General features: G+C 39.0%; 15 protein-coding genes across 16 annotated transcripts; 7 read left to right on the forward strand and 8 right to left on the reverse strand.

Annotated features, from left to right (window-relative positions):
* Positions 1–25168: 25168 nt before the first annotated feature.
* Positions 25169–156962, reverse strand: LOC128741770 (uncharacterized). 2 transcript variants are annotated; one of them, XM_053837799.1, is made up of 4 exons: positions 132263–132465; positions 114735–114811; positions 34330–34590; positions 25169–25913 (listed from the first exon to the last, which is right to left on the reverse strand). In XM_053837799.1, exons 2-4 carry the CDS (start codon positions 114742–114744, stop codon positions 25360–25362), a joined length of 825 nt encoding a protein of 274 aa, XP_053693774.1. In that variant the 5' UTR covers positions 114745–114811; positions 132263–132465; the 3' UTR covers positions 25169–25359. The 2 variants fall into 2 exon arrangements, with proteins under 2 accessions (XP_053693774.1, XP_053693772.1); XM_053837797.1 differs by lacking the exons at positions 114735–114811; positions 132263–132465 and adding an exon at positions 155932–156962.
* Positions 156963–160385: 3423 nt separating this feature from the next.
* LOC128739738 (protein GVQW3-like) lies at positions 160386–160742 on the reverse strand. The gene has a single exon (XM_053835235.1). The coding sequence runs from the start codon at positions 160740–160742 to the stop codon at positions 160386–160388; it is 357 nt and encodes a 118-aa protein (XP_053691210.1).
* A 2513-nt stretch (positions 160743–163255) lies between these two features.
* On the reverse strand, positions 163256–171228 carry LOC128742649 (dynein light chain Tctex-type). The gene is made up of 3 exons (XM_053839074.1): positions 171067–171228; positions 164350–164515; positions 163256–164246 (listed from the first exon to the last, which is right to left on the reverse strand). The coding sequence occupies exons 1-3, from the start codon at positions 171085–171087 to the stop codon at positions 164098–164100; spliced, it is 336 nt and encodes a 111-aa protein (XP_053695049.1). The 5' UTR covers positions 171088–171228; the 3' UTR covers positions 163256–164097.
* Positions 171229–171881: 653 nt separating this feature from the next.
* LOC128739739 (uncharacterized) lies at positions 171882–172906 on the forward strand. Its single transcript, XM_053835236.1, has 2 exons — positions 171882–172040; positions 172112–172906. Exons 1-2 carry the CDS (start codon positions 171882–171884, stop codon positions 172904–172906), a joined length of 954 nt encoding a protein of 317 aa, XP_053691211.1.
* A 2-nt stretch (positions 172907–172908) lies between these two features.
* On the reverse strand, positions 172909–173530 carry LOC128739740 (uncharacterized). The gene is made up of 2 exons (XM_053835237.1): positions 173355–173530; positions 172909–173302 (listed from the first exon to the last, which is right to left on the reverse strand). Exons 1-2 carry the CDS (start codon positions 173528–173530, stop codon positions 172909–172911), a joined length of 570 nt encoding a protein of 189 aa, XP_053691212.1.
* A 1613-nt stretch (positions 173531–175143) lies between these two features.
* On the forward strand, positions 175144–178642 carry LOC128741158 (gamma-tubulin complex component 5). Its single transcript, XM_053836765.1, has 3 exons — positions 175144–175387; positions 175456–178438; positions 178545–178642. Exons 1-3 carry the CDS (start codon positions 175307–175309, stop codon positions 178586–178588), a joined length of 3108 nt encoding a protein of 1035 aa, XP_053692740.1. The 5' UTR covers positions 175144–175306; the 3' UTR covers positions 178589–178642.
* Positions 178522–179317, reverse strand: LOC128741159 (DNA-directed RNA polymerase II subunit Rpb4). Its single transcript, XM_053836766.1, has 2 exons — positions 179109–179317; positions 178522–179049 (listed from the first exon to the last, which is right to left on the reverse strand). Exons 1-2 carry the CDS (start codon positions 179170–179172, stop codon positions 178694–178696), a joined length of 420 nt encoding a protein of 139 aa, XP_053692741.1. The 5' UTR covers positions 179173–179317; the 3' UTR covers positions 178522–178693.
* Positions 179318–184441: 5124 nt separating this feature from the next.
* Positions 184442–194980, forward strand: LOC128740846 (uncharacterized). Its single transcript, XM_053836414.1, has 3 exons — positions 184442–184570; positions 184901–186003; positions 186113–194980. Exons 2-3 carry the CDS (start codon positions 185027–185029, stop codon positions 189096–189098), a joined length of 3963 nt encoding a protein of 1320 aa, XP_053692389.1. The 5' UTR covers positions 184442–184570; positions 184901–185026; the 3' UTR covers positions 189099–194980.
* Positions 194981–212138: 17158 nt separating this feature from the next.
* LOC128742584 (probable ATP-dependent RNA helicase DDX55 homolog) lies at positions 212139–214249 on the forward strand. The gene is made up of 2 exons (XM_053838987.1): positions 212139–212336; positions 212394–214249. Exons 1-2 carry the CDS (start codon positions 212232–212234, stop codon positions 214140–214142), a joined length of 1854 nt encoding a protein of 617 aa, XP_053694962.1. The 5' UTR covers positions 212139–212231; the 3' UTR covers positions 214143–214249.
* A 529-nt stretch (positions 214250–214778) lies between these two features.
* On the reverse strand, positions 214779–215727 carry LOC128743095 (histone-arginine methyltransferase METTL23). Its single transcript, XM_053839616.1, has 2 exons — positions 215608–215727; positions 214779–215485 (listed from the first exon to the last, which is right to left on the reverse strand). Exons 1-2 carry the CDS (start codon positions 215725–215727, stop codon positions 214895–214897), a joined length of 711 nt encoding a protein of 236 aa, XP_053695591.1. The 3' UTR covers positions 214779–214894.
* A 1199-nt stretch (positions 215728–216926) lies between these two features.
* On the forward strand, positions 216927–226069 carry LOC128741270 (uncharacterized). Its single transcript, XM_053836956.1, has 4 exons — positions 216927–217320; positions 217381–219460; positions 219569–221026; positions 223658–226069. Exons 1-4 carry the CDS (start codon positions 217195–217197, stop codon positions 224359–224361), a joined length of 4368 nt encoding a protein of 1455 aa, XP_053692931.1. The 5' UTR covers positions 216927–217194; the 3' UTR covers positions 224362–226069.
* Positions 226070–234130: 8061 nt separating this feature from the next.
* LOC128743870 (tubulin alpha-1 chain-like) lies at positions 234131–236325 on the reverse strand. Its single transcript, XM_053840553.1, has 2 exons — positions 236185–236325; positions 234131–235609 (listed from the first exon to the last, which is right to left on the reverse strand). Exons 1-2 carry the CDS (start codon positions 236185–236187, stop codon positions 234260–234262), a joined length of 1353 nt encoding a protein of 450 aa, XP_053696528.1. The 5' UTR covers positions 236188–236325; the 3' UTR covers positions 234131–234259.
* Positions 236326–238788: 2463 nt separating this feature from the next.
* On the forward strand, positions 238789–240577 carry LOC128743871 (apyrase). The gene is made up of 2 exons (XM_053840554.1): positions 238789–239860; positions 239916–240577. The coding sequence occupies exons 1-2, from the start codon at positions 239033–239035 to the stop codon at positions 240360–240362; spliced, it is 1275 nt and encodes a 424-aa protein (XP_053696529.1). The 5' UTR covers positions 238789–239032; the 3' UTR covers positions 240363–240577.
* Positions 240578–243027: 2450 nt separating this feature from the next.
* LOC128739741 (uncharacterized) lies at positions 243028–248782 on the reverse strand. Its single transcript, XM_053835238.1, has 4 exons — positions 246013–248782; positions 244873–245959; positions 244257–244781; positions 243028–243880 (listed from the first exon to the last, which is right to left on the reverse strand). Exons 1-4 carry the CDS (start codon positions 248780–248782, stop codon positions 243028–243030), a joined length of 5235 nt encoding a protein of 1744 aa, XP_053691213.1.
* A 12351-nt stretch (positions 248783–261133) lies between these two features.
* On the forward strand, positions 261134–267496 carry LOC128739742 (tetratricopeptide repeat protein 39C-like). Its single transcript, XM_053835239.1, has 6 exons — positions 261134–261298; positions 262831–263297; positions 265727–266146; positions 266202–266571; positions 266636–266787; positions 266857–267496. The coding sequence occupies exons 1-6, from the start codon at positions 261134–261136 to the stop codon at positions 267494–267496; spliced, it is 2214 nt and encodes a 737-aa protein (XP_053691214.1).
* Positions 267497–271047: the final 3551 nt, after the last annotated feature.

Consider the following 271047-nt stretch of genomic DNA (forward strand, 5'->3'; position numbering starts at 1 on the left):
TTTCATTCCGTATTCAGCAAGAGCTCCTCGTCGATTAAATCGTTAAACAATGCAAATGTGGGAGGTGTGATCACAGCTACCATTGCTGTTGGAACGAGTTTAATCTCTATTCTATGATAACAAGGTAACCGCGCACCGTAGCCCATCCAATTTCACCAGGGTTAACGCCGAATTGTTTTGAATAGTCGATATAGAAAATGTGTCAAAAGCAAATTTCTTGATATTTTGGCACTAAAACTGTAATATACTGTCCAGGCGTTAGCGAGTAATCATCATTCGAAAACAGTTACTACATGCTTGATTTGAAGTTATTTACATGCTTGATTTGAATTTTGTAAGATTTCTAATTTGTAAAAATATGCTGGTAGGGAATTAGACATGAAAAGCAGAACTTTTTTTTTGAGACTATTCCTTGCCTGGCCTTCGAAGATATTTTGAACTGGCTGATTGCCCGATGTTACTCGGGCGCTTTGCCTCTCAGTCACTTGTACATCCGTAATCGTAACGAAAATTCTCATAATGCAAGAAACAAACCCCTTTTTTCATTTGAATGTGTCTACTCCCTTTGTCAGTTCCCCTCATGTTGTCCCCCAGCCACTTTTAAATCTGACTTCTTTCCGGTAATTCCTATAAATCAACAAAAAGCCTTTTTACTTTTTTGAACCTCACCTTTGTTAATGGCCACCCTATTCCCCCTTTCAGAAAACTAGCAACTTATAGAACTGCTATCGTTCCAAATGCAAAAGGAACGCACCCCTTTATCCATTTTAACCTTTCTCTTCCCTTGCAAGGGACCATTTCACTCTTTTGTCAACCCTGAAGTGATGTTTTTGAGCTTAGGTGTCTTCGGAGAAGTTCCTTAAAAAAGTATTCTGCATCTGTTGACATTTTCATACAATTACACACTTAAAAAATAGCACCGAGTTCGGCAAAATTTTGATGGAATCTCAACAGCCGAACGTTCGGTAAAAATGTCGATGGTCTATAACGACGTTTACGGATCTTTAGTAACGTTTGGCAACATAAAAAATTTTACCGAACGGTCCGCTGTTGAGATTTCGGAAAAATTTTACCGAGCTCAGTGCTTTTATTTAAGTGTGAGATCTTAAGGGGATAACACATTTGAAAAAATTAACTTTTTATAGGAACTAGATAGCATGCTTATGTGTTCGGCAAACTGGTAGATTTTTGAATTTCATCTTCTCCAAGAACCCCCCGGATGCGCCGTTCCGCTTGTTGTTCGGAAGAGAGAACTAGCATTGTAACATATTCAGTGGCAAATTGGCAGAGCGAAGTAACGAATCTTTCGATTCCGGGAAAGCAATACACTTTGATGAGCGCTTTGTATGTGCGCTCAACACTGTTAACTAAAAGTGGCGTACTAAGATTTGACCTGTAAAGAATTCTAGGACTCTGCAAGCAACCAGGGATGGCACCTCCTCAGAAGAAAAAAAGAGAAGAGAAAAATTCAAACTGTGCTCAGTCTTCAACGCGATTTATTCTGCTCCGTTTCATTTTAACTGTGCTCTTTCTTGCTGAACGCAGTTGTATGAGCAACCGCACACTGTGCTACTCATTGAGGAGAATGTTAATACACTTTGAATACGTTGATGCGATGCGCTGACGTATGACAACTACGGGTAGTTTTAACATGGGTAGTGCGTTGAGAAAAAACGACGATTGTCAGTAGCGGTCATTGCCATCAGAAAAATATTAATCCATTAATGCAGTTGAATCATGATTCTTACATTTAGTATATTCAGTTGAGTTTGGCTGCCCGTGAACGCAACTGCATCATATGGTTAGGCAAGTCACAACGGCAACAGTGCGAAAAATGTTATTTAGATATGGCAACATTTGAATTCCCATACATTTGCTTCTTGACGCGCACCAACAGGAAAGTCCCATTATAAACAAAGGCAATTCTCCGCTAAGATTCAAAATTTAACGACTTTTGATTGTCTTGACGGCTCTGAGTCTATAGTTGCTGTACGCGCACCGGTTGTTTTGTTTTCACGTTTACTGCTGTAGCTACCGAGAGGACCGGGAGCAAAACCGAAAGTTGCTCATTTAAAGAGCGCATTAAGAAGTTTTTCTGCGCGTCAGTTTTCCTCATTGTGTTTAGTCTGTTTCTAATCGTGTGGATTTATTTCTCATTTCTGAAAGCAGTTCTGCTTATTGTGTTGAACAAAAAAAGTTGCACTTTTTGCACAATGAGTGAGGAAATAACAAGCCTGCAAGCAACAATGCCTTTTTATGGCCTTTTTCTGGTTGAGTTAAGGGAACCGTCTCGAAAAGCAATTAACAAATTGATAATTCGCTTGTACGATCTTCCGAAACGGTTCCGTTCACTATTATTCGGTTGTACCTTATAGAGTACATTGAGAGTAATACAGAGCAACATGATTCCTCGCCAGTTACCGCATTGAGTTACGTCTCCTTTTTTAAAGAGTGCCCCATATCAAATTGCACCACGGAAGAAACGCTGTAGAAAATTACCTAATTGACCGATGCTTTTCAAACTTTTAGACAATAAAGTACAACCCATAAGTCAACTTTTGGCATATTTAGTTCATTTAACTACAATACCATAATCATATGCTCACACCTTACGTTTAACTCCACTCATAAGGTTTTTTGATTATAGTCCTTTAACCAGCTTGGGTCATTTGTGACTTCTGCGGGGTTGGGATTTGAACCTGGGTCCTCGGCGTGAGAGGCGTGAATACTAACCACTACACCGAGACTGACCCAGCACACTCATAAGGTTCTGTTCGTTCTTCTATAGGAAAACTCGCAATCAAACCCACTTTTTCTTCATGTCTTCCCCACATTTGACCTTCTTGGGATGCTTCCGTAGTGCCTGCTTCATAATGGTCCAGTATTTTCCGATGGGCCTTTTTTCCATGTGTGGACTCACCAGTATAGTTGATCTATTGTAATATCGCCCGGGTGTTTGCTGTATGACCTGCACTGCATTTCTTTTAGCTATAATCGCTATTGAATGAGCAATTTGCTTATTAAGTTTTATGCGTGCTTGTGTGTATTGGGGTTTACCCTTCCTTCAAAGCTTGATCTACTTTACCCGCATATTCCTCCCCAGTAAACCATTTGGTTTGTATATCTCGATTGCAACTGAGGTATACGAAATCATATCTGATCGAAAAAGTTATATTTCACGCCATATAAGAACATATATGTACCAAAGTGGAGGCGATATACGTGCGACAATTATGACAACTATTTGTAATTCTTTTTTGCGCAGTTTTTATAACACGTAACTAAATACTCCTGAACATATGATTAAGATATAATCAAATATTGCAATCGTCTATACTGCTTTATAATTCACAGTCATGAATTGTATATGAAGACACGCACGACTGCAAAACAACTTATTGTTCACTTCGATTTGACATACTCTAATCATTATACAATTCCAATATGAAATTGACATGAAAACGATTTAATGTGAACTTTCTATTACGATTTTGTGTTATCCGGGTCGCTGCCAGTACTATCCCATATTATAGTCGTCCCTGGCGAGGACTCATTCGTACCTCTGACCAGTACACTTAACTATAGGAGGGACATTTGCACTGTCAAGAGGCGTCAGAGGGTAAATATAGAATTCAGCATGAAGGAAGGGTAAATGGAGGGGCCTGAGAATAAACCCATGCTAAAGTCACGACATCGAATGGCTTGATTCTACTAAGATTCGACAACTAGCTTGTCAAAGCAGACTGGATAACCTTGCGGCTACGGAGCCCCCCTTCCGATGGGCCTTAGTTGGGGTACGTTGAGGGGGTCGTGTCTTTGGGTATGAAAATAATCTCATTGGTTTCGTACCACTCGAAAACATCGTTTGAATAGTGGCACGAAGCTAGATTTAGCCAAAACATAGTAGGGCGCTTCAACAGAGGAAGTAGACGCTTCTGTAGACACTCTTTGAGCTAGATCTGCCCGTTTACAGTCCCGGTAGTCACGAACGGTGCACTCCGTTTGCCACATGAGCAGATCGCTTGCCAAATCATGTATTTCTTGGCAAACTATGAAAGTTTCTGCTTCCTTATTTCCTCTGGAACATCCAACTTGTGCTGGGCAGTGAAGAACAGTAGCCCCGGAAGCTGCCGGAAGTCCGCTTTTGTGGGATACGAGCGAGATTCTAGACTACCCATTGCGAGTTAACTATAGTTCTCCGATTAATATTCAGCAGCACTCGATGGTTCCCGTTTGCATCGGGATACATTGATAATTTGCGGCGCAATGGCATTGTCGTTATTCTACAGCCAGGAAAACTTGCCTGACCTGCATACATTTTGCAGAATAACATTTGTCATGCCGTCCTACACAAATACATACGCGTTAACATTGTTGTGATTTTTAGTTCGGACGATGAAAAATTTTGATGGACGGATTTTAAAACGGTACGACGATTTTAAGAAATAAAGTCAGTTACGTAATTTCAATAATATACTTTAATAACCGCTTTTCAGTGCTTTCAAAGTTCAAAATCAATTCGCGACGTTCCTTTTCGGGTGATGCCATTCTTTCCAATTTTCGAAAATCTGACAGCGATAAAAATACAGTGTAAACAATACACAATCCACCTTTTCGCGTGCTTAATGGCGGCTAGTGGGCACAACTTTTGGAAAATATTTAAATGCTTTTGGCAACTTTGCTAACGTACGCTTGACAGTTTTGTAACAACAATCAAAGGGGAAAATGTCAACTTGACATGAGCAGAGTTGCCAAAAGTATGTTATTTTTTCTGAAAGTTGTACACACTAGCCGTAAAGCCCTGTAAATGTATATATATATATATATATATATATATATATATATATATATATATATATATATATATATATATATATATATATATATATATATATATATATATATATATATATATATATATATATATATATATATATATATATATATATATATATATATATATATATATATATATATATATATATATATATATATATGTATAGGGCTTTAACTAGCCGCCATTAGGTCGATAAACTACGCCGCCACGCGAAAAGGTCGATAAACTACTTCTACTCAAATTTTCAAGATCAAATACCCAATGGGTAATATTCTACAGCGTTTCTTGTATGGTGCAATTTGATGTGGGACAACCTTTAGAGCTTTTCGGCGGGTGAGGGCTTAAGGCCTCTACAATGTGTATCAGAAATGCCAATGAATTTTTCTTAATAATGTAACTGTAATACCTATCCATGGTATACAAAAAACCTTAGCAATTCAGTTAATATTAGAAAGCTGTGAAATGTATAAAATGATTAAATAGGGCTCTTTCGTGTGAAAAAGATAAAACTGACCGGGTTTTTTTCAAACACCCATAGTAGGTATGTGCCAAGTTTATCGTAACCATCGATCGCTGATCGCCGGAACAAGGGGAAAGCATTTTGGCTATTAATTTACTCGCATATGCCACCATACGCTTTCTGGACGTAAATTTATGTGCATATATCAATTTCACCGGTTCCCAATACTATAGCTAACCGACTGCGGTCGGTCGGTGGTTGATTACATTATTTGTTAAATTTTCAGCTCGCAATGGTGCTATTAATTAAGTGATATCAGACGAGCCCTTTCGGAAGCTAAAACTAACAGCGTGATCGCCTTCCAGGGTACCGAATCGAGCAGCAACGGGAGGTAGTCTAAACAAACAAATCGGATCATTATAATATCTCTGTTAGCGGACAGGAGTGCAGTCCCAATGGGGATCGAGATTTGTTTATGTTTTATGATATTAATATATTTGGACGGCTTTGTTTTCGTTTCTCATTGAAGGTATATCGCGCTGCCATGCCAGCGCGTGGAAGGCGACAGACGGTTATCCAACGGCGATGCAAGACCGAAGCGGCGCTATACGTCGGAAACGACTCAAACCAATCTGGGTACAGGAATGTCATCTTTGATCTTGTGCCGCCATGTGATGCTGTTCTGTTTTGCAGTTTTATAAATGCTACTACGGAAGCTTTACGAAAGTCATCAGCTCCGTCCTTCGAAATATTTTATAGAGTCTATAAAAAACAACTGCGTTTGTTAGAAATATTTTTCAAACAGACAAACTTTCCTTTCGGTTTAAGTATAAATATTAAATATACACCAATCGACTAATTTGAACTATTCGACATGTTTTTCCCGTTGCTCGAATGATTATAAGGTTTTGTGGCTGCCGCAAAATATATGCCGAAAATATAATACAAGTTCAGAATGCCATTTTGCTTGTCTCAATGACACGATTTAATGTTATTTTTTTTTGAAATTATAAAGTTACAATGTGTTTCCCTGGAAAACCATAAACAAATCGTGCGCAAATGCACATTGAAATTTGTATCCATTGTTAATATTTATTAGTCATTGGCACGGAATTTTTGAAACAATAAATTTTTTTCTCCACAGATTTTTAAAAACAACTTGTAAAAAAATTTTGATAAAAATTCTGAGACCCTTCGGTACAAACCTCTGCGATAATAATAGGTACAACTTCTCTAATAACAAAATAACACGAAAAGCTAAACTGTCGACTTGATACTCGGGTCGCAAGCAATTAAGTTTAGAATTTAGTTTCGCTATCGCTTACTGCATTCGAAACCGACAGTTACAGAACTAAAAAGCTAAGCCAAGCCAACCGCAAGCCATCTACTTTTTTCTACCCTCTGTTGCTCCGTAAGGTAGCAAACTACCTATGCCTAGTAAGTATAAATTAGAGCAAATAAATCTATGGAATCTGTTGGCGTTATTATCCGGTCATGCTATAATCATATACCTAATATTTCATATTCAGACGTGAATGGCATGTTGCCGCCCGTCACTTAAACAGAAAGTAACGGTAAAAAAGCAACAAGTTAATCACATCAATTCATGGTATGTGTTCATTTATATGACCTACTATTTATGACTGGACTTTTGGATCAATCAAGACAAAACCGAAATATCTACTCTCAAGCACCTTATTCGTATCGTATTGGTGCGACTCAGCGTTGATTTTTTTTCAGACGGTCTGCCGTTCAGGAGACACATATGAAGCGCGATTGTAGTCTGCTTAGTGTCAGTAAATTGATATTAAGCACCTTAAAAGATAAAAATGACAACCGAGTCGAGGGCTTCTACGGGACCTTTTTGCCTGTCCGATCTACTAGATGAAATACGGTAGACATATGTTGAATGAAAGGTGTTGAAATAATTCAATCACCTTTCTGACATAAATAATATCGACACGGCAGCACTATGGCGCAAAGCTGGCCAAAAGTCAAAAATCCAATTTCAAGTTTTTGCCATTATTATATTTTTATCATTTTCTAGAATACTTTGGGAGGTTAACTTAAAAATTCTAGCCAGTTTGAAGTTAAAATGAATTTTTGACAAATGTCTGAAGTTGAACATGTTGAAGAATGATATTTTGTTCTTCCATACAAAATGTATGGGAAACTCAACATCAATATTCAGCGATCAAGAAAGTGTGGTGGGAAACGTCAGAAAACGATCACGTTAAATGCATCTTATACGAAATTTTCTCTACTTTTCGGAAAACTAGGTGGCTTTCTGCGCTTTGCTGCGCTAAGGGAGTAATATCGATTTTTTGGCGGGTATACTAGAAGTGATTTCTTCTTGTTACATGAAGGAATGATTTTCTCTTCCATAGGAGAATTCCACGAAAGTCCCAATTAAAAATGCTCCAAGTTTGTTCAAATTTTGTGTAGCTGTTTCTTTTCGGAAAATTTAAGGCTCCTGACTTTTCACTTGGCTCTTAGGGTGTCTTTTTCTGGGTTAAGGTGGTACCAAAAATCATTATTTTTGACCAATTTTCTTTCTTTAAAAATTCGTAGCTGTTCAATTACTGAACCGATTTGAATTTATTTTTATATAGCGAAGATATCTTACGATGACGCTTCGAAAAGCTAATTCCATAGTATGAACGAGTTTAGTGGGTATCGCAATTTACTAAAGTTTTTTTTTGTAATAATTTTTTTATGGTCTGTGAACTACCCTAATGCATTATTATACAAGTTTTTTATGCTTTCAACGGCAAATATAAAATTTGCCATCTCAAAAACAAAAACCACTATCAAACAAGTAAAAAACGAAACTATTTTTATAAAATTTTGTGAAACACCCTAATGAGCGATCATTTTTTTCGATTTCTGATCCCAAATTTGAAATCAGTGCCCCAAAATTAGTTAAATATGTTATATTCAGCCGATTTGAAGTAACTTTTGACTTTTGGCCAAGCTTTGTATGGAGGAGCGCCACTGTGCAGTGGTTTGAATGAATTTACGTTGTGATAAACAAGGGATTGTTTGTATTCTGTAGTAAAAAAGAAATTATATGGTCACGAATAAGTTTATGTTTACAGTAACGAATAAATCAAAATTAATATTTGATAGCAAACAATATAGTAAAACTGATCGATTAAAATAAAGATTCTCCTACCGCGAGTTTATATCATTTTCAAATCGAACCACCCAACGTCACATCATGTTTGAGGGAGGTTTCTGTGTTTATTATCAGTTAATGTTTTTACAGAGTGGTAAGGACATTTTAAACGCCTTATTCCATGCCGAATGTTCCGAGTCGAATTTTCTCGAACTTTGGTAGTAACTTTAGAAATTTTTAGGAATGTTGCCTTGCTAGCACACACTACCGAGTCTTGTGATTGGGATGGTGCTGCCATTTAGTATCGAGACAACACCTTTCATAATTCAGGAACCCGCTCCTGGAGCCAACCTGGAGTGCATGCGCTCACTAGGTTCAGAAAACTACAAGCCGTCAATAGGTCAATAAGTTCCAGGACTGACTCCGCAATTTCTAACCAACCGATTTACATGCGTTTCCATTAAAGCTTGAGTCATTTAACATCTTTACAGACTGTTTATTTTACTGTGGCGTTCCTAGTGGTCGGATTTGGAATGTGGAAGCATGATTGCGTGGTTAGAGAGTGTGCTACTTCGAGTTGAACCGCCGTGACTACCAGACAAGTGAACAAGATGATCCACCTCTTTTTACTACGGTGGTGGTCGCATGGCACTGTTATCGGCCCGAAGTAGTCGATTCCTTCGAAGCAGGTAAGGGGTGACTCTTTGCACCGGAAAGGCAGCCATCTGTGGGCATCGTGGACGACACTTGGCAACGTCGATCTCTAACCAAGTCTCGGTCAGAAGTTTCAAGTTCCTCATAAGTATCTTGAGTTCGTTGCTAAAAGCCTCCACCTGAGTCGTCCGCACCAGCCAGATTTCCGCCTATTTATACTCGTTCTGTTTAAGTGGCGTCCGCGACACCAAATGATCGATCAGAAGAATCTTCTGTGCTTGTCTTTTCGTTGGCTTCAGCATTTCCAGCGGTCATCCCTGTTGTTTTCTTCGGCAGTTCGACATAAACAACACGCTGGCTAACGTCCTCACCAAGACCGTCCATTTAGAAGTTCGGGTGACATCTATCACGTGAGTGGGAAGATGCGCTCTCAGTTCTTCCTCAGTATCTGAACGCAATAACTTCTGCTTTGGTCAATCTGCTTCCGACAGGTATAGAAACCACGGCCCTGTGAACCAAGTGCTCGTCGAACTTATTTCAAGATCTGTTCACTTCGTAAGCCGGTCTGCGATGTTCATTCTCGTCGTAACCCAGCGACACTCCGATAGGTATGTACTGGTAAGTATTTCGCCAATACGAAGGCCCACGGACTCCTTGTATTTGCGTTGATCATACCTAATCCACGAGAACACCGTTGTTAAGTCCGTGTAGAAGAACAGCTGCATGATCTGCAACGAATGGCCGTCTCGTACCGCAGAAGCTATCCTGGCTCCTAGCACTACCGATAGCAGCTCGAGTCTCGGAACCAATACTGGTTTCAATGAAGCCACCTCCCCTCAGGTGGTCACCAACACACAATGGATCACTCTTATCACAGCTTGAAAATAGGTTGCAAAACCGTTAGCGCCTTTGCTTGTATCTGATACTGCATGCAGCTGAAGGTCCTCGGTTTGATCCGTTCTAGCGTCTCCAGAGTAACTTCGAACAATTCGGATTTCTTCGATCATCAGTAGCAAATTTGTTCAGCGAATCCACTTTTCATCGATTCATCGTCGATTTCCTCGTTCAAATCGCAGCCGGTCCTCCACAAATCTTGTAATAGCATGCAACAAAAAACGGTAAACGGAGAAACCAAACCAACCAAAAACCTTGTGGGTCGAACATCGCCATAACGCAGTTCAGCACGATCGTTTCGGTTGGCCGTTTAATCCCTTGCAGAGCCGGTTTAGTAGAAACGGGATCACAATTTTCTTCAAACATTCGTCTGGCACAACTTAATTGATAGACAAATCAGAGGGCTTGTTTTTGAAGAAACAAGAGAGAGAACGTCCTTCTGTGTCCATAATTTTGGCTGGTCTTCCACTACGTTGCTTGCAAATAGTTGTTGGGTATCTTAGGACATGGTAAAGCCGCGGTATATTCGCTTTTTAAAAGTTGTACCGTACACTTTTTGCCGAGATTCCTGTGGGAATTCGTAGAAATGTACAACGCGCTCCCGAAATGCTTCTTGTTTCGACGTCATTTTAAGCAAAACAAGGCAAGCGTAAACAAAACAAAAAATATTGACAAAAAGAGGAGAGAGAGAGATGGAGAGAGAGAGAGAGCTAACACATACATACTCTCATTTCGCTCTGAGCTCGTTTGTTATTGAGTATAGAAGCCTCAAAAAAATTCCAGAATTTTAGTTGTCACCCGTTAAACTAATATTTTTGATGGACTAATCTTTCAGAGAGCGAAATAAGGCGCTATGTCCTTGGTCATTTGCAGCCTGGCCTAAATGCCATTAGTTCATCCCCGAAGGTGCGAAGTATCACTTAATCTTTATTAGCAAAGATACTCCCAATTACTATAAATAAATCATTATCTATATGGGAAGTGTTTGTTACGGAAAGTCCACGCTTTCTTCCTTCCCCTTGATTTCAATACCTAATGGAATTGGTATTATTTGCAGGGCTGTCCTGCACTCAGTGCACCTATTTTACTTTTTTAACTGTAACATCTTAGCCAAACAAAATTCGAAAATGTTTTGTATGAAGCATTTATAGAGTCGATTATTATCCAGAAGATTGCTGAACTAAGTATTGCTCTATCTTAAGTATTTACGGCGCACTCCCACTTCACACTGGGCGGTGCACCCAGAGCGCTCTTTGCGTACCATCCAGTATTTTAGCTGTAACAAAAAAAAGGAAAATAGGTGCACTGAGTGCAGGACAGCCCTGATTATTTCTGATTCCACTTGATTCCTTGGAAGTCTCTCTGCGGAACATGCTGTGCAGTTGGCCTGGCAGTTGACAAGAAAAATGATTGATTAAAGTAATTGTCATTTTTCAGGATGCTTTCAAAAATTCAAGAATTTCCTCGTGTTAGTGTGAGATTAGATTAGATTCGATTAGATTAGATTCGATTAGATTAGATTAGATTAGATTACGGTTACTTCACTTCAATCTTTACTTAGACAATCTTTGTGGCTCTACTGCTTTGTTTTATCTTTGTTAGCAGTCTTTAACCGTTGCGAATTTTCGCTTTCAGGTTAGCCGGTTAGTCGGGTCATTTGTGGGATTTATCAAAGGAGATACCTTTGATCTATGACAACTATTTTCTTGCCTTTTTTATACTACTCGCGTCATTCTTTTTTATACAATCTCGACATTCTTGGGTTGCCATACGATCACTGGTTACAATATTCTAAGGCATTTTATCCCAAATCTTCTCCAAATATTGGTACTATCCGCAAAAATGTTTTCCGTGAAATGGTTTTCCGCGAAACAGTATATACCGCGTTATGGTCATCCGCGAATTGGTATTCCGCGAAATGGTATCCGGTGAAATGTTATACAATCAAGCCACAGTCAATCATTTGGTGTTGGTTGCCTTGCATGTAACCCCGTGCATAGAAGTCGAGAGGATTCAAATCAGGCGAAGAGGCAGGTCAGTCAGAATCCGGAAAATTGTCCTCACGCTAAGTCTGTGTAGCTTTCGCCTGGTGTGGAAGTAGTATGGTGCATTCTTGTAGTGTTTTTTTACGGTGGCAAGCAACTGGCTGTTCAAAACAATATCGATGTAATATTTAGTGTTGATTTTAACACCAGGTTCAATGAACAGAAATAGAACCAGCAAATTTTTGGCTAAACATTCACATACTTCACCCTGGAAACATTTTTAAGCCTTTGAACAGCCATTTTATCCCAAAGAAACATCAGTCAATGCAAATTATATTCATTTTACGCATTGACGCATTTTACTTCGCATAAAGGTACACCTGTGCTGAAACAAGTAAATGGCTTTTAATTATACGTAGGTACCTCTTTTAATAATCCAATGCACCGAAAGCTACTGCAATGGATTTATGGATTAGGATTTATACGACATTGAAGTCATCAGCAAAATATGTACAGTAGTAGTTAATAAAAGTTTTCCCTATTGTTTCTTGGAATGAGTCGTTATCGAACTTATTTCTATGCTCTCTATGAACGTAGCAGCATACTATGCTCGATTATCCCCGGTGTTTGCAAGGCTTCATCTCGATTCCGAACACTATCGGACCGACCGATGTTTATGTGTTTGTGTTTGCCAGGAGGAAAATTAAACTCCGGAAATCCTTTTCCGGCCTTTGTACATCGACTCGGCTCGTAACTGAATTGGACTGAACTTATCGCTCCGGCAGAAGTAGAAACAATACACTTAGTCCAGCAGTTGTATGAGGTCTGTAGCAGATGGTAAAACAAACGTATGGGGTGAAATGTTGGATAAGGTGCTTGTTACGCCTCTTAGTCGCTTTGAAGCTATGCTGCTGTGCCGGTGTGGTAACTTTGCGACAATATTTGCGCAGACGGCAACGCTGCTATGCTGCATGGAACTCAGAATGACCACCAAAGGAAGCAATGGAAAAAATGGTTCACCGGTCGCTGGGTAGAGGGCGGATGGAGAAATGGCGTACGTCATCTAATGGACAAAGATTTTCATGCATACGCTTGCACCTAAACGCTACAATGTCGCAAGCTGTCGTGTCTTGTAGGGCGCTCGTGTGATTAGCATCCATACTACAATGCTGAAGATGCGGTACAAAGTTAAGTTACTGTACAGTATATATCAAAGTTACTCAACGGATGAAGGGCCTCTTTGAAGAATTCCGTGAAAGTTAGAGTGGCTAGAAAAAAGTCCGAACTTTCGATTAAAATAAAATCTAGTTAACCTAAATGAAACGTAGCCCCACGGATACAGAATCGTAATCTAGAAGAGAACTAACATTAGTATGTTGTTAATGTTAGTCGATGTGGAAACTCCATCAATTTGGATATGGGTTACCCACTCTACTTGTAAAAATATTATTATTTCGTAGAACATGCATGTTCGTCAAGCTGACGTACATATAGGTTTCAATGCAGGTCACCCTACCAACATAACGGTTCTACTCTGTCCAAGTGGTACTTCCTGTGCGCCAAATTGGAACTTTTCGATTGTGTGTAGTGTGTACAGATGGTGCACAAGTGCGGTTATAAATTTTTGATGACTTCTGGTTCCGGCAGTGTGAGTATCTCGTGTGGCGGTTCTGTAACCGAGGTGAAGGGATTTGCAAGAGCTAAGCGGGCGGAAACGATGGTTTTGAATGGTTTAGTAACCAGGTTTATCGCACTTAACCTAGGTTTGGTTCAATCGGTGGTCGATTCAGTTTCAATACTCACCTTCCGATAGCATAGAACAGCAATCTGCTGCGATACACAATGAATCGGACATAATTAAATTATTTGTTAATTCCTAGATGGAAGTTTGTCTTATGACTTTAGATGTTTATTTAATTAAGGTACTCAATACAAATTTGGTTCCTTCAAAGCAAATACAGATTGGGCACAATTGCTAGATTTTATTTCCTTAATTCTACATTCTATAATTTTAAGTAAACACCATGGAGAAAATAAGTGTTTTTCATTTTTCAAAATACAACTCAGACGCTAATGTATCTTTTACAAGTGTGAAGTAAAGTTCTGGGACTTAAATTTAATAACTGCTGCTTTAAATTGATGAATAAGGTCGTAAACCATATCTTCACGGTCACTAGTACAAGAAAGGACTGCTTTTTATCATATGTCGAATAAAATAAGGCAGTAACAAAAAATATTTATATAGGTACATAGGCACATATTTCAATACATATAGGTACTAGTTGAAAATGCATCTTTCGCGAGCGATATTGCTATAATTGTAATAATTCGTGACATTCGGCATTCGTGTAATGGATTAACACTCGCGTTCTGCTGAAAATCTATTTTTAATTTCTTCACAATATAATCAAATAAAATACTGCAGTAAACAGCTACCGAATCAAGCGGAAAATTTGCTGCCTATATTGAAATCTATAGTTGCATTCAATTACAATCAGCTGGTCATCGGATGTTGATTCAGCCACCCAACGAACAGTTGGATTACTAGTTTTAGCGCAATCAATTCATGGTGACATGAATTTTGCGGCAAATTAATTAAGTTCCCGCATGCCTTCATCTATCCTGGTTGACCTTTGCTCCACGTTTGGTTCGATGTCCAATGCAGGTCGGGTTTGTCTCTCGTTTAGCGGCTTTTCCCATTGATTGCACTTCGCTTTTCAATGCAATGTGACCATGCATCACTAGGTTTAAGCTGACCGCATCATTTGCATCGGCTTATGCTGAAGCGTGATAATGAATTTATCCTGCTTCCGACTCCATTCACCTGGTGTGTTTTGTTTCCCTCAGTAACCCAATTAGCACCTAGCAATTAACCACACACAGTGCCTGCTGTGTGATGGGATATGTTAAACATGTGGAGAATCGGATAATTTACATAATCTTAATGCAGTGGTACAAATTGTTCTACCGTATCATTGAACATCATCATGGCAAGCATTTCATGCTTAGATTCGATAGAGGATGCGTTCCGGATGAGAGGCAACGTATCCGTTCATCTGCAAAGAATTAAACATTCAAAGCCGTTGAGAAATGCTTGGACATCAAAAGTAGTTGCATAAAATACAAGTTTTAAAGGAGCATAAGAGTTTCACGATTTTTTTACTGATTGATTTTTAATTGATACCGCATGATATCGAGTTCCGTACAGCATCGAAATCCGTACACCTTATTGAGTTTACTTGACTAAATGTACAAACAGTCTAACTATAAAATATTAATAACAGATCCAAGCCCGTTTTTAATTAACATGACGTATACAGCTAATAAAAATTGATCCAAAAATGCCTATCGGATTTCCATCTTACCTGGCCGTAGTGTCAGTAATTTGCTAAGAAAATCGTTCTAAATAAAATGAAGTGCAAAGCGTAGGGCAGTGGTTCCCAACCTTTTTTGGTTCGCGAACTTCCTGGCCGAATTCCCTATACTATTCTACCGCAAACTAAATTTTTGGCGAACAATTTGAGTTTTATTGCACTCTTATGATGGTATTTTAGACCAAAATTCGTCATGAAGACCGTCATAAGAGTATAATAAAACTTACCTAAGTCTTACCTAAGTCACTGCGATTATTCGTTGTCTTCGCGGGTTCGTGTCGGTTCGAATGGCTTCGAAAAATCGCCCTGCATCGACGGTGATTTCACTACAGGGTGAATTTCCGTTTCCGTACCAGCTATGCGGCTCTATCCCAGATTAGGGGCGGCATACAACAGCGACTGATCCGAAGCGGGCGTCTGAATTATGAAACACTGTGACTCGCCAGCTATACCTAAGACTGCAGCCCTGTCCGTGAGACTAGGTATTGTAATCCTAGTAAGGCAGTAAGCATAAAAAAATCTTATGTTATGAACAATTTAGGAAGTGCACTTCAAACACAGCCGTCTCAGAAGTTATAACTCACTTTCAATCTGCTCGAGCTATCTTGTACGTTGAACCACCGTTGTTTTCGTCGCACTGTCGTCCGGTGTCGTCCTACCGACTTGTCCGGCCCACCGTAGACTACTGACTTTTGCCAGTTGGCGATAGGAATCTCTCCAAACAGTGCCTATAGCTCGTGATTCATACGTTTCCGCCACTCTCCACTTTCAGTTTGTACTTCACCAAATATCATCCACACTACCTTCCACTCGAACACGGCAAGAGCGCGTATGTCTGCGGTTATCAGCGATCCTAAATACACGAACTCATCTGCCACAGCGGCCGTCCGTGGGTGGCACGCGCTTTTTTCCTTTGAGCCTCATTCTTTCATGTATTTGGTCTTTGACGCATTTATATTTAGCCCAATTCTCCTAGACTCCACTGTCGTCGGATCAACCCCTCAAGAGCGATGTTGAATAGCATGCAAGATAAGCCGTGACCTTATCTAAACCCTTGCCGTGTCTCAAAGAGACTCGATACTCCCCGAGATGCGCACGAAACACATCAGTCGATCCAATGTAGCGTTGATCATTTGCGTCGGTTTATCCGGAAAACCATGTTTGTGCATTATCTGCCATAGCTGGTCTCGATCGACTGTATCGTATGCTGCTTTGAAATCAATAAACGTGTGATGCAAGGGTAAGTAGTACTCCTGATATTTCTGTAAGATTTTTCGGCTGGTAAACATCTGGTCCGTAGTTACGCGGGCCCCCGTGAAGCATTACTGATAATTCCCTTAAAACCCTGTGCTATCGGTGACAACCGGTGTAACAGGATCATTTACCTTTGTGATTTTTACCTTTGTTATACTATATAACAAAGATTTAGGAATTGGTCGAAAACACGAAGTTGTTTTAAGGCCCGGAGGGCCGAGTCACATATACCAATTGATAGGGTTCGACGAATTGAGCAATGTCAGTGTGTGCACTGCTTTCGCCTATTTCTCGGAGATGGCTGAATCGATTTGTCTGCTATCACTTTTGTTCGAAAGGTATTATAGTGGAGAATATCACTATTAAATTGTTTCGTGGTCCAGCGCCTCTATGGTTCAAAGGCACAAGTACCAGCGAACCACATGCCCTGGCGGGTGTTGTGGGTTCGAATCCGGTTATAATCTCAGATTATAGCTTGGTTCGACTCATGCACCTTCCAGCATTTGACAAAAGGTAGGAGTCAAAATGATTATACTCGTCAAGCGTAGCTACCAATATCCCCCCCCCTCCTTTCCTTTCCGCTCTTCCCCTCCTTCACCAAAAATTTTCATTTCTTTCCACTACCGTCCCTTCATCAATTGTAGAACCATCGTTTCAAAAAAATAATAATATATATGTATGACCGCATTTCAAGGTCAAGACTAAAAACCCGATTTAATCCACCTAGTGGTGAAAGGAACCTTTGTTATACGGTCTTACTTGGTATTTGAGATAGAAATCGACACGTTTTCGGAATACAATTCATCTATTGGTTAACGTTGCGTAATGCGTTGGTTTACATAAAATTTTTGAAAATTGAATAAGTTTACAAATTTTGAACAAAATAGGAACACTTTTAAATTTTGATAGATCCTTTTTTCATGTAATTGCTGAGTAAGGATAAGTAAGTTGTTATTAATTTGAGTAAGTGCAAATAAAAGTAAGTTGTAAGAGGAAATCTTATTCTTTAACATATACATTGCCTAGTAAAGGTCTAGTTCAGGGATGGTTCGATCACTTTGACTCAATTTTGATTCATTTGACAGTAGCGTCCTAACCGAGCAAAATTTGACAAATTGATGTATGGGACATTTGTAGATAATAACTAGATCTACAATTTTGCTGAATAAAATGTTGCTGTATCTTTTATAGTTACGGTGCTACAATGCTAGTACCTCATTAGTAACTAAATGAACGTTCATTTAGTTACTAAAGAGGTACTAGCATTGTAGCGCTGTAACTACAAAAGTTACAGCAACACTTTATTTAGCAAAGTTGTAGATCTAGTTATTATTTACAAATGTCCCATACATCAAATTGACAAATTTTGCTCGGCTGAGACGCTACTGTCAAATGAATCAAAATTGAGTCAAAGTGATCGAACCATCCCTGGTCTAGTTTATAGGTTTTTGAACTATGCATAATTTCTTGTAATGCCATTCTATTTGATTCACATCAATAGAGTTTTCTTGAATAATTTTAATCAATTTTTATTAACCTTCGGTTACTCACGCTGTTGTATTTTGTACAACACGTATAGGTTTTTCAACGCCATATTGTTATAAAGTTACAAATCGTTGTTTAACTAACGAATATTCTTCAATAAACTTATTCTGAGCAAAATGTCATAATTATTCAATGCATTAATAATTTAAATTGTTGGAAAAATAGATCAGCATAAACCGCCATCACAGAAACGAAACAATCAGCATGCGAGGTGTACCGCAATTGACCCCAAGTGGAATTTTCTCTCGTTTCTTCATATGGAAAAATGGTGTCTGTATGCAGCAAAACTAGCCAATGTAAAATGTTTAAAATGTATCCGTCTGCTGGTAGTCGAGTAATTCGTAGTCAAAATTAAGGTATTTTTTATAATCAAAGTTCTACAGTTCCTAAACAAGCAAACATAGAGGTATACTATATTCAGCAAAGTTGTGTATTTTTATCATTTGTACAATTTTGTAATACAAGAAAAAGTCATACAACAATTACAAAAAGAGTAAAAATATAAAAACTGAGTTTACAAATTCATATACAATAAATAAGATTTTTCTATCTTAGCTGTAGAGATGGAAGGTTACTGTCTCTAGCAAAATTTCTTGTAATAATATGCTCTATAACTTTGCAGAGCACATCAATGTGTTATATTGACACTGAAGACAAATAATTTTTTTTATTTCACTTTTAGGGGGATTAGTCAAAATTTAAATTCTACCAGACGATAGAGCTTGCAATTTCAAGAAACTCTTCCAAAGGTGCGATAAATCTAAAACCAGGTTTTCCTAGTCAAAACTCTAATGCGCACATTTTTTTGGTTTTGGGCTATTGTCTCCCGCGAGCAACCGTGTTGCAAAAGTTGGCGCGAGTGTTCGAGGGTTAATATCTTTTGACCGGTACAACCAATTCTTATGAAATTTTGCATATATATTCGTAGTGTCAAAACCTCTCGTTTGATATTAAAATAATTCAAATTAGGTAAATTATCTTGGTTAAAATCATTATAAATTATTGTTAATTTTGGTGTGGTCTATACGGTTGCTCATAACTTTCACATTAAACGTCCAATCAAAAAACCATTCAATAGTGATCTATTAGCATATATTATCTTTCAAATGAGACTAATAGCGCATAAATCGGTTTGGCCATCTCTAAGAAACAGGCGATAATTATTACCTTGTCAAAACAGGTTTTTTAAGCATAACTTTTAAACTACATGTTTGTTTTCAATTAAAAATTTCTGAATAATTTAGCTTTAATAAGGGCTTTCATTTAATACTAAGATCGTTGAAATCGGTCATGTAGTTCTAGAGAAACCCGTGTCACGTATTTTTCACATTTTTGTTTATAACTTTTAAACGAAACGTCGTGTCACGAAGCAACTCAATAGTGATCTACTAGACAATAATACCTTTCAAACAAAAGTAATAGCGAACGATTCGGTTCAGCCATCTCTGAGAAACAGGCGATAGAAAAAATCATTACATACATACACACACACACACACACAGACATTGCTCAAATCGTCGAACCCTATCGATTGGTATATGTGACTTGGCCCTCCGGGCCTCGGATCAATTTCGTGTTTTTCGACCAATTTTTAAACCTTTGTTATAGTATAACAAAGGTAAAACTTGAGGTTAGTCTATTTCATAGGAACGGTTCCCTCGAAAACCCGCGCCGAGATCGCTGGGCAGTCACTGCACGATGGAACATTCGGAATCACACCTGGAAACTCAGGATCATAATCATAATGGAGAGGCCTGATCTCAGATCGACCACGTTCTGGTTGATGACCGGCACTTTTCTGGTGTCGCAGACGTGCGAAAATTCCGGGGACCAAACGTCAACTCGTACCATTATCACGTAGTAAACAAGATCCACACCCGGTTATTCAACATAATCAAATCGAAACCAACGAGGAAGATACGACTGAATATTCGGCGGCAGAGGTGGGCACCGCTAATCAGCTAACCGCTAACCTTTCAGCCAGCGAGTAGTGCGTTCGCTAGGCTTTAAATGTGTTAGCCCTTTAATTATCTTCCGATAAGTTAAAGTGCCCCTAAATAAAGCACTAGCCGCTAATTTTTGAAAATAATAACAAAAATAAGATGGCAATTTCTTCAAAATTGATAAAATTGCTCGCAGCTGTTCGCGACGTGAGCAAATATAGTTCATTCATGGCTAGTTGTACTACTTCCAGAAATTATTTCCAAAAATTAGTGGCTGGTAGTTTATTTGGTAGTACTTATATTTATCGGAAACTAATAGAAGCGCAAGCACATTTATTATTGTGCAATTGTATTGTGCAATCCATCAGGTATGGACTGAGGCGGAACTACCTACAGACTAGTTAGAAGGTCTCATATGCCCTATTTAGGGCCGCTTCACGGCGGACCAAATGTTCGCCTTGCGACAAATCCTCAATAAATTGCGGGAATTTAACTTGCAGACACACCATTTGTTTTTAGGTTTCAAGGCAAAAATCGATAGCAAGGAAACCTGTCTCTCAGCCGAAATGTTTCACATTAAAGTACAAGGACAAGAGCGGACAGTAAACTTACAGTGAGTGTACGGGAATAGTGACACATACAACGGTCTAATGACTAAACTGCGACAGTTAGAAGACAGGAAACAACGATAGCTTAGTTAGTAATAATTATTGAGCACAACTCAGTGAGAATAGATGTTTAATGTAAGTTTGTGTTGACGATAGAAAACCGTTTGAAATTAATTTGTGTAAAATAGTTGTATAAATGTAATTATGTGTTAGGCGTAGTCAATGACTGAAGGATAGTAAGTCGAAACGTCCGCTGAAAGCATCATAATCCTTTACTTTCACCGAATAAATCAACTAAAGTGATATATTACAAGCATTTTTATTTGAGGGTACCCGGGTAACCTTAAAGGAGCAAAAATTTGAAGCCCCCTCCCCCTTCCACCTCCATAAGTGGTACATGAAAACTTATTTTATAAAAAAGTTTAATTTAACTAGTTCTAAGATGTCTCAGAGTACTCTCAACTATTTTCAGTCAAAATTTCAGTTATGTTTACTCACGCGGTAGAAAGTTACTAACTAATCAGTGCGTCCAAATTTTTCAAATAAAGTTTTTAATGTACCCACAACTCAAAAGCGAAAGGTTGAATCAATAAGGTGTATTCGGATAAGTTATAGGATATTCAGTGTAGTTATTAGAAATTTCATAGAACAAGTGGAGCTACTGGAGTAACATATGAAAAAGGCGTGTTTAAAATAAAAAATTAAAATAAATCCAACTTTTTCTCCGAATAACTCGAAAACGACTGCGTTTACAACAATAAATATTATGTTTTGTTATAAATGACATAAAGCACTATAATTAATAATTTTACAATTTTAATAGTTTATGAACAATCGATAGTTTTCGAACTACTATCTTTCAAACGTAATACACATGAAAATGAATACGCCCTTTTTATAAATGAGTCTTGAATCAAAATGGTGCCAAAGGCTGTAGAAAGTGCATTTTTCCTCCTCACGTTGGTAAAGTTTCATTCAAATCAAAGAGATTCAAAGTTTCATTCAAATCATTTCAGATTTTGTACTTTTTAGGACGATTTGGCGTGGAATTGCTCTATAGATAACTCGCAATGTGTAGTCTCGCTAGTATCCCACAGAGGTGATACAGTCAAATAAATAAAATCGATGTACAAAAAACATGAAATCTCTGATCTTACTTACTTACTTACTCAGGTGGCTTTCCGTCCTAAGACAAAGCCTGTTGAACAAAGTTTCTCCGTGTAACTCGGTTGAGGGCTACCGCTCTCCAATTCCTCGGACACCGAGTACTCTCCGCCAGATCTCGCTCCACCTGGCCTAACCATCTTGCTCACTGCGCTCCTGGTCGTCTTGTTTCTGCCGGATTTGAGGCGAAAATCATCTTTGCAGGTTAGTTGTCCGGCATTCTTGCAACATGCCCTGCCCATCGTATCCGTTCAGCTTTAGCCACCTTCTGGATACTGGGTTCGCCATAGAGCTGTGCGTGTTCATGGTTCATGCTCCGCCTCTATTCGCTATGTGAGCGAAACGGTGTTGCCACCTTCCCAAGTTTGTTCTATTTGTGCAGTCAGTGCACAGGTTTGTTAAAGAGTGAAAAGGTTAGACAAAACTTTGCACCAAATCTTCACAAACTTTCCATACGGCAGTTCCATGAGAGTACAAGAGATCGATTTGTGCTTACATAGCGAATACTCCGTTCTCCTGTACGCCGCCGAAGATCGTTCTTAGCACTCGTCGTTCGAAAACTCCAAGCACTCGCAGACAGGGATGCCACATATAATTCTGTGTTTTTTGTTGGAAAAATCTGGCCATCTGTACAGCGAGAAAAAATATCTGTGCAAAAATCTGTCCAATACAAAGCAATGAGAGTGAAAGATACGGAGAGTCATTTAGCTGCATATTTCCGTCTCTTTCACTTCAAAAATTTGTTTAATCTGTGTAATTGGTGAAAATCTGCACCCAATTCTTTTTTTACACGGGGGATGCGTCCCGTGTAAAAAAACGTGCAAAAATAAACCGTGTTATTTCGAGAAACCGTGTAAAAAAATCCGTGTTATTTCGTGAAACCGTGCAAAAAAAATTCCACGTTAAAGAATCCGTGTAAAAAAACGAATTGGGTGTGCAACTGTTGGCGAAATTTCTGAAAAACCGTGTTATTTCGAGAAACCGTGCAAAAAAATCCGTGTAAAAAAAATCCGTGCAAAAAAAGAATTGGGTGTATTCTGTGCATACAGATTCTGTATAGGCGATTTCTTTCAAATATCTGTTAACCACAGAATAATCTGTGCATGTAGCAACCCTGCTCGCAGGTCCTCCTCGACCATTGTCCATGTTTCATGCCCGTAGAGAACAACCGAGTAGAATGGAGACGACTTCTTCGTACAGCAGAGGAAACCACGGCCTGGAGCTGATTAAGTAAGTAAGTAAGAGAACAACCGGTCTAATAAGCGTCTTGTACAGAGTGCAGTTTGTATGGGGACTTAGTCTGCTCGACCGTAATTGCTTGTGAAGCCCATAGTAAGCCCGACTTCCGCTGATAATACGCCTCCGAATCTCGCGGCTGGTATCATTGTCCGCCGTTACCAGTGAGCCAAGGTAGACAAATTCATCGACTACCTCAAACTCATCGCCGTCGATCAATATACTACTGCTCAAGCGGTGTCGTCCGGCCTCGGTTCCGCTGGCCAGCATGTTTTAGACTTATTTTTAGACGTATTTATCTTTAACCCAATCTTTTCTGCTTCGCGCGTTAGTCTGGTGTACTGTTCAGCCACAGCCACAGATGTTCTGCCGATAATATCCATATCATCGGCAAAGCAGACGAATTGACCAGATTTGTTGAATATCGTGCCCTGCGTGTTGATATCCGCTTGATTCATAACACCTTGTAGCGCTATGTTGAACAGCAGGCATGAAAGACCACCTCCTTGACGAAGCCCTCTGTGTAATTCGAATGAACTTGATAATCCATCCGAAATCCGAACACAGCACTGTAGATTTAATCAGTTTGATGAGCTTCCTGGGGAAGCTGTTCTCGTCCATGATTTTCCATAGCTCTTTCCGGTCGATGGTATCATATGCCGCTTTGAAGTCAACGAACAAATGATGCGTGGGAACTCTGTACTCATGGCCCTCTTGGAGGATTTGCCGAAGCGTAAATATTTAATCCGTTGTAGACCGACCTTCGACGAAGCCGGCTTGATAAGTTCCCACAAATCTGATCACATCCCTGATCTAAAGAAATTAATTCGAAATAAGCTAGCTGGTTGATAAATTGGTAAACTTACCTGAATGTTGGCAAATTTTCATACAAGTGATCTGAAGTAGGGTATCTTCAAATGTGAAAATGAAAACTACGATCGGATACAGTTTCAATACATTACGAATCGCTTCTATTTAGTCCTAGATATGGCAAATGACTGTTGTAGTATTACTTAAAGCCTGTTACAAACTATATACTGTTCACTATTCGGGACTTAATACTATACCGGTTGTCGGGGGCTTCGATTGAGGAAAATTTTCATCAATATAACATGGTTTCAAGCAGAATTATTGGCTTCGGTTGCTGCATATCCGGATGATCGAATATGTATTGATTTGGTTCGTCATTTGGATCGCTCAATGCATCGGCTCTGACAATTCACTGCTTTTATTTATCGTCTTATTCGTTTAACAATTTGGAAAACTTTTATCATTATCACTACATACGTTATATAGCGCTAAACACTCAGTTTGAATATGTAACTCGCTTGTATCGGTTTCTGCATCATAAATAGTAAATCATTCGTACCACGAGGCTTAACACATATGCACAGATCGGAAAACATAATAGACAACGCATGCGGCTTTCGCTGGATTATCAATAGAACCGAAATGTGTCAACTTAAATTTATCGCTATGATTATTTTTAATTATATACAATCGATATATACAAATTAATCAGGGTTTTGGCTCGTTTTCCCTAACGGTATCTGCATTGAAATTCATGGTGTAAGGACAATTGAGCATTTACTTAATTTATTGTGCTATAAAATACCTTATTATTTCAAACGCAACTCAGGTTGAATATCCGGCATGGTTTCCTACACGAGAGCATGACAATCTATCTCTTCTTAACTCTAAATATGATCAGCTTAGTTATGACGCGATGAAATGAGCACATCGTTCGATATTTTTTGGCAATCGGAAACTTTCATTCCCAGCTAAATGAACCGTGTATAACGAGAGCGTAAAATTATTCTAAAGGAATAGTTCTTTGTGTCTGGTGTGCTTTTGAAGCTCCGAAAGCACAATCACAGTTACGTATAAATCTTTGCTGAGACGAAGGTAAAAAAAATAATAAAATAATAGTCAGCTTGAAGCTAACAGAATAAAAGGAAAAACATTTTCAATGTTTTCTTCATCAAATTCAAATTTTTCGGTATTTATGCCAGACAGAGGGTAATAAATATTTAACATTTGTGTGATTTTAGGCTGAATTCTGGTTCTGGATGGTTTGAATACAAAAACTTATCCGGCTGCTAAATACTGTTTGTTTGTTCACAAAATTCTGAACATGCCTGGTTGATATACGAGCTGCTGTTGCCTTGCATTGATTATGTAAAATGAGATTCTGCATTTTTTCTTCTTCGAACTATGAGTTCCACAATCGCACCCATCCAATTTTCTCCCTAAAATCACGCCAAAGTAGAATTGAGAAACCAACTAATTAAACCTGCTTCCCGTATCCCCAGGACGAGATAAACCGCTGATTCAGCCCTCGACCAACTACCACTAGCAGTGCAAACAGCAGCAGCAAATTACCCATTCTTCGATCCGGTGACCATCGCAAATTGCTATCACTGCCGCCAGTGACCGGCGCCGAATCGTTCTGACCATGACCGTTGTTCCGCCGCTCGGTGGTCGGAATCGGTTTCAACGTCATTACGATCTGCGTCGTTGCCAAATCTCTGTCTAATTGGTGATGATGATTATTAACATTGTTGTGGCTTGTAACGGAGATACCCGTCCGGTGGTGCTTTTCGTGGGAATCGCCCATTCCGGATGATTCGGATTCGTCTTCGTCGTCGCTGTTGTGTGGCTCACGCTGATGCAGATGCTGGGACTGGATGCCCATTTGGGAGTCTTCAATTTCTCGCCGGATCTGCGTCCGCTTCAGGCTGTTGCACAGATCCTCGCTGCAGTAGCAGTAGTCAATCTTATTGGCGCTCTTACAGTCGTTTATGGACAGATTTTCGCCGCACGTTCTTAGCTCCATGTCACCTGGAAGAGAAAGGAAGTATAGAATTAGGGCATTAGTAGTGCTGTGGATTTATGTTATATACCCAGTAAACCATTTGGTTTGTATATCTCGATTGCAACTGAGGTATACGAAATCATATCAGAACGAAAAAGTTATATTTCACGCCATATAAGAACATATATATACCAAAGTGGAGGCGATATACGTGCGAAAGCTTTGACAATTATTTGTAATTCTATTTTGGAAAAACTGCAGGTGTTTATTAGTCACTGTCAGCGCAGCGATATATCACTCGTAGCCTGAAAACTGAATATCCAACGAGGAATTTTATCGAAACTGTTATCAAGGGCCGACAATTCGACAACGTAGGTGCGAGTGGATCAAGCGTACCTTGAGGAAAGGAACAAGCGAGATTTGTAGAAAAGCATTCCACTGGAATCCGCAAGGACAATAAAGAAAAGACAAACTCACAGGCTCATAGCAACGCAGCTTAACCAACGACATCCGGGCTGTTGACGAGAACCTGTCCTGGCGACAGGTGAAAGCCATATCGGATAACCATAGGTACTGGAGATCGCTGATTTCATCCCTTTATTGTACCGGACCACCGGCGAATATGGACCAATGGACCAATACGGTGTTCAAAACACTGAAGCAAACGAAACAGGCTGATTGAGGGTTGGTCGTGTAGGAGGATAAAGATTAAATTTTTCAGACGGTTTAGATGCACAGGTCGACCATGAGTGCCTGCAATCAGCATGGTTCCCGGTATCGAGCCCGAACTATAGTTTGTGATTAAAGGTGCGGAGCGAAGTGACTCCATCTTAGGCAGAGGCATTGAAAGTTTGTGCCAAGCGTTACGAATACCCAGAGAGTTTGCGAAATGATAAAGGGACGAATTTGTGACGAGCGGCTTATGCATTTGGCTTTAAAAGGAAAAGTCAATTACTGTTGGATCTACATATTGGGGTTGCAAACTTGAATCATGTCCATTATCGGTTTTGTTAAGTCGAAGATAGGTCTAAGATAAGCAGGAAGTGCAAAGGAGAATTGCAAACACTCGTATTGTTGGCGATTCCGTAAAACTGTTAACTAAAGATTTCCGGACATGTAGTGTTGTCTATTTTGGGGCGCCAGTTGATAAAACAGAGAGCAGTAAGAAAGTGAGCCAACTTCAATACGATTAACAAGAATAATTGGACTGCTCCATCAATACATAAATAAAGTAGATAATCCTTTAAAATTGAACTGAAACAATATTATCCATTGAACTGTTCGTTTTACGCTAGGCGAGGATTGTGATATTAATACTATACTAGCTGACCCGACAAACTTCGTATTGCCACAAATTAACCTGTGTTATACATAATCATGAATCTCGGATGATCTTTGTCACAATCTCGAGTTTTGCAAGCCCCCCAGTGGACGGCGCTTCCGACGGCGGGTCACCGGCAACACTCGCGACCGTCTCGTCCTGAATGATCTAGTGTTACTATAGATAGTTTTTGTTGTCTTGTATTGACTAATGTTTTATGGAAGAGTCTCGAATTTCTCGAGTTCGATTAGTATGAGAGTCCATCCCCCTACCACAGGGGTGAAAGGTCTCTAACTATCGTAAAATAAATTCAAGACTCCAAAATCTCCCACATGCCAAATTTGGTTCCATTTGCTTGATTAGTTCTCAAGTTATAAGGAAATTTGAATTTCATTTGTATGGGAGCTCCCCTCTTAAAAGGGGAAGGGGTCGTAATTCACCATAGAAAAAATTTCTGCCATCTAAAACTCCCACATGCCAAATTTGGTTCCATTTGATTGATTAGTTCTCGAGATAAGAGGAAATTTGCATTTCATTTGTATGGAAGCCCACCCTCTTAAAGGGGAGATGGGCCATAACTCGCTTTCTAAAGAAGAGAGGGGTCTCAATTCACCATAGAAAAAAATCTTGCGTCCAAAACCACTTACATGTCAAATTTGGTTCCATTTGCTAGATTAGTTCTCGAGTTATGAGGAAATTTGTTTTTCGTTTGTATAGGAGCCCCCCCTCTTAAATTGGGGAAATCCATAGAAAGTATACCATAGAAAATATTCTTGCCTACAAAAACACCCAAATGATAAATTTGGTTCCATTTGCTTGATTAGTTCTAGAGTTATGAGGAAATTTGTATTTCGTTTGTATGAGAGCCCCCCTCTTAAAAAAGTAAGGGGTCCTAATTCATCATAGAAAAAATGGTTGCCTCCAAAAACACCCACATGCCAAATATGGTTCCATTTGTTTGATTAGTTCTCGAATTATGAGGAAATTTGTATTTCATTTGTGTAGAAGCACCCCCTCTTAAAGTTGGGAGGGGTCCTAATTCACCATAGAAAATATTTTTGCCTCCAGAAACCTCCACATGCCAAATTTGGTTCTATTTGCTTGATTAGTTCTCGAGTTATGAGGAAATTTGAATTTCATTTGTATAGGAGCCCCCCCTCCTAAAGTGAGTAGGGGTCCCAATTCATCATAGAAAAAATTTTTGTCTCCAAAAAACCCACGTGCCAAATTTGGTTCCATTTACTTGATTAGTTCTCGAGTTATGAGGAAATTTGAATTTCATTTGTATAGGAGCCCCCCCTCCTAAAGTGAGTAGGGGTCCCAATTCATCATAGAAAAAAATTTTGTCTCCAAAAAACCCACGTGCCAAATTTGGTTCCATTTGCTTGATTAGTTCTCGAGTTATGAGGAAATTTGTATTTCGTTTGTATAGGAGCCCCCCCTCTTAAAGTGGGGAGGGGTTCTAATTCACCATAGAAAATATTCATGCCCTAGAAAACTTTCACATGCCAAATTTGGTTCCATTCGCGTGATTAATTCTCGAGTTATGAGGAAATTTGAATTTCATTTATATAGGAGCCCCCTTTCCTAAAGTGGGGAGGGGTCCCAATTCATCATAGAAAAAAAATTCGTCTCCAAAATCACCAACGTGCCAAATTTAGTTCCATTTTGCTTGATTAGTTCTCGAGTTATGAGGAAATTTGTATTTCGTTTGTATAGGAGCCCCCCCTCTTAAAGTGGGGAGGGGTCCTTATTTACCATAGAAAATATTCATGCCCTTGAAAACTTTCACATGCCAAATTTTGTTCCATTTGCTTGATTAGTTCTTCAGTTATGAGGAAATTTGTATTTCATGTGTATAGGATCCCCCCCCTCCTAAAACGGGGAGGGGTGACAATTCATTATAGAAAAAAATTTTGTCTCCAAAAACACCCACATGCCAAATTTGGTTCCATTTGCTTGATTAGTTCTCGAGTTATGAAGAAATTTGTATGGAAGCCCCCCCTTTTAAAGAGGAGAGGAGTTATAATTCCCTATATAAAGAGGGGAGGGGTCTCAATTTACCATAGAATAAATTCTTGTCACCGAAAACACCCACATGCCAAATTTTGTTCTATTTGCTTGATTAGTTGTCGAGTTATGCAGAAATTTGTGTTTCATTTGTATGGGAGCCCCCCCTCTTAGTGGGGGGAGGGGTTTCTAACCATCACTAAAACCTTTCCTGGCCCCAAAAAACCTCTACATGCATATTTTCATGCCGATTGGTTCAGTAGTTTTCGATTCTATAAGGAACATACGGACAGACAGACAGACAGACAGAAATCCTTCTTTATAGGTATAGATTGAGCGGTTCGCTCGAACTCGCTTTCTAAAGAAGAGAGGGGTCTCAATTCACCATAGAAAAAAATCTTGCGTCCAAAACCACTTACATGTCAAATTTGGTTCCATTTGCTAGATTAGTTCTCGAGTTATGAGGAAATTTGTTTTTCGTTTGTATAGGAGCCCCCCCTCTTAAATTGGGGAAATCCATAGAAAGTATACCATAGAAAATATTCTTGCCTACAAAAACACCCAAATGATAAATTTGGTTCCATTTGCTTGATTAGTTCTAGAGTTATGAGGAAATTTGTATTTCGTTTGTATGAGAGCCCCCCTCTTAAAAAAGTAAGGGGTCCTAATTCATCATAGAAAAAATGGTTGCCTCCAAAAACACCCACATGCCAAATATGGTTCCATTTGTTTGATTAGTTCTCGAATTATGAGGAAATTTGTATTTCATTTGTGTAGAAGCACCCCCTCTTAAAGTTGGGAGGGGTCCTAATTCACCATAGAAAATATTTTTGCCTCCAGAAACCTCCACATGCCAAATTTGGTTCTATTTGCTTGATTAGTTCTCGAGTTATGAGGAAATTTGAATTTCATTTGTATAGGAGCCCCCCCTCCTAAAGTGAGTAGGGGTCCCAATTCATCATAGAAAAAATTTTTGTCTCCAAAAAACCCACGTGCCAAATTTGGTTCCATTTACTTGATTAGTTCTCGAGTTATGAGGAAATTTGAATTTCATTTGTATAGGAGCCCCCCCTCCTAAAGTGAGTAGGGGTCCCAATTCATCATAGAAAAAAATTTTGTCTCCAAAAAACCCACGTGCCAAATTTGGTTCCATTTGCTTGATTAGTTCTCGAGTTATGAGGAAATTTGTATTTCGTTTGTATAGGAGCCCCCCCTCTTAAAGTGGGGAGGGGTTCTAATTCACCATAGAAAATATTCATGCCCTAGAAAACTTTCACATGCCAAATTTGGTTCCATTCGCGTGATTAATTCTCGAGTTATGAGGAAATTTGAATTTCATTTATATAGGAGCCCCCTTTCCTAAAGTGGGGAGGGGTCCCAATTCATCATAGAAAAAAAATTCGTCTCCAAAATCACCAACGTGCCAAATTTAGTTCCATTTTGCTTGATTAGTTCTCGAGTTATGAGGAAATTTGTATTTCGTTTGTATAGGAGCCCCCCCTCTTAAAGTGGGGAGGGGTCCTTATTTACCATAGAAAATATTCATGCCCTTGAAAACTTTCACATGCCAAATTTTGTTCCATTTGCTTGATTAGTTCTTCAGTTATGAGGAAATTTGTATTTCATGTGTATAGGATCCCCCCCCTCCTAAAACGGGGAGGGGTGACAATTCATTATAGAAAAAAATTTTGTCTCCAAAAACACCCACATGCCAAATTTGGTTCCATTTGCTTGATTAGTTCTCGAGTTATGAAGAAATTTGTATGGAAGCCCCCCCTTTTAAAGAGGAGAGGAGTTATAATTCCCTATATAAAGAGGGGAGGGGTCTCAATTTACCATAGAATAAATTCTTGTCACCGAAAACACCCACATGCCAAATTTTGTTCTATTTGCTTGATTAGTTGTCGAGTTATGCAGAAATTTGTGTTTCATTTGTATGGGAGCCCCCCCTCTTAGTGGGGGGAGGGGTTTCTAACCATCACTAAAACCTTTCCTGGCCCCAAAAAACCTCTACATGCATATTTTCATGCCGATTGGTTCAGTAGTTTTCGATTCTATAAGGAACATACGGACAGACAGACAGACAGACAGAAATCCTTCTTTATAGGTATAGATTGAGCGGTTCGCTCGAACTGTGTAACAGGATGTTCTATCAATGTTTAGGGAGTCACCGGTAGTGTGTATTGGGATTGGGAGACTGAACAGTGACAATCTGCAGAGAACTGCCCGCGGAACAGTTAGTGCAAGATATTTGGTTAAAAAGGGATACCACAGCACCGTGTAAACATTCTTCACTAGTGTGTCCAGTATTGAGCATTTTCTTAGGCATAAAACAAATTTAACACGTTAAATTATCCCAAATCCAAGGTGTACGATGTGCTGAAACGACTTCAAGAACGTTTGATGATCGACAGGAAACTCGGAATGACAGAAAAGAAAATCTGCTGATACTAAAACTTACTTCAAAGTGGGTGTTATTTTCAAACGGAATCCGAAGTGGCTATTGAGTAATCCGTCAAAAATAGCAAGACCTTTGCTATCATATGTACAGAATGCAAATAAGAGTACTAGCTAGTTTCAAGGCACAAATTGTACCGAACTTTAACGCAGAGCGAAATCTGGAGGCAAAGGAATGAGCAAAAATTAATCTAATTAATATTATTATTTCAATAGTAAATGCACTACATCGCATTACATTTATAATATTTGCTAAAATATTTATATTTGCTGTCATATTTCTGAAATATCTGAAAATATTGACAATCATTCTTTAACAAAATGTGCTACAATCTACGTAAAAACCATAACAAGGTCTGTCAGACATTGACTAGAAGAAATTTAGTAAGATTTTTTTGTTATTTTAACCACTAACCGCCGCTAATTCATAACAACTGGTGGAATAGTTGTTATACACCTTGGATTTGGAGTTGTTGTACACCTTGGATTTGGGATAATTTAACGTGTTAAATTTGTTTTATGCCTAAGAAAATGCTCAATACTGGACACACTAGTGAAGAATGTTTACACGGTGCTGTGGTATCCCTTTTTAACCAGATATCTTGCACTAACTGTTCCGCGGGCAATTCTCTGCAGATTGTCACTGTTCACTCTCCCAATCCCAATACACACTACCGGTGACTCCCTAAACATTGATAGAACATCCTGTTACACAGTTCGAGCGAACCGCTCAATACAGTATAAATATCACAATCCTCGCCTAGCGTAAAACGAACAGTTCAATGGATAATATTGTTTCAGTTCAATTTTAAAGGATTATCTACTTTATTTATGTATTGATGAAGCAGTCCAATTATTCTTGTTTATAACAACCGTTTGTTAGAAAAGTCGACAACTAAATAATTTTTTAAGTAACATAGCCTGTTATAATTTTGTTAGCTCCTCCAGATCGCGATAGCAGGGTAAATTTTAGGCAATAATTTGAGTTAGCGGTTCGCGGTTGGATCACTAAATATTATGTTGCAGTAAATATTAAAAGCCACACACAAAGCTGAATGCAAATATTGTGTTATTTGACAGCATGTTAATAATTAATTGGTTTTATTAACAATCCATTCATTAATTGACAATTCCATGTATTGCAAAATTTGTGAAGTTTATTTAATTCATTTCATCGTCAACAACGGTAGAGCTGAAAATGTCCAAAAGTATGTTGCGTGAAATAATCGCTGAAAACGTGCGTTAAAAAAGATGAAAATTTTTCTGATTTTCTTTCATGCTTAAGTATATAGTGTTCATTGACCTGCAAACACATCCACAGCAAAGGGGACAACTTTACCACCGTCTGCAATTCTTCCGCCACGGCAGGTCACGAATGACAACAAATTATTCGTCGAAAACAAACTGAACCAAGCTCCGGCATCCAATCAAAACGAGATAGCGGAGCACTCAACCGAACCAAGTACTCTGGGCAAAATATCATTAAAATTAATTTCGCATGGCGGAAGGGCTGATGGTTTGGTCGGGATTCAGAGAGCAGGTATGATGTCGAAGTTTTCACTCTGTTGTGAACGCAAGTCTAGAAGATTGTGGGACGTAGGTGCACGGTGCGCTGTAGCGTGCGTAAACGTGAAACCATTTTCATGGGTCGTTATGACCGGTGTGGTGGCTGTGGCAGGAAAACTCACAGCAACAGAAAGTGGTCGCTTTAGCGGATCACCATAATGCCATGTCGTGCTGGAAAAAAGGGTTGCACGGTTAGCAGAAATACAAGAACGCAGGACGAACCAATATGCCAAAGCTTCTTGCCCAGTAACAGCATCAGGTTGCTCGTTATAGCTGCACAAGTTTGGTTTCCTGGTTTGCTCTTTCGAAATAATTGAATGTGGCACTGCGAGTTTCATTATAATTTTAAAGCATTGATTTTTATTTGGTTTGCCAGTCTTCGTCATGACCTTGCCAGTTAAATTCGGTATTAACCGTTTCAAAACAACTAAATAAAACTATGTAAAAAATAGAAATAAACTTTGTCACTGACCAAATAGAGACCAAAGTGGAGAAATAGCAAAACATCATTTGTGGTTTTGTCACTAGACAGCAATTTCAGACGCTAGGAAGAGCATCTGCTAACCGTGGGTTTTATTATTTAGTGTGCAAACAAGGAATTTAGTTTCAGTACACACAAGACCTCTTTTTTTATTGATATGTCGTCGACCGGTCAGTCGAAACAAGCTCTGTCGTCAACTGCATTCTTTTACTGTCCTATTACTTTTTCTCCTTAATTAATGTTATGGCTCATCAACACACAGTACTTCGCGTCTTAGCATGAAGTAGTGACAGTGTTTAAACAACCACAACATAATTTCTATCCTTCAAGATCGGCACTAGACTACTGAAGACCACTTTTATTTTAATGTTTAAATTTGGTATTAGACGTGTCGGTGAAACAAAGTAAAGCAAACTCAGCTTACAATTTAATTTTTCTTTTTATACATGAAATTAAATTGCAGTGAATTTAAAATTTTTCTACTTGAATGAGTTGAAATTTGTGCCATCAAACTGAGATTGGCTTGAAACATTTAAGCGAAAAATCAACCTTAATTAAAAGGTGAGTCATCTCTAGTCTTGCTGTCTTACGGTAAACTTTTACTTACCATCAACCTGGGTAAGACAGCTGGTGTAGGTCGGCGGACAGTCCAGCACATACTTGTCCAGTTCGTCTTGATCTCGCTCAAAGTCCTCGCAGGTGGTCACTATGTTGGGCAAGCTGCCACCCACGGGCGGGTTGCGATGATGTGATGAACCGTCGGCAGCCACGACGTTTAAAGCTGTCCGAAAGGGAGCCTCCGCTCCCTCGCCGCAAACGTAGCATCTACGGGCGTACACGATTGTCGCCGAAGGACCGACTGCCAGCACTGAAACAAAACCAAACGAGCAGACGAACGTTTACCAGATTGTAAGGTTATGTGGATAATTAGAATGATGAGATCGTAACACGTTAATGGTAGATAACAATAATAATAGAAGTGATTGCTAATGGTCATTGCAGGGTCTGTACCGACAGAGCAATTAATTTGAAGCCACGACATGAAGCATGAGCTGGCTGGACTATATTGATGGGGGTTAGGAATACTGTGTTGACTTCGTCTCGAAACCCTACAAGGTAATAATTAGATTTACTTTTATGTAAAAAAATGATTATTGTACAGTGTTATTAAACGTATTCATGATTGAATGCAGTAAATCTCTATGTATCTAACATAGCAAACAAGGGTTACTAGTTATGTTTTCAATGTATAGCATTAAATTAGAATAGTTATTGTTTTCCAGTTGTTGTATGTTACTTTGTTGAGTTAAAATCGTGCAATTGTTTAAACGAACATTTACAAAATTGATAACGCAGATCTTAATGATTGTGAATTGAGTCCCATAAGGGCCAAACAGAATGCTGTGGCAACGCATTCGTCAGCGTCAATTTGATAATATACCTATGGAAAAACTGTCAAAATAACTCTGACGGACGCGTTGACGCAGCATTTTGTTTGGACTTTTACTGTTGGGGTTGAAAAATATACTTTCCTCTGAGTGAATTGAAGAATAATGGACAATCACAAATCAGTTATTAAATCTAGCCGAATCTATCATTGTAAGTTCATAGCAGCTGCATTGTAAGTTACCATTAAGCGGTTTAATAACAATAAACGAGTTTCCATTCCATTTCCATTTACTTCTACAACTACTAAAATAGAATTTCTCTAAAATGTTTTCTCGCTTGTTCGTGAATCTACTAAGACACTCGAAATAATTTTTAATGATTTGATTAATCAAATTTATGAACACATTCTATATAATTTATAAATACATTCTGTATTATTTACCGTGTGCCAAACGTGAAGTATACGATGAATAAAGCACAGAAAGACCGACGCGAGATTTGTTGTGTTAAGCTTCTGTTGCACATTTACTATAATAGTAGATGTAGCGTGATGCTAAAATGAAAGTATCACGTATTTCCATTGAAACTGGTAACCTAATAAATGGCTTACGTTTCTGGTGAATGAAAAGTGTACTCTATAGATGGTTTGATTTACTGGTGATACGATGCTAGCTACCGTGTCAGGTAGCTATATTTTTCCGCAACGTCGTCGTTGTGGTTTCCTAGAACGTAGTGTTCAGAACAAAGATTGTTTCCTTTTGAGCAGCATCCTTTCGTAAGTATTTTCTTAACACTCGTTCACTCAATATATATTGCAATGCAATACTGAAACCGTCGTATGTAATCTGACTATAATTACAGTCAACACAAACCATTTAAAAACAAATATTTGTAAACTGTTATACTGATGTTGCATGAGGTCCGTCTGGACCATTCTGCTGATAATGATGGAAATTGGAATATGTTCCTTTATACGTAAACAAAAACGATTTCTAAAACGTCACTATGGATCATAGCTTTAAATAAAGTTTTTCATATCAGTTTTTGCAAAAAATAAAAATATCTTTGCGTTAAAAACGTGAGGACGCTTTATCTCTACATATTTGCATTGGAAAGAGTGAATGGTCACTCTGTGAATGGTTTAAGGATTAGGGTAACGGCACCAGTCACAGGTACTTTATTGGTATTTAAATTACAATAATTAGCATTACATATTTATTAATTTAAATATAATTATGTACTGAACTAGTAAAATACTACTGCAAAGTTTTCAGTCCAAACCCTTGATGGCTATACATATAACTAACTAGCTGATTGCCCGATCTTACTTGGGGCACTTTGCCTCTCAGTCACTTCTTATTGTAAAGAAAATTCTCATAATGCAAGAAACGAACCCCTTTTTTCATTTGAATGTGTCTACTCCCTTTGTCAGTTCTCCTCATGTTGTCCCCCAGCCCTGACTTCTTTCCGGTAATCACTATAAATCAACAAAAAACCTTTTTTACCTTTTTGAACCTCCCCTTTGATAATGGCAATCCTATTCCCCCTTTCAGATATCCAACCATTACCATTTCCCTCTTTTGTAAACCCCCCCACCCCCCGCGCTGATTCTTTTATGCCAAAATACAACTGTTTGACAAACCACTTTTAATGAAGAATAGTGCAGCAGAGGTTCCGGAACTATGGCGAAACATACATTCATACTTGTCGGTTCTTTCCCAGTCAGCTCCCCCTTCTGTCACGTAGCTAATTATGCATTGGTTTGCTCTATGGAAATCCCTATAATGGAAACGAAACAGATGTCTTTTTTACTCTTCAGTGGAACCCCCCTTGTTTTCAAAGTCACTTGCACAACTGCAATCGTTTCCCTTATGTCAAGGAACATGTGTGCCAAGTTTGGTGGAGAACGGTTAAGGCGTTCTGGAGTTATGGTGGAACATACAAACATACTCACGCTCTCCTTTATATATATTTATATAAATACAAATAAATGAATTTTCAGACCAGACAAGGTGGAAACGATCTAGGGGTGGCAAAAACTGGAATCTGGAGGTGGCGAAAACTGGATCTTTGGGTTCGAAAACATGAATCAAAATTTTTACATTAACAATGAATTTTTCAAATATTTAGTATTAATTTTTATACTGGTAGCATGCCAAAAGCTGCTCATCGATATGGAACTATATAGCAATAAATTTCGGATTTGAGTAATTCTCGTTGAAACCGGGCCACTACTGACACGAGGCCCGCTAATATTCGAACTTTTGTACTTGATTAGTTGAAAATGGTTACAAAATAGTGGACCCCTCGTTTGCCAAGGGGCCGCGGACAGTTAAAAAAAATTTGAACTTTGGCAAACCTTGAGATCTGTATCATGTGATATTTCCCAAATTTGCAATGAAACAACTAACAAATGGCATGGTTCCGTAAAGAAAAAGATCAGGGCTTTCAAATGGAGTGAAGTTTTTTTAGGCCGCCATCTTGGATTTACTTGCCATATTAGATTTCATCAAAAAATCGCCGTTTTCACCATGAGCCGGCCAATCGATTTTCATTTTAAGACCAGGAAGAGGTGAGGAAGCCTGCAAGTCGTAGGCGAAATAGTATAGTATAGCATAGTAGAATTAAATTGGATAAGTTTTCTTTTTATTTAATTTCCAGATTTTAAGACCACCATCTGAAAGCTGACAACAGCTGCGATATGGGGGAGTTGGCGGCTTATTGCTTAGAATGAAATTCTTCCTGTAATATTGTCCTATCTCGCAGTGCTCTTGATGGGGCGTACAGTCCAATCTGTGAGAGTACATTTGGCGCATCAATTTGGGCATTTAACAGCTTACAAACAAACATTCCTTCTGACATTAGTCTCCTTTTGGCCAATGTTTCCATTCCCAGCAATTTACAACGACCTTCATATGGGGGTAATTTCTGTGGGTCGTTCCACGGTAGCTGACGCAGAGCATACCAAACAAACTTCCGTTGTAAGTTCTCTAGACGGTTAATCCAGAGGGTTTTTTGAGGGCACCATACAATATTAACGAATTCTAGTGTAGACCGAACGATAGAACAGTAGAGGGCTTTAAAGCAGCATGGTTGTAAGCAATTTTGAACATAAAACCAAAGTTACGATTTGCTTTCTCGATGATTACAGAGATGTGAAGCTTTTCATCTTGAACGATTCCAAGGTACTTCCACTTGTTCAACTCTACTAAGTTTAGTCCCTAGCACCACGTAGGCAAACAATATCGCATTTCTAGTACTTTGATAACCGATGGAAAAACATTTGTCGACATTCAACGTCAACAGATTTCATGCACACCAGTGACTGGAAATATCTAAAAGATGCTGAAGGTCTCTGCAATTCTCAACGCAATTGAATGTTCGAAAGATTTTTAAATCGTCAGCAAAGAACAGTTTACCTCCTCAACTTAAAAGCAAGGCCGCGTCGTTTATATATAAAGAGAAGAGTAGCGGCCCCAAATTGCTACCTTGTGGGACGCCTGACGTGTTTATAATTGATTATTATCAATTTGCACATATAGCTGCCTTTGTGTGAGATATGATTTCAGCCATTTGCCGAATCTCCATGGCCAGCCGAGTTTGTCCAACTTTCATAACAGAATAGTGTGATTAACAGAATCGAAAGCAGCCTTTACGTCCATGTAAATCGCAGCTACTTGAACATTGTTGCACATGTTCTTTGCGCAAAATGATACAAAGTCCACCAGATTAGTTTCCACTGAACGTGCCGGATAGAAACCATATTGCGTCGTGCTGATATAGTCCCTTTTTTGAAAATGGGAAACATATATGATTACTTCCACTTGGCAGGAAACCGTTGGTGTCGAAAAGATAAATTGAACAACCGGGTCAACGGATCGGCTAAATATGCAGAACATTTTTTCAGTATAGTTGGTACAACGCCAGGACCTGGTGAGAGATATGGCTTTATTTTAGTAATTGCCACTAAGACGCACTGCTCGCTGATGTTAAAAATATCCATGTTTAGAACAGTATAAGATCGTCAGAGCACTCTTTTAGCTTCAAATTGTACCGACTGATGTAGTGAAAACATATACATCCGGTCAGCGATGATATAATCGAAGATTGTTGTTTGCTCACAGGATTTGGCTGATTATGATGACTTTATATTCCATTCCATTTTCCACAACTACGATTAGTATTACATTAAATTTGCACTGTACCGCATTATTTTTTTAAATTGTTTTTTACTTCGGTGGTTGAAAAATAGATCTACATATTGATTAGAAGCCAATCATTTCGCAGTCAGTCGATGCTTTAATCGAGTCCCTTTCAGCTACACCGTGCGATCATTAAGATGTAAGCCGACATTCGATATTCAAAGCTGTCGTCAAAGCTTTCACATCTGTCATTCCAAAGTCCCGCTCGGAATTTTAGCTGTGCTGACAGCATCCTGCTCTGCACTAGATGGAATATCATCGCAGCACACGGTAGTGCCCAAATGTGATGGTGTTGTAAACTGTAAAATGTAAAATTTAATCCTATCAAAATACGGTACCAACATGGCACCGGTGCAGTATCGGTGCTCAGGACTTTGCGCTAGGGCGCATATGTATATGTAGCTTACCCACTTACTGATTTTCTATAGGGCTGCAATGAAGCGGAACGTTGCAAGAAAGGACAACCTGTCCACATATTCACAATCCACCTAGCTCGGTCGCATCCCTGCCGGTAAAATCTAATTGTATGGTGTGGAGGACACATATGATTTTAACACATTTTCCTGCCAGCTTCATGTCAACGGGTTGACGCCGAGACAGCAAAAACGACAGTCTGTGTCGGCATGTTGGTTTGCTGTTGCTTCGTGACACGTTTTGTTGCTACGAAAGTGTCATTTTCAATTCGAAACAATCCACGAGAGGAACACATCATAGGTCCAAGGGATCGTTTCGCTCGAGTATTGAATGGAGCTGTAAAGTATACCATGATGGAGGCAGAGAGTTGGAAAGTGTCACGGTTCACGGCTAGGTTTTTGTCCATTAAGCGTACGTTTAAACTCATCTACATTTCAAATTTCATTCATCATCAACAGTCAACAGTGTAGTGTTTCACCACTACGACTATAATCTGAAGTGTTCCGGAATGGAAAATCACACTTTCGTTTGCCTAAAGGCGCCTTTACGTAAGACTTTGTATTATTTCCAATATGACTATGTAAAAGTAAGTAGTTAGAGTCGTCCTTATCGACAGACTTCATAGTCGGTTGTTAGTATATAGGAACATTGCGGGGTTATTGCAACGATACTACTGGTTCAACAGTACCGTACAGCCGAGATTCGAATATGCTACACCGCTTTTTCGACAGCAGAAATGAAGAGCAATCATACAAAAATAATTATCGTTACCGAAGCGAGTGTGTGGTGCGCGTGTGGAATGATAGAATTGGGAGAACAAAATGGCAGTGCGGCAGTAGTTTAGTCAGTAAAACATTCGGCTGGCAACCGAAAGAGCGTGGATGAGTCCCACTTGCCATTGCACAACTCAATATATTTTTGACCTATGTATCGAAATTTTCTTGTTCATTAAATTTTATCATATTTTGCACCAGACACTTTCTCATTTTCCCAAAAAAAAGAGCTTACGTCTTGATCGCGTGCAGCGTTCCATTTGTCTGGTCTTCTCTTTTTCGATTTTTATCTTCTTCCATTCTTCTGTTATACGTTTTTTCCGTTTTTCTATTTCTTTTGTTTTTCTCTTTGATGCTTCTTTTTTCCTCCTACCAATTTTTCTGTTTGATTTGCGTGTCTTACTCTTATATTTCATTCTTGTGATTGTTTTTTTGTTTTACTCTTCTGTTTAATTCTTTTGTTTGGTTCTTTTGACCAACTTTTCTTTTTGTTTCTGTATTTTGTTTCTTTTGTTCTTCTGTTTGATGCTTCTGCTTGATTCTTTTATTTGCTTCTTCCGTTTAATTCTCCTATTTGATTCTTCAACTTGATTCTTCAGTTCGATTATTTTGCTTAATTCTTTTTGATTTCTCCTGTTTAATTATTTTATTTGGATTAGGTTTCTCTGTGCGATACTTTTGTTTGAATCTTCTATTTGATGCTTGTACTTGATTTTTTGGTTTGATTGTTTTACTTGATTTTTCTGTTTAATTCTTCTATTTGATTCTTCTGTTCTTTCACTTTCCTTTTTTTATACTTCCTTCTTTTGCTGGTTTGTTTCATTGTTGTGTTTGATTATTCTGTTTGACTCTTCTGTATGACTCATCATTTCATTTTTTTTTGGTTCTTCTGTTTCATTCTTCTGTTTAGTTCATCTATTTGATTCTTCTGTTTATTCTTTCGTTTGATTATTCGTTTTGATTCGTTATGATTTGTTTTTATTTTATTAGGTTCTTCTGTGTGATACCTTTGTTTGTTTCATTGGTTTGATTGTTCTATTTGGTGGTCCTGCTTGATTTTTCTGTTTGATTCTTTTATGTGAATCTTCTATTTATTTTTCTATCTGATTCTTCTGTTTGATTCTTTCCTTTGATTCATCTCTTGGATCCTTCCGCTTGGTTCTTCTGTTTTATGTTTCAGTTTGGTTCTTCTGCTAGATTATTTTGTTTGAGTCTTTTTTTTGTTAGATTATAGTCACTTTAACAGCTTGGGTCATTCGTGACTTCTGCGGGGTTGAGATTTGAACCAGGGTCCTCGGCGTGAGAAACGTGAATGCTAACCACTACGCCGGGACTGATCCCTGTTTGATTCTTTTGTTTGGTTATTCTGTATGATTTTTTGTGATTCTTTCTTAACTGTTTTATTATTGAAACAGAATGAATGAATTAAATTTTTCTGTTTGGTACTTTTGTTCAATTTTTCTATTTGAATTCGTCTATTTGATGCTTCTGTTCGATTTTTATATTTGAGTCTTTTGATAGATTCTTTTGTTTAATTCTCTTATTTGATTTCTCAGCTCGATTGAATCCTTCATTTGATTTTTCTGTTAGATTCTTTTGTTTGATTATTCTGATTGATTCTTCTGTTTTATTGTTTTATTTGGTTTCTCTGTTTTTTTATTCTTCCGTTGCATTCTGTTTGATTCTTTTGTTTGAATCTTCTATTTATTTTTTCTTCTGATATCATTCTGATTCTTCTGTTTGGCTCTTCTCTTTGGTTCATCTCTTGGATTCCCCCGTTTAATTCCTTTGTTTGGTTCTTCTGTTTTGTGTTTCAGTTTGGTTCTTCTGCTTGATTCTTTTGTTTAATTCTTCTGTTTGGTTCTTCTACTTGATTCTTTTATTTAATTCTTCTGTTTGATTCTTTCACTTGACTCTTCTGCATGATTCTTTTGTTTGAGTATTATGTTTGGTTATTTTTGAATGGTTCTTTTGTTTTAGTATTTTATTTGGTTTCTGTGTTTTATTCTTCCGTTGGATTTTTCTACATGATGTTTCTGCTTGATTTTTCTATTTGATTCTTTTGTTTGATTTTTATGTTTAATTTTTCTGTTTGATTTATTTATTGGATTCTTTTGGCTTTTTTTTGTTCGGTGCTGCTGTTTGATTCGTCTGCTTGACTTTTCTATTTGCTTCTTCTGTCTGACTCTTCTATTTAATTTTTTTTGTTCGTTTCGTCTGTTTAGTTTTTCTTTGTGATTGTTCTGCTGTTTGATACTTTTAGCTTTAAACATTTGTCTGAACCTGTCTCATTATTAAATCGAAGCTTTGTCATACTATCGACCAACCGGTCGAGTGCAAAGTGCATGATTCATTTTGCCAGAAACTTTACCCTTCCACCACAGAGCGGAAAGTTTCATCATTCAAACTATTTTCCAACCATGCAATCTGCACATAGTCGCGACGGAAAACTGAATGCGTGCACCGCACCGGGAGCGGGAGGGATGAAAGAAAAAACAACTGCTTCGACTATGGTATATTCGTGACTTCATTAATGGAAAACTGCCACCCTTTGGATGAGTCCCCACTGTGTAATATATTCAAAATATATGCGAGAATGGCTGTGATTCATACTTTTCACGGTACGGCGAGTTTCACCCAGTCTTTGCGGAATGCTGCTACCACTTGCAACTTGCCGGTCGTTGGTTTTTTATTCCAACCGCCCTTTACTCGTGACAAAATCATGCGCAAATTGTTTTTCATCATAATTATTTTTTTTTATCGACAGGCAGTACGTCCTTCCATACAGCTGTTTCCACCCATCATCGCGGTTTAGTCTAACGCCACCAACTTCATTTAGTTAACGATTGTTGCACTTTCGCGTGCTGTACTAGAGAACTTTTACTGATTATAGCCAAACCACAAAAGCAGCACACAATGTTGCTTTGAATTCACCAAGAGCAGATCGGTAGTAATAATCAAAAGATAATGCAAAAACTGAAAAAAAAACAAACGATGAGCAAAGTAACTCCCTGCGGTGAAATAGACTTCCGCAGAAAGCGTTTAGTTCTCTTCTTCAAGCTGCACCCTCCTTGACTAGGGGATGTGCTTAGATAGAAAGGAATTAATAATCGCTTTACCAATCCTATTAACGAATTCCGTTTCTGATGTCCTTGTAGTAATAGAAGAGCGCCTCAAGCACCTCTAACGGGTCGAATTCCACAGGAATCGACATGTGCCGAAGCGGAGTAAAGATGGAGCTGGAATTGTGGCTGCAGCAAGCAGATTAAACCTGAAGTCACACAATCGATTGAACTGAGCTCAGGAAACTCAGGATTGGAATGCGAAGCACGGCCGACAAAAGACATCCGATGTAATTGGATCAATTTAGCTTTGCGGTGAACTTTTGACCTACAGGCTTTTCTCCTTTTTACAACGCGCCCGGGAACTTGTTTCAAACCGCTAAAATATTCGACTATATCTAACAACATTTGAATTGTATTCAAAAATAGACTCCGATCATCGTTTCCAATGCTAATTCGCGGTTTTAGCATTCAGCGTCAAAAAAGGGCGATTTATGACCGAGCTGTCGTAACGGACATAAATCAACACTGTTGGTTGGTATTTCTAACGCTTGGTTTATGGTTTAGTTCTCGAAGCGAATTGAATTTTAGATTATTGATCTGTAATACGGACCAAATCAAACTGGCAAATTTCCATCGCACTATATAAAAAGCACTCACGTCACGATGACTCACAAAATAAGTGTCTTGTCGTGAGTTTTGAATTTTATAGCATTACTATCAGCAAAATATTTTCATTAATAGACAAATGTTGTTTGTTCAAGCAAGCAGTACTATTATCGTATTTCGTTATTTTATGATTTTCCAGAAAATGATAATCCACCAATTATGTTTTTTGATATTCGCCAATCTATTCTTCACTCATTAATTTGCATTATTTGTAAAATCTTTATTTCCTTCCTATTTCGACTACGATATATCACTAACGTATTAATGTTAGAAAACAGAAAACTGAATTGAATCAGCTAGCTGATCTATTTTTGACATTACATTGGTTTCTTCGTGATACGATTTGATAGTTTTTGGCCAAAAATTTAACATTGGTTTGATCAAATACGAAAAATAGTGAACGGCAACTATATATAGTACCTATATTATGTATACCGCCATCCGGGGTGACATTGGGCCACGGGGGTGAGATTGGGCCAAAAACCAAAAATGTTTATTTGTGAAAATTTATTATATCTGTAGAAACTGGTGACTTAAATTCAAAATGATGATGAACATAACATATTTATTCATAACTTAAATTGGAACACAGATAATATTAGCAAACTATTTAGCCTAAGCAGGGTTTCAAAGTTCGCGATCAAAAATACGCGGAAATAACGCTTGTAAACAATGTCCCGCATAAACCAACCCAAACAAGAAATCGCATCAACTTGCTATCTTGAAGGTATATAAACTAATCATTTACAATGTTTCGAAAGGTTATTATGTGTTGGATAAGTTTTGATTACGAAAATAATATTTTTCGAAACTTTGTACTTTTCGAGCTTCACGGGGGTGAGATTGTGCCAAGCCATAATGATCGATCCAATTTGTGGATTTCACATACACAACAAAAATACGTCAGTATACACCAGCACACTCACATTCTTTACTATTGAGCACAATATTTTGACAGATTAGATTGCATCATCCATTTTGGAGCAAACTGCATCATAGGTCTGCTAAATAATTTAAATTAATTTTTACTTTTTCTCTGGAAATTTCAGATACTTTGAATAAACACTCTAATATAAAACGAATATATTATACCGTGTATAAACTGCCAGTTTTAAGGAGGGGGAGGGGGGTAGGATAGGCCACATGTTCTGCGGCCGCGGGATCTTGAACGACGTAATGGTTACTTTTGTTAAATAATCAAATAGGTATGCTTCCTTAGGATACACCCTTTCATATATCTCCCCCTTGTTAACCCTAGAAACGCTACTGGCTATATAAAGACTCTCCATTGACTACGAACTCATTTTTAGTTTAGTTTATTTCAGACCACTCCGGGTTATTTTCGTTCATATTTTTTGTATGATGCGTTGTTTTTGGCCGGCCCCCTTCCCCTAATAGTCCACTTAGTTCATGGACGGCCACATATGAACTACTTTATACTGATCTTTATGTGTATTGTTTATAAACATGCTAATGTTCACGGTTTATGTTTTTAGCCTAACTTTATGTTTTTGGCACAATGTCACCCCCTAGAAGGGGTGAGATTGTGCCAAAGTTGATGCACTTCCAGTAAAATTAGGTTTCATTGTAACTAGACCATCTCTACGGTAGTCGTTAATTGAACAATTTAGTATATATTGACAGCTTCGAAATCAACTTAGTTCCTAAATTGTGTGTATACTGAGCTAAAGAACAAAAATATATACTTTTTTGGCACAATCTCGCCCCGGATGACGGTACCTAGATTTTAATATTCAAACATACGTTCGACAGAAATCCAAACCCACGAAAATCACGGTTTTCCACAACTTACTTCTGAGCGCACGCTGGATGAATTGTTCTTTGCCATCGAATGAAATACTAAAAGAAAGAATCTCTCTTTAAACTGCACACTGCATAACCGATCAAATAGTTTACCATATGGATCCACATTACGAAAATGAACTGCGTTTTTCTCGATGCTGGCCTGCGTTCTGGATCCAATCGAAGTGGATTACTTTTTTCACCGTTCTCGTCTTTATAATCGCTGAAATGATTGAAAATTTTCATCGCTACGTTCTGCACTATCCTTCTTCTTTTATTGCACGCAAAACAATAAAGTCATGATTGAACTTCAGCACAAATGCATTGGTTATCCGTCGACGATGAAACGTTTTTCCTTCAGCAATTTTCCTGGTAACGATAGGAAAAAAAATTCCGAAGCAACCAGTTTAGGTACATACCTGGATTCGTTAGACTGGAAGATGAGAAAGCACTAGCAGATTGAATATCCATGAATCTGATTTTTTTCAATTTACTGATGCTAGGATAGAATCTTAGCGGATAGATGGCACTCGAAGTTAAAGTGTGGTTGTTTTACTAACTGCTGCAGCACACTGGCACAATTGTTGTCGTACACTCTGAAAAACTTTCATCTGAAAATTGGTTGGAACTGCTAAGAATCTTCTTAAAGTGTTCAGACTCTGAATAGTTTTGAACTCAAAGATTGATGTATTTCTACAACAATGTTAAATTAATTGTTATCAATTGATTCAATTACTGGTAGGAAGTATCCAAAATGGAACAAATTTTGCACTCAAAGTCTGATTTTGTATCACATGAAGGGGATTCCTTCAGTTTTGGAATTTTTCGAAACAGAATGCTTCCAACAGATTTGATTATCGCCATACGCACAGATGATGATCTGTACAGTTCATGATAAACAGTGGATCTTTAGCTTTAATCACATGATTTTGTTTTCTTATTAATTCTCAGCAGTCGATCACAGTGTTAGACTTTACCTTAGATTATTAAAGAAATTAGATTGAGATTAGATATGCCAGTCTCATACATGAGTACAAAGTATGTCATCAACACTATCTACTGGTAGCAGGGTTTATCATAATCTTTGTATCGCCCTATCATTTTAGACAAGTGTTAGTGACAAATGGTATAGTTAAACGTGTGCCTATGAGAACACTTTACAAACACTATAATAGGCTAGTAAACCCTACAGAGACTGTAGATTACAAAGGCGCCGAGACCCTCAAAACCCGCTAAATTTTGAATGAAAGCAGAGAGTTACCTTTATTTATGACGGTACTCTCCGTTTTGTTTTAAAATTTCGCGGATTTTGAGTGTCTCTGCGCCTCTGTAAAATCTACAGTCTCTGTAGTAAACCCTCTTGCCATAACGACCCACTTTACGATAGAATCTGCGAAGAGTGGCGTATCTAACGGATGACAACTAACAACTAAAATTTTGGAATTTTTTCAAGGCCCCTATAGTCAACAACAAACGAGCTCAGAGAGAAATGAGAGTATGTATGTGTTTGCTCTCTCTCTTCTCTTTTTGTCAATATTTTTTGTTTTGTTTATGCTTGCCCAGTTTTGCTTAAAATGGCGTTGACAAGAACCATTTCGGGAGTGCGTTGTACACTTCTGCGAACTGTCACAGAAATCTCGGCAAAAAGTATACGGTACAACATTTAAAAAGCGAATATGTTGCTGCTTCGACTGTTTACCATATCCTAAGATACCCAACAACTATTCGCAAGCAAGGAAGACCAGCCAAAATTATGGACGCAGAAGGACATTGTTCTCTTTCTCGTGCCTTCAACAACAAGCCCTCTGGTTTGGTTATCAGTTAAGATGTGCACCAGACGAATGTTTGAAGAAAATTTTGAGCCCGTTTCTACAAAGACATCATGCAGATGGACAATATGTGTTTTGGCCGGATAGAGCATCATCGCATTACGCCAAAAAAACACAATCGTTCCTGAATACCCATTCGATCCTATTTTTACCCAAAAACCACGACCCGAGAAATCAGTCTCAGTGCACCCTATCGAAGATTTCTTCAGGATTTTGAGTTCCTTGGTGTACAAAAATAACTGGAGAGCCACGAATTGCAAACATTTGATTGGTAAAATCAAGAGATGCATTCGCAATGTGAACATGACGGCCGTACAACGCTCTCTGTTTCGACATCAAACAGAAGCTTCGCCGAACAGCCGACTACGGACCGTTTTCAAATGTATGCCGAACAGCCGACTACGGACCGTTTTCAAATATACACTAATTAGGACCATGCATCTTTAATTTCGGTAAATTAGATCTTCTTCATGTAGCTTTGTCTTTTTTTGGCAGCTTGAGAAAAAAATTCCAAAATTTTAGTTGTCACCCGTTATATTCTTTAATAATCAAAGATTTTACCTAGCTGCGCTGAGAGAAAAAAAGTTACGTATGTTGTTTCTATTGAGATTCACGCATTGCACATAGCACAACCGATCGTCGTATTAGAAATACTCAGAGTAAGAGATACGCGGAAACTAAAGCCAACGATTTGGCATCAGTGTACAAAAACTGCCGGTACTTACTGCGGAACAAAATACTGTAGTAGTGTGACTTGATTGTTTTCAAAATGATCCGCTTCGGTTTTATTAACATCAATTTTGCACAATAGAGCGATATATCTTTCAACTTAATCAATGTAAAGTGCATTGCAAAGCTTTATACACTCTGTGTCTGGGTATAATATTCAAGATGCATGACCATAGCTTAAGCATGAAATCTACATACAGTCAACCAAAAAAGTATTCGGACAGCAGCGCATAAAATTTTCTTTTAGTAATTTTGCACAGTATTTTTGCAAAGAATGGTAACACATATTTTTTTAAAACAATGTCTAACTAAAGCATATTTAGATGCACAACAAAAATTCGGGGAAAAGCTTTCCGTTTTGAAGATTGGGTACATATAGTTTGAATTGCTCAAAAATACAGCCAAAAAAGTATTCGGACAGTTAACTATTAGTTGAAACAAATGTCCTTTCTCGCTCAACTACTACCTTGTAGCACCACTTACATTCTTGATGACCTGTTTTAATCTGTTTGGGATAAAATTAACAATTTTTCAAATATCCCTCTGTGAATTGCTGACCATTTTTGTACAAGAGCTCGGTTTAAGTCATTGTGATAAGAAATCGAATGATTTCTCATTTAGAAATGAAATTATCTAAAAAGATGTTCAAAAGGGTTCAAATCTAGACTGAATACTGATGTTTCGATAGCGCTAGGACAATTGTAAGGTGCCTACCGCTTACAATTATCGACAGTATGTTTAGATTCAACATCCCGGTACAATATGTATGTACCGCACAATTACAATTTTGCTTTAATTTCACTCAACATTGTTCAGATAATTGAGTTTACACTTAGTTCTATCCAAAAATATATATCTTTGCTACCTCAGAGCTTTCCATGCATCCCAACAAGGTATGACACTAACCGCATTGCTTGTTTACTTGCTGACGAGTGATTTTTCCCTTGTAACCCTTCTCTTTTAGTTATTCTTGCATAAGGGTTGTTAAAACCAATTTGTACTCTACTTTTCCAATTTCCAGTGTAAATTAATGTCCGATTTTAAGGCAAATACAATGCTAGTTTCAAATGCAATTTAAACTCCAATTGAGGGCCAACTTCAGTGCCTCATTTTAAAACCAATTTTTAGTCAAGTCAAGTTTCTATTTCACTACCAATTTCAAGTCCCAGTGAGGTTCAGTTTCTTGTCCAATTACAAATCTAATTGCAAATCAATTTCCGAGCTCAATTCCAAAGTCCAATGTAAGTCCAATTTCATGTTCTATTTATTGTCCCATTTTAAGTCCAATTCCGAGTTCAATTTAACTCCAATTTTACCGCCGATTTCAAGTTTATTTTATGCCTAATTTTAATTCCAATTTATTGTCCCATTTTGAAGCCAACTCCGAGTCTAATTTAATACTAATGTTAACTCTGATTTCAGGTTGACTCTCAAGCGTAATCTGATGTTCAATATTAAGGCTTTTAAATTGAAGTTGAGTTTCAAGTGTAATTTAAAGTCCAAATCAGGTCATACTTCAATATCTCATTTTAAAGGCAATTTTTAAGTAATGTAATTAAATTTCTATTTCGCCACCGATTTCAAGTCAAATTGTAAATCCATTTGAGGTTGGACCTCAAGGATAAGGAAAGAACAATTTCATATCCAACTCCCAGTCTAATTTTAAATTGAATTTCAAGTTCAATATCAAAGTTCAATTTAGGTCCGATTTCATGTCCCATTTTAAAACTAATTTAGATTCGTCTACTTTAGATCTAATTTCACCTCCGATTTCAGGTCCAACTTCAGCGCAATTCGTTGTCCGATTTTAAGGCCAACTACAATTCTGGTTTCAAGTGCAATTTGAAATTCAATTGAGGACCAATTTCAGAGTCCCAAAACCAATTTCTAGTCATGTAAGTCATTCTAGTCTAGTCACCCCCCCCCCCCTCTTTGAAATTGGCTTGCAACATCGGGGGCCAAAAAATAATTTCTAAAATTAATTGACTGTGGGCTCTACAGCCTAAAGAACTCGAAAAAAAAAGTGTACGGCCGGATATAACGCTTCTAGCACGGAACAGAAATGGAAATTCGAACAATGGAATTTCCACAAATCAGCGAAAAATTTTGTCTTCATTTTTGTCGTTCGTTTCGCAGGTTTTTGCATGGAAAATAATAACGTGTGTATGAAAAGTAAGAATAGATTTGGTTTTCACATTTAAACTTTAAGCATATATGCTTAAGACGCATTTTTTTTACTTAATAAAAAATTCTCTTTGAATCCAAGCGATCGGATTATGTTCTAGATCGCTAGAAGCGATTTTTTACATCTGTGATCTCTTTCAAACCTTCCCCCCTTTGCAGGGCCGTATTTAATTGATTTCGGATTTTTCGACTTTTGGAAATAAAATCAAATTGTAAGTATTATGTTAGTAGTGCCTAATCTTGCTCGGGCCACTTTCTCTTTTTCCCCGGCCACCATTTGTGTTTTTTCGGGAAATCCCTACAATAAAACAGAAACAGCACTTTTATCTTATTAAGACCTCTCCCATCTATCTATCTGTATATATAAAAATGAGCGTAAGTATGTTTGTGTGTATGTTCCACCTTAACTCCAGAACTCTTTGACCGTTCTCCACCAAACTTGGCACACATGTTCCTTGATCAGCACTGGGGGGTTGACAAAAGAGGGAGACGGTCTTTTACAAGGGGAGAGAAGGGTTCAAATGGGTAAAGGGGCCCGTTTCTCTTGCATTTGGAACGATAGCAATTGTACAAGTGGCTGGATTTCTGAAAGGAGGAATAGGGTGGCCATTAAGAAGAAGACATATTTACAAGTGGTTGAGGGACAACATGAGGGGAATTGACAAAGCGACTAAACACATTCAAATGAAAACAAAAGGGTTTTGTTTCTTGCATTATAAGAATTGTCGTTACAATAACAGATGTACAAGTGACTGAGAGACAAAGGGGCCTCGAGTAAGATCGGGCAATCAGCTAGTTCTCAATAAAAATCCAATGACACGGATATTTCTGGCAAAGAAACGCATATTTAATTTAATTTCAATTTAATTTTTTTTCACTCATTCTTGCAGAGTAAGGATTATCGTTCTTAATTTCCACATTTGGAATTCATCTAACCACATGCATATTCAAATCGTTTGACTTATACTTTACTAAAGCGTATTAATTTCTTTTTATTTAACTTATATTTAATTCCTTCCATTAAACCAATCTACACACTCGCAATGGAACCTTCTATGGGATTGACAATTCTTAATATCAGGCGAGAGATGGTTCCATAAATTGATTGCCTGCACAAAAAATGAGTCTCTATCGTGACTAGTATTAATTCGCATAAGACAGCATAATGTTTTCAGTTCGAGCACTTCTTACAGGAATCAGCTTTTCTGATAAATATCCAGGACCGCGATGGATTATTCTGAATAAAGTAGAGCAGTATCATGTTTTGACAAAATCATGAAAATATTTTTTCATATTTCTGTGTCGTTTCTGCTTAAAATATACACTTTATTGCAAATAGAAACAAAATACCATACGTCTTCATTACATTTACATTTTGCTAGCATTACATTACATTTTACCACTTAATTTCTTTAAAAAATATGGCCTATATTTCTGAGTTTTCGTAATTTTATATATAAATTTCTCAGCTTTTCAGAAAAACATAAAAAATTGTGGGTCACTTTGGTCTACCCAACACGTACAAAAAACGGATATTTTCAATGCTTTTGTAATCATAAAAAAGTTTGAATTTCAATTCAACATTTGATCCTAAAGAGTTTACTGAAATCCTTTTCGTTTGGTCACTAAATCTTTAAAATCGGCTTTTCATAAAAAAAGGTCGGAAAACGCGACGATTTTTGGGATCACCCAGACTCAAAATAAAGCAATTTAGAATTTCGAAAATATATGTAGAAAATTTTCAGAAAAGGAGTAAGAAAACTACGTTTGAACAGAATCGTAGCACATTATTGATGTTTCATTTTTTACCTTTAGAAATTGGTCGAAAAACGCGAAATAGAACCAAGGCCCGGAGGGCCAAGTGTCATATACGAATCGTGTATCTTTGGAACTAAAATTTTATTACATTTTCTTACACTATTAGGGTGACCGTTAATCCGCCTAATAGGGTGATACAAATTTTTGTTTTTTTATAATGCGTCCAAAAAAATATGGTGTCTTCACAAAAATTGTAGAACACACTAAAATAAGCAACTTTATAGCATACAGTAACTAACTATCTCTTACCGGTTGCGAAATTTAATGATTTGTTTAACGAAACCACTTTAAAATCATTTTTGTTCTAAAGCTTTCCACACGATTTTTTCAATTGCTTTCAAATATTAAAAATTATCAAATAGGTTAAAATACACTCTGAAGATTGTTTATCGCTAGGATGCATATAGATGGTAACTAGCACAGCGTTAACAAAGAGTTGAATTAAGTTCCGAAGACGTGTTGATTTCTGTATGAAAATTTTCGCCTTAACACGCTCAAAAAAGCCATTTTTACTTGACTACCTACTACGATTGGAATTGGAATGTGAGGGGTGAAAATAGTTTCTAAACCTAATATTTCCATATTTATCTAGGTATAAGCAAATAAAAATAAAAAAGTTCGACAAAACGGGTTTTTCCTTTTAAAAAGGAGGTACTACCATTAATCGTGGGAAGTACCAATCGGCGCCAAATTTAGGACTTTTGCTTTCTGATCTAAAACGAACAATCTGTCAAAATTTGGATCAAACCCGTGAAGTTCGATTACACGTTCATTGAGTACTTTGCATGAATTGACCCTAATGCATAATAATTTTTAGATTGCACATTTGCAACAATTGGAGAACGGTTGGGTCTAAGAAACAGTTTATATAAGAATTTCGTTCAAAATGATGCGTATAGAATTTGATTTTGCTAGTGTCCATAAGTAGTTGTGTAAGAGATTTTAGGGCATAAGTTATGCGACTTTTAAAAAAAATAAGGTAAATAGGAGAGGATATTTTGAGAAAATTTGCAGATTAAGATATAATTTTAAAAAGATAATCGTACTTCAAAATACGTCCTTTTGAAAAGTTATTCTTGGCGAAGAAATTATTTTCTTCTGCAGATGCTATCGCATTAATGCCAAATTAACAAAACGATGTAAATTCCAATTTTGTGCTACCAGAAACAGCACGCGGAACCACCAACTTTAGTTCTTTGAGCAAACGTATGCTTTTTGCTTCACAAAATCTTATTGACAGTGACTCAACCATACTTAAACCACAAAAAAAAAATGGTTTAAAACATACTGGAACTAGAGATACCAAAAACACTAAATTAACAAATTGTACGCATTACAACCCAACAATGGCTCAATGGTCTATTGTTTTCCAAATCACAGTTGCAAGCATGTTTTTTCGGCCGCTGGTAGGTCGGTTTTGGTTTGAGGAAGGTGTGCAACTAATATCAGTTTACGGCAGTTTGTTTACTTCACTACATTTTATGGCTGCAACGTTTCTTGCAGGCATCATCGGATAAATCATATACAAATTAACTAGCATGCTTCCTCTTGCGACGCAACGGTAGGCAGTATAGGATGATCCGAGCGTTTGTTTGCTCGTTTGCGGTGGCGGCCCCCAAAAGTTTAATGGCCATTTGCAATTAAAATTTCGTCTATGTCGGAACTTACACCGTGTACACTGATTGGATGCACAGTGGGATGGTGTGTTAAAAAAATGTTAAACTGTGTCTAACACAGTGGATTATAGATCCACATTTTAAATTTGAGATATTTTCGAATAAACATTTAGGTGAACAAAATTGCCTTAAAAATCACCAAACCACAAAAAGGCGAAATATTTTTTCTACAAAAACTCAGTGTACATGTCTACGACCAACAGTTCAGTTAACCGACAACATTTTATTTAGCTGTTTTGTTTCCCGAAGCTCGCTGCAATTGATTCAGCCTCCCAGCAGAGATCTAAAACGACAACTACGACGACGGTTGGTTGCAATTGCGCTGATGCGAGGGAAACATTATACCTGCATCCGCGTCGGATTGTGACACCCGAGAATCGGTAAGCAGGAAGGGGTGGCAGTAGTTGGGGGAAATACGTGTAAAGATCTCGCTGTCGGCGGATGGGCGAAGTTTATTTTGAGGGAAGCTCCTCAAATGGAAATGAAATCATGGCACGACCGGCTCGAATCTCCGTCGGCGATGTACTAATTTAACTTTAACGATATTCCGTGCATCACGCGTACAGGTGGCCAGCATGGGTGGTCGCTCCTCGGGAGCAAGAAATTGCGCTACTCAGAAACTTTTGCCATTCGACTTATATTATATTGGCATTAAAAGTTGTATTATGCATGGGAAATAAAATCAGCGTACAGCACTTATGCGAAACTGTCAAAATTGTAGGAAGCTGGGGATGCTGTGACCGTAAGAAAGCTATTATGAAAGATTTTCGGTTATGTGGAAAATGGGTAGATTGTATTTTGTAAAAATAAATTAAGTGTGTGATAACCATAAAATTAGGATATTTTTGTTGTATTAATTTTTATTTGCATTATGAATTTAAACTAATGAAATATTAAATTTGAAACACCCTATTGGAACCAAACAATTCAAGTTACCAATGATTACCAATAGTTAAGAAATAATATCTACAGCAACTGGATAACCGTTGAGAGAACATACAGAGAGATCACACGATTTAAAATCGTTATGTTGGTCTATGCTATGCCTGAACGATGATGAGTTCGTGACGCTGAAAGTTTTATACGATTGCGTATGCAATACTTCTGAGTAATCCTTCATTATTCATGAGCGAGTACAAGTATGAACTGCAGTTTACTTTCCCATGAAACTTATACCTATCTAATTTTCTGCAAAGTCCAACCAATTATTCTTTATCAAGAGCACCCTCGAGGTCGCAACGAATAAAATGTATATTACTCTTTTCCCCCGAGTGCTTGAAACTACAATTCTGCATTCAACATTCACCATCGGCTGAAGTCGCGTTGATTATTAATACAGAACACTCTAGAGACGAATTCCCAACGTAAAGTCTGATAATGTTGCAGCGCTGTCCAAAACGTGTTTCCCAACGGTGGCCAACGGAAGTGGTCCTGAATATCACAGACAACTCACCTTAGCAGGCAGTTAGGCCGTTTTCGAAAATATATCCACAACTGTCCTTTCGTTTGCGCTCAAGCCAAGAACCACGTTTCACCGTGCGAATAATTCGCCCATGTATCTCAATTAAAAGCGGAGCGAGCGAAATTTATGAATGAAATTGTTCCCCACTGGTCTGCAGCGGGACCAGCCGTAGCAAAATAAACCGGACCAACAACGTTGACATCGAGAGGCAGACAGAGGGAAAGAGAGAACAAATAAGTAAAAAGACCTTCGCGGTCAAACGAATCTGACTGGGTTTGGGCTCTCGTGATACGGTAGGTGGATATATTACTGACCTGATCTAAGTAGCTCATAGAGATTTCTCACGTCCTGTGCTAAAATAAAATTGTGACTATTTTACGCACATACAGACTGAACTGGTGAACTATTTATAAGGGTATAGAAACTTATGTAACACGATTTATTTTAGATATATTTTATAAAAAAATCATGAAATAATTTATGATTATCAAATAATAGAGTAACGCAATTATTTGCGCTATTTCATAATAATTCACTGGCTGTTTTCTACAGCCACGCTTAAGCTTTAAACTTATAGGATAAAGAACCGGTTTTAAGCAGTCTAAGCGGGTCACTGATTGTTTTACCTTATTACAAGCGATGGGTTGACTAAGTGGGGGATATCAGCATACCAATCTTCTTGCTATCTCTAGTTCTTCAAGCTGTTACCATAGGAAGACACTATTGTTCAGCTAAACTTTTGATTTTTCGCTTTAAAAGTTGGAGCGGTGGAACTAATTTTGATCAGACCGAATATATTTTCATCCTCAAGGTGCTTTGTTAAGCAATCCTGAAATCTGAATTTTTTTACGTCCCCATAAAGAATCACTCGAACTATTCCCCCTATTCAGTAAGTTCGCATCCTATCCGCGACCTACAAATCGGCATCTGATGCGTAATCGCCATAGCGTATCGGCATAGATGCGTAAAATGCCATCTGTCTAAATTGTTTATCGGGGCATACACTCACCGCACCGTTCGGCAGACGGTATTCGTCGTCTCTTTTATTCTCTAGTGTTCTTATGGGAAACTGCGAGTTTGACGTCTCACTCGCTGTTCATAAGGATGGTGGGAGAACAAAAGAGGTAAACATAGCAGTATACACGGTCCGACTCAGAACAGTGTTGTCAAAGCAAATAACATTGAAACACATCGTTGCTTTATTAAATCACTGAGAAAATCTTCGAAAATTATTGAAAAAGCTGTATTTTCTGTTGTTTTTAATAAAGAAAAAATAATTATGAACATACATTTCTCTTGAAAGTATTGAACCACGTTTTCACCATTGGAGGTTTCAGTTAATATCAAACCTATAATTCTTATTTCCAGAACCGAAACAGTGTCTTGGCAACACGATAGTTTATCAGTTTTGCTGCAGCTGCTGCTACTGGTGAACAGGTTCCGTCAATTCAGAATTTGTTTTCAGTTTTGTTAAAAAATAATAAAACTTTCGGCTAGTGATAAAGCCTTAGATAATAGAAAAACCTGATTTAATCCACCTATTGGTGAAAGGAACCTTTGTTATACGGTCTTACTTGCTATTTGAGATAGAAGTCGACACGTCTTCGGAACATAATTCATCTATTAGTTAACGTTGCATTGTGCGTTGGTTTACATAAAAATTTTGGAAATTGAATAAGCTTACAAAATTTGAACAAAATAGTAGCACTTACAAATTTTGATAGTTCTTTTTCTCGTGAAATTGCTGAGTAAGTTGTTACTAATGTGGGTAAGTGCAAGTAAAAGTAAGTTGTAAGAAGAAATATTATTCTTTAACATATACATTGCGTAGTAAAGGTCTAGTTTATAGGTTTTTGAACTATGCATAACTATGCATCAATAAGGTTTTCTTGAAAAAATTTCATCAATTTTTATTAACCTTCGGTTACTCACGCTGCTGTATTCTGAATAACATGTGTAGGTTTTTGAATGCCATATTCACCAATCGTATATTCTTCAAAAAAAAATGTTCAGCAAAATGTCTGAATTATTCAATGCAATAATACTTTAAATTGTTAGGAAAATAGATCAGCATAAACCGACAGCACAGAAACGAAGCAAGCAGCATGTGAGGTGTACCCAAGGTTGCCAACAGGTTTTCCCGAATATCTGGCGAACACGAATAAAAGTGTCTAGCAAAAATCTGGTGGTAAATTAGTCCGATGGGGAGGCGTTTTCCTGAAAAAATCTTGCTCGTTTTGCTTACCGTAGATGCAAAATTTTGTCTAAAATTAGAAGTGATGACCTTTTTGCAAGACGGAGGATCGAAAATCTGGCACATTGCCAAATATCTGGAAGGTTTTAAGCTTTGTCTGTTGGTTTGGCATGCAATCAAAAATCTGGCATACTGGCAACCGTGGGTGTATCGCTATTGGCCCCAAACTGGAATTTTTTCACGTTACTTCATATGGAAAAATGATGTCTGTATGTAGCAAAACTATCAGCAAATGTAAAATATTTAAAATGTATCCGTCAGTTGGTAGTCGAGTAATTCGGGGTTAAAATCAGAGTATTTTTATAATCAAAGTTCTACAGTTCCTAAACAAGCAAACATAGAGGTATACTATTTTCAGCAAAGTTGTGTATTTTTACTATTTGTATAACTTTGTAACACATGAAAAAGTCATACAACAATTACAAAAAGAGCTAAAATAGAAAAACTGATTTTACAAATACAGAAACAATAAATAAGATTTCTCTGTCTTCGCTTCTATCTCAGGTTACAGTCTTCAGCAAAATTTCTTGTAATAATAGGCTCTGAAACTTTGCAGAACATATCAATGTGTTATATTGAAACTGAAAAAAAATTAATCCATTAATCCAAATTTAAATTGCACCAGATGATAGAGCATTCAATTTCAAGAAACTCTTCCAAAGGTTCGATAAACTTAAAAACAAGTTTTCCTAGTCAAAACTCAAGTGCGCACGTTTTCTTTGGTTTTGGGCTATTGTGCGCGCGAGTAACTGTGTTGCAAAAGTTGGCGCGAGCGTTCGAGGATTGATATCTTTTGACCGGTAAAACCAATTCTTATGAAATTTTGCATATATATTCGTAGTGTCAAAACCTCTCGTTTGATATTAAAATAATTATCTTGGTTAAAATCATTATAAATTATTGTTAATTTTGGTGTGGTGTATACGATTGCTCATAACTTTCAAATCAAACATCCAATCCAAAAACCATTCAATAGTGATCTATCTGGCTATATTACCTGCCAAATAAAACTAATAGCGCATAAATCAGTTTGGCCATCTCTAAGAAACAGGCGATCATTTGAACCTTATCAAAAATGGTTTTTTAAGGCTAACTTTTAAACTGCTTGTCCGTTTTCAATAAAACTTGGTAAAAAGTTTAGTAATAGCAAGAGCTTTCGTTTGGTACTAAGATCGTTAAAATTGGTTGCGTAGTTCAGGAGAAACGCGTGTCACGTAGTTTTTACATTTTTGCTTATAACTTTTAAACGAAACGTCGGACCGCAAAGCAATTCAATAGTGATATACTAGACAATAATACCTTTCAAACAAAAGTAAAAGCGATCAAATCGGTTCAGCCATCTTCGAGAAACAGGCGATAGAAAATGAGCTGCACATACACACATACACACATACACACATACACACATACACACACACACACAGACATTGCTCAGTTCGTCGAGCTCTATCGATTGGTATATGTGATTCGGCCCTACGGGCCTCGGATCAATTTCGTGTTTTTCGACCAATTTCTAAACCTTTGTTATATAGTATAACAAAGGTAATAAAAAGAGAGTGAATAATATGGTATGTGACAATTGAGTGCTTGACTTTTAGAGTGGTTGTAATCAGTGCTGAAAAATGTGATGGATTCGTTAGTAGCGAGGTGGCGATTGCCTTCAGCAGCTGAAAATGTAGGAAATTGTGTTTGTGTGAATCAAATGTCTGGTTAAGTGATTTGTGAAGATGATCCTATCAAAAGATTTGGAAAATATGAATAAAACCCGATTTAATCCACCTTGTGGTGAAAGGAACCTTTGTTATACCATCTTATATGTCATTTGATATGGGCATTTCCAGCTCAAATATTATTTTTGCTTTGTATTTGAATTTGTAATTTTCATAAAACTGACAGAGTCAAATTATATACGCATCACTTTGAACTAAATTCTTATATAAACTGTTTCTTAGGCCCAGCTGTTCTCAAGTTATTCAGATGTGAAATCTCAAAATTATCTATTGGAGTCAACACATGCAAAGTATCCGATAACCGTGTAATCGACTTTCACGGACTTGAACCAAATTTTGTCAGATTGTTCATTTTAGGTCAGAAAGCAAAAATCTGAAATTTGGTGCCGATTGATACCTCCATTAGTGGTACGATTAGTGGTAGTACTCCTTTTTAAAAAAAGACCCGTTTTATCAAACATTTTTATTTTTTACTTACAGATAAACTTGGAAATCTCGACCAACATGTCAAAAGGTCCAATGTACAAATGAGAGATTCTCTTTGCGTTTCTTCTCTTATGCTTATTACGGCGGCATAAATACATTTCAACCCAATTATTCTAAAGGATAAGCTTTCCAATAACACCAGTAACCGTTTCATGCAAAATAAACGCATTCAAGTGCATTATGCCGCTGTAATACCCGTAAGAGACGAGTCGCAAAGAGAATCTCTCATTTGCACATTGGACCTTTTGGAATGCTGCTCGTCAAATATTAGGTTTAGAAAGAAACTATTTTCACATTCAAATTCCAATTACAATCGAAAATAGTCGAGTAAAAACTGGCTTTTTTTAGCGTTTTGAGCTGGAAATGATCATAAAGAAATCGACACGTCTTCGGAATTTAATTCAACTGTTTGTTAACGCTGTGCTAGTTATCATCCATATGCATCCTAGCGATAAACAATTTTCAGAGTGTATTTTAACCTACTAAATTACTTTATAGAATATAGGAAAGCAATGATAACATCGTGTACAGAATTTTTGAGCAGAACTGATTTTAAAGTGGCTGTTAGCTTCGGGGTACAATGCTAGCCTAACAAGCCAGTCATTGTATGTTCGAATCTCGACTGATCGGTGTCGCTACAGAGTTAATAGGATCTTTGCCCTAGCCCCGTAATTTTCCTGTACTCTAATAACCGGCTGCGAAGTCTGTCGATAAAGAAGGGTCAAGTTCTGAAGGACGTTTACACCCATGGCTTTGCTTTGCTTGATTTTATAGTGGTTTCTTCAAACAAATCATTAAATTTCGCAACCAGTAAGAGATAGATAGTTACTATATGCAGCAAAGTTGCTTATTTTAGTGTTCTAGATTTTTTGTGAAGACGCTATTTTTTTGGACGCATGTAAAACACAAAAATTTGTGTCACCCTATTAGGTGGATTCACGGTCACCCTAAAAGTGTTAGAAAATGTGCTATATTTTATTAATTAACTGCTGCAAAGAAACATCCGTTGAAAAATTACACATTTTTACTATATTATTCTGTTTTAAAGGTTTAGTCCAGTTAAAGGTTTGGCCATTAAGGTTTTCTTGAATAAATTTCATCAATCATTTTTAAATATCTTTTAACCAGTAGAACCAATCCTTATGAAATTTGGTAAATACATTTGCAGTGTTAAGACCTCTCGTTTAATACTAAAACAATTGAAACTAGATAAATTATCTTGGTTAAAATCGCTATAAAGTATTGTAAATTTTAACGTGTAACTTCAATTGCTCATAACTTTCAAACTAAAAGACCAATCAAAAAGCCATTCAATAGTGATCTATCCGGCTATATTACCTTTCAAATGAGACTTATAGCGCATAAATCGGCTTGGCCATCTCTGAGAAACAGGCGATAATTATTACCTTGTCAAAACACGTTTTTAAGCATAACTTTTAAACTACTTATTTGTTTTCAATAAAACTTCCTGAAAACTTTTATAATTTAGCAAAAGCTTTCATTTGGTACTAAGATCATTGAAATCGGTTGTGTGGTTCCGGAGAAAACCGTGTCACGTAGTTTTCACATTTTTGCTTATATCTTTTAAACGAAACATCGGACCACGAAGCAATTCAATAGTGATATACTAGGCAATAATACCTTTCAAATGAGACTAATAACGCATAAATCGGTTCAGCGATATCCGAGAAACAGGCGATAGAAAATGAGCTGCACACACACACATACACACACACACACACACATACACACACACATACACACACACAGACATTGCTCAGTTCGTCGAGTTCTATCGATTGGTATATGTGATTCGGCCCTCCGGGCCTCGGATCAGTTTCGTGTTTTTCGACCAATTTCTAAACCTTTGTTATATACTATAACAAAGGTAAAAAAGTGCATTTTCGGCTCATTTATTCATAACTGATTAAAATAGGTGACACTATTTGATATTTTATTCAATTTTTTTTAATTCTTCAGCATTTTAACATTCTGCTGGTTCTTCAGCACCCTCGATTGGGTGAAAAATCGTTTTGGACATACTTGAGGGCCGTGTTCTCAACGCCAATGTGGTCAGCACTGTGATAGCATATCACATTGGCGATCTATTGCCAAATGGAACTTTCCGGATAAATTTCATGGTAAAATATGAGGCAAGAAAAATGGAATATATTTTGCAGCGCAAATGAAATGGCACACTGTAGGTTGATCCCAAAGTAAGAGAAATACAAGGTACAATACTCCAGGGTTAACACAGAAAATGGGAACACATTTCACTTTCAAATCCAAATTTAAGAAGAATTTCGGATACTGATTGATTGAATCAACCGGAAACTCAATTGGAGTAGTAATATAATTATTCTATTAAAGATTCATTTACTATTACAATCAGTGGCTGGAGAATTCGTGAAAAAATGCTTATTTGAATCGATGAAAATCCTTCATGAACATACACTATTCACCTGCCTCGCCGATAATGCATTCTTCGGTTTTGAATCTCATCACAAACATAACCTCATCGTGAACATCGGAACTCGTTCAAAAATAAATATTGTGGCCGGTTTAGCGAGTATAGGATGGCCGGGGGACGCCGAAAAGTGTTCAAAATAATATCACCATGAAAAGAGCATAGTTTAAAGTAGTGTTAGTTACTCTAGAAGCAGCAGAATGTGTTACTTCGCACTTTTGCGTTGCACACGATATTCGCATATTCAGCGATGCTATAAAGCGTGAATGTATGTGGCTCATTAGTTACAGCGAATTGAACCATTCGCATCTCTGTTTTTCTCATGATAAAACCGTTTGCTGATGCTCGGCGTATATTCATTTTGCGAATTTTCCAACCTCTGATTACAATACAAGGAACCGTTATCTTTTTTTATCGAAGGATAGTATTTAGGTTTGTTAGCAGTTTAGCAACCCGTAAAAAAATTTAAATTAAATTTTTAGTACTTTAGTTTTAGTACTTTATTCTAAAGTAGAAACAATGCGTCTACAACAGTTTTTATTGTGGACATTGAAACTTATGGTAAATTTATTGTTAAAGTGTCCCAAATTCAAATTTTATTCATGTTTTTGCTTCTTCTCTTATGGATTAGAATTGGCCATATTTCATTACAAATTTGCTGCCTTTTTTAATGATGCTGTTATCTTGTTTTTTCGTTTAAAAAAATTACCATAAAAGGACTATAACATTTACAGTAAATGAAAATTTTTGTTCGCGAAAAAATAAATATTTTTATTGTTAACCTTTCGTTTCTCGCGCCAACTTCGATTTGTACGCATGCTAGAACCTAACGGATTTTACTTGAATACTAATGCCACAAACCTTATGACACTTTTTCCACCGTTTGAAAGATCCTGGTCTACGGATCAACTTTGCTGAAAACAGTAATTTTGTTTATTGCTGGAATCCCGAGATATACCGAGATAAAGTGAACGGTTCACAGGCGTTGTATAAAATACAACAGCACGAGTAACGGAGGGTTGAGAAACTTAACATCCCGTCATTTTTATGGTCAAATCTCTCAAAACCATGAAAGTTATGGTAGACTACAATAAGCTTGATGGTTTGGTTATCTTTTTCAACGAAAAATTTTATTTTTTTTACTGTATTTTGTATCCTACGGTTACAATAAATTTTATCTTCCTGTTATGGTTTTTTCCGGGAATGTTATTGAATGCTGGGTAGCGGATTTTTGGTCGCATTTGTAACGTTTTGTCCTGTAATATCTATCATTGAACAAATGGCACCTGTTCGATATGTTTCGTAGACAACAAAAATAAATTTTAAAACAGTTTGGCAAATTCGTATTCGTAAGTCGGCGAAAGGACATGGCCAATCCGAGAAAAATTTATAATAAATTTTCTAGTAGAAACAATACCTTTTCAATAGTTTTCTATTGCGGACATTAAAATTTATGGTATTCTTATTACAAAAGCATCGTTAATTCATATTTTATTCACATTTTTCTATTTTCTTTGAAATGGAATTGGGCAATTTGTATTAAAGTAGAGCCGGTGAGAAGGCCATAGCCAACGTATACTAAGATTGAGCCGGTAAGTGGGCCAGGGCCAATGTATATTGAGGATGAGCTGGCCCGAGGGTCATGGCCAACATCAATGAAGATTGAGTCGAGATGAGTCTAAGATCAATGTTTTGAAACCACCGTTAAAACATTAGATAGGTGAAATCTCATGGCCATTGACTTCAGGAAGGTGAAGTGGTTGATAGACTTACAACTTCAATGACAAGATATGGTGGATACTGGTACTATTATGCGTGTTCTAACAAATATTTTAGGACAAGTAGTATTTTCTATTTTAGGTCGTCACATTACAAAACATTTACCGCTTTTATTGACAGGTTGTGTATGAGAGTTAACGATTTTCAATATAACAAGCAAGATTAATTTGACGACTTCATCAGCAATGTAAAGTATCTATTATTCTGGCTTTAGTTTTCAGAAGGTCGCATAATCAATACTTTTGTATGCATTATGCGACCTTTTGAAAACTAAAGCCAGAATTGCCTGAAATAAATAATATCATACATTGAATTGTTCATTTTACGCATGGAGAGGATGTGGCATCCTGCTATTTATACCATATTAGAGAATTTTCCTGTAATGTGATGATGTGTGTTGTTTACACATTACTTAGATGGTTACCGGTAGCGTGTAACGGACAGAGGGAAGAGGTCAGATTGAGTTAACAGCTTCCCGCGGTAATGGAGGCGTCAGTCATGTCAGTCATGAGATGGTGAACAAGCAGGATATCACAATCACTACTAAAAAAACGCCGGAAAGGTGAACTGCAACGTGAACGCTGAATGACTACCTCTTGTCTGCATCCAATGACCGCTACAATACCATTCTGCTAACTGAAACTTGACTTGAATCGCGAACTCTTTCTTGTCAGGTATTCGGTTCCGAATTTCAAGTCTTCCATTTCCGTGCCGTGGTTGAAGTCAAAAGCGACCGAAAATACTCGGTGGAGCAGCATTGAGCAATTGTGGATATGCGTCGAGCTTGCAAACTGCATTGTTTTTCTGTGTGAAATTTACATTCCGCCTGAACCAGTACGTGACAACACGCTCTGATCGACGTTCACTCCCGGTCGGTTATAGCAACGATAGATTTGGCAGCCTTAACCAATAAGCTTATTATAATCGAAGATTCAAACCAATCTGGACTATTATAGCGACCATCTAGCAATGGTATTCTCCGGCTCCGGATGTTGTTTACTTCATTGTGTACATCAGATTATAACAGCTTCATTATTGCTGCAACATTGCGGCAGGTCAAGTACGTTATCAACAAGAACAATCGCTGTCCGAATCTCTGCATTGTCAGCAAACATGATGTTGCTCCAGTGATTTCGCTCGTTCCGTGGTCACATTTGGTTAAGCTTGGTCATTCTGATGTGGTAAGGCATCATCTTACAGTCGGCCTTACTCTCAACAACCATCAGTCAAGTCAAACAAAACTCTATTCAAACTGGGCCTTCAAGTCTCTGAATCTGAATCTATAAGTTAGGTTTCAGTATTTTAAAAGATTAACATATTTTATCATGCATTTAGGAAAGAATGGGTTTGGGAAAGCCCCTTCGCGATCCCCCTTTGAGAGAGGAAATAAAATAGTTCCCTTTGATATTCCTCAATATTTTAATTAGTGATGAATTAACTCATGTAACTTAAATTGCCATTAATAAAGATACATCAATATTCGAAGAGTTATTTAAAGTTTTCTGTAGAGTTATTTGCTCCATGATTTCTCAACTTCCCAAACACAGACGGCACATGTAGACATAGATTGAGTGCTGTGAATCAATTTTCGTGCTTGAGCTTGACGATTGCAACTCAGAGATAAGGAAACAGACGTGACGGAACACTTTCGAACGAGACGAAGCGGCATTAGACAGCATTAAAAGAACGAGTTTAGTTTTGAGTAGGGAAAAGTAGTCAACAGTGAAATAGCACAACAGTGAATTAACGGGAATGGGTTAAGCATAAAGCATTCAAGATCCATGATATTTTTCTGGAAACATTGCAAGCTTTGCAGACCTCCATGTAGTTTCAGAAAAAGTTGTTAACTTTTAGTATATTTTTCAACAAAAATTTAAGATCAAAATTGAATAAAAAAGAACAAATAGGTTAAAAAATAAAAGCGCTGTTTTGGAATTAGAAATGAGTATTCAGCACTCAAATCAACCTTGGAAATATTTTTTTCTGAGGCATCTATTCACAATGATCCTCAAATTTGCAAACTAATGTTACCAGCAAAATGTTGATTTCTTAACAAGAATAATATACACATGAATTCGAATCTACACCATATTTGCAGGAACGAACGAGCAAATACAACTGCATTACTCGCTTCCTACTGCAAATAGCTCCCAGATTATTTAGACTACAATTTACACGTCTACTCTAGATTTATATAAAACGACATCAAGGCGGTTTTTTCATTCATGAACGCCCAAACAGCACTGAAAAGCTATGTCGCATCTGACTCGACTCGTCGAGGAGACTTGATAATAAGGAAGTAGGTATAAAGCGAGTGGTCTGTTAAATTAGCGAAGAAAAAAAAACGGAGCAGAAAGTAGAACTTTCCAATCGGTAATTATGATTTGTTCCTATTTTCCTTTTAAAGATTGGATCTTGCAATTTTGTAATTCTCAGAACTGTATAATCTTGAAGGAACTTTAGAAAGCCAGGATTTATAGATTTCACGCAAGCAGCTATCGACTTCCGTAATTAAGCACATTCAACAACCGTTTAATTTAACAATATGTCAATGTTGATTCACTTTATATCAGAACGATTTAGACCGATCAGCGTGGTTTTTATTCAGGTCTAAGTAGCAGCACGTCAGCCAAGTGAATGGGTGTAGGAATGCGTGCGAAGTTTAGCGAGTAAACAAGCAGTGCAGTTTCTTGTGTAAATAAATAAACAACATTCCGGAGGTTGAAATTGTGTTTTCAATATAAACCAGCAAGATTTTCTGTTACATCTTATCACGTGAATGTTGTAGGATCCTTTCTATAGCGCGCTGCAAAATTAGCATAAAGTGGTGTAATGATATTACGCCGCAAGTCGTGAAAAAATGAAGATTTGTTAATCAGATGTGTAAGATACAAATGAACTGCGATAATAAGAATATTTAAATTATAAATAAAATCTCTAAAGCCCAGTTTAGAGTGAGCGATCAGAAACACACACACACACACGACATACATTTTAAGCCTTTGTAATGCTTCACTTCCCCATGATTAAAACAGTGACCCGACTAGTAGAACAACGAGTGAGTGTGATATTATGTTCAACCAAACAAAATCAATTAGTAGTAAATTGTGCTCCTCCCGGCACACTTCCAGATTCACCCGCAAATACAAACGCTGCGGTGACCGGCTCATTCAGTCAGCGCAGCGCCCCAGCCGGCTGTTCCGAAACCATTCGGTTTAATTTCCGCCAAACGTTAAATTACGCACAAAACCGGCACATTGTGGCAAAACGGTGTAGCTAAAATCAAAAGGGCTGAGCTGCACCAACAAGAATAATATACCTTGTTTTGCTTAACGCTGCGTTTGACTTTGTAACCGCAACGACAACCGATTTCACGGTTTTAGAACGGTTCAACGGACGTCGATCCACGTTACAAAATTTGAATGGACATTAAAAGCAATTATCTAGGTGATTCATCCAAATTTAGCTTCCACGAACAGAACCGGTGGTTTTAATAAATATTGCTTTTTTGGCTTTGAGTCACTTTATTGTGTGTCTACATGAAAGCAATCAACACGGGTGTACACTACACATCGAGTGGAAGTGTACACCCAGTTCTAGGGTTGTGATTATTATTAGCATTTCCAGCGATTCGCTCGTTGATGTGGGAAATACGGTTGAAAAATGTGCCCGCGGGAATCAACAGAACTGCGTGCGAAAATTTCGCCAGTGACGAATCTCGTGCCATTAGAATGTACGTAAGCCGATGCCAGTGCCAGTGCCAGTACCACTAGCGAGCGAGAACTATTTCAATCCACGGATCTAGATGCAGCTTAAAATTGGTTCACCACACCTCCCAGTTTGTTCATCAACGTCGAAATGAAGTAAATATTTGAAAGATTTGGATTTGACTGCGAATTGTTTTCAAATTGTGCACATTCCAATTAAAAATAGAATGCGGATACTATAATTAGTGTTGCTCTTTTGTAGGATGATTACAACGTTGAAGGAAAGGATCGCTAATATTCAAAGTATTAGCGATGGTATGCTTATTTCGCATAACAATAACGTCACCAAATCTATTGCATACCATAAATAACATGAAAAAAAAACTTCTTGATACTTGTAGAGAAAAAATTTGAATAGCTAAATGGAAGCTTCGGGAACGTGTTGGTTATTTAGTGTGTTAAAAGGATGATCTAGAAAAGATGAAGTATTTTTGTGCCGCCTGGAACAAACTCGATGTAATAAACTACCGTAATTGTAAATTTATATACATTTTCCTTGGAAATTAATCAACGTATAAACGATTTCCCGATCGATTTTCTAGATTTTTGCGCCAATTGATCGGAAAAACTTTAATGATCAACTCCCATAAAGAAAACTATTGATTTTAAAGTGCGGGCTATTCAAAAATTGAAAATAATGAAACAGTGTCCATTGTTTGGAAATCCGCTTCGTATTTGGTTGTAAAAGCCGTCAGTGAAGCTTTCACTTGTTTTTAGAAAAAAAAAGTGACTGAACCTTCTCGTTCCAACACGACCATTAAACCTAGACCAACCCGCTGGCCGAGAGAATTAGCACCTTGAAAAGTGCACCTTCCAATGCATTGTTAAATAGTGAAGGCCCAGACACAATACATACGGATTTTAGTACGTTGCGGAAATTTGACAGAAACCCATGGAAAAACTGTCAAATTGCAGCAACGTAGTAAAATCCGTATGCATTGTGTCTGGGCCTTAACGTAATAGTAAATAATGAATGGTAAACAGTAAAATAGTATTAACAAACAGTAACGCCGTAACCTTACATCTTTCGCTTTTCTGTCGCTTGACTGAGTCATACGCTGCCTTGAAGCCTATAAACAGATGGTTGGTTTTCCGAACTTTAGCAAGGATCTGTCGTAAAGTATGAATTTGATCCGTTGTTCAGTGGCGGTATTCACCGTCAAAGCTTTCCTGCAAACGATTGTTGTTCTCCTGGTCGCACAACCAACTCGCACTAAAATGCTAATATACGTGCTAATTTACGTATATGCGTACTAAAATATGGACGTAAATGAATTCTTCGACGACTACAATAGTATCTTCAATGATTCTTCATACATACCGCAGTTACATACCCGAACATGGAAACATGGGCTTCTAGGTACTCTACCAGCCACTATGATACTTCGTTCAGTAGAGTTTATGACAAGTCTCAGCTTCCAGTTCGCAGTTTCCTCTTATTTTGGTCTCCGGTTAACGCCTATAATATCTATGCAATTCTTGAAACCCGAGAGTATGTAAGATTTAGTATTAATGGTACCCCTCCTCTGCACGCGAATCCTTCGAATAGTACCTTCTAATTAACTTTACTGCTACAGTTCCCCCACAATTATGGACCATTTAAGCAGAAGTATGATTTTAAAACAATCAATTGTAGCGCATACTATTGTTTAAAAGCAGCTTATGAATGTTTTCAGTTACAGAAATATGTAATCTTTCAGTTGATACAGTTATTAAACCCATTTAGTGCAAGTTTTCCACGGAAATTAGGCTTATAATATGACTCATCAAATACACAATTATAGATCACTTTTGGAAGCGGTCACAATTATGAAACAATTTTCATCATATTATGGATCAAAATAAAAATACACTTTTTGCAGCGAATTCACTCAATGAACTTTATTCAAGTCATGTAATAACATAAAAATAACATTTTTCAAATCGTATGAAAGATCTTATGTGGCTTTTGGTCTGTCTTTAGATGCCTGTCGTTCTTCTTCGAAGACACCTACCGATCAGCTTCTAGGAATGCTTTTCGCGATTTTTTGTCCTGGAAAAAGAATCATGGGCTCACCAGCTGCGTTGGATCTGAAAAGACTAGTATAGGATGAAGTTTTCTGTTTTCCGAATTGTTATTAACGATGTAAGTACAGTGGACTCTCGGAAAAGTTAATCGATGCAAGAGTTTAATTGAATCCTTGCTATGATGCGACTCTGTATAAAACAGTGGAAAGTCGACAATAAACCGAAAAAATGAAAAATAAACATAGAAGGAAATCGCGCGTATGTGACCGAAAGCTCGAAGAACCAGTAAATTCAAACTCTCTAAAAAGTTAAGGGAAAAATTAACATTTTAGATTGTTGCATGAGAGCTAGCATTCGCTTAACTTTTGCAATGAACCGTTGCATATGAACCATCATAGAGTTTTACTGCCTTACGTAGCTTTCCTGTACTGCGTAGTTCAGAAACAGCATTTTCCAAAAACTCAGCTCTGTGCAGCTTTCGATTCTGCTTAAAAAATGTTTGTAATAAGTGCTTAACTGTTTGAATTTGTAAAATTTACATTGGAATCAAAGTGATCCATAATTGTGAAAAATTACCTTGTTTTGGTCCCTATTATGGATCACTTTGAAAATTACTTATTTTTACAGGAAAATCATTGGCAACCACTAATATTTCGCTGAATCGTAAAGAACGTAGCTTGATCTTTATGTACGAGTCATTTTTGTCTCGAAAATTGGTGATTATGTCACATAGCAACATTATGAATGAGGAACGTACTGCTTATGCTGATTGAAAAAACGACAGAAATTTTGTTAGATTCTCGATAACAACTTTGTACGCTCATTGAAAAAGCATCAATGACGGGATTTAAAGGATGTTTTATGTGTTAAAAGCTAGTTAATATGGTATATTTTGTTGCAAAAATGATTCATACCTTCAAACAGTTTTTTTAACTGAGTTATTTAACTTGAAACACAAAAGTGATCCATAATTGTGGGTGATCCATAATTGTGGAGGGAGTGTATGTTGAGTTGAATTGTCACTCGCTAGCGAGCGTAATCCGCCATAACTGATTTCGCTTAACTGAATCGTACACTGCCTTGAAGTCTACGAACGGATAGTGATAGTCTGCTACGTACTAACTAACTCCAACCGTCACTCTCAGTCGAGGCTCAATTATACTACTGGTTTTTTCAAGACCAACAAAACCAGGTCCCACTAGGAGTCAGACACGCAGAAACACTCACCGTGGTCACAAGCGTACAAAGTTCAACTTTTCTGGTTTAACAAATCAGAAAACTATTATTCCCTTAACCTAGACTGACCCGGATCCGGATGACTTGTCCCGGATTACTAAGTGTCCCGGAAAGTGTCCCGCATTGATTAATTTTTTAATCGAAACAGTTTCTAAGGATGAAACATAGGAAATTATGTTTCATTGCATGCAAAAACCTACTGCTGACACCGCTTGTCAGCTGGTACCCTCCCCAGTCACGGCCCCGGCCAGCCGGCACCTCGACCTCTTTATCTGACCAATGTCGCTGACGACTGTTCTCTTCATCTTCAGCTTTCGCTTCATTATCCCCCTGTATTTCAATACTGGACAAACTCGGGGACAATTTGGTGCACTCAGCTCTTTTGAGAGGAACTCAAGTCCGTTGTCCATTGTAGCATGCATGCTGAAACTGCGGCAGGCTATCATGGGACTTAATGAAGGGCAAAATCCACCTGATGAGGCATCTACCTCTTTGTATCTCCGAATTCCTTTCCGTCACAAAACACTGGTTTTCACACGGATGCCAATGAAACAGATCCCTTACCAAGTCATGACCTTTTATCACGAACCCATCCCCAAAACCAATCTCGAATCTGCTACAAATCCTACCGCGAGTCTAAAGCACCCATGGATTTGGTAAAAATCGGCCTTCTCTAAAGCTTATTCATCATCGAGTCAGACACATGCATCGCGTTTCTTCACCATCCGGCCGCACAGCCCACGAGACCGCATTCTAGCCTTTGTTTATTGTTTGAGGCTTCAGTTGGGCTCCCCATTTGCTCGTTAACGCTTGTAGCCATTCCTAGTCGGATTCGCCGTACAGTACAGCCAGCGATCAGTATACAGTTTTTTCGCCAAAGCGTTATGTCGTGATGCTGAGATCAGCCTTGACTTTCCGAATGACCCTCAACCACAGAGAACAGATTAACAGGCTCGAAGGAAGTAATCGATTTTTGTGTGTAAAATCTTGAGTTTCCTTGCACCCCTCAATTACTCACACCATAGCTCTTTTAGGATAATCCGTCAGTCCCACCAGCTCCAGAGCCGACGCTGACGTACGCTGCAGGTGACCGCACACAATTACTTTCATTTCTCCTCCAGCACGATGAATATCTCCAAACCACGTTACCTTTATACTGCGAAAAAAATATACCCAGCAGAACCATTTACAAATAACACAACGCTACCAAAAGCTAGCCAAAATTACTACCGAATCGATTTAGCAAATAAGCTATTCAAAATGTTCCGCATTCATCCAAAAAAATCTGGTCGCTTTACCTTAACCGCGTTTCAATTTCGGTTGAACTCTCGATAAAAATTGATTTTCATATAATTCGATATTTGACTTTTTCAATTTAAGTTTGATTTATGTAAAGGATTATTTTTGGAGTGTAATTGCATTTACACCACACGGAAGGTAAAAGGTTATGATCATGGATTTCAATTCGATCACAATGAGTGAAAGAGAAAATACAATTTCTATCATAGTGACATAATAGATCAACACTAATAAACTATTTTTCACAACAAAAAAATTATTTATTCTTATTTCAGGAAAAAATCCGTTGCGCTTCAGTTTCTCAGAATATTATACTTTTTTGCATATTATACATACTTTTCATGTGAGTAGACACCAGAGTTCGATACTAACCTGTAAAAGAGGAAAAAAATAGATTTAAATACAACAAACATAAATATCATTAACATTTTTAATAAAGATAGACTATGTATAATCCAATTTCAATATTATGCAACGGCAGTGACTCCATAACCAGTTGATTTAATGACGACCTTTCGCACCATGGCTTGTTTCATTGTTTAATCAACCTTTTGAATACCCTTTTTTTGGCTAACAAGTCAAATTTCCAATAATATTTTATCTGTTATTATATAAATTTGGATACAGGTTTCACCATCTTACTAACTAATATCTTGCTCCTATCACCCAGTCTCCATAGGGTAAAATGATTCGATAAATCACATTATAAAACTACGAAGATCCAATTAAATGCATATAAACTATCATTCAAATCAGATTTCGTTTGTTAGTGGGCTATCTTTACCTGGTACGCCACCGAAACAAACTTCCCAGTGAATTTCGACATCGATGTGGGATTCTTCATACTATCACCAAGTATTTATCATACATATTGTAATCCGATACGTATGTAAATCAACCACCTTCGTTCAGGACTCTGGCCGATATATTCTCCACTAGTGGTCCCCAAATGACACTGTTACTTCGTTAACGGAGGGCATCGAAGTGATCAAAGCCATTAATGTGGAACTAACATTTGGTAATGCGAATTAACATATTGATCGGTTTTTAAACATTTAGCTGATCGGTTCTGCAGTTGGTTGGTTAATCATGAGTGCGAAGAAAAATGCGTGGATCATTAGACTGCTCAACTTCGTTAATTCAGTAGCTAGGCAAAACGCTGCCGATCGATCTTAAATGATGAACTTATGTATTTATGTCGTGTCTGCTCATTGTGAGTGGAATGCTTGAATCATAAATTAATTAAATTTCGTGCAGCAAACTAACTTTGTTGCTTGTTTGAATTTTTTTATTACTCGTATCAAGTGGCACTTGACAGTGATACAGTTTATCATAATCATCGATCGTTAGTCATTCATTTCAATTAGTCCAAATAAATTGTTTTTATTTCCAAGCTTTTTTTAAATGTTTATGTTTAGTTTGTAATAAAACAAATTTAACATTTGAAAAAGAAAAATTTGATAGTTTACCATTTGCTATATCTATGTAAGCTAACAAATAACGATGTAGTAACGGATAAGTAGAGCAATAAAGGATTATACCACAGACGCATAAAATATATGGCTAATCCTTGCTAGCATAATTCTCGACCCCAGTGACTATGTAATAATTTTTGCTTCAAACAGAAGACCTATGCTTCCGTTTGTATGCGTTGTTTAAAAACAGTTTTTTGTTTGTTGACAAATAACCGGCTGGTATCACCATGGCTAGCACCATGGTAACGATAGTTTTAATGAAATATTATCAATTGTTTCGGAAGCTGATCATACACTAATTTTCCGTTAATCAACACAGTGATAAAAAATCGGTTTGTAGAGTAAACCACATATTCGGCTGTAAGACCGAAGAACTACCCGTTATCTGGACTCTTTACGGCTAGAGCTAGCTGTGAGATACAGAGGAAGCGAGAGTCCGCTTTTAATTAAATCGCCTCCCACCCTTCGGCCGGTCACCGTGAATCGGCCTATTCGAAATCCACAATGAACCAGTATATCGGGATGCTCTTCTTGGGTTTCCGACAAACGCACTCCTACTTGCTCTTAATCAGCACACTGCGTGAATCCGGTCGTAAATATTAATCTTAATTGGAAATCTCTCTAAGAATGCTTGATTTGGGTGTGTGTGGTAAATTTGAGAAGTTTGTGTACATTACAAGCCCAGCTTAGACCGGCCTGGTCCGGTCGAACTGTGCACAAGGATGGCAACGGCTATAGGTTCGATATGTTGACCCGTTCAAAATTATGTGCTGAAAATTTAAAGATATTGCTGATGAAGGAGGAAGCAATCTAGGAAAAGCCGTTTTGTTAGATAACTGTAATCAGCTTGATTATCTTGAAAAACAATTTGATAGACGTATGCTTCAAATTTTCCAATTTCTACTTCAAATATGATAAGCGTAATCAGCGTGAAAGCAGTGTAATTTGTTTATGCACTTGATGGTCTTGGAAAACAGTGGAATTAATATGATAGTAATATTTTTCAGATCCCCCTTTAAACAGTTTTTGCCTAAGTTATAGTCTTAAATATACATGCAAGAACATTAATGACCCCATTGTTTTTTCGGTGCCAATTGGGCCTCTCGTAGATCAACGAATTATTCCCTTTTGTTTAGCCGAGTTTTGTCTCTTATTTTCTTTAGCAAAACAGAAAATAGAAAACATAAAACGGAAAACAGAAATTTAAAATTTTCTTCGATTTTGTTGAAATTTTATGAGTTTGAAAAGATAAATTTTGGATTCGTACTTTTTAACATTCCCTATGGGGTGAGGCTATTGACTCTTACCATCATCTGGTAGCGGTATTTGTACGCCTAAAACTGTCAATCGTATACAAGACACCGGACTGAACTGGCAGCTAAATAACCCGCGATCTACCGAAAACTACGCGCGAATACTGGATGAGGCACTGCTTTCTTCCGAAGTGAAACGGAAGTTAACCTGGAAGTGCCCATGGAGGACAGTAATGTCCCATGACTTGAGTCCCAAGTCAAATAAAAGATCGGATTGTTGAAGACCAACAAAGCCGCTAGTAAGGACCGTCTATCGGTAGGCCGAGAAACGGCGGTACCGACAGTGCAGTGGGCTATTACCAAGATTTGGAAGGAGGATAATCTACCGGAGGAATGTATAAAAGAAGTGGTTTGTTTCATCTACAAAAATGGTGGTCGGTTCGACTACTGCAGCTATCGCGGTAACGCTGCCTACAAGGTCTCCCAGATGCTGTTACGCCGGTCGCAGAAATGTCTGGTCAAAATGCCCAGGCCAAACCTCTTTATTTGTTTCAAAGCAGCATACGATACAGTCTATTTATTGAGACCAGCTATGGCAGATAACGCACGAACACGGTTGTTTGGACAAACTGATGCGATTAATCAGAGGTACATTAGATCAAATGATGTGTTTCGAGTACATTTCGGGCACTCTCGAGCCCCTTCGGAACGCGACCAGTGTAGAGACAAGATGACAGTTTACCCTGCAGGATAACCTGCTGTTCAACAGCGCTCTTGAGGGGGCATCGAAACGGGAGATACGATTTTCACCATAGGTAGCCAACTTCTAGGCTTCGCAGATGACTTTGGCAGATGACGCAGGCTGACAAAACCCTTTTTAGGTTCTTTATGGACTTGAAGCTGTGACGCTGCTCACGGAAGACATACGCGCCCTTGGCGTGTTCGAGCAGAAGATGCTGCGGACGTTATTTGGTGGAGTGAAAACTGGTAGTGGAGAGTGGCGGAGTACCGGTACTGCTTGGAAATATTCGCAGCGTACATCTGGCGAACGTCGGTAGGCTCTGGTGGACCGGAAACGCTGTAAGGATGCCGGACGACAGTGCTGCGAAAACGGTTCTTTTCAACAACCCCATCGGCTTCAAGAACAGAGGGACTTAACGTGCAAGATGGTCAGATCGAAAGTAATTTCTGAGAGGCCTGAGAAATTGGGATCGAGTTGAATGGAGACGACAGCGTAAAATACCTCGAGCCACCTCGGCTCTATGCTGCTAATGACGACGACGACGACGACGCTTTAGGAGGTATTTTCTGAGTTAAAGCGATCCCATCCCAAGTAACAATTCTAAAGCCACATGGTTTTACTTGAATTTTATAAAGGTTTTATTGCGGTATCAATCATTACCTCTGGGTTTATTGTGGTATTGCGCAATACCAAGAGGATACGAGTCCAAACACATTTGCAGCTAGCTAGAAAACCATAATAAAACTGCTAATAAAGCAAATTTATTGTGGTTGCTTATATTACCACATTAAAACTTGTTGGCTGCACCATGTCTCTTATAAACTTACCATAAGTGTCGCGTGGCAATACAAACTGGCGCACCAATCAAAATTGATCTTATCGCGGTTACTTGTCAAACCGCAATAAATCTGTTAGTTTTATACAGCTATTGAAATGGTAGCACCCTAACCAAACAGTTTTTTGGCGCTATTATGAAGAATACCAAAGTTCAACATCAAAATCATTTTTTATGCGAAGCCGTATTGCCATATTGTAGTATTTTGTTTTAGCTCGCAAACAACAGTTCATCAAAACAAAGTGTTTTCCTGCCAGAGAAGCAACTAAATTGATTTTACTAGAAACTGAGATTGACTAACTGAGTATTTTCAATTTGTTAAAACAACCAGTTTTCGAAAATTGCGAACTTTCAGTGGCGTGCTGATTATATCGACCTATCATATCAATATGCACGATGAACTTAAATGCGCACATGCTTCAAACCAAAGAAATTGACCAAAGAAATTGATCAAACCAAAGAAAAAGAAAAAGTTAATAAATATTCTATGGGATATTTTATTCTGGTCGCTATAAACCAAATCGTTCAGAATGATCTGTCAGTAATATTTAAACTTTTCTGATCACGGATATACTTTCAAGTTGACAACTTATTTAGCTTTTGCAAGAAAAGCGAAAATCGAAATTTTTTAAATGATAGCGATGGCTGTCAAGCAGCGAAAGCTTAACCGGTTTTATTGCTGCTTTCAGCACAGCGTGATACGACTACTTGAGCTTATAACCTGATTCTTATAGCGGTTATGAAAACATTCTGAGGAGTGGGCCATTTGGTCAGAAAGTAGTTTTATAGCCGTCATCAGAAAGTTCTGGTGGAGCTCATAGTTTTATTAGCGGTTTAATGAAGTTGGTCATGAAAACCACTATACGAACGTAATAAAACTTGAAATTGTTACTTGGGCATGGAATGGTGCAACCAAGCACAATGTAATTCATTTTCTAGACTGCCTGATCCGAAAATTGGTATGGTAAAGGTTAAATAAAACACTATGCGTTCTCCATTGCATTCCCGCTACTTGATTTCTTTAAAATTAAAAAAAAATTAAAATGTACAATTTTTCGAAAAAAAACTTCTTTTCTAAAAGTGGGGGTTTGTCTCTTTGATTTGCCCACCATGAAAACAGGAAAAAAATATTTTCAACGTTTTTGCGATCAGCGAAAACTTTAAAACTTCGGTCCAATATTTTTCCTGAAAAACTCTTTAGCACACATTTCATTTGATATTAAAATATTAAAACACGATAAAGGGTGTCCCACATCAAGTTGCACCACGGAAGAAACGCTGTAGAAAATTACCAATTGGGTATTTTTGCTTGAAAATTTGGGTAGAAGTAGCTTAGAGTGTATTGTTTGCGCTGTATTTTTATTGCCATTAGTTTTTCGAAAATTGGAAAAAATGACGTCACCCGAAAAAGATCGTCGTGAATTGATTTTGCGCAAGCACCTGGATAATCCACAACTATCTTATCGGGACACCGGAAAACAACTCGGAACCGTGCACTCAACTGTGAGTCGTGTGATTAAACGTTACTGCGAAACTCTGAGCATCGAACGGAAGGAGAAATGCAGTCAGAATGAATGCTCTATTAGTGATCAGGATTACAAGCGTGTCGTGGAAGCATTTAAGGAGAATACCAAGTCTTCAGTCAGGGATGTGACCAAAAAGTTAAATCTGTCCAAGTCTTTCGTTCAGAGAATCAAGGAACGGGAGGGACTGCATACGTGAAAAGTGCAGATGGCTCCAAATCGTGACGAACGGCAAAATACGGTGGGAAAGTCACGGGCCCGGAAACTGTACACCCAGATACTGACGAAACCTCATTCACTCTTATTCTGCGAGGCGAGTGACGTGACTATTTTGGATTCGCCGCGAATCAGGTGACAATTGTCACCTAGGTGACACGGTTTGTCATTCAGGTGACAGGGGTTTGTTACCTAGATGACACGGTTGTCACCTAGGTGACTCGATTCGCCATGGTGAGTCACGGTGAGTGACAATTGTCGTATTGATTCACGTGACTCGGAAAATAATGGTGATTGTCTCATGATGGATGATGAGACATACCTCAAGGCGGACTTCCGGCAGCTTCCGGGACTACCATTCTCCACCGCCCTGCACAAGTTTGATGTTCCGGAGGAAATAAGGAAGCAGAAACTTTCAAAGTTTGCCAAGAAATACATGATTTGGCAAGCGACCTGCTCACGTGGCAAACGAAGTGCGCTGTTCGTGATTGCCGGAACTGTAAACGGGCAGATCTACCTCAAGGAGTGTCTACAGAAGCGTCTGCCTCTGTTGAAGCAACACGGGGGACCTACGGTCTTCTGGTCGGATCTAGCTTCGTGCCACTAGTTAAAGGATGTCCTGGGTTACTTTCGTACCCAAGGACATGAGCTCCCCCAACGCACCGTAACTGAGACCCGTCGAAAAATACTCGCCTATTATGGAGCAGGCACTACGGAAGCATCCCAAGGAGGTCAAATCTAAGGAAGACATGAAGAAAAAGTGGCTTTCCGTATAGAAGAAGCTGCAGCCAGATGTTGTACAGAACCTTATGAGTGTAGTTAAGCGTAAAGTGCGAGCATACGGTTATGGTATTGAAATTGATTGGGATGAATATGCAAAAAGCTTACTGATGGGTTATTTTTTATAGTGAAAATTTGAAAAGGATCGGTCAATTAGGTAATTTTCTACAGCGTTTCTTCCGTAGTGCAATTTGATGTGGGACACCCTTTATTAAAATCTGTTCTCTAGCTTAAAAGTTATGACTTGTTAAAGAAAAATGGTTGGAAAAAATAACGACTTTTGGGATCTCCCTAATTCAGAAAGAGTATAGTTGGCAAATAAAAAACTATGGAGCCTCGTAATTTTTGGAATAACAACAAATAAACCAAATTTGCACAAAATCGGACCATTTTAAACTTCTATAGCACTTCTTTCATGGAATTGTTGATATCATTTGTACCTTATTAAGCATCTTTTTTTATGCGCTATCTCGTTTTGTCGATAAAACTAGTATAGGAGTTTGTTATTGCAATAGTTATAGGTATACATATATCGACTTTCTGTCACACGCCTCTCGGTTGCCAAAACATTAGAACGTTACGAGCTGTAAATCTTTTATCCACGGATTTTCTTACTTCCCACCAACGCTTTTTTTCTGATTGTGATTCAACTATCGAAATGAATGGCATACGATAAAACATTTTACTGCTAAACACATAAACTACATTTTCTTCACACTTGTCTCGAAATCCCTCGCAGTTATGTGTTTATTGCCCATTTTAACGTTTCGGAATCAACAGTGGGAAACAGCAACACGATAAATACATAGAATTAGGCCGAATTGATGAAAGATGACTGAACATAGACGGATGCCATTCTAACGTGCACGAATGCAATGTATGTAATAGGATGCATCTTAGGTCCACCTATTTTGGAAAAATAAAGTTGCAAATCAACAGCCAATTTAGCTCGTGGCGAAGAACAATAATTGATGAGCGCCGAACCGAGCGTTACAGACATGGAAAGGGATTGAATTCATATATGTAATTGCCTTTCGTGAAAACGCTAAAATTGTACACTACGTAACGTATGAAATAAGAGACTGGCAGAAAAATGGTAGCCCAAATGATAGGGCTAGTGAAATCGTAGATAATTACCTTTTTGCTGCTGACTCATAGTGCGTCACATAGCCCCTTCTCTTGGGCGGCATGACAAAAAAGCAGAAATTGGAGTAAAATGATTGTAATGAAATGATATAGTAAACCTCTGGAGATCGAAATTCGTAGACTGCATCTACCTAGTACTTACGTCCGAGGATGATGGAAACTTGTGCTACTCTAAGCAAGACTGTGAGACGAAATAATTGCGCAATTTGAACCGACAATTTGCCGCAGGTATTTAGCTTGCAATTTTTAATGCATCCTATTCATGCTGTATATTAACTGGCTTCGAAAGAAAAGTTGATGTAAAAGTTTTTGAAGTTTTGGCTTATCACACAATCATTACATAGCAAATTCACGTAAATTTTATATCAGTCGATCAAAAACTTATTTATGCTACTTACTTATTATTTCTATACAAAAAGTAACAAATTTTTAGAAGGTTGCCAATTTATCAACAGTACTTTATTTGCAATAAACAGGTCGAAGACTTTTACAATAGTCTGAAATATCACTTAAAAATGAGTTAAGTAGGATTTGACGACGTCAATGCAATAACAAATAGTTTTCGTCCGAACTTACTTGATTAGGAAATAATTTGAATGAAATTCCAATTTACTCACACTGCTTCATCGTTGGTGAATCCAAGAAATGTCCCTCTACCCTCTACTTCTTCTGTCAGTCTCCACTTATTCGACCAAGTTTGTAACGTATGCCTGTCATGCAGCGCCAGTTGACTCTTTACCAGCCACAAGATTCCATCCCGCAAGGTAACTAAACAGACAGAAAATGATGAGCACAGAGCGTCACTAATTTCATTGGAGCCAAACCACACGTGTATGTCTGAAAATGCGAACCCACCGGCAAGGGAATCGGAAATCTTTGTGGATACTTTCAACTGACTGGCGGATGATCAGGAATGCGACTCCTCCTAACCCGCAGCTATTCCGATAGGTGGTAGACTAGATGAATGATAAATAGTTCCGGATTAGAGCGGAGAAAAGGCATAAATTCCTTTCTCTCCAATTGTGGTTCAGGAATTTTGAATGCTGACTAAGCTCTGTGGTTTCGGAAAAAGCTATCCTGTAATGGGCATGAGCGTTGAATTCAAAATGAAAAATATCCTTAGACAATACCATTAACGATTTGTGAAAGTTCCAATAAATTAATTGATTTGATTATCATACTTGTTGGAAGCGACATGATAAAACGTAACTTTATAAATGGAATTTCAATATTAATAGAAGCACTTCTTCACAGTAAGCTTTTCAATTACACAGCATAATCTTAAAATATACCAGAACAAAACATTTCCTCTACATCAAGAGCAGAAAATCATTCTCCCCATCTCATTTGACATAGTTTCACATCACTCACGATAATGGTGCTTCGGAGCGGCACACTGTGAAGGACGCTCTTTATCATAAAGGTGAAAAGTGCGACTTTGAATGAATGCCAGGAAGCGGGAGAATGATTTGTAAAAATCTCTACGCGGTCACGAATTCAACTGGAGCGCGAATGCGAAGGTATCATTATCCGGCCCTATAGAATTTTGAGGTATCACGCTGGAAAGATACTCACCAACCATGAACCATCAACAGCAGCAACTATGTACCTACTTACAGAATAAGGATGACACCGACAAGCGACGAGTGCCATACGGAATAGGGAACGGGGACAAAAGTATACTTTCCGATAATGGTTAGATTCCTTTTCCTTTATTTCTCCATTTACCGCACCAGGTACACTCCATTATGGTCGTTGTTGCCGCAAGATTCCGATCGCAACGTATAGAATGTATACTTTTTCGTTCGTATCTGTCGTTATCGTTGGGGAGTCCTTTTCGTGCATTATCCCTATTGCTGACCAGTACTCTACTATCTAATGACATTGGTTTTCAATTAGAGTGAAACTGATACGTTACGACGTTTTACGGTGAAATGAATAGTTTAAACGAATGAGCCTATTGAAAGAGGTAAAGAATCCCTTTTTTTCGAAGATACCAAACAGTTTCAATTCTTCCCATCATTCTCGAAACTTTTCGTCTACAATATGATGCTTGTACAATAGATGTTTCTAATTGTTGCTCAGAATTTAACTCTGAATTAATCATTTAGTCCTTCAGTATTTGAATTCCAACGTACTTTGGAGCATCGTAATATGCTCTTTGTATGCGATAAGATTCGACTCAAAGCGATTAGTTTTATTATGCTATACAATTCTGTACTGAAAGTCGTAAGTCGTAATACGACATGATATAATATATATTGATATAATGATATATTTGTATACTTTCTGTCCTGAAGATGAGGGGATATCCCTCGAAACGTCGACTGTAAACGGAAAATAAATATTTTCGCACGTAACCCGTGACCGAAAGCCAACCACAAAATTTTAAACAAAAAACAAACGGTCGTTTTTTCATTATAATTTGTGGTTGCTTTATTTTGTAGTAAAAAAAAGCAAAGCCTTTGGTTTATATCGTCTTTAGACATTACCCTTCTTTATCGACAGACTTCGCAGCTGGCTGTTAGAGTACAGGAAAATTACGGAGTCAGTGCAACAATTCTACTAACTCTATCTAGCAAGAGGGAGTGTATAGTGTAGTACATGTAGCTCTATGTCATCAGCGTACGAGCGTTTCATGCAATTTAAATTGATTGACTTCGTTCATATACAGCAAGAATACAAATGATCCAGGAGGCTTCCTTGTGGAACTCCCGATCAAACTGAACAGGGAGATGAGATATGATCGCCTTTTTTAACTGACATATTTCGACCGCTTAGATGAGATTGGATCTAGAGAAGCAAATATTCATTCATCCCCAATTCATCAAATTGCGTGGTGAATGACCATTGGTTAAACCCACATTAAATACTAATAATTAAAAAAAATCACCAAATTTAGTCATCGCAATTTGATGATTCTTGGTATCAAATGCTGCGGATACGTCTGTGTATATTGCGTCCACTTGATTACCAGTCTATATTTGGCGTATTACACATGAGGTTAAGTTGGTTGATGTAGATCGTATACATCCGTGCTGGTCCGACGAAATGTAATATTTGTATCTCTAGATTTGATCTTAGAGAATAATTAACTCGAGCAGTTTAGAAGTGGCACTTAATGCAGCAATACTTCGATAAATCAGTCGTCTGTTTCTCGGAGATGGCTAAAACTGATTTCTTCGCTGTTATACTGATTTGAAAGGTGTTATAACCTTGTAGATCACTATCGAATTGTTTTGCGGTGCAACATATCATTTAAAAGTAAAGTTTATAAGCAAAGTAAAAAGATGAAAATTATGTGATACGATTTTCTCTGGAACCGCTCAACTGATTATCACAACTTTATTATCAAGTGAAAGGAGTTGGAGTGTTTTGTTGGAAACAAACAAACTGTTCAAAACTTATACTTAAAAACCCCAAACCCCCAGATGGCCAAACCGATCTATGCGCTATTAGTCTTGCCTCATAGATGTGTATTGCTTTGTTTTCAGATTGGTCATTTAATTTGAAAGTTATGAGCTATCTTATAAAAACGAATTAAAAATTACAATGATTTGAATTTAAAGGACATAATTTATGCTACTTATTTCAATATTAATTGTAATGGTAAATCAGAAGCTATAACGCTCCGAATTTACTTTCTAAATTATATTACAATCGATTTTAGCGGTCAACAGTTATTTGAATTGTTAGTTAAGAAAACTGTTTTCATATAAAACAGCTACAATTCCATAAAAAAGACAAATCGAAATTTGAAAGTGCTCCAATTTTATTTAAGTTTTGGCCACTTATACCATTTTAGAGCATTTTACACCAATGTTTTTTTCATCTTGCGCTTAGGGTGATCTTTTCGGAGTAAGGAGGTCATCCCATTTTCGCAAACCGTTTCTACTTTAAACATTCATAATTTGTCTACTACTAAATTGACTTTAATGATTTTGGTACCAGATAAAAGTTATTTCAACGAGATTTTAAAGAACAATATGGGGCAAACGCTCAAAGTTTTCATTGATTGCTAAAATTTTAATAATATTTGGTGTTTTCATGCTGTGACCAAAAAGACCCTCTATTTTTGGATTTCTACTGGACATAACATATCCAGTATTTAAATTTTTAATGTAATTTTTAAAATTTTAAAGAAATAAAGTTGCAAGAATGCAATGGAGGGGAATGGTGTTTCGTTTTTATCTGCAATAAAGCATTAACAAAGATATTTTTTTTATATTTTTGACAAAACGAACCAGAAATAAGTCTCAAGCAACATTTTTGTTGTGTTCTACAGGCATTAGCTAGTCTAATAGGCTACTCTTAAACAAAAATGTTTGTTGGGGTGTTTCTTCATTTTTTCAAATTGCTTATTTGGACATCTTTGGGTTCCCGTGTTATAGACGTTCAGTGAACTTATATAGGTTGTACAAATCGTATAAATCTCTACTGTATACGTAAAAGTGGGAATAGCGGTAGCCCTAAAACATCACAGAGCGTCGTATGCCATCAACACAATATTATCTCTCTTAAGGAGAAACCTAAAATGGCTAAGGTTTTTGTGTTAGTGCGGTAAACACTATACTGAACATCTCGTGTGTTAGTTAAAACTTAAAAACCGAAACCCAAATATGACAAATAGTAGAGGTCGTAAACATAAACACAGCTGATCTGCTGCGAACTACCGACTACGAACAGTCCGAAATTAACGCATTGGTTTGTAAATAGATCCTGGATTCTTGATAGTTTCGTTTGTTTACTTTACTATAAGCTAATTCATAAGCACGCATGACGCAACTTTGATACATTTTGCTGAACGTTCGCAGTTATATAGTGAATCAACAAGCGAAATGACAAGTTGAAACTGATTATAACTGCACTGGAAGCACTGAATACATTTCAAAAGCAGGCACTAACTTTCCAGATGCAGTTTTAAGGCATGCATCATTCGGTAGCCATTTATCCAACCATTTTTTATAGTCACTCTCGATTTTCCCTAAAGAATTAATTTCCTTATCCTTTCTTCTTTATTTTTTACTGGTTGAGCCCGAATCTTCGGTTCCGGAAAATATAAATGCCTGTCAAGAAAACTGCGGATACATTCCATTTGCCAGTGTTTGCGAAGATGTTTACCTAAGCAATAATGCGAGTTTTATTGCATTCTTATTGCGGTTTTCATGGCTAATTTTGGTATTGAAAGCCATTATAAAACCCAAAATGTTAGTTGGGTAATCTTCGTATTAGGTCCGTCGAGTCCAGTCGAGTAGTCGGGCCGAGTAGTCGAACAGTTTAATCGAGTAGTCTAGTCGAGCTGTTCAAGTCGTTCGACCGTCAAGTCGATCGTCTAATCGAGCAGTTAAATCGTGTAGTCGAATCGAACAGTTCAGTCGAGCAGTCTAGTTGACCAGTGAGGTGATTGAGAATAGAACCCATTGCTACGAAAGCATAACGTCCTGTCCCGAAAGCAGGCCTGTTTTTAGTTACCGATAAGCCTCTTATGATATCCTGTCAGAGACCTGGTTTTGGATACAGCAAAACAAAGCGTCCTTAAGAACTTGACCCTTCTTTATCGATAGACTTCGCAGCCGGTTATTAGACTACAGGAAAACCACGGGGCTAGTGTAGAGATCCTTTTGACTCAATAGCAGCACCGCCTAGTCGAAGATAGAAGATAGAAGATAGAAGATAGAAGATAGAAGATAGAAGATAGAAGATAGAAGATAGAAGATAGAAGATAGAAGATAGAAGATAGAAGATAGAAGATAGAAGATAGAAGATAGAAGATAGAAGATAGAAGATAGAAGATAGAAGATAGAAGATAGAAGATAGAAGATAGAAGATAGAAGATAGAAGATAGAAGATAGAAGATAGAAGATAGAAGATAGAAGATAGAAGATAGAAGATAGAAGATAGAAGATAGAAGATAGAAGATAGAAGATAGAAGATAGAAGATAGAAGATAGAAGATAGAAGATAGAAGATAGAAGATAGAAGATAGAAGATAGAAGATAGAAGATAGAAGATAGAAGATAGAGGATAGAGGATAGAAGATAGAAGATAGAAGATAGAAGATAGAAAATAGAAGATAGAAGATAGATGCTTCAATTGTGCATGAATGAGAAATCTTTTTGAATGATAGCTGAACTAAACTATGGTACAGAATAAAATTTTCCAGCAGTTTATTCAGTTTATTTATTAATCGTTAAGTTTTTGTCAGTATAAGTGAGATGAATTAGCTAATACGGCGATGACAGACAATTGAATTATGTTCCAAAGTCGTGTCGAGTTCTATGTTAAATGATAACTAGGAGGTTATAACAAAAGTTCCCTTCACTAATAGGTGGACTAAATAGGGGTTTTAATCGTCCTCTTGATGAAATTGTACAATACGACACTATATAATTTCTATAGGTATTGGCAAACTATTAAGAACAAGCGTTTTTAGGAATTTCTTCTTTTAAAGTCAGAAGGTCAAAAGAAGCACTGCTCAGAGATCTTACACCAGGTCATTGGCAAATAAAATGTTTTGTTGCTAAATTGATAATTTAAGGTGGTATCTCTCTAGGTATATGCTATAGGCTCAAGAAGTATACAGTTCCGTAAGCGCGCCGTTTCTGGGAATCATCACCTCCCGGCATCTGAAAAATGATGACTTAAATTGCCAGACCAGTTAAACTGATTATTCTGTTCCCACTGGACGCCCGTTGGGACACAAACAGTGTAATTTATATATGGGCAGTTTAGGATCTGCTAATTGTCATTCTATATGTACATGTGTTCATTCGTTAGTAGTAACGTTTGCGCCATGCTGCATGCATTTGATTCTTGCTACGTTAATTTTTCTGCCACTCATCTTCGTTTCGAAGAAGAAGTAATGATGCTGTGTCACTGTGCTGAAGTTCGTCTTGCTAGCTGCTAACTAAAAGACTGAATTCGAGCTAAGTTGTATTACTCACCCAAAGAGGTTGTGCCGTCTGCCGTCTTACGCCTCTTTCAATAAATAAACGTAGAAAAGTTACGAAGTGCTATACAACGAGTTATCAAAAAATTATCATCCAGTAAATCGAACTTAATGAGCTTAGTTGAACCACAATTGATCAAAACAATGGGTATAGTAATTCGAATCTTATTACAAAGTAAAGCATAAGTTTTATTTGTAATAATGTGTATAAGAAAACATAACCGGGAAATACTCAACATCTTCTTCTCAGCAGTTACAGTCAATAATTCGTCTTTTTCACTCGTTACCACCATGTTCGCTGTCCATTTAAGATATCATTAATTAATGTGCAAGAATCATTAGTTTAACGGCAACCTTAGTAACGGAAAACTAATTATTCTTCATTACTTCACCCAAAGAAAGAGGATCTTCACATGCCAACAACTGCCATGCTGCTACGTTTATTACCAATCCAGTAATTTCTTCTAATTTAGAAGCAACTACACATTTATTACGTTCACCCAAGCAATTACTACTTTCTACCTGGCTGCCACTTTATCCTGATCTCAGAACGCACCGGAAAAAGATGCTTACTAAAAGCTTTTCACCTGAGTGTGTTTCAAGTATTTTCTTTTCACGGTTTATAATTATCCTGCAAACAACTTAGCGCAGGAGGGCCTCTTCTGTCCCACTTCTATGGCAGCAATTTACCCGGAAAGTAAAATGCAGCGGAAGCAAAGGCATTCGTTAAATGGAATTAACAACCAGAAATAATGCTCCTAATGGTGCATTGTGCTGCTAAACAGCTGCCATGTTTTGATAGTGAAAAATTGGAAAATCAGCTTTTTTCTGCGATTTTTCGATTGAAAAATTGTCCGCGAAATTCTTTCCAAATAACTAAATAGCCTAAGATTTGAATTGAATTTGAATGTAAAAGAGTGAAAGTGTTAAATATACTCCAATCATCATCTTTCTGATCTAAAGAGAAAATAAATTTTCGGCTCAAAATTATCACATGACAATCTGAATTGATTACAAATTTCTGCGCATATTGAAAATAAAAAAGTTTAAAATCATCCCACGAATCTTTGGATTATTTACATGCCTATAAACGGTTGTACATTGATATGGCTGATTCTTCATTTTAACATAACGCAATTTAATCAAATCGATTGGCATATTTCCTGCTATTTCTCGACACCAACCCAAAAAAAACTATATTGAACTTTTGCAAGAAGTCAACTTTTTGCATAAATTACCTACTCCGAACCAAAAAAACAGATTCATATCTTATCGTGAGCAAAAAGAAGTTAAACGCAACCCGCTGTGATAGTGAGCGAAGCGGAGGATCATCATCACCATTCACCAGTAAACAACTTTCTGGAACTTAACTTTTGAAATATTCATTCGAGCCAAGATGAAACAACATTTTTGAATTGCAAATCACCATTCAGATAGGGCTGCGAAGCACTATGCCTCAGCCTTCAGCCAACTCTTTCGCGGGCATAAACAGAAATCGATTATGTTGTGAATTAAAGAAAAAACTGTAGTCCTAGGATAGTCGTTTGAAGCGATATCGTATTCTCACCGGGTACCGCGCGCCGTCGTCGTTGACATTTTATCGCATCGATTTTCTACAACCATCAACCAGGAACAAGTCGCAGTTGTAGCTGGAAGAGTTATACCTACCTACCGATAACCGATCTCGGCAGCAACTTGACAGTGAAGGAAACAGCTTAAAACGGAAGGGAGCTGGCAACGGTTATTTGTGCTTCTCATCCTTCATCTAGCTAGCGCCGTTCAACACAAGACGGCGTCGCCGGCAGCTGATCGGCCGAGCATAATCTTAGTAAATATAAACATATTTATTTTCAATTTAGTTTTGAGCCTTTCGGTATGTCCTTCCGGGACGCGCAAGCGGTTGGCTTGCAGAGTATCCGACGTATGTTTTATGGTTTTGTTTGCGCTACAGGAATTTCTCCTGTGATAAATCATGTTGACAGTTGCTGACAGTTTCGCTCTATTTGTTCGAATTCAAAACTAGGTTCTAACAATAAACTCGTTTTGTTTGGAAAACCTGCAGCGCTCTCAATTACTTAATGTTTATTAGCAAATATTATTGCGCTTACCAACTGGCTAATTGGTTGTCCAATATGAGTTACAACATTGCATGATGGTTGAAAGTATAGATGTTGAAAGTAAACATGAACTTTGAATAATCTGTTTCAAATATAGTTCTCCAGCAGATTGAACATCTTTAAAACCAGTATTTTTTCCGATTAAATAGCAGTTTTTTTGTTTTGTTCCAGACATATCACATTTCAGATGATTTTTGTCGTCGCAATAAAATCCGAAACTTATTAGTGTTATTTCCACTCAGCTATACAGTACCAGTACTCAGCCACGTAGCCAGAAGGGGGGGCCCGGGGGCCCAATTTTAATTTTAACTGTGTTATATGCATATTTTTGCGTTTAGAACTACAATACATTAAATGTATTGTAATGTATTATATTTATAAGCAGTAAGATATGCATATAATGTATTAGGAGCCAAGATAGGGCTCCTGGCCCCCACCTCTGGCTACGTGGCTGCCAGTACTTATGCCGTTTCGGTTGCAAACTGTGTGTAGGAGGCAAAACACAACCGTCCAGCAAACAAGTCACGAATGATATGTTGTAGTGACGACAAGTTAATATATGATTGCTATTCTAAATCAGAGTAAAGCAATCCAAACCCCTCTGGGGTAACATTTTCGTCAACACCCTAAAGAACCAACCTGTTGCTGTGTAGGAAAAATCGCATTTCCAGGCGGTAGTATACATACACTTAGTTGTGAGTTCCATATGTGGCAGCTCAACATTTTTTATTTTTCTTATAGTTATTTAGTTATCGCTGAACGTTAGTAGTTACGAAGCAACCGGCAACCATTCGATTCGTTTCATTGTGCTCTTATTTACCTAGCTTTTATAGAGCGGATCCGTTCAACGTTATCAAATTTGTATAATTGCATTTGCGTTACTAATGACATGCATGCTCGCTCGGCGTCAGAAACCTGAGATCGTGTAGGGGAACTGTGGGTAAGACGAACAGGTTAAGAAGAACAGCTAATATAATACAGAGAACTTATAATTTATAAAACCTAAATACTGTTTACTTCAGTTCAATATATTGTTTTCAAAAGCAGCTAGTGAAATATTTAGCAAAACATGTTTTTCAATGTGTATTTTGAGTATTAAAAATGGTCCGAAAAAGTGTGCTTTTTTAGTGCTGCGGGTGAAACGGACAATGTGAGGGGGTAAGATGGACAGGTGTTGTAAATCGCCCCAACTGAGAGCATATTATTATTTTTGACCCTTAACAAGTTGAATATGTAAAATATAGTGGTGTAGCGTGCAAAAAATGAAGGGGGCAGTCCACCCCCTCCCACTAGAGGCAACCAATACAAACTGGTTTGGCAGCGGTAATATGAACAAGCATTCCAAATACTGTTTCATGCCTGGCCGCTGCTAATTTGTTTGAAGTTCACGTTTGCCGGTTAAATTTTCGTTTATATGCTTGAGATATCACTAAGAAGCAAAATCCACAATTTTATTATAATATATTCACTGACCATCTTACCCACACTAGCAGTTGTCCATTTCACCCCATCATTATACATTTTTTTAAAGCGTTCACAATTTTTCATACGCAAATGAAATTACGTATTATTTCAATGCAGACGTTACTTGAAAAGGTATAAAATCGAAATACTTCATGTTATGGTTAAAAATTTAGAATTAAACCACTCAAAAAGCTTAATTTCGATGGCAAAAAAGTTACATCCAAACGCAGAATCACTTCCAATTTTCAGTTTTTCTGTACTTTATCAAAATTTGAAAGTTCTAAATGATGATGGGAACGTTCAGACATCATGAGATAGCAAGACGGTTGGATGCCCATCAAAATATTTACGAATTGTAATGCTTAACTAGTAGAATCAACCACCTGTCCGTCTTACCCACCCTGTTCGTCTTACCCACAGTTCCCCTACGTTGCACCGGAACCGTGCTGTCTGTCATTCTATCGTTTTAAGACGGGCTGCAAAGTTCATATGTGTGGACACAACCTAACTAACGCATGGCTTCGTTGAAGGAGAACTGGCGAGCGAGATGCGTTGGAATATTCTAAATGGGAAGCAATACAGACGAGCTTTGAACCATCACAGTGTGGATGTTTATTTACTGCAGCGATGTTGCGTTAAAGTGATCCTACTCTAATGATTGATGCATTTTAAGAATATAGAGAGGCCTTGGTTTTTTGCTAAAAACATTTTTTTATGTATAATTCTTATTAAATAATGTCAAAGAAATTTATATCTCAAACCAAATACAGCGAATAATTTGCGAATTCATTGGACACGATCTTTCTCAATTCGACTTAAAGTTTATTTATTCATTCTTCTATAACCTAGAAGTTAATCCGCCATGTTCAAACGATGCATGCTAATTTGCATTCTCAATGTAGGACACAATCACCGAATGAAACCCCAACGGATTATGTTGTCAATGTCTTGCTGTAAAACAGCGCAGTCGACCAACGAACTAATGGTTCGGCGATGAGAGTAATTTCCGTAGCTCAAGTCGTTTACGATCAGGATGAAAATTAAGGGACCAAGATGACTACCTTGTGGTACGCCAGATGGGGTTGAAAAACTATCTGACTTGTCCGATCCTAATTTCACAACAGCTGATCTCTCCAATAGATATAGCCAATGAGAAACTTTTCAAGCTTTTTCATTGTTTTCGTGAGGCACTTTATCGAACGCGCTTTAACATCGCTTCTTTAGTGATGCCACAAACTATGTGGTGAAAGAGTGATTTCTGTTAAGGGGGGACCCTACTCTGGAAGGTTGAAAGATAATGGATTTTTGTAATTTTTTTTCGAAGCTAGAATTAAAGTTAAGTGTTGGGGATTTTGGTTATTGGTTAAGGTCAGTGGTTGGAGAATTCGTGAAAAAAGCTTATTTGAATCGATGAACATCCCTCATGAACATACACTATTCGCCTGCCTCGTCGACAATGCATCTTTCGGCTTTGAATCTCATCACGAACATAACCCCAACGTGAACATCGAAATTCGTTCAAAAATTGAATATTGAAAATTGAGTGTGGTCGATTTAGCGGGTGTAGAATACCCGAGGACGCCGGAAAGTGTTCAAAATAGTATCATCATGGAAAGAGATTAGTTTAAAGTAATGTTAGTAACTTTAGAAGCAGCAGAAGGTGTTATTTCGCACTTTTGCGTTGCACACGATATTCGTATATTCAGCGATATTATGAAGAGTGAATGTATGTGGCTCATTAGTTATAGCGAATGGAACTTTTCGCATTTTTTCTCATAATAAAACCGTTCGCCGATGCTCGGCGTATATATTCATTTTTCGAATTTTCCAACCTCTGGTTAAGGTACATTTGAAAATGTATTTTGTATTTTTTGGATGCCAAAATAGTGATTATTATGATGGTGGCAGCTAGGCGCATGGATACTCTCTATAAAACAGTTCTTTGCTGGCGGTACGTGCCGAGAACCAATGGAGCATCGGAGATTGGATTTCGAGGATGTTTTTGAAGCTTTAGTTCAATACCTAAATTGTCACGTAGCGGTTTTTAAAAATTCGAAAAATTACCAAAATGGCGGCAATTTTTCCAAAAGAAAGGAGTTTTTTCCTCAGAGCAATTGATACAATTGAGAGCTCATAAATTCATTTTTACATGCTGAAAAAAAAATTCAACCAAATCGGACCACTAGATCCAGAGATGCATGTACCGCCAGCTGAAAAAACGTGGTTTCAAGAAAAACGCGTTTAAAGTTTTGTACAGTGATGCATTTCCCGTAACTTTTCAACGAGATCAGATATCAAAAAAATCCTTTTGGCATGACATTTCTGGTGGTATAAGCTTCTTGACAATGCAAAAAATGAAATTTAATTTTTCCGACATTCCAGAGTAGGATCTCCCCTATTTTTCATTATGAGAATGAACTACTACGACCATTATTAGAGATCTATTGTGGTATCCCAAGTAGCACTTGTAACTAAATATAAAAATAAACAAATAAAACAAGGTTGCACAGCAGTTACATTTAGGATACTTGTAACGAGTTAGGCCGCCCAGTTAGCTTCGAGGTACGACGCTGGTCTAACAAGCCAGTCGTCTTATGTTCGAATCTCGGCTAGGCGGTGCTTGCTAGTTAGAGTCAGTAGGATTGTTGCACTGGCCCCGTAATTTTCCTGTACTCTAACAGCCGGCTGCGAAGTCTGTCGATAAAGAAGGGTAATGTCTAAAGACGGTATAAACCCATGGCTTTTTGTAACGAGTTAGGTTACATAAAATTAAAAATAGTTACTTTTTAGTTTTCTAGTGACAAAAATCTCAAAAAGTTACCAGGTAGTTACCAAATGACCAAATTTAAACCTTTTTTTCGAACTGTCAACAACTTGGTCGTCGCAAAGCAGTCACCTTTCAGTTACGAGTTACCAAATAGTTATCAAGTGACGCAAATGAAACCTTTTTCCAAACTGTCATCAACTTGCTGGTCGCAAAACAGTTGATTTTCCGTTACGAGCAGTTACGAAGTCAAAAAAAAGTCGACTAGTAACGTTTTCGCAACAACTTGTTCACTGTTCCTTGTAAACACAACGGATTAAGCAAAAACTAGATCTCAAGCATTTTACTAATGGTAAAGATAAACAATTGGTACATGGGTTGTAAAATGCTTTTGTAAATGCGTTTACTTACTAAATTGATGGCACTTAGAATCTTCTCCGCAAAGACATTGGTATTAAGTAAACAAATTTTGATTATTCTCAAACGTCAAAACGATCAAGTTACATCGAAACGAAACCGGCAATGAAACTAGGTTACAGTGTAACTTAGAAATGACGACATAAGAAATATTTTAGTTACTTGGTGACCACAACAGATTTAATATTGGTTACCGTAACCAATAGCTTAACCAGGTCGAAGGAAAAGGTTACGTGCAACTAGAATGTGACTGAAATGTAACCTTCTATGATTAACACTGCTGGTAAACTGTTTTATTCAAACTGAAACTATTCTTTGATATTAAATTAACACTTTCTTTTCACAACAATCACTAAAAAACACCTTTTCCCGATATCTATTAACAATGTCTGCTTAAAATCATTTCATGTGCAATATGCCGAAAACGATACAAAACTTCAAGGACGATGGTGTGGTAGTTAAAACCAAAGGCAAAATGGCTATGAATTTTGCTGAGTGATAGTGAAAACAATTTATTTTTTAATGATTTCTAGGTGAATGCTCAGAATCAGAAAAATCAGAAAGTTAAAATTTAAATTTTTATTTTTGTACATTTGTAAAACAACAACAAAAATCAATTTTTTAAAGAAGTAAGTAACGAAAAGCTAGATTAAATAAGAGCGCGTGAATTTTTCAAAGGTAGAATCATGCATGCAAATAACAAGCGGAATTTACACACTCTTCTATATTAAACAGTTAAATTTACTGCTTGACGTTGACAGCCATAGATTGAAATAATTTTCTTGTATTCTAGCAATATTGGAACCTGCTGCATTGTTTTCGCTATGCAATAAAAGTTTCAATATAACTAATTTGCCACCAATTGAAAGTTAGTTTACAGTTTATGTGTAACTTCAATAGTAACCATTTTGTAACTATACATGTTACATATTGGTTATTGAGTAACCGTAAATGTAACCATGTTTAGTTACATAAGTTGCGCTATTTCGGTTACACAACTGTTATATTTTAAGTTACTGTAACCGAAGTTTTACATTTAAATTTGTCGCATATCAGCCGCTGCGACTCAATTGTGACAATGTGTGCTACTTGGGATACTCCACCTTAATCTAAGTGCATACTCGTGGCTCATCACTATTGACGAGTTGATGACCGTGTCAGATTGCACATGTATCCCAGTTCGGTACTGCAGGGTCCCCCTTAAAGCCGTGCTGATATTCACATTTTATAATTTAAGCCGCAGAGTACATTCTATCATGAATCAGAAGTTCAAGTCGCTCGGTAATTTTTAACGCCATGGGCGCTACCGGCTTTGAAAAAAAGGTACAAGAGTTTCCGCAGATATATAACTTCCATGCTTCTGGAAAGACACTCTGCGAGAACGACAAGTTTTATATCCAGCAAAGCGGTAGTGCTAGCACATCCACCTATTCGGTTCAGGTCCTTTAGACGGGTCAAGAAGCCTCAACGTATTGGTGACCCTTGCTGCGGTAAATGTTGGGCATGGCATGTGGCATATCGTACGATGGCAAAAAGTTCAATAGCTCCGAGGCTAAAATCGAGGAATGAATGCTGTAAACTCAGTTGAAAAAGGTGGCAAAGAGTTCGTCAGAACCTTCAACGTCGTTACTCGTTTTGCCATTGAAAGACTTATCTAGTAGAATCGACTAAATATTTTTTGTTACTATTGAAAACCACCAGAACGAGAACGGATCCGACATAACTGCGTTTTCAATTTGAAAGATATACTCACGGATGATTAGAAATCTAAAAGTTCAGCATCATGACACTGCAGGAAATCTGTCATAAAAACGAGATGGGCAGAGTGCAACAAGAGGATGTGTATATTGATGATAAAAGGCCATTTCTTCAACTACAACATCAAAAACGTGCACTGTCCGCACGAACATAGGATAGACGACCAGGAGGGAACGTTCTACGCATTTGGAGGCAACGTACGATAGTTGTTTGCCAAGGAACATCAAGATTGTCATCGGGGATATAAACGCCAAGATCGACAGGGACGTATGCATAGAACGGCGAACGAGCCCTATAGCCTGCATGCCGACAAGAAACGATAACGGCCAGCGATGCATCAACTTTGCAGCTTTCCGAGGTCACGTGGTTAGAAGCTTTTCTTTCCTGCAGAGATGTCCACAAAGCCACTTGAAGACCACCTGACCAACGAACATTGAACCAAATCGACCATATTCTCATCGTTGACCTGTTTTTCTAGAACATCACCAACGTACGTTCCCAATGGAGTTCGGATGTCGACTCTGAACGTTAGCTAGTAGCAGTACATGTACGCTTAAAACTATCGACGGTATACACCTCGCGATAAAAAAGCCCTCCTTAGTTAACCATTCGGCAATTAGATAATCCGCGAGTTGCCGAGAGCTACAGGCGTCTACTGAATGAAGCTCTACCTTCTTCTGTGGAGCTAGGTGCTTCGACCCTCGAAGACGGATGGAGCAGAATACGTTCGGCCATCAGTGAGGCCACAACCATGATGCTAGATAAAAAACCTCGAGTGCACGCAATGACTTATTTGACGGGTAATGCCAACAAGCGAGAGGGAGAAAAAGCGAGTGAGTTGACCACAATCTTGAGGAGGAGAAAACGCCACAAGGAGGACAGAGATCGTGAAGGGCTAGAACAACTTTTCCGGACTAATAAGATGCGTAAGTTCTATAAGAATGTGAACCAAGCTGAGAAAAGATACCCACCAGAGCTTCATATGAGTAAGAACGAGGAGAGAAACCAGATCATAAACAAGCTCGAAGCAGTCGACAAGCAGTTCTTCGATGGGCATCTCAATGCCGATAAAGCAGAAAGAAGTGGAACGAAAGTTAACCGAGAATTGTCTGTAAACGATAACAACGTATCGGCGCCCGATCTCGAAAAGATCCAGTGAGAAATCCGTCAACTGAAGAATAATAGAGCAGTCGGAAAGGACCGACTCCCGGCAGAACTTGTGATTTCGGTTTGCCCCATCTATAAAAAGGACGGTCGGTTCGATTGTTGTAATTATCAAGGCATTACGTCGACGCACGCCGCCTACAAGGCATCTCTCCAGTCGGCAAAATGTTGGGAGCACAGCGTGCCCAAGCAAAATTTTTTCTTGGATTTTAGGGCAGCATACGATACAGTCGACCGCGAACAGCTCTGGCAAATAATGCACAAAAATGGGGTTTCCGACAAACTGACGCGGCTGATCAAAGTTATCCTGAAGCGAGTGATGTGCTGCGTCCGTCTTTCTGGGATACACTGAAGTCCCTTCGAATCGTGCAGATGGTTGCGGCAAGGGGTTGAACTATCCAGAACGTAATTTAACATCGCTATTAAAAGTGTGATCCAGCGTGGGCATCGAAACGAGAGGAACGATGTTCAGCAAAAGTAGCCAACTCCTAGCCTTTGCAGATGACCTAGACATAATTACTAGAGCTCTTGGAACGACGGAGGCAATCTACAAAATGCTAATCAGCCCGGCAGTCCTCTGCAGACTAAAGACTGTAACCCTGTATTTGAATGAAAGGTGTAGTGGACTAATTTTGGTGGAGTAAAAATGGAAAGTGGAAAGTGTTGCAGGCATATGAAACACGAGATGCAGACAGTACTTGGAAAGATTCCCATTGTACACCTGGCGAAAGCTGGAACACTACGGTTGCCCGACCACGTTTCAAGGATGCTGGACTGCTGTGCTCAGGGCTTCGACCGATCCTTTTTTTCTACCGCAGTCACACCAACGCGCGTTCAAGTTCACACCGTCCGTTTAGAGGTGGAATACGAACGCTATGCATAACACAACTGGCAGTTTGCTCAGTCAAACGCCGATGGCACACAGCAGAACGAACGTGTTCTAGAGCTTTTTGACATTTTCGTTTCGATCAAGTTGCCTTTACCGTTTGAAGCAGCGAATGACTGCAAAACAGTCAAATGACTGGCAATCACCACGCTAACGAAAAGCAACCGCACAATCGTATGATTCAATACTACAAAAAAAAACAACCACTACATGTGCATGGAAGAAGTCGGTCGGACTCCGTCCAACACAAATGAATATTTTGCTTGCGTCGGACCGACGTCCGGGTGACAAACTATTACTGTGAGCAGACGATTTGGAGACAAAAAGAGAAACGAATAATACGTCACCGTATGCTTCCAGTCAGTTTGCAGTTTATATTCTCAAAGCGCAAAGCAAAACGGGAGATCGACTGTTTGCTTTTGCTGAGATGCCGCATGAATTGTAAGACGGCAGCAGCGCAAGCGGCAGAATGACTGAATTCAAAAAACAGTCAAATGCAGTGTTGCCACATATTCATCTGTACTGGAAGGTAAAAAAATCTTTTTCATCTGTACTTTTGCTTTCAAAAATCTGTACCAAAATCTGTACCACAAAATTGGTTTGTTACATAGGTAAACCTGGTTTGTTTGCTTTAAAAAATAGAAAAATCGCAAATTACTGATTTCTTTGATGATATTGGTACATAACCTTAAAGACAGACATGTTTTGTTTTGTTTGCATTCATGTCAAGAGGTGCTCCTCTATTGATTTCAAGTAACAAAACTGAAAGAAAAAAATTAGTTTTTGACACCCAAAAAAATCTGTACCCATCTGTACTTTATGACAAAAATCTGTCATCTGTACCGCACAGAATCTGTACCAAAAAAATCGGAAAAATCTGTACTTTTCCAGATAAATCTGTACATGTGGCAACACTGGTCAAATGATCGTTCAAAAAGCGGAGTTTGAATGCGGAAAGTTCGCATTCACGGCAGCCACATTCAACTTGCGATCCCTTTTCAAGCCCTGGCTGTGCTGTAAAACTTGTTCTCTTCAAGAACCCCATCGGCACCACGGGCCCCACGTGTTGTCGAGACGTTCAACGAGTTGGCGACCCGAGTGTAGCAAAGAGGATTCTCTAAAACGTTTTTTAGTTCTTTATTTCCTAAAGAAAAGATATGCCCGCATCGCAGGGCAGTTACGGGGCAGTGCAACAATCCTACTGACTCTATCTAGCAGCACCGCCTAGCCGAGATTCGAACATACGATGACTGGTTTGTTAGACCAGCGTCGTACCTCGAAGCTAACTGGGCGACGAAACCACCTATGTATCTTTTTGTTCTACAACAAATGAAATATAACGACAGTTTAATACTTAATACTAGGAATACATTGCCTTGCCCAGTTTTTTAAATATATCCAAAGTAGAATAAAAAATTGAAAAGAATAATCGGTTTGTATTTGATGATTTGTAATTGTATTTGATTAGAAATTTCTCAAAATTGATTTATAAGTCCAAGCATTATACCGCAAATATTCTGGGTAAGTAATCTCAACTTGCTTCCAGGGTTTAGTCTTTCACCGCTTATCCGGCTTACCAAAGAGAACACGAAAAGAGTGACAAATATTATTTGTTTAATTGACGCTAAAAATTGGAGCATCGCCAAAGATCAATGATACGTAGTAGGTACTAGATATCTACTATCTTCTATAAAACAGCACTGCTAAACACATAGTAGGACAAGCGGAGAACGGTTCATTAAATTTGCTTCAGTGTGACTTAAACGTTGCTCTACCGTTCTACCTGCCCTTGCCTCTGGTCTTGTTGTCTACATATCGATACAACGTTTATTTATTTAGATAGACTATATCGTACAGATATACATAGCTACACTACCACCACTGGTACTACATCTGAAATGCTGGTAGTTTTTAGCGTAACGTGATGCATAGTACACAAGTGTTCATTCTCGACATGCTTCTCCAAACTATAAGCTGAGACGATGCACAGAACCAAACCATTTGATGCTAGGTAGTAGAAGTAGGACGTACCGATTTTAAAAATCATAAGCAATGCGATTCGGTCCAATGCGTAAACCACAAGAACCGCAAAATTAAATCCCATCACTATAGTCGAGAAAATCTCGATTTGCACCAACCGCATAAATTAATCCTACTTTTTAATAATTCACTAACAGTCCACGTTATATTTTATATTTGGGTGATCTGGAAAGCAACGCCGATTCTACACCGAACTTTATTTGAGAATATCTGATTGTCGTAAGTGGTAGGTAGAAAACAATGGCACAAACCTATTAATGACATTTTTTATTCTTATCACATCGCGCCGCGTGGCGGATAGACCCACCAAAAACGATTGTAGTTTTGGCTTTATTTATGTTTCTTCTGCAAATCTAACAAACCTGTCTCACTAAAAACCAATAAAAATAAAATAGTTGACTTAAAATTATACGGCATTATAAAAATGTCAAAATATAGCAATTTATTCATCAACAGTTGAATATATTTTCACAAGGCACGCCAGCCAACGAATGCCTCTGATTTTATCAACTTGTGGCTTTCCACCTGTTATCAGTCAGTTTCAGTCGAGGCGTCTAAGCGCGCAAAAGTTAGATAAACACTTGGAATCTTTCGAATATTAAAGCTTCGCCAAATCGGCTATTCATGTGCTAATTTATGCTCAAAAAATGTATTCATTTTAGATTAAATAATATTGGGATTGTGCGTGCAAAATCTTGCTTTCTTTTAAATTGGGAGATTCAGTATAGTCTTGATAAGGAATTTAAAACCAATTTCACGATGGACGGTTTAACGCTCACTGATATTTGGAAGTTTTTTGAATTTTCGTTTGATCGTAGCATACCGGAAGCGCGCCTAATTCTGCGCATTGTTTCTATTTCTGCGTACCCCACTTTTCAGTCAAACTGTCAAAACTCTGGAACATTGTTAATTTAATACTTAGAGCAAAATATGTGTGCATGGAGTTATTAATTTGAAAATATTTCAATTCTCAATTAAAATATACGGAGCGCAGAATTGGGCGCGCTTACGATAATTCAAATAGTATCTTGCCACTTTTCTACGGAGTCCTAAGTTTAATTTCTTGAATTTTGGAACCTTCCCTCTTGTAAAGTTGAAACTTTAATCACATTTTCCTTTTTCACTCAAAAAACTTTTTTTTGGTAATGGATGGATGCAGAAAGGAAACTTGTGATAAGTCTGTTGAAAAAACCACAAGGTATACAGCCCTAACGAAAGGGTGACGTAGGACTATATCAGATCATTAGATCAAAGACTAATGTAAACTGCATTTCTGACATATGTATGTTTATAAGAATCTGTGAGTGCCATTGTTTAAGTGAATTTTTAAAAGAGAAAATCGAAATATTCAGATTCAATTCTTCATTGAATGCAATGATGGCTTTGAAAATACGTGGACGGGGGTTCATAAGTATAACGCCTGCAACCATTGAGCCATAGAGATTTCTTTTAAAAATCACTTGTGTGCACCATAAGGGTTGAAATAGTAATGAATGATCAGCCCAAAGACTATTGTATTGAATATGATTAAGCGTAGTTTGATATGTTTCAATAATCTTACTTTTAATCGCTTGGGGCCTTTAAAGGGCCATTGGTTACAAATAACATTAAAACCAAAGCACGTTCATCGCAAATATGACGTGTCATTCGAATGTCCTTCTCTTCTGACATGATTGGCAACAGGCACGTAAGTTCGCGGCGTCAATGCACTTTCTCTTGCTTCGAGAACATTTTACTAGTTTACTTTCACAGCTTACCACTTGTTACATAGGAGAAAATATGGCACATACGCAAATACGAGAGTCCTTATCCTACTACCACAGAGGTGAGGGGTCTCAAACCATCATAAAATAAATTATACCTCCTAAAACACCCACATGCCAAATTTGGTTCCATTTGCTTGATTAGTTCTCGAGTTATGAAGAAATTTGTGTTTCATTTGTAGAGGAGCCCCCCCTCTTACGTTCTTCATAAAATTGCTCTCTTACCTCCTCCATAAAATTTATCTCATTTTATCTATCCAAGGACATATAAATTGTTCAGTTTCGATCAGTAGTTTAGTTGTTATTACCATTTGAAATCTTTCATTAAAACGTTACACTTCTATTTTCGTTTTCACAAAGTGCTACCCAGTCCCAATATAGTAAACAACGACGTGTTTTAAAGAAGCTGATTCGTCTTTCGTACCATCTAGCCTTGGAAAAGAAACCGGTTCTTCAGCAATTTACATAGATTTTAGTTGCTAGTTAATCGCAAAGTTTATAAAATTTGCAGGAATCGTAAACCGGTTAGTATGAGTGCAAGATGTTCACGTGAATGTTACATGAAAAGTGTGTTGAATACCTATACCTATGTTTCCACTTAAATTTGACGTCCGATATTTTTTTGAGTGTGGGAATTTCGCAGTCGGCCATGAAGTATATTTTGAAAGATGATCTTCGATTGATTCCATACAAAAAACAAAGGGTGCACCAAGGTTAGTCACAGTGGTTTTCTAATGTTCAAATTTGTTTTTCACCCCCGCTGGGTTACCCTTGATGATCACCGAAATTTTCAAAGCGGAAACTGTTGAATGTACCATGCTGCATCAATATCCGGACACTTAAGCTGGTCTTATGTTTAATATGCTCCATAAACAACAATTTCGCAACATTCTAGTAATTGCTTTGTACTATAATCAAGTATCAAGCTTAATTTTGCAATAACATATCAATTTTATAATGAAAGCTCAATAAAATACATTTAAATAAGAGAAATAAACAGGCTTGTCTTGTTCATAAATCCGGACACCTCACATCTCAGTGAATCAATATCCGGACACTTTTGAATCGTTTTCCGGACAGGCGAAACTTTCTCGTATTTTGTCTAAGAAATGTATGCCTATAAGTACACAACTTATCACTTGTAAAATGTAGTATTAAATAATCATCTCTTTATACCATTTTTTACTTTTTATGCCACTTTGGCGTCATTAACGGTACGATTTTAGTCAAGTGCTACACTGACCCACTTATCTAACCAGAGAACGAAAGTTCTACATTAAATGCCTCAAAGTATTTTGGATTTCCAAATATTTTGACGGTTCCATGGATCGAAACTCCTTCTCTTACCATACCTTCGGCCTGGTTCAACAAGTCCTTTCGCATTTTCTAAGAAAAACATTAGGTAATTACCATCAATAGTCCAACATGTCCGGATTTAAAAACATAGTGATTATAACAGCGTAATTGTTTATAAAAATATACTTTATTTCAACACATTAATGAATGAAACCGGCTCAGTTAATTAAAACTAACCTTCTTTGTTAATACTGAGCCTAAAAAATCAGAGGGGTTGTGTACAAGACACGACCGCATATATAGGTGACGCAGGACTCCGTAAGTCTCTTTGTAGTGATAGTAGCATGTATTCATGCATGTAATCATTCGATTCTTCCTGTATGCTTGCTATATGCAGAATATATACATGCTACATGCGTTGTATATAACATTTATCAGAGCAGTAACATTGTATACGTTCAATCCAAAAAAGATTCCAGAGTTATTTCTATGTGCTTTAGGACATAATTTAACAACATCAAAAACACAAACCATTGCGTTCCTGCTACCTTACAGAAATTAAAAATTGTTTTTATTACCCATGGTTATCCACGTTGAAGGGATTTTACCAATTTAATCCTATTTTATCAACAGCACATCTTTCAGAATTTGCGATCTGTTGGGACAATGAACTTGTGTCGTTTTTTCTGGAACACTTCCCTAACACAGACATCAAATTGGACTAGGTTTAATCGCGTTCGTAAGAAATCTGTTAACACGAGGGGGTTTTGTCACTCTTTCTGGCGTACTTCCCAAGCAAGGACATCAAAATGGTCTAGGTTTAATCGCGGTGTTGAGAAATCTTGTTGAAATGAGGAAACTTTGTCGCTTGTTTTGGCTTACTTCCCAAGCACAGATATCAAATTGGTATAGGTTTAGATCATCCTAAAGAATCTTCCAACCAATCACGAAGCGAGAATTCTGGTAAAACATAGGTTCATTATTTTTAATTTTTCAATAGTTCAACATCAGGAATCCATACTTTTCTTCATTTGGGCCAATTCTTAGAAGATTTTCCAATCGATTGGTGTAAGAATATTGAAAATCAATTGGAAAACCGCTGAGCTATTAGCGCTCAAAACCTTTCATTTTTTGTGACGCTCGCATTTTTTGATTTTTTGGAATGACACCCTATCTCAAAACTTGCCGTAAGACGTAGTCCTACGTCAAAAGTTGGTTTCATCGTAATAATAAGTTCCCAAAATCGCGAAAGCACTACTTTTTAGTAATCTGAAATAACTCGCAGGAAAAAGACACCGTTTGGCAAGAACGTTACGTTTGGATTTATTTAAGTTATTTCGCGCAGCCTACTTAACCACCGATTATGTTTAAACGATCTTAGATATATTTAAAAAGTAATCCACATAGCTACACCTCAAAAATTATATATATTCTTACTTAATAAGGATAAATTAGTGAAGGTGTCCGGATATTGGTACCGTCGGGATTTTGATGCAGCATGGTATAAACAACGTCAATGGTTGCTAACCAATCGTTCCGCGCACTTCTGTTCTACAAACTGTGAAAACTAGATCAGCTATTTTAACTCACCTTGGGGTGCACAGCACAGTTTGACTAAAGAGCAGAAGGTTGCAAGATTCGAAAGATGTCGGCAGCTATTTAAGTGGAAACCGAAAATGGCTCAAAGATGGCTGGATAAATGGCTACCGTTCCATGCATGTATTGTTTTGTACCTTAAAAATGCATATGTATTGGCAAAGCACGTAATCAGTGCTCCCAGTGCTGTTAGAACTTCCTAAATCTTGTCATTCCATTTATCGACCCGGTATGTATCAACAAACGCTCAGCAAAATATAATTGCTAATGGAAAATAAATTCAACGGATTATATAGATCATTACGTGTTCATAAAACGTATAGTCTGGAATTGGTTAATAGATATTTGGTTACGCACATATTTCGTTGCACTAACGCTTTCCGAAAAAACAGCACCACGGTCTCAAAGTTTCGCCACATCAATGAGCTTTTAAAGAGCTTTCTGCTTTTGCCGCATGGATAAGCTGAGAGAATATAAACAAACTAACAGCTGACCAGCAATCAAAAACTCGCCTTCAATGCAAACAGATTAATTAGCCATCCTATTGAATGCATAGGATCAAAAGGATTGCTGCTGCAAATCTTGTCGGAATGTCCTGATAAAGAAAATAAACCATATTTCGGGATATTCGTAGTCGGTGCGGTTGGCTGCGGATCAGCTGTGTTTATGTTTGCATGCTCTGCCATTTGACACATATTACCAATACTAGTGCAACATTCAAATAAACGTTTAGGTTTTTAACGAACACATGAGATGTACAGTGCAGTGTGTGTCGCTCTAACACAATAACGTTAGCCACTTTCGGTGTCTCATTAAGCGGCAGGTGATTGTAAAATTCTGTTTTTGAACGAAAAAATGTTCCTGCTACAGGATCACCGCAACCAGCACATCTGTCTGATATTCCTCGGTGCAAACTGACTGCTCAAATGTTCCAAAAATTTCTATTGATCCACCTTCCATTTTGAAGAACCATTGGCTTCCCATTGCCAAAAAAAAAAACACCACAAGAATGCACCATACTGCTTCCAACAATATTCTGCGCCCTCTCATCAGCCGAAAGATACACAGGCATGGTGTAAGGACAATTTTCCGGATTTCATTTCTTCGAAAGACTAGCCTGCCTCTACACCCGATTTGAATTCTCTCGCCTTCCATGCATGGGGTTACATGTAGGTCAAACTAGCGATTGACTGTGGATACTTTCAAGCAACGTTTGGATACAATTTGGAATGAAATGTCTCAGGATACCGTGCTATAATGTTATGGATATAGTAAATGTTTGATGCGAAAAATGTAGATATAGGCAAACTGAATAATTCTTGATATTAGGCCAAAAATATAGACTCCTTCCTCTTTTGTTGGGTACTCCTACCACTGCGTCCATTATTTTGAACTATTGTGGTATAAAAAAACAGACTTAGTGAAGGCGAGTTTTATGCAAACGTATTACTACTCACCCTGTGCAGTTTTGTAATACGTTTGGTAAGTTGCTCTAACAGGAAATGTATTTCAGCTGTAAATTTCCAACCCGTTGTTCTTTATTGCAAAAGGAACAAATAATGGATGGAAACATTTATAAATTTTTATACCATGTTTTATTATGTCTCACGAAAGTATTCGATACTATCTTTTATTATCGCCACTTATCACAATGGCGGAAATCATAAAGGGTTATAAAACGTAAGACATATATAAGTTTGTTTGAAATTTTTCGAAGATAAGATTAACGTCTTATATGTGAATATTTCTTTTCAATGACTGTTATTTGTAGTCAAACATCATTTACGTTAATGCAGATTATGAATTGAGTAAAGGTATCGGTAATCAGTGACGTAGCCAGGATTTTCGTTTGGGGGGTGGCAAGCCATTTTTTATTAAAGAAGTTTTAAACTTAAGAGGTTCACTCGTCTCTGGAGGGAGGCCAAATTATTATGCAGAAAACCATTTGTTTAAGAAATATTATTTAATGCTTATGTTACAGAATGTTCTTTCGATTTAATTAAATAATTTACTTAACTATGCATGTAACACAAGTAACTTTCTAATGGTTTTCAAAAGTTTGCGTACAATGTGTTTTCTACTAGTTAGTTTGCTGTTGAGAAGAATGTTTTACAGGCGCTCCCCCCCTGTCTACGTGGCTGGTAATAGCATTTTTGTAAATTCAAAATTTTGATGATCGTTGCAAAAATCTTGATAAACTACATGGGGTTTTGCTCAACCATGTTTAGGCATAAAACATATGCGTAATTCCACGCTAGATGACCAAAAAAATATAAAAAAAAAATTATAGGTAGCATAGTATACTCCCAGCTTATATGTTGTAATAAATTTGTGGGCACTTTCAACTTTAGTGCAGGTGGTACATGCGGACATCTGAAGACATTTCTACTGAATATGAATATTTATTAATGGTCAACTAAGACAGATGTTGAAGCTCTTGGCAAGCAAGATCGGTCAAACAGTACCTTTTTCACAAATAATCCTTGGATTAACCGTTCAATAAAATGCACAATAATGGTTCAATATAGGAAAAGACAAATTGGTAAGGGTAACACTGTTCCACTAATAAATAAGGGGCTAAATCCAACGCGTAATCATTTTTCATCCAACTTTTTAGGAGAAACGCTATTTAAATTATTGCTCTATCCAAACAGTTGAAACAAATGCGAAATTAATCCTCGGACCTCACATAGACACATCTTTAGGAACGTGCAAAATTAATTATTGTTTGTAAAACGGGGAAAATCTTCTCGCTCAAAGACGTTTTCATCGCAGACCCCCATTCCATTGCTACAACAGTAGGTATGTAGCATATTTTTTAGAATCCGCAGCTTCGCGCTTCAGTCGTACGAATTTGCTGATGAACCGCTCTACTCGAAGCTGGCAAGCATTGGCAAACATGTAGCACACGACTGACTCCTCATCGATGCGCTGGGACGGAAAGCGCGCTTCCCTAGCTGTAACACTGACAACAATTACACTTTTGCCAACTAGTACCACAGCCCAGCATACAACGCGAGTGCCTCGGTGCATCCTCCCATGCAACGACAGATCGTTACGAATGGCGTTTTTATGAGGATTGATAGCGCTTTTAAACGAGCTATTTAGTGACAAAAATTAGCTTGTTTTCCAGCCAGTGTATATTGTCGTAAAAAATGGGTTCCATCTGTAGTACGACAAACTTGACAAACTCACTACAACATCATTGGGTTAAGTATGGAAGCTAACGCGACGAAGCACTGACAGTGATTCAGTGTTAGCCCATGGCAAATATCGGACGGGTGCCAAATTGTTTTTATTTATTGAGCTGCTACACTGCTGCTGCTTGATAAATATTTGACTTTGTTCCAATAAGAAGCAGAAGTCCGTAAATCAATTGATGACTTTGTTTTTAACGTGATTTTAAAGAACGAAGTAGGGTGTAAGAAGTATTTTTGGCGTGTCCCGGCAGTATTTACAAATGTAAATATTAGACCACAGACAAAATTTATTGCGAAGTCTTAGATATTTAAATCCTAGCTTTTGTGCCTTAATTGTAGAAATGCCAGTGTCATTTTAAAATTACCAATCGCTTCACTTAGAGAAGTAAATTGTGCCTTACTTAACTTACATGCATTTCCCTGTCTATAAATTTCAATTGCACGAAATAAGTAGGTACTTAAATTGGAATAAATTTATTCTAGCCAAGATGTCTGCTCGCTTCCTGCGGTTGGGTTGGCTATAAGAGTTATGATGTCAATGTCGGAATTTGCATCCATCTGACACTCAATTGCGTAATTCCCAAAACATTATGAGTACCCTTGTGGTACCTACTTGACTAACCAATCGCACCGCACCGCCTTCTAATTGCCATTTGCAATCAGCGACGCAGTCCGTTGTCCGCGGTTAAAAGTGAACAATAATGGTGATACGAGAGACTGCTGGGCTGCCTTTACCGCTAGAAGTGTTTGAAGTTTGAAACGTGAAACTTAATGGCACTTCATCAGTCAAAGCAATTGAACATGAGATATGTACGTAGGTACGTGACTACAAGCATCGGATAGATTGAGGTATTATAATTCATACTGCTCATTGATTCGCAATTGATTCCCATCCGCTGGAAATGCCATTCCGTGCGAGCCAAAGCCGAGTAGCCACGATGGTGTTGCAAAATTACTTTCAACAATAAAAACCTGCTCATGTTGCGCTTTGCAGCGCAGTTAGTGGTTGAACAGTAAGTGCTGTAAACAGCAACATGAGTGTCACGTAGCACACTTATTGGCTATATTTATTTAATCAATTGAAGACTACACTTGCTTAGTCAATAACGTAATTGAAATTCATTGATGTGTCGAGAGCTCTGGAGTGAGACACCAAGATCAGTAATAAACAGTTATTACTTTTGCACCCATGGTTTGTGCAAACGAATCATATTGATTCAAGCAATAAACCTGAAAATCAATAGATATTGCTGCTTTCTATACTCCAAAATTCTCGTGACGATGTTTTTATATAATAACCTCGTCTGGAATCAATGACGGTAGCGCAATTACGAGGAAAAATGTGTTTGATTGCGATAGGAAGGAGAAAAAATAAACTTGCTGGTTACGTCGTTACCGCGTAACAACGTCACAAAATTTAAGTGTATTCTTTAGAGATACAACAACAAAAAAATATGTCAATTGCTTTAGTTTTGTGTGCTCTTTTATCACTCTTGACTGATGATCGGATTCAAATCCAACTTTTCTCGTAGCCCCCATGGTTTGCCAATATTACATAGCTGTTGAAGCATACAGGGTGATCAATAAGTTCGAATACAACTTTTCATCGTTGTGTAAGTGCGCATCATGTGCATTCTGTGTATTGGTATTGGTGTCAGCTTTAGCCTTGTATATAGGCTAACCGACGCGCAAGGTGTCGACTTGATGTCATTTGTTATTTGTTTACCGCGCGCGATGAAGGAGTACCGCAACGTCGTAGTAAAGTTGTTTGCGAGAGGTGAGCGACCCGGCGACATTTTTCGGCGGTTGAAATCCCACGGGGTGAAGCGGAATTTCATCTATAACGCCTTCCGTCGGTACCGGGAGACGGGTTCAGACAAGAACTGTGCTATATCCGGGTGACCGCGTTCGGCGAGGACGCCAGCAGCCATCAAGGTGGTGGGTGAGTGAGCGGGTTCGTCGAAAAATGAACCGCTCGATCCGAAAAACTGCTGTTGACCTGGATGTGCCGATCGGGACTACCCACACCATCATGGCGAAGGACCTGGGATGCAAGCCGTACAAGAAACGCAAGGTTCACGGGGTAACGGAGGCTACAACGAAGAAGATGCTGGACAGAGCAAAACTGATACTTTCGCGGCACGCTGGTCAGGAGTTCGAGTTCTCTGATGAGAAACTCTTCATCTTGCAACAGCCACACAATGTCCAAAATGAACGGCTGTGGGCGCCGACGTTGGCCAGCATCGCCCCGTCCCACATAAACATTCCGCAGTTCCAGAGCGCCGCGTCGGTGATGGTTTGGGGGGCCATATCCAAGCATGGAAAGCTTCCACTGGTGTTTATCGAGAAAAAAGTGAAAATCAACGCCGCGTACTATAAGACCGAGGTTCTGGAGAAGGTTGTGGCCCCGGCACTTCGTGACCTCTACGGGAAAGATCATTACGTCTTTCAACAGGACGACGCAGCGGCCCACACAGCGATATCGTGTCCAAACATGGTGTCGAGAGAATTTGACTAATTTTCTCGATAAGACTTTGTGGCCTCCCAGCTCCCCGGATCTTAATCCCCTGGACTTTTATGTATGATCGTACATGCTGGCCAAGCAGAGCGAACATAAAGTGAGCACTATGGAGCAATTTAAGAAGCTCATTTCCAAGATCTGGGACGAGATGCCCATGGACCAGGTACGTGCCGCATGTGATTCTCTTGAGAAACGTCTCAAGCTCGTCATATAGCACAAAGGGGGAGGTGCTTCCACCAAATATGTCGTAAAGGTTTTCAATAAACACTGCTTCAATAAAAATTGACTCAGAAAAGAATATCTTGTATTTTCATGTTTTGAACACATTTTTAAAGAATATTCGAACTTATTGAACCTCCTGTACGTTGAAGACTGGCAAAAAGTAATTTCTATAATTTCTATATGGGCGTGCCAGACTTGTTCAGTCTTCTTCATCAATTTAGTAAGACATTTGATTGTATAGGCATACAACTGCTACTCTTCAAATAACAAATACATTGACATGTAGGTACTAGCTTTTGTAATGGTTTCAATCATATTTAACTAATCACCAAAAAATAATCAAATTCAACATAAAGAAATCGACAAGTTACTTCAACTGTTCCTCAAGGCTCGCATTTAGGACCGCTTCATTTTACTTTGTCCATAGAGAAGGTTTTATTTAGTATCAAGAGACTGAGATGCTTATTTATGTCAACGTCAGGAAGTAAAGTTATTCTTGGAAATAAGAAATGTAGAAAACATCATTGTTTTCTAGAATACAGTACTCAACATATGATCTAAAAGCTTCTATTATTATTATGTGATAACTACTAACGTGAGAGCTGGTATCATATATTACCCATTTCTAGGTACACTACACTTTACGTTTTTACGATTCACTTTTCATTCTTACAATAAACTTTTCGTACTTATAATAAACATTTAATTACTTTTTTGCGACCGGTTTCGAGTAAGTTGTTACCCATCTACTGGGCCGTGGCCAACTAATGATGTTGCAGATAATAGGTACAGACTTAATTTTGTTAAGTCAAAGAACGGCGTTCATCAGTGGTGATGTGTAAGTACTCGCTGGTTGGGAAATGGCAAGATAATGCGTACCGTCAGTGCCTCGCGTACCTGCGGAATAAAATAGACTCCACAATGGTCCTACGAGCACTTATTCAGTAACTCCTATCCCTATTTCCCTATGATACCTATCGGAAAACAAGCAACCTTAGTGGAAATCAGATAACCAACTCCGGTGAGAACTAAAGTCATATACGAACAGGTAATAAAGGGTCAAACAGAATGCTGCGTCATCGTATCCGTTAGTGTTATTCTGACAGTTTTCCCATGGGGTTACTGTCAAATCAGGCTTCATTCTCGGTTTTTTGCTCAGTAGATGCTCAATTGACTATAGCACTTCAACTAAACAGAATTCGAAAAAGTAGTGTAAAGGGCGATTGTAGAGTTTATTATTGTCTACATTATTGTTGAAGAAAGTATGGTTTTATCTTTTGTATTCACGGCGTTATGCGATTGATACCCCGTTGGTAGCCAAATGAGCGCTCTTTTTGCTACCAACGGTGTAGCAGCCTCATAGCGCCGTAAATACAGAAGATAAAACTATACTTTCTTCAACAATAATGTAGATAATAATAAGCTCTACAATCGCCCTTTACACTACTTTTTCGAATTCTGGTTAGTTGAAGCGCTATAGTCAATTGAGCATCTACTGAGCAAAAAACCAAGACTGAAGCCTGCTGTCAGATTGACGCTGACGGACACTTATGCGAATACCGAGTGTCAGCACGAGGAGTAGCCTTGCCAGCCAGCGTCTGTCCGAATGTGATGGGCGGCTCTTGACGACTCTACATTCCTCATCCTACAACCGGAAACAGCTTGAATCCCGCAAACTCGGTATCGTAACTCTGCAGCAAGTCTGTCGCAAAGGAAAAATTGTGTAGGAGATATGCGGCGGAAAGACACAGTTGACCCAGAGCAGTGGCACTACCAATAAACTGGAAACGGGTTTGGTAGCGTTGGGCAGGGTGCAGGATCGCGTGATAAGAGAGGATGTATCTATTGAAGAAAAAGAACCGTTCTTTAAACTACTGCATGATTGATTAGCACTGCCCGCACGAACGTAGATCCGATGATGAAAAGGAAAAGCTCTACGCTAAAAAATATCGGCACTTCATGTTAACGTGAAAATATAAGCAATTCTCACCCATCACACTTTTCATGTAAAGTCCACGTGAATTATTGGTAGCCTGCACTCACACTAACCGGTTTACGTGCAATCCCGTTATCATTATCATATTTTCCCATTAACTACCACCTGAAATTCACGTAAGTTGCTGTACAGAAGTTTACATGATTTTTCACATGGATGTGACGTGTCGATTTTTTAGAGTGTATGCACGGCAGAAGCCAAAACATTCGAGCAAGAAGACTGGCATCTCTTGCTCGCGCCCATGGAAACGACAAGTAACAGAAGCAACAGCGCACCCCTTTCGACAAAAGTTGAAGCTATGTGTACATGTGTTGGTGGGAAAAGATGTGTGCTACCGTGGCAATGCATTGCATATGTGTTTGTGTACATCCATTTTCTAATATACACACACTAGTATGAGTGTCTCGACTTTTGATAGAGTTGCCAGTGTTCTTGATGGAGTGTTTTTGGCAGAAGTCAACGTACAACAGCTGTTCGCCACGGCACATCAGGATCGTCATCGGGCATATGAATCCCCAGGCCGGTAGGGAAGAAATGTATAGAACGGTGATCGAGCCCTATAGCCTGCAGATCGACCCGAACGGTAACGGCCTAGGATATACAAACTTTGCAGCTTGCCGAAGCCAGGTAATGCGAAACATCTATTTCCAAAAATAAATATCCGCAAATCCACCTTGGAATCACAAGACCAACTAGAATGAACCAGATTAGCCCCATTCTCATAGATGAGCAGATCTTGCAAAGATTATATTGAAGTTTGGTTGAAGCTTGGTTCTGTTCAAAATGAAATACCGAAAAAAATCCCACCTACCATTGCACATCACAACATATTTTTAATCTATATATCGATACAGCAAAAACCACAAAAATAACGTCAGTATTCACACCAGCTAAGAACTATAAAATCCTGGTTCGACAGCCGGAAATTTCATTGTGGTCAACCCGGAATGCGGATCTAAATCTACTGAAGAACATTTGGGAAATCATTTTGCGATGGATCTATGCCGACAAGAAGCAATATAGTAGGATTGATGAGCTGAAAGATGGCACTCGGAGGTTTTTCAAATGGAAATTTCAAAGAACTTGGTTGAAAATGCTGCAGGACTAACTGATAATCCAACCGCAGAAAATATTTAAAACCCAGAATATCGTATCGAATACGACTTAAACCTTAAGTGCGGCTATGAGAAATAGCCCCTGAAGTTTAGAAGCACAAATAAAAATTTTACTCTATTACAAAGTGAGTCATTTCGTGATTTATATTTTAAGGTATCATCTGAAAAAAATTGTGTCACAAAAATATTTACAATCTAATGCCTGACTCACGAGTTAAGCCGTCTATAGAAAATAGTCACAGTGTATATACAAAGCTTAACTAATTAGAAACTGATAACACTAATTGTGCTCGGTTATTGATGACTTAATAGCGGACACGGTATTCAAGATGACGATAAAGCTTGAGGCATTGAATCGATTCGGCTTGAAAGGACGCACGTACGTCAATCCCATTGGTTGGTTGATTGGTATGTGTGCATGAGTCCCAGGCGGTAAACTGCCCATTTCAGCAACCTCAGACTAGAAAACTTCGAACTATTATAAAGATAATTGATAGTCTCGGAGGATAAATTAAGCCAATTTGATCTGTCGGGCAGGTGAGCGTAGTCTCAATCTCGGTCACGATTCAAACCGGTTTGCTAATTGAATGCTAATGCGATTTTTTTTCTCATTACGTTGCTTGAAAGCAGTTATTGACGGGAACACACATACAATATATTGGAGAATGCGTCTGACTAAAATGTCGAGACCTCATGTTGCGTAAATAAATTCTCTTAATAACTCAGCCACTCATTTTTACCTGTACTCATTTACTCCAAAAAGTCATCCGCTTCCGTTTTGCCAAATTTAACGCATGCTTCAAAGTGAGTATCTTACCTGTAAGTAAAAGAGAAAAATATCGTTATTTACTGTACTGAAAGACGCTGTGTTTATAAGTGTCTGAATGAGAGATGCTTGAACTTCACACACAAGTGACCGGCTGCCGTCTTGGTCATGCTGTCGACAACTGATGATCAAAGCCAGAATGGCAACCATCCATCTGCATTACATGTTGCTGAAGTGTCCAGCAAATAACGCAAAGTATGGTATGGTAGTGTTGCTGAATGAAAGAAGGATACCGACTTAGCCCGCATATGTTGCGAACCACTGCACATGTGACGCATGAATGAGTTTTTTTTTCGCAAATTCAGATAAATGTGTTTGACATTCACATTTAAAAGCATAAAAATGAGCTGCAAGTTAGTGGTGAGTCAACAGACAATTCAATTGCAATGAATTTGACTCTGATAAGCAGGATATGTATATGGGTTTTAAAATGCATTGCACGGATAAGGTCGAAGATTTAAATAATTTAAATACAGTTCATAGCGTTAAAATTAGTAAAACCTTGATTTAATGCATTGCTTAATTACGCATTCAAGCTTTTTATCTACATATTTACATTAGTGCGAGTAAATGCTTATCAATTGAACTCAGTTCTTCATAAAGTGCTAGACATGTTTCCGATTTCTATTTTCGAGTATAATGAACCTTATTGTTGGGTTCAATAATCACGATAGCGGTCGTTACGTTAGTAGAAAGAATGCCAAATGTGTCGCATAGCACCCGAACCTTCGAGAAATTATTGAATTGTTGAATTTTTAAGCAGCAATAACATTTATAGAAACCAATTAACGGATGATAGTTTTCGTTTGTCAGTAATGAACAGTACCAGTTAGTTCGGACTTCTCCTATTTTCCTCTATTCTCTAACTATTACCATTTTGAGCTTCCGGTTCGTAAAAGATAATAGCAATGAGTACCGAATAATTACAATTTATTCATTGGGCTCCAGTTCACAAAATATTGCAGTGAGTACATTTTCAAGATCGATTATTGGCTTTTATCATTTCATCAGAAGCAACAAATAAGCTCATACTTTTAACGATCCATCGACAGCTTCCTAAAATTCACATTCTGCTAGAAGTTTCAATCAGAAACTACCCTTTTAGAGCAATCTCACATAATATGAGCATATTTGATCTGGCACGAGACACAACAAAATCATTCCGTATTCTATGTATGACTTATGGCGTTAAATTGTCTATCGCTCAAGACTTTTGACTGCATCGAACCCAAACCTGCCTCTCACAGGTTATTTGTATCGAAACGAAATGGATAATTGATTATTATACAATAATTGCATCGACCGGCAATACTCCTGGCCTGACTGCCGCAAAGGAATCCGTCTTCCTAAGACAACAAGGCCACGTTTGACAGTCTTCCGAATGCTGAATGCACAAATTGATTACCCAACCAACAACGGCAAGCGCTACGGACGACGACCGACGGTATCAGAGCAGACAACTTGTGCAATTGCGAGTTGATTTTCTCGTTTTTCGGAAATCTATGATGCGCCATCCGTGTGCAACGGATCGAACTCAGTGCCGTCCTGCGGGGGAAATTATTTATGGATTTTCAATGCAGCCCTTGATGGAGGGTCGAGCTGTACAATGCCCGAACTACACAACGGTAGAAGCCGATTCAAATGATGACCAAATTTTTACCAGTATAAAATAGATCGGGACTCGGAAGGATATTTTATGATTCCTAACCAGTTGTATCAAAGGGCATGGCCAATCTTCCAAACACTGGGGTTCTGTGAATTAATTATTATCAGCCTTCAATAAAAAATGATTTATAAACAATTAAATATGAAATATGTCAATTTATTTTTTCGACGACTGTGCAACGGAACGACGACGACGACGACGATGGACGTTGAATGGCTAGACAGTACGTACTAAACTTTGCTCTGATGGTACTCTTTTATTGATGGCTAGTTGCCAAAATGTCGCATTGGTGCGGTGCACCGAATTCGGTATTTGTGCAGTGAAATCGAAATGAATTTACGTTCGAATCCCGGAATCCATCACCATAGGCGGATACAGGTATGAGCGGCCAACTATATTTTGAACATGTGCGTCGATTGTTTTTTGCGTTGATAAGAGTCAACTCTACAAAGCGGGATAAAATTTCTGGATCACAGTGCGTGGTGCAGCATCTTGCGTCCCGCGTTTAATGTAGTTGAACATGGTATTATATTAGTAATTTATGCTTCCACTAGGTATAAAAACTATCGCCAAAAACATGTTACCACATGCAAGCATAGCTATTCTTCTTGGCCATGTTCGACACAATCTTTGCGGTGCCTTGTGTCATCGTCCGTCGCAAGGCTTAGCTTGTCTGCCGAGTCGAAAGTTATTACCTGCAAACGTTACACTGGAACAACAAAGTCGTATTTTATTCCACCTGATGTAGCAAAGCAATCTCTCTGTGTGGAAACGGTTGCACTTACCGTCTGGTCTTGCCGTCGGGCGTCGGCACATCATCGTAACAATCACTGTCGAAGGAGGGGGTTTGAGCATTCAAAACATGCCTACATTAAGATTTTTTTCGTTTCTATACATAGTCGAAGTATAATTTATAGCTTGTTATCGATTGTCATTAAGCGAAAGTGTCTGGTTACATATCATAGCGTGCGGTTCAATAGCTTTAACAGAAGGTTGATTGTAAAAGTATCCTACAACCTATCAGACAACAGAACTTATAGAAAATGATGCTAAAGGTAACATGGGGGTTAATTTAGTTGAAAATAAAGAGCATTAAATTTAACACATTAAACATTACAGCAATTAAATAATGATGCTGAAGATTTTTTCAAAATCTGGTTAAACAAGAATGCATAAATATATTAAATATTCTATTTTAAAAATCTTATTATTTTTCTTGAAGTGTGTATAATTAGCATAAAATACAGAAACATTATTCATAGCTTCATAGCATAGCTTACAGTTGATTGGTTCCGAATTACGTGACCTTTAGTTTCCTGCCATTAGATTATGTACAGCCAGCCACCTCGTTGCCCCCAACAACCAATGTGCTTACAATGCTTTTCGCTTCCAATAGTGGTTTCTGGGGGTCTTTTCAACGATAGCCCAATATTTCTCGATTGGGTGGAGCTCTGATGTGTTAAGAGAGCTGTTGTCCTTTGGCATCATCTGTCAGTTTTTGACGAGAAACGATTGTAAATCGATAACATAAGGTGCGTTTGGTACGAGAGGTCCACACTTTATCCACTTTATTCGTTGATGTAAATTTTGAGGAAAGTTTAAAGTTAATTTAAACTAAAAGCTGACTTACGTTTGATTATTCGGCATTTTGTAATGCGTTCAAATTTAAAACAAAAAGGTTGGATCAAACACGATATAATTCGAAATACTTTCATGACGCTTTAGTATTTTTCATTTCGGATAAACTCATGAAAATCATCTATGGTACCGCATTTTTTGGAATGATTTATGATTTTCACGGGGTTGTAGGGGAAATGAGAACAGGTTCTAATGGGTAAAGCGACGGGGTGGGTGGTTGGGGGTCCCCCCTTCCCCCTAGAGGAAAATTTGTTCTATACATCAAGCTTGAAATTTCACAGTTAAGAGCAGGGCCCGATAACGTAACCTTCAATTGCAAATCGTCACTCGACAATGAAACAATGGTCCTGGTTTTGAACACAATAAAATTTGCGGGGCTGGTTGCACGATCCTCGTCGTCGTCGTCAGCAGCTTATAGCTGGGGTGCTTCGTGCTGCTTTAAGCTTCATTCAACTTGTTCTTGGGTTACTCGTCGCCCATTTCTCAGACGTTTCTAAAGTTGTAGTATTTTATTTAAAAATTAAAAAAAGGTCGTTTTAAACCTGGTCGAGCCATATCGCACGTTAAGTCCTTCTGTTCTGGGTGCCGGCGGAGTTGTTGAAAAGAACCGTTTTCCTTACGACGTTTCCGGTTCAGCATAGCTTACCGACTAATCGTAGATTATCGCCAAATCCGTTAGTAATCAACAAGTATTGGACTAACATTCCTTCCAATTCCACCAGGACCCCCATTCGGACGTTGCCGGCGTCGGTATTGATCAGCATGCAGGGACCTGATAAGGTTGCACAATGAGGAACAGTGTGTTGTCCCAAGCATGCTTTTTCCAGCACAAATTTCATCGGTCGTGGTCAATAACGGAGTAGCAGCACACGGGCGGTATCCTATGCTTATGCTTATGCTTATGTGTCAAAGTAGGATCTACTGTTTCCAACTGCTTCTCCAATCGATGTGAAGTGGTGTGGTGCTGGGAGTGGTGCTAGACAACGAGCTAACATTCAGGAACCACTATGAAAGTATCATCTCAAGAGCTAACCGCCAGCTTGGATTTATTTTCAAAATTGCTGATGAGTTTCGTGATCCTCTCTGCCTTAAATCGCTCTATTGCTCCCTTGTGAGATCGATCCTAGAAACTAATTCTGTTGTTTGGTGCCCATTTCACGCCAACTGGTGCAACAGAATAGAAACGGTGCAGAAGAAATTTATCCGCTACGCGCTTCGCCATTTGCCTTGCAGTGACCCGCTGAATCTGCCATCATACGAAGATCGCTGCCGACTTCTTGGTATTCAGCCTTTGGAGTTAAGACGACGAATTGCCCAAGCTGTTTTCGCTGCGAAGCTTCTATCCAACCAAGTGGACTGTCCTTCCCTACTGGAGCAGTTGAACATATATGCTCCTGTTAGGCAGTTACGTCAAAGGAATTTTCTGTACCTAGAGCCGCGGAACCGCCAATTTGGAGCTCATGAACCTGTCAGAATTATGTGCCAACATTTCAATGAAGTTTATGAGTTATTTGACTTCAATGTTCCAGTTCATGTTTTTCGAGAGCGACTAGTCAATGTTTTCACTAGAAGCCAGAATTATTTTATTCATTAAGACAAACAGGCAGATGGATTTTTTGTAATAATTAAATAATAAATTAAATAATAATAATAAATTATTATCGCCAAATCCGTTAGTAATCTCCTCAAGTAGAGTCTATTGCTATTGAATCATGCACCTCCACCACTCTTCACTATCGGCTTGTACTCCACTAAATATCGTCCGCAAAGACGCGTATGTTGTCAGTGCGCATTATCAAATCCATCGAAACTATTGGTCTAGTAGAGGGTTGTACATTATCAGCTTCATACGGCGTTTTATGCCTCTTGATCATGCCGTTTTGCGAAGGGCGAAGTAGGCTCGATGTCCTGCTTGAATACGTCGCTGGATCTCCTCATTTGTGTACGAACATATATACGAACTCATCTACCACTTCTGGTTCGTTGCTGTCTACAACTACCGTTCGCGACAAGTGCACCATGGTCTCGTTTCCATTTTGAGCCTCTACTATGCATGTATTCGGTCTTCGACGCATTTATTTTAAGCTCAATCCTCCTAGCCTCCGCTTTCAGTCTAGCCGCAAATGGCCTCTGCCGTGGCAAAGTTTCCGGCTTTAATATCAAAGCGCGTAGTCTGCGTAGCTAACAAGTTTGCTACATTTGCTGAAAATTAAACTTCTTGTTTTGATATCTGCTCATCGAATCAGCCCCTTAAAACGATTTCGAAAAGTATGCAGGATAAGTTGTCAGCTTTAGCGATGGTCGGGTAGCGGAAAATTTACCCGAAACCCGCACCTGTACCCACCGGGTTCTGGTCAGGTTCGGGTATTGAAACAAAAATAATTTGCGGGTTCGGGTCAGGTACGGTTTCTTAATTTTTGTTGTTGAAATCGGGTACGGGTCGGGTCGGGTATCTCTATTGATCACATTTAACACTAAAGATGGTCAGGTACCCGGGCCCGTACCCATACTCGACGGGTTCCGATCGGGTTCGGCTATCAACAAAAATAAACCTGCGGGTTCGGGTCGGATACGGGTTTTTAATTTTTTTTCTCAATCGGGTACGGATCGGGTTCGGGTATTCAAATTTTCTTACCCGACCATCTCTAGTCAGCTTGTCAAACCTATGGACTCTTTTAGCCTCCCCCAGCCGAGAATCGAACACAAAATATACCTCGATGCCAACTGAGAGGCAAAATTTTAACATTTGTCTTATTTTATTTCAATTCGATTTTTTAAATTTCAACCTCTTGAATAAATTGCCTAAAGTTAGGCTATGTCCGATTTTTTTTGTAAAGAAAATCAATTTTTCGAAAATTCTAATTGTAATATAACTCCTCCTCTGACAGTGTCGAAACTAATGTCGAATTTGTTTATTCAATCCGGGTTGAAACTGGATGAATTTTATCTGTCAGATAGGAGCAAATGAACACAAAAAGTTCATCCAATTCCAATCCGGATTGAATAGACAAATTCGACATAACAGTATTACTCGCCAAACCTTCAATTCCTCCGCGAACCGTAGTACGAGAGACAACATAAATGCATCCAATTTACGAAGATATTGAACAGTAATGGTCTGAGTACACTTCCTTGGGGTACGCCGGAAGGAATAAAAATATTCGAGAGCGAACGGACCTCATGACAATGTACTCAGTGCGATCCGTCAAATACGAGCAGCAGAGCCCATTCTGTAACCAATTACGAAGACACATATGCTTCAATATGTGGTACAAAGTCGAAAGTTTTTGCAGATGACAGAGATGCAAGACACAGCTGTGATTACCCGATTTGAGATCGGAGTACCTAATATAGGCCGATTTCCGAGAAGACGGAAATGATTTTCTACTCAGCTAACGATTGAAAATCAGTGCAAGCGGTACCGCGAGACTTTCAGCACAGAAGCACTGGCACTGGAGGAATGTTGTTGCCCTTTGTCAATATTTAAGTCATTTAAAGTACCGATTATATCATCTGTGTAAATTTGAATAGCAAAGAGATTGAAGTCGTGTGTCAGTGGTTGGAGAATTCATGAAAAAATGATTACCTGAATCGATGAACGTCCCTCATGAACATACACTATTCACTTGCTTCGCCGATAATGCATCCATCGGCTTTGAATTTTAACACGAACATAACCTTATTGTGAACATCGGACTTCGTTCAAAAATTGAATTCACGACTACGAAGCTATACTCTATCTTTTAGACTCATGGAACTGCCCATTTGTGAGTGTGAATGAAGTATGGCCTAAAATCGCTCTGTTTGTTGGACTCCTCCTAACAAATTCCTATCCTTACTTCATTCATAGACTAAACTTAAGTGGCAGCACATTACCATCGTAGTCGCGAATATTGAACATTGAGTGTGGCTGAATTGGCGGGTACTGGATGCCTGGAGACGCCAAAAAGTACTCAAAATAATAACACCATGAAAAGAGAATAGTTTAATGTAATGTTGGTTACTTTAGAAGTAGCAGAAGATGTTATTTCGCACTTTTGCGTTGCACACGATATTCGTATGTATGTGAATGTATGTTTCTCATTAGTTCTAAGTGAATTGAACCATTCGCTTCTCTGTTATCTCACGACAAAATCGTTTGCAGATGATTTGTGTGTATTTTCATTTTGCGAATTTTCCAACCTTTGGTGCTTATACTTGAGAAAAACAGTTGACATTCTGCACTGATACTGCTCTGCTATACATGGCTTCGAAGAACGATGCAGATACCTGCGGCGCTCCTTCTTGTGCAAGCGTCCGTGACATCATATAGTGAACAGATTTAGGAATGCAGTCGCTCCTGTTTAAGCTTCCTAGTATAACCGCAGAAACCTGCAGGATTCTGTGTAATGCTGGACTGAATCCTTGAAACGTAGGAGTCATGGGTTGTTTTTGGTGTTTCTTGATTCAGCCTCGTCGAAGGATGCTCGAACTAATTCTGATTTTAAAAAGGAAGAACCGTTTCCGAGATTTTTTGTGTAGGGTATGTTGCCACATCGTCGTAATTGCCTATTCCCGTCCTATCCAACACAAATTATTAAAAATATCAGCATTTTTATGACACACAAAGCAAAACTAGTTATTCCCTAATATTTTAGTTTGTTGTCTATCACATGCGATCAATCAAAGTGAGCTGAGATCTATTTAAATACTTTTTATCATTAAAGAAGTCCTACCAGCCAAATTTCCTACGTTTTTCGTGCGACGAAGAAGACAATGTTGACTAATCGTTTTAATTTCCGTCGTTCATAAATGAAAATAACTCACGCAAAGCATTGTCGTTATTCTACAGCCGGGAAAACTTGCCTGACCTGCAGAAATTTTGTAGAATAACATTTGTCGTGCCGTTTTACACAAATACATGCGCGTTAGCTTCGTAAACATTGTTGTGATTTTTAGTTCGGACGATGAAAAATTTTGATGGACGGATTTTAAAACGGTACGACGTATTTTAGAAATAATGTCAGTTGCGTAATTTCAATAATACGCTATAATAGTCGCTTTTCAGTGATTTCAAAGTTCATGGATCGGAAGGTAAGTGTGTTTTAGTCAAATCGGCACAAGAACTTTTGGAGTATTCATTAAATCCATCCAACAAATGATGAAAATTAAAATGGCTTTACTTATTACGACGGGAATTAGAAAAATACCCTACGTTGCGGAGTTTACGCTATTCCGAAGCCCAACAACGTTTGGCCAAAGCAGAGTGGATTCTGCGTGGGGCAAAGTCTCTTATGATTCCATGGAGAGTGCGCATCATCCAGCGATCGGTTGCTTAGTGAAGGCAACCAGTTGATCGTCTCCAACGCTGTTTATTGTGCGATCACGGTGCTCCAAATAGCGTTTTTATCAAAAAAAATTCTCCATGAAATCTGAGTACACCAGCCGATTTGTAGCACTTACCACTATATTTGGGTGAAATTTAAAAAAAAATCGTAGGCACGGTTTTGGAGATATGCCCTTTTAAAATGAAAAGAGCATAAATCATAAGAAAATTGACGCAATAGCTATACAAATACGCTTGTTTAGTGCGCACAAGAGTACCAAATATTTTAATATTTTTGAGATGTGCTGCATGCAATATAATGGAAATATGAATGACTTAATGAGTTTTGAATAATAATAATAAATTATTATGTAAAGTCGCTTGCCACTCACTAAAGAAGGCTACAAGCCGTTTTGGCTAGGACTTGTAGCCTTCTTTAGTGAGTGGCAAGCTTTAGACATAAAATATTGTAGTACTAAAAGAAGTTTTCCAATTTTTTCTCATGTATTAATGAATTTGGCTTTAATTAACTGCATATTTGTGAATATATATAGAGTAAAGAGGGGCAAAAGTGTGATTCAATGGTTTATCAGTGCAGATTGCGCGTAATTTGACAACATTAGTATGAATAGTCGAATACTGCAGTAGCTATCTCATGAGACAGCTTGAATTTATCGTAAACATTTGTTGTTTATGAAGCATAATTGCTGAATTGAGTGTAAATGTTACTTTGGAGCGGTTTTGATGTAATATTTCGTTATATGGCAAATACGGCTCCTGTTGATATGAAGGCTATTGCTTGTTGAAACATTGCAGCAGCGTTTCGTATCACTCAAATACCTTTTTTAAAAATGCGGTGAGAGAAATTCTCAAAATATATTTCTATTTCCATAATTTGATCAAACCCCTTAAAACGTCTTGTAGGGCAAAAATGCGATTCACGGGCGGAGCAAAAGTGCGATTCATGGACAAGTTTTTTTTGTTAGATTATAGTCACTTTAACCAGCTTGGGTCATTCGTGACTTCTGCGGGGTTGGGATTTGAACCCAGGTCATCGGCGTGAATGCTAATCACTACGTCGGGACTAACCCCTCATGGACAAGTAAATAATGCTTTGGTAATTATGAATTGGATTCAAACGAACTTTTGCCACGCTAGTGGGCATTTTTATTTTTCGTAAAACTTTCCTACGATTTTCTTCGTGATTATCCATTAGAGTAAGGTGGGGCATAAGTGCGACATTTGAAGTTGTCTTCAATTTTCATGAAATGAAGCACAACAGTAAACTATATTTAATATTGATGTAACAACTTAACATCTTCACATTCAGCTATAAATCATCTGGAGCAATAGTATTAAAATTCATCATTTTTCTGATCAGGTGCCGAATCGCACTTTTGCCATTAGCACGGAAAAAGTGCGTTGACCGCGAGGCAAAAGTTCGAAGTTTGAATTTATGAAATTAGTGCACTTGCTAATACACTAATTGAATTGCACTTTTGTCCCATTTGGTGCTTGGCAGGATTTGATTAAATTATGTAAAATAGAAATATATTTTGTAAATTTTTCTCATCGCATTTTCAAAAGAGATGCTTGAGTAATGTGAAATGCTGCTTCAACTATGTTTATATCGCGTTTCCCGTATTACAAAATAAAACATCCAAACCGCACTAATTGAACATTTCCATTTAACTCTGCAATTATGATTCGTAAATAGTAAATATATATGATGGACTTTAAGCTGTCAAAGCATGTCAAGTCCATATTAATGTTGTCAAATTATGCGGAATCGGCACTGATAAATCCTTGAAACGGACTTTTGCCCCACCTTACTCTATCTCAATAAAATAAATCTTACATTAACTTTTGTTGTAGTGCAGAACATGATGTTCTTTTTATGATAATGGCAGCAGTATGATTATTTCAAATCATTGTGTGATAAAATAAGCGCAATTGTATATGTATTTTGTCTTTTGCTACGAGATTTATGCCTTTTTGACATTAAATGGCCGTTTCTCCAAAACTGTGCCTACGATTTTTTTAAAATTTTGACTGAAGATGGTGGAAAGTAATACAAATCGACTGGTATACTCGGATTTTATGGAGAATTTTGTTTGATAATAATGCTATTTGGAGCACCGTGGCGATAATTGAACGTATAAAAGTTAGAAATAAGGCAGTCGTCTCCTATTAATAGGACTTGCCTGCGATAACTTGTTGAAAGACCCCTCTCCATTCTCGAGTACGTGGCCGGGACAACTGCATAGTGCTTGTAGGAATAATGTCGACTATGCCGAGGGGATTGGATCCTTCCAAGATGCTTGCAGGCATCCATCAAGGTAGGTAGTGAAGTGACAACGCTACTCGCAGAAACAATGGTTCCATTAGTGACGAATTCGCATCCAAGTTGACCGACAAGAAAGTCGTCACTGGGGTTAGTACGGTGCCTGGCGGAGCAGATGAGAAAAGGATCAAAGGGATCCAATAGTTTTTTTGTATGGTATTCAATCTCCATAATGTTTTCCCACTGAAAGACCGCAAGGTTACCGAGTCTGCTTTGACAAGCGAATGGTCGTGAGTTCAAAAGTTAGTAGAATCAATCCATTCGATGTCAAAGTGACTTTAGCGTGGGTTTATTCTCATGGCTTGGTGGCCCAAGAACGATTGAGAAATGACCGGGTTATTAGCGCTCGACACCTGACCGCGCTTAGTTTTAGATTTTTCGAAATGATATCCCACCTTTCAGTAAGCCGTAGTTCTAGGTGCCGATATAAGAGAACTTTCAGAATAATGTGTTGAATTAGAATTTTGGAATTTTTGAGATAAACAATGTTTGACAATGTTTGAAATCAGAACACTTTTAGTTCATTTTTCTAAAAAAAGTTGTCACCTCGAATTTTTATATAGTTGTTTCGTTATCATATTAGATATTCCATTTTAGACAAAACACTTTTGTTTAAGGTGTAGTAAAACACATTTCAAACCGATAAATTGATTTGACTAAGAAAGTAAGGTCGTCTATATAGTAACGACGCATTAGCCAATGGTTCGATTGATTAAACTCCCACAAGGAATCGCCTCCCTGGACGATCTGATGGAGACGCAAAATAAACAACCATAAAGAAACTGTAATCATCATTACAGTATCTGTGGGTGTGCGTATGTGTGTTCGAGGACATTTACGAACCACACATATGTGATTATTTTCTCATTCGTTGTGCCACAGTGAGGACCGACGAACAATGTGCTGAATCATAGTTCCAATGATTTTTCACAAGAGATAAACATTCATGGCTGATAAGTCAAATTTACATGAATCCATTTATGTTGGCTTCAATTTTATTTGCTGCCATATATAACACCATTTCATTGTTCAGTAATGCAATTAACATCTCACAATTTGCCAGCCTGTCCACATAGGCAAACTTATTCTCCACGACAATGAATGCACATTGTTGCTAGTGACACACCGACATCCTGGAATTGGATTACTCACACAGGTATGCGATTTATCACGTGTTTACTCTTTTCATTAAAATAAATATTGCTACGTTTTATGGTGTAAAAATTGACGTATAAAGTTTATACCAAATATACTGAGTAAATCATTACTACCTGCATTTTGTGATTCATTTTAATCTGCAACATCTGCTTATCTGTGATCAGTCCGAGCGCTTGCATATTTGACATCAATTTTCTACCGAACAATTCAAATTGGGTAATTTTCATACTTTTTATGCGGCAAGTTTATTTTGAGCGTCGGAGGTAGTCATTGTAGGCATCTACCAGCACTGTAGAACGTATGTATGTAGCACGCTCATGATTGTGAAAGTGCATGTCAACTGCCCGATACGCATTCTGCATCGAATCAATTTGCAATTTATTATGGTAATTACAATTGAGTGTCACCCAGCGGAATTTATTGTAATTTTATCAGCACCGGTCGTGGAAACGGTCGTAAATTAATTTGAAGTACTTTTAACTCTACCGTACAGACATTTCCGATGTACACAACTTGTGATCTTGTGATACGAACATTACCAACGGAAACTAAAAGATTTATATCGTACTGCTTTTGGAATAACCTTTTATCACTCTTCACATATTTATTCCTAGTATGTTTGCAAAACACAGGCTTTGAAACAAGCTTTATGGAAAACTTTCAAAGAGATTAAATCAAATTGGGTAAAACATTGACGAAGTAATTTTGCAAAGAAAAATAGAGAAAATAATTTTTATTTCGAAAAAATTGTACCAAATCAGCCCACGGTCCTGTTTAGTAAAATAAAATTAACCAGGCTAGTTAGCGCCAAATCGGTAAAAAACGTGGAAAAATCAATCGTTTTTTTCTGCTTCAACATATTCTCATAAACAAACGCTTTTTTTCTCCTCATCATTTAGCAAATGAAAAGCCTGTGTTTGGCTGGTAATTTTCCAAGCACCGCTGCATACAGCACTAGAACAACAGTAACTGCAGATATCAAATCAGGATGCAGACTGATTCAAAACAACCTGGCATTTCTACCGACTCCAACATTACTTTTCCGCTTCCAGTCAGATTCGCTGGAAAAGATAACCAATCCCAACCTAACCCAACCGGTCGGTCCATGGATTCGGTGGGGGGTATTCCCAGTTCTCCAGCTCTAAACAGGACTGCAAATACTCAGTAGTGCGCAATGGAGGGCACGTTTCGAATTGAAAAGAACAACAACAGCCTGTAGATTTTTAATTGGACTGCCTCGTCAGCGGACGACGATGAGAACCGTTGTTGAAAATAGGCACAAAGCTGAACGAACTGTATCTATCCTCGCGTAAATCCAATCGAACTTTACCACTCGAACCGGTAAACTTTAATTGGACACATTGCAGAGGCTAGACGGGGACGAAAACGGTACGTTGTACTTTAAAATGAATCTTCACTGTCAGTTAAGTTGGTAATTTGAATACAGAAAACATGACTTTCAACTAAAATAATCTTCTGCCTTTTCGAACGCATTATCAGCATTTGTGGCTCGAGCGTCATGTTCCTCGCAATTGTGCGGCAGATTTATGCCCAATTTTGCCCATCGTGGTCGTGCCACTGACCCAATGAACACGCCGGATCGTAACCATATGACAATTAACTCTGCAGTGACCAGTCAATGATCTGACAAGAACAATATAATTTAACTTAAAATGTGACAACATATTTTGTCACAAGGCTTCACTTTTCGTTTGATGATGTCTTAAAATGTTCCCAGTAACGTTCGATTAAACTAAGATCAAATCTTCTGTATTATCCACCCCGTGATATCTATCTAGTACGGCGGTCTATAACTGACCGAGTTTATCCTTGAGCGGCTCGCTTTTGCCTTTCTCCGCAATTAAATCCCTTCTGCCACTGCGAACTCTGCTGCGTGCTGCGTCTTTTTGGGATGCTAGTGGTTTAAAAAAACCCTTTTCACCTAGGATTTTCTAGCCGACAGTCGTCGTAACGGCATCCACTAGCGTGCCTAGACATAAACAAAACGTGAGGTACCGGACCTTTCAGAAAAATGTTTTAGCCTGAGAAATCCAATAATCATAGGATAGCGAATCTATGATTACTGATTACAAAAATACCGATTAGGTTGAAAACTTTTAAATTTCGGATGCAATTGGAATTAGCATCAAAATTGAAATTGGGCTAAAAGTTAGACTTCAAACTGCACAAGAAAATTTATATCAAATTGAATTGGAAATTGAGCATAAAATTGGATTTGAAATTATACTTAAATTTGGAGTAATTAGGTTTGGAAACCTTACTTGGAATTAGACTTGAAATCGATCTTAAAAGAGAATTGAAGTTTTCATTCGATTGGAAGTTAAAATTGTATATGAAATTGAACTGAAAATTAGAGTTTAAATTTGACTAAACTGGATTAAAATTAGACTTAACATTGGATTTGAAATTAAATTTGAAATCAGACTTGAAATTGGAATTTAAATTGTACTAGAAATTGAACTGAAAATTAGAGTTTAAATTTGACTTTAAATTGGAATTAAATTATACTTGAAATTGAGCTGTAAATCGGCCTTAAATCTTGTTTTTTTGTACCATTTTCTTTGTTTTTGCTTTCATTTTTCTTCTTTTTCATTTTTCCTCTTTTTCTCTCGTCACCTTTTTTCTGTTCAGTGTTTTCTGTTTTATTGTTCGGTTTTTCGTCATTTCCTATCTAATATTTTCTTCTTTACAATCCTATTTCCCTATTCTTTTTACCCATTAATTTTGTCTTTGCATTCCCGTCTTCTTTTTTTCGTTTCCAGCTTTTATTTTTTACTAACCCTTTTTATCTCCTTTCTTTCTCGTTTTTCGTCTTCGTTTGTACCGTTTGTTAATTTAGATGCCCCGCATTTTATCCTTTTCGGTCACGTTTATTCTGGTTTTGGCTCCCTTTTTACCCTTTACTCTCCGATTTTCCTTTTTTATGTCCCGTTTTTCGCCTCTCTCTCTCCAGTTGTATCTTTTCCTTTGACCCGTTTCTTCTGTTTCTTTTGGTTTCTTCTTTTTCTATCTCATTTTCCTATCTCATTCCCATTTTGTGCCAGCATTTTCGTTATATATTCCGTTTGACTACTTTTTCTCATTTCCTCTATCGGGTCTCTCTCTCTCTCTCTTTCTCTCTCTCTCTCTCTCTCTCTCTCTCTCTCTCTCTCTCTCCTTCTTCTATTTTTCCTTTCTTATCTCGTTTGCCTTCGTTTTCATCCTCGTTTTCGCACCTTTTCAGACATGTTTTCTTTTCTTTCCCGTCTTCCCTCTATTTTTCTCGTTTTCCCTCTTGTTCCCTTTCATTTTACTTTTTTTTACTCTCTGTTACCTCTTTTTCTTCTTTTCCTGTCCGGTATTTTTGTCCCTTTCAGTCCCTTTTCTTTGGTTTTTCACTTTTTTGCTCCGTTTTTCGACTTTTTTCTACAGTTTTTTCATATTACAAAGGTCAAGACAAAACACGAGGTTTATTTATTTATATTTATTTTGTTAAAACAACTCGTTTTCAAATATTGAAAAATTCGATGGCGCGTTGATTTTATTCTCTACCGTTACAATCTATCTATCTTCTTCTACCTTCTTCTTCTTCTTCTTCTTCTTCTATCTTCTTCTTCTTCTTCTTCTTCTTCTTCTTCTTCTTCTTCTTCTTCTTCTTCTTCTTCTTTTTCTTCTTCTTCTCCTTCTTCTTCTATATATAAAAGTGAGTGTGAGTTTGTATGTTCTACCATAACTCCAGAACCCCTTGACCGATCGCCACCAAACATGGCACACATATTCCGTGATATACGGGATTCAGCACTGGGGAGTTGATAAGAGGGGGGTCGTAACAGGGGGGAGGCCATAACTCCGAAATGCCTTGACGGTTATTCGTCAAACTTGGCGCACATGTTCCTTGACATCAGGGAATCAGCACCAGCGGTTGACAAAGAGGGGGGACTGATAAGGGAGGATACCATAACTCCGAAACGCCTTGACCGTTGTTTATCAAACTTGGCATGTTCCTTGACATAAGGGAATCAGAACTGAAGGAGTTGACAAAAGGGGGCGGGGTTCATAACAGGGTGAGGCTCCGAAATGTTTGCACGGTTCTCCTCTTAAGTGATGGTGGGACAAAAGCGGGAGTTGATGACCGGAGGTTGCTGACAAGAAGCGGGGAGTTCCGTCCACATGACTGTAACCATTTATCCGTACAACAGAAAAAAACACAATACGAAACATTAAACTGCAATGCTCGCAGCTGTAGGTTTGTCAAGTGTAATTATGCACAGAATCAAAGTGACCCGTATAAAAAGTGTTCGATCATTAGTGCAAAGTGTTGCTGGCAGACTCTACTTGAGTAGAGGGGTAATCATTCAAACAGTGTGGAGTTAATCTGACAAATCTACAGCTACCTACCCATATGTCAAGGAACATGTATGCCAAGCTTGGTGAAGAACCGTCCAGGCATTTCGGAGTTATGGCCTCCCCCCCTGTTACGACCCCCCTCTTATGATTCCCGTATATCAAGGAATATGTGTGCCATGTTTGGTGGCGATCGGTCAAGACGTTCTGGAGTTATGGTGGAACATACAAACTCACGCTCACTTTTATATATATAGAAGAAGAAGATAGATAGAAGAAGAAGATAGATAGATAGATAGATGGACACAGACAATTTTATGCCAATCCATCAAATATTAACGAAATTACATGTAAATTTGTAACGACGCACAATGGACAAAAACGAGCTCGTAATCCCAAGAATTAGAATCCGCTGGTTTGGAATCTTACAAGATACCTACATATTCCTATGTACAATATGCAGGAAATCGATTGGTGATGGTTTCATCCTGCGCAGACTTCGGGAAGTGATCCATTTTGCCCTATTTTCCCCAAAAATCATGATAAAAGCTAATTAAACAGTATAAAAACTTATTTACCGCCAGTAAAATGAACCCAATGTAAACTTTATTGATGTGAATCAAAAAGAATGGCATTACAGGAATTTATGTATAGTTCAAAAACCTATAAACTAGACCTTTACTACGCAATGTATATGTTATAGAATAATATTTCCTCTTACAACTTGCTTTTACTTGCACTCAAATTAGTAACAACCAATTTCAGGGCGGGTTTACTGGGTACGATCCTCTCGTTCATTCAACGAAAAGCGAACGATACGACCAAAATATACTCAACTTAGAGGAATCTGGAACCCGAAACTCAAGGTGAAATCTACAAAATGGACTTCGCTCACTGAATAGTCATAATGCTCACTGACTCATGTTACAATCATATAATGTGCATGTATGGAATCTTATCTTGTCTAAATCATAATTATAAACTTACATATATTTTCATCTGACGTGCGTGCATCGCTGGTTATGATTCAAGTTGTGATGTATGACACGTTGATCTACGTCGGAGTTGCATCGTTGCACTGTAGTATGCGTTGGTAGCTGAACGGGACCGACGAATGAGGCCGCTCTTTCTATGTGGGGTCGATAATGGCAATAGCAGACGATGACTGAAGCAACTGCCACTTTGTGGCCGGACTTTGTCCATACAATATTTACACGATACAGGATGCTCGATCACGAAACTCCGTTGCAGGATTACAAGCTGGAGGTCATTCAATGACGGTGGAACTTTATTCCACGTGGTTCGCTCGGAGAATACTAAACGTTAGTTGCACTGCCAATGGTTCGGGGCGTTTGACGGAGGCCCTTACGACGTGTACAAATTCGGTGAGCACGAATGTTCACCGACTTGTGTCGGTAAACCGGACAGCGGTGTCCAGTAACTCAGGGTGTTTGACAAGCACCCCTGCACGTTGCTATCACAGAGCGTCGGGAGCCACTGGCTCAGAACCGTGGCTGTGGTCCTTACGGACGTGGATAGTCGGTGAGCACGACAAATCACGCCACCATTCGGAAGCGTCTTCGACAGCTAAGCAATTGTGTCCCTTGACTCGGAGAAATTGAGTTGGTTTTCCTACGGACGAATCGGGATGGCCACGTGTTGGCTATCAAGATGGCTTCTCTTCTCTCGAGCGTCGCGAAAATAATCAAAAGAACCTGCCGGAGATAAAAACCTTCGTCTGAAGGTATCGTTTGCCTTCAGACGAAAGTGAAACGAAAACACGTGTCTCACTTTTCTGATGAGCAGCGCACGCAACAAATACATACCTGTACTGTAGTTTTTCTAACTTAAACTTTTTACACAGCCTTATTGAGTTCGCTTCGAAGTGGGAGCCAGTGCGGTCGTGTTTTATGTACAGGTTTTCTGTTCGCTTGTGCAGATCCTTGTGTATCGCGGAATTGAATGTGTTATTCGGCGAAGTTATCTGATTTCTTAATAAAGAAAAGACTAGGCTGCAAAAAAGTGCATGTGTTTTTGCAGCTAGTTTGTTGTTTGTGAGCGAATCGGCGTTGTTAAATTACATGGCGTCAGCCGCTGCAACTCGAGAGGCGCTGGATGACGGAGACGGAGTGTAACAAAATATCAGCTAAGTTATTGTCTCAAATAAATGTTTAGATCGAGTGCCGTTGGTAGGGGTTTATTGCCCCTTGGTTGAATGGGAATAGTTTCCTTTAATCAAAGCATTAAGATTTTTGCATGCTGTGAAGGTGGCGTAGCGCCAGTTTTTTCGGCTATCATAGAAAAAGGCTGTATTGGCACGAGGCCTAGGATAAGTGTGTGAGTGATAGCAGTTTTTTTAACGTTTTGCGGGAACAGTGAGAACGCACATAGGAAAGCGAAATTTTGACGGTGACTTCTTTCATAGCAGACGGTTGCGCTGGGGGCAGCCGGTGTGTGTGCTATGTACGGGATTTTGGTTTGGTTGCGGCGCGTACCGTTGTGCAAATTACAAATAGGTTTGTCTGATTGAATAAAGCTAACATCGGCATAGTGACAGTGAATCTCAAAGCATAATCATTAGATTTGAAGAACTCTATCGAAAGTATTCTCTCCTCTCGGCCAAAGCCCAAGGCCTATGATTTTACATTCGGGAAGTGCGTCGCTCAAAATCCAAGTTAATCTTCTGCTGTAATTTGTCAACACAACTACTGGTGTACCGTATATACGCAAGTAGTTATGGCAGTGTAACCAATTTGACTAAATTCCCAATATGTTTATATTATTGTACATTATATATAATATTTATTATTTGTAATTAAAACAAAATAACATTCAAATAATAAAAAAGGAGGAGGGACAGAGAGTTGTTTGTATCCTTTAATTCTACTACTGTGTACTAATGCTTGATCCACAGAAGGGATTATAATCATCCAACATATTCATTGTTTAACGGTTTAGGAGTATGATTGCGATACATTGATATAAGCGAAGACTCCAGAACTCAGTCTTCGAAATAAGCAGCGGTTGGGCTGGACATAGTGATGCTCAATTTTCAAGTAGATCAATTGATAGGTGGTCAAGTCATTGAGTATACTAATTTATTCGCAGAGTCTTTGGAGTGAACTGATTAGCAAAGTAATCGATAACCAACATTCTTTTCCTTTTGTGCTGATTGAAGTTTAAGATACCCGATAGTCAATCTTTTTCATACATATTGACTATATACTATTAAAACACGCGGATCCAATATCAGTACATCATGCTCATTCTCTGTAGTAAACGAAACGATTAATGTATACACCATAACTCATACGCGCGATGTCCTCAAAAAACTTCTATTTATAGAAACAAATCATAATCGCGGATACCTTATAGCAAAACTTCCTACGACCAGCGGTTTGGAATTTATTTCGCTACAAATAATGATAACATATTTTATTCGGTACCTTGATCCAACAATTCTCTGCCTGTTGTTTACACTATTTTCAAGCAAAGTTAAAAAAATTTTCTGGTATAAATCTGTTCGCAAAACTAAAATATCTTAAACAGGCTTATCTTGACTGTCGACTTAAAAATATTTAAATATGTAATAATTCTACTAATCGTTTTAAAAAATAAATAAATTTAAAGAATAACGATCACATCACTTATCAAGGTGAATCCCGATCCAACGAAACCTGCCTTACTAACAAGTCGCAACTCCTTCCTGTAATCTTTGCAGGGATGCAGAGGTTAACACGGTCCCAAAAACAGCAAAGATTACACTAACACTCCTTCCCCAATCCCATCTGATTGCAAGGACGTGGCCGGCGCAGTTATTGACCCTTTATATATCGAGTCACTGAATTTTGCACAGTGAGGATGATCGGTCACTCCCAACCTCATTCACTTGATTCATTGTGCAATTTCACTGGTTCGGGTCAATCACTGAGTGCAACCATTGATATGTGCAATCAGTCTAAGCTAAGCTAAGCTAAGCTTAAACTTTTTACACAGCCTTATTATTTCTAGATGGAGCAGCTTCTAAATTATAAAATTTAATTAGCGTACTGCTTATTAAGCTAGTTTTTAATTTACACTCACTGATGCACTTTGGCATCGCCTTAAGCTTCTAATTCGATAGCTTTTTCTGGCACAACTGCTCCACTTGAAGGCCACTTTGTAAAAGAACCTTAAGATGATTTTGCCTTCTATCGGCAGCCTCGAAATTCGAGGACAATAGACGTTTAACTAATTGTTCGCATCGGATGCTGTATTCGTTGAACGGACAAGACATCTATCCCGTAAATTAATTTGCATACCCCACACGGGGGTGCAACTGATGCACAGCTTGCATGCGCTTGGTAACACTATCGTTAGCAATTATCGTTACAAAATAAAAGGACTTTTTTCGGTACAAATTTAATGGTGGTAGCGGTAAAACTCTCAGCAAGGATCTGTTAAAAATTCGATTTATCCCCCTCAAAAGAGTATTGCTTTTTTGCCGCGAATCGGTATCAACTGCAGGTTGCTGCTTTGCTATGCAAAAATGTATGAGTAAAACAAATAGAATATATAAAATAAACGAGGCAAAGTATACCTATAAAATAAAAAAGTTATCATAAAAAAATAAATGATATCTTGGTAATTACACGTGTTGCACGACCGTTTTTCCACCACTTCATCGAACTACATGAAAATTCATATCCGTTACGGACGACCGGCACCATTACGGTCCCTTGAACGACTGCAAAGCTATGTTGAACCAGATGCTTACACAGCTGTAACTTTTAACATCATGATTTGTACCGGTTACACGACTCATCTTATCGCCAATAAATCAGTACGCGTTGCTACACTAGCACCGTTAATATATTATTAATATTCCATGCGATGGCAGTATAGTGGATGCTGCACTGCAAGCAGCATTGTGTGTGGATGCACCAGCTGAACCACTATTCGATTGGACTACTGCAAATCGAAGAGCCGGATGAATGATGGTTTTATCTAAAATAGTAAAAGGTAAGTACACACCTAACCACACATAAATTTACACCGAGGTTCGTTCCATGGTTCCTATTCATAGCCCAAGTTCATATAGGAAAATTATGGTTCTGTTTGATTTCAGTACCACAAGGCTAATAATTGCATAACGTCATGCGTCCTTCCTTACTGATCGCTATCGGGTTTGAATTAACTTTTGCGCTTATTTCAACATTACGAATGCAGAAAACAAAGCGAATGCCGTTGAATAGTGAGATTGAAACCATAAAAAATCTTCGAATGAAATTTTTAAAAGGCAAAATATCATGAAAGAATGAACAATAAAAATTTAATAAAGTAGTAGTTATCCTATACTGTTATAGTTTTCCATTGTTTAGAGTAATTTATTGAAAATTAGAAAACTTAATATCTACTTTCCAACATTATGATCATTCTACCCAACTGTGCTTTACTAAAAAATCTCGGCACGCCACAACCCCAAATTATTATCCTGCGAAACGGTTCTCATCTTCCAACCACCGTGCCGGAAATGTATTCGCGGATGCCACACCTTTGGTGTTAGAACGGTTCAATATTTAGTATTCGCAGCAACCCAAATTCCCGATGATGTCTCAACTTTGATCATTAACCCTATATCACATTTCATCGATAATCGATCATTATTATTTAGAGCTGCAACAATTTGAACTTCCTTTCATAATGGCTTACAAGGACCGTCCACCCTAATTTGATATAATTAAAGCCAAGTTTAAAACCAGCGCACCCTCCCCACACTTTCGGGCGACAGAGAAAGTTTTCTGCTGCAGAGCTCAAAATTAAAACTTTCGAACGTAATTTAATTTGCTTGACACCGGAGCGTATAATTCAGGTGATAAAATCAATATAAACGGCAAAAGTTAAGTCATTTTCTTTTGGCGATGATTTGCTAACGGAGGTAACTACGTGTAGCAGTCCAAAGAGCAGCATTGTTTCGTTACATTTTGTGTGCTGTACGTGCTCTGAAAACCATTGCTCGAATCTGGCAATTTAGTAATGAGCACTTACGTTTTAGTAATTAAAAATGTTTTCTTATTTGTTATAGTGCAAACATTATTATATCAGAAAGTTAAAATTTGCTGTTAAATGATGAACGAGAACAATTTAAAAATAAATATAACTAAAAGATTATATTTTTCATATTTTTTTATTTCCTTGGCTTCAAGTTTGTCTTCCTTTTCTATCGTATTTCCTTTTTCTGTTGGTCTTTGACTATCTTTAGCCATTTTTATCGCTGTTTTTAGTCATCTGCCTTATATATTCATGTTATTTCTATCGTCCGTTCGTCCGTCGTTTTTGATCTCCATTTTTAGCAATTTCCGTTGATTATTTCGGCGCTTTTGACGCTTTTGTCGTTATTTTTGTTACTGTTTTGGCATTTTTTCTTTGTTTTTATTGCCATATTTTCGTCGCCTTTGTCATCGTTTCGCCGTTTTCTTTTTGTTATCTTTTCGTTTATTTTTGCAATTTTCTCATCGTCCTATTTTTTGACAAGACAGCAAAAGTCTATCGTTTTGCTGTCTTTTCGTCATTGTTTCGGTGCTGTTTTGTAATATATACGCCATCTTTTCAATTTCTTTTTTGCGTGTTTTGTCGCCTTTCTGAAGTTTTTTAATTTTTTTCTGTCATGTTATTTTTGTCCATGATTTACCGTCTTTTAACCGTCTCTTCGTCGCCTTTTCAACATCTATTTATAGTTATTTCGTCGTTTTGTATTGTCTTTGGGCATTTTTGTTGCTGCCCTGGCTTGTTTTCGGTGTTTTTTCGTCGTATTTTTGCCGCCTTGTGTCTTTTTTTCATTGTCTTTTCGTCGTCCTTTCGGCATCTTATTGTTGTCTTTTCAATATTTTTTCGCCATCTTTGTGTCATCACTTTATTATCTTCTCTTCGTATGTTCCGTCCTTTTTTTATTATCTGCCACATTTCAGTCGTCTTTTCATGGTCGTCTTTTGCATCATTTCAACGTATTTTCGTCAACGTATTTCGGACAAAATTTCACGCAAGTATGGACCAAATTTTGACCAATCGAAAGATCTTGCAAAAATGTAGAGAGTACAACGAGCGCACGCGTCATATATTTTTTGACTTCAAAGCACCAAACGATACAATCGATCGAGATCAGCTATGACAGATAATACACGAACACGATTTACCGGACAAACTACCGCGATTGATCAGAACTACATTGAATTTACTGATGTGTTTCGTGCGGTGCGGGTTGCATCAAGCCAACAACATGGAAAGTTATCAAGTTCTAGTTCTTCTATCCATGGTAATCTTGTCCACTGAAAATAAATGCTGTACTACAGGAAAGCCTGTTCCAATCTGATCTTTGCTTGAAGATTCATCTTCAAGCAATGAATTTGATTGGCGAGCTGCATTTGATTGTAAGGCAAAATACAATGTAGGTACATTCTATGCAATCGTATTTTCGTCGTTTTCTGGAGTTCTGCTTTTGGCATTTTTGTCGCTTTTTTATCGGAATTCACTATTTTGACGTAAGATTACGTCTTTGTTTACTATACTGGGTTGGGTAGTACTTTGTGAAAACGAAAATAGAAGTGTAACGTTTAAATGAAAGATTTCAAATGCTTATAACTGCCATACTACTGAACGAAACATAACTGTTAATATTTCATCAGATAGATAAAAAATCCAGCAAATTTTACAGTAACTTACTTATAACTTTTTATATGCTTAATAGTGATAATGTATGTATGTATGTTGTTGTCTTTTCGACGCCTTTCCTCCGTCTTTTTGTTGTCTTTTTTCGTATTCGTCATCTTTTCATCGTTTTTTGTCGTTCGTTTGTTGTCAAGACAACAAAAATGTTCCTTTTATTGTTTTTTCATCCATGTTTCGTCGTCCTTTTAATGCTTTTTAGACCTCTTTTTTGTCGTGGTTTAGTTCTTTTTGTCGCTAGTTTGGCGTCTTTCAACGCACATTCATGTTGTTTCCGTCGTATTTTAGTCATTTTTCGTAGTCTTGTTGTCAACTTTTCATCCTACTTTCGCCATCTTTTTTCATTTTTTTATCACCTTTATGGCGTCTTTTCTTTGTATTTTAGACTTATTTTCGTTTTCGATTATCGCCTAAAAAGAGTAAAGCTAATCAATGTCAATAGAATCAGATAACAGCATCCCGAATCCCGATCACGAAGAGATTCCGAAGGAAATCTGTCAGCTGAAGAATAATAAAGTTTCCGGAAAGGACCGACTTCTGGCTTCACTCTATAAAAATAGCAAAAAAAAAACAACTAGCAACGGCAATTCACTGGATAATTTCAAGGATTTGAGAGGAAAGTACCGGAGGAGGAAACAAATGGAAAGTGGGAAATGGCGGAAGCGTATGAACCATAGGCTGCAGGCTCTACTTGTAGAGATTCCCATCGTGCGCCTGGCGAAAGTCTCGAGGCTATGGTGGGCCGCCCTCGTCACAAGGACTATGCAGTGAAATCTGTTCTTTTTATAAACTCCACCAGCACCAGAAACAGTGGGACAAATATGATACAAAAATATCACAAAAACAATACAAAAACATTAAAAACAATATCACCACAATGACACGAAAAAGATACAAAAATATGCAAATGCAGTTCTAATGCGGTGATGCCAAAATGGCACAAAAATGATATAAAAAAGATACAAAAATAATAAAAACAATGGCAAAAATTAATACGAAACAGATTTAAAAATGATACAAAATTCAATATAACAATGAAATGACAAAATGACCCAAAGATAATATAAATAAACCTGCATACAAATTAAACAATCTACAAAAAAATATGCAAATGGCACAAAATGGCAACAATTGAATATAAAACCAAGCAATAACAATACTTCAACACCAAATTAACAGTGATGGCAAGTAGATATGAAATCGATTCAAAAATTATTCACAGATGATATACAAGCTACTTGTAAATGGTGCAAAATTTGCACGAAAATAACAAAAAATGATAAAAATAATACAAAAAAAATTAAATGATGCGAGAGAAATAAAAACTGTTGAAAAAACTGAGGAATATATTTGAGTGAATTGAAAATAGCTCAAAATTGAAACTGAATAGTATATACAGTTAACAAAACGGGTTTGTTGTGAGCTTCAAAAGTTGATATCTCACCTTTTGCCGCAGTTTAAGCACGCCAGTGTTAAAAAATTCGTGAATAATTGGAATTAAAATATGAAAATTCATTTCTACCATCCGAGTTACGTAATATTAAAAATCATAGAATGAATACAAGTGATAATTAAAATATTTTTGTTCAATCAAAGTTTTAGAAACTTGCTAAAAGATGCATTAATCTGAACAACGTAAACGATCAACCAGAACCCCAGTGAAGAACGTGTTTTATGGCTGGCTGCTGGTCCGGTTTTTGGAACGTATAAAAGTAAGTGGTCTCTTCACGCAGTAGTTATCGTCGCTGTCGTCGTCGCCGGCACCGTCATCGTTAGGAAGAGTAATAAGTAGAAAACCGTGTGTTTATTTTTTCACACACATCTAACGACCCGATAAACGAACGATAAGCTGCATTTCGAACCACCAGGTGAAATGAATTAGCCTCCGACAGGTTGAAATTCAAGAAATATGTATTCCAATCGATGTTGGAGCGACTGGTACGTGGAATTGGAACGGGTAATATTCGTTATCAGAACAACAAAGTGCCCCGCTTAGGAGGGCAGATAAATGCAATGAACTTTGCCTATGGCCCAAAGGTGACACTGGCTCAATTTCCGGAATAGTTGCGCTAGTTATTCTCTATAAAGCGATATTTCTCTCTTAATGACTTACTAGCTTTTTCATGTCTCGCTTTATTTTCCAAATCTATGTTGAGGTTATTAGTTAGGGAATAAACTTACCAATCCGAGGGACTACATTTGTTGCGCCACAATAATCAAACATAGAAAGAAGATCAATCTGAAAGCTATCAATTCACATTTACAATTATATTATCACTGTAAAAATAATTCAGGACATGAACTACTGCGGCTTATGTTTCATCCAAAATTGTAGTGACATTTGCTACTTACTGGTAATGTTCCTAATTATGACTTTGATGCATAACATGTTGTATTACGTAAATGTTACATAAAATTTATGTATCAAACCTTCCCGTTTTTTAAGTCGACGTCCAGGCAAAATTAATGAGGTAAAAACATTGAATTCAAATAAAATTTAAAGCTCAATTCCATAAAAGGAAATAAAAGTTTGATTGACGCTTAGATATTGTTTGAAAATAAATAAATACATATTTACACAACGATAACCATTATTAATCGTGCAGCTAAAAATAGAGAACCATTTAACATTTAGTACTTGAATAATAAAGACTTTAAAAAAGCGGCTCTGCTCTCGAAAAATGAAAGCACTATTTGAGGTAACGTGTCAAGTCGTAGGACAGGCGGTGTGTGCTGATTGTCAGTCCGTCAACGGAAGGAACAAATAAAATATCACCGGTATTAACTACATAACAATACAACGAACAGATGTTACCCTCCTGTCCATATACCAAAAGGCGCGAAAATACGCATCAATCTGGAAATCATCCGTCCACTATATTTATTTATGTTTACAATGTTTGTTTGCTTTATAGGTCTGTCATTTGCGCAGTGCAATAAGCGTACTCTTTATGGCACGACTTTCGGCCTTTTTTCCTGTTCCTGGCGTTAGGTATCTGCGGCCTATGGCTGTGCGCCTGGATGGGATTAGGATTCTTTGTTTTGTTTGCTTTTATGGTGCCGTCGGCTGATTGCCGGGTTTATTGACTTTGGGTTTTCCAAAGGCTGATTCGCAAAACTCGCCGTTAATTTAATATAGATTTTATCATTGGCGTTACCGTTTGAATGCTGCCACTTTTGTCATTTTAATCGAAGACATAAATAATGAAATCGCTAGAATTAATCATGACAGGTTCAGCGGAGATAGAAAATGCTCAAATAGAAAATTAGAAAAATTTAGATAGAAAATTTTTCTGTAGATCAAAACAAATTGAAGCTATACATGAGAATGTATAGATTTTTAAAATAGTTTCATGATACAATAGGTTGCACACTTTCAATTTAGAAATGCTTCAAACTATGTTTGATTTGAATTCTATTTATGTACACACAATAAAATCCGATGATTATTTTTAGATAGTCAACTTTCACTAAAACAAGTTATATTATCGATAATTAACAGTAGGTATAGTGAAGAAGCAACAGGCTTATAGGCGAAATATATTGAACTATATTTATACAAAGATAGAAGAATAAGATAGAAAAATCGACGTATGGGTCAACGAAATAGCTGACAAGAACTTGTAATCGGCCTTTGCAGATTTAAAAATTAAAAAACATAATAAGAGAATGTTTACTTCGAGTCAACAAGTAAAAATCTCAAGTTTGCTACTGATTGGACCACCTTTCGATAAGTAGAGCCACTCCCTTTTTTTAAAAGCCCTATTTTTGTTACCTCGTTTTATTTTGCTTTGTCTTTCCGGTTGCCAGTTGACCTCGAGGTACGACCCTGGTCCAACAAAGATCAATCGTCGTATATTTGAATCTCGACTGGAACAGACTGCTAGAGTCTGTAGGATCGCGACTCGCTAGGATCGGATGGTTGCGAAATCTGTCGATGTCGAACAAAAAACCAAAAGGTTTTCGAAACTCCGTCGACTTTCGTCAAGATTTTCCTTTTTTTGTTAGAAGCAAACACTTTCTTAAACTTCTGCAGAAAATTGCTCAAGAAGTCTGAGAAAAAAAATATTTTTAACAGCAGTTCAGCAAGCTTTCTACTGAGAAAATTTACTAACATAATTTACTACACGCTTTGTTCAAGCGTAATGAATTTTTGAATGGAATTTCAGTAACCAAGACCAACGTTCAAGAAAAGTAGAAATTCTAAGAAAATAGGAGAACTATAATTTCTTAAATACTGTTTTCGTACGTAATTCTTTAGAATAGGCCATCGCCATTGAGTAAACGGTACAGCGGTGTGCAATCAATGTACTTGTGAGTTGTGACATGTTTTCTCAAACTTCAGCGACTCGTCAAATCATGTGTCCCCTTTTCAACGGTAGAATGGTAGCCGACAATCCATGTCAGAACTACTGGTTTTATGAAACTTGTAAGACCACATTTTAACTCAATGGTTTTTACATCCAAGCTCTCAGCAAACTTATACCCAACAACTCGAATTTCATTGTCCGTGGCATCTCGATAAGATATGATCAATTTTAATCAACCGGAAGATCGTCCATTGAGCATTCCATCCAAGAGTTGTTCGGACAAATATTGCTATCGATCAAGCAATCGCCTTTGTGCGCTTCAAATCAAAATGGGTTTCCGCGGCGAAGCCGATTCTGTCGTAGATAACAATTAATAGCCAGGCCCAGATCCAGTGTCAGCAATCGTTCAGTTCATCTCACTCTAACCGAAACCAACAAACTAAGCCGGAGCGTCAACAAAAAAAAAGCTCGTCGTGACCATCAATCACTGTCAATATTACGCCCACCGTGTCGTTGTAGGGTAGCGTGCATTTATTCGTTTGAAATAATGGTACAACGTGCGTTTTTTTTTCTTCTAGAATTGCTGTTGTTCTTGTAATGCTCAGTATTTCGTGAGCTTATATATTGAGCTCTTTGGTATGCAAATCTCAGGTGGTTTGTGATCGCATGTTTTCCTGACCGTTATTATAAAAAAATTAGTCTTCAAAACAGTATATGCCAGATGATCGGTATTGTTATCCTGCATCTCTGAGCTAAATTTAAAAAAAAATCATGGGACAAATTTTTGAGGTATGGCCTTTTGAAATTTTAACGGCAACTCAGGCAACTTGCACATATAAGTTTAATAAAAATCTTAAGAAACACTTCCAAAATGAATGTAGGTATTAGTTTATCTTGCAACATATGCCCATTACCAGCAATTTTAAGAGTTTATAGCTGTATTGGGACCATCAGGTCCATTAGCCGATTAGTAGGTTCGTACGATACTGGTCTAACAAGCCAGTCGTCGTATGTTCGAATCTCGGCTAGGCGGTGCTGCTAGATAAAGTCAGTATGACTTTTGCACTAGCCCCGTAACTGTCCTGTACTCTAACAGCCGGCTGCGAAATCTGTCGATAAAGAAGGGTCAAGTCTTAGAAAAACATTTAAGTCCAAGGCTTTTTGCTTTGCTTTAGGACCATCGGGAAGTGTCTCGAATTAAGGAAACCCGGGGGAGATGGCCAGCTTTCAACCTGACCTAATGCACAACACAGCTTCGCCCTAGATGTCATACTAGAATTCAAAAACTGACCGTTTCAAGTACTTATTTTCAGAAGAACACCGTGGCATAAATTAGTTCTCGCAAGATCTGAAAGCGTTCCTGAAAAACTGCAGTATCAACATAATCAGAGTACATTTTTCAATTCATTTTCTTCCAAAGATGAAATCATTCGCCTCCCACGGACAGTGACTATTGACGACGATAAACTTGAAGATGAATTCATATATCTGGAGGGAGGGTTTAACAAGATTTTCTTTTCTGTGAAAAAGAGATGCACCCATTAATCGTGGGGAGGACCAACCGGTGCCAATTTTGGGTTTTTACTTTTTGACCTAATCTTTAGAATAGTCTGACAAAATTTGCTTTAAATCCGTTAAGGTCGATTACATGGTTCTCGGATACCACGCGTAAAATTACCCTAGGACATACACACTTGAAAAAAGCATCGAGTTCGGCAGAATTTTTTTTTTCTTTGACGTCATTGAACAAATAAGTAGTTTTTGAAATCTGCTTTGTTTTTAAATATTGACTACATTTCTAAATACGCCCTTTTGAACAGTTACGCATGACGAAAAAAATTAAGTTTCATGGAAAATGAATCCTTACGTGGTATCCAACACATCGGCAAATTTTCATTTCAATTAAAAATAGTCGAAACAAAAATGGCTCTTTTTCTAGCGTTTTAAGCAGGCAGTGCTCAGAAACATTTCAATCGTAATTTTCTTCTCTTACTGTTACCCGCAATCGGAAATGTTTGTGGCGCTGCTTTTGCAGTATTTCTTGCATTCCAGTTCGGTTTTTGAATTATTGATTCACTACATATATTCATTCTGGAGTCTAGTAATGAAAATACAATAGTTGCTCGTAGTAAATAGAAGTTTACAAAATATGGCTAACTGAGTTACAGATACATATTCAAATACTAAGAAATCAAATAAATGATCTAGTAGAAAGGCCAGGTCACGCCGCTAGGTGGATTAATTTGGATTTTTTTGAGATCGCCCATGCTCATGACATTGTGGCAGCCACAAGTAACATTACTCGCTTAACCGTTTCCAGTTTCCCGTTCAACGTAACTAGCGATGTGGTGATCTCTGCTGGGAAACATTAGAAATCCTCAACTGGATGCGGTCCAGATGGCATTCCTTCCATAGTCTTGAAACGCTGTCTAAATACTCTTGCATTGCCCTTAGCTAAGGTTTTCGATATATCATTGACGATGGGAGTTTTCCCCGAGTGCTGGAAGGATTTGTTACATTTAGTCCTTTGTTTTCCCTGTGCACAAAAAGGGATGCAAAAGAACCTTTGCTAATTACCGTGGTATTGCTGCCTTAAGTGCTGTCTCTAAGCTATTTGAGCTAATTGTTCTGGAAAAGTTGATGCAAGATTGCTCACACTGCATCTCTGCTGACGAGCATGGATTTATGCCAAAGCGCTCAACGACAACCAATTTAATCGCCTTTACATCGTTCAAGGGAATCAAGTTGACGCCATATATACGAACTTTTCTGCAGATTTCGACCGTATAAACCATGAGATAGCCATCTCTAAATACCACGAATTGGGCATTCACGACCATCTGTTGACTTGGCTTCGCTCCTATCTCATCGGCAGAACTATGTCAGTCAAAATCGGCGATTACGTATCGTCACCCTTCGTAGCAACTTCCGGCGTACCCCAAGGCAGTCATTTGGGACCGTTCTTGTTTCTGCTGTTCGAGATTGTCTTATGCTGACGATTTGAAAATGTACTGTACAGTAAAAAGCCCTAATGACGCCCATCTCTTGCAACAGGATTTGGAGACCTTTGACGAATGGTGCCGAATTAACAAGATGTCACTAAATGTGTCCAAGTGCTCAGTCATCTCCTTCGGTCGCAAACGTAACATGTATCTGCACGATTATGCCCTTCGTGAGACGGCCCTAAAGCGCGAAACAACTGTTAAAGACTTGGGTGTCTTGCTTGACTCTAAACTAACGTTCAAGAACTACATTTCTTTCGTTGTATCCAGTGCTTCCTCGCAACTAGGATTTCTGTTCCGTCTTGCGAAAAGCTTCAAGGATGTATATTGCTTAAAATCTCTATATTGCTCGCTGGTTCGTCCTATGCTGGAATACTCCGCCATTGTTTGGTCACCTTTTTACCAAAATGCAATTCATCGGATTGAAGCAGTTCAGCGCAAATTTATTAGGTTTGCTCTGCGACACCTACGCTGGCGTGACCCACGCAACCTGCCGAGTTACGAAAGCCGTTGCAAGCTGATTAATTTAGAACCGCTAGAAGGAAGGTGCAATGTGGCTAAGGCGTGTTTCGTCGGCGATCTCCTTCAAGGAAATATCGATTGTCCTGAATTGCTTAGTTGCCTAGACTAGAAGACTACACTAGAAGACGTAATCTTCGTTCGCACGCCTTTCTCGTCAATCGACATTCAAGAACTAAGTATGTGCCGGGTTTTTAATAGCTGCTATGAAGTGTTTGATTTTAATGTGTCTCGTGAAAATAATAAGGGTTGTTTTAAAAGATGTTTGTGCTAGATTAGTTCACATATGTTTTAAATAGATATTTGTCATTAGGATTATACTTTATCTGTTGACTATAATAAATGTAAATGTAAATGTAAATGTAAAGACAAACACGATAGTGTACTGAAGAGATGTGCAGCGCTAATAAACAAGACATGCCGTATATCTCAGACTGCTGAATTTCCGAAAAACGAGCACACAAAACTCATAGTTTTATAAGAGCTACATTTTGTTTAATCACCTCCTAGAAACAGCAAAACAGGCAAGCAGTTCAAGAGAATTTCAACAAATCTGTAAGATATTTGTAACGCAAAGAGCCTTGGATTGAGAGATATGGATAGAAATACACGGAAGTAAAGTCAAATGAAATGGATTCTCCCTGTATTAAACTATTATCGAAAGATATCTGCTCGTAATCCTGCGACGCTACAAAAGTTGTGTATGGGTGTGAGGTGGACCATCTAAGGATAAAAAAAGAATCAGTAATATTGCAATTTAGTTTAACGAAATATGCAATATCTATGAATTAAAGAAGAAAAACAATATCAAATCAATATCGCTTGTTATATTTTTGTTCGATTATGTCGCTATATATTTTTAATAGTTATAACTTGTATTTGAATACTATCGCAGGAATTTATGTCTGTATCAATTCAGATCATTTTGTTTGCTAACCTGGTTAAAATGTAGACTACGGGAGTGTATTTTCGGCATGTTTCTAAATTCAGCCGATTTTCTTATTCTTTCGCCAGTAAAATTACTTTGCCGACATATAATTTTAATATATTATAACTATTTTCTCAACTCACTCACTGTAAGTAATCTACTGTTCTTGTTCAAAAAAACCGTCAAAACCATCTTTCCTTCTACTAGAACTAGGCCATAGGCCGAATAAATAGATGCAATCGCTTAGTTGTACTTGCTGGCACTTCATCTCACGCTTCGGCCACCCATTTATTGCTTTCCGTTGAGTGCACCGTACAAAGTGTACCCTGTATAAGACGCTTATTAGACCGGTTGTTCTCTACGAGCATGAAATATGGACAATGCTCGAGGAGGACCTGCGAGTGCTCGGAGTTTTCGAACGACGAGTGCTAAGAACGATCTTCGGCGGCGTACGGGAGAACGGAGTATGGAGGCGGAGAATAAACCATGAACTCGCGCAGCTCTATGGCGAACCCAGTATCCAGAAGGTAGCTGAAGCTGGACGGATACGATGGGCAGGACATGTTGCAAGAATGCCGGACAACTACCCTGCAAAGATGGTGTTCGCCTCAAATCCGGTAGGAACAAGACGACCAGGAGCGCAGCGAAGAAGATAGTTAGACCAGGTGGAACGAGATCTGGCGCAGAGTACTCGGTGTCCGAGGAATTGGAGAGCGGTAGTCCTCAACCGAGTTACACGGAGAAACTTTGTTCAACAGGCTTTGTCTTAGGACGGCAAGCCACTTAAGTAAGTAAGTAATGTGCCAAATCCTCGTTTATTAAAACAACGGCCAGTAACAGCTTCCTTTTGTACCTTTTATTAACGTGAAATTAGCAGTCATCGATTCTGCCAATTTCAAAAGCAGTTTTTTTGTTTGAAACAAGAATTCTGCTGATAAAAATATATTCGGTGTGTTCAGAATGGCAAGAAGAATGCATTATTTACATTTTTACAAACAGAACCCCGCTTTTGGGCCCAAAAACTGCATCCGAAATTGGGCTCTCCGACGAAAAGTCAATCATTGCTAATTTTCCGTTAATTGAATTGAGCACTCATTGATCCATCTGTTATCCTTCTGAAATACAATTCGGTAGAACAAATACCACAGTGATTAATCCGCGGCATATTCCAAAACTTTGGATCCTTCATAGTGCGCCGTGCAATTGTAATTGTCTAGCAACAGCAGGGCTTTCGGCTCAATCCCTTGCTGGATCGAGAACTTGCGGACCAACAATGGTACGAACTGTGTAAAGGGCCAAACAGAATGCTGCGTCAAAGCATCCGTCAGCGCCAATCTGACAGTTAACTCATAGGAAAACTGTCAGAATAACAGTCATTGAATAGCGATCTATTCACCCAGGCCTTTTTGCTATGTATATAGTATACAGGTAGTTGAGCTTCCTTCCCCGGAAGACATCTAGAGTTCTCTGCTGTTTCCAGAAACATCACTGCTAGCACAGGGCATAAAAGTATATCGAGTTTTGATTACTTTATGACTGGCAGTCATATCTTCATCCTGCAGTCCAATTATGCGATTCGGAAGCAGCTTTAAAAATAAAGTAGGTACGTTTAATTTATTTTCGTCGTTGTAAATTTTCAACGAGTGAGACCAAGTCCATGAGCAAGCTCATAAAAGAACCCTCGAAACTTCGCAAATGCTTGGCAGATGCTGTTTCTCCGGAAAAGAAAATCATTTTAAGGTCGAGTCGATTACGGAAACGGTTATATACCAATCGTTCGATGACGTAAATTTCTCGGTTGGGCTCTGGATCTGCTCAAAGAAAAACTTTGCTTTCTTAGTTTGCACTGCGTCAGGTATTAGGATAATTACAAAAAATGTATGATATTGACAAAGTAGATAAAAATTGATAATATAATTCTATTGCGGGGTCAAAAACTCATAAAAAGTAAATTGGAATGTCTTCACATCGAACTGTTTCAGAAATATTTGAGCCGCTCCGAATTATAGTGGTCTATTGACCATTTAGTTAATTTTACAGGAGACGCAATTGTCTAAAAAACTCTATAATAAATTCTATACAATTATTTTCTCCAAACCAAGTATTCTAATGTATAGTGTATAAAGTGATTCAACATGAGAATTCATAAAAATCCCAACTTTTGTCAAAATATACGATTTATTCACACCAATGTACATAGACCACTATGATTTCATATATATTTTCACCGTAATCCCCAAAACGTTCCGCAACATAGTGGTCTATATCCAAGGGATTTGTAAATGGCTGTATCTTGCGCTGCTGATCGTCTAGCAAGTTGCAGTCTTCGGAAAGGTTATTCAAATGCCTACCAGCTTCAAGATGGTATGTAAAATAGCTCAGAATTGTCTCACTGCGTGGCGCTAGTGTATATGTAATATTCATATACAAGCTGTATCTTGCGCTGCTGACTATCTAGAAAGTTGCGATCTTCGGGAAGGTTATTCCAATGACTACCAGTTTTAGGGTAGCATGGAAAATAGCGCGGAATTGTCTCACTACGTGGCGCCAGTGTATATGTAATATTCATATACAGGCTGTATCTTGCGCTGCTGACTGTCTAGAAAATAGCGGTCTTCGGGAAGGTTATTCCAATGACTACCAGCTGTAAGATAATATCAAAATTGTACAGAATTGTCTCACTGCTCACACACTAGCCTTTGTACAAGGCTATGAGAAATAGTTAACTTCAACACTCAATTTTTTTTCTCTAGGTACGTTAACTGCCTGTAAAAAATCCATCTACCATCTATTAATGGTACTTCTAAGAAGGTCAGAAAAATCCCAGTAACTCACTTAATCTATTGGTCTCATTCACGTGAATGCATTCCCAGTTACTTTCTAAACATTTTGCACGATTCATGAAAAATTGTATAATCAAAGAAAATTCGGTACCAACTTTTCAAAAGGGCCAATCTGCAAAATGTAAACAAACTGAGTGAGGGTTATTTTCTGCTGGACTAGCATAGGAAAAGAAACCCTCACGCGATTTGTTTACACTTTGCAAATTGGCCCTTTTGAAACGTTGGTGCTGAATTTGCTGTCATTTCTGTAGTATTTCTACCTTCACATCTGTCTAGATCTTATTTTCGAAAAACATGTAATAATGGAAATACGGATTTAAAGAAATCAACCAAAATTTATTTTTAAAATTTATTTTTAACCAAAATACATTTGCCTTCGTCCTTGGTCAACATTATCTCGACTTAAGAATTAAATTACATAAGAAATTGGAGGCCGCTTGCTTCAAAACGTTGTCTCTGGATCGACAAGGAATACTTCGTGACAACCCAAGGAACAAAACGGCAGCACCTAAACAAGCAGGTGTGGAATAAGAGTTGTTTGATAGCATTCGGTGCTGAATAAGCGAATTTGCTGAATTGTCTGTTGTTTAAACGTCATATCTTATGTTTTTTCTAGCTTCTAATCAACATCTATACGTTGTTATATAATTGCGGAATAAGAGTCGAATAAACGTTATGCAAACGTATCGGCAGTACGGCTAAGAGCAGGTGTGGAATAATGGTCGCTTAAAAGCTACCATGAAAATGCATGTCGAATAGACGTGCAAACGTGTCAGTCAAGGGCAATTGTGGAGTAAAAGTGGAATAAGAGTGGAATGAGCATTGCGCAAACGTAACAGCAGCATTACGGAGATCAAATGTGGAATAATAGTGGAATAAGTGTGGAATGAGCGTTGCGCAAATGTATCAGCAGCATTGCTGAGAGCAAGTGCAGAATAAAAGTGGAATAACAGTGGAATAAATGTTGTACAAACGAATTTGCAGCATTGCTGAAAGCAAGTGTGGAATAACAGTGGAATAAATGTTGCGCAGCATTACTGCGAGAAGGTGTGGATTAAAAGTGGAATAAGTGTGGAATGAGCGTTGCGCAAACTTATCAGCAGCATTGCTGAGAGCGAGTGTGGAATAAGAGTGGAATGAAAGTTGCCCAAATGCATCAGCTGCATTGCTAAGAGGAATTGTGGAATATGTGTCGAATAATCGTCGTACAAACGTATCAGTAGCACCACCAAGAGCAGGTGTGGAATAAAAGGTGCTTGATGGCAGCCAATAACACCAATAACTTGAATGACACTTTATACTTTACACTTTATAATTTATGCTTTAAATTTATGTTAGGTACACTTTATTTTTATTTTATTTTTTTTTGGTACATTAAGAATAGAAAACATTTGCATAACAACTTTTAGCCGCCGCAAATCTTTGCTGGTCGTGGAAATCCTTTTAAGTGTTGTCTGTACGGTGTGTATCTTTTCCCTCGGCGTGTCGTTGTACCTCGTCGTCCCGAAATTTAACTTTAACAAACTTATATCCAAAGGCAGCCGGCTGCTTGACGCTTTACGAGTTACTCACAATGGATTTGCTCAGCGAGATGAATTCCGTCGGGCTAAAGCCGCCAGAATTGTTATGATCGGGTGGCATAGTGGCGATACCACCACTACTCCCGCTGCCGGTGCGCGAAAACACCACTGCTTCTCGTGCCATCCGCTGCTCTTTTTTGTTTTCTGGAAGCTCAGGACTATCTGCGTAAACTAATGACGGGGTGACAAAAGTACTCCTTCTCTGCGGTACTAACACGAATCACTCCTGCTGCTAACTAATCACTGCTGCTGCTAGTCACATCACTGCTAACTAAATGAACAATCGCTAACCGAACATTCTGGATTTCTAGTTTCCAGTTAATTTTATTCAGTAGCACCGCTTACCGTCGTCAATATTCAAAAGAAAAAAGTCCTCTGCGTTGCGACTGTGTTATGTTTCTGGTGGTACAAGCGAAATGCTTTATTTTGGTACAAATAGTTTATTAAATGTTTAACATGTGCGGAATAAATACTTCTAAAGTAATCTTGTACAGCAGATGCCAAACATGATTTAAGAAACTACTCTTCAGCGCTTAAATGTATTTTAGCCCATTTTTGTTCCACATTTGACAAACTTAAGCCGGTAAATCTACATCGGCTGAAAACTCGGCGCCTGTCATATGTCAGATTATCTCAGATGTGTTCGTTGACGGCTTCCGACCGATAGGATGTAAGTTCGAACCCGGGTGAATAAAAAAAGTATTTGGCAGGCTTGATCAATTTAGAGTCAACCAATGATTTTCTACTAAAGTCTCTTATTAAATTATAATATATGCATACAAAAATGGCCATGAAAATAGCGAAACCCACAAAATAAAAAAAATACTTCCTGCATATTTTTTTCTTTTTGCTTGTCTAAAAGTTGAACTGCTGTGGAATAAACGTAGCTTCAGTGTCATCAGCAGAAGTTTAATAAACATATCTATACGTACTGAATAAACATTTTACTATACGTTGCTTAACAGTCATACAAACATATCTTCCATGCCCATATTCAGCACTGTGCTGCTTAAATTCTCCAAAACCAACTGTATAAGCATTGAACAGAGGTGTTTAGACATACTTGAAAAGCAGCTATACAGCATGTGCTGAATAAAAGCTGTCGGGTAAACGTTTAATAAGCAAAAATTGTTCCTTGGGAAGTGATTCTAATGTAAAAAAAATCCGTGGAATACGATGGAGTCGGAACTTTTGAGATTAAAATGTATTCATTGAGAGAAAAGTAGAACTTTAGTTTTCAAATCGAATTAAAAAATATTTGGCAGCACTGGTGCTAAAAAATACCACTTTTTTCGAATTCCTTGCACAATTTTCTTTGAAAATGTGAAAATAGTATCTTTCTAGACTTAATATTTATAAGATATACCGTGACCGCCCCTAATTCTGCGCAGCTCCTAATTCTGCGCATTTTTCTTTATATGAGTATTTTTCAACATTGTGCATAACTATGATCATTGCGTTATTTTTTTATAAATGTCTGTTGAATATTACGCCATTATTCACTAACGGGCCATAATATTTGAGAGCGAAATAATTTAACGTGAAACTGAAAGTATTTTATATGGCAGAAAACATCGTCGTTAGCACCAAAGCTAAGATTGTCCTTCTAGAAAATTAACAAATTTATTATCGAAATTCTTTGCAATGATCAAATTACCCAGCATAATTAGAAAGAATAATTAGTTTTAGTCATGTTTTAGACAAAAAGAGTGATTGCCTGCATTGCTTTCCTTAGAAAAATGCGATGCAATAATGCGCAGATTTAGGCACAGATTTTTTATTCATGTTCCAAATTCTGCGCAGTAATGTATCCTACGAAGAAATCGCGAAAGAATACGCAACCTCGCCCAAATGGCTGAGGTATAGAGGCATGAAAATTCAAGTAGAATCTTTAACTTGCATTGATTGGCATCCTGTGCTGTGTCTCGGGGTCCGAACCTACGAACGCCAATTCATGAAACCATGTGTTGTTTTTTTTAATGTCCAACCTCATGGGGCTGTCAGAGAGTGGGGAAGTGCACGGTGAGTTAAAATAGGTGATCTAGTTTTCACAGTTTGTAGAACAGGAGTGCGCGGAAGGATTGGTTAGCAATCATCGACGTTGTTTATACATTCAACATTCCGCTTTGAAAATGTCGGTGATCGTCAAGGGTAACCAGTGGGGGTGAAAAACAAATTTGAACATCAGAAAACCTCTCTTGACTAACCTTGGGTAAGTGGTTTCTATATGAAAACACAATTTTTAGTATTAGTCTACAGTGTAATATTCAGTATGCAGAAAACCCGAATCAATTCGCCCTTCACGTTATCGAGAATAAAATATTAAAATGAGGCAATCAAAATGATAACAATATACAATATTCCTTTGCCACCCGGACAGCACAAGAAGGCCGGATCATGGATTTAATTATGGTAATGGCTAATGCCGGATTTTTTTGTGTGCTTTCAGCGTATAAAGACATAAAAAGCATGGCAAGAGTATTTATTTTCACTTTTTAGGTGCGCAGAATTAGGAGCAAATATGCGCAGAATTAGGAACATGGGCAAGAAAGTGCGCAGAATTAGGCACCGTGGATAAGTTTTCCAAACGAAAAAAATACTCAATTGTTGGTCGACTTATAATTCCCATATTTTTTACCAGATATTATAGACCGTAGCACTACACGTTGCTGCTATCCACGTTGTTAATTTAAATCTAGGATACTTAGAATAGCGGAAGAATCATAAAAATGTCTTAACTGCGCAGAATATGGTACGTTCACGGTATAAAATAAGGAGATATAAGCAAAAGAAAATTAGCGGAATTGACGAAAACAAGGCTTTTGCTGATAATGGGAGGGGGCTCCCATAGAGGGAGGGGAAGTCCAATCGGCACCAAAAAAACAATAGTCGACTTACGCTTACTAACTACTTTCACCTAATGCCCAAATTATGGGAGTTTTATCTCAATCTCTGTCACAAGTAAGTCCCATGCACATAGACCACTATAATGCGGAACAGAATGGTCATTCTGTTCCGGACCAAAATTTCAACATGAAAAAAAGCATGTTGGAAACCTACTATTTTGTAATTTCTAGTGTTTATATAGTACATCTATCGATAAAGATGCGATTTATGCAAAAATCTCATTTTTGACAAAAATGGTCAATAGACCACTATAATTCGGAACGGCTCATTTGACCCCGAAAAATGACTTTGAAAATCTGTAAAATAGCAAATAGCGCCACTGCTAGGGGGATTGATTAATCGGCATAAAACTTTGGGAAATTGGCTGTGGGGTTGGAATGAATAATTATGCCAACTTTGGTTGAAATCGCTGATGGTCGATTGCAATCGGTGTGTACGCTTGACCCATATGTTATGACATCTAGTGGTCCAAAATGCAGTTTTCAAAATTATCTGTATGAACACCATAAAATGTGAATTTTTGAAAAATAATACATTTTGAACTAAAACGAAAATAGATATTGGAAGTAAATGAATAAGTAGCACCGATTTTGAGTAATTGAAAAAAAAACAAACCGCACTGGAATAAGGCGACTCTAATGCATAATATTTTTTATGTAAAAAGAACCCCATATAAACATTAAGGTTACATGAGTTCATGTACAAGCTTGTAGAAGCATCTCACAATAAACTACGCATTTGTTTAGCATTGTATTACTTACAATCATACATTAAATAATTGACTAATATGAATGCCCTTCTCATTAATCATTAATCAAGAATCAAGCGATATGAATTGTTGGAAGTCTGACACGTGACCCACTTACCGAATAATACAGCCGAAATCTTGATGAAGCTTCTTATGTCCATCTCCGGGCGGTCAAGCGGAAACAGTAGATTTGTCAATTTGCTATCGAAAGATGCGGCACTAATCCCTCTTTTCGCGCGGCAAGCGCCTTTCGGTCTGTGGATATGAAAATGCTTCGGAACCGAAATCCTAAATACACAATTTACCACTTCAGAATGCAATAAAACACTCGTGAACGCACGTGCAGCAAATTATTGATAGGTACCTGCTTTCGATTTGTCGATGCCCCAGGCAAAAGTAACAAGGAACACTTCTCTATGCCAAACACTTTCAGCCGGCCGATGTGTAGCCTCACTTGGAAATACTCACTTCCACGTTTGAAGTAGGATCTTAATCCTCTCGAAGCAAACTGATGAATTTTTAATAGCTTCTGTACACTTCACGTCGTTCTCCACGAGCACGGCTGGAAATCGGGCACAGTAAATATAGAATATAACTGGCTGCTGAATTTATGCTTGTACATACAGCGAAGACCTGAATGATAAAATTCACTCAATCGCCATCCATCGGACTAGCTCAGGAAAAGGCATATCACAAAGCTTAGCAAGCAACACACACAATTCAGATGTTTTTCACGCTTTCGGAAACGACAGAAAAGCCGGCTTGGAAACGTGCCAATCAACTATTATTTATTCACAAATCAATTAGATACACTTTTTACGATCCGGGAAGTGAGCAACTAACATTTGTCTTGATTTCACTCTCCTTCCAAATTTCACAGAACACGGCCAAACTACCGCCTATTTTAGTTTGCTAACACTGCTGGTGGAAATACTGCACGTATCACTGACTATTTCGAATACTTCATCCAGTCAGCCAATGAGCCGGTTAATTTCACACACTCATTTCATTGACTGCGAACGGTGGTAGTATAAAATTACGCCGATTACAGCATCTAGCGCGATTTGCTAGATCACGAACGCACCGCGGCAGCCCTGTCCACCGGATATGTTTACTTACAACAATGCACCTAACACGCGAGATTTTATCACCAACGAGAACAACGGATAGCTTTTCGACCAAACAGAAACGACGTCCTTACCAGCTGCCGGCTCGGATTTGACTGATGCTGTCTAGCCCGAAGTCATTCAATCGAACCCTCTAATGTTCCGTCCTATAACAGTGAGTGACTACCTCCAGCGTGAGAGCAGTTCAAACTGATAATGAAAGTCCATCCAGCTGACTGAAAACTAAAATACACGCCTTGCGCCTCAGCAAAGGTCAATCAGCGCGCGCGAAGCGGGCGCGCAATGCAATGTGTGATAAACATGAATGTTTTGATACTCTCTCTGCAGTATGCATATGGAGAGAGAGAGCGGGAGAGTAACAGACCATGTTGCAGTGAGCATAAGAAATTGTCACTATTATCAATACATTTCAGTGCATGATGCGCATGTGTAACAAAAAATCGTGGGCATAGGATGCCAAACGTGAAGCCATTTGTCAAATCTCGTGAATTTTGTTTTTATTAACATTTTCAAAAATCACCATGCTGTTTAAGATTCGACTGAAAAAAGTACTATTCTAAACAAAATGATGTGGTTGTAAACCTTTTAAATGATCCAATCAAAATAGTCAGCACATCTGGCATCTATGCTCATGCGAGTTGAGCGAGAGAATGTTCCCTGTTCTCTCTTCTATGCTTATAGCGCGCAATTTCAACATGCTGTCTGTGCTGTCAGTTTTCTTCCTTCAATGCCACGTGAAAATTTTGCGGCCCAACGAGCAGTTTAAGACTAGCCATTGGCGAAACTAGCGCTTATCTCATCGGTTCATCCATTTTATTTCGCCAGCATATAGGAATCAATATTTTGATAGTAGTTTGTTTAGAAACGTCTCTTTTAAAAGCAGTGGTAGTTTGGTTAAAACTTACTCATTTAACAAAAATGTGAAAGGTGTAAGCCGGAAGAAGAAAATTGCTTTTGGATATATCCTGTGCAGTGTTTTCAAACGTTTCCGTAGACAAAAAGCTATCGTTCGGATGAATCACAGCCTAAATGCAGTAGTGGAACTTACGACTGGCAGCTGTGTTTGAAATGAGCTCCGTTGTAACAAATCCAGGACTCTCGGATGACGATATTGCCATAAAATGCAATTTTAACAAGAGTACCGTCCAAAAAATTCGTCTGCGTAAATATTATCTTTCGTTTCATGCCAGCAACCAGCCTATCGAACTCCGAAAGCTCTATATGGCCACGGCGCCAGAAGAAATCACCAGCAAATTTAACCTTCCTAGTGCATTGGGGTCGTTTTCGACCCATCGGCATACTTACAAAGCTTGGTACTCAGTAACGGAACGAGCTAGAGAATTGAAATTTTCTGACTTTTCCTAACTTTCGAAAGCTAGCATTGTGGGGGAGGTTTAACTTTCAGCGATATCTAGAAGAGGCACAGCAAAAAAAGTTACATATTATGCATTGGGGTCGAAAACGACCCAAGTTTTGAAATTGCTCTCATTCATCCATTTTCAATCCGAATTTCGTTTTCTTTACCTCGTTTGAAAGGTATGGCCAAAAACTGGCACCCAAGGTATGTCAGGGAATATTTGTTGACTAATGGCCACTTCTGCGTCGGTTCCGGAACACCCACTACCAGGTCGGGGGGACATATACTTTAAGATAATTCTATTTGCGGCACATAAATCACATTGGCTTGATAAAATAAGACTAATTGAAGTACAATGGGGACACTTTGGACCCAAATGGCCACTTCACCATCGGTTCCGGAACATCCGGTAGCCGGTGTTACGGGACAATTTTGAATTTTAGGATGGTTTATCTTGCGACACGCCGAATTACATCTGTTTGATAACACAAGACTATCGAAAGCATAATAAAGACATTTTGAAGGCAAATGACCACATCAGCATTGGTTCCGTAACATCCGGTACCCAGTTTTCGGGAACATTTTTGTATTTTAGGATAACTCATCTTGCGACACATCCCATCCCATCGGCTTGATCAAATACGACTGATGGAAGTAAAACTAGATCATTTAGAAGCCAAATGAATTTAGAAGCTACTTTACCGAACCGATATTGCGGAACATCCGGTACTTGATTCCGGGGACATTTTTGGATTTTGAAATAATTCATCTTGCGGCAAATCAAATCACATCGCATTGATAAAATAACAATAATGGAAGTACAATGTGGCGTCAGTCGCAAATAATCCGCTACCCGGTATTTATAACGAATTGTAAAACGTGGTGATTCGGGCTAATGAATTACTCTGCAATCTAAAAATGTCCCCAAAAACCGGGTACCGGATAGTCCGGAATTGATGATGAAATGGTCATGGCTCGAAAATGTTTCCATTGTACTTCCATAAGTGTTATTTTATCAAGCCAATGTGATTTGATGTGCTACAGGATGAATTACCCTATCCAAAAATGTTCTCACGAATCACGCACCCGATGTTCCGGAACCGATGATAAAATGGCCATTTGTCTTCAAACACGTCTATAATTTTCTACTGATATCTTTGAACCATTCTTGTGAATTGGTACAATATGCGATATTTTCCAGATGTCTGGAAATATTCCTGTTGTCAAAGATGCGTTGAATAAAATGTAAAGCGGAAGTAGAAAACCATCCACACAATATTTTAGCAAGGATTTTGTTACAAGTGAGTGAGAAAAAACGGGTCTACTAGGCAGTCTGACTGAAAAATAAAACACGCGGAGACGTTTTTTAGCCAAAGTCGGTTTTACGGTCCTTCTAGGTCGGTCGGTCTAGGTTCTAGTCGGTCAACAGATCCTTCTAGGTCGATACAGCGAGTCCAACGATTTTCTAACTTTTTGATACCGTCCGAAAAGTACTCGACCGGAAGGTCTCCAAAATACGCCTCAGTTTCAGCTATGAGCTTCTCATTTGAGTAAAAAAGCTTACCGGTGAGCCATCTCTTCAGGTTAGGAAACAAGTAATAGTGGCTGGGGGCCAGGTCTGGCGAATGCGGTGGCTGAGGAACCAATTCGAAACCGGTTTCATGCAATTTTGCTTGTGCAACTAAGCATGAATGAACAGGCGCATTGTCGTGATGATAAAGCAGTTTTGTCAAATGCGGTCGCTTTTAGGCGATTTCGATTTTCAATCGGTCCAATAATGATGAATAGTATGCTTCGGTTATGGTTTTACCTTTTTCAAGATAGTCCACGAATATTATGCCATGTGCATCCCGAAATACGGATAACGTTTCCGGCCCATTGCTGCGATTTTGGACGCTTCGGAGTACTTTGGCCCCACTGTTTTGCCTGTTGCGTTAACTCAGGAGTGTAGTAATGGATCCAGTTTTCATCCATGGCTATGAATTGGCGTAAAAACTCGGTCGGCTTACGCGAAAATAATGCCAAATTCTGCTGGGAAGTCGTCACACCAATTCGTTTTTGGTCCACTGTGAGCAAACGCGGCACCCATCATCGCGCGCAGAGCTTCTTCATGCCCAAAACTAAATGCACGATATTGCCCACGCGTTCCAATGACATGCCTATAGCATTAGCAACCTCTCTCAATTTCACTTTGGGATCATTCAACATCATATCATGGATTTTTTCGACGTTTTCTGGTGCTGTGACCTCCTTTGGGCGTCCAGATCGTTCAGCATCAACTGTGCTCGCACGGCCACAACGAAACTCGGTAAACCACTTATGAATCGTTCCAATCGACGGTGCAGAGTCCGGGTAATACTTATCCAGCTTGGACTTGGTCTCGAATATTGTGTTCTTGCGTAGATAGGAGTGTTTGATCAAAACTCGAAACTCAGACTTTTCCATATTAAAAAAAATCGGAGGTTAGTCGAGATTCTCAGTGCTGTAGCTTGTAAATGCGTAAACATAAATGGCTGAAGTTTTGACAAGCGTCATTTGAAGGATTAAGCTCGACAAAAATGGTTCACATTAGTGAATACTAATGCCATCTCTTAAACTTTCAGGACTTATCAGACGCATGTGACACATTGAAATCGCACGAACTTTTCTTAGCAATGGCTGGACCGATTTTGATGGTGCGCCGGTCTGGTGTAATAAAGCAATGCTATCAGAGATCTCCACTGCCGACGATCACCTGTCACAGGGACGGGTTCTCGCCAACATCTATGATATTGATCTATGATATCTATGAGCTGCTTCGCCATGAGTCTCTTCTTCATTGTCCTTGCGGATTGCAGTGAACTGTTTCTTTGCAGGTCTCGGATACAGCAATACGGATTAAACGTTTGAGTAGAAAATTCGGAGTTTTGTTTATAGAGTGATCTCGTTTGAGCGCAAGATGTTTTACAAACCTGCTTCCTGATTCGTGTGGCTATAACAGGGTTGATACTACGTTATCTGGCTACCAAAAGTTGAGTTTGAAAAGTTTCTACCAGTTTAATTGTGACGTTTTGTTTGTTCGAAGAGCACAGCATAAATTTTATTTCAGACCTTCAGGAGTTTTCTCCTAGTGATTCCGGTTGATTATTCACACCGTGCTCCGCCCACTCCGATTACAGCTTGGTTTGATCCATTAATCTCCCAGCTTAAATAAAGACAGAAGTTCTTAAGGTTTGCTCCAATTACCCTCCCTTACCTCATCTGACGCTCTTTTCCCTTCACACCTGATCCAGATCTGTTGGATTCTACCGACTCTGTGTTTCATTACTTTCGCCTACGCCTAATGGACCGGGGCCACTCGTCACCAATTTCCCACTCGTCTCAGAAGTCGCCAATCACTTTCGGTCTGGTCGAGCCATCCTACATGTTGAGCGCCCTGTTCCTAGTACCGGTGGGGTTGTTGAAGAGAACTATTTTCGTCGCATTGTCGTCCGGTACCGTTACGACTTGTATGGCCCACCGTGGCCTACCGACTTTCGCCAGATATACGATGGGAATCTCTCCTAGCAGTGCTTATAACTCATAATTCATACCCCTCCGCTACTCTACGCTTTCATTTTGCACTCCGCTAAATATCGTCTGCAGCATATCCCGCTCGAACACAGCAAGGGCGCGTATGTCCTCCGTGAGAAGCGTTACGGCTTCAAATCCATAAAGAACTACCCGTCTAATAAGGGTTTTAACGTTGTAAGCTTCGTACGGTGACGTATGCTTCTTAATCGTAGCGTTTTGCAAAGGGCAAAGTAGACCCGATTTTCCCCTTGAATGTGCCGCTGAATTTCCTTACTAGTGTTGTTGTCCGCGGTCATCAGCGATCCCAAATACACTAACTGATCCACCACTTCTAGTTCGTCGCCGTCAACGGTTACCGTCCATGGAAGACACGCGTTTGTTCCCTTTGAGCCTCTTCCAGTCCAATCTTCCTGAGTTATGTTTGCAATATGATTGCAATATGTTTGCAATCATGACCTGGTTAATGTGAAGTTGTCGCTGTTCTGTGGTTTGCGTCATCGTCGGCTGTTCTTACGGAAATATAACAAACGAACTCAACTTTAATTCCCGATCGTGTCAGCATTTTCAGGGAAAAAAGAGATTTCCCTACCTGCTCGTGGTAGAAACCGCGATCCAAGCAACCGAGTCGGCATGCAGTATAGAGGCGATTATCGGCGGAACATCTGTGGCGGTGGCGGAACAGTACACCGTTTAGCGTCGCAATCGACGGCAATTACTTCAAGCTTGTTGACGAACTAGTCTACCTTGGCTCACTGGTGACGGCGGGCTGTGACCTGACACCCGTCTCGGGTTTCGATGGTGTATTTTCAGCGCAAGTCGTGCTTACTATGCCTCGGGCTTCGCGCATGCAATTGCAATTGCGGTCGATAATGGGAGATGCTCTACACGATGGCAAAGACCGGTTGCGCTTTACGGACATGAAACGTTGATAATGCTCGAGAAGCATCTGCTAGTGCTCGGAGTTTCCGAAAGACGAGTGATAAGAACGATCTTCGGCAGCTTACAAGAGAACGGAGTATGGAGGCGGAGGATGAACCATGAACTTGTACTGCTCTGTGGCAAACGCAGTATTCAAAAGGTGGCTAAAACTTGACAGATACAATGGACAGGGCATGTGGAAGAACAACCGGACAATTACGCTGCAAAGATGGTATTTGTTTCAAATATCGTAGAAGCGAGACGACGCACAGCGATAGTTAGACCAAGTGGTGGAGAGAATTCTGGCCGCGAGTACATGGTGTCCAATAGATTAAAAAGCGGTAGCCCGCAACCGAGTGAAGTGGAGAAATTTTGTTTATCAGGCTGTGCTTTAGAACAAAACTACTTAAGTAAATAATATGCCTCCTAATGGTGGCGCATTCCTCTAAACGTTTTTTCGGAACCAATGAAAATCAGTAATGTATTCAAAGGAATTTACCGCCTATATTTTATTTTGCGATACCGACTCATATTCCGCTTCTCGCTCACTTGCTGTATCAAAGAAGATTTTGTTTTCCTTTTTCCCAGAATAACAAAACTACCAAAAGTACTGCAAGCAACAATGTATCACCGTAAAATCTTCTTCAATACACATTCGTACATTACAGCATTGAATGATCACTAGTGTTCATAACTTCTCGCGTACACACCGAAGGCCTAATTTTTCCGACACTGGTTTTTTTTTTTAGTTTTTAGACAAGTCCGATCAGTTATTGTAACTGTTTTTGCGTTCTGGGTTAGTCCATTTCATACTACAATTAGTGATAACTTACACAAAACAACCGATTTCCAACAACAAACCACTTCACATTCTGTGCGAGAGCTGTTTTTTATGCGAAAGCTATGGCTTTCCAATCTTATTTCAAGATAATATATTTAGCAATAAATAACAATATTGATGTTATGTTCCAATTATACATTGATTTATCGATCGAAAAAAGAAAAATGCCGAAATTTCTAATTTATAAACGGCAAATTCTGTAGTAGAGCTTGTAAAAACTATCTTAAATTTAATTCAATAACACAAAAATAGATAAAATTAGAAAAATAGAATAGATTATTTATACGATTATTAAAAATTACAAATGTTGGAATTCATTACTTCGGTGTTGGAATATAAATATACGATATCATGCGAACGAATATACCGAACAATTGCGAACAATGGCCCGTAATCTTGCCGCTAGCAATGTCGTCAAATTCTTGTTAGTTTTAGTTGCAATAAATTCCACAGCGACAGACCTTTGTAGTTGGAACAGTAAATGTAACCTTAGATGGATAGCCCGAACACTGACACGATACAGTACATCGTCTTGTTTTCCCAGCGAACTGTGCACGAACCATCCGTCTCGTTGTTCCAGAAACAGGAACTGGCCGTATGCAGCCCAGCTCCGTTCTTCTGCATTATCATGCAGGTGACTGAAAAAAAACAAAAAAAAAACAAGCGCGATGAGGCAAATGCTAGGATACATTTCAGAAGGTAAAATTTGATTTTCATAAAAACTCAAAAAGTAGAACTTACCGATATATTTGTAGGGTTTCTGAAGCTTGGTCAACACACTTAGACAGGTTTCCACAACCGAACCAGTCCAGTTGTTTACCTTATCGTGCTGGTAGGCATTACCTCCGATAGTCGTTTCAATAGCTTCCTTGATGATCTTGCTTACATCATCCACTACGAATTGATGCTGGTGAAGAATTAACATGACAGGATATTATTATCAAAGCAAAACCACTAGAGACTTTGAAAAGGCAGAATTGATAAATCCGTTCCGGTTGCCTGCTAACAAGGTACTAAACTTTTCGTAATGGTCGGTTACCACCAATACTGTCATATATAATTGACTCGTGAGTATGAATATCACAGGAAACTATGCGCGCATTCCTAGCAGGTGCCTCAGCAAATGTGTTGCCGTAGCATAAATTTTCACTCATATTTTTGCGCGCTACGGTACCAACTAACGAAAAAGGGACGACTCTATATAGGTATAGATACATAGAGCAAGCCTAACCTATTTGCAGGCACGCGATAAATCCAGGTCATTCCAAAGTGAATATATTCACACAATGTTATGTCTTCATTTTTGACATTGGATTTAGACACAACAATGTAAAAAATATTCAAGTTCAACCGCCTGCCAGTGTAAAAAAGGAAGCAACTGAAAACGTAAATTTTAGAATTGTTTTGATTCGCTATGGCTCGAATCGAGTACCGGTCAAAATAACAATTTAGTTACAGGATGATACGTTCCTATGAAAACTGACTGAAGGTATTTTATTACCTTTGTGCATGCAAACGACAGATAAACATAAAGCTAAACAACGATAGCACTATGTTTCAGGTGAGAAAAGCTACCCGTTGACGATGTTTGATCAATTCCCTGCGTTAGGCGTGATAATTGGATCATGTTTTATAGGAAACTGTTGAGCAAAATTGAATGTAAGTTACATTTTCTTTTTCACGAGTTATCTTGATGTTGCCAATCAGATTTGACTGGAGAGGTGTGTGAGTCCTGGCGGAAACAGATATGGCAATTAAATGAACTATTCAAGTTCATCGACGTCGATAGGCTCTGTGCTTGGAAGACGAGGGTTGTTTTCTCTTGAGCCTCTGTTTATCATACACATTTGGTTTACGATGACTTTTAGAATAGGGTAGATCACCTCCGCCGTCTTAAAGTTTCCAGTAAGTAATAACGTCAGAGTCGTCTGCAAAGCCTAGGACCTAGAAGAAGCTACTCGTGCCAGTTTATCCCAAAATTTGCAGAAACGCGTGCATAATCTGCCATCCATTTGAATGCTGCCCAGAAATCGACAAAAATATGATGTGTGGGATACTTCATTTCACATTCACACGACATTTACGTCGTATAATAGAGGCCTGGTACTATCCCAGGAGTTTACATGCGATTTATGTTAAACAACGTAGGTAATAAGATATGAGAGAGTATTACGCGGAAAGCGTTGACCAGCGAAATACCACGGTAATTATAGCAATAAAGCCCTTTTGAAATAGCTTCCATGCATTCTTCCAGTGATATCTACTACCCAGAAATCCTGCCCGATCAGCACTGAATGTAACCAATCGTTGCTGTTGTGTAAAATAGAAGTGACATTGTAATATTACAAAGTCATCAAAATTTAGCGTAACATTTAAATAGGAAAATCTTCCGCTAAAATGATCGTAATTCTGCAGGAGATCTATCGCAAAGGAGAGGTTTGGAGGATCCGCGGCGGAAAAGCCCAATTTTACTAGAGCGGTAGCACTATTAACGAACTGGGAACGGGCTTTGTAGTGTTGGGCAAAATGCAGGATGGCGTGACAAGTCGGAAGGTAATCAACGAGAGAATGTGTCTATTGAGGATAAAGGGCCGTTTCTTCAATTACACCTGCTGGGTTATATCATTTAACCGAGCCTCTGCATTACGAGTATAGTTTAGGACACAATTATAGCTTGCTTCGTATCCATACGGTTAAGGACCTGGGCGTTATCATTGATACTAAAGTCCAATTCACGGCACATGTTTCCACAATTATTGCTAAAGCATACGCAACACTCGGTTTTTTGAAAAGGAACACATCTACGCATCTAACATCTATGCACTGAAATCGCTATACTACGCACTCGTTCGGAGCGTTCGACGAACGAGGAGCACGTTGACCACGATCCTGAGGAGTAAAAAGCACCAAAAGGAGGACAGAGATCATGAAGAATTAGAACAATTGTTTCAAGTTAATAAAATGCACAAGTTTTACGAGAAGGTGAACCAATCTCGTAAGGACACAGCGATCCATACCCAAGATATCCAAAAAGCCAAACGCGAAATCGGGTTGCTAAAAACGTGGCCGAGAAACGCTGGGGACAAATCTTTAGCGGGTAATTTCCAAGATTTGGAAGGGGCAAAAGCTACCGCAAGAATGGATGGAAGGAGTGCTTTATCCCATCTACAAAAAGGGTGATCGGCACTACTGTTGCAACTAGCGCGGCATAACGCTGGTAAACGGTACTCTCCCAGATCCTGTTACACCGACTGTCACCGATAGCACCAGGTTTCGTAGGGAATTATCAGGCGGGCTTCATGGGGCCTCGCGCCAGTTTGGACCAAATTTACACCAACCGACAGATCTTGTAGTAATGTCGGGAGTGCAATGTACCCACGCATAACAAAAAAGCCATGGGTATAAACTTCCTTCATAACTTGACTCTTCTTTATCGGCAGACTTCGCAGCCGTTTTTTGGAGTACAGGAAAATTACAGGCCTAGGCTTGTTAGGCCAGCGTCGTACCCCGGGGCTAACTGGGCGGGCTGGCCCACCCATAACATCTTTATTGTTTTCAAAGTAGCATACGATATAGTCGACCGAGACCAGCCATAACAGATAATGCACGGACACTGTTTTCCGGATAAACCGACGCGACTGATCAGAGCTACAGCTTCGTACCCATCTCAGGGACCGATTGAGACGCGGCGAGGGTTAAGACAAGGTGACGGCTTATCATGCATGCTGTCCAACATCGCTCTTAATTCATTTCCTCCCAGCATTGCGAAAGCGCAACGCACCCTTCTCTCAATTCTAGAGAAGGCTAGGTTTAAGGTATCAACTTGGACCCTAAGAAACAAAGGTTGGAAAAAATCTAATCGACCTGATTTTGCTCAAAGCTTAAATGTTACATATTACAAAATTACAACCGTGTAAACATAGCAGGTCTTGCTAATTTACAGTCAACTCAAACTAGTAACTTTGCCCTCGGATAGAAAAGGCGAAACCGTTTGAAGCGGGAGCGTCAATGACAGTATTTCTGGATTCGAATCTAATGTTCTAACCTCTCCGCAATGACACAGCTATTTATAAACCGCTTACCAGCCCCCCACCCTCCTGTAAGTCCCTGCTTTTGCAGGGACTCTTAGTTGATCTAAAACAAAACTTTCCTGAAAGTTTCAGCTTTTTATCTTTGCTGGAAAAAGTGTGGGGCTTAATGGGTTAAGGGGGTGATGAGGGGCCCGATGAGCGGGCATCGAAACGAGAGACAGGATTTTCAACAAGGGCAGCCTACGGCGAAGGCAATCTACACCAGACTGAGAGCGGAGTCTAGCAGGATTCAACTAAAAACAAACTCGTCGAAGACCAAATACATGGAAGAGGCTCAACAAATCAAACGCGCACCTCCCACAGACGGTAACCGTTGACGGCAACGAACTGTAAGTGGAAGATAAATTCGTGTGTGGTGAATGACCCTCTGGGTTAAAACCACTCTAAAAAAATGAATTCGTATTTTTGGGATCGTTGGTGACTGCGAACAACAACACTAGTAAAGAGATCCAGAGAGGGGCATAATCGCAAGGTAACCGAGTCTGCTTTGACAAGCGACTTTTTCATATTTCACAAAGTTATTCAAAGGGTAAAAATACACAACTTTGCTGAATATAGTGTACCTTTATCTTTGCTTGTTTAGAAACTGTACAACTTTTAATATAGAAGATGCCCCAATATTGATCTCGAATTACTCGACCACCGGCAGACGGATTCAAATGAAACCTCCTGGATGTTGTAGCTCTTTTCATCTAGTTTCTTGTTTATGTGATTTAAAACAAAAGATATTGCGAAACAAACAAAAAAATATCATCTCTTGGGATGCCATTTTTAAGCACCGTCTTAATGGAGTTTCTCCCCAAGTAGCTCTAAGTAGTAGTAATGTGTCTTACAAATATATGAAAATGGTTTTCCGAAAGTGCTTTCGGATCTTGATGAATTCTGAAACCGAATACATACTCAATTCGAAATAGGAAGTTAGTCGAACACTGTTGTTGTTTCAACTAGCTTCTCTGTATGCATTTCTATTTGCCCCATGAGGTTAAAATATGAGGGGTAAGCTGAAATGGCCACAATACAATAAAACGAAAAAAGTATTCTACATAGACTTTTTTAACATTGTTACATTTAATCCAACCCAAATATAATTACCTGACGTACAATTTTGAGATAAAACTTACCAGATACACTATTATTGAGCAGATTTAGACAACTCGAAAAAATATTTGTTTTAAATTTCCGAATAGTAAAAAGTAAACAAGAGGACGGAGAGCATTCATACACTTCGATCTTCTATTTATGACAGACAAAAGGTGCATTTAGGTGCACCTTTTCATTGAAAACAATCTGGCAGCAATTCATCATTTCCGGTGAACATTGTCGCTTCCGTTTTAACTTACCCCGCATTTCAGCTTTCCCCGGTGTACCTTAAGTGATGTCTATTGCCATGAAATTTTCTGACATCTACTAAGATGTCAGGATGAACAATTTAGTGAATTATTTTAAAGATTTGGGTAAAAGATGGAATATCCAAGGATTAAATATAATTTGTACGCCGTAGGATGACGGGATACTTGTGTATCCACGCTCATAAACTAGCATAAACGAAACAATAGAATAAAAAACTAATAAATAGCAACTATAAACCTTCAGAGAGAACGTTTATTGTGCCAGAATCAGGTTCCGAATGTCCCAGGAGAGTGGCCATTGTCCAAAAATTTTAAAATCACGAATTGTTCTCTTTCCTTGTGACTTCCGGGAGCCTTTCTCTGAACAATTCACAAATTGTGGCGTGCATGAATTTTAGATTTAGTCATAATCTACAACTTTGCTTGATTCTATCTTGCTGTTTGAGGGTCCTAATAAGCATGAGTACATGGGTACCTCGTCGTTCTTCCATGTAGGAAAAATCGTCGCTCACATAAGGGTTAATTGTATTGCCTCAGTCAAGCATAATTTCAAAAAGTTATGTATGAATCGCTTGTAGAATTAGTCATAATCTACAATATAGCTAAAGTAAGTATTACTCTATCTTTACTAAATGCTAGTAACACCTCCGGTAGCAAAAAAAGCCCTTTACGGTAATTCAGCCTTCTAGCACCATAACTAAAAGAGGTAAATAATGCTTAGTTCAACAGTGTGGTACATTATAACTAACTCTACAACTGTTCCATGCATAATTTTTGGAAATTCTGCATGGCTGAAGCGGTCCGGTCAAAAGAACAAGATCGATTCAAACTGTACGTGCCAAGCCTGGTTTCAACACTACAACGCACCCATACCTTCTTATAAGATTCGACTTCATCGTCGTCTTCGATATTCCGCTAGTGTTCAGTACCACTTCCAACATTTTTTGACAGCAGCTGTACACACTGTATACAGATATAATCTTAATAATTTTAATAAAAGGCTTAGTTTGTGATTATTTTTTCAACAGGTGCATAATTCTATCAGGACACGGAACCGAGTCTTCGGTTTGCTTTTGAATGGGCCTATTCTTTGTTTTGTGATAATTATACTGAAGAACAACTATTACAATTTTCTACTAAAGGATATTGCTTTCCTATTAGCAGTCCTTCATATTGTCCTACAAAAGTACCTAATATCGTTTTAAATTTAAATAATAATTTATCAAAACATCGTATTTTTTAAAATCTGATTTTTTGTCATGCAACATAAATATTTTGCTGAATTTACTAATCAGCCTTCGTTACAGTAATTTTCATATCTATTTATATCTACTAATAATCGTGTCAAAATAGATTTTGTTCGAAAGGGCAATAAGGTTACCACTGCCTTAGAGGGCTGATACAAACACGTAATATGTACTGTTTTGACCGTATCGACGCTGAGTAGTCATGGCAGTTGTCATATATCAGCTAAATTATGTATTTTAAATTTAAAAAGGCAAAACAATTTGTTTATTAAACTGCGAAATTTATCACTAGGTAATTACGAATTTCAACGATATGCATTCCTTTGAAGGTTAGTTGAAGCATTCAATAAATAGGCATATGACGTCGTCCTTGACGAAACATTTTTGTGCGATTAAACCCAAAATAGCATTTTGATAAACCAAACTAAGGACGGTTTGAGAAGCGAATTGCAGAAAAGGAATGTTTACATCCCTTTATCGCGCTTGGTAAAAATGGAATACGCGCACATTACCCACCGTAGCAATTTTCCGGTACGCTCCTAAAGTTCTCGAAATAAGTGATGACTCGTAAACTGACCTTGTTCGTATTACCATATTCAAACAGAATGATTATGACTAAAGGTGATGAAAGCTCTTTGAATCTACACCCCCGTACGGAATAGTGGTATGCAGACAATAAACCCATAACCGTAGCACATAATGAAAAACACCAACGTCAGCTGGCAAACACTGACAGACAATAATGAAAATGCAACCAAACTTTGAACTTACCTCTTCTCTAGTATCATCCATAACTGGACTTGATTGTTGGTGTCAAAAACTATTTAACGATTGCAAATGGAAGCTATTTTTTCGTGATTGTATTTAAAATAAACTAAAGTTTTTAACTAGAAATTTCCGCTTTACCAAACACTCAATCGTCAGAAAGTCTGCGAAAAAATGTTTGACGTTTGACGCGTTTGACGTTTGCTGCACTGCTCTGCTCACCGCTGAGAGGCTGAGAGTGCTGAGAGCGAGAGCGAGTTGCTGAATATACGCTGAGTATAGTTGCTCATTATATAGTGTAGCGGATAAAATCCAAACGAACTGCACTCGCCACAATCACTGATTTTTGGAATTAAATTCAGCATCATGGAGAAATTGTGCACTACCCGCACTACCAGAAAACATTCATAATCAAATCATCATTATCCTAAAATGTTTTATCCTAAAATTGCTTTTATATTTACTTGGATCGTGAAAAACAATTCGCTCCGCTTACAGCGCAACGCTGAAATTGTCTCCCGAAGTCCCGATATTTGGTATTTGCCAGACTATGTACATATATAGTGTCTATATCTGTATTTACGTGAAAGAAGGTGAGACGGGTGAAACGGTCAAACGGCGCAATCACCTATGGATAGGTTAGTTTATTTCTCTTATTTCTATAGAAAGTATCAGAAATTATTTGAAGTTCGCAATTACGAAGTTACTTATTATAAACACGTAATTTTGATTAGAAATGCAGAATTGCGGCAGTTACAAATTGCTGGCGAAAAGTATTTATTTAGAGTTCTTAATTAATTAAACCTTTTAAAAAGAGAAAAATGAATTCCTTCAATTACGTCTGTGATAACGAATCAAAACCATGCATTTTGGAAAGCTGCTTTGATAAAAACAGTTTGTCTATACAAGTGGAAAGAGCCGTAAATCAGCTAGTTGATTCTGCTTGGGATGACGAGGACGAAGAAAGTGACGTATTATTGGTATGTATTGGGTCACAACAATTATTGATCCAATTATTAGAATCTGTATAAATGTATAAAAATTATTTCAGGCTGTATTTATCAACACGGTGAAGAAAGAGAACTTTACCTTGACTGCGGAACAACTTGCAGAACTTATAGATTGCAAACCAATTCAGGAAGATTCAAGCGCAAATCTAATTTTCAATGAATTGAATTGCCAAATTGCCCCATGCCGTTGTCGAGAAGTTGTTAGTAGAATGTCAATTGTACTGAGTTTTGGAGTCGTCGAACTAAAATGTCACGAGAGGCCAAGTAGTATAAGATTATCAGAGATATTGGATCAGCTACAACCACTTACCAGAGTTGCGGATAAGGACGACGGTATGAAATACTTTCTTCAGAAAATTTTGACCTACAGCATTAGCACCAAAGCATCGGACTTAATTTCAAAGGTAATTCAGATATGTCCACCTCAAGTGGATCTAATGATAGACAAAATAATGAATTCGGAGTTGTCAGAATCCGATATGTTGCTTGATAATGAAAACTTCAATCAGCTTACAGCGATTATTGATTTACCAAAAGTTTTCGAACGCGTCAGTATACGTCTAGCGCAACTAAATTTTAATTTAAGCCAAAAATCTCAAATTTTGTTAAACGCGCTTATAAAATTTCTCAGATCAAAGAATTCAAAGAAACATTTTTTGAATTTATATCCCTTAGAATTACGTCCAATTGCGACTGTATTGAATGAAGCAATACATGCTGAGGATGAACTTCTACTTAGTTTAATTAATTCTGTGAAAGTTGAGTCACATACAAATTTTATTATTTTAGTAACTCATTTTCCACTCTTCGCACATCTTTTATCGCATACGAACTAAGTTCAAAAATTTTGTGTTTTCAATTCCTGTATCACTGGCCCTAAGATCTTATTTATCCGCTTCAAACGCAGGTTGCAGGCTGCAATCTCTTTGGCTTGCGGAAGTATTTCACACCATTCTACCTCAAGTGCTGGTTTGTAAATGTTAACCGCCAAATCCCACTCCTTCTGGAAGCTGAATTCCAACGAGGTGGTTTCTGTCTCCTTTCGCTCATTTTCAGTCCGTAGCTGACGAAAAAAGAAAATCAAATCCTTACTGTTGCTCATGGACGAGTCCGGTGGACCACGCAGGCGTACGGAACCGTACACCCGGATAGTTGAATTGTAATGGAGAGGCCCAGGATAGTTGTCTAAAAACAATTCCAATTGACATGTGCCATCCGGTAACTGAAGGTCACTTAAGAAATATGAATGTAAATCTACGAAAACCATAACTAGGTAATATTTACCTTGGCAAACCAGGAATCATCAGCGAGTCTAGCATTGTACTGCCTTGCTTTAAATAACCGATTACGGCGCATTTGCCATAGTGAAGCATTGTGGGATGCTCCATAAGCGCAATCTCTTCTACTAAAAAGGGCTCATAGTAATCGCAAAATACCGGTATTGCTAAATTAAAATCCATTGCACTGATGTCGCTTCATTTGAACGTTATTCAAAATCAAAATTATTCTTCTTTGAGAAGAGACAAGAGAAGATGTCAGATCGTGAGTCGTGACTCGTGACCGCGTAATTTTGAGTGAGAGTGCGTGTGAGAGAGAAGAGAGTGAAAGTGAATTGCGCTGCAGGTGCGAATGTCCGAATTAGCCGAATTACGAATGGCCGAATCAACAAACAACAATAGAGCTTACCACACTCAAAATATATTTCACGTCGAAGTTACCTGAAAAGTTATGTGAATATTTTCCACCCAGCTTTTCCTGTACTATTTACGTGATTTTCAGGTAGTTCGCACGCATACTAATGCGTTAACGTGAAAATCGGATAGATGTTATTATTTTTTCCAATCACCAGAAAGTCACGTAAATCCCTGTAGAGAAATTTACGTGATTTTTCACGTGGAAAGGACGTGTGGATTATTTTGAGTGCGTTGGTGCTTGAAAATGAGGCAAACAACAGCAGTAAACAAAAAAGAAGCATTCTTTTGTCACCAAGGTACAGAATGAATTTCGTCTTCCGCTGGCTTAAATGCCAGTAAATTTTCAAAATGTGTGCTTCAATTTGAAACAAGATGACAAATTTGACCAAAATATGTGCTCTGCAGTGTGGCGAACGAAGCAACACAACTAATAATCGCTAATTTTTGATTTGTTCCTCAAGTATCCGCTGTTCCCCAACATGAGGCAAACAACATGTATATACACGCGTATTTCGTGTTTGCTAGTGTGGGTGCCTGAGCTGTCAGAAAGCTCTATAGTGACTCCGGCAACCGATTCATGCAAAGTTGATGTGTTAAAATTAGAGTTCTGAATTGAGAGACTGGCCATGTCACTCAAAAACTCGCATTATTAAACCAACGACACTCATTGATTACGTGAAACGTGTATCGCTAGTTTAATGATGACGTTCTCGCGAGCTACTAAGTTGTCATGGCCAATCTCTTAATTCAGAACTCTAGTTAAAATACGTTATCGTCGTAAACAGCGGAAGAGAGGAGGCATGAAGAGAATCTCTCATTGTCACATATACTGCCGCTGGATGCATATTTGTCCCATGTTACAAAACACGAAAATGAGAAAATCGCATTCAAAGTTGAGAAACTGATTTTTCTAAAATTACTTAGTTTTGATGTTATTATTTGTCCCTCTTTGAGATAATGTTGAAAAACTTCACTAAATTTTGTATACAACTTGAAATCATTTTATATGAAAAGGTATATGCAGCGAGACAAATATGCGTCCATTTTTCCAGTGAGACAAATTGTCTTTAAATTTTTTCGAGTTTTTCTTGTATGAACACCATGTTTTCACTTCAATTATAAAAATACATATATAACTACAACGTTAGACAACAAAATGTCGAAAATGACAAAATGTAACATGGGACAGTTATGCTTCCACCGGCAGTATAGGTCTATTTGAAAAATTTCCCGAGAATTCTCGGGTCTGTACCACACTGTACCAACATCGCCGCACCTGTATAAATCTCATTGAGTATATGAGCGTCAATAAAATTTACAATGAACAACCCTATTGTTGGCTTGTTTACATCCCCAAGTATTTTTTTGGCAAGATGGACCAACGATGGTTTTAGCCGTCTCCCGTCTCAGTGACAACACAATTTTTTTAAAATGTTTAATACCTTTAATACATATTGAGTTCGCAAAATATCTTTAATAAATACATTGAATACAGAAGAAAATTAACCAATATTTAATATCAGTTTAGAAAAAACAGTCAAAATGTCACAAGCATTGGAGGAACGTGAAAACTTTATTATGGAAGGTTTATCGGAACTTATCCAGTCACTAACCGGATTCGAAGTAAGTTTCCCAGATTATATTTTAATATAGATTTGGCCCTTTTTCTGAATATTCAATATATTGTACAGGAGTCAGATGAAAACTTTGGTCTCTGTCAGAATTTTGCACTAGGCACAATTCGAAGCCATCGGTTCTTGTCGGTTAATAGTCATGAAATCCGTCGCAAAGCCGATGGGTTTATGGAAAACTTACGTATATCAAATATGGATAAGCAAGCAGATCAGTTTCGAGAGCATTACGAAAAATTTACAACGCATTCGCTATGCTTGGAGCATCAGGAACACGGTATTCAGTGGTCAGTGCTTCTATTTTTGATGACCGTAGCACACAATCCGATTGGAGCCTTGAAGGATCGAATTAGACGTGGTTCTCCAATTGGCATACCGCAAATATCTCTAGCTTCCGCCGAGCATACTCTAGATCATGATGAAAAAGAAAAACTGCTCCAAGAATTGCGAGCTGATAATTTGGTGATTGCAACAGGCGATTCGGAAGATAATGATTCCGACTTGAGTGACTGGTCCGATTCCGAGGATGAAGAAAATTATAAACAGATTACCGAATCAGAATCGTTAAAGGTAACAAATGAAACGAAACTTGATAAACAAGTTGTGGTCTTTACCCGAGTAGATCCCCCAAAACGTGACCAAGGATATGAACAGTTCAATGGAACAAAATCGGAACAGTGGTTGCGCGAAAACGTTCAGACATGCTGGTGGAAAAATTCCCAGACTAAGGCAGAAGTGAACAGTTCCCATACAGGAGCATCTTTCTGTGACTATTGGAATCGGACTATCCTGAAAGCTTCACATAGTTTCATGAAACTAGATCCTGTTTCAACCGTGTCCGAGTACTGCCTTGTACGAGAAATTCTATGGATGTTTATCAATCCAACTGACTGTAAGTTTTTTCGTATCGATGATGATCAAATTTGGATCAATCCTAACGTATCATTATCTAGTGCTACCGAGCGTGGTTTGCATACGTTTCTGCTGAATTTCACCGAACATATGACCATTGTTTATAGATTACGTAATTTTTGTCACAAGATATCGGAAACAACTAGTAATCCCATTCCTGCTCCGTACAGTTTTGAGTGTTACGCTTCAGCCGTCAGAAACTTTCTAGACCACTTGGAAGCATTTATTGTTCAACTAGAGAAAGAGGTCATTGCTCAGCAGCCAGATCGAATATTCACAGTGATTACGCTTTTTCATGAGTTGGATTCGGAATTTCGGCAATTGAAAAATCTATACGACATTCACCGCTTTTCGGTACTGGATTGGACGAAATTTCCAGCTCATATTGCCGTGGCTCATTTGCTATCAGGCCTGTTTCGAAGCGTTAAGCTTAGTGGAAACTTAGAGAAAACAAATCTCGCCTTTGCCTTGTTATTATCCACACTTAAAGGCTATATGAACATCATTGACACCTGGTGGACTGAAGGTCGGTTGGACGATTGGAGAGAAGAGTTTTTAGTGGAAAAAACTTATGCTGGTGAAGATCAGAGCGTGATCGGTTATCAAGCTCGTTTATTCTCAAAATGTAAGAAACGTTCCTTCTACGTTAGCTCGGCAATTTCGGAAGTCATTGAGAATGATGCCATAATTCAACTGTTGATGCATCATTCACTGGAAGCTGGCTATACCTTAAACATACTAACTGGACTCGATAGAATAAGTGATTTAAGAAGTGGTTGTGAATCGGTAGATGAAAGCATGGTGTATGTTGGTTTTTTGAAAGCGATTATCGAAGTACTTGAAGGGTTCAGAACGACCCACGGTGAGGTTACGGAGTCCTCAGTCGATAACGGAATGAATATAGAATCATCCAAAAAGGACACTGTATGCTCAATGAAGCTACAAAATCTTCGCAACCAGATTAAGGAGATATGTGATGATGAGTTGTTTATGATGGCTTTGGATAGTTCTCTACGTCTTGCGTGCACAGTAAACGACGACTCACAACCAGAACTGATGCCAGACGCACCTGCCGATTGTATAAGTAACGCATATTTCCTTTACAAAAGGTTAAACTCAATCTCTGCAAATCTTATGTTACCGTTGGAAAATGTGCTGTTTAGTACTATTAAGGATCTGATGGAAACGAAACGTCAGGCGGCTAATCATTTTGTGACCACCATCTATAAGCAAGAGTTTCTTGTGTTGAACCATTTAAAGAACATTCGTAAAGTATTGCTGCTAGAAGCAAGTGATTTAATGTACTATTTTTATAGTGATTTATTTCGACGAATCGAAGCAGGAGAGAGTTGGGCCAATCCATACTTGCTGACGATTCAGTTGAACGATATATTGGCATCCAGATTTACAGACATGACGTCTTTATTCACGATTGAAATCCTCTCGGAATACAAATCAGAATCTACGACGGTAGTGCTGGATGCAATCGACCAGATTCGCGTTTTATATAACCCTAGCAATGACCTTAGTAACATGATCAACGAGGAAACAATGACAAGCTATAATTGTGTTTTCCGGTTTTTACTCAAAATCAAATGGGCACTCTGCACATTGGAATCTCTTCGATATCCGGAATGTTACAAACGACGCCCACCTTACGAGGAACCTTGCGTGTTGGATTTGAATCTCAAGCGACTGGCAATGCTAAAGTTTTGGATGATTTTCACAGTCCAGTGTATCCACTCGCATCTGATGACGCATGTGCTGCAATCACTGGGTATGCAATTGGACAAACGTCTTCAATCTGCGGACAACCTTAATGATATGATTGCCGTTCATCAGTCCTATATCAGCACGATCTACGAACACAGTTTTCAGCGTGATGAGAGCAAGCTGTTTCGTGAGGGAATCGTACGTCTGTTGAATCTGGTGCATATTGTACGCGATGAGTGGAACAGCAATGTTCTTTATTCAGAGATGGACGCCCGCGGAGACATCGAGGATAATAGTATGATCGGTGACTTTATCAGCAATGCACAAGTAGGAATGCTGGAGAAAACGTACTGCAAATGTCATCAGCAGCTTGCAGAGTTGCTTAATCGAGAAGTGTACACAAAACATAAGGCTCATCGTAAGTATTTTTCACAATTATTATGGAATACTTGGTATCGCACACCACCAAATGAAGTAAAAATACGAACGCTTCTTGAATGTTTCAATATTTTATTTTTCCACAGTTGCCGCGCTATCTGATGCGTTCAGCTACAATGTTCCTTATTAAATGTTTACTGCAACACTCCAGAGTTGATGAATAAAATATTTATTGTTATTATAGTGGTAGATTTTATCTGTAGTTTTTGTGCCGATATGCCCAAACATCATATATTCAATACTGTAAACTTCGTTTCGTTCCAATGTCATCTAAAATTTGGCGCAGCTCCTCATCCTCGAAGCGACCTTCCAGTGAAGGAATTAGGGCCTTCGCTTCCTCCGGCGCGTCTGGACAAAGATTTCCTAGTGCGGCCAGTTCGAATTTGTGGAGCTTTTTTGACATCAGCAAGCTACGTACGCTAGCAATTGTCTCCTTATTCTTGAATTTCCGGAACAGACCGGTGTAATTATATGTCTTGAGGAAAACATCGGAAAATTCTTGTTCTTCTTCGGAGGATTCATTCTGGTTTTTGCGATGCTCCAGTAGCATATGAACTTCACTTATAAGTAGTGTTTCAGCATTTTCGAACTCTGCACAGAAGGAAAATATAATTAAATGGTATCTGTTAAAACTCGCTACCTATGCTTACCTTTAGGAAACTGCAAATCAGCGGCATCTTCTTCAACCAAATCGATAGGATTGTACCCAGCCATACCGGTTTGCGAAATCGAGAATAAATGGATTGGATTTGAAATAAACTAAAAGGTGGAATAAATCGGCAAGTATAAGACGCGTATGGCCGAAAGTAATTCAAGATCCTTAACCCACACAAAGCGAAAGCGGAACGCGAATGATAAATAAAGCTGAATGAAGAATAAAGTTCAAAAAGTCGATGAATAAATTCGACCTTAGGACAATTCGATCTGTCAACCAACTGAGTGCGGCGAATTTACACACGCTAATTATACTCTATACATTTTACCGGAAAAGTACCCAATAAAACGTAAAAAATCACAAAAATCTACCCCATTGGCAGGCAACATTGTTTTCGCCGCCAACATTCCGTGTGTGCGAAAATGAAATAGAGCTTGCTAATTTGCGGTTGTGTTGGTGGTTTGTTTGTCCCCAGTTTGAAAAACGTCAGGGAAAAACCAACAGCAGCAGCAACAAATCACACGAACAATTCACACTGGCAACCCTGACGACTGCATGATAATTGGGCCCGCTGCCAAGTTTTGACCCCACACGCTTAAAAAATGTAACTCTCGAATGAATAAGATTAACTCAGAAATGAGTCAGTTTCAACTCAAAAGTGAGTAAAATCCCACTCACTTTAACAAAAGTGGAACAGCCCAAAAATTTGAGTTTGGCAATTTTTCAATTCGCTAAATTCTGAGTAGTTTGGGCTGACTAATAACTTATAATTAATCATAATTTGTGTAAGAACTACTGAGTTTTGGGTGAAATGGCACTCATTTTTGAGTAAATATTGCTAATTCTTGAGTAAATATTACTCAATAATGAGCTTCTGCGCTGAACTCATAAAAGGAGTAAGTGTAACTCAAAATAGTGTATAAAAAATACGCATGTTTCGAGCTGTTCCACTTTTTGTGAAAGCGGGTCAAATTTTTGAAGCGTGCTTGATATGCTGGCGCTGTCACTTATTTCAGCTCGATATCCACCTTTTCGTGTGCTAAATGGCGGCTGGTGGGTACAACTTTCAAAAAATATTAGCATGCCTTTGGTAGCTTTATTCACGTCAAGTTAACATTTCCCCCCTTGATTGTTGTTGTAAGAATATCAAGCGTACGTGAGCGGAGTTGCCAAAAGCAAATAAACATTTTCGAAAAGTGTGCCCACAAGCACCCACACTAGCGAACATGGAATACGCGTGTATATACATGATATTTGCCTCATTTTCAAGCACCAATACACACATAAATGGAAAGGTCTATAGGATGGAACTAATTACCAAACACGCCAAAAACCAAAACACTATTACAAGAGCAACATTTCAAATAGGCTGAAGTCAAAACTGACAGTTTCGAGAAAATCGATGATGAAACTTGCGCATCATTTTTTAACTCCTCATTTGATATAAATAGTTATGTTTAGAATTGAATGACGCATTTTGATGCAAAAACATAACAGTTTAATGTGTAATGCAACAACTAGCAGGAAACACATTGATTTACTTTGTAATTTGCAAAAATATGCGTTGGGCCGTTTTCGGAAATCTTTCGGCAATACGACTTTTTCATAAGGCTGATTTGATTATCCATTGTAGTTGAGGCCTTTGACATGAGGCTTTTATTTACTGTCAGTGGTGATATGATTTTGGTGTTAGGCCGATTTTCAGTCAGCGTTTTGCATTTGGCCCTTGGTTATCGAGTTGCTTTAAAGCACAGTGGCTATAAAAGGTTAAAAATTCTTGACCAGGACAGAGGACAGGACGCCGGCCAGCTTCATTATTTGTACTAGAGAAGTTGCGGTTTAATTTCATCATCAAATCTGCCACCTCCGTTAAGCAGGTTTTGTTTGTGAAGCGAAACCTGTTACCCGTGAAATGCAGAAAAATTTACCGATTTACGTTAAAGGTGCGTTTAGACTGGGTTTCTTGCAACCCATCGACATCTCTATATCGAACTGCAGTAAACGTCAGCGACAGCATGTCCGGGGCTCAAAATTTGACAGCGGGCCCAAATCAGACTGCTGGCAGTTGAGTGAAACGCAGTGCTGACATGCTATCTCATTTTCGCACACGCGAGATGTTGGCGGCAAAAACATGGTTGTCTGCCGATGGGGTGGTTTCTTGTCAACATGTGGGATGCAACATGCGGAATGCGACATGTTGCTAAACGTTGCTTCTGTCGCCATCTAAATACTTGTGATATGTTGCTATAGTTGCATGGAAACATCAGGCAACAGTTTGGAAAAAGTTGCGTGCCACGTGTTGCCAATCTAAACGCACCTTTAGGATTTAAGACTTGCTGTCTCCAAAACCATTAAAGGCCAACTTGAAAGGTCAATTTTTGATAAGATGTATTTATCAGGATCAAGTTGGAATCGTTTCGCGTTCCAGTAATACCGTAAAAACATGTATGGTGGTTGCAAGCCATGTATTTTTTACCCTATTTTTCGCGGAGGACTCAAATGTTGGTCTCGTTGCCATCGAAAAACTGGATTTTACAACTTTTAGCAAATATAATTTTCATGTTCTTTAAGAAAAAATGTTTATTTTGGCATTCTTATTGAGAAAATGGACAATTTTCTAAATCATTGTTCTTTCACCAACGCCAATCAAAAGCTTTCGGCACATATTTTTCATCGCCGTCATTCGATCCGATTTTCCAGAGCCTCAATATGTTGCAAAAGCGAATCATCTATTCGTACATTTTTAATCAGTTCACCGGGTCTATCAGGAACTTAAAATCCGACCCGGTCAGCGTATTATCATACAATAACAATTTCCTTTCCAGTTAGTTTTAGACTATTAGCATCAATCTTTCAGCTCAAACTACGATTCCAAGTCATGAACGACTCCACCGATGTTTGATGTGTCCTCGAGATATCTTGAAAATTTTCCAGTTCTTCAATTTCCAGCAAAGGTGATGTTTGTGGATACTCTTCTGTATGCATAAAAACTGTTTTGCAAGATAAGCCTTCGGTTTCCACTTCCGTTTCATACTCGGTGGCAGCCGCTATTGGTAGTTTGAAGCAATGCTGCAGTTCATTCATTAGCTTTTCTAACTCACCACAGCGATAGTAAATGTCTTGGGAGCGCAACTAACGAACTCTGTCCGGTCCCTCCACAGGTGATATATATATATATACAGCGAAATAGCTTTTTTCGTGTAAGCCGGAAAGTAACTTAAATGTTTGTTGCAGGCTTAAGTACTAAACATGTCGCTGTGAATGGCCGTGTTATTTATGCAGGTAACAACGTATTGTTTTTTTTATCGTCCGAAATCAGAATACACACTTAAACAGTTCGGTAAATTTTACCGAAATCTAAACAGCTGAACGTTCGGTAAAAATTTTGGTCGTGCATTTCGACGTTTACGGATCTTTAGTAACGTTTGGTAACATAAAAAATTTTACCGAACGTTCAGCTGTTTAGATTTCGGTAAAATTTTACCGAATTCGGTGTTTTTTTTTTAAGTGTGTACGGGTCTTCCGCGCAATTGTACGGCGGGAATCATCTTCGCAGCAGCAACTGCAGAACTGGCTGTTTCTAAAATATTTAATTTGCATTGCAATTAATTGGGTCCTAAAATTTGTGATAAAAAGATGATTTTTTAAGAAGGAACGATAAAGCTTCCCATTATGACTACCAGAGTATAGTTTTTTCTTTTTTAAAAAGATGCAGAGCACTAAAAAATTAAAAAACAAAAATATTGTAATTTATTCTCCCTTGACATTAGAGATCTTCCTTGACATAACGAAAATAACACGTTTCTGGCAACAATGATAACTTTTTCTCACTGGCAACTCTGGTTTGACATTAGAGCAGCTGATCGTTTTGACAGTTACAGCTTCGCAGTTGTCTCTTGTGCTTGTCTGCATTTTGCTGGTCGTGAGGAAGTGGAACATCAAATTTGTATTAGTTATCGGATAAAAGTTTTGATTCGGGCAATGTATTCCAATCCATCGATTCACGATGCTAGACTTTGTCCAAATCTAGTTTGCGCTAAGAATGACTAAACGATGTCAAACTGATGGCCAACAGTATAATCTCGGTACAATCGACCCCGCAGAACAGTATGAAAAAAAAACGCCAACCGAAACTGGCACCGTATTATCAATCAGATTGGTATGTTCTGCTACTCCGATGTGAATCAGCAGTAGGGCGAACGGCAGACCAAAAATTTCTGTGCGTTTCTAACCAAACACGGTCGCATCTCGATGGCGGGTGTTGCATCCGAAAACTGAAGCCATCCACGCTGTGACCAAGTGCAGTCACTACGCTTATTGCTGATTTTGACAAAGGCCTTAATTAAACTGAGATGACCGGAACCGGAAAATGAGCTGTAAACTCAGAAAATGTTTTAGGTCGCGATTGCCAAGCCATTTCCTGACTTTTCAACTTTTGACTTGTTGACACACTATCACATGAGCGTGAAGGTAAACAAAAAGTTTTCCGTGACATTTCAAGACATACTATGGTTTCTTTTTATAATTCGTGTTGTCTAGACACCGCTTGACACAACCATGCACAACTATAGTTTGTCTATATAAGGTTGCCCAAATGTTTATTTTTTGTTCAAAGTTTCACAAAATTAAAAAAAAGGTCTTTAACTGGAATAGCCTAAAAATATAAAATTGAATATCAAAATATGTGTTCCTATCCCTAACCTCATCGATTCAAGCTAAAAACGACATAGGGCTTTAGGACCCAATTACCAACGGAAATCCAAAAAATGTGTTTTTATTACTTACTAGACGTACTTAACCGGAGATGGCCAGTGATTATTCGCTACTATGCGTATAGAAATCCCACAAGCCACAACAAAAATAGGGCCGAATGCAAAACAAAACACAAACTGCGTATAGGCTTTTTCATACAGAAGGGCCAAAGCACAAAATGAAAACTTTGTTGCCAGTTTTCACATAAGGCTTTTTCAAATTTGCTTTTTAAGACTCATAAAGTTTTCAAATCGCTATGATGTTTGGTATTATTATAGATACTTAAAAAAGCTTTAAATATAACCAAAAAACCAGTTTTTTTATATTTTGCACTTGGGCCCTATTGAAATGTTGCTCTTGATTAGTTTTATATGATTTTCACGGTTGCGTTGGATAATTTTCTGGTAGCGTGTAGCGAGTAGATATTATTTGACCGCTGCATATCAATTATTCGACTCTCAAGGAAGGAACCCTCCGGCAATTGCGAGAAGACGAGCAAAAAGGAAACTGCAAAAATTTATCATCATCTGTCAAATGGTTGTGGTTGAAAGTGAATTTATATCGCAATCGCAGTTCTTCGCAGGTGCATTTTAGAAAGTCGCATAGTTAGATTCATTAAATTTTGTGATGTGCAAATTGTTTTCCTGTAAAATTGCCTTGCCATTATTTAACATAACACTATTGAAGATCGAACGGCCAAGAAACGTAAGAAAATTCTCTGGTATTTGCTATTTTAGTGTTTACTAAAGTAAAAAAAGGAAGATCGAATGATTGTGGTGAAATTTATTACTTTTGCGACTAATCACTTTCGAACACCCACGTATGTTCGGACAGTATTAAATTTTCAATTCATTATCTACAGTGTTATTTCTTATTTTATTACGCGTTGGATTCTTGGATATGATTTTATTCTTACTTTATATTTGCGAGTTTTTATGCACCATATTTTTAATTTAGACGAACTATCATAGCTAAAACATGTACCTACGCTTTCCTTTTTCTTCCACAAAAAAAATTTGCTTTCGGCATTCGCAGATTTTACAGTATTTGCATCATCAACTGCTATAGAGTGCGTAAAGTGATTGTAAGGCGAGGAGTTCGGCTTGTGCAAGGCAATGGATATGTGGATTTTCGGTGCTTCAGTAACACTTAATCAGTATTATGCCACATCATAAGAGTCAACTAGCGGTGCTTATCAAGGGAAGGGGAAATGCCGGCTTTAGTGAGTATGAAGTGATGAAAATTTTTTGCGACGTATGTGAATCGCTGGCCCAGCTGCATTGCTGTCAAGCACCCATCATTTATCGAGATCTGAAGGTGGAAAATATTATCCAAAATGATATGGGACGGTTTATTTTGGCTGATTCAGATGCAGCTACAACACGATTTTTAAATCCTGCTGCGCATGGAAAGAAGCTTGTAGAGGATGAGGTTCAAAAGAATACTACGGCAGCTTATCGTGCCCCAGAAATGCTGGATCTCAATTCAGGTCACAGTATTACAACAAAAGTAGATATATGGGCACTGGGATGCTTACTTTATCGGGTTTGTTTTGGAGTAATGCCATTCGGCGAAAGTTCTAAAGCCATCTTGCACTGTCAGTACAGCATCCCAGAAAAGAATAAATATTCTCCAGAGCTTTGTCAATTGATACGTTTTTTGTTGGAACCGGATCCTGAAAACCGTCCCAGTATCTATCAGGTTTGCGAACTGGCATTCCGTATCGCTGGAAAAGATAACCCTTTGAAGGTGAGCCTGGAACGACCAAAAACTCAACCTGCCACAAGCGGTCATCCAGAACAAACGACAGAACGGAAAACACAGTACACAGCCATTACAGCTGTAATCAGCGGAACCAGTGTTGTTCCCAGATCGCGTCCCAAAGCACAGCAAACCAATACTGGCACAGGTTTTCAGCTTGGTCCACCACCCTTGAATCAGTCGCCGAAAAATGTTTCTCCAACACCGGGTTCCGAAGCAGCCTGTCTCGAGAAAAATGCCTTTGTTGCGAACTTCAACGACAATTTTCCTGTGACCAAGTCGACCGAAAGAAGTCCCGCTGCGGTTGCGAGGGAGCAACTCCACTTGGAGATCGGCAGCACGGATAAACAACTTAGCTCGTCTAATACGGGATATCGGTGAGTAGCTTCTCTTGTTTAAAAACACGCTACATAGATGACAATTCTAATAAATTGTATAATTATAATAAAATAATTTTTGGTATAATTATTATCGGTTCATTTGTAGATTTTTCCAAACGGACTCAAAGAACCTGTTTGTTCCAACGTTGGAGACCTCAATGGTAAAGGACATATCTAACACAGTTTCACCAGCATCTCTGTTATCTCCATTTGAACAAGAGCTACCGTCATCATCATCCTCTTCAGCACGACTCCGACCAACAACACTGTTTCCGGTTAGTGCTGCTTGTACCGCTCCACAACGGCACCCGCATCCATTGAGTAACTCCAACAGTGAGAAGTCGCTTGTTTCGCCGATTTCTGGCTCGACCTGGAATCCTTTCGGAGATGCTTCATCCTTTAGTCCAAGCTCCACTTTAACCGAAGATCAGCTTTTCGGTGCTGAATTCGATAAACTGCGTTTGGACGGTAGCAGTCATACATCGATCGTAACTTCTCCCGAGGAAATAAAATCAGAGCAAGGGGTTGTTGCCGTTCCGGCCGCTTGGCTTCTACAGCCAAAGCATCAACGGTTTTCATTGCCTATTTTGTCGCAAACGGGATCTACCGGTACGTTGGCCATTCCCTCTCATGAAGTGGTTCCCGAGGAGGATCCGTTCGGATCAGCACCGTTCACATTGCCAAAAAGATTGAAAGGTAAAACCGGGCGGTCATCGAAATTAACTTCAAAAATTAGCGAAGTTATTTCCAGCGCTGCTGCTGGTAGCGGTAATTTATGGCATCGCCATTCAACTGGAGCTACTGGTTCCGTCGGGAGTAGCTCGGTCCCTGGAAAAGAAAGTCTAATTTCAGTAACAACACCGGCTGCTGGTGGAAGTGGTTTGTCTGGCGAGAATGGAGATGGCGGTATGAATAATAGCATGGATCTGAATGGGCAGGCAGCGATCGATAAGTCGTCATTGTTGGGAATCAAATTGGATGACTTAATGAGTGGTGGTGAAAAGGGATCGCCAAGCTTCATCAAGTTACCGCTGGACGATAGAAACAAGTATGAAAAGCTTAATTCCAACGACATTACATCTGACGATAGTGATTCGGAGTTTTATCCTGACACCGGAGTTGGGATTGGCGGTGGAGCAAAGAAGCAAAGCTTCAAACAGTTTGTAGAAAGTAATATACCGGAAAAACTTCAGGCGGTCTACCATAAAGTCGATAAGGGGCAAATTAAAAACGTTCAGATTGTGAAAAAGTTACGGGGAAAGGTAGTGCACAAGGACGAACAGAAAAAAGGTAAAACAAAAGATAGATCTGCCAAAAGCTCGGTTAGGGAGCAACAGAAAGATGGAGACTCTGACGATTCTATAGGATCGGCCAGCGATTTAAGAGCTAATGATGATTTTGTTGAAGGAGAGAATACGGACGTTGCAAAAGGAACCAATAGCAAACCAAGGCAATTTAACCGAGCTGCTTGTGATGACGGCAGCGTTGATGATTGCATTAGTGAGAGCATCAAAACATGTGGTTCAAGTGCCTACCATGCCGAATGTGAGAGTGTGACAACTAACGAAGATAACACCAGTAGAATTGTAACAAGAATACGAATCAAAAAACGTGAGCACGATTCCAAACACAGCGTTATTGATGAGGATAATTCGGGAGAGGAAGATATGGTTCAGGGTGACAAACCATTGCTCTTAGATGATGAACTGGATTACGAGTCTGCTCCGGAAAATAATTCCAGCGGTGACGAACCACTGATGGACCCCTTCACACCTGAATCTCTCCCTAATATTCCCAAAAAGCAGCACGTTGAGGACGATGACATTGAATTGGATCCTTTTGCCTTAGCTCCGTTTCGAAAGCCAGCAGTGCCAAAGCGTTCTAACAGCAAATATGTCCCGCAGGTACATCCTATACCGGAGAATTTCCCGCCGGTTGCTGCTCTGGTTGCTCCTTCACCGCCACTTGCTGCAGCAGTGGACTTTTTCACATCAACACCCGTCAAACCGACACAAAAACGATCTCAACAGGGAATCGAACTGTTTGCTACATCGCCAGCTGCCCCTGCTAGCATTGCGACAGTATCGGAACCCACGAACCAACATGCGGAAACATCTAATTCTGGAATTGATCTCTTCGGTTTGGAACCGTTTCCTCCACTCATTATTTCTCAGCCTGTCGCTACTTCTCAGCCAGTCTGTAAATCGGCAACGATTCCAACGGTGACAGTAGAACCAGGCTCAGTCACACTAACTCACATCATTCCAAGCACTAGGCCAAGCAGACCAGCCGTACAGCAGGAAGCATCATTGCCTGCCAGTGTAACCCCTCAACAGCATCAGCAAGGTTCCCAAATGACCGCACGTCATAACTATATAAACTATAACCAAATAGCAACGCAAAGTGTAAACAGTATTGTACCACCCGACAACAACTATGTTAATTTCGATCCAAATGACGTCGACGACGACGATGGTCGAAAGTTAAAATCGGACGATTACGACGATAGCAGTGATTCTGCTATGATGATGAGTTCCTCCAAAACTAGCGGTAGTTTTCTAGGAAAAAAAGAAAAAGTAAAATATAATTCCCTAAAAGAAACAATTTCCGCAACCACCAGCGGAGCAGCTAAAGACGATGGTTCGCATGCTGCAATGGGATCTGTTACGAGTTCCAACAGTGGGAATTCAGTGTTAGTTATTCCAGTCAAACTAAGCCAAAAAGTTAAGGTGAATGTTGTTGGCGGTTACCGCAAGGTTTCAAATAAGGGCAGTAAAAAGGATAAGTCGAGCAGTGGAAACAATGGGGTCGATAAGTATGATACGCCACCGATGGGCAAACCTCAGTCCTCGAAGGCTAGCAAAAAAATGGGCTTCAGCAACATGAGCTTCGAAGATTTCCCCTCAGACGAGCTGGGCGAGGATGAATCGTTGGCAACAGGTGGAGCCACCGGGCGGCAGCCGAGTGGCGGTTCCGTTGGAAGCAAACTAATGAAAATTGCCCCATTCGAAGTGATTCGCAACGAGAAAATGCTGCTGGAAGCAGAGAAAAAGTTTGGTTCGTTGAAACGCCGCAGTAATCCGTTTTCCTGATTTTACGCCGAATCTCAAACGAAAAAATAGGACGGAACTGAGCACAGGTAGGTCCAGGTATGCCGGTATGCTTACACCCGATTTGTGCGTGTGGGATAAAGTTGATTTGTGCTAACACGATTCGACTTGGTCTGACCGTTGGTTCTTTTAATTTTTGCAGAAAAATTCACCACTTCCTCCCATATCAGTTTATGAAACCTAGCTCACTTTCAGCAAAAATCGATGTTTAGTTGAAAACAACACATTTTTTCTCTTAAAACTTATTTCTCGTGGGTTAAAATAACACGACTGCAAAGCTGGATAGCATTTCTCCGAATAGTATTTCTCGAAACCATTTCCCCGAATTTACCACAGCCCCGGAAAGTAATGTATGTGTCAGAAAATAAGCCGTTAGATCAAACGGGCTATAATAAACGCCCGGTTTACTCAAACATTTTGCGAATCTCTTAGTCAAGCCAGAATGAGCGGTAGCGAGTAAGAACAGCATATACTAAGATATTGAATGTTGCGAGTATTTTTACGGACATAATCTGATTAATTTTATGTTTTTCATAACGATGTCGTGAACAAACAATGAAAGATGCTGTATAAACGCTTTATAGCTGGGCGAGTCGGCCGCCCGTTTTTGCGGCCACCTGCCATCGTCAATCCCCTCACGCGCAAATCACCTCTCACTTCTTCCCTGCTCAATGTTCGCCGGTCCGGCAGAACTGACTTTAATTTACTTATTAAAGTAGCGACGATCTATTATAGCTCCTGCACGGAATGAATTATGGTCCTTCAAAGCTGTCAGTTTTGGGCTGCCGTTCTCCAACCCTCTCGATAGCGCATATCCATCGGATGCAGGGTCTGCCCCGAAGTCTACGACTTCTTCCTGGTTCTCTGCTAAAAATAGTTTTCGCTACTCTTTCGTCGGGAATTCTGCCCACGTGCCCCACCCACTGCACCCTGCCACATTGTACTACCTTTACTATATCAGCATATTTATGTACTTAATACTGCTTGTGGTTCATGCGTCTGCACGACACTCCATTTTTTATTTTGACACCAAGTATTCTACGTTCAAAAACTCCAAGCACTCGTCGATCAGCTTGCTTTAGTCCATGATTCATGTCCATAAAGGACCATCGGAAGATTTTAGTGTTCTGTAGAGCACAAGTTTTGTGCGAATTTGCATACTACGGGGCTTCAGCTCGATTCGCTGCTGCAATTTGTCGTTTTACTTCGGGGCTTATATCGTTGTCAGTGACAACTTGTCACATGTCACGAGCGTACCAAGGTATATGAATTCCTTCACTACTTGATAGTCTAAATCTTACTGCTTCTCATTTTAAAGGTCTAAAGATCTCTACCACTGCTCTACCGTTGATTCCGAAGATATCGACGTCATCCGCAAAACTAATTTGAGATTTCGTGATGATAGTCCCATTTTTTTTACGTTTGCTTCGTATTGCACCTTCCAAAGGCAATGTTGAATGGCATCCTCTTGTTTCAATCCATCCCGGTATCCATCTCCGGCATCCCGGAGGTCCCGCTCGCCATTCTGATGCATGTCAGCGTAACTATTTTCGCCGGAAAACCATGTTCTAGCATAATCTGCACAGCTCATTTCGTTTGACTGAATCGTACGCCACATTAAAGTCCACAAACAGATGATGAGTCTGCAAGCTGTACTTCCGGTATTTATCTAGTAATTGACGTAAACTAGGTGAACATGTCATCCGTCGTGGAGCGACCTTCCAGAAAACCGGTTTGGTATTCACCGACGAAGGACCCCGCCAGCGGTCTCAGTCGATAGAACAGGACACAGGACCATCACCTTATAAGCAAACATCAGTGCAAGCCTTCACCGCGTTCTACAACTTTCCGCGGAATTCCCTATCTTCGTAATTTGACCACTGAACTTCCTCTCGAGAAAGTAAGCTAATTCGTGCTGGTTCATGGAGAATTTGGACATCACAGGTACCAAGTTTACCGGAGGAATGGATGAAAGATACTACAAAATGGGCGATTGGCTAGATTTCTGTAATTATCGCGGTATTACGCTGATCAACGCCGCCTTCGAGTTGTTCTCCCAGATTTTGTTGCGCCATATTTCTTCCAAAATCCACTTCCTCCGCCCGCTGCGCATTTTGCCGAAGGTTTCGTCACTGGTCGTGATGAAGGAGTTCTTGATGCCGGTCCATTGTTCTACGACAGTTCCAACCGGACGGTAACTTTGAGGCTTGGATTTCCAGTTTTTCGACAAGGGTTCTCCAGTCAGTGGATGTCGTTATGACATGCAATTTTCTCCACCCCCCCTTGGACACGTGCGACGCGTAGTCGTATCTCAGCGATGACAAGGTAATGGTTGGATGCAATTTCGACACAGCGCTTGCTGCGTATATGTATCAAGAAGACTCGTTTCGTTTGAAGCAGATATGGTCAATTTGGTTCGGCCGTTGCGGGAAACCCACGTGACCTTATATTCTGTACTATGGAAAAAGAGCGATCCACCAATGACTATGTTGTTATTACCACAAAACACTGTAAACAATGCCCCGTTTTCGATTATCTCTCCTAGGCCATGGCGTCCCATGATACGTTCAAGGTCCGCGTTGCTTGCGCCAATCTTCGCATACAGGATGCGATTCATTGATGTGTTCGGGTAATTGTTTTTCGGGGAATGGTTTTTTTTTTTTTTATCATGTCATTTATTTGTACAGGCTCGTATACGGTAGCTTTAAGGAGCCAACTTTTTTTATGTCTAGTTTTTATAACATGTTCAACACTGCTTATATACTATGTTAGAGGGTACGATCGTTACACCCGATTTACTGGGGTTAGTATGGCTTAATTACTTATATTCCAAAGCTGGAGGACAAGGAGGGATAGGTTTCAAGGTTTCAAAGCTCGTTATTGTTTTCTACTATTAGCGATGGTCAGGGTCCAGTAGATAAACGCTGTTCAGCGTTCCAGTTACTACGTTCGTGGGTGCGGGTCAGAATTAATGTGTCTTCATTGGGGTGGCATTGTTACGTGGAAACCGTTGGGGCGATTGGTCTGCGGATTATACAAAAGTATTAAATTCTTACGTCAATTTTCTTTAGAAAGTTATAAACCAGAGTCATGTACTGAAGATCCCTGCTCGCCAGAATGTCTCGCACCGGCATGTTTGGTTGTCTTCCTCGGGCCCGAAGGGAATCTGTTAGCTGGGACCTGACATCACAAAATTCGGTACACGACCATATAATGTGCTCGATGTCGTGATAGCCATCGCCACAAACGCAGTGATTGCTTTCTGCAAGTCCTATTCGGTAGAGATGCGAGTTTAACGTATAGTGATTGGACATGAGCCTGGATATCAAACGAATGAAGTCTCGACCCAAATCCAGCCCCTTGAACCACGCCTTCGTCGATACCTTAGGAGAGTATGGAATGTAGCCACCGTCCCAGTTCTCCTTTATTCCATGAGGATTGCCAGCTGATGAGAGCTCTCTGGCGCAAGACACTAAAAAATTCATTATAGGCAATTGGTCTATAATAAGTTTCCCCTTCGATTGCGCCCACCTTAGCTAACGAGTCAGCCCTTTCATTGCCCGGAATGGAACACTGAGAAGGGACCCACGCTAAGGTAACCTGGTATTTTTTCCCGGACAAAGCTTTTGTAAGCTCTCGTATTTTCCCCAAGAAATACGGTGAATGCTTTGCAGGCTTCATTGAGCGGAGAGCCCCTATAGCACTGAGACTATCTGTAAAGATAAAGTAATGGTCTGTGGGCATTGTTTCGATAATCCCAAGAGCGTGGTGAATTGCGGCCAATTCTGCCACGTATACAGAAGCAGGAGCATCGAGTTTGAAAGAAGCTGTAATACTTTCATGGAAGACACCGAAGCCAGTGGACTCATTATGCTTAGATCCATCAGTAAAAAACATTTTATCAGAACTAACGTTTACGAACTTATTGTAGAAAATTTTAGGGATCTCAAGTGCACGAATTTGATCCGGGATACCATTTATATCTTCTTTCATGGTGATATCGAAGAATATAGCAGAATCAGAAGTATCTTGCGATGCGACACAAAAGGAAGTGTATGAAGAAGGGCTGATATCTTGAGCCATGTAATCGAAATATAAAGTCATGAATCTACTTTGAAATTGAAGTTCGACAAGCCTCTCGAAATTACAAATCACTAATGGGTTCATAACCTCACATCGAATGAGCAGACGGTAGGACAGTTCCCAAAAACGGTGTTTCAACGGAAGAACACCAGCCAGCACTTCTAGACTCATCGTATGTGTCGATTGCATGCATCCTAAGGCAATCCGCAAACAACAATACTGTATTCTCTCTAGCTTAATAATGTGCGTGTTCGCGGCGGAGCGGAAACAGAAACAACCGTATTCGAGAACCGACAGTATTGTTGTTTGGTATAGCCTTATAAGATCTCCTGGATGGGCGTTTCGGGGAATGGTACAATCAGAGAAATTATTTTCGGATAATTGTTATAGGTACAATAGACTACAAAAAGACATTTACATTCCAACTGCTTTCTGTTCTCAATGGTTAATAGTCTAAGACAAAATGGGAAGCTACACCTACACTCTTGGTAAAGGTTTTAGAGTGCGGTTTAAATTTTGGCACCTTGATTAGTTCCGGCTCAATGAACAATATAATTTTTTTTGCACACGTATCTCAGGGTTTTCTTCCAATTTTGATCTCTAGAATCTCTATAAGTGTATAACAAAACCCAGTACAGTGAAATTACCGCACAAAATTTAAAATAATAGTATACCGAAGAAACATTTCCTACATTTCTTTTGCATATAAATATTTGTGAGGAAGTTCTAATTTTATTTTCATTTGGTTATATATAATTGCAGTATTTTTTTATAAACCAATATTCAAATTGTAATCACTGATCTACCAGCTATCTTTTAATTTTGTTGATTTTTGTCACAGAAACCCGGTTAAACTTGTTGAACACTGTTTCGCAATTGTTCCCGAAAGCATAAATCAATTTTATTCCTAATCATTCTTATGTATAGTTAGATTTTATGCAGACAACACAAAGACAGGCAGCAAATGTTTGGAAAAATAGGTACATCCACATCACGTGCTGTGTACTTGTACTGCATTAGCGTTTTCAAGCAGCATTTACAAATTAGCAGCTACCTAGTGTTAATAGTGTTTTGAAATGATTCAAAATCAATTCTTAACAAACACGTGAGTAATATTTATTAGAAATTTTGTTTGTATCAGATGCCTCGTGAGAACGGATGGGAGGACCATTTATTATATAAAATATCGATTTGTTATTTACTGGATACCTATATATATGTTTGAACTTGAAAATATTAGTTAAACAGCGGAACGTTTAATAGCTTAGTACCATTTGGTTGTGTATTACAAACATTCGAGACAGCTAGCAGTAGCCAAGTAAGTGTATGAACATTCAGCATGATAAGATGGTAAAGCTATGCAAACAAATTACGAGGTGTGGTGATGAGGCACAGCTTGATATATTCGACAGACATACTAGAACAGGTGAAATTACTCTTCGGTTTTTGACATTCCGAAAAGCAATAAACGACGAATGACCTCGAATGCTTGTGAAAAATTCATATAAACACAACATATAAACTGTCCAACACATTAACTTGCTGGTCGTTTTGAACATGTAAGTAAATCCGAATGGTTTTAGGTGTGTATAGTCTCTATCTGCCAGAATCGAACATCGTTTGCAGCCGGGTAGAATACCCGGTTGAAAAGGTTTTGAACAAAGAGCATGATGATTGAAATAAACAGATAAAAAACAAGTATGAAATTCGTATTCTTATGCAGCTATCTCAATGTATACACTAGTAGAGCATGAAGTAGTAATAAACATTCTATATATTTATATTCGATAAAAATGCCTATTTACGTTGTTCATTGGTTCCGAAATTCTAAGCGATCCGAAAATCACAAATTAATGAGAACCTCTGGAAATTGCTCTAAAACATTTCTCAAGTAATAAATAAGAGAAACCAACGGCCCGAGATGACTACCAGGCGGAATTTCAAAACAGCGGTGAAAGCCGGAGGAAGGGACTCGTCGATAGATACAATTATAAGATGATTTGACAGATATGATTTAAACCACAGGAGTAGTGTCCCTTCAGTGCCGAATTTATCCAGTTTAGCGGCGGCGATTTGATAATTTAGCTTTTAAAAGTCAGCAGAGAGATATGATAGATAACGTCTGTCTGCGTACGGTCGTTGAAGCAGTCCATTACGTAGGAATAAGTTAGTGTTAGCTAAATAATTGGTTGACGTTGAGCGCTTGGGCCTGAATCCATGTTGCTCATCGACGATTTACTGTTTGACAAATGAGGAAAATGGCACGATCATAACAGACTCAAAGAGTTTCGATAATGCACATAAGGCGGAGATCCCTCTCAAATTATTTACGTTTCTTTTATTGCCCTAATTAAGAACTGGAAACATGTAAACGGATTTCCAGGCAGACGGAAATACAACTGAGCCTATCGATAAGCTAAATAGACGACGGATCGGAAGGCATCAATACAGTTCTTTAAAGGGATTGAATGCCGTTCGGTCCACCGGTTAGAGCGGCCATCTTAATCAGCATCGTCAATAGTCAGGTTATTGAGAGACTCACCGAGATGAGGAACGCTGTCTAGTGCAATCGATACTTCTATTTCAGACAGCCTTTCGTCAATAAAGACGCTGGAGTTTTTCCGCGTGAACAGTCTCCAAAGAACATGGTTGAGGGAAGACAGTCGTCTTTTCGTTAAACACTAACATATAGAGCCGTAGCGTGACATTGTGGCGCCTTCGGCGGAAGCCCAATTTAGCGCCCTCTCGTTTCCTAAATTAATGTTCTCTCCAGGTTTATTATTTTTTCGTATTATCCTTTTATCCAATCCTTCGCTGCACTTAAATTCGACTCGCCCTGGCAAGTCATGGTGAGTGACAATTGTTGTATTGACTCGCAGAATAAGGGTGAATGGACCAAATTTTCGTTAAATCCTATGTTCATTTTAAGTCTTCTATAACAATGCTTCGACGCCCTTCCAAATTGATTTACAATGGTTCAGCGTAACCTTTACCAGCCACAGAAGAATCTTCTTTGAGAATTTGGGACGAAAGATATATTGACGTCATCACTTGCCTTGCAGCGTCAAGTAGTTTTCGTCACCCATTATAACCACGACATCGTGCTCCGCCGGAAGGATGTTTTTCACCAGCACCTTCAACCGTTCTCCTGGTAATTGTCTGCTATTCAAGCAAGGATTCCCGCGACTGGCGCATCCGCATAAAAACGCCTGTTTTGGTCAAGTATGTCAAGTATTCCTTCACCATTTAGCCGGTTGCTCCGACCTCCCGACCACTTTGCTCTCGGTCTTCATTTTCAAGTTCTGCTACACGTTACGGTCAAGCGTTCGGAACCAGGCTTCCCTCAACGCTTTCGGCTTTCTCCCGGAAGAAGTAGTTGTAGATTGGCTCTATTCAGCGGATACGAAGGGCTTCACCATGTCTAGCTTCTTCCCTACGGGAAGGAACTGGCAAAACGAACAAAGCATCAAGCGTAGTTGTTTGATTGTTTTCGCCATGGCTGTTGCATGCAAACCAATAGGGTGGTAGTTTGGCCAACCGCACGCTACGGTACTGCTAACATAATTCCAGAACAACCTGGGGTTGACTGATCTTTTTGTAACGCTTGTTGAGCTCCTGATAGTGGTTTCGCAGCGATTGGGTGTTATACCGCGGTTACCTCCTCAAAGTATTTTTTTTATTTAAGACGACGTAGCGTAGCGTTTATCTAAGGCAGATAACGTAATTTAAAATATGCGCAAAGGTCAAAGTAGCATTTACGTCATTCTTATCGAAGGCTATATCCCAGTAGATACTCGTTAAAATATTGTGCTTTGCAGCTGTACCTGGATTAATCCAGATTATTTTCTCTACACTGAGAAAAAAACCATGGTAATGCGAAACATGTATGCATGGTCATCTTAACTATATTGCAATATTGTAGCGCTTACCATGATTATTGTCAACTTGAGAAGTTTCGTGGTTAAAACTACTATGACAACAAGCAAATCGCTGACTATTTCCGTGGTTAAATTGACTTTTCTCTCATACTTCTAATGACAATATTTTTGCAGCTTGATATAACAATATTGAATTGTCAATAGGACCATAAAATTGGTAACTTACTAACTGTAAGAATATCATGGTAGTTTTAACATTTTTATGGGTTATCGTAACAGTATTAGTTTAGTGCTTTTCAACCGACTATGGAAACGCGTTTCTTGATGACAATTTTATGTTTATTTTGCCCTTTTTCTTTCTGTCATTTGAAACCGCACCGCCATTACGAAAAATTTGAGTCACGAGTGATGTGCTTAGTTGTGAGTTTTTTTGTTTTTATTAAAAAATTTTTGATATTATGAACAGTTTGTTAGTGCAAAATAAATAATAAAAAAAATCTAATCTTTAAGTGACAAATTGTATTAAATTATTTTCTGTGTACGTGAAAACAGGTTGAATTATTTTACTGTGTAGTGTACTAACAAAAACAAACTGCTAAACTGTTATGGTGTAATCGGTGTTATTTATAGCTTGTCTGTTTTATTTTTTTAATTGCGGATGGTGCTGGACTTCCGCTCTAAACAGTTCAATCGGTGGTTTAGACGTGTCCGTGAAGTGTTTTTGGATAAAACGCGAAATGATGTCCAAATATTTCCATTTAACTTGACTGCGGCGAGGGAGCTGCGGGATAGACTGTTGGAAACGTATATTTGGAACTGTAATAAAGGCAATTTATATATCCTATCTGCATGCAGACCATCATCTATAGGTAGTATTCGATATTTTTTGATTGTATGAATTATTGGTATTATCTTTTCTTTAATATTCGTCAGGTATATTTGGATTACTACACATGAGACGCAAACTACTAGGAGCAAATTGTGATAAATAACTTTTTTAGGAAATGTACTGGCTAAGCTATGGCTTTACGATTGCCAATTGCAATCCTTGAGCGTAAAATATACCCTTGTGAATTAGTCAATGACCTGGTGAGTAACGGTTGAAAATTTAAGTCATAATTTAATTGAAATGTTTTATACAGATCGAGTAATCCTTAAGCGACAAACATGCTCTTGAGTTAGGCCTTAGAGAGATCGCAATATGTGGAGGCGCGAGTGGAAAAGCACTATCGCAAGCGATTGAGCAGAGAATCATTACTGAACATAGATTGCAAATTGCATCAAAAGTTGCGAAACACAAGAATCTTGCAGACAGGTATGCATTTAATGTTTTTATTGTATTAGCTATTAATATGCTTTGATTTCAAATTCTCTTTTATAAAAATTACTCAATCTGAGCAATTACTTTAGATACATTAATTTCTCTTCCATGAGTAGGTGGTTTGTTGAGGCCTTCAGCAACCGCCAGTTTTAGTTTCATGTATAGCATGTAACCTAACCTAATAACCCAATAACCAACACTCTCTACTTTTAAAAGCCGCAATTACCGTCACCGAGAAAAATTGGAATAATGCGAACGATTGACATGTCCCCATTATACTATATCTGCTCGATTTTTCGTACTTCTGAGCGATAACACTGATCTTGAATAACTGTCAAGAATTGCGTTATGAAACTCCCTCTTCTGTTGAGTACTCTTACCACTGCGTCCATTATTTTGAACTATTGTGCTATGCCCCGTTTATTTCTTTTACTGTACGCTTCAAGCTTACCTATCACTTGTTAAGTAAGTAATAGGCTCGTAGCTGGAGCGAGACAGGTACCAATCAGGGATGACTTGGTTTTTGAACGTTGTTACCTTGATCGGCGACGCAAAGCAGATCTCCCTTGGCTCTGGTAGACCATTTTTGGGATACTGCACTCTACGTCCTATTAGTGCTCCACAATTGCAGAGCAAGTGTTCCGAGGTATCACGCTCGGCATTACACAAGCGACAAATGTTATCTTGTACGAAACCGAGATTCCGAAGATGGTATTTACTCGCACAATGTCCTGTCACAAGACCGGTAAGCGTGCTGAGATTTCTTGATGTCAACTTTTGAGTAACCCTAATACACGGCGTTATAATTTTTATGATTGTTTGAGGGATTGTACGGCCATCCAATTGGCCATGCCTGTTCGGCTCTCCCGTTGTGTCAGCTCACTTTTCAGCACACAGTCAGGGATGCAGCGAAATGGATTTGGAACCGTGAATGGAGGGTTAGATCCACATCTGGCTGGTTCGTCTGCAAGTTCATTCCACTCTATAGCGCAATGACCAGGAACCTAGTACAATTTTACCGAGTTCACTTGGCTTAGTTGCCGTAAGAAGCAATTGCAATCCCAGACAATTTTTGAGGAGCACTTAAAAACTTTAAAGGCTTTTAGTGCCGCTCCCATACCAATGAAACACAAATTTCCTCGTAACTCGTGAACTAATCAAGCAAGTGGAACAAAATATGACATATGGGTGTTTTTGGAGACAAGAATGTTTTCTATGATGAATTGAAACCTTTCCCCGCTTCAGGAGAGGGGGCTCCTATACAAATGAAATACAAATTTCCTTATAACTCGAGAACTAGTTAATCAAATGGAACCATATTTGGCATGTGGGTGTTTTTGGAGGCATGAATTTTTTGTATGATGAAATTGGACCCCTCTCGGTTTTTAGGAGGGGGGGGGGGCTCCCATGCAAATGAAATACAAATTTCCTTATAACTCGAGAAGTAATCAAGCAAATGGAACCAAATTTGGCATGTGGGGGGGTTTTGGAGCCAGCATTCTTTTAATGATGGTTTGAGACCCCTCACCCCTGTGGTAGGGGGATAAGGACTCTCATACAAATAAAACAGAAATTTTTGCGTAACTCAAAAACTAATCGAATTCGAGCAATTTTAGATTCTTTCATAAAACATTAATCTTGTTATTGATTAACCACCAAAAACTATCAATAGTAACATTAGATAATTCAGCGTGCGACGGCCACACGCCGCGAGTGTTGCCGGCGACCTGCAGTCGGAAGCGCCGGCCACTGTGAGGGGCAGCCCCCCGTAGAGATTACCTCTATCTAGGTTTATTTATTTTCCTAGCTCTACTGACCTCTATTACTTTCCTTCAGTTGGGTCACCCCTGCGAAATGGTACTTTCTACGAAAAGATTTTCCGTGAAATGGTACATCCCGCGTAAGGTTTTTCGCGAAATAGTATTTTGCGAAACTCTATATTCCGCGTTATAGTCAACCGAGAATTGGTGTTCCGCAAAATGGTATTCGGCTAAATGGTTTGCAATGATGGCGAATATCTAAATGCTATCCGCTTTATTTTATCAGGCTAAGCAATGGGGGAAGTTTGTCGGGTCAGCTAGTTTGTTATATACTACAAAGTTTTAAATAAACATGTATTTTGTTCTACCAGCTCAATAGGGGCAAGATGGGTTAGACTGAAAAAGACTTGTGTGGCACTCTATGTTTGTCCATATATCTATATTTTTGAGTTTATTTATTGTTGTTATTAAATAAGTTTTTAGCTGGCCCGGCATATATTTTATCCACAAAACAGTTAATGCGGCAAAAGGGTAGTTTTCCGACATTTCACTTTTTGTCTGATATAACTTTTATTTTGTTTCGTTTTATTTATTTTGGTTATTTTTGGATTTATATTATTAGTGATTTATCTAAATAAATGATAAGCTGCTTAAGCGGGGTACGCTGCTGAAAAGAAAACAGCTCAAGAAAAAATCTTGTTATTTACCGAAGAAATTTTGACAACTCCAATGCAAGCAACCACCTGTCATTTTTTCTTGTGGTAATAATTGCGCCGGATATTATTCCGTACGGAAAAGTGACGTTTTAATTCACTTGCGTGTAAACCAACGTCATCTGGACGTGAAATAATATTTCTTATGAGGTGCGTACTGCTTAAGAAATCGTAAAAGAAATCGATTTCTTGAGCATTTCTTGTCCTATCTTTTTACCCATTACTTTTCAGCAGCGTACCCCGCTTTAAAATTGAATTCGTAGAAAAACGCATCGGGTACTTTCCTTAGGTGACCCGTCTTGCTCCACCTGACCCTATATTCTATTATAGCTGTTATCGCTGCCTGGACGACTGTGGGCCAGTCTCCCATAGCTACAGATATTCTTGTTCTGGGACCGTACACTCCAGCACCCATTTTGACTTCCATTTTTGACCTGTCGGTATAGAACTTGATTGAACCATTGTGGAGGCTAGGTCCCTCCCCAACTCATACCGAACGTGAGGGTTCGTTTAATGTGTATGGGATGTCATAGTTGGTTCTAGCTTCCATCCAATCACTATTCATTTCCGCAGCTGGACCGACAAACAGGTAGAAGATTCAGGATACTCAAGTGACCGGTTTTATCTCCGTCGAGTATTGTCTTCAATCGTTTAAGTGTTAGGACACTTTTCTTAGCCTCTAACTGAACATGTTGGTTCAGGGGTAGTAAGTGGAGGATAGCTTCTAGAACCTTTGAAAGTGTGCTTTTCATTGTTCCAGTTACGGCCATGCATGATAATCATTGAAGTTTGTTCAAATTTTCAATAGCTGTGGCTTTTATTAGTTTTTGGCCACCATACCTACGAGGCATAAGCTATCTTAGGTCTCACAACGGCGGTATAGACCCACATCACCATTTTTGGTTTGAGGACCCATTTTTTTCCTACCAGTCTAGAACATACCCATAAGGCAGTCTGCCTTGCTAATTATTAAATCTAAGTGTGCGTGCCAAGATAGTTTAGCGTATAGGATTACTCCTGAGACGAGACTCTACATTTAATTTCTTCCTTAAGGTGTAGAGATTGTAATTTCAGTTTCTTCTTCCTAGTGAAACAACACAAACAATTGTTGTTATAGAGGGATTGATGCCCAGGCCTTCTTTACTACACCAAGGCCCTCTGCATTCTATCCGATATCACGTCGTCGAATTTTCAAAGAACCATGATGACCAAATCATCAGCAAAACCCACAAATTCGAAACCTTTTGCCTCTTAGCTTCTCACAAGATCAGGTCCAAGACTTCCTGCCTCATAGCATTCATGAATGTAGGTTCATTGTTTTTATTAGCAATGTCGATATTGTTTAACGAGAGAAATTCTAAAAGGCACTCATCTCGATTGTTGATGTCGGTGCCAGCGAGGTGGTGTGGCTGTCAAATCACATACATTGTCCATGTCCCACTCATTGGTTTTAATACCTTTGGTGCTGGGACCTACTTAAAGGTTGATTCGTTTAAAAACAACTGAAATTAATTAGAAAGCAGTTAAACGTAGCCTTTTAGTTATAATTTAACTATTATTAGCTGTTATTTTCGATACGCTGGCTGGTTCCAAATTGTCGTCATTCATGGATGTTTAGTCCGCAAAATTTTGACAATTTCACACCCCTGGTCGGTGCTTCCCCACAAAATGCGATAGCGTTGGCATCGCAGCCGATAATACAGTCTTTGTTGACTTCTATGCAGAATTTGACGAACGCCGCAACCTCTTGAGTTGCAACCTTAGGAACGTCTCCAGGAAAATGGGGCGATGCTACGATAATATCGGATTTCCCTTGGCGATTGATACCTCAACTCTGATCGCCACTATGTCTCGTTTGATGAACTCTGTAATGGGCAAACAATTAATGTTTGCGTTGGCCAAGACAGCAGCTCTCGGAGGATCATATTTGTCATCATAGAAGAACTTACATGTTCTTGTTTGAATACCTTGTATTCTTCCTTTGTAGACCCAGGGCTCTTGAATCAGGGGTGGTATTGCGATTTTCGTTTCGAGTGATTTTAGTTCGTTTCGCCCATTCATTTAACGTGGTCGAAACGAACCAAAATCACTCGAAACGAGAATCGCAATGTCACCCCAGGGCCAGGTCCACACCGTGTTCGATAAACCTCCTGAAAATTACGCCCGAAACAGCTTTCGCAAGTGGAAGGTTTATCTGCACTGTATTTTTGTGATTTTTCCGCTCACTGGCATTTAGGAGAGACGGAATTACCGGAGGTTTGGCCTCATGGAGGCCGTAGTTTTCTTACTACCAGTAGCCGAACACACTTTGGATCGAGGGGGAGCTGGCTTCGTGTGGTCTCGCCTTTCCCACGTATATTACCGGAGTTTCCTAGAGACCACTTTTTTGTTTCCGCTCGAGGTTTCCACTCCTAGCGCCGAGGTTGCGACTCCGTTGACGGCCGAACGTATCATACTCCACCCGTTTTCGAGGGTCGAAGCATCTAGCTTTAAGCGCACGTGTACTGCTATTAGGTAATTGTCCGAGTCGGTATCCGTACCCCGTAGGGAGTGTACGTTGGTGATATTCGAGAAAAACCGGCCCTCGATGTGAATATGGTCGATTTGGTTCGAAGTTCATTGGTCAGGTGATCTCCAGGTGGCTTTTTGGATATCTTTGTGGGAAAAGAAAGTGCTTCTGATCACCATCGCTGGTGATCATGCATCGCTGGCCGTTGTCGTTCGTATCGGTGTGCAGGCTATGGGACCCGATCACCGGTCTATACATTGCTTCCCTGCCGACCTGGGCGTTCATATCGCCGATGACGATCTTGATGTCCTGTCGTGTGCAGCTGTCGTACGTTGCCTGCAGCTGCACATAGAACGCTTCCTTCTCGTCGTCGGGTCTACCTTCGTATGGACAATGCTCGTTTATGATGGTGTAGTTGAAGAAACGGCCTTTTATCCTCAACACACACATCCTCTCGTTGATCGCTTTCCAGTCCATTACGTGATCCTGCATTTTTCCCAATACTACGAAGCCCGTTCCCAGCTCGTCGATCGCTCCACCGCTCTGGAAAAATTTGGCTTTACCGCCACGGATCCTCCACACCTTCTCGCCTTTGCGACAGATCTCTTGCAGTGCCGCGATAAAAATGTGAGCCAAAATATTTCGGGGGATGGGCCAAGGCCGCCAGGCCCCCCTGGCTACGTGGCTGCTCCCACCATTATTATTACGGCAGATAAAATAAAGCTAATAGTATTTAAATATTCACCGTGATTATATAACATTTCGCCGAATTTTCGCGGAAAACCAATTCTCAGTTGACCATAATGCGGAATATAGTGTTAGCGGAATACCATTTCGCGAAAACCCTTTTAGCGAAAAGTACTATTTCGCGGGTGCGATCCTCACTTACCCGCCGTCGCTCGTTCGGACCCAACTGAAGGAAAGTAATAGAGGGCAGTAGACCTAGGAAAACAAATAAACCTAGACAGAGGTGTTTTCTCTGGGGACTGCCCCCCCTCGTAGTGGTCAGCGCTTCCGCCGGCAGTACTCGCGACCTGCGGCCGTCTCGCCCTGAATCATCTAGTGTATATAAGCAGTTTTTAGTGATCTTGATATTGACTAATGTTTATGGAAGAATTTTTCTCGAGTTCAATTAGTTTTTGAGTTTTGCAAAAATATCCGCTTTATTTGTGTGAGTACAACCCCTTCCAGAGAAGGGAAAACCCCACCTCATCCAAAATTTGGTTCAATTTGTTCTCGAGATATGTAAAATTTGGGTTTTATTTGTATGGGAGCCACCCTGTGTAGTATAGTAAAATATTTATAAACTCTATTATCCGTTGATCTAGTAAACATAGATTCTTGGATATGCTATTTAATATCAGGGTGTCGACTCAAATCCAAAAATAAAATTCCCTGACTTTCCCTGATTTTTCCTGATGCTTCAAATATTTTTCCCTGACCCTCAAAACTCGAATATCAAGCTTAAGTTTTTAACCCTTTAGCATGGCTTATGCGAGCTGCTGAAAACTAAAGCTAGATTACTTCATATTTTAAGAACACATATTAAAGATTCTTAACCTATTTCTTACCAGCGTTTCGAAAACGCCCTCTTCTATCGAGTCTAGGGACAGTTATGTTTGAGGTATCAACTTGAATCCAAAGAAACAAAGATTGAGAAATAATCTAATCGACCTGTTTTTGCACAAAGCTTAGATATTACATACAACAAAATTACAGCCGTGTAAACATAACAAATCTTGCTAATTTTCAGTCAGCTCAAACTAGTAACTTTGCCGCTGGAAGGTGGACACATGTCTGCGGGTTTTCAGTTAAACTAAAACAAAAATTTCCTGGAAGTTTCAGCTTGTTATCTTTGCTGAAAAAAGTATGGGGTTAAGGAGATGATTCCCCAAAGATTTTTGGTACAAAAATGTGCGTTTTGCTGGCTTCGAGGTACGGCAAAACTTTAGCTAGATATATTGTTAGAAAATGTCCAAATGGCAAATATTTTAACCCTCAATGGTGGACAGTATGCGAAGTTAAGACTAAAGCCGTGTGTCATGATTTTGGATTGCAACTATCGAGGCTTGAGAGCAACATTGACTCGAAGGTAGTTCGGTGGCCGGCCGTTCGGTCCGATGACCGTATATGGGTGTTGAGAATTAAGGCAAATTCTTCAACTAAAGCTTAATCAACGTATAGTCACCAACAAATCATAACTTCAATGATACTAGGGACGAATTGAACCGCCCAGTTAGCTTCGAAGTACGATGCTGACCTAACAAGTCAGTTGTGTTCGAATCTCGGCTAGCCGGTTTTTATTAGATAGAATCAGTAGGATCGTTGCACTGACCCCGTAATTTTCCTGTACTCTAACAGCCGGCTGCGAAGTTTGTCGATAAAGAAGGATAATGTCTAGTGACGGTTAATACTCAAGACTTTGCTTTGCTTTGCTAGGGACGAATTCTATGACAGGTTCGAAAGGATTTATGGGGTGCGCACGACTTGAAAATTCAAGACTCTAGCTCCCAGATCGATCCTGTTTAATGGTCAATATCTTTTGGAAGTCACAATATACAGTCTCTTCTTAGCGACTTTGACCACTATCTCGTCGTAAGATCCACGCAGAATAAGGGTGAGTGTAACAGCTTGTTTAATGTCAATTGCCAGAAAATGACAGATGAGAAGAACCAGGCCAAGAGTCGCATGCTCACTGCGGATCACGTCAGAACAGAGAAACATGTAAGCTTTCTGCCGTATTACGTAACCAGCTGAACCAGTCCCGAAGGTTGCCAACTCGCATAAACGCAAATTCTACAGAACGTTAATGCTCCCGGTAACCCTTAACGGGCATACATCATGGACACTGAAGAAAGATGATCAATGCTTGGGGCTTCTGAGTGTAAAATTCTGCAATTGGTGAAAACGCTGTAGATCGCGTGTAAACAGTCTGTATCCCGCTTTGTGCTCTTGATGTCTCGTGAAGTGCGTGAGGCCTGCCAATGCCGATTTCGAGTACCACAGCGAGTGAAGTCTGGCAATTGTACGGCGCAAAACAAATAAAAAATTTACGGCAAACTGAAAGATAATCGAATCGCCACTAGACATGTAACAAGTTTTAATTCAACCGATCAATCTGCGTATATTTTGCACGAAAATTGATTTGATTCCAAAGTTGATCAACAATATTGCCGGGTAAACAAAATTTCCCTGATTGAATTTCGAAATTCCCTGATATTTCCTGATTTCCCTGATCCAAAAATAAATTCCCTGATATTCCCTGATTTTCCAGGTTTTTCCAGGAAATCGACACCCTGAATATACATACTGGGAAGCACAAACTTTACAACTGGGCGGCACAGACGTATTTTCATTAGCAGCACTAGCTAGTACAATAAGAACCTTCCCTGGCCCTAAAAACCGCATACAAATTTTCACTCCGATCGGTTTAGTAGTTTCCTAGTCTATAAGGCACATGCAGAACAGACAAAATTCATTTTTCTGTATACCCAACAAACATTTTTGTTTAATAGTATACCTTATTAAAACCATTGTATAGCTAATACCGAGTAGCAAACGCCTGATAAGTTGTTATATAACAAAAATATTTGTTGGGTAGCGTAGATGTACCAGTGGTTGTGGGTGAACCAGTAATAGTGGAAACTCGAAACATTTCATAATTTTGGCGAATTTTAGTATCATTTCGATAGATTATCAATTTTCGATTGTTAAATGTATATTTGTGAACAGTTTTATCTAACGTATATAGTTAAAATTTAAGATGTTGGTGCATAAATTACAAATTCCTTTTGAGTAGACCAAAACGGTGCAATTACTTAAGAAATTCATAACAAACCATAGCATTTAAACAAGCCTACGTTGTTATCCACCAGCTGCCATGCACATTGCAAGCGTTACTAAGGGCGGTAAATAAAATTCCACTATTATAGGCAAATTTTCCACTATTATAGGAACATTGCCACTACTTTAGGAGCACAGACTAATGTCAGTAAAAGCAATATTTTAGATATATTAACCAACAGAATGGTATAATTTTGGTATGTATATAAAGCCAACATTATGGCGCACCATATTATCATATAGTTAAATTGGAAACTGGTAAATTGAGCATTCTGATTGTCTTTAAATACTTTCCCCTGACATAATCCCTCCATTACTGGAGCATCTACCCTACAATATTTTCTTTTTCTTTATATTTTCCGCAACATATTTTTAAGAAAATTTGCATCTGTTACTTGCTTCCGAAATATCGAACATAACCGGATTGCTGCTCTTTACAAAAACTAGGAATGAGCCAACACCATCCAGCAATCACAACATTTAGCCTCTATTGTGCGAACGGTATTGTTGCCGGGTCCAAGATCCACGTCATAGATCTTCTTGATTCGTCGTAAATACAATACAATGATCACGGTTTGCTCACCAACAGATGTTTTATATCGGAATCCACAGGCCAGTGAAACTTTTTATTTTATTAGGCCAGTAAAAAAAAAGAATCAATCCAAAGTTTTAATCGCCGTCATCATAACTCCATACCGTACGGACTACAGGAAGCACCATTTGTGCTTTAGGTAAAGAAATAGAAAAATCATCTTTTATTATCTTCAAATACACCATAATAACTCTTTTTAGGACCAGCAATGAACTCGATTAGGACTGTTTCAAACGGTTGAGGCTAATATGTTGTTTTCCAGGTACAGTGTTTTACTGGATATTTCAGCAAAAAAAACAGAAGTAAATACGTTTCGACAGAGGAAAGCGGCAATATAGTAGACCGACAGGAATCAAAAGTTAGTACATATTTTTCCTGACCGGTAGAGTGGCAGGTGCGGAACAAGCGTAGCATCCAGATGATCAGACAAACCAGTTCGAACATCCTGCCACACGTACAAACAAAAAGCAGGTTCTGGAACTGCCAACGATGCCAACGAGGATTACACTTTCGGTACCTTCAGTCGAATAATTCAAAATGACATCCTATGTAACACCAACTAGACCAGTGACGGCCAAACTGCGGCTCTTGAATTTGGCCTTTGCGGCCCGCGAACTGGTTTGATAGATGGCGGAAGGACACTATAGGTTGAATTTATTAATGTCAGAAGTCATTTAGGGCCGCGGATCTATTGGGGAGATCTGATTTAGCCCGCAATATGCTTGTACCGTGGCCACCACTGAGCTAGACCATCGTCAAACTATTTCCGTCAGCAGACACTGGAGCACAATAGACTTCTAAAACCGATCAGAGTCACAATTAGCAACTCCGAGACTTTGAAATATTTCAATCGTAAAATCTACTTCTACCAGCAGTTATGACGTCCTACTTGATCGGAAGATTTCGGCCGGCCTTTAAACTACCCCGAAACTACGGCATATCCAACGAACGAACGAAGTGAGTATTTAATTTTTGTCGTATTTCAATGTTTATTCAATTTTGTTCATTTCAGTCGTCTGTTATTCAAGTTGCTGACACACTACGAACGGACATAACGAAAACATCGCTCACAGTCGATGGTATTTATTATGTGGTTAATCCAGGATTTGTTGAGCAAAAAGTCTTCATCTCAAAAACTAGAATGGAACGTAAAACGCTTCCGATGCTGGTTCCAAAAATTTAGCGTACCGATTTGACCACAATGATATTTCAGCTGGGAATTAACGATTTCCTGCAGTTTGATTTTATGGATGCTCCGCTAGTTGAATTACTGTTGCCTGCTTCAGACCTATTGCACTCTTTATCTGCATTAGACAACGAAAGACAGCCGGCATGATTAGATTGCCGTATGACAGACTTTCCCTTAGAACCGAACATATATAAAATGCTAATTATGTCGGTTGTACCAACCTGTTCTGATGAAATTGATCAGAAACCAATTGGTAAATCACTTGACGGAGATCACCTTTGCTTGCCGTTTATAACAGTTGAAATAACAATATTTTCAATGCATGGTGCACGGTGGAGAATCTTATCCTGTAGTTAATTGGCATCATGGATAGGCTTAAGTTAGACGTGTTGTCTGCAGTCAAGAATACGGCATATGTCCAGAAAACTATTTCCAGGATTATCGATTTTCCCATCCGTACAGGATTCTGCTGCATAATGCCCCCGGGAGATGTTTCAAATTTATTCGAAGTCCCAATAACCGATGAGCGTCATTGGATGTGCCATCATGATAAGGATTTTTAGAGTAGTAGCTACACGGGCTCGACAACTTTGAGGTAAATATTGGTATGTGTTAGTTTAGCACACGTCTAAAACCGCTTCTCATCCCAAATAGGATAACGAAGTCTATGCCACATTCGATTAATGTTCAGGCAGTTCAAACTAATAGGTAGCCAGTGGTTTCACTTCAGTATATTCCAGCTAAATATGCCAGATCTGACCGGCTCTGCTGCAGGCTGAACATCGCAAATTGTGGTTTTAGCCGCGGATGAATCTATACTCGGAATGCAGGTAACCACAGTCAGCAAACCTACACTGCAGAGCCACACCAAAAACGTACGTAAAATTCCTGTTAAAATTATAGTAATCTACGATATATATGTATAGACATAACCGATTGTTTGTTATTTGGATTGTGAAATAATGAGAAATCCGTCTAATGTATTTATATATTACCGTTCACATTATGCTTACTTCGAAAGAATCATATGAATCTTTTGCAATAATTGAATGTGGTGCATCTGCAAGTATACTTGAAAGTTTCTCTGCAAGTATACCTGCAGATGCACCACATTCATTTATTGCAAAAGATTCGTTTGATTCATTCGGAGTAAGTATAACGTGAATGATCATAAAAACTATAAAATTTATAGTTGAGATGACTACGTTCATGGTTATTTCAACAATAGTTAATAACGTCATTTTTACCACGAAATTGTCACGACAACCAACTCGTCCCGTTCATTGCGTGTTTAAGATGACTATTTTCTTGTCAGCAATATCATACAAAACCTGGTCATGATAACAAAACCATTGTCATGATGACAATTGTATAGTTTGAAATTATAGTTGTCCCAACCATACATGGTCATTTTTACCATAAAATTGTCACTGCAACCAGCTAGTTCCGTTTATTTTTTTGTCCAAGATGACTATTTTCTTGTCAGTAAAACTATACAAAAAGTGGTTAAGATAACTAAAGCATTGTAATGATGACAATTTTATGGTATACAGATTATAGTTATGCCTACTATGCGTGGTCAACCGTACCATGCGTCCATTGTTCAAGCTTATAGTCGAAATAACCATGAAAATGTTGTCTAGACCAGTTTTCCCAGTCGGTTGAAAACCACCATACTTTTCTGGTCAAGCTTACCCCTAAAATGGTAGAATTTACCATGAAATTTTTCTGTGTGTAATGCCAATATATATGACAAAACAAAACAGCAACATTGCAGTTGTCAGTCTTTCTCTTTCTTACTCACAGCATTCGCATTGTCGCACTTTTTGTGCCAGTCGCCCTTTTAGACTGCGGTGTCCAGTAAGGTGCAAAATGTGGTATCTTTTCGATAATATCAATCACAGTACACGGACAATGGCGCATTGGTCCTTTAAGATGATGCATGTTGATAAATATTGATGAAGAATAATGGTAGGCGCCACTTTATTCAGCAAAATTATAGATAATAACCTGTTCTACAAATGGCCCATATGTAACTATGTCATATTTTGCTCCGTTAAGACGGTACTGTCAAATGAATCAAAATTGAGTCAAAGTGATCGAACCATCCCTGGTAGGCGCCAAAGCACGTGCTGGAGCAAAACTGTGAACGCTGGCGGAGTAAATATTCAAACAGCGCCTGTTTTTGTTGGGAATATTATTGGTTTGTTGCATAGTAGCTGTACTATAGCAATCGAACAACTGGGAGAAATCGGGAGAAGTCTCGAAGAATTGGAGACGATGAACAAATATCTATTGCCGCGTTTACAACAGTTTATACCGGTAAGGTTGAAATCATCCAAAAAGAGTATGCCGTCAGAAGCGGAAGCTGTCGAAGAAACCTCGGAAACCGAAGCTATATGAGCCTTAACATGAACGGCATTCTAAGTTCTGATCCGGTGGGAAATACAGCAATCGGATAGTTTTATAGTATCCCAAATTTCAATCCCCCATTTGGCTATAACTTTTAGACTTTCACATTGCTTCTGCATACGGTCAGAAGTTTTACCTAAAACGTAGGAGATTTTCTTTGGGAAAAGACATCGACTCAGGAAAACATCGGGGAAGAGTCGCGAATTGTTTTCAAGGAGTTGAATGTTCACCCCATTTTACCCTGCGAAGATAATCAAACATTATCTAAAACCGGTAGGAACAGAACAACGACAGCATAATGGAACACAGCGTCAGTTAAGTCAGTAAACACAAGGGAAAACTGTCAGAATAACGCTGACGGACGCGTTGACGCAGCATTCTGTTTGGCCCTTTTTATGGTCGTGCATTTTTAACATTTTTAATGTGCACATTCACACGAGTACCTTGACGTTCTGTGATATGATATGACATTCTCGTGGAATGCACATATTGAAATTTGAAAATGCCATTCTGTTACGTTGCCGTTGCCGATTGCTGACGGTCGATGTAATTCGGCTTCCTCCAGACTGTTCAAAACGGAGTTGGATTCTGCATCGTTATTAATCGATCAGAGCAGCCGAATCCTCTGTCGAGCCATGCCGATGATAAACAAACTTTATAAACGGCATGGCACGTGTTGTGTTTGCCTGCTATTTTCATACTTCACGTTTTTGGTTTTCTTTTCCTCCGTCAGTACAAAAACCTGAAAATATATAGTGTAAGCAGCTTACTTTATTAGTTCCAGTTCATTTTTGAATTGTGAGAATATTTCAAAAATGTCCAAACCCAGCTCAAAATGGACTGAATTGTCGAAACCACTAAGCCGCCCGGTTTTAGAAACAATCGACAAAATTGGCTTTAGTGAAATGACACCGGTGCAGGTAAAGCCAACGTAATTGTAGTTTTGTTTGTTTTTGTAAAAAATTTATGTATTGCAGGCGGCTACATTACCTTTACTGTTATCCTACAAAGATGTTGCTGCTGAAGCTGTTACAGGTTCTGGCAAAACCTTGGCATTCGTAGTTCCACTACTGGAACTATTGCTTAAACGTCAACGAGAGACGATCTGGAAAAAGTTTGAAATTGGTGCTATCATAATTTCGCCAACCCGAGAACTAGCTGTGCAGATTAGTAAGGTGTTGGAAGAATTTCTAGAACATGATGACTTGAAACAGTTTAAACAGAAATTACTTATCGGCGGAAGCTCCGTAGAAGAAGATGTTGATTCGCTAAGAAAAGAAGGTGCAAATATCTTGGTTGCCACACCAGGAAGGTTGAAAGATCTCTTGGAAAGAAAAGGAGATCCTAATTTGCCCACAAAAGTTAGAGGTCTTGAACTGTTAGTGCTCGACGAGGCTGATCGATTGTTGGATCTAGGCTTCGAAGCCACAATAAACACAATTCTCGGTTACTTGCCTAGACAAAGAAGGACGGGATTGTTTTCGGCAACACAAACAAAAGAAGTTAAGGATCTAATGAGAGCTGGCTTGAGAAATCCAGTGCTGGTTAGTGTGAAAGAAAAGGCCACCGTTAGTACTCCAAAATTGTTGCAAAATTACTACGTTGTTGTGGAGCCCGAAAATAAACTTACTGCTTTGCTTAGCTTTATTCGAAAGCAACAGCTACAAAAAGCCATGATATTTTTTCCGACTTGTGCATGTGTTGAATACTGGAGCATAGCCCTTGCAGAGCTCCTGCAGCAAACAAAAGTGTTGGCACTTCATGGAAAAATGAAAGCACAGCGAAATCGGATATTGACCGAGTTTCGGGAATCTAGCTGCGCCCTACTGCTGTGTACAGATTTACTAGCGCGAGGAGTAGATATCCCTGAGGTAGATTGGGTAGTGCAATGGGATCCTCCTTCTAATGCAGCTTCCTTCGTTCATAGAGTTGGTAGAACGGCAAGGCAAGGTCAAGAAGGGAATGCACTGATAATGCTGCTACCTTCTGAGGATTCCTACGTTGAGTTTCTTACACGCAATCAAAAAGTTTCCCTCAAACAAGTATCCCTAGATTCGGACGCGAAAAAGCTGCGCAAAGTGCTCAAAGTTCTTCATCGCCTGCAAATAAATGATCGCGGTGTGTTTGATAAAGCAAGTCGCGCTTTTGTGTCCCACGTGCAGGCCTACAGCAAGCACGAATGCAATCTTATTTTGCGCGTGAAAGACCTTGATCTAGGAAAGGTTGCCACGAGCTATGGGTTGCTGCAGCTTCCCAGAATGCCAGAAATGAAGGAACATTTCAAGCAAAGTTTCCAGGGCCCGGAGGAACAAGTTGATATTTTTAAACTGGTCTACCGAGACAAGCAAAAGCAACAGTCCTACGAAAAGAAGGTAAAAGAATTCGAGGAAACGGGAGAGTGGAAGAGTAAAAAGAAAATGCACAAAAAGAACTCTGTCCCTTGGGAGTTGGCAAAAAAGGCTCGCGAGGAGCGGAAAGAAACGCGCAAAAAGCGTCGAGAAGAAAAGCAAAAGAGGAAGGCATCCGCCGCCGTAGCAACGGATGAAACAACTGGTGAGCAAGTTAAGAGGAAAAAGGCAAAGTTTTCACAGGAAGAACTGGATGAGCTGGCAAATGATATACGAGCTTTGAAAAAACTGAAAAAGAAGAAGATTACCGAAGAGGAATTCGATGATGAATTGGGACTCGACGGCAGCGATAATGAAATTGGTGTTGAGAAGAAGTGAAACTTCTCGTATGTAGGTATTGTTAATAACTTTTTTATAGGTATTTGAAAAAAATGTTCAGAATACTAAACTCGTGTTTTATTCGTTGTGAAAAATGTAATACATTTAAAAAGCGCTTAAACTTTGCTTTTTTAACGTATAAAAAATTAACGAATGTATATATCATACCAAAAAAAGTATGATTAACTGAATTTAGAAACATCATAAAATGGAATTAAGTTAGAAATTTACTTGTGACAAATTCTACTTCAAAGCATCAAGTGGGAAACCTATCCGGGTGTTCGTAAGAGAAGGGATTGAAAACGACATTAAATACATTTCGGAATGCCATTTATTAAAACAGTAGTAGATTGTGTTTACTAGTTCTACATTTTTATTATAAACTATTATAAAAAAAATCGGTGAGTCAAGCCATTCTCCTTGATCTATGAAGCGGCGGGGGCCACAACTAGTACGCGTCCTTCCAATGAATGGTAAGGTTTACTGGTCGCATTGCTATACCCTTCTTTCGTACTAAACAGGACGAAACCGTAGCCACGACTTAGGCCAGTTGTCTTGTCGTAGATTACGTTAGAAGAATGCACATGCCCAAACTTGGAGAAATAGGCTAACAATTCTTTTGTGCTGACGGTCCATGGTATATTACTGACGAAAAGCTTTTGTACGCCGCGGGCTATTGCGTTTGCCCCGGTAGAAGACATGCTGATTAAAATATATTTTGATCCTAAATTTACGTTAATAAAAGTTAGTTTCTAAGACGGCCGAGTAATTTCTAACAGGTGAATAGTATGGTTTCCCATAAACTCTTGCGGATCGATTTCCAACTCTCCTGTTAGATTATCCAAACTAACAACGTTGCAGACCAGATTCCACTTTTTAAGCAAGGTTTCTATGCACCAATCGGCACTTCGCTCTTGGTAAGTGAACAGGAATTTGGCGGCTGTGTTAACCTCCAGTAAGAAGGATACGGTTACTAGGATATCTTCGAATACTGAAGGATCATAGAACACGTCCGAACCAATTATAAAATCAATCGGTCCCAGCTGAAAGACCTGGTCTAAAAAGAGTCCCCAAGTTAAACCAATAACCTGAATGTCCTTGCCGGGGTTGAGATTATTCAGCCGACAGCAGCGCTGGATATGCTGAAGAGTTTTTGGCAGAGTACTACAGTCACTCAGTGTTACGTCAGCGCCACACTTCGCTGCAACTATTCCTGGTAGTGAGGTACCAGCCCCAAGCTCCAGTATACGTTTGTTCCGAAGAGATATCCGCCTTTGCCACAAAAACCAGGCAAGGATTTGCGCAGACGGCCAAGTGTAAAACGAGTAGCCGGGAAGTAGAAGCTAAAAGATTTGCATAAACCATTAAAATATTTAATACATTTTAAGTCTAATTATCAGGCCATAAAGACATTAAAACTTTGATTAGGACTACACAATTAAACAAAATATTCTAATAACTTTACCTCGGGTATGAATATTTCCAATTTTTCACTGGGTTCTGTCGTGCTTTGCTTAGCTTTATTGCCAAAAACAAACGTTTTTATCTGCTCACCATTGCTTTCCATTTGTTGGAATCTTGTCATTTTTGTCCGTTTTGATCAGGGGGCTGATATGACGTCACATTTTCGTTGCTCACATGAAAAAGGCGGCAAACGCAAAGCGATTTCACAAAACGAATTTATCTAACCATTTTCACAGTTTCATGTATTTCGCATTAATTGTTTGCCTGAAATTGGCTATGTGATGCTAAAACCTTGACTAAAATCGAACTAAAACTAACAAAATTTAACAATTTATACATCCGACTCGGTTGTCAGCTTGAGCCCATCTATGAAGCTGTCAGCTTGGGCCCGCTCTATGTTGGCTACGTTTTTTTTGTATAGGTTGGTATTGGAAGTGTCATTCCCGTGGTTTTGATGGTGTGGATCATTTTTCACGTTCTTCCTTATGCTCTGTCGTTCGCTTGTTCGCTTCGCGTGACCGACCAGTGATGCCAAGAGTAACGGAACAATTCAAAGTATATTGATATCTATCACCAGGTATGTGGTGGGGCGGTTATCCGGTAATAATTATAATCGAGGCCAGGGTGCTAAGAGATCACCTTTTTCTTTTTATTCAAGCAGATCGATCGATCGATCCAAGCTAATGAGAGCCAATTCGCGTTGAGGAACATAAGCTGCTGTCACCTCCAAAAGATTACTGCAGGGGTGAAGCGGAATAGAGCTTGCTAAATTGCGGTTGGGTTGGTGGTTTGTTTTCCCCCAGTTTGATTTGTTGCTGCTGATGTTGGAAAAACCAACATCAGCAGCAACAAATCGCGTGTACGTATACGCGGCATAGTGTGCGTACGGTAGTTGTCAGCAATCTCAACAGGAATTTTTTAAAGAGCGCAAGAGATCGAAAAATTTTGGCAGATTTTCACCCACAGGTACTTACGGGCATTTCTATGAGTGTGCAAGCAGTCATCGATTCTGCCAATTTCAAAAGAAGTTTATTTTGTTTGAAACAAAAATTCTGCTCATGAAAATATATTCGCTGTGTTCAGATTAACAAGAAAAAAGCAGTATTTACATTTTTTCAAACAGAACCCCGCGTTTGGGCCCAAAAACTGCATCCGAAATTGGGCTCTCAGACGAAAAGTTAATGACTGCTAATTTCCCGTTAATCGATTGCCATTACTTTTCAAATTGTTGGCATCCCTGCCGCTGTGTCTAATCCCTGTTCGCGAGATGCAGAGTATGCAGAGAAAACAAATAAACAATAATAAAAGTTAATTAGACACATTTTGCTTAATTTTTGTGAAAATTGTTGTGAAAAGTTAAAATTGTGTACCCGTTTGTGCCTGCTAGTGTGCTAACAAGTTTCCGCTAGATAGTTCCAAACAATTACAATAAAATTGGGCACAAAAATGCAAAGCGTAGCCGACCAGTCGCAAAGAACGATTTCGGCAGGTGCTGCATAATGTGTGATAATGGCTACAAAAGCTCATTCATTTTCTAGGTAGTTGGCCAAAGTGTTTTTGCAGAGCAAAAACAATTCGCGTTTCGTAAATGATGCGACTAAAGCACGGCATGAAAATGTCTGCTATCCTGGAGCAGGGCACTAAGCGCTGCCGCCGAGCAGACACAAAGCAGGAGGAGTGCCCGAAAAAGAAAAAGTTGGATCTTTGGAAAAAGGTATCCTTACCAATACCACTGTTGGTAATTGAAGTGATTAATAACAATGATTATTTTTAGATAATCGCGATTCTCAAAAAAGTGGAATCCAAACGGACCGGTGACGATGAACGACTATTAGGCAATCATAAAGCATTGGTTAAACAGATTCTGGAACGGAGGAAGCGACGCGTGGAATATAAAAAACGTATGCTGGAAACCGAAGATGATCCAGTTGATATAGAAACAAAAGCATTAAAGCTAGCACAAGCCATCCTCAAATCTAATCATTTACTGGTTTATACGGGAGCAGGAATCAGTACTTCGGCAAAGATACCAGATTACCGAGGAAGCCAGGGTATCTGGACTTTGCTGGCACAGGGCAAAGATATTGGCGAGTACGATCTTTCACTAGCTGATCCCACATACACACATATGGCCCTTTTTGAGTTGCACAAAAGAGGGATTCTGAAGCATGTTGTTTCTCAAAATTGTGATGGTTTGCATTTGCGCTCCGGTTTGCCCAGATTTTCCCTGTCGGAGGTGCATGGAAACATGTACGTAGAGGTATGCAAAAGCTGTAAACCGAATGTCGAATATTGGCGGTTGTTTGACACTACACAGCTAACAAACCGGTATCAGCACAAAACAAACCGACGTTGTAGAAAGTGTGGCAAACCTCTAGTGGATACAATTGTTCACTTCGGCGAGCGAGGGCAACTGAAGTGGCCATTAAATTGGGGCGGAGCAACGCCGCACACAGAAAAGACTGATGCTATTCTTTGCTTAGGTTCTAGCTTAAAAGTGCTTCGAAAGTACACCTGGTTGTGGGCCACAGATAGACCAATAAAGAAACGTCCAAAAATTTTTATAATAAACTTGCAGTGGACTCCGAAGGATAAAGTTGCATCGATTAAAATTAACGGAAAGTGCGACGAAGTGATGCGACTTGTAATGAAGCATTTAAACATTGATGTTCCAGATTATAATCGTTTGAAGGATCCAATCTTTGCTCATGCTACATTGTTACTGCCAGAAGAACTGCATACCGCGTCACAACCTATGCTTAAAAAGGCCGTCAAAGAAGGAAATTTAGATGAAGGGGCATGTTCGAATGGAGTTGACGTAAAGAAGGAAGTAAAAGATGAAGAAATGGGTATAAAGAAGGAGACAATGACCGCAACTCCACATCAACCACTCCCGTTCCTTCTAAATTCGCAATCTTTTCTAATGCCTCAACAGATGTACATTAACAATCTACTTATGCAGCAACATCTTGGCTATAACCTTATGCTCAACGCTGCCCAGCTACAGATGAAGAATGAGACGCAATCCAGCCCGACATCTCCGACTGCCAAATTACCACCACAATGTGCAGTCCCTCCGCTGGTTCCATGCACACCAAACGGGTCACGAGCGACGATCTCTTCTCCTTCGACTAGGTTCATTCTGCCTAATTCCACCTCACCATGTAAACAGCAGCAATTGCCTTCGTCTATGAATGTTATCAAAATCGACACTGCCTCGAGTCTGTTTGGAAATCTTCGACAAATGCTCAACACAATTGACGATCGCCAGCCGTCACATGGTAACTCAAGCACTAATGAATCGGTAAAAACCGGTGGCTCATCAATTAACAAAATTCACATTGTTATGCAACCCGTTTTGCCCGCTGCTGCCAACGTTCCCAAATTAATCCCATTAAATTCAACGATAAAGGATTCTGCTCTCACTAAAGAAATAAGCGGAAGCTCAACAGTATGTAATAAAGAGTCACCAGTAGATGCAGTCAAAGCCGCCATAGACAATTCCCCATTGTTGGAGCATCCCGAAAAAGTGAGTGAAAAAATTCCACACTGTATATTGCAAAATGCAGCAGCAATTGAACAAACCTGTTGTGGCATTGATACACCAAGCTCCCCGGGCTTAAAAGCAGTGGTCGACAATTGCTCAAGTTCGGCTACTGAAACGTCTGGAAGCGAAGATATTCATAAAACTGTCAGCAATGTTGAAACGAAAGCGGCAATGAAAAATGTAGAACTCAATACTGCTGTTTCTGTGTCCGTGGTTCAAGATTCAATCAAGAAACGTGTGCATTCATTCGATCGACTCGATACTTCGGGTTCTGCCGATACACATTTCAAGGAAGGTTCAGCGAAAGGTAAGTTGCTTTTTATTTTTCAAATATTGCTTATACTCTAATACTAGTTGAATCATGTACAAAAATGTCTTCATACTGCCAAAAATTAACCACAGTAATATTTTCCAGATAATTCGCCCGGACTATCGTCTGCCAATCCATCAGGTCAACCCCCAAACACAGTAAAAGTAGTCCTAAGTCATAGCCAAGTATTTCAACTGTACGAAAGTGCACCGAAATTTATGGATGGCTCTCCTCCCGCGTTGACACTTATAAGTCCGATAAAACTCCAACTGCCGGTTTCCGTACAACCCGGAAATGTTGCCCCTGTTTCGACGACCCAACTCGGTGGAATTCAAACAAAAATTCTTGGCAGCAGCAATTGTAACAACAAAAGCAATCCAATCAAGCCGCTTCCTGCTAACAAGATTATTTTTGGAGGACAACAATCTATTCAAACACGATTGCTGGCTCCACAAACAACGTGTTTGAAAAATTTCCGCTTGAACAAAATAAAACCTGCTGAGAGTTTAATTCAACAAATTCCAAACGCAGAAAAAAAGAATCCAGTGAGCAACTCGGAAACCGGTGATATCGTTCCTCCATCAGTACAGGTTTCGAAGCCTCTTAACTCGCCTACACTCTTAACAAATGGCATTCAGCATTTGAGGACACCATTAACGCCAAATGGAGCCCTACAGCCACATTTAATGGTAAACGGAATGCCCGCAGTTATAACCACAAATTTGGGAACTAACGCACCAAAAGCGATTCCTGTGAATGCAGCTCAGCGGTTCCCGATAGCGTACGTGTTGAATAATGGAATACCAAATCAAGGAAGTAATATTGTGCTGCTTACGAGTCCGCCACGCGCCGTCAGTCCGACTAAGCCAATATTTCCAACCATCCTGCCTACTGCCATGCAAATAATGAAAACACCGACGAAGTCGGTTACACCAGCTTCCGAGACACAATCCGGAAAAACTATTGACGTAAAGCCGAGTGAGTCTGTGCAGTTAAACGAAAGTAGTCCGTCTCTCAATGGAAATAGTACAGATGAAAAAATCCAAGATAGTTCGAAATCTATAACGGAACCAAATCCCGAAGTAACACCACAAAAGCAAGACGAGCAAGTGCAGAAGGCGACGCTAGAACCAGCATCGGAAAATGAGACTTCCCCATCACCGGGTAGAACTCGAAGCTTCCGAATTCGTAAGAAAACTGACTTTCTCAATATAAAACACGAAAAGAAGCGAACTCGCAAAGACAACACCTCGACAGCAGTTACTCCGAAGAAGGAGATTTCTGAAGTTGCTGAACCGTCATCTACTAGGCAGGAACAGCCAGTTTCTACACCTACTACTGCAGCTATATTGAATACAATAGTCGCATCAAGTGTGAATACACCGCAATTACTTAGAACGCCACCACTGACACCTACAACAGCGATGGTTACGACGCCGATGATGATGACGACTGCAGCCGCAACGCCACCAACCTGTACTATACCAGTACGAAGCTTTCTGACATTTTCACCGCCTGGTAGCTATATTCAACAATTCGTTACACCAGTGCCGTCCGGAACAGGTTAGTTTCAAACTGAATTTAGAAATTATTGCTTTATATACGGTTTATTGATGTCAATTGACAACTCATTACATATTGTTTCTACAAGTATTGTTAGTCTGCCAAATACCCATAATCTAATACATAAACTCCTTATTCCGTCTGTAACGAAACCCTAGAGTTAAAAAAACGCTTAAATTTGAATCAAAATGAAGAGTGTCATTATAAACAAACGGAATTCCGCTTTGATTCAAAATTTAAGGCATCCCTAATATACGAACTCGTCAACCACTTCCAGTTCATCGCCGTCAATAGACACCGTCCGAGGGAGGCAAACGTCGTTTTCTCTGGAGTCTCTTCCTAACATATATTTGATTTTCTACGCATTGATTTGTAACCCAATTCTCCTAGCCTCCGTTTTTAGTCTGGCGTAATTTGTCTCCACCGCACCAAGGTTTCTAATAATAATGTCGAAGTCGTCCATCCCCTTAACGCAACTCTGCTGCATTTGAAGGGAACGAGAGGGCCCCCGAAACACGCACGTAGCGCATTATGCGCTTCAGAGTAGCTTTGATCAGCCGCGTCAGTTTCATTGTACTCCCGACATTTCTGGAGGGTTTATCTGGAGGCCTCCATAAAGCCCGTACGGTACTGCCCTACAAATTATCTTGTTATTGAGGATAGACAACGTAACAAAATCTGAGTGAGCACCTTGTAGGCGACGTTGACCAGCGTAATGCCGCGATAATTACAGCAATCTATCCCTTTTTGTAGATTATTCTTCAGCAGACCGATTTCTTGCCGGATCTCTTCGAGATCGAGAACCGGCACGATGTTATCGTTTGTGGACACCTCTAGACAGATCTCTGCATAAATTTGGGACCCACCAATTATTTTAGTTCCTTTGAGTACCGGTACTACTAATGTTAGTAAAGTTTTAAACTTGCGCCATAAATAATTTTTGTTATACAAAAAATTAGACTAAGAAAATAAAATACCTCGGAGAAAATCCCAGGGTCCCAGATTTATGTATGCACGAATTTCAAGATATGTGACATCTTTGCTCCTAAGTAAACTTTCGTTGCGTTTCCTTCTGTTATATCGCTGTTCAGATGGTCATCAAAGAACTGCTTCCACCTGTCGATCACCTTGCGCGCTCGAGGTGTCTTCAGCTTGCACTGCGACTGCGGTCTCACTGATGGCCGAGCATATCCTACTCCATCGTTTTCCTAGGGTCTAGCTCCATAAAGCGAGGTAGAGCTTCGTCCAGCATGCGCGCATATTTCTCGGCAACTGGTGGGTTGTCTAATTGCCGAATGTTTAACCGAGGAGGGTGGCTTTGTCGAGAGGTATAAACTGTCGATAGTTTTTTGTGCACAATTGCACATGGACTGCTCCTAGATAATGATCCGCACCCCGTATGGATCGTACGTAGGTGATGTTCAAGAACGATATGGTTAAAAGCAGGCTTCTGGCGTATTCTGCAATATATCTTAGTTCTCGGCGTTTTATTGGCAAAGCACTGAAGACGAATCGATTTGCTCTGCCGGTGAGAGAGAGCATCAGCTTGGTTTCATCACTCTCGCTTCACACACGTGTGTGAGTGCAGGCCTTTGTGAGCGACAACCGACACTCAAAAACTCGCCACAGGATATAAAAAATAAGAAAGGGAGTTCGAGAAAGTTGCTCATGCCAGTGTGTTCGTTAGAACAAGAACGCGTATCTAAAAAAATTGGACCACACGAGTGCGGGGTTTGCAACACTGCTGCCAACTGTCTTAGTTGGAAAAACGGTTGTCCACAACCCTAAATTCTAACTTATAGAAAAGCGTAAATGAAGTAGCGATTAAATGAGTCGACGCATCCCTTTTTCACCATCGGCAATATCGGTTATTTCAGCATGGCGCAAAACTCGACGTTTTTATGTGCGTAATATGACGTTTTTATACAGTGCACTCAGTTTGGCCACACGGATACGGATAGCGAAAGAACGTGCATGCGAAGTGTGGTCGGTTGGCGGCAATATGTGTGATAGTGCTGATAAGATTTGAATCTGAGCCTGTGATTCAACTCGTATGTCGTGGAAATGACTTCTCTGAGCACCTTCTTCAGCAGCAGCTTAGAGCTGGGATGGCTCGTGCTATATCAAGAACTTATTTCCAATTCAGTTAGCCCTTGGGCTACTTACTAGTCACATATCTCTTGAGCGTCTCGACACTTGACACAAGTCAGCCTGAATGTTGTTGAGCCATCTATCCTATTCTTGATGCCGTTGAGGTATTCGCAGCCCTACAGTCCGGCCCACCGCGACCTCCCGACTTTTCCCGACCAGGTGTACGATGAATATCTCTCCAAGGTGTGCCGGCCTTTCGTGGTTCATACATCTGGGTCACTTTATACTTTCTCATTCAAATTTACTTTAGTGCTTAAAGGATTACCGGTCGTCAACTTTGACCGGAATACCATACGTCACCTCTTGATCGAAATGTCTTTGGTCAAAATGTACCCTATATGATAAAAAATGTCAGATTCCCAGCTAAAATTAAATGTTGAATCTCTTGAACTTTATAAAAATACAGGCAATTTTTTATTCTGAATATCTAGAAATCTTTCAACTAGTATTTAACCAACCAATTTTTTGTGTCTTTTACAGTTGAAACAGCACAGGATAAAGTAAAGCGCATTCTTACCTATTGTAAGGTCCTACAGGCACCGTGCGCTGCCACACTGCCGCAATGGTACGACGTCAACTATGCGTACTCTGGCTTGCACAGCATTATTCATCCACCACCCCCTAACGTGAATCTCTGGGGAGGAGCCGGATCACCAATAAAGGCTGAAGTGAACATCGAGTGTAAATTTTGTTTTGAAAACTACCGACAGATCAGCTGCCAATTCTACATTGTACAGCCGGCCCAATTTTTCGTACAATCCAACAGGAATGGCAAACTGGTGATTTGCGAATGCTGTGATTTCTCGGATGAGGAAGAAGAGGATAACAAAGTAAATCCCGAGGAAAAGTTGCCGGAAGAAGAGACGAAGCAAGAAGCAGTTGATGAAGTGAAACCGGCGCCAGCTGCTTTGGCTTCAACGAGTGGTAACGATATTAAAAGTGAACCAGAATCTGACAGCGCGGATGACAAGCCATTAGCAGAGAAGCCGGACGACGACATGACCGATGTTCTGGACAAACATCAGAAACGAGTTAAAATCGAAGGTAAAACTTTGACTAGCGTGGTGGGCTGTAAAGAAAATGCCACCGTGACGTCTGGCCACGTCAAGAAGTCTCGTACGAAGCCTGGTTGGTATGGCAAGGGGTACGGTAAGTTAAGAAAGAAGAAAAAAAGATTCGGATAAGGTCCCTTTGCCACTATAATTAACTAGGTAGTATTATAATAGGTAGTTTGTAATAATTTCGCATTCTCGTGTGATTTCATGTTTCGAAGTCGTATTTCGTTCCTTTTTACTATTTTGTGTTTGTGTAGGTAGTAGATTATGTATAACATCGATTACTATTTAGATAAGTTTCATTGCATATGTTTCAATATATATGTATCAATATTTGCCAGCTTATGATGCGGGTTTTCGGCCGAATTTCAAGTTATTGCTCTGGTATAGGACTCTTTCCTGAAAAATATCAAGGAGCGATAAGTTTTTAAAATAATGTTTTCTATGAGCCATAATGCACTCTGGTTCTTATACGTTTCTCTCAAAGGCTCGTTGCAAGAATTTGACTTTAAAATTACTCATCTGCGAGCATAGTATGCATATCTTCCTTCCAAACTAAAAGCAAAGAATGACGCAGGCGTATGAATCGCAATTAAAGTTCAACCTTTTTGCCATCCGAAAAGAGCACATTCTTTTATTTCTCGGTCCAGGAAATGCATTTCTGCGCACTGATTTGTGGTGCTGTTCTTTTCTTGTTGGTTGCAATTTTACAAATTCTATCATTATTCGTGGATTTCAAGGCAGCATACGATACAGATGAGCACGAAAAGCTATGATAAATAATGCACCGGAATGGTTTTCCGTATAAACTGAATCTGAAAAGTCCTGTTTAGATATCCGCGGCCCTATAACTCCAGCAGAATCAGACTCTCCAAAAAGACAAAAGAATGGACAAACAGCCGCGGTTAAAATTTTCCTGAAGCGTGTTATGGATAACGTTCATGTTTCGGTAGCTGTCCTTTTGAATCGCGTAGATGGTTGCGTTGCGGCATGGGTTTATTTTACATCGCTACTGAAGACATATCCCGGCGAGAGGATGTCCAAACGAGACGCCAACTTCGGCAAGAGTAGCTCACTCCTAGCCTTAACATCATTAATAAAAATTTTGAAACGGCGAAGGTTTTCTACGCCAGATAAAAATAAATGTGTCGAAATAGATGGTAGAAAGAGGCACCAGAGAAAACAACGTTCGTCTTCGAATTCGAATTTAAATCGAATGTCAAGTTCTGGTATTTTTCAGGAAAATGTCGAAAGAATTTATGAAAATCGATGACAAAATAGCACACATAATCGATTTTAAAATCAACGTGCTCTGCTCAGTCCAAAAACTTCAAAAAATTTACAACCCAGACGATAATAGTTTGACTACAAGTACTAGTTTTTAAATATAAAAAATATGATCATTTCTTTAACAGTACGACGATCATTTCGTTTGATAATTATTTGTAAAAATGAAAAATTAAAACTTGTGATTTAAAATTGAATTATCCACAGACAGTGCGCAAAATAGTGGAAAAAAAATTACACACAGTTAATCTTTTCCAAAGTTACTAAAGGCATTTCTTTTTTTGAATTTACCTCTCTCCTTCCATTTAGCTATAACATTGCGATGAAACCGAATAGATATAAAAATAAATAAGTATAAGATAAGCTTCGAAGAAAGGTTATGCAGCAAATGGCATAATCGAACAGTAACTTAAGCAGTAGTGTTAACAGTGTTAACAGAGTTACAAACGCTGTGTGTGCGTGTGTTGAAATATTGCTGCAGAAATTTGCAGAACCCGAGAGATTTTTGTACATTGTTTGACTATAGACCATGTAAGTTACTAAGTACTAAGTTTGAAACTGCATTTTGCTAGAAGTAATACTGCTAGTGAGAAATAAAGATGAAAAGTCATAGAATGATAGGGTCTTTCTGTTGTATCCGAAAATTTGTAGTTCAAATTTAAGGCTGATGTTTAGACTAATTTGTGTACAAATCATGTAAGGTAGGACGGGATAAAGTGTGTCACGGGGCAAAGTGTATTAATGAAGTTTTCTAAGTCCTATGATATTATTCCAAGTTTGAAATATTTTTCTTTCAAACATTTTATCAGTACCATAATCTACTAGGGATAAATAATAACCAGCAAGCTATGAGTTTCTATTTAAAATATATTGAAATTTTTGGCACTGTCGTTTATGCGATACTTCAAAATGGAAAACTATTTATCATTTAAAATTCAATGGCTTTACCCCATATTATAGATAAATTATTTATTTAAGTTTAACGACTGCTTATAAAAGTGGTTTACAGGCTATATATTTGCAAGCAAGCGTTAATTTTCATGTTTGTTCAAATAACATGCTTCGGGGCAAAGTGTGTCACAGTATTCTGGGACGAGGGGTGTAAATGTAAAGTTAGAAAAATATTGCTTAGAAATACGTTTTAAATATCTACTGTTTAATCTAGATTACTTACATGGCATAGGTGTGCATAAAATAACGATTGAGAAAAGAACTCATAAGCTGCTAAATAGACCAAGCGATTAAATACTCAAAACAACGTGTCGAAAATATTGAATATACCTACGTTGCAGGAAACTGCAAATCCCGCACTGACTGATTTGAACATGCAATGCTATACGTTCTCTCATATTAATTTAATGTTGTCTTCTGGTATCCATGAGCACTATTTAAGCTTTTTTCGGTCAGAGTTTTCACTGTACAGTAGGAAATGCTTCTTGAGCTAAAACGAAACAAATAATGAAAATAACTTATATTAAGCTTACCTCCTAATAAGGTCGTATGCCTCAGCCCTCACCCAAAATCGCAATTTTGAAATCAGCTGGCCGGGAACCACCCAGCATCGCATCTCCTAGCTTGGCTACTGAATAGAGGATTACCGGGTAAGGCCACGTGGAGGCGCTAGGTAGGGGCTTGGGATGGCTGGGGCTATGTTGGACGCTTCCTCATTTGCTTTTCCCATTTCATACCCAGGTCGGTGACAATCTATTACTCATCATAAACCATTATCAACGTTAATCGAGCTCCCAAAGCTTAAACTTAGGCCAATATCCATGTTATTATTTCCTTCCTGCTGCTGATGCATTCTGCGCTTATAGTTACCACAATGTTATGTACCTTCTTTACGCGTTCTCCACTGCGCAGATGTGCCATTTCTGTTAGAGAACATTAGTCGTTTTGTTTTTTCCTGTAGGTGTACAGGACAGGGTCAAAATTTCGGTCTAGGGAAATCAAATATCCGCTTTAACAATTCTATCGGTTAACTTTGTGACTATGACCGTCTACAAAACTATTTTAGTTCGCTGCTAATTTTACTATCAGAATGTGTGTGACCCTGGTAGTTGTAACTGTAACCCTTAAGCTACACCAATTCCTATCGCTACCGTTCGCTATCCTCAGGGCCCAGACACAATGCATATGAATTTGCATTGTGCCTGGGCCTTTATGGTATCAAGTGGGATGCGAGCAATCGTACATATGTTACATATACCTACAACATATCCGAGACTGCTTTGGTGCAGTATTCTATCCAAATTTTACGTGTTTTTATTATTTTCAAAGGTATAGTGAAAGTTTGGGCGCCCGATGTTTTACAAACCTGCAAAGGCACCCCTGGCCTTCCTGATCCGTGTGGCGATATCAGTCTTGGTGACGCCATCAGGCGTTGCCTGGTGACCAAGATATTGAAAAGTTTCCTCCTGCTCAACCTGTTGTCCCGCTGCTGTGAAGTTTTAGGGATTGTCAGTGTTCACTAGCATAGAGTTCTTTTTGCTACATTGACTATGAGACCTTTTTGGAGAGGTATTCTAACTTGCACTGCATATCGTTTCGGTGATAATATGCAGCTCTGTCTCGATAAGATGGACTAGCTTATCTAGAACTTCTCTACACCTATTATTTTCATGGTTGAGTCGGTCAAACACTTTTTCGAAGTCAACGAACACCAGCAGAAGAGAGTCCAGGAAGTCGTTGATCTGCTCCAATATAATGCATATAATGCGGACTGTTGTGATATGATCTATAGATATGATCCGTCAGCACGGAATTCAGCTTGCTGCCGCCGGAGAGTAGCGTCGATTTTCTACTGGATCCGGTTCAGGTTTCTCTTACAGAGTACCGTCATCCGGGGCGAGATTGTGCCAAAAAACATATTTTTGTTCTTTAGCCAGTATACACACAATTAAGGAACTAAGTTGATTTCAAACCTGTCAATATAGATTGTATAACAATTCCCCGAAAGATATTTCCCCGAATGTACCAATTGCCCGAAAACCATTGTCCCGAAGGATATTTACCCGAATGTAATAATTCCCCGAAATATATTTCCCCGAATGTACTGGTTTCCACGAGTAAAATTCATGGCCTGTTCACTATGGGCCAGACATTGAAATTTCGGGACAAAAATATTTGCGGTTAAACGGCGTGTCTCAGCTCAATGTAGTCTTCGGCAACTTTTTGAATGAAAAAATGATGCATCTTTGAAGGAGTCGTCCAATATTTACGTGTTACTTTAACAACAATTTATGTAATAACTTTTTGAGTAAAATTTTTTTCACCTTTTTAGTTTCAGAATATTAAAGATAAACCAATTTCAAGTATTTTTTCTGAAGATATCAAACTTCTACCTTTTACCCATTTTCAGCAATAGATCTTTGTTTTTAAACGACCCCTCCAATCGTATTTCTTCTTGTAACATGTTTATTTCAACAGACAGCTCAATGTGATGTTCTAGACAACATTTTGCACATTAAAGAGGAATATTTTTGCTGGAGACTATTTCGTTTTTCTGCATTAATTAATAAGATATAACTGTTTTTACGCTAAAAACCGTTTGATGAAAAATGTGTATTTTTTCAAGGGTGGTGTCTTTGGAGAAGTAAAATAATAAAATAAAGCGCATCTTCCTGCACTATTAGGGTGACCATGAATTCACCTATTACGGTGATACAAACTTTTGTTTTCTTAAATAATTTAAAAAAAAAGTTTTTTTTTCTCCAAAAGTTGCAGAAAATACTAAAATAAGCAATTTTGCTGAATAAAGTAACTATCTATCTCTTTCCGGTTACGATATATAATGATGTGTTAAAAGAGCATTTGAAAATCAATTACACTCAATAACTTTGCACACGATTATTTTATTGCTTACGAATGTTCTACAAAGTTATTTAGTATGTTGAAATACATATTTTCTGTGAAGATTGTTTGACGCTAGGACGCATATTTATTAAGTTATAAAATGCATGAAAAAAAAACCGCACTATTCCCAGGTATTCCCAGCCATGGTATTCCCAGGTATTCTCTGAAATACACATTTGGGCAGATAGCTTTAATAATTCCCTACAAATTGGTATGCAAATTAATTGCAGATACTTGCAGATGGCTAAGATATTCAGATTTTTCATCAGACGGTTTTTAAACTAAAATCAGTTATATCTTAATAATTAATGCATATAAAGCAAAACAGTCTTCGGCAAAAATATTGCTCTTTTATGTGCAAAATATTTTCTAGAACATCACATTGAGCTGTCTGTTGAAATAAACATGTTACAAGAAGAAATGTGATTTGAGGGGTCGTTTATAAACAAAGGTCTATTGCTGAAAATGGGTAAAAGGTAGAAGTTTGAAATCTTCAGAAAAAATACTTGAAATTGGTTTATCTTTAATATTCTGAAACCAAAAAGGTGAAAAAAAATTTACTCAAAAAGTTATTTCTTAAATTGTTATTTAAGTAACGCTTGAATATTGGACGACCCTTTCAAAATATGCATCAATTTTTTATTCAAAAAGTTGCCAAAGACCACATTGAGCTGAGACATAATGTTTAACCGCAAATATTTTTGTTCCGAAATTTAAATTTCTGGCCCATAGTGCTGTTGTCAAGTATGTGTCTGGTCTTGCCAAAACTTTTTTTCCCAGTATCTTTAAAGTAGCAATTTGTGTAAGATTATACGACATACTGGGTAATATTTTCCCCGAAAGAAGTTTTCTGAAAAATGCTTTCCCGAATGTATTGATTCCTCGAATGTACTGAATTCGAAAATCAGTTTCCTCAATAGTACTACATTCCCAAAATACAGTTTATAAAAACCAATTTCTCGAATGCCGCTTCCCCGGAAAGCATGTTTTTAAAAATAAGCCATTACTTTCACTGCGCAGCATTATACAATAGGTGATGCAGTTTTATGCTGCAAATCTGATAAGTTTAAAATTTGATAATCTAAAAGGCTGCAAATCAAAAAGTAGAAAAACACGTAAAGCTGAAACAATTGAAACGACAGTGAATGTTGACGGAACTTGTGACATACTAGTAATTATTACAAAACAAAACCAGTTTTCACATATTCTTGCTCGTAAAATAACTGCTGCTCGTGCGGAATCAACTGAAAATTAGTAACTACGACTGGGTATGCGGAAATTCACAAATTTGTGCGTGCGAAAGTCTGCTGCATCCAATGGTGGATTGGCTATCATTTTTCTTGGTGAATACATGGATCATTCTTGGTGAACAGATGCAGAACTTGACCTTCTTAGGTAGGTCCCTTGGTATGATTTCCAACATATAAAAGAAAAATCGTTTTCGGACCATGTACATAAGGCCAGTGCCGTAGCGTGCGGTTGTGAGACTAGCCACCGCCAAGGGTACTAGGTCTTAAGGGTGCCAAAAAGCAAGGCTCCAATAATAATTACAACCCTTTTTTACCATACTTTCACTTGAAACACTGTAAAAAGGTCAATTAACGGTAATGACATTATATTTCATGAAAAACTGAAACAAAATTCGTCATTATTTCAAAGATATTGTCGCATTTTGCTATTGATATACCGCTCATCAGATGGCGCACATTTAGGTACTTCAATTACGGTTTAGACCAGCAAAGTCGCTGGTTACTGCTTCCTTCTTTCACCTTCAGTCATAGAATTTAACTCTTGCAGGAGGGAAAATTTTCGACAAAAATGTTTGAACGTATACTCTCAAGCATTCAAACATTGTTGAAGGAAACGTGCATGTTTTGTTGAGGGATATTGTTGACTTTAATACCATTTGCACGGAATTAGGAGCCAAAATTAGCCGAACGGAATTTGCGTGCCTCGCATCAGTAATGCCTAATACTCTGATCTCTAATGTACTTAACTTCAACGCTTATATAATTTGTGACCTCGAAATATAAAACGTCACTTTTCGGGGAAATGGTACATTCGGCAAACGGTTTTCGGGGAAGTAGTATATTCGGGGAAATGGTTTTCGGGAAAGTGGTACATTCGGGAAAACAGTTCATTCGGGGAAATAGGCTTCGGGAAAATATCCTTCGGGGAACTGGATTTCGGGGAAACAGTTTTTGGGAAAATGTTGTACAACCGTCAATATATACTAAATTGTTCAATTAACAACTACCGTCGAGATGGTTTAGTTACAATGAACCCTAATTTTACTGGAAGTGCATGAACTTTGGCACAATCTCACCCCTTCTAGGGGATGACATTGTGCCAAAAACAAAAAGTTAAGCTAAAACCCTAAACAGTGATTATTAGCATGTTTATAAACAATACACATAAATATCAGTATAAAGTAGTTCACATGGGGCCATCCATGAACTAAGTGGACTATTAGGGGCAGGGGGTCGGTCAAAAACAACGCATCATACAAAAAGTATGAACGAAAATAACCCGGAGAGGTCTGAAATAACTACAAATGAGTTCGTAGTCAATGGACAGCCTAGCGTTTCTAGGGTTAACAAGGGGGAGATATATGAAGGGGTGTATCCTAAGGAGGTATACCTATTTGATCATTTAACAAAACCAACCATTACTTCGTTGGAGAACCCGCGGCCGCAGAACATGTGGCCTATCCCACCCCCCTCCCCCTCCTTAAAACTGGCAGTTTATACACGGTTTAATATATTCGTCTTATATTAGAGTGTTTATTCAAAGTATCTGAAATTTCCAGAGAAAAAGTAAAAATTCACAAATGTGAAATCCACAAATTGGATCGATCATTATGGCTTGGCACAATCTCACCCCCGTGAAGCTCGAAAAGTGCAAAGTTTCGAAAAATATTATTTTCGTAATCAAAACTTATCCAACGCATAATAACCTTTCAATACATTGTAAATCATTAGTTTATATACCTTCAAGATAGCAAGTTGATGCGATTTCTTGTCTGGATTGGTTTATGCGGGACAATTTTTACAAGCGTTATTTCCGCATATTTTTGATCGCGAACTTTGAAACCCTGTTTAGGCTAAATAGTTTACTAATATTATCTGTGTTCTATTCTAAGTTATGAATAAATATGTTTTGTTCATCATCATTTTGAATTTAGGTTACCAGTTTCTATAGATATAAAAAATTTTCACAAATAAACATTTTTGGTTTTTGGCACAATGTCACCCCCGCGGCACAATCTCACCCCGGATGGCGGTACTTTCAGAGTAATATAGAACTAGAACAACGTGATGCTACGCCAGTTATCGCATGCAGTTTGATCTTTTGTTTTAGGTACTTTGACCAATATGCCCTGCATCCAGTCAACCGGAAAAGTTGCAGTTTCCCATGTATTGCTGAATAGCTGATGTATCATCTGGCCTGACAAAGATGGGTCAGCTTTGTGCATCTCGGCTGAAATGCAGTCTAATAGTATAATCAATTATATATTGATTCTACTCAAATTTGGTTCCATTTGCTTGATTAGTTCTCGAGTTATGAGGAAATTTGTATTTCATTTGTATGGAAGCCCCCCCCCCCCCTCTTAAAGGGAAGCGGAGTCGTAATTCCCCTTCTAAAGAGGGGAGGGGTCTCAATTCACCATAGAAAAAAATCTTGTCTCCAAAAACACCCACTTGCTAAATTTTGTTCCATTTGCTTGATTAGTGCTCGAGTAATGCAGAAATTTGTGCTTCATTTGTATGGGAGCCCCCCCCCCCCTCTTAGTGGGGGGAGGGGTCTCTAACCATCATAAGAACCTTCCCTAGCCCCAAAAACCTCTACATGCAAATTTTCACGCCGATTGGTTCAGTAGTTTTCGATCCTATAAGGAACCCGATAGACAGACAGACAGGAATTCATTTTGATATGTAAGATAAATTGCCTTCATCTCAGGTGATCAAATGGTTGCCCGGGCTAGTTCATAGAAACCGTGCTTTCCAGGCGCTAACCACTTGAGACATGTTTTATTTAATGCTTTGGACTTCAAAATTTATATTTACTTATATAATCTACTTTTACTTTCTTTAACCGGTAAACGTAAAATAATCGGTTCGTATGAATCATTAAGCGCTGATGTCACTAAATCCCCATACTGGGCCATGCAGAAGTGGAACTGAGTCTGACGGTATTAGGTCATCGATGAGATCGTCGCTACTTAGTAAGAACCAGTAGAACCATATATGGACATGCGCCGATGCAATTTTTTAACGTAGAATTGCTGGAAGATGTTTTATAGGACGTGAGTGGGAGTAAAGCTAGTTGATTTTTCATTTTATATCACAGCATGGTTTTAAACCAAGTTAGGTGATATTTGGTTTTTAATGATTGATTTAATGCAAATTCTTGCACCTACGCGACTGTTGTTAGATGTACTCGTAAGACAGTAACATAGCGGTAATAAATCCATCCGGCGACTTGCCGAGAAACGCGTTCAACGTATTTTAACGATGCAAGCAACAGCAAAAAGCATACCCATTTCAAAAAGCTTGCTTGGTAAAGCAAAACGTGTGCATGTATTCTATTTTTAGACCGGTCAATTGAAGTTTATTAACCTTTCTTTCCACGCTGAGAAAACATAACGCAGCGATGCTACCACCACGACAGTTGTCCGTTATACATACCGTTTTTGTCATGCTCGAAAAACCAAGTGAAACGAAACGAAGTAAAGCAGCGTAAAGGAAGCAATAAAAAAAACGGTTTAATTGGAGAAACGTTTATTTAATAAATTAATTTTCTCCGCGCCTCACGGCTATTTTCTTTCGTTTGATTTGCTGGGCTTTTCCGCCACTATGCTATGACTAATAGCAAGCGTCTAGATTTAATACTCTTCGGCACCTTCTCCCTCTCCTTCGCCCGAGTCCATGCCGACTTCTTCGTAATCCTTCTCGAGGGCTGCCAGATCCTCACGGGCCTCAGAGAATTCACCTTCCTCCATACCCTCGCCAACGTACCAGTGGACGAAGGCACGCTTGGCGTACATCAGATCGAACTTATGATCCAAACGGGCCCATGCTTCAGCGATGGCAGTCGTATTAGACAACATGCAGACGGCACGCTGTACTTTAGCCAGGTCACCACCGGGAACGACAGTCGGGGGCTGGTAGTTGATGCCGACCTTGAAACCAGTTGGGCACCAATCGACGAACTGAATCGTACGCTTAGTCTTGATGGTTGCAATAGCAGCGTTGACATCCTTTGGTACTACATCACCACGGTACAGCATGCAACAAGCCATGTACTTGCCATGACGGGGATCGCATTTCACCATCTGGTTGGCCGGTTCAAAGCATGCATTGGTGATTTCAGCTACCGACAGCTGCTCATGGTAAGCTTTCTCGGCTGAGATAACCGGAGCATAAGTTACCAATGGGAAGTGAATACGTGGGTACGGAACCAAGTTGGTTTGGAATTCAGTAAGATCGACGTTCAAAGCACCGTCAAATCGAAGCGAAGCGGTAATCGAAGAAACAATTTGACCAATCAAACGATTCAGGTTGGTATACGTAGGGCGTTCAATGTCCAAGTTACGTCGGCAAATGTCGTAAATCGCCTCGTTATCAACCATAAATGCGCAGTCGGAATGTTCCAAAGTGGTGTGCGTTGTCAAAATGGAATTGTAAGGTTCAACCACGGCGGTCGAAACTTGTGGAGCCGGGTAGATGGCAAACTCCAACTTCGACTTCTTACCGTAGTCAACGGAGAGACGTTCCATCAACAGGGAAGTAAAACCGGATCCGGTACCGCCTCCGAATGAGTGGAAAATCAGGAAACCCTGAAGACCGGTACATTGGTCAGCTAGCTTACGAATGCGATCCAGGACAATGTCGACGATTTCCTTTCCAATAGTGTAGTGACCACGAGCGTAATTGTTGGCTGCATCCTCCTTTCCGGTAATTAACTGTTCCGGGTGGAACAGCTGCCGGTAGGTTCCGGTGCGAACTTCATCTACTACTGTTGGTTCCAAATCAACAAAAACGGCGCGGGGAACATGCTTTCCAGCTCCAGTCTCGCTGAAGAAAGTGTTGAACGAATCATCGCCACCGCCAATGGTTTTGTCCGAGGGCATTTGACCGTCCGGTTGGATTCCATGCTCCAGACAGTACAATTCCCAGCAGGCATTTCCAATTTGGACTCCAGCCTGACCAACGTGTACAGAGATACATTCACGCTGAAGAAATTTGAAAAAGAGAAAACACTTAGTAAGCTGATACTCAATATTAACGATTACGCAAAAGAATGTTCATTCCTCTACATAACGGTTCACCAATAAAGATGAGAGAACCGTCCGATTGGAGAAACATGTTACTCTAGCCTTATCTGATTAAAGACCGGATCGCAAAGGGTAAGCAAATTGGTCTTTTGCCCAGAAAGGCGAACGAAAATCTATTTTTGTAATGTTCTAGGTATCGCAATGCTATGACTCATGCTGCAGATGCAACATTCTACTTCTGATTATGCGCGTTGGCGTGGCATAATGAAAAAGAAAATGGCGTCAGTCGGCTAGTTCCTCACGCATAAATTAGAAAAAATAATCTTCAAATTCACCGAAATTCATACTTTTTACAATGAATAAGAGGTGAATCGAAACTTTCTCGTATATACTACGAATTTTAACGAGAAAATCGACCTATTTCACCAAATTCCGGTTTCGAAGTTTTCACCGGCATGTGGTGACGTGGTCGATGAAAGTCATATTATATGAACAATAAATATTTAAAATTACACAATTTAAAAAATACTTACCATTTTGAAAATTAAAACGTTTCACTTGCACGAAAAGAATACTTCACAGGTATTTGAGATTCAATTAACTTGAAGAATCAGATAAGCTTTAGCTCGATTTGGTACAGCTAACTAGGACGCCTTCCAAACTGAGAATGATGGGCAAACCCGAAGTGAATTTCGTTTTATGTTATAGCATGGACCATTTGGAAAACGAACCAGTCGAGCACAGCAAGCGCAGCAAGAAGCAACGAACTTTTGTCGGTTGCGCTCGTTGCGCTGCGGCTTCGTTCGTGTCCAGTGTTGCCACATATGCATCTGTACTGGAAGTGAAAAAATCTTGTTCATCAGTAAATAAATATCTACAATCGAAAATTGCATTTTTCGATTCAGCAAAATGATTTACTGGTTGTTATTAACCAGCAACTTTTTCACTGAAATCCAGCAAATGATTAAAATTTTTACTAAAGATCCTCGAATGTCATTTTTACTGAAAGTTCAGCAATTGCATCTGTCAATCCATCTGTCAAACGCCACACAGCGAAGCGAAATTATCTTTGGTATTGCGCTCTTCGCACTCAATTGGACTGCACAGTCATACATAAAGTGCAACCTTCAAAACTGTGATGAAAAGTGTGCTTGTAATATCGCTCTGCTGTGCTGACAAAAGCACAACTTACAAAAAATCGTTTGGTATCGATATTAACTGCATATGCGTTATAAACGAATAAAGCGTATGGTTACGTTTTATTTCAATAATACGCATATTCGCAGTGAGTCAGGTAAAACAGTAAGACTAAGATCTACGACATCAACAGAGATGCACTTTTGCTAAAGGCAAGTTTTTTGCGACACAGTGGAAGCAGTTTGAAATAACTACAGTACAGTATATTCACAGCGAATCCCACTGTTGATTGAAGTTAATGAAGAATTAGATCCCTTAATAAGACAACATCAAGGCAATACCTACAAGATGAAAATCGAAACTTGACCAAAGATGTAACAACCGGTCGTGGATGCAAGAACTGGAAACAACTCTGCTTCACAAATTGCTGACTCGATAACCACGGCGTAAGTATCAACCAATTTGACCATTTGTGGGCATAGGTGGTTATTTGTAAGATTTATTGCTATTTTACTGATTTCGGTTTCATAATAATGTTTCATCCGAAGTTGTGGATTACCTGTGCCACCGTAGAGCATTAAGGGTGGATTTTTATAATTTATATTCCACTCATCCCTAGAAACATCAGGAGCTGTACATTTTTGGCAGTGAACGAGGCAAGGACTACATGACGGACTTCCCGATTTACTATATGGATATATCCTATAGCGGTGAATTGGGTATTTTAATTTCCCCAAAAAAGTGGATTTTTTCACCTTATTTGATAGCTCGTCGTTTTCTGAATCTAACAGTTCTTTTTTTATTTCAACTAAGTCAATATTCAATGAAAAAATTAATAAAAATCAAAAATAGAATGATTTGCTGTTTGACAGATATCAACCAAGCTGATTGATTGAAATGATGCCAGAAGTTCTCTCCCTCTCTTCTATCTTTCTTATAGAGCTCTTCATTTTGACCGAGCTTTTGACAGCTCCCACATGAAATCTGTATCGTCCGATGACCATAGTTTATCTATTCACTGTGTTGTCTGAGGTGAGCTGAGAAGAAAAGTGGTTTACTTTTCAGCTATCGTCTTATCCCAAAAATTTTTTTAAATTAAAAAAATGCTATTTTTATTACTTTCACTCGTCAAATTTGAAAAAGTCTTCATGTGACGATACAGTGACACCATATGTTACCATAATAGGTGAAAATTTATATACCGCTAAAATACCCAATTATCCAGCTGATGCCAGAATGATGTCGCACTTAATTCGACAAAGGTGAAAGGGTCTTACAAGCAAGTTTTCCTACTCTTTAAATCAAACATCTTTTGCCAAGCCTACAAGAAGAACACCACAAACCGAATAGAATCATCGAAAAGTGGCAAAGATGCGAATCTGGAAGCATCCTGTGCAGCTCGTTCAATATAGCGCACGACTCACAGACGGCCTGAATAACAGAAAAGCAAATGAACAATATTTTTCTTCTTTCCATTGTACGTTATCACATAAACACATTAAATTGAAAATAAATAATCAATTCGTTGTATTTTTTATATTATAAATATGCCCTAAATCCAATTTAATTTTCCTGCATGCAAATAATAGAAATGGGTGAAAGTTATTCAGTTTGGTTATTTCATGTAGAATTAGAAGTGAGTAAGAATTACTCACCTTTGACATGCTACGCTACTCATAAGTGAGTAACGGCATAACCACTCTATTCAGAGTAGATCCACTTTTAACGAAACTGAGTATTTATAATTTTACTCTATTTAGAGTTAAAATAAATGAGCGTGTGGGTTTTCTGTCAAATTTTCGCAACGTAGTAAAATCCGTATGCATTGTGTCTGGGCCTCAAGAAATGTCGCGTCGCGTCGCATGTCGCTTGCACTCTGGCGGTACCCAACCCTTTGGTTCACTTCCGTCCTTTTGAAAAGGTATAACCCGAGGCCGAGATAGGATTTGACTGACAGTTTTTTTGACGTTTCTCTCACTGCAACTGCAACTGCAACAGCATTCAGCGACAGCCAACAGCTGTGTAACACGAAATAGATATCAAACAAATCAAAATTCTGGAAATAATGGCTATAAATCGACACTAAATGCTATTGTGTTGAAAATTGTTCACGTGTTATACAAAATAGTTGTGTAGTAAGTAATAATGCAGTGAAGTGAATTGAATTACTATTTACCAGTTTCACGTGGAACAGAAAATCTATCGTTCCGTAACAGCTGAGTGCGTTCCTAGTAGCCAAGCTCAATGAAAAATTATAAATACAGTCAACTAAATCAGCGGGATTTAATATCGAAAACTAGTTCGACATCTCAATTAGCGACTAACGGAAACGAGCCAGTCGTAATTGACACCGGAATGTATATTAGAGATTGGCGCCAAGCCTTACGGACTCCACCTTCGTACAGACTGGGTAATAGAACTATTCGACTTCAAGTGCATCTGATCTGGCCGTTGGCAGTTATAGGAGCGATTCTGATTCTCCTGATTTACATTGTTAGCAATTCCCGATTTTCCAGTAGATCAAGCATAAACAATCTCGATAAAACTGCAATGATTTTCTATAATCACACCTATCCTTTAAGTAGTCCTATCATTAGCAATGAGATGTACACGTACAGGATAGGAATCATAGCCGATTTGGATACAAACTCACGAGTGAACGGAAAACAGGCTTGGCGTAGTTATCTAATGAAGGGCTACCTCAGTTATATTCCTTCCAAGGAATCAATAACGATTTCCTGGGACGAAGGCCCACCTAAAGAGTTAAAGTCTAGTTTTGCTCTAAAAGGACGGGGTATGGAACTGTCCGAACTGGTAGTATTCAATGGAAAGCTGCTAACATTTGACGACCGAACTGGATTGGTTTATGTGATTGAAAAAGATATTCCCTATCCTTGGCTATTACTGGTAGACGGAGACGGAAAAACTAGTAAAGGTTTTAAATCAGAGTGGGCCACTGTAAAAGATGAGGTTTTATACGTGGGTTCCATGGGTAAAGAGTGGACCACTGCTGGGGGAGATTTCGAGAATAACAATCCAATGTTCGTGAAGGCAATTACCGTGCATGGAGAGGTGAGCATTTGTGCATTTTCCTTAAAAATGTTTAAAAATTTTATATGTTTCATAGGTGTATCATCTTAACTGGGAGAACAATTTCAAGGCACTCCGCAGTGCCATCGGTATTGAATGGCCAGGCTACATGATACACGAATCGGGAGTATGGTCCAGCGAGTGTAGGCGGTGGTATTTCTTGCCACGACGATGCTCCCGAGAACGTTATAATGAAACCCGAGACGAGCACATGGGATGCAACTATCTAATTACTGCAGACGAGCAGTTTCATTCGATAAAAACAGTAGAATTGAAACCAACCAATGTGCCATCTACGCACGGGTATTCTAGCTTCAAATTTTTGCCGCATTCAGAGGATCGCATCATTATAGCTTTATCGACGGAAGAGCTAAATGGTAAAACGTCAAGTTTTATTAGCGCGTTTAACACTAACGGTGAAATGTTGATGTCAGAAACGAAAATACCAACGAGCTACAAGTTCGAAGGCCTGGAGTTTATTTAGACGCGGACTGAAACAGTCATAGGTTAATTACAAATTGTTTACAAAATTGGATTGTGTGAAAAAAGTGTACATATGCAAGTAAGTGAGAAAGCAGAAGTTTAAATGGAAAAGTATGGTACCTTTATAATAAAAAGTATTATGCCACATAGTTTGGACTTAGCTGTATTTGTCAGTCATGGATGCTTTTTTCCAAGAACATAGTACATTTCATCTGTTTTCAATATTAACAGTGTTGTTTGCTTTTCCGAATGTAATATCCGTTGGTTTTAAACAATTTTAAAACAATTTGTACTCAAAAACCGTTAATGTAATGTTACACAAGATTTTGGTGTGACGTTGAAGCAAATGGCTGTGGTAAGTATTCACATTGCTGTACATTGCTAAAACTTGTGGACTAGACTTGTGGTATGAAATCGATTATTTTGTGTTCTAAAATTTCAGTTTATGGCTCTGAAAATTTTACAGTAATCAACAGAGTACAATTTAGTTTTATACAGAGCAATGGTGGCAACGACATTAGAGTCATATGATAAAATATTCGAAGATGTGAGTATCTAACAACAATGACGGGTTAAGCCTGCCCCTCTAGGAAAATGGACTTTGTTTTTTAATCCTAAAATAGCTATAGTTAGTAAATTATTATGGGTAATAAAAACTTGAGAGTAATTTCCATGTCCATTTTAGAAATGAGCGTTAGTTAAGCCAATGGTCAAATTACGATTTTCTTCAAAGATGCCAGGTATGAGCAATATATGGTAAGATATTATTATAAACAATCGCCTCTATTCTATATACCGATCGAATGCTATAACACACGTCGATCGAGACGTTTCTGATCAGGACAGGGCCGATCGGAATGCAGAATCGAGGCGAATATATGTTAAAGTAAGTACATATTGAAAGTAATCGAGCTTTCTATCCGTTCTGAGTTTAAAAAACTCTCAAACAGTTTAGAATTTTTAGACAAAACTGTTCGAATTTTTAGCTGCCTAGAATTATTTATTTTGCGATTCATCGGGGTTCAAAATCAGCCTGAGTTTTAAGTTCAAAATATATGTCAAAAGTTCTGCTTCCCATTTCTTCGAATTAAATGGATAGACTGTTGTTCATAATAGCGATCATCAATAGTAAATATGTATCTAAAATGCGAACAAAACACCGGTAATGATGGGTTGTGAAAAAGAAACGTTTGCGGCCTTTGACCGGCTCCATTGCGTCAATGCAAGTGATGTGCTTACTGGTTATCGCACAAACGAACTTAAACTTATGGTATGGCTATATAACTAGGTTTCGGTAATTCTAGAAAAGCTGCACCTAAATCATTTATTTGAATATAAGAGGCCGTCGCTTCCGACTTTTGGTCATAACAGTTTCGGCATTGGCATTAGCGAAAATAATCCAGATTTAGCTGCCAGGCACACTAACCATCCTAGTCGATTTGTCATGTGATTACTCTGCCTAATAGTGATAAATCCACCCATGCATCTCCAATCGTCACAATCCTATTGTGTACAGAAAAACACCGTGGGATGAAACCCAATTCTAGGTGGACAAAAGTAATTACGCTAAAACCGTTAGTCCTACGAACGTCCGTTCGTTGGAGCACATTATACAATCAATTGCACTAATTTCTTTGCAGAATGTATTGAAAATGTTTTAGTAAGCATCTGCGCGAAAACCGCATCTAAATTCAATACCGTACTTGAGTTATTTAGAAGAAATTTGAACTGATTATCAATCGCAAAAAACTATAAGAATGGCGATCAACTAAATAAGCTTTATATGCCTTGTGGTTAGTTTTATGAACCTTTTGGCTTTATAAACGGTCACTACTATTATATATGAATAATTACCCAGAATAATAACAGTGATTTATTATTTTGCTGTAAAAATAAACTCATTTATATCGAACATGACTGTGAGGGGCAAAATGGGCATAGCTGGCAATGACAATTTGAAATGCGTTGCATTTGAACATAACCTATAAAAGTGTACTGCGACGACGCGCACCAGAATAATGGTGCGGAATTACATAAGAAAATCCAATCGAAAACAGTGCCACAGGGCAGTTTGAGTGCGGCCATCGTAGCTGTGCAGGCTGGCGTTTCAAAACGACGTAACGTTGAATCGCTATCTACATCGCACGCATCCCTCAGGAGAATCGCATTTCGGGTCGTTTTCCAATGTGTTCTCGGAGAAGCAGGAGAATGACTTGGTGAGTTACATCCTATCTATGGATGAAAAGTTCTATGGGATAACTACCAGGGAAATCCGAAAGCTAGCGTTCGACCTAGCGGAAAACCCGTTCAATAGATCTAAACAGCTGGCCGGCATAGATTGGTTGGCTGGGTTCCGCAAGTGTCACCCACAACTATCTCTTCGTGCACCCGAAGCAACCTCAGCTGCTAGAGCACAAGGTTTCAATCGCGTTGCTGTTGGCAAATTTTATGACCTTCTGGAAGAAATATTACAAAAAAATAACATTCCGCCAGACAGAATATATAACGTTGATGAGACTTCGGTCATTCAGGTAACTATATTTTCTGGCTACATTTAAGAAGGTGATCAATATTATCTGTTGCGAACGCAACAAAAAAGACAGTTTTCCGGACTGAAGGTTGTGTTAAATCTCGCCGGAGCCTCCACTCCCCCCGGTACTTCGAGGTCAACGATTCGACGTACCAACATTTGCACCGACGTCCAACACTGCTAGTTTCACCGCGGGTCTCTCCAAGATTCCATGTGCGGTCTGTACAACGGCACGTCGAACCTGTCCATCTTTAGAGCGGACTGCACGCACCACACGACCTTTCGGCCAACAGTTCCTTGGCAGTGCGTCGTCTACGATGACAACGATATCTCCTTCGGCGATCGGTTTGGCTCGGTTGAACCACTTCGTCCTCCGTGTAAGTGTGGGCAGGAACTCAGCTATCCAACGACGCCAAAATCGGTTAGCATAAACCTGGGACATCTTCCAGGTGTGCTTCACGGCGTAGCTACTGTCGTCGTACGCGATCGGGGGCTTTGAACCGTCTGACGAACCGATCAAGATATCATTTGGAGTGAGCGCTTGGGAAAACTCATCGTTAAGTGGTAATTCGGTCAGAGGTCGGGAGTTGATAATAAGCTCGATTTCGGTGAGTGTGTTTCTTAGTATTTCGTCAGTGGGTGTGCGGGTGACTTGTAGGTGCTTCAGGGCTTTCTTCACGGATTGAACGAGGCGTTCCCAGACTCCGCCAAAATGTGGTGATGCGGGCGGGTTGAACGACCATTTCGTATCAGGTGTGACGAAATAGTCCATCAGTTTGTCCTGGTTCACTTGCTGTAAGGCTTCCTTCAGCTCGCGACTAGCTCCGATGAAGTTGGTGCCGCGATCGCTAACTATCTGCACTGGGGTACCTCTTCGGGCGATGAAGTTTCGGATGGCAAGGATACACGAGTCTGTGGTGAGGCTATGGGCGACTTCGAGATGTACTGCTCGCATAGTTAGACAGGTCACTACTGTTTTACCTGACTCACTGCGAATATGCGTATTATTGAAATAAAACGTAACCATACGTTTTATTCGTTTATAACGCATGTTCAGTTAATATCGATAATAAACGATTTTTTATAAGTTGTGCTTTTGTTATAGCATTTAATTTGTAAAAAGTTGCATAAATAACAATTCAGTTTCACAACACAAATATTGCGTACTACTCGCACTTGAAATATAACGTTTAAGTACGTTATTTTTAGTGATCAAAATTAACGATATTTTCGATACAAAGGCGATATTTTTCGAAACCTTTCGAACCAACACGATCCCGCGAACACAACGCATATTCGCAGTGAGTCAGGTAACACAGTAGTACACCCCAACGTTTTTCAGTCCTTCTACCGACAACAACGTGCATTGGTCCGAAGTAGTCGATACCGACGTAGGAGAAAGGACGACAGAAGGCTTGCAAACGCTCGGACGGTAGACCAGACATCTCCGGGGCTTCGGGCTTCACCTGACGAATCTTGCAGAGCTGGCACCGTTCTCGAACACGCTTGTAGGCCGATTTCAGTCCTGGAACGTAGAATCTGCGCCGGATCTCGTTAAGCGTTGTCTGATGATTCATGTGACAGAACTTCTGATGGATACTAGCTATGATAAGGTCCGTAACCGGATGTTGCTTGGGCAAGAGGATTGGATGCTTTGTGCACTCCTCCACATGTGTGCATTCATCTATGCGACCTTTCATTCGCAACAGTCCATCTCCACCGATGAATGGGCTAAGTTTGTATAACAAACTGCTCTTCGGCAACACGTGTTTCCAGGGTAACGGCTTCGGCTTCAGCAGCAGGGCTTTTTCTTTATCGAATTCCGAATCTTGCACCGACTGGAGGATGAAGAGCTCCGCCTTCTCAAATTCCTCTTGCGTTAGAGGTCCTCTTCAACAACGTCCTGCGTAGATTCGACGGAAATCGTTGAACGAATGCTACATGTCGCAGTAGTCGCTTCCACTTCGAGAAGTCTTCCCACCGGAATAGGGCGCGCTCAACGGAATGGTGCAATACATGTGGTCGCTTTTCTTCTGCGGTCTGTTCGAATTTGGATTGGATGACAGGCCATTCCTTTTTCGCTCCCCACAGGAAGTCAGGACCACGGAACCAGCGACTAGTAGGAGAGAGATCCGGCAGCTTCTGCCATTTCGTTGCCTCGTCAGCGATGTTAAGCTTTGTTGGGACCCAGTTCCATTCTGATGTCTCTGTCAACTCCAGCATCTCGCTAATCCGCACCGCGACGAATGGATTATATTTCCGGTGATCGGAATTAAGCCAACAGAGGACATTTCGTGAATCTGTCCAGAAAAATCGTTGCGCAGGTTTCAGTTTGTGTGTCTCCATAACGTCGTTTGCAAGGCGGGCTCCGATGACTGCAGCTTGTAGTTCTAGTCTAGGGATCGACACGAATCGCAGCGGAGCCACTCTTGTCTTCGCGCGGATCAGAACGCAATCCACTTCACCGTCTTCCTCGAACCGCAGATAGGCAACTGCAGCAAAACCGTTCTCTGACGCATCCACAAACACATGTAGCTGGATCGCATTCCGATCACTTAAGCTCGTTTTCATCCGGTAACACCTTGGCACGCTGACAGATTCCACTTGCGGAAGGACGTGTAACCATGTCTGCCATTTCTCAAACTGCTCGTTCTTGATGGGTTCGTCCCAACTTACACCACTCCGCCAGATTTCCTGCTGCAATATCTTCAGGAACATTAGGAAGTGAGCCAGTAGACCCAGTGGATCGTAGATCGTCATTAGTGTGCTTAGAATTTGTCTTTTCGTTGGAACGATGCCACCTTGCAGTAGTTCGGCGTTGATTCTCGGAGATATCTTGAAGGTGAACGTGTCGGTCGCAGTACACCACCACAAGCCAAGAACTTTCTCCGTCGCCATCTCACTCGACAGGTTTAGACTCTTTTCGCCGGGATTTGCTTCCAATTGCTGCAATACTCGATTCGAGTTCGACAGCCAGTTCCGTATCTCGAACCCCGCTTCCGCGTGGACGTGCCGGACATCTTTCGCTAGCTGTATCGCCTCTTCTTCTGTTTCTACACTGATAAACACTGTTGATCGAGCCGGTTCATCAAGATCTGGAGGAACATTTCTCGAATGTCACCTGTGATGGCGATGCGGAACTCTCGAAAACGCTGTAGTACGGATACCAAAGAGGTTAGTTGATCCGGTCCTGTTAGCAGGAACGAATTCAGCGAAACTCCCGAGACTTTAGCGGCTGCATCCCAAACTAAGCGCATCTTTTTTGGTTTGTTAGGATTAACTACCGGAAAGATTGGGAGATACCAAACCCGATCGAATTTCTCTGCCAATTGACCTTTCGTTAGCTTCTCGATGTACCCGGCTCTTTCGTAATCCCGAAGCTTCTGCTTCACCGATTCAGCTAGTTCAGGGTCCCGCTGCATACGCTTCTCCAAGCAGACCAGTCGTCTCATCGCCATCGATTTGCTATCTGGCAGACGAACATCATCGTACCGCCAAAGTAGTCCGGTCTCCATTCGCTTCCCTTTCACACACGTTAAGGATCTCAGTAACTGTTCCGCTCGCTCGTCGTCCTTCGATAACAGTGGTTTGACGGAACTCGTTACTCCGGTGCTGTCCAGAGACATGTATGCTTTCACGAGGCCGTGAAGATCTGCGTCTCTCCGCTCGCAGCACGGACACACGTGGAAGCTGTGGTGCGCCGTGAAGTTTGTCGATGGTTGAGAAGCTTTAGAGCATGGTCCGAACACTATCCAACCTAAGCGGGTTCTAGCAGCGATCGGTTCGACTTTTCCGCCTTCTCTACTGTCTAACGCAGAACCCAAGCGACAGTTGTCCATTCCGATGAGTATACGCGGCTGGACGTTGCAATAGGAGTCCGCTGGCACGTTTTCCAAGTGGATATAGTCCAATGCTAGCTCCGCCATTGACAACGTTTGCTGCGGTAGTGCAAGACTCTCCACCGTGTGCACTTTCGGCATCCGGTATATCTCCGTATCACGCACTCCGGAAATCTCCATCGCTAGCATCACGGAACTCATTTCGTGTCGTTGATGATCTCCCGTCCAACCTAGACACAAGGGATACGGTTCACCGTCGAGATCCAATTCTCTCAACAAGCTGTGCTCCATTAGCGTCGCTGATGAGCCTTCGTCCAAGAAAGCGAAGGTACGAACGGACTTGCCTCGTCCATGGAGGATTACTGGGACGTAGCGGAAGAGAACTTTGCTAGCGTAGCTGACGTGAGTATTGCAGTGTTCGGCAACTGTGTCAGCAGCGACCCTGGAATCCGATGTTCGGGAGTTTTCTGTTTTCTGGTATCTGAAATCATCATGTAGCAGCTCGTGATGCATATATGAGCAGCCGTTTCTTCCGCAAGCTCGCTTTACCGCGCACGCTCCGAAATGCTTCGCCAGACACTTCCGGCACAGTTTGTTCTGCTTCAGCGCTGCCCACCTTGCCCCAATTTCTAGCCTTTGAAATTTCCTACATGACCCCACGCTGCTACATTCTCCTTGGCAAATCACACACGGCTTTCCGGTTTTCTTGGAGATCACCGTAGAGGTCGTCGATGCTATCGATGCCTGGTCAAAGTTGGATTGGAGGTGAACATGAACTTCCTCCTTCCTCACGCGCCTTTCAGGCTTGCTAGTATACACACCGACTGTCGACGGAATCGTTACCACGCACGCTGCTTCCACTAGTGTCTCTAACCATTTGCTGAAGTCTTCCAGTGTAACCGTCTTCAATGTCTGACGATGTTTGGCCCAGTCGAGCTTCACAGTTGGTGGCAGTCTCTCGACGAGTTCTTGAAGGAGTGCTACGTTGCATAGATGCTCGTTCAACCCGCAGGCTACGATCGTTGCACACATGTTCTGGACTGCAACACCGAAGTCGATCAGAGTTCCTAGTTTCTCCGTCTTCGGTGCTGGCATTTCCCGAATCTTGCCGACTAGCGTATTGACGATAACCTCGGGTCGGCCGTATAACATTCGCAAAGTCTTGATAACGCCTTCAAGTCCCACTGGATGTAACAGCCGGCTTCGAACTGTCTCGAGAGCTCTCCCCCTCAAACTACGCTGAAGTCTAAGCAGGTTTTCCTCATCGCTGAAGCCACACATCCGTGTACTGCTCTCGTACGTCGAGATGAAGAGGGGCCACTCTTCCGGATTTCCCGAAAACGTAGGCAACTCCTTCGACACCGCGTGCCGTGCGGCCAATTGACTTCGGCTGAGTTCGTTGGGATCAGCATCCGAAAGATTGGACCGACTTCTGTTGATCTCCATCGCCCTTATTCTCTCCTCCAGAGTCCTCGTTTGCTGCTCCTGCTTCTCTGACATCTCTGCAAGCTGCCTTTCCAATTTTGCCATCGCCGTTTCCACCTCACTCGATGACCGGTTATCCTTTCTTCCTACTACCGTCGAATTTGCAGTCGGTGGAGCGATAGGAACGCTCAGCTCTTCTCGTATCTCTCGCTCTCTAACTGCCAAACGGCATTCGAACTGGGATTTGAGTTCTTTCACCACGGAAAGTAGCTCACGATCTTTTTCTTCAAGCAGCACCTGGTACGCCCGCTGCTGTTCATCGAACCTTGTCTGCATCTGGTCCAACTTCTTCTGAAATTCGCTGAGTTGTTTAGCTTGCTCCTGTTCGCCTTTCGACTTGGAATCCGTTCCATCCCTTGCAAGATTTGTGACGGTGACCGATGGGATTTGAGTTGACCGTTTAGCCACGCACTCAGAACAACTCCAATCTCTCTCCTCGATGTCCTCATTCACACCCACGCACTCGAAATGGAACCATAATCCGCACTCGTCGCAGCATACCATCCGGCTATTATCCGGATCCCGGCACACACCACAACTCACACTTCGCATTGCCTTTGGCGGCATAATTCGAGCCTTCCCGATCGCGAAATAAACGGAATTTTTAAGATTGTTGCGAACGCAACAAAAAAGACAGTTTTCCGGTTCTTTAATAACGTACTTTATTTATTAACAGCCACTGATGACGCTATTAAAAATTCCCTATCGAATAACGTAATACAAAGTTAATAGATTTTTCATGTATAATGTACAATATCTTAGATTTTGATATTTGAACTTATAGTAATTTAACAGTGTTTCATGCTTCATGCTTTCATGCGAAGTTTCATGGCACTTACGTTTAGTGTCTTTTCTAATTTTCGTTTTCCAAACAGGTTAGCTCAACTAGCTTAGTATTTTGTTTAATCCTTACGTTTTCTATAGACCGTACTGTAGGTTAAGAATCTGTCTAGACAATAATTAGAATAGTAAATTTTTGTAAATATTGCATGTAATCTTAAATTTCAATTTACCTTTATAATATAGATTTATTTAGTGTTAACAATTTTACTAATTTTAAGAAAACTCTGGTAGTTTTAATGCAAATAGCCAATAATTAGATTTACTTTTAGATTTAATTATCTCCTCACTTACAAAACGTTTTTCTGTTTACCTCTTCCGAGTGACGTTTTAGGAGTTGTCATTTACTGACGTTAATCCCATCGGTTCGTTGACGTTAAGGGCGAACTATGGTGTCAAAGTAGTTTTGACGAAGGTGCGTAACAACTGAAGGTTGTGACAATTATCTTTTATTCAACAGGTACAAACTAAGAAGTCCAAAGTTCTGGCATTGCGGGGGAAAAACAGGTGAGCGCCATTGTTTCTGCTGAGCGTGGAGTGCTCAGAACAATTGTTCTAAGCGTGCATGTGCATGTCTGCTACAGGACATTTTCTTCCACCATTCATTATTTTTCTAAGGGTCAGACTGACTGAAAAATTGAAAGTTGGTGCTCCACCAGGAACATCCTTTGCATGCAACCCAGCGGTTGGATGACAACCAAGGAGTTTTGCAGATGGTTTGAACATTTCATTGAACATGTGAATCCAACAGCAAACAGTCCGGTGCTTCTAATTCTGGATGGCCACTCTAGCCACACAAAGAATTTAGAATTCGTTGACATGGCGAGAGAAAACAATGTGATTGTTCTGAGCCTGCCGCCGCATTGCTCGCATAGACTTCAACCGCTGGATGTAAGTTTCATGGGGCCATTCAAGACGCACTTCTCACAGGCGTTTGAAACCTACCTCAAAAATAATCCGGGAGAGGTTGTCATCTTAAACGAGGTGAGCTGTCTTTTGGGAAAGGCGTATCTCCGTGCTACTACTTTGTCAGCAGCAGTTAATGGTTTCCGTAAAACTGGAATCGCCCCTTTCAACCGTTTCGTATTTAGCGATAAAGATTTCGCACCTGCCGAGGTAACAGACAGACTACAACAATCCACTGCATTCATCTATCCAGAATCGGAAGATGAGGGACCATTTTTGGGTTTCAAATCTTCAGATATGGCTATTCCGCGAAATCGACCCTTCGCAGGCAGTAGCACCATTGAAGCCGCATAGTTCAACGGTCATTTCACACCCAGTACCAAGAATAGCACCAATTCCGTCGGAATCAAATGGTAGCTTCGACGTGTCACCATTAATGTTACGGCCATTGCCAAAATCTTATCGTAGGAGAGCTGTGTCAACAAGAAAATTTGAAAAGGTGGCTATCGTCACGTCGAGTCCATATAGAGGGTGCCTTAAAGCATTGCAGGCCAACAAGGATATTAAGCAGATTAAGAAACACTAGCGAAGCTCTATTACTCGAACCGAAAAAGCAGGAAGACGAGTAAAAAAAAAGTGACATAGAAAATCTCCCACAGGACACTTTGTGTTGCTTTTGTGGAGTTCAATTCAGTTTATCGACGGATGGAGACGGTTGGAACCAATGCCGTCGTTGCCATTCTTGGACTCACAATTGCACAAAAATGATGTGCTCCTGCTGTTAAACAGCAAACATGTTTTTAACCTAATTTAAATTAAATTCATAATACTAATCTCGTAAAACACAATAAAAATAGTCGCTAAAATATTCATTTAGTCTATTTTTTTCTATTTCACGTGATTTTAAATGTTATTTTCTGCTAAAAGCTCGGTGAATCATAAAGTTCACCTATGGTGTCCATATTGCCCCGTACGGTGGCCCATTTTGCCCCGCATAGATTTTGATCAGAGCAAAAAGTATCATTTTTCTAACATGTAAATTGATTGGCTATTTACACCCAAATTATATTTCATACAAAATGCATTTTCAAAAACATGTCAAATCATAAATTTATCGCGTTTAAAGCAATTTAAATACGTTGCTGTATGTTTTATAACGAGTTTTGCTTAGGCGGCCCATATTGCCCCTATCACCCCTATGGGACAAACAACTCCTTTCATCCATGCCTTCGGTTGCTTCTCATTCTTCCAAATCTCCAATTCTGGGAAATAACTAAATGTAGAGCAGTTGCCAGCGTTTCTTGGCCATGTTTATAAAGCTATCTTCCATGAGCATTCCTAGTTTAGTTTCAGTCTCGCCCCCTTCTGTAACGTTGCCGATGAGGTGTTCATCGAAAAACTGTCTATATATCAAAAGTAATGAATTATACGTTTTTGCTCATAAGTCCATAAATTATTCCTTGGTATGAAATTCTTTAAAATCCTGGAGCTCTTCAGCCCGAACGTGTACAATAATTTAGAAAATTCCCATTACGTACAAATATTTAGTATTTCGATAAAATTTCGGCTTCAATTAGAGGAATCCTACTCTTTTATCTGTCACTGTAACATGCAAAAACAAAAAAAAACATGCAACTCCCGCCTCTCAATCATTGAGGTTAGATACCCCTTACTAACACAAGAGGTTTTGCTTTCAAAAACCTGAGCATTCCTTATTAATAGGCAAATCCTTTGCCGAATCATAGGTATCCCAGGGATTCTTATTTTGGATTCCAGAAACGTATCCTTGTTCAAGGTAATCAAGACAAGGTAATCTGTACGAATCTTCTGCAGTATTCCACGGTACGCTTCCTATACGAGGAACCCCAGAGGCTGTTCCGACGGAACGGTTTGTCGAACGATAGTGGATAGTATTCAACATTCCGCCAGCAAAACTAAATGGGCGAAAGACTCGTTCGAAATAAGTCGGACGAAATTAAGATCCGTCAGAATATAGAATAAGATTGTGTGTGCGAATGTTTTTTGTTTGTCTGGGACCCCAACAAAAGTAATATGTACGTAACGTAACGAGCATCTCCACCATCAAGCTTATTACATACCATGCGTTCCCTTTGCAGTCGGCTTCAACACGTGTTTCAAAAGCCGGTTCCATTTTTTCCTTCAATATATGTAGTTTGGTTCATACCAAAACAAGACAAGACAATATGTAAAAGAGAAAAAATGTTTCAATTGAGAATAATTGAGTAGCTTGCTCTACCAGAGCATAATATTTGAGAACATCCTTGATGAGCTTGCATAGACCGTTCCATTCGACGCTTGGGCAAATCCTGTTCGCATTCGTGGCACGGCCGTCTTGCGTGGTTGGTGTTTGTGCAAGTCGCAGTGCGGTATAATTTGGAAATCCATATGATCAATAAAATAGGTGCAGTTTGAAGTGATTGTTTCTTTAGTGTTGCTGCCAAAATATGGGCTTTGTAGTACACCCTGATCCGCGTTTGTTTAGTGCGGCATAGTTATTGAATGGCAGGCGCCACTAAGAGTTCACATTTATATGTACAGGAAATAGTAATGAATAGTGTTTCTTCCTTGGGAATGAGTAGAACCATAGTGCATTTTTATACTCTATAGTTATGTTGAAAGCAGGTATATGCTAAAAACTGATGGTAATGAATGAGAAAAGCTGAACCCTACCCATTGTCAAGTTGGTGACGATTCGTCACACGATTGTCACTTTCGTTAAACACCGATAACGTGTTGTACATCTTTAAGTGTAGATTAAAAAGTCGATACGTCGCGTTTAACACGATCCTGGAAAGTTGCACACTTTTCATTCTATGAAGTTGTATACGTAATCTTGTAGCTAATGAGTGCATGGAAAAGTATGAATGAACATTCAACTTTCTTATGTATTGTATACTAAAAGAAATATAGGTTGAAGTGCAGTGAAGTGGTGTCATTAAGCGGGGAACAGGTAATGTGATAAAAGGCTCGACTAATGGAACAATCGGTAATTAAATCAATTTGTAGATAACGAAAAATCAAAAAGGGAACCATCCCATTTAATTAAAAGTGCTTAAAATTTATTTGTTACTTAAAAGAATTAAACAACGACGTGTGCAATTACTCGATGCAAAATTTAAGCTAAGTGAAACGTTAGGTATTAAAACTGACTTTGTTATTAAAACTTTAAATTTGTGATTATAAATGGCTTAAAACGCATTCAAATCTGTCAAATATATTAACGAAAATTTTGAAACAACAAATGTGAAATAATACTTTTGTGACCTTATCAGCTGATTGCGCAAAATTTGCGCTATGGCCGAAATCAAGCTCTCACTCTTCCCTACACAATTTGTTTTATCACTGGGTTAAAGTTCATGGTCGTATTCGGAAGTTTTCATACCACAAATAGCATCTAAATGATTGTAATGTTTTCAAACATCCAAATTAATTCACTGAGCGGTGGAGAGAATTTTTCGACTGTGATACTAATAGAAACCCACAATTTGGGTAAAAAGAACAAAATGTTTAAAAGTCTGTAATAAACTCAAAGTAATACACAATGTCATATAATATGTGTCCTCCTATAAGCTAGCAGTAATTTGATCTATTGTGAAATTGTGTTTTGGTATATGTGTATTAGCGACATGGAATATCATTTTTATGTCTATGCTCATTTGTACGATTTTAAACTAAATTTAATCTACTGTATGTGTACATACTTTCAGTTCAAACAGTAACGGGAATAGCGTTCACCATTTTAGACTCAAATTCCAGACTTTGAGCGATTGCATGATTTTTGTTCGATTTTCATACCTTTGTTCTAGTTTAACAAAGATAAAGTAAAACAAAACAAGCAGAAGAACTAAATTTCAAATATGGCATTAGATATACATTCTCCACATGGGAAAAAATATGTTTACCTTGCTTATAAAGATGGTTCAATTTTTTTACCGTAAACTGGTAGCGGAAAGTACCTCGATGTAAAACGAAAACTCAATAACGAATGCATTGTGTATCAACATATAGTAATATTATAGACTTCAATAATTCACGTATCCCTCGCATACAAGTCAAACAAAAAAAGAACAATAGTACTTGTACTTGAGCCAGTCTAATACAAATCTACCCAAGCGAATAGGTACTCGAGCAGGTATTATACCGCAACAATTTGGATAAATTATTCCTATAGGCTTTTTTTGTTTCGGTCATGACTGCCGGTCAGGGACTTGGACAATACCGTGAACTTGGTCCTGGCACGCTAGTTGGGGCTGCAGTTAAATGGATTACAAAGCATGAATCGCTGCGACAGAAGTCATTGGACATTTATATAAATGTTTGATTGTATAAAAACATAATGTTGGCATTATCACTATGTACATGCTGAATCAGACGATCCTGGTAAACAGCAAAGCAAACAGCAAATGAAAATAAGTATTCGAATTGACCTTTTCCTGATTTACTTGATAAATTACTCAAAAGTAAGTGGCAAACTACCTTCTTAACTAGAAAAACCGTAGTTAGAAATATTTAAAAAAAACTTCTGCAAATTCACTGAAGTGGCTTTTTATGCGAAGGATAGGTTCCACGTTTTGTATAAAACTGCGTAAAAAGAGACTATTTGTAATTTGCACACCCGCTTATTATGGAACATCGTTTAAAATGTTCGAATATGGCCGAAACTTCCTAAGCATTCTTATCCGCACTTTTGCAAACGGAGTGCCATTACCCACCAAGATTGAAGCAAAAGCATCTACGGCACATTGAGACAGCCAAAGGCATTTAAAATTAATCATGTTCAATTGAACCGTAATCATGTTCTATATTTGGTATTGCAACGTTTTGTGATAACGTGGCATTGCGCAACATTCAGGTGATAATTAGATCGTTTTGTGTTAAAATTTCACTAGAAGAAAAGGAATTTCGAACGTTAATGTTTTTGACCGTTTCTAAAGACAAAACCAAATAAGAATTTCATTTCAAAAAAACCATCAAAATAAAGCACATTACTCAATAGATTCTTTGTTTTACTAGCAAGCCACGATTAGATTTATCGTATTTATTGTGGCTGACCCGATTTACTTCACCGTAGTGTAAAACTCACAACTTGCACCAAACTGTCAATGCTTGAGGATACGTCAGCTTCGCGACGGTAAGATGTAAGTTTTCTTCACTCAAAATCTGGCAACTTCACGCATTCAGGCAGCGTCAGGTGTCAAAATAATATTCTGATTTAGTTGATGATTGATTTTGATTGATTTTTCTGGCGCAGTTCGCAGTATCGATGCACTGCCGAACCCAGAAGTATTCTTCACATTACTCGGTCCTGGGCTGCCATTCTCCAACCGCCCTGAACACTCTACTTGAGTATCCCCGTCGACAGCGGGCATCTAACGGTTGTGGAAACCGCCTGAGGGTCAGCGGCCTCATTCAGGTTCCCTGCTGGTCGTTCATCTGGTAAATTCTCGCTACATGTTCGGCCCATTGTAGCCTGCCATGTTTTATTCGCTTCATAACATATATTCTGTCTTCTGTGTGACATTTTTGAAGAGTATTTATCCAAAACCAAACTTACCTCAGCTTGAACTATGGAAAACAATTGAGCCGAGAGACGCATCTCGGAATTTTTATAGATTTTTGAGGCCTTCTAGTAGCTATCTTGCAAAATAACGCAAAAAACAGGTCAAAAATTGGTTAAGAATTGATCGAGAAAAGGTGATTTTATTAAGTCAACTCAGGCATAATCTCTTGTACTGAATCCTGCGAAAAAAGGTTTAAGGAAATTTAAAAGTGCTACCGCCATCCGTGAGATTGTGCTACGGGGGTGAGATTGTGCCAAAAACCAAAAATGTTTATTTGTAAAAATTTATTATATCTATAGAAACTGGTGACCTAAATTTAAAATGATGATGAACATAACATATTTATTCATAACTTAGAATGGAACACAGATAATATTAGCAAACTATTTAGCCTAAACAGGGTTTTAAAGTTCGCGATCAAAAATACTCGGAAATAACGCTTGTAAAAAATGTCCCCCATAAACCAACCCAAACAAGAAATCGCATCAACTTGCTATCTTGAAGGTATATAAACTAATCATTTACAATATATTGAAAGGTTATTATGCGTTGGATAAGTTTTGATTACGAAAATAATATTTTTCGAAACTTTGTACTTTTCGAGCTTCACGGGGGTGAGATTGTGCCAAGCCATAATGATCGATTCAATTTGTGGATTTCACATACACAACAAAAATACGTCAGTATACATCAGCACACTCACATTCTTTACTATAGCACAATATTTTGACAGATTAGATTGCATCATCCATTTTGGAACAAACAGCATTATAGGTCTGCGAAATAATTTAAACTATTTTTTACTTTTTCTCTGAAGATTTCAGATACTTTGAATAAACACTTTAATATAAGACGAATATATTATACCGTGTATAAACTGCCAATTTTAAGGAGGGGGTGGGATAGGCCGCATGTTCTGCGACCGTGGGTTCTCGAACGAAGTAATGGTTACTTTTGTTAAATGATCAAATAGGTATGCCCCCTTAGTATACACCCCTTCATATATCTCCCCCTTGTTAACCCTAGAAACGCTACTGGCTATATAAAGGCTGTCCATTGACTACGAACACATTTTTAGTTATTTCAGACCTCTCCGGGTTATTTTCGTTCATACTTTTTGTATGATGCGTTGTTTTTGGCCGACCCCCTGCCCCTAATAGTCCACTTAGTTTATGGACGGCTCCATGTGAACTACTTTATACTGATATTTATGTGTATGGTTTATAAACATGCTAATGTTCACTGTTTAGGTTTTTAGCCTAACTTTATGTTTTTGGCACAATGTCACCCCCTAGAAGGGATGAGATTGTGCCAAAGTTCATGCACTTCCAGTAAAATTAGGTTTCATTGTAACTAAACCATCACTACGGTAGTTGTTAATTGAACAATTTAGTATATATTGAGAGGTTTGAAATCAACTTAGTTTCTAAATTGTGTGTATACTGAGCTAAAGAACAAAAATTAATCCTTTTTTGGCACAATCTCGCCCCGGATGACGGTACGATGAAAACAAGCTGCTTACCCATTTCGGAAAGTGAAATTGAAACACATTGAAATTTAAGTTTTTATATAGGTAGTTTTTACAAGTGACGGAAGAGACGGTAGAAGAAAATAATGTAACAAAAGTGTTTATAGTATCTAAACAGAGTAGGACAAGACGTGAAAGGGAAAGAGTGGACAATTCGGGAAAGTAGGGTCATTGAAGCAACGCTTATTAAAGTATATGTTCCGTTCCTTTTTACCCAAGCTGGGTAAAATGTTGCATTTTTAGTCTTTATTTAGCGCTTTATCGTACAAATATTCGTCACCGTGAGTTTCTATTCAACTATCACTACCAGTGGGCATTACTAGACCGCGCATCCTTTCGTCCACGAGCTGGGAGACGTCCACATAGCCGCTATGCAATCTCGAGATGGCACGGACGCTTATAAAACGAAAACTTATCCATGCCAGCTTTGGCGCCTTTTCATCCAGTTCCGTGGAAGGGGTAATTAAAAATGATAAACTGTCAGTCTGAATTGCGTCACGTCACCGCTGGGCGCTGGGTACCACTGGCTCACTTTAATCGCGAAGCACGCATGTGACATTCTCAGCCGTAGAAGAATCTCACAGCCGCACGCACTGATGTCGTTTCTACGGGTGTGCGCTCTTGTCGATCGCTATGAAGAAATAAAGAAATAAGGCCCTCTTTCGAAGGTCTTTTCTTGCTCACGTATGGATTTGTCCGCACACAGCGTATCGGGTTGTGGGCTTTGTTCGACTCGAGTAATGATCACGTGGTATGCACAGTCGAAATATCAGGACACAGAGGGATAGCCTACCCCTACAGGCATCCGAATCGGCCACAATCCTGATGGTAATTTAACAAATGGCGTTTCAATGGCACTTGTGAAAATTTCTGTCTCTGCACTCAGCAGAACGAACTGGTGGCACTTGTGAAAACTCGCTTCTGCGATCGACGGATGCGACCGTCTCGACCAGCGGTTGAGATACTTCCAGACCAGCAGATCCGGTCGAAACAAGTTATGATGGGAACCAATGATAGTCGGATTCGAACTCAACTTCTCCTCCTTGTGGAAAGCAGGTATTGGTAAACCGTTGAACCAAACCGGAATGTATTAAGAAGTAGACTCTAGTAGACTTAAGCGTGCGACGTATTTCAAACTTCATTAACGCAGGCGGGTTATTTTTAGACACAAATTGTGCCTCTTTCTCCGTCGAATGTAGTCAAACCACCGAATGATCCTCCATTACTTGATTTTCCACTCTTTCTTCTTTACGTCTTGTCCCACTCTGTTTGGATACTACCTTTGTACCTTTTGTTTCATTGCTTTCATCTACCGTCCCTTCCGTCGATTGTAACAGCTACCGTTATAACAAATTAATTACATGTCTGACATCATTAAAATCAAGACAAAACACGAGGTTGATTCTCTTTTCGATAAATTTTTTGGTTTATGGTTCCAGACGTTACAATGGCGTCACTTTTCAGCACGCAGCAGCAGATTTCTTGCCAAACACGAAACTTCCCGGGAACTATACCCTTAATTGTGTTTTCTTTCTAAAGGGGGTTTCCCTCTTTGTGTTTCCCTCACTAAAAGTGGAGGGACACACATGCATTGGAAGCTGAGTGCCTGATCTGTATGTATGTTTCGCCACAGTTCAGGAACGCCAGGATCGCGTTTCTTGCATAACGAGTTTCCAAAACGAAAATATACGAAAGAGGACTGGCCTCTTAAAAAGGGCTACTCGAATCAAAAATTCGAATACTAAACCCACCCGGAACTACCGTTACTTTGGGGGATGCTGTGTCTCTACACTGCTCCGTAGACCTATCGATACGTGTACTAATCCGGAGAGGATCTCATAAGGTCCATTCCTTCACAAAGCCACCCTCGCAGGATTTTTTCCATGCTTAATGCTACTCCACGTTGTTAGACCGTCGACTTTCTCTGCACCTGTCGAGACGTGTACCGATCCATAGATGGCGACCGTCATGATTTCCATCTCCTCACGGCCACCGTCGCAGGGTTTCTTATCGAGCTCAGCACTGTTCCGTCGAGATCGTCACTTCACCTATCGAGACGTGTACCGATCTAGGGATGGTGACCTACATAACTTCCATCCTTTTACGGCCACCCTCGTAGGTTTTCTGACTTTCCATAGTGTCGCAAATGTCTTTTTAGCGTTGTTTGTCCGTTGGTCGTTTCTCCATTTTTGTCGCAGCATAATCTCTGCTATTACACCGCTGACGGCATTCCAAGTACTCTCCTCTCGACACATTTCGTTTACTACGTTATCAACGGACAAACCCACGATGCTCCGCTGTTTCTTCTACATCTCCGCATTCTGGACAGCAGGTGTCGCTGCGTGTCCGAATTGGTGCAGGTATTGCATGGAATAACCGTGCCCCGACAGAAACTGCGTCAAGTGAAAGCTGATTTGTTTATGATTCCTGTTCAACCAGGGCAACAGAACCGGTATGAGCCTATACGTCCATCTACCGTTCTCGACTCTGACCCAATCCTGCTATTTAGTCAACGATTCCTCTCTTACTAGCTTTTGAATTGCTCTGATGAGCAGTTCCACGTGAAATAGGTAAATGACAAAATTTGAACCTTGCTGATTTAGATGAGACTTTACAAACGTGTTTGTTAGGAAGAAATATGCACCTTCCAAAGGTTTTGGCGCCATTGTGATTCAAGACTCATTTTTAGAAAGGGCGTATTTATTTCCTTGTGTATTATGTTTGAAAGATTGTATCTCGAAATCTACCGATTGTTCAAAAATTAGGTCTAAGCAAAAGTTGTAAAAAATTGATTTTTGAACTTAAAAAAATGTACACTGAAAAATATATTTTACCAATTTTTTCCAATTTTTCTGATGCTTCTTGAACGTCTGATCACTTGGGATACGGTTGAATGTTTGATTGCGAGTTTTTTACCGCTCCATCGATGAGAAGTATTTGGATTTTCGAAGAAAGTACCCAAAGTTTTTGCGTACTTTGTCTTGTTCCAACGATATCAATGCAATCTCCTAATCTATTTTAACTCACACCATACTTTGAGTCCAGTTTTTTCGATTTCCTCCAAACACGTTTGTAAAGTTTAATCTAAATCGGAAAAGTTCAAATTTTGTCATTAACCTATTTCACGTGGAACTGCTCTTTGATTTCTTTCAAATTTTATTGATTGCACTAATGGTATTTTTTATCTATTTCTACCACGTTCTAATCGCCAAATTATTAGTCAAAAAATCTGATCTGATTATCTAATTCTTTCCAACTGAAACACGCATCTGAAAAGTCGATGCTCAACCTTGTGTTGCGGTCTGGGCACACCGCAGTGCACACTTCTACTTGCTCCCCGTTTGCTATCACTAAAAACGATGTAGGTATAATAAATGCTGGTACATATTATACTGTCACTCGACTCATATTCTCAAGGGTCCATTATATGCATCGTTGAGTAATAACAATGACGGGCAACGATAACGAACATTCATGCAGTACCTATTATGGTATTTGGATGCTAGATGATGCTAGAGCAGCATAATTTATAGCCAATCTTAAAATGAAGTGCATACCTCACATGAGAATAGTTCATCTGCAAACTGTATTTTTCGGATATAATTGACATGACATATATGTTGTAACCAATATTCTTCTTTTTTGCTTAAATTTGAAATTCTACTAATATGCGGAAGTATTGTTTTCTATTTATCTGGTTTACCCTATTTCTAGATAAATCAAAACATAGTTAAAAAAATGCACTGGCGCACAAAGGCATATGTCTAGTTTGGTTCAATTGGTATATGCGATTTTGTTTCGCCAGTTAGAAAAGTAACGTCTTTCCGATGAGAATGGTAAGAGGTGCAATATACTTATATCCTTTTCAAAGCTAATAACTACGTAGCCTATGTAGTATGAATTTCTTGCTTTTTTAGAGTGCCATTGCAATTATTTATTAGACGACACCCACAATAGTCAACTCATCGTACAGTGTATTTCTATTTTTATTGCAGAGTTAACTCGTCCGTGAATACACTATAGCCTTATTTGCTATTGTTCGCGGCAAATGTTGGAGAGACAATGACAACGTTGGAGGATAAGGATGATGATGTTCAGGACTGGGAATATGTCAAACAGGGAATTGCTCTTTGGCTCAACAACCAACCGAAGGCGGCAGAGGAGAGTTTCAGCAATCGCAAGTCAAGTATTCACATCGTGGCAGGGCACACATTCATTTCGTTCATGGTGAGTTGAGGACGGTTGTTGTTGTTGTTGCTTTTTGAACAGGAAGTGAATGTTGCATTGCAAATTAAATTCTTAGAGACGAGTAGAATTCCATTCCATTCAAAATGTTTTGAATAGATGCCCTATCACTGAAAACAGAAAGCACGAGTACGAGCCGGTATGATGGTAGGGAACGTGCACGCTTTTTTCACATTTTACGTTAAAGCTGAATGGGCATTGCAACGATTTCACATGAACAGTTTGTAAGCCTGTGTTACGTTACGTTATGTATGTTATAAATTATAGTTTCCTAGGGAATCCCTAGTTTTTGACAAAAGAACGAAACAATAAACGTGTACATTCTTGTTGTATACCTGCTTATTCAACACTTGTTTATCTGAAATTAGCTATATAACAGTCGTAGAAGCAATTACACAACGTAAATGTCTGCTGTATACAGTGTGCCATTATATGGTATAAGAATCAGAAAACTTCAGTGTATTTGTGGGGAATGATGTAAATCTAACAAATAGTTTACACACTAGATTAGATATACCATTTCAAGTTTTATAAAAAATAATTCGAATCATAAAAAAAAAACTTTTTGTAAGAATTGAAATTATACACCTAATCTAGTATGTAGATAATTTGATAGATAAGTATTAAGGTGCGTTTAGATTGGCCACACGTGGCATGCAACTTTTTCCACTGTTGCCCGATGTTTCCAAGCGACATGGCAACGTATCTCAAACGTTCAAGTGGCAACAGAAGTAATGTTGACCAACAACTAGCAACATGTCGCATATTACATGTTGCATTCCACATGTTCCCAGAAAATTGCGCAGTTTAAACGCACCTTTAAGTACAAAGTATTCACAATGAACAAATAAATTTGAATTTTTTCAGATTTAATCAAATAAATATTTAATAATTTTAACATTTAATCCATTATATTAGTCAAAGTATTTGATATTATTCAGGCTTAATGAAGATCAAAAAGTGTCGATCCATTAATGCGTTGCAAGTACTTGTCTCTTTTGCATGAAGCACCTGAAGTTTTGTGTAATATTTCATTTTTGCTTTTGACGGTTTATTGTTTTGTCCGTCACTGTATTGTATATTATTTAGGAAAAAGGAAACAAAATACCTCTCTGTACCATTCAACACCAGTTTGTCGAATACAGAGATATAAATATGTTATATAAAAAATACTGAGACAGGCGATGAAGTGGAAAATCGTGCTCAAAGTTACTCAGGAAACAAATACATTGCTTGCAGTGCTATCGTAGTACTTGAGTATACATGCTTCTCTTTCATTGGTTGCAAGTTGCAACCTGCAAGGATAACATCTTAAGCAACAATGTATTCAGTTAGTTGAAAGGAATTGCATTTGAAATCCACTCAAAACTTTTTTCCAGTCTACCTAGCAGGCATACCCAGTTGAATACGATGGTTTTTTATAAACAATTGTGGCAACGATCCATTGATTTTGTATTTTTCACGATCACTAGTGGAGCAGATTTTCAAACAAACTTTTCAATTTTCCATTACAGAACGCTGTTATATCCTGGGAAACGGACAAAATGAGTGAAGCACAAACCATGTTGCGAGAGCTGGAGAAAAAGTGTGCAGTTGACATCGGCTGGCTTAAAACGATGCGAACAAAACTGTTCGGTAGCTACGAACAGCCGAAATCGCTGGCAGCATCGCTCGAGGAGCAGATAATTTTGGCCGATACCCAATTGTGCCTCGCCATACTGGTGTCCCTGAGCCAAGACATTGGCGGCTTCGTCAAGGGCGGCTGGCTTCTACGGAAAGCGTGGAAGGTCTACCAACACACCTACAGTCAGATATATCAGCTGTATAGCAAAACGATTTCATGCGAGGGCATACCACAGGCGCCACTCAAGTACAACCTCCGTGCCGCGGAGTCAACGGTTGAACTGGGAACGCCGGGACCTGTTGATTGGACAGTGCCCAATTCAACGATTCAATCTCCCGATACGGTTGACGCTAAACAGTTAAGTTTCAACGAATATTTATGTATTATTCATTAATTTGCTACAGGTGTGGGATTAAAGAGCTTATTCCTTATTCATATTTTATATTCATTGCAACGCCTCCAATTTATCGTCTATCGAAATAATTCATATAGGACATGCATTATGTTGAATTCTCCGTACGGTGAAATATTGAAACATTCAATCTATTTTTCAACTGAATGAAAGTACTCAAATTTGCATTGAAATAAGTGATGGTTGGGAAATTATTCTTTGCTTCTAAACGCTTTACTTCAGAATCAAGGTATAGCGATGAGTGGTTTTTGAAAGTGGTTTGTTTGTAAGTTGCTTCAAAAACGAGATGTGTTAGAAAAGTATTCGACCATTGACTAGAGAAAAACTGACATACCTGTAGCATTGTAAATCTAAAAATCCTTAATCAATCAACATACGATACAGTCGAGCGCAAATAGCTGTGGGAGATCATGCACGAGAACGGTTTTCCGGAGAAACTGACGCGGCTGATCAAAACTACCCTAGAGGGCGTGATATGCTACGTGCGTGTGTAGGGGGCACTCTCGAATCTCGTCGAATCACACAGAGGGTTGCGGCAAAGGAATGCACTACCTGTATATTATTCAGTATCGCTATTGAAGGTGTGATTCGGCAAGCGAACATCGAAACGAGAGGAACAATCTTCAGCAAAAGTAGCCGACGACCTCGGCATCATTACTGAAAATTTTGAGACGGTGAAAGCAATCTACGCCAGACTAAAAACTAAGGCTCCAGAGAAAACAACGTTCGCCTCCTGCGGGCAGTGACTATTGACGGCAGTGTACTGGAAATGGTTGATGAGTTCGTACATTTGGGACCTCTGGTCACCGTCAACAATAATACGAGTAAGAAGATTCAACGACGCCTCCAAACTGGAAGTAATGCTTTTTTCTCCGCAAGACGCTTCAATCCATAAGCATACGCCGCCGCATAAAGCAGGGGATGTACAAAACGCTAATCAGACCGGTAGTACTCCACGGATTTGAAAATGTATTTGAACGAAAGGTGTTATAGACTCTTTTGGCGGAGTACGAACGGATAGCGGAGAGTGACGTAGGCGTATGAACCATGAGCTGCAGGCACTACTTGAAAAGGTTCCCATCGTGTATCTGGTGAATGTTGGTAGACTACAATGAGTTGGCTACGTTGGCTGAGTCGCAAGGATGCTGGACGACTGAAAGAGAAAGAACCAGGAATAGGGGGGCACAACATGTTAGATGACTCGACCAAGTTGAAAGCGATTTGCGTGTATCAAGACGGTCAACGAATTGGCGACGAGTAGCCCAGGACCGAATATAGTGAAGAGGAATTCTTGAGACGGCAGCAGCCACCCCTGCCTCATTCTGCTACTAGAATTAAAGGGCCAAACAGAATGCTGCGTTAACGCATCCGTCAGCGTCAATTTGACAGGAAGCCCATGGGGAAACTGTCAGAATAACGCTAACGGACGCGTTGGCGCAGCATTCTGTTTGACCCTTCGGAAATTATAGGATCTATAGCTGTTTAAAATAATTTTTGATTAAGTATCTCATAGGTGGAAGTGATTCGACAATTGAAATAGAATGAATCAGCGAGCGACCATAATAGAAAAGTAAAAATAAGAATTCAGGTCTCTTACTTACTTACTTACTTATGTGTCCATGTCCGCCGGTCCGGCAGAACAAAGGGATGAAATCAGAGATCTCCACTGCTGACGGTTACCCGCCATGGCTTTTACCTGTCGCCAGGACAGGTTCTCGTCTGCAGCCCGGATGTCGTTGGCTAAGCTCCGTCGCCATGAGCCTCTGGGTCTGCCTCTTCTACGCTGTCATTGTGGATTCCAGTCGAGTGCTTCTCTGCAGATCTCGTTCGCTCCTTTCCTCAAGGTGTATCCGGTCCACTTCCACCTACGTTCAGGTCTCTTGCCTTGTCTTAAAATACAACAAGTATTTTGCTTTATATATTTGTATATTTTGCGAGCGAAGTCCACAGTCACTAACTCTTTGTATGGATTTGACTTCGTATGGGCAACAACAGTCTTGAATTAAAGGATACTTCTATAAGCAAACCGAAGAAGTTCGTATGGACTATCTCTTTTTTGTTTATTATGTGTCAGACTTTGGTATGCTGTACGTAGAAGATAGATTAATAGACATTTTTCAAACAATTTACTAACATAATCATGATATTTCTGTTTATATACACTCTACCGTGAAAACATAAATCACCGTGCAGGTCCAAAGTTCCGCGCACTCAGTGGTATATTAATTGATTTCTGCATATTGTGATCAAGTACATAACTTTATCATATAGTTCTGTTGTTGCACTTCTTTTGCTTATATCATTATAGTAAATAGAACAATTATACCAAGTGTCAGGTGAATCACACAAAAACTCTTTTCTTTTACCAACGCAGAATCCGTCTTACATTATGTTGTTCATCCACTGAGGAATTGCATCGAGAGTCCGTCACAGTAGCTGATTCTATAGAAGATCAACAAACTTCGGGGCAAGGATGTGACGAAACAAGTAGTACCAGTACCGGTACAGGAAGTTGTGCCAGCGTAAGAAAAAGTTATACTACGCATTTCGAAGGGATTGGCCTTGGAGCCGATTCCGAACCAAGTGCCTCAAATGTCGCTGCTGTCGAGCCGATTGCTGTGAAGGTCGATGCCAATTACAATCAACAGAGCCGAAATAGATTGCGATTGAACATTTCAGATGCTAATAGAAAACTCAATGGACGAAACGGTTTAAATGGGCTGAAAGTACGTCTTCCACCAGAACCGGCGAATCACGACAGCAGCGGAAGCAGCAGTAGTTTCAATGACAACAGGTAGATTCATTGCATATGAAAAAGTTTCTGTTGGACACCCCTTAATCTTCTCTAGGCATATTGACCCGGAAGACGTCCGTCGACTGATGGGTGCCGTCAGCTTCGGGTACGGTGTATTTCAGCTTAGCATTTCTCTGCTTCCACCCAGCTTGCTAAAGCTGATTAGTTTCCTGGGTTTCGAAGGCGATCGCTCGATGGGAATAGCTTGTCTGATGCATTCCAGAACCAGTGTGGACATGAGGGCGCCTCTCTCCACGCTGGCATTGCTTTGGTACTTCACCATAGTGACGCCGTTTTTTGCCACTGATGGTTCTAATTTGAAGCATGAAATTCGTTCGGCTCAGGAATTGATTGAGGAAGCCTGTCCTCAATTTGGAAAATCTTCTCTTTTCTTGTTTTTTAGAGGTCGTGTCGAAAGACTCAAAGTATGTTTTGAGTAATACTTCACAGTTATTGGAGAAATTTTAAAAATTACGTCTTATATTTTAGTCTAACATTAGGGAAGCTATACAAGCTTATGAATTCGCTTATCGAACGTCGCCGCAACGTGAGATTAAGCTGCTCTGTCTGCACGAAATCGGCTGGTGTAGACTTATAGAACTAGACTATGGGCCAGCCATGAAAAACTTCAAAGAATTACGGTGAGTACTACTTTGGTTGATAAATATAAATTATAATGCATATTATCAAATCAAATATCAAAATTTCAGTCGCAGCAGCCAGTTTTCCAAGAGCTTTTACTCATATTTGACTGCAATATGTCAGGGTTCCCATGGATACTTTGACGAACTCGTCAAATGGCGATCGGAAATTTCCGACTTGCTCAATCGATCTTGCCAGAAAGAGTCCCAAATAGAAAAGTACATTTTTCGGCGATGTCAGAAAATCCCGTCGTCGGTGGCCGAAGAAGAAAAATATGACTGTTACTATTGGCGCCTGTTAGTCTATGAAATGTTATTCATGTGGAATGCACTGAATAGCTGTAGTGAAAACAATTTAACTACCATAATAGAAGATTGCCGTCGACCGATGGCAATACAGAACGAACCCTCGCTTGGACTTGGCCGGCTAATCCTTGCAGCATCTTTTGTATGTACGAAGCAGTACGAGAAAGCCGTCGATGCGTACCGGGAATGCATTGTTGCTCGTGAAAGTGAACTACTACACGATGTTCACATATCTGCCTTCGCACATTATGAACTTGCTGTACTGTTGCTCCGAAAGCAAGAACCGGAAGCGACGGCAGAGGCGAAGCAGCTACTCCTTCTTGCTCAGCAGAACTATCGCGGATTTGATTTCGAAAATAGGATTTCCGTCCGTATACATTCTCTGTTAAAAAAGCTTAATTGAATATTCAAAGCGAAAAGCTCTTAATCATTTCTCTCAATTCAACTTGAATGCATTTTTATTTTACAATTTGTGTTAAACTCCGAAATCTCATTGAAATCATAACAAAAAAAAATAGATAAAAATATAATGCAAAATCATACTGTAGAAATTTTGGAACTTTATACTGTTGGCAAAATTTTAAAGACAATATATTTTATAGTATGTGTGGACAATAAAGGTACAGCTTGATATGCACAATTTCAGAGCAGTTCTAGAAATAAGCAAAACTCACATTTTTGTTCAAAATAACTAAAATAACTAGTTTATCTCAAATTATACCTCCGGAGAAGGCAGTAAAATTTGATCTGAATCAAGTTATAGCACCGATGAAGTTAAAGTTCTCGTTATTCTTGGAATAACCATCGGAATTGCTCCTTTCTTTTAAAATATTGAAAACCAAAGAAAAATAAACAGGTCAACTCATTAGATAACATAGTTTAAGGTAATAAAATACAATCATCAATTACTTTTTTTGAAATGGACTGTAGCAAGCATTATTGGTATAATTTCACATTAAAGAGCAAAGAAAAATGAGGTTAAAGATAACAAACTACGCTAATCTACCTAGTAGTTAAAGCACCTTCTGTTCATGGCGCACTATTTAATAGAATTTGTTTCCCGTACTACAAAAACAATAGGAAAAAAGTTTGATTGGGATATGTACCAAGCATGAATTTATGTTATTTTTCATTGCTATTACATGAGATTTCCATCCCAATCCTAGAGACAGAATTTTTCTTAATTTTGTAATCGTGAAATCCAATACCAAATTTGTACGTTTTCCAAACTGCACAAAAATTTAAAAAAAATGTTTGCCGTCAACAACTGACAATTGCGGATCTCTGAAGCACAGTAGAAACAAGATTTGACCGATTCGTAGATTGTTAAAATACGGAATTGATTAGCTGCGTCCTAAATTCACCAGAAAAAGCGAGTTTTCATTGTAGGAAATGTGTTGGTAACTTTTTAAAGAAACGACACTATTTTTCTCAGTTGGTAATGTTTTCCACAAACGTGATTAATCTGTGCCTTAGGTCTACTACCGGTTCAGAGATACCAGATCGTTCACATTATATAATTTTATCATAAGAAATTTCCTTTAACATAGGTAGCACCTAGTTATTGAATCGTAATGCCAGCAGACAAGAGAAAACCAGTTATTTTGAACAACTCTATCAGATACGTACCGGTAAATACTTCAGGTTCGGGCCTGCTTAGTTGATTAAATTTATAAGAATTCGAATACAAGTCCACAGTAATAGCAATAAGAAGTGATTATAAATGAATGTTAGAAAATGATCTCATGTTACGTTGGTAGTGCAATTCACCAAAACAGAAATAAATGATACTCGAGTTCTAAATTACCATACGATTATTTTTAATGGTTGCTTCGAACAAACCTTATACCTGCACATATCCGATGCCCTCTCGTTACACCACGAACTTCTTCTTCTTACACGACACTTACAAGTCAGCTTCAATCTGTTCGATTCATGTTGTACGTTGGCCCCTTCTTTTCATGGTGCTGCTGAGATATTTCAAGAGAACAGATTTCATCGTACTGTCGTCAAGTATCTTCGCGATATATACGATAAGAAATGATGTACGGGTATGAAATGGAGAGAGTTACCTGAAAGGAGCGTCAAACATAGCTCTGGCTCTTTCTAGCCTCTACCTAGCACTTCCTCATAGAAGCCTTCATGTATATACTAGAGCAGTAAGCTAGGAGAGGCAAACTTGAGCGCTTGTTTCACTGGTCAGGGGCGACTCAAACAGCGTCTGTCTCGGAGCAAGCGGCTGAATAGGAAATCCTGTATCCTGTAAGTTATACCTAAGATGGCGCACCCATCGGCAGGAAGTAGGTATCACGACCTTGGTGGGGTAGTATACCGAAACACTCATTTACCACGGAAAATGGAAATACGGAACGGATCAATTGGTATAGGACACGGCAAAGAACAAGGAACGATTATTGGAAAATGATTGGAAACTTGATACCTGGAATGTCCGAACTCTCCACGAACCGACACGAGCAGACTTGCTTGCTTGAGAGCTGCATCGACCTACTTGGATGATCGATGGGCATCGATCGGAGTGGAGAACGGTGCTATTCGCGTTGACGAACGTAAGCTGCTGCCACCTCCAAAAGTTTACTGTAGGGGTGAAGCGAAATAGGAATTTCTTAAAGAGCGCAAGAGATCGAAACATTTTGGCAGATTGGTGCAAGAGATCGTTTAATGTCGTCAACGCGAATTCAGGAGTTCGGTGCCAACATTACGGGGAAAGGGAGTTCCGTTCAGCAAACTCTATTGCAGGCACTTTTTTCCATGCGTTTGGCAACTTTATTCACGTCAGGTTAATATTTCCAGCCTTAATTGTTGTTGTAGAACATTAAAGCGTACGTGAGCGGAGTTCCCAAAAGCAAATAAACATTGTCGAAAAGTGTATCCACCAGCCGCCACTAACCGCGCGAAAAGGAGGATGGAGATTGCTGACATTTACCGCACGTGCACTTCGCCGCGTATACGTAAACGCGGTTTATTTGATTGATTGATGAATGATTGATGATTGACACGTTTCGGATGTCATCGATGTACGGTCTTTTGCTTTTCGGTGACCGGATAGCGACTCTGACAATTTCATCGTGTGAAAGATTTGCCCAAAGTTATCGAACGCGGTGAAGGCTCGCACTGAGAGGACGTTGCGTTTTGACTTCCGATGGTTGGCGGCAGACGGTGTGGCAGCCAAACACACCAGAAAGCTTGATCAAGCAGGAAAAAATAGAAAAATATATAAGTGGGCTGTGGAGAAACCTTTAGGATGCCATTGAAGCCGCAGCCAGGTGGAAAGAGCATTTCCAGATGCTGTTGAATGAGGAGGTAAGCACGGAGATCAGTAGAACAGGATAAGAATTGTGAGCGATGGCCAAGCTGTGGAGCCACCAACACAAGAGAGAGGAGGTTAAGAAAGCAATCGGTGAGCTAAAAACGGTATGGCTGCTGGGAAGAACGGTATCCCGGCTAAACTTCTAAAAGCGGGGGCGCGAGCGTTTGCACGAAGCAATCCAGCGGATCATTGTCTAGATCTGGGGGAAGAACAAATGCCGAATTAGTGGTTGGATAGCCTCAATAACTCTACTTTTGGAAAAGGAGCAACCTTTACGACGGATCAGATGTTTACCCTGCGTCAGTTACAGTCAATTACAGTTACAGTTGCGTCAGTCAGGAGTACACAATTTGCAAACTCATAATCTGTTTGTGGACTTTAAGGCGGCGTACGATTCAGTCAAACAAAATGAGCAGTGGTAGATAATGCTAGATCATGTATTTCCGACAAATATCGTTATCATCGGAACCAACGAGAGAGCAGTGGAAGAGGCCTTATAAATTGGAAGCAGTGAGATTGGGACTTACCACTGTCAAAATAAAGTACATGGTTGATGGCAGGGATTGTGGGAGTCCAAGTAGTGTTGGTGCTAGGTGGAGCTGGATGAGAAACGATATGAAATAATA

Source organism: Sabethes cyaneus, chromosome 3 (assembly GCF_943734655.1).
Source record: "Sabethes cyaneus chromosome 3, idSabCyanKW18_F2, whole genome shotgun sequence".
In the NCBI taxonomy this organism is placed as follows: Eukaryota; Metazoa; Arthropoda; class Insecta; order Diptera; family Culicidae; genus Sabethes; species Sabethes cyaneus.

What these genes read in the sequence shown, in the direction of transcription:
- LOC128741770 (XM_053837797.1), bottom strand. Translation starts at nt 155,974, where the DNA reads ATGGACATAAGAAGCTTCATCAAGATTTCGGCTGTATTATTCG. An exon ending in GATTTCGGCTGTATTATTCG is followed by an intron (nt 34,591 to 155,931) that starts GTAAGTGGGTCA and finishes GTTTTGTTTCAG; the next exon opens with TGCTGGCAGTCGGTCCTTCG. An exon ending in CTGTCTTACCCAGGTTGATG is followed by an intron (nt 25,914 to 34,329) that starts GTAAGTAAAAGT and finishes TTTCTCTTCCAG; the next exon opens with GTGACATGGAGCTAAGAACG.
- LOC128739738 (XM_053835235.1), bottom strand. Translation starts at nt 160,742, where the DNA reads ATGGAAAAGTCTGAGTTTCGAGTTTTGATCAAACACTCCTATCTACGC.
- LOC128742649 (XM_053839074.1), bottom strand. Translation starts at nt 171,087, where the DNA reads ATGGATGATACTAGAGAAGAG. An exon ending in TGGATGATACTAGAGAAGAG is followed by an intron (nt 164,516 to 171,066) that starts GTAAGTTCAAAG and finishes ATTCTTCACCAG; the next exon opens with CATCAATTCGTAGTGGATGA. An exon ending in GAAACCCTACAAATATATCG is followed by an intron (nt 164,247 to 164,349) that starts GTAAGTTCTACT and finishes GTTTTTTTTCAG; the next exon opens with TCACCTGCATGATAATGCAG.
- LOC128739739 (XM_053835236.1), top strand. Translation starts at nt 171,882, where the DNA reads ATGAATTCCTTCAATTACGTCTGTGATAACGAATCAAAACCATGCATT. An exon ending in AAGAAAGTGACGTATTATTG is followed by an intron (nt 172,041 to 172,111) that starts GTATGTATTGGG and finishes AAATTATTTCAG; the next exon opens with GCTGTATTTATCAACACGGT.
- LOC128739740 (XM_053835237.1), bottom strand. Translation starts at nt 173,530, where the DNA reads ATGGATTTTAATTTAGCAATACCGGTATTTTGCGATTACTATGAGCCC. An exon ending in ATGATTCCTGGTTTGCCAAG is followed by an intron (nt 173,303 to 173,354) that starts GTAAATATTACC and finishes ATATTTCTTAAG; the next exon opens with TGACCTTCAGTTACCGGATG.
- LOC128741158 (XM_053836765.1), top strand. Translation starts at nt 175,307, where the DNA reads ATGTCACAAGCATTGGAGGAACGTGAAAACTTTATTATGGAAGGTTTA. An exon ending in AGTCACTAACCGGATTCGAA is followed by an intron (nt 175,388 to 175,455) that starts GTAAGTTTCCCA and finishes TATATTGTACAG; the next exon opens with GAGTCAGATGAAAACTTTGG. An exon ending in CACAAAACATAAGGCTCATC is followed by an intron (nt 178,439 to 178,544) that starts GTAAGTATTTTT and finishes ATTTTTCCACAG; the next exon opens with TTGCCGCGCTATCTGATGCG.
- LOC128741159 (XM_053836766.1), bottom strand. Translation starts at nt 179,172, where the DNA reads ATGGCTGGGTACAATCCTATCGATTTGGTTGAAGAAGATGCCGCTGAT. An exon ending in TGATTTGCAGTTTCCTAAAG is followed by an intron (nt 179,050 to 179,108) that starts GTAAGCATAGGT and finishes CCTTCTGTGCAG; the next exon opens with AGTTCGAAAATGCTGAAACA.
- LOC128740846 (XM_053836414.1), top strand. Translation starts at nt 185,027, where the DNA reads ATGCCACATCATAAGAGTCAACTAGCGGTGCTTATCAAGGGAAGGGGA. An exon ending in TCGTCTAATACGGGATATCG is followed by an intron (nt 186,004 to 186,112) that starts GTGAGTAGCTTC and finishes GTTCATTTGTAG; the next exon opens with ATTTTTCCAAACGGACTCAA.
- LOC128742584 (XM_053838987.1), top strand. Translation starts at nt 212,232, where the DNA reads ATGTCCAAACCCAGCTCAAAATGGACTGAATTGTCGAAACCACTAAGC. An exon ending in GTGAAATGACACCGGTGCAG is followed by an intron (nt 212,337 to 212,393) that starts GTAAAGCCAACG and finishes TATGTATTGCAG; the next exon opens with GCGGCTACATTACCTTTACT.
- LOC128743095 (XM_053839616.1), bottom strand. Translation starts at nt 215,727, where the DNA reads ATGACAAGATTCCAACAAATGGAAAGCAATGGTGAGCAGATAAAAACG. An exon ending in TGGAAATATTCATACCCGAG is followed by an intron (nt 215,486 to 215,607) that starts GTAAAGTTATTA and finishes CAAATCTTTTAG; the next exon opens with CTTCTACTTCCCGGCTACTC.
- LOC128741270 (XM_053836956.1), top strand. Translation starts at nt 217,195, where the DNA reads ATGATGCGACTAAAGCACGGCATGAAAATGTCTGCTATCCTGGAGCAG. An exon ending in CAAGGAAGGTTCAGCGAAAG is followed by an intron (nt 219,461 to 219,568) that starts GTAAGTTGCTTT and finishes AATATTTTCCAG; the next exon opens with ATAATTCGCCCGGACTATCG. An exon ending in ACCAGTGCCGTCCGGAACAG is followed by an intron (nt 221,027 to 223,657) that starts GTTAGTTTCAAA and finishes TGTCTTTTACAG; the next exon opens with TTGAAACAGCACAGGATAAA.
- LOC128743871 (XM_053840554.1), top strand. Translation starts at nt 239,033, where the DNA reads ATGAAAAATTATAAATACAGTCAACTAAATCAGCGGGATTTAATATCG. An exon ending in CAATTACCGTGCATGGAGAG is followed by an intron (nt 239,861 to 239,915) that starts GTGAGCATTTGT and finishes TATGTTTCATAG; the next exon opens with GTGTATCATCTTAACTGGGA.
- LOC128739741 (XM_053835238.1), bottom strand. Translation starts at nt 248,782, where the DNA reads ATGCCGCCAAAGGCAATGCGAAGTGTGAGTTGTGGTGTGTGCCGGGAT. An exon ending in GTTGAGCGCGCCCTATTCCG is followed by an intron (nt 244,782 to 244,872) that starts GTGGGAAGACTT and finishes ACGTTGTTGAAG; the next exon opens with AGGACCTCTAACGCAAGAGG. An exon ending in ATCGACTACTTCGGACCAAT is followed by an intron (nt 243,881 to 244,256) that starts GCACGTTGTTGT and finishes GCATATTCGCAG; the next exon opens with TGAGTCAGGTAAAACAGTAG.
- LOC128739742 (XM_053835239.1), top strand. Translation starts at nt 261,134, where the DNA reads ATGACAACGTTGGAGGATAAGGATGATGATGTTCAGGACTGGGAATAT. An exon ending in ACACATTCATTTCGTTCATG is followed by an intron (nt 261,299 to 262,830) that starts GTGAGTTGAGGA and finishes TTTCCATTACAG; the next exon opens with AACGCTGTTATATCCTGGGA. An exon ending in AAAAACTTCAAAGAATTACG is followed by an intron (nt 266,788 to 266,856) that starts GTGAGTACTACT and finishes TCAAAATTTCAG; the next exon opens with TCGCAGCAGCCAGTTTTCCA.